The sequence below is a fragment of the Rhododendron vialii genome, chromosome 6a (genome assembly GCF_030253575.1).
Source record: "Rhododendron vialii isolate Sample 1 chromosome 6a, ASM3025357v1".
Classification (NCBI taxonomy): domain Eukaryota; kingdom Viridiplantae; phylum Streptophyta; class Magnoliopsida; order Ericales; family Ericaceae; genus Rhododendron; species Rhododendron vialii.
The window spans coordinates 559,765-828,559 of NC_080562.1; the positions used below are offsets into that span (position 1 = coordinate 559,765).

At 38.5% G+C, this 268,795-nt stretch overlaps 16 protein-coding genes, 6 long non-coding RNA genes, 4 other non-coding genes and 4 pseudogenes across 37 annotated transcripts; 17 read left to right on the top strand and 13 right to left on the bottom strand.

The window, feature by feature from the left end:
* Nucleotides 1–4,841: 4,841 nt before the first annotated feature.
* Nucleotides 4,842–7,287, bottom strand: LOC131330810 (glucan endo-1,3-beta-D-glucosidase-like). The gene is made up of 3 exons (XM_058364544.1): nt 6,436–7,287; nt 5,321–5,980; nt 4,842–5,168 (listed from the first exon to the last, which is right to left on the bottom strand). Exons 1-3 carry the CDS (start codon nt 7,151–7,153, stop codon nt 5,137–5,139), a joined length of 1,410 nt encoding a protein of 469 aa, XP_058220527.1. The 5' UTR covers nt 7,154–7,287; the 3' UTR covers nt 4,842–5,136.
* A 1,089-nt stretch (nt 7,288–8,376) lies between these two features.
* Nucleotides 8,377–31,288, bottom strand: LOC131330811 (glutamate receptor 3.3). Its single transcript, XM_058364545.1, has 7 exons — nt 30,855–31,288; nt 29,090–30,432; nt 28,783–28,985; nt 10,931–11,005; nt 10,311–10,342; nt 9,815–10,221; nt 8,377–9,192 (listed from the first exon to the last, which is right to left on the bottom strand). Exons 1-7 carry the CDS (start codon nt 31,117–31,119, stop codon nt 8,716–8,718), a joined length of 2,802 nt encoding a protein of 933 aa, XP_058220528.1. The 5' UTR covers nt 31,120–31,288; the 3' UTR covers nt 8,377–8,715.
* Nucleotides 31,289–35,261: 3,973 nt separating this feature from the next.
* Nucleotides 35,262–40,201, top strand: LOC131330813 (uncharacterized). Its single transcript, XM_058364548.1, has 9 exons — nt 35,262–35,551; nt 36,188–36,214; nt 36,998–37,077; nt 37,735–37,807; nt 38,116–38,173; nt 39,231–39,282; nt 39,440–39,464; nt 39,560–39,651; nt 39,944–40,201. The coding sequence occupies exons 1-9, from the start codon at nt 35,444–35,446 to the stop codon at nt 39,996–39,998; spliced, it is 570 nt and encodes a 189-aa protein (XP_058220531.1). The 5' UTR covers nt 35,262–35,443; the 3' UTR covers nt 39,999–40,201.
* Nucleotides 40,202–42,498: 2,297 nt separating this feature from the next.
* Nucleotides 42,499–45,486, top strand: LOC131330812 (F-box/kelch-repeat protein At5g42350-like). 2 transcript variants are annotated; one of them, XM_058364546.1, is made up of 2 exons: nt 42,499–42,693; nt 43,446–45,486. In XM_058364546.1, exons 1-2 carry the CDS (start codon nt 42,620–42,622, stop codon nt 45,226–45,228), a joined length of 1,857 nt encoding a protein of 618 aa, XP_058220529.1. In that variant the 5' UTR covers nt 42,499–42,619; the 3' UTR covers nt 45,229–45,486. The 2 variants fall into 2 exon arrangements, with proteins under 2 accessions (XP_058220529.1, XP_058220530.1); XM_058364547.1 differs by having other exon boundaries at nt 42,536–42,693; nt 43,364–45,486.
* Nucleotides 45,487–46,167: 681 nt separating this feature from the next.
* On the bottom strand, nt 46,168–54,607 carry LOC131330814 (U-box domain-containing protein 44-like). Its single transcript, XM_058364549.1, has 4 exons — nt 54,224–54,607; nt 52,198–52,766; nt 51,788–52,097; nt 46,168–48,049 (listed from the first exon to the last, which is right to left on the bottom strand). Exons 2-4 carry the CDS (start codon nt 52,750–52,752, stop codon nt 46,467–46,469), a joined length of 2,448 nt encoding a protein of 815 aa, XP_058220532.1. The 5' UTR covers nt 52,753–52,766; nt 54,224–54,607; the 3' UTR covers nt 46,168–46,466.
* Nucleotides 54,608–58,392: 3,785 nt separating this feature from the next.
* On the top strand, nt 58,393–63,135 carry LOC131330815 (uncharacterized). 2 transcript variants are annotated; one of them, XM_058364550.1, is made up of 7 exons: nt 58,393–58,660; nt 59,188–59,305; nt 59,823–59,963; nt 60,192–60,247; nt 61,395–61,482; nt 61,607–61,729; nt 62,824–63,135. In XM_058364550.1, exons 1-6 carry the CDS (start codon nt 58,511–58,513, stop codon nt 61,699–61,701), a joined length of 648 nt encoding a protein of 215 aa, XP_058220533.1. In that variant the 5' UTR covers nt 58,393–58,510; the 3' UTR covers nt 61,702–61,729; nt 62,824–63,135. The 2 variants fall into 2 exon arrangements, with proteins under 2 accessions (XP_058220533.1, XP_058220534.1); XM_058364551.1 differs by lacking the exon at nt 62,824–63,135 and adding an exon at nt 62,102–62,778 and having other exon boundaries at nt 61,607–61,730.
* A 6,500-nt stretch (nt 63,136–69,635) lies between these two features.
* Nucleotides 69,636–79,224, bottom strand: LOC131330816 (uncharacterized). Of its 2 annotated transcripts, none has more exons than XM_058364552.1 (14): nt 78,993–79,224; nt 78,683–78,904; nt 76,739–77,819; nt 75,514–75,732; nt 75,236–75,432; nt 73,824–73,898; nt 73,581–73,652; nt 73,350–73,448; nt 72,720–72,791; nt 72,523–72,637; nt 71,674–71,742; nt 71,246–71,501; nt 71,050–71,134; nt 69,636–70,563 (listed from the first exon to the last, which is right to left on the bottom strand). In XM_058364552.1, exons 2-14 carry the CDS (start codon nt 78,800–78,802, stop codon nt 70,189–70,191), a joined length of 2,835 nt encoding a protein of 944 aa, XP_058220535.1. In that variant the 5' UTR covers nt 78,803–78,904; nt 78,993–79,224; the 3' UTR covers nt 69,636–70,188. The 2 variants fall into 2 exon arrangements, with proteins under 2 accessions (XP_058220535.1, XP_058220536.1); XM_058364553.1 differs by having other exon boundaries at nt 79,015–79,171.
* A 5,022-nt stretch (nt 79,225–84,246) lies between these two features.
* On the top strand, nt 84,247–98,285 carry LOC131330817 (uncharacterized). Of its 3 annotated transcripts, XR_009201201.1 has the most exons (29): nt 84,248–84,773; nt 85,453–85,537; nt 86,214–86,289; nt 86,731–86,795; nt 86,879–86,923; nt 87,007–87,107; nt 87,199–87,340; nt 87,676–87,737; nt 87,826–87,899; nt 87,978–88,048; nt 89,732–89,819; nt 89,966–90,032; nt 90,126–90,257; nt 90,513–90,621; nt 91,031–91,124; nt 91,214–91,297; nt 91,393–91,549; nt 91,794–91,990; nt 92,176–92,220; nt 92,498–92,526; nt 92,639–92,760; nt 93,932–93,979; nt 94,837–94,961; nt 95,093–95,439; nt 96,011–96,854; nt 97,041–97,097; nt 97,295–97,411; nt 97,495–97,718; nt 97,817–98,285. XR_009201201.1 is itself a non-coding variant. In XM_058364554.1 (28 exons), the coding sequence occupies exons 1-28, from the start codon at nt 84,383–84,385 to the stop codon at nt 97,537–97,539; spliced, it is 3,819 nt and encodes a 1,272-aa protein (XP_058220537.1). In that variant the 5' UTR covers nt 84,248–84,382; the 3' UTR covers nt 97,540–98,285. The 3 variants fall into 3 exon arrangements, 1 of the variants encoding a protein (XP_058220537.1); XR_009201202.1 differs by having other exon boundaries at nt 84,247–84,773; nt 97,237–97,411; nt 97,495–98,285; XM_058364554.1 differs by having other exon boundaries at nt 97,495–98,285.
* On the bottom strand, nt 88,265–89,720 carry LOC131330818 (uncharacterized). Its single transcript, XR_009201203.1, has 2 exons — nt 88,479–89,720; nt 88,265–88,443 (listed from the first exon to the last, which is right to left on the bottom strand). It is a non-coding gene; the product is annotated as an uncharacterized LOC131330818 (long non-coding RNA).
* A 2,196-nt stretch (nt 98,286–100,481) lies between the features above and the next one.
* On the bottom strand, nt 100,482–102,005 carry LOC131330819 (uncharacterized). Its single transcript, XR_009201204.1, has 3 exons — nt 101,866–102,005; nt 101,581–101,651; nt 100,482–100,555 (listed from the first exon to the last, which is right to left on the bottom strand). It is a non-coding gene; the product is annotated as an uncharacterized LOC131330819 (long non-coding RNA).
* Nucleotides 102,006–102,615: 610 nt separating this feature from the next.
* On the top strand, nt 102,616–107,027 carry LOC131330820 (uncharacterized). The gene is made up of 4 exons (XR_009201205.1): nt 102,616–102,983; nt 105,698–105,796; nt 106,056–106,110; nt 106,589–107,027. It is a non-coding gene; the product is annotated as an uncharacterized LOC131330820 (long non-coding RNA).
* Nucleotides 107,028–107,326: 299 nt separating this feature from the next.
* LOC131330821 (uncharacterized) lies at nt 107,327–108,640 on the bottom strand. The gene is made up of 3 exons (XR_009201206.1): nt 108,484–108,640; nt 107,875–107,991; nt 107,327–107,801 (listed from the first exon to the last, which is right to left on the bottom strand). It is a non-coding gene; the product is annotated as an uncharacterized LOC131330821 (long non-coding RNA).
* Nucleotides 108,641–109,932: 1,292 nt separating this feature from the next.
* Nucleotides 109,933–118,115, bottom strand: LOC131330822 (protein argonaute 16-like; annotated as a pseudogene).
* Nucleotides 118,116–119,984: 1,869 nt separating this feature from the next.
* On the bottom strand, nt 119,985–120,864 carry LOC131330823 (alcohol dehydrogenase-like 7). The gene is made up of 3 exons (XM_058364555.1): nt 120,676–120,864; nt 120,354–120,490; nt 119,985–120,090 (listed from the first exon to the last, which is right to left on the bottom strand). Exons 1-3 carry the CDS (start codon nt 120,725–120,727, stop codon nt 120,040–120,042), a joined length of 240 nt encoding a protein of 79 aa, XP_058220538.1. The 5' UTR covers nt 120,728–120,864; the 3' UTR covers nt 119,985–120,039.
* Nucleotides 120,865–132,201: 11,337 nt separating this feature from the next.
* LOC131330824 (alcohol dehydrogenase-like 7) lies at nt 132,202–138,974 on the bottom strand (annotated as a pseudogene).
* A 4,499-nt stretch (nt 138,975–143,473) lies between these two features.
* LOC131330214 (uncharacterized) lies at nt 143,474–148,494 on the top strand. Its single transcript, XM_058363704.1, has 8 exons — nt 143,474–143,809; nt 143,905–143,953; nt 144,057–144,148; nt 145,165–145,387; nt 145,431–145,865; nt 145,923–146,586; nt 147,353–147,463; nt 147,731–148,494. Exons 1-8 carry the CDS (start codon nt 143,562–143,564, stop codon nt 148,351–148,353), a joined length of 2,445 nt encoding a protein of 814 aa, XP_058219687.1. The 5' UTR covers nt 143,474–143,561; the 3' UTR covers nt 148,354–148,494.
* Nucleotides 148,495–149,210: 716 nt separating this feature from the next.
* On the top strand, nt 149,211–153,401 carry LOC131330825 (uncharacterized). The gene is made up of 3 exons (XR_009201207.1): nt 149,211–149,615; nt 151,398–152,549; nt 152,617–153,401. It is a non-coding gene; the product is annotated as an uncharacterized LOC131330825 (long non-coding RNA).
* Nucleotides 153,402–154,670: 1,269 nt separating this feature from the next.
* On the top strand, nt 154,671–157,222 carry LOC131330826 (uncharacterized). The gene is made up of 2 exons (XR_009201208.1): nt 154,671–155,140; nt 156,923–157,222. It is a non-coding gene; the product is annotated as an uncharacterized LOC131330826 (long non-coding RNA).
* A 681-nt stretch (nt 157,223–157,903) lies between these two features.
* Nucleotides 157,904–158,818, top strand: LOC131330215 (12-oxophytodienoate reductase 1-like; annotated as a pseudogene).
* A 2,651-nt stretch (nt 158,819–161,469) lies between these two features.
* LOC131330827 (12-oxophytodienoate reductase 1-like) lies at nt 161,470–165,299 on the top strand. 2 transcript variants are annotated; one of them, XM_058364556.1, is made up of 5 exons: nt 161,471–161,664; nt 163,164–163,304; nt 163,753–163,883; nt 164,130–164,306; nt 164,513–165,299. In XM_058364556.1, exons 1-5 carry the CDS (start codon nt 161,594–161,596, stop codon nt 165,109–165,111), a joined length of 1,119 nt encoding a protein of 372 aa, XP_058220539.1. In that variant the 5' UTR covers nt 161,471–161,593; the 3' UTR covers nt 165,112–165,299. The 2 variants fall into 2 exon arrangements, with proteins under 2 accessions (XP_058220540.1, XP_058220539.1); XM_058364557.1 differs by lacking the exon at nt 163,164–163,304 and having other exon boundaries at nt 161,470–161,664.
* Nucleotides 165,300–166,378: 1,079 nt separating this feature from the next.
* On the bottom strand, nt 166,379–168,476 carry LOC131330828 (high mobility group B protein 3-like). The gene is made up of 8 exons (XM_058364558.1): nt 168,337–168,476; nt 168,186–168,234; nt 168,002–168,097; nt 167,462–167,519; nt 167,306–167,350; nt 167,100–167,180; nt 166,952–167,017; nt 166,379–166,622 (listed from the first exon to the last, which is right to left on the bottom strand). Exons 2-8 carry the CDS (start codon nt 168,224–168,226, stop codon nt 166,605–166,607), a joined length of 405 nt encoding a protein of 134 aa, XP_058220541.1. The 5' UTR covers nt 168,227–168,234; nt 168,337–168,476; the 3' UTR covers nt 166,379–166,604.
* A 3,603-nt stretch (nt 168,477–172,079) lies between these two features.
* On the top strand, nt 172,080–172,141 carry LOC131331589 (small nucleolar RNA snoR101). Its single transcript, XR_009201404.1, has one exon. It is a non-coding gene; the product is annotated as a small nucleolar RNA snoR101 (small nucleolar RNA).
* A 44-nt stretch (nt 172,142–172,185) lies between these two features.
* Nucleotides 172,186–177,863, bottom strand: LOC131330829 (uncharacterized; annotated as a pseudogene).
* LOC131331590 (small nucleolar RNA snoR101) lies at nt 172,484–172,543 on the top strand. Its single transcript, XR_009201405.1, has one exon. It is a non-coding gene; the product is annotated as a small nucleolar RNA snoR101 (small nucleolar RNA).
* On the top strand, nt 173,305–173,376 carry LOC131331593 (small nucleolar RNA snoR101). The gene has a single exon (XR_009201408.1). It is a non-coding gene; the product is annotated as a small nucleolar RNA snoR101 (small nucleolar RNA).
* On the top strand, nt 173,392–173,454 carry LOC131331591 (small nucleolar RNA snoR101). Its single transcript, XR_009201406.1, has one exon. It is a non-coding gene; the product is annotated as a small nucleolar RNA snoR101 (small nucleolar RNA).
* A 16,498-nt stretch (nt 177,864–194,361) lies between the features above and the next one.
* Nucleotides 194,362–200,166, top strand: LOC131330830 (uncharacterized). Its single transcript, XM_058364559.1, has 9 exons — nt 194,362–194,855; nt 195,663–195,699; nt 195,801–195,879; nt 195,998–196,043; nt 196,130–196,228; nt 197,625–197,693; nt 197,767–198,118; nt 198,235–198,389; nt 199,250–200,166. Exons 1-9 carry the CDS (start codon nt 194,502–194,504, stop codon nt 199,946–199,948), a joined length of 1,890 nt encoding a protein of 629 aa, XP_058220542.1. The 5' UTR covers nt 194,362–194,501; the 3' UTR covers nt 199,949–200,166.
* A 2,720-nt stretch (nt 200,167–202,886) lies between these two features.
* On the bottom strand, nt 202,887–204,839 carry LOC131330831 (glycosyltransferase family 92 protein Os08g0121900-like). Its single transcript, XM_058364560.1, has one exon. It carries the CDS (start codon nt 204,775–204,777, stop codon nt 203,065–203,067), a length of 1,713 nt encoding a protein of 570 aa, XP_058220543.1. The 5' UTR covers nt 204,778–204,839; the 3' UTR covers nt 202,887–203,064.
* An 11,035-nt stretch (nt 204,840–215,874) lies between these two features.
* Nucleotides 215,875–220,524, top strand: LOC131330832 (probable serine/threonine-protein kinase PBL21). Of its 2 annotated transcripts, XM_058364561.1 has the most exons (7): nt 215,878–216,265; nt 216,371–216,758; nt 216,870–216,905; nt 217,025–217,209; nt 217,824–218,013; nt 218,829–219,220; nt 219,804–220,524. In XM_058364561.1, exons 2-7 carry the CDS (start codon nt 216,671–216,673, stop codon nt 220,071–220,073), a joined length of 1,161 nt encoding a protein of 386 aa, XP_058220544.1. In that variant the 5' UTR covers nt 215,878–216,265; nt 216,371–216,670; the 3' UTR covers nt 220,074–220,524. The 2 variants fall into 2 exon arrangements, with proteins under 2 accessions (XP_058220545.1, XP_058220544.1); XM_058364562.1 differs by having other exon boundaries at nt 215,875–216,758; nt 216,870–216,899.
* Nucleotides 220,525–225,432: 4,908 nt separating this feature from the next.
* LOC131330834 (probable serine/threonine-protein kinase PIX13) lies at nt 225,433–244,846 on the top strand. 5 transcript variants are annotated; one of them, XM_058364564.1, is made up of 6 exons: nt 225,547–225,670; nt 240,721–241,064; nt 243,126–243,261; nt 243,360–243,496; nt 243,741–243,864; nt 244,067–244,846. In XM_058364564.1, the coding sequence occupies exons 1-6, from the start codon at nt 225,604–225,606 to the stop codon at nt 244,546–244,548; spliced, it is 1,290 nt and encodes a 429-aa protein (XP_058220547.1). In that variant the 5' UTR covers nt 225,547–225,603; the 3' UTR covers nt 244,549–244,846. The 5 variants fall into 5 exon arrangements, with proteins under 5 accessions (XP_058220551.1, XP_058220549.1, XP_058220548.1 ...); XM_058364563.1 differs by lacking the exon at nt 225,547–225,670 and adding an exon at nt 240,161–240,417; XM_058364568.1 differs by lacking the exons at nt 240,721–241,064; nt 243,126–243,261; nt 243,360–243,496; nt 243,741–243,864; nt 244,067–244,846 and adding exons at nt 226,391–226,719; nt 227,465–227,600; nt 228,987–229,378; nt 229,700–230,226 and having other exon boundaries at nt 225,433–225,670.
* Nucleotides 244,847–268,795: the final 23,949 nt, after the last annotated feature.

A 268,795-nucleotide genomic window follows, 5' to 3' on the forward strand; every position in this document is an offset into this window, starting at 1 on the left:
GGCATGCCAGTAGTTGTATGGATCTCTTTGCCAATTTTATTTCGTTTTCAAAAGTGTTTCATTAAGATATGTGTCAATATATTGTTGTGATGTATTTTTTTTTTTTGCTGCTTTTTAAGTGCAACCTTTTCATTATGGTGGAGGCTTTATATAGATTGTGAAGGCTCAGGAGTTACTTGAGACAATGGTCTTACTTGCTAGCTAGGGATGCGGTAAATGCTATTCTAACTAGCCAAGCTTTTTGCATGTGTTGTCGGGTTACTATCAACGGCGAGTGTCCCGAGTGTCAGGAGTATTTTTTGTAGTTTTTCCGGAGTGTCTGAACAAAAAACGTTGATAAAAAAATAGGACACTTTGGATGCAAGTGTCGGACACATGTCTAAAGGGTGTCATTGTCCGACAAAGTGTCTGACACTGGGACACTGTTGACGGTCAACAGTTGACTATCTGTTGATGATCGTCTTAGATTAGTATTGCTTTATCCGAAAACATCCTTCCACTCCCTCATATGCATACCTTTGGTGGAGTCACTTCACTTTTTAATATGAAAGTTTTCTCTCATAACACGAAACCTTAGTTGCTGTCCTCAATCACTCATTAGTCATGTGACTCATATCGCACCATCTAAATAATCACATGAGACTTTACGGAAATAAGAATCGTTATAATTTTCTTACTAGCTGTAATATGTATTTTGAAGGTTTCACTTTATGCGCTTTGATTTATTTATTTATTATTCTATGAGAAAAGCTGTTAAATGAATCATAGTAGTTTTTTTGTGTGGATGTGCATGACAGTGTAAAGTTGGAAGGCTGTTGATCCTGATGATTTGGTCTCTATTGTTATATGTGGAGATTTCCTTGAAGCTTTATCCAGGTAACTGCATTTCAAGTACGAATTAATCTGCAAGCCTTTGCTGCATCTTCCATAGGAACAACTAACAAGGAGAAGTAAAAACCACTTAATGGAGGAGTCAATTGTATTTCGTCCAGAACTATAGTTCTCACTCTAATGTTTCTCGCCTTTTCCTCATGGATTCACGCGGTGTGGCCACCACTAAGTTAGGGACAAGAATTTTCCATCCCAGTGTTTTCATTTTGTGATTTTCTTTTATCAATCTTACACATTCCTTATTTCTAGTAATTTATTCTTTGAAATTTAGCATGGTATCAGCTTTAGTGGATATTTGGCGTGCTACATTTCAAGTTTCAACCCACTGACTCAGTCTTGTTCTACCAGTGGTTATGTTTCACTATTTCCGTAGTTACTGTCTAATTGATGATGTGTTTGAACTTTGAACCATTGTGGAAGAGTCCAAAATTGTTAATCCAATCATAATTGCCTAAACTCTAGGAGCCAAATTGGCGAATATAAAACAAAAATGGGGCATGTAACTATACATTTTGGGGGTATGTTTTTCACATTCTGTTAACTCATCAATCTTGTGAAACAAATTTGTATGATAGGTGCTTACAAATCTAAGACTTGAGGATATCAAGCTCCAGTAACCTAAGTTCCATGAAGCTTTCTTACATGATTGTGTTAATGAGAATGACAGTAGTTTAGGCGTAATTGAGTAATTTGAAACATACGTAGTACGATTTGAATCCCTACGTCCAACCAATCTGCATAGTTGTATATAATCTGTTCCAGAGTAGGTGGAGCTACCTTAGAAGGAAAATAACTCGGGTTAGGATGGGAATGGGTTGAGGTATAAGAAGTGAGCGTGCATGATTGCTTCATATGATAATAGTTTCAAGATTAGACACATGGAAGAGGACATTTACAGATTTAGTTCAATGTTAGTTGATTTATAGGTGGACTCTTTGGATTCAATTGCACCTCAAGTAGGAAATGGTGATGGGGAAAGGACAACTTTTTATGTCTGCCTTTCTTTCAATGACTCATGTTCAGGTTCAGTCAAGTACCATTGGCAAAAACAGATCTGCTATGAAGGTCCTTCCATGATGTATTCTTGATGAGCTATCGTTTTATGAACAAATTTAAGGGTTCATTTTGACCAAAATGAGTGTGATACGATGCTGAACAGACTATTGTTTGGGCCATCACTCTGGAATGGAAACCAAGTGCGGAATGACTTGGGAAAATTCGATTATTAAACCGTGTCATTGTCCTAGAATTTTAGGATTAGTCTATTAGATGAATCCAAAGCATTGTGACATGCTTGCTCCAGATAGCTACTAGCTTTGTCTAGGAAACTTATTATGGATCCAAAGGCTCTCCTAAGAGTACCCCTCCCCGAACCATGGAGAAAATCTTACTACTTTACTTGTGAGCTGATTTCTATTTGCTCTTGTGCATAAAGCCAAGCTATCAAGATGAGAGTACCCCTCCCCGAACCATGGAAAATCTTACTACTTTCCTTGTGAGCTGATTTCTATTTGCTCTTGCGCATAAAGCCAAGCTATCAAGATGAAGAAGGTTAGGAACCAAATGTCTTCCTCTTTGGGCTCAAGGGCTTCACTATTACAAAAGCGACTTTTTCCCGCATTTCTCCCCCCCACCATTTATGCAAAACCTTGCATTTACTTATTTGTAGGGTTGCTACCTGAGGGGAGCCTGATCAATAGATTAGACTTTTCAAAATCTTTGCACTTCACGGTGAATACCATTTTTTCGTATTGTTCAAGACCGCAAGCCGAAGGCAATTTCCCCCTTTCGTATTTCCATATGCAGTGCATCCATCCAAAGTCGAAGAGAAAAAAGTCGGTGCCCTGACAAGAACTCTTGTACGTCTTCCCTTTAGCACTTGTCGATCTCTTCTGCGTCTCCCCTTCTCCAGCAGCAATTGACCTCACTCTTTTGTAGTTGTTACATCTTTATTCTATCTCTCTCTAAAAATCTTTCCTTGGGGGGAGTTATGATGTGGTCTTTTTTTTCTTACTCGGCAAGAGCGAAATTATGATGTGGGTCTAATGGTATAGAATGTATCCATTGTCTTTAGGTTTTATTTGGTTCATTCTCTGAAATATGTGAAGGGTGAACCAATTTGCAGTTAGGAATTTATGAAACAATTGAATGTCTGTTGTATGCTTGTGAGCAATGGAAAATGATGCTGCTGATAAGTTGGCAGAAATGGTATTTATTTGTCAGGGTTTAGGTATAAGGAAGATACGAGAGGGAATCAAAAGAATGGAACCAAACTAATACTCCGTATGTTGGAATTGAGAAAATACTGTAGTACTCCACTACTACTACTACTACTGGAGTACTAGTAAAGTTGTGTGCAGTACAAACCCCTGAAAGTTTTTCAAATCTTTTACTACAGTAGTAGGCTTTTCTCGTTATATTCAAATTCCAAATAATTATGTCTGCATTTTGGGGACAAGGGATTGTTGGAGAGCATAATAAGGATTCCTTTATGAGATTATTCACTCCGAGTTGTTTTGCACTTTAGTAGTACTATTTATCAACACTTAACCACCATAACCCAAGCATCTTCGGTACTTGCATATTTCTGCTTAAATTTTACTAGCAATAATTCGTGTACGAACTTCATTTGTATGGAACCCTTCATTTTAATCACAAATTTGAGCAAAATTTTCATATAGCGTAGCTGCTTAGTAAGTTAATACTCTCTCCATCCCATAATGTTTGACACTTTCACTATTCCAGCCTTATGAAAAAATTAACAATATCTTTTAATCCATAATATTTTTTTATAAGCAATATGGATCTTGTTTGATAGAGTTTAATTTGTTCTATTATACAAAGTTCAAAAAATTGCCTAAAACATTTTAGATTGAAAGATATATGCAATTTAAAAATGGCACGCATTCCTGAAAATGCCAAACATTATGGGACGGAAGGAGTACTAATTAGGGGAAAAAACTCAAAACCAAACAAAGTGAAAGACTTTAGAATTTTGAATAAAAGTTTGAGTTTCATTTGTTTGATAAAACTCAATTTGGCATGTCAAGGACAAAAGTGAGTTTTAAGAAACTTTAAGCAAAATTGTCAGATTTTAATTCTCCTGTTTTTTGTGCAACAAGATATTTATCACTGGATAAAAAGCAAGATAGAAAAAACTTCTGCCTTTTTTATTTGACATTTAAGGCAAACAAATAAAAGGGCTTGCATTTTTTTTTTGTACCAAATGCTATGGTGACTATGCCTGAGTACCATATTTTGGGTACTATGTGAGATAACATCACTGCATTGATAGAATGTGCTTTACTACTTGACAAATGAGACACATTCTATTAATGCAGTAGTGACACATCAAATGATACCCAAGGTCACCAAAGTACAAGTGGTTTTTTTAAGAAAAAATAAAAGCGATTGAGGATTCTTTTATTTCAAATCATATAGTAACTCGTAGTATTAGATTTGTAGTTTCAAACGAAAATTGATTTTCACTCTCTTTTTGTCGAGGTGCACTTCATTTTTTTTCTTCTTTCATGTACAATTACAAAACTACCCTTCATATACTTTTTCCTTCACACATGAAAAAGGGTAATCACGTAAAATATCACTACAAAACGCAGAAAAAGAGAGTACATTTGGATAAAATAAGAGTGTGAAAATCAATTCCCTTTTCCAAAAATATCATTATCGCAACCCTTTTTTCAATCCCAGTCTTTTCTCTCCCGTTTGGCGGAAAGTACTTTTTGTTTTTTCCAAATAAAACAAAAGCGCCTTTAATTTCGGAGATTTTGAACCTTTCATTTGCATGCTCATCTTTCTCTTCTTCCAATACGAAAGTTAATTTCATATGCGGATTTGAGTAATGTTACGGAGATACTAATTTTACAACACAACTCCCAACACAATTTTAGAGTACACACTTATGTTCTGAGCCGGAATATGAACTCATGTACAATTAACGATTCCGGGCACAATTATGTTTGAAATTGTATTATAAAGTCGTGTTGTTAGACTTTTTGGGCCGATTTTCTGGGTAAACCAACCAAACATTCAAAATCCTTTACAGAACCTTTACTGTAATTCTTCGATCTCCCAATAATTTCTTTCTAGTAGGATAACGAAATTGGGCCTCGTAAATTGCCAACAAATAAAATAAAATAACACAAAAAGTACAAACAAGACAATACAAAAGAGGTGTCAACCGCATTGAACATCTCTCTCTGCTTGATCTTCTCACTGCTCGATTTGTCACTGACCAGAATACCGGCATGTTCCATAACCTGATCATCATAATTTCAAAGGGCATAAAAATAAAAAAAAAGAAAGTATCAGACTCAACCAGCAAACCTGACAAACATTTCGAGACGGAAGCCGTAGCAGCAGAAGAATGAATCAATGAATGAATAATAATGTTATATGCATGGCTACTTACTTGGATCACTAAAAGTAACAAGGCCAGTGCCCTTGAAATCACAGTTCCAATAATTCCTCCCATGCATCTGATAATAAGAGTTCATAGCGTACGATGCATGCGCATGAACCTTGTCAGGCCCAAAACAATCCCCGCTCTCGTAAATCTCCCTGCAATCCACTCCCCCAGGCCCGCAGCAGAAATCCAGCACCTGCTGCACCACCTTCTCCTCCGCATGTGGCTTCGCCACGCACCATACCGACGGCCCCCTCGCCACGCCCGCCACTTTCTCGCCGAACTCCAGTTTCCCGCCGCCGCTGCAGAACTCGCAGCTCAAATCCACGTCGTACACCTTCGACCCGTCCCCGTTGAATATCCCGAAGTTTCTCTCGCTGGCTCCCCCTTTCTTCTTGTTCTCGTTGAACAGCGCGAACACGAAGATGTCTACCTTGTCCTTGGGCCTCATCGGAGTCCCCTTGTTGGACTGAGCACGTTGGATTAGCCGGGTGTTGTAGGTCTTTGCGTTTTCCGGCGTGGCGGCGGATTCGCCGGCGTCACCCTTCGACGGCCATCCTGATTCGGATACGGTGATTTCCACCATCTTATTCCCGAAACCTAGGGCGTTTATGGCCGATCGAACAGCGTCGATTTGTGCATCCAGCATGTTGGTGTAAACATAACCTGTTTGTGATATTTCGTACAACAATAAGCACCAGTATACTGTAGTAAAATAAAATTAAAATGGACAATTAACTCGATCTCTTTAAGGAGGCTATTTTGTGTTTGTCCCGCTAGCGTAAAATTGATATTTCTTCCGTTTCAAAATGTTTGTCTGGTTTGCAAGACGAGGATGTGAAAATTATACAATTTTTGCAAGAAAAATTTAAAATTTCTTCAACAATTCACTAAATATCGATGGATTCTTTTAATTTATGAAAAATGTTGAATTTTTTTTTGAAAGAAATGCATTATTTTTGAGTCATCGTTTTGCTGACCGGACAAACATTTTGGAACGAAGTTAGAATCAATTATCAACATTTCATACAATTTTTTTAATAAGGAGATGCCTGGACTAACTCGTGCACACTTTAACTAATGATAATTTAAAATACTACAAAGTAATATTAGAATATAACCTTTTGGGTCACGGACTCCCGTTGAATTTCCCAGCAACGCGTACTGTAAATTGACGGAGTTAGGGTTGTTACGGAATGCAAAGAAGGGGTAGGCATTGACCATGAAAGGCGCGGCTGTGTCGGATAAAAACCCGACGATGGAGGTCATAATCGGGATGAAATTTAGTGCAAATGTAGAAGAGGAAGGTGGAAACGAAGAAGCTAGAACAGCCATGCTATGCGGGGTTGTGACCTTGATTTTACGGTCCAGTCCGCGCGCCACCAGAACCGCGTGGAGGTTCTGCATGGCTTGGATTAGGCTTTTCGCGTCGAGGTGGCTGTTGTTATCTTCGTCGTCGGCGGTTAAGTACTCGTTGCCAACGGCAATGGCGATGACGGAGGTGGCCGGGATGAAGGGGAGGACGCGGGCGGAGAACCACTGGTCGGCGGCGGAAGGAGAGGAGGAGAGGTTGGAGACGCGGGAGTTCTCGACGGCGACGATGAGGTCGATGCCGGTGTTGGAAAAGGCCTGGAGGATGTCGGGGTTGGTGTCGTAGATTTTGACCTTGTCGATGAGGGTGGACTGGAGAAGCTGCGCCACTCGCTTCGGCGGAGGGAGGTTGTTTCCGAGGGTTCCGTAGTTTATTCCGATGGCGGAGATGCGGCGGAGAGGGCTGAGAAGAAGGAGGAGGAGGAAGAGTGGGGATAGCAAGAGATGAGTCTGGTGTGTGGTGGCCATTTTGCTATGATTGTTTAGTGGGAGTGAAAGCTTTGGTCGAGTGAGCTTATTTACACAGTTTTGTGATAGAGGGACACAAGGACCGAGAAAATTATTGAATGCCCCTCGGGCACAGCTATCATGGTGTCCCAAATTTTTCATTCATCACATTCATCACATATTTATGTGATTTTCATTGTAAAATGTGTAAAGTCCATAAATACAAAGTAGAGAAGAGTTTAGAACACCGTTACGTAATGCCTAAAACAAAGAATAATTATTCGTAGGACCCCGGGCTTTGCTTCAATCGCATCGGTTGAAGATTTGATTTGAATTTGTTTTGCACTTTTGACCGGAGGGGAAAAAAGCACTTTTAGTATTGCTTTCCACCGAAAGGGGGAGACAACGAGAGGGAAGGCTGGAGAAAAATTCGCAGGAGCAACTCTACTGGAGTACATGATTGTTGGAGAGAGGTCTTTTTTGTTTGTCTTAATTCATTGGCAGCTACACTAGACTTTCAAAATCTAAAAAACACAGTTTCAAATCCAACTTGGAAAGAACTTATGGTTATCCGCTTATCGCTTTTCTGACCTGGTGATTGAGATCCCATTGTGGTTCGATATGTTCACCTACGAGACTCACCTTTGTCTTACTATATCTCAAGACATTATCATGCGGATGTTCAATTTGATATACCTATCGATCTTCGATCAAGTTGATTTTTAACATGAATATACTACTACTCTAAGGAGAACGATTCAAATTACTACTCCCTCCGTCCCTTTTTTTGTGTCCAGTATTCCATTTTGAGCTGTCCCTTAATAAGTGTCCATTTTGTGAAGTTAGGGGGGTAAAAATTGGTGTATTGTCTATTTTGTCCCTAAAAGTAGATTTTATTTTGAAAAGTTAGTGAGTAAAAGTGTAATGATGATGGGTAAGTAGGAAAAGTGGAGGAAAAAGTTGATGTGAAAGGTGTAATGATGATGTCTTTTTAATAAGTTGGAGTTACGAAGCAGGACACTTAAAAAGGGACGGAGGGAGTATAATTAATGCACGGTCGGGCTCATAATGGCCATGAGGGAAAATCCACAATTTCCATGCCGGCGAAAAGGATTTGAACTCTTTTCAAAATTATTCTAAACATACCCAATTAAGCTATCATTGATTCATTATCTATTAATCACAATTGAGGGAGTTTCTTTAACTAAGTTATTAGTAACTAATTAGTGTAACTTAAATCGAAGTCACATAAAAATATATGAAGATTTTCCCTCAAAATAATATGCTATGAAAGATTTTTTGAGTACACAAATGGCCTTGAATTCTGTCTTCAAGAAAACCAATCCAGGTCAGTTCAGTACAGCATACATATATTTGATCCATATTGCCAACTCGAATGTTCCCTTGAGGTATAAAACAATGGCCTATCCTACACAGAAAAATGCCCCCACCAGCTCCTCGTAATCTATTGCCCTACTCTCTCTCTCTCTCTCTCTCTGATGAGTTACAATTGCCCAACTTGGACTAGATGATCATGGCCTAAACTTCCACAACAAAACCAGAGGGGGTGTCTAATGGTCTATTCACATCCTTGAATTATGTGGAATGATATCAACCTCCGTGGAAAATTTAGCTTGTTGCCTTTTCGGACTTGTTTCAAGTACCGAATCGGATGATGATCTCTCCGTCTTTCTTCTCTTGGGCTCTCTTTTCGACGGGTCTTTCTTCTCATCAATCAATGACAATAGCCTCTGAAGACGCTTGGACCGTGAGCTTCCTTCACCATTTGGGAGTGATTCAGTAGGTGCAGTGCGGGAATACTGGCGCATAATCTGGATGAAATATATGACTAGAGCACAAAAGCAAACAACCCCGATTATAAGAAAAAGGCCCCAAAAGCTCTTTAGGTGAAGGCGGTCCGACTCGATCTCAGCTGTGTCCGAGGTACAGACACTGTTTTGCAACCATTTGTCGTGGATCCGCTGGAGATCCCCATTTTCAGAAAGAGTTAGAATTGCTGTGGACATGTCAACAGCCAAAGGAGAGTCCCGCGGAAATGCCTAACCAAATTTGCATCAAATATGAATATTCAGCCATCCAAATTTGGAGAATAATGATAAAAGCAAATTCAAAGCCATCGAATGCAAAAAACTTCCTCCTGTAAAAAAAAGAAAACAAAAAGTACTTTTTTGTGTTTTATCTCTCCGCTATTCACAAAAGTCCATGAACTCGTGAAGTTTAACCTCCACTTTTCCCTGCGGAAAGGATTATCTGACATAGTACCACTATTGTTTGCAACAAGATGCAGATGCATAAACGTTATATTACATGGACTCTCATAGATATAGTAAGTACCCTTATCAAACACTCTAAGGATAAGGGATCAGTGCCCAGCGTGTTTATTTTGACACTCAGATTTTATTATAACCTATGCATATAAATATAACTCCTACATTGGGCATGAAACGCACTGTGACACCTTGTAAATCCCATTCATCCTAGAAAACATATGGGTATAGTAAGGAATATAAAATTTTGGTGTGTCCCCGTGTCCTTGATACGGATATTAGATGTAATACGGCACTTAAGGCACATACTCGAACCCAGCACCCGCACATATAAAGAATATCCTATGTGTTTGTAGATGGAGATAAAGAAGGAGAGGAAAAAGTAGATGCTCACAAAACCCCAGCCGCTTTTGGTGAACTCTTGACCAACAATCCTGAATTTGCACTGGCTCGACAGGAAAAGCTCCACATATGGTTGTTCATCAACTACCGCAGCAACACCCCCCTTTTTAGGGCCATTTTTTAGCGCGGTAGCATATGCTTCTGGTGATCCAAGGGCAACAAGCCTTGAACTAGGTATACCAATTTCCTCGATTAAATAATGCTCAGCAAAAGAGCCCACCTGATATCCAATAGGCTCATCGCTCGCTTTCAAGGTAGCAATACCTTTGATAGGAGAAGATAGTCGCTGCACTGTGAGAAGGGAGGTCAAACTTGCAGTATAACTTGAGTTTATTATCAGGACTACAAATAGCCATATGATTAACACTAGACGACCCAGGGTGCTCACTGTGTTCTCTCCTGCATAAAAGATTTCGCAAAAGTTTATATTACTGCTTCAAAGTGCCAATATAATCCTTCTTATCCATTAGGGGGTCAGTTGCACTTACTATGAGAAAAAAACATGGTTGAGAGGCTAAACCTGCAAGGACAGCAAAGAAGAGAAACATCAGATGGTGCATCTAGGAATCGGAAAAAGAATTATATACAGCTTTCCAATCAAAATAAACAAAAAAGTGAAAAGCACTTTCACTTCCATAAATAGCATGACCATTCGAGTCTGTCCAACTACTCCAACCTCACAACTTTTTTCCAAGAACATCACGAAACACGGATCGATGACAAAGTAAGCAACTACAGCAGTACTTTAGAGGGCACCAAATGCAGGTTTACTTCAGTGGCTTACTGTGGTAGGACACAAAAACTGCTAGTTTAGCTTTTCTGAATGCCAAACCTGATAACAAGGTGAGCACTGAACAGAAGACACTTGTCCACCTACCCCAGTCAACAAATGAGAGAAACAGGACAGATGAGCACAATCAACATTCTTAAACTAGGTTTCTTACTGGGTTCTGATCCATTCCCCTAAATCAAGATCCATAACTGGAAAATGCTATGAACTAAATGACTACCGAACAAATAAATAAAGGCAAAATTGTTGACAGAAATAATCCAACTGGTTAAAAGCGAACCATGTCACAACTTCAGAAGTTCCAAGGGCAGAACTTACCACAAAATCGTTATGAGTTGTTGCCTAGGCGACCCTCTAAACTCATCGTTTATCCGATGCTCCAGAATCCACACCACTATTGATAAGTGCCAAAATATACATATTTTGGCCCTTCAATCTACATTTATTAGTCCTTTATTTTTGTTAACTGTTTTTTTTATTATGTGTTTTTTTTGTTTATAGGTTGCTCGAGTCCGTTATCTAAGACTTTGGCTAAAAAGAAGATTTTAAAGAAGTTTGGGGTTCAAATGCGAAGTGATTCAAAACTGAATGGTTCATATGTTATTTTATGAAATCCAAAGGACCTTTGTGTGATTTAAATCCTCAATCCCTATATAAGCAATTGACCTACTGCTTCAGTAGGTAGCAGCCCGTGGAGAAAAAAAGGAAAAAAAGCGGTCTTCTGGCAGAAAAGAAAAGCTGCGCATGAAGCAGTAGCGGTACGACAGCAGTTTCGGTTTTTACTTGACAGCTTTCTTTTCACGTTCTTTCTTTCCAGAGCTCTTTTCTTTTGAAGCTTTCAAGTTTTGTTCAAGAACACATCTTTCGGTAACTCGTATCACGTTTTGTTCTTAATTAAAGTTGCTCGTGTTTCTCTTTTTAGTTTTAATCCTTTGTTTAATTTTTGTTTCCAAGCATGATGCAAGTTAAAGTTTATTTTTCTTTCTTTTTGTTTTTAATAATGAGTGAGTAGTTTTTCTGAGGTTTGGTCGCTGGGTAAAGGTGTGCCGCGACCCAATTAGGATTCATCTCGCAATTTTCTGCACATTAATTAAATTAAATAAATTTAGTTGGTGAAAACTACGTCCGTTGGACGATCCGAGGCATTGCCAGGGCTCATGTGAGCGGGAACGGGGGACCAAAACCTGTTCGCCGCTGTGTACGGGACCGGCAACCTTAGGATTCGCATTCTTCGGGGTTTCCAATTCTCCCTAAATTTAACCATTTTTTTAGAACTATGAAAAGCGAGTGGATTCTAATTGGGTAGCGAGCGCCGGATTCCCTACGACCGTGCCTCTCTTTTTAATCATTTAAGCAATTTATCAGTAGCCTTAGTTAATCAATCAACCAAAAGATTAAGGGTGGCTACCTAAGAGCTATTTTATACTACAACCCGAGGTTCCACAACACACACTTCACCGTCTCTGTGGATTCGACTCCGGACTTACCGGATATTGTGCTGCGTCGATCTCAGCCCTACGCTTGGGGCAACCCATTATTCTAGGTCTAGGAATCGGTCAAGCATTTTTGGCGCCGTTGCCGGGGACGGTATAGTGCGTTAAAGAATTCGGGTAGTTAGTTTTATTTTAATTTTATTTTTAGTTTATTTTGTTGTCTTGAGTCAACATAGGTAGAGGTAAGCAATCCTCCATCGTAGGAAAGCAATCACCTTTAAAACCTAAGTACTATCGAGACAATACCAGGCGTCTCGTAGCCATTGAGAGAGTGCCGAGAGAAACCGTGGATCAAGAATCTTTTAGTGGTGATTCTTTTGATATTGGGGGCCTTTTCGTTGAGTTAATAATCGAGCCCCAGATGGCAGAGCCACCAATGTCGATGCGTAATCACATGCATCCTGCGAGGACCACTCCTCTCGGTCCAATAGTTCTGCCAACCGAGACGGTGGAAGCACATAATGCTTTCACCATAAAACCTGGTACGCATAATGCCCTTCCCCTATTTCATGGGAAGGAGAATGAGGACCCGTATGAGCACGTCCGTCATTTCGAGGGGTTGGTGCACACCCTGGCCACCACTACTCAGTGGGAGAATGCTTGTCTTAAGCTTTTCCCAGCATCGCTAAGGGACAATGCGGATAAGTGGCTGCGGATGCAGAAACCACAGTCTCTTAGGACGTGGGCTGCTGTCCGAGATTTATTTTACAAAAAATATTTCTCGGAAAGTAAATCGAAGTACTTGACTCGCCAAATCCAATCGTATAAGCAGAAAGAGGGCGAGTCATTTTTAAAGTGCTGGGAGAGGTTCAAGGATTTACTTTTGTCCTTACCACACCACGGGTTTGTCAAACCCCAATTGGTGTCATTTTTTTACTCGGGTCTGAACGTTGCGACAACCCAACAACTTGAGTACCTCTGTAAGGAGGAGGATTTCCTAGACAAAACCCCGGACGATGCGTGGGACTTTTTAGAAGAGTTGGCTGAAAAACATCGAAGTTGGGAACCTTCCGACCTCGGTGATAGGGCTATGGCTGCACAAGGACCCAGTGGGTCCGGCATTTTTCCTTCGAGCGTGCGAGAGCATAATGTCCAGTCTCAATTGGACAAGATGGCTAGGCAATTAGAGGACTTGAACCTTAAGCAAGTCCATCAGGCAAATGAGGTGAGAGTCGTGGAGGTGTGTGCGTTATGTGAGTGTCCGGGGCATCTTGTCACTGCTTGCCCTGCGTTTCCCATTGTCAAAGACGCATACCATAGTAATCAGGCTGAGGTGAACGCGATTAATCAGCGTTGGGATCCGTATTCGAATACCTACAATCCAGGGTGGGCCCAAAACCCACTTTTGAGTTGGCGGGATCAAAAAGCCCCGGTACAACCCCAAGCACCACCTCAGCCACAAGTTCAGCAATTTCGGCCTCCTCAAGGTCAAATGACCCAGCTCCGTTACCCACCTCAGCAGCAACAGGGGTTCAGTCCTTCATCTTTTGGACCACCCCCTAGCATTAACCATCCCCCGCGGGATAAGCAGACTGATGAGATGATGAAGGCTCTCATGCAGTCTCAAATAAGCTTCACTGAGCAAACCAAACAGGCAATTGGTGACATTAGGACCCAGTTGACCCAGTTAACGGTGGCAGTTGGACAAGTCCAGCAGGAGAGGGGAAGGTTTCCCTCTCAACCTCAAGTCAATGCCACCGGTACTCATTATGTGGGCGATTCTTCTGGCCCGAGCAATTCAAATCTCAGTCTGGAAGAGGCTAAGGCGATCACCACTCTCAGAAGTGGGAAGATGATCAATAAGGACTTACCTCCAAAGCAAAAGTCGGTTCCACCACTGGTGCCGGTGGTTGCACCAGCAGTCATTCCAGACTTGGGAAGTGTCCCTGAGGTAGAGAAAGAGGCGGAGTCTCCTGAAGTGGTGGTGTCTGCCCATGCGGCCCCCATGACTCCAACGCCACCCGTTGCTCCATATCCAAATCGCTTGGTGGCGAAACCTAAGGTCAATGTGAACTTTCAAATGCTTGAATTATTCAAGAAAGTTCAGTTTCCTATCTCTTTGATGGAAGCCATTGACGCAATTCCTCAGTTTGCAAAGGTTTTGAAGGATCTGTGCACGTCAAAGCGGAGAACCAAGAGTCAGGACAAAGTGCTTCTGACGGAGCAAGTGAGCTCCATTCTCCAAGCTGAGATCCCCACCAAGTGCAAGGACCCTGGTTGTCCCACCATCCCTATAGCTATCGCGGGCCAAAAATTCGATAAGGCTTTGCTAGATTTAGGAGCAAGTGTCAACTTGCTCCCCTATTCGGTGTACTTAAAGCTTGGCCTAGGCGATCTGAGAGCCACACCGGTCACGCTACAATTGGCCGACCGGAGTGTGAGAGTTCCAAAGGGGGTAGTGGAAGATGTTTTAATTCAGGTGGGCGAGTTCCTTTTTCCAGTCGACTTTATTGTCTTGGATACATGCCCGATACCGGAGGTCTTTGAGAAAACTCCTATTATCCTTGGCCGTCCATTTCTAGCCACCTCCAGTGCTGTCATGAATTGCAAAACTGGACAAGTCCAACTGTCGTTTGGAGACTTGAAAATGGAGGTGATAGTGTTCAATGCGGATAGCCGAGTCAAGGATGATGAGGTGAGTTTGATCGACACGCTGGTGCAGGAGCATGTCGATAATATTTTGTATAAGGATCTTCTGGAGATAGCCAAGAAGGCGTCATTCTTAGATTCTCCAGAATTAGGGAGTTTGATGAAGGTATTGGTCGATCCTGGGTGAAGTGGGTGAACCGGTTGCGGTGTTGGTCGATCCTGTTTATTCGGATGACCCTGTTGTGTAGCCGTTGTGGCTACGTTCCGACGGGTAGCTTTTGCGTACCACTCTCTTCATTGAGAAGTGGACCCGGCCCCTAGTAATAGGGGTACCCATCATTGACTTGGGTTTTATAGCTTCGCACGCCGCTATCAAAATAAGGATCATATGCCCAGCTTCGGTTAGTAAGGGCAATTTTGTGTTGGTAACGTTGGATTTTAGTAAGATCTGGTGTTTTTAGCACAATCTATGTATAATTGTCTTTCATTTCTTAGTTCTTTAGTTCTTGTCGCTTGTTTAGTTGTTTTTTGTTTATCTCAATTATAATAAAAAAAAAAAAGAAAAAAAAAAGAACTAAAAAAAATAAAAATAAAAATAGCATCATGGTCTTGTATAGCCACCCGTTTCTTGCCCACCGGCGAGGGATGGGGAGAAAAGTATGACACGTTGATCGCGTGACGATTTGGTGGAGTATTTTCTTTTTCTTTTTGTCTTGGGAGTCCGGATACCACGACCGGGCGGTACTAATGTCTTTTGCAGGGTACGGTGATTGGCCCTGAGGCCGGGTGACAGGAAATTCCTCGAACATCGGCCGAGGTCATGGTGGTTGGCTGCCACCCGTAGGTCCATTTCTTCTCCCTTGTGCTTTCTTTTGATGTGTCTCCATGCTCTGGGGACATGGCATGTTTCTAGTTGGGGGGAGAGTGTACTTTGTACATGTTTTTGTGCGTTGCTAGGGTGGTAATTTTTATTTTTTATTTTTCAAGGATACGGTTGTTATGCTTGATTGTATTGTTAGACAAGCATGTTAGAATTAACCGAATTATTATGCCTGTTTAATTCAAATTCATGCATATATTTGGTGCCTTTTGTGAACATGTTTGTGCCATAAATAATGTTAAGTATGTGTCCCCACGTAGTTAATAATGCATTCTGATGAACATTCCCATATTCTTTGTTTTCTTTTTCTCGCATTTGCGGAAAATAGTAGGCTTTTGTTTCACAATTGAGTAGCAAGATGTTTTGCATGCATTTGTGAGAGTTAGTAACGTGTATAGGGGATGAAACAAGGCATTTTTGCACGATTAGACCACAAATGAGTCCCATTGACCAATCTTAAACCAGTTTGAGTCAGTTCCTGAGTCTAGCCTAGGAAACCGGTGTATGGGTTGGATTGTAGTTGGGGGGGTCTAGCTTTGTGCATCATGGGTGTCTTGGTGCATTGGATTTGGAGCATCATTGTCGTCGGAAGTGAAAGTCAAGAAGTCTTGATTGGGTGTCTTGTTTTGGAACCAAACCCAACCTTCAAGCCATAAAGCTATGTAAAAAAAAAAAAAAGGAAAAAGAGAGAAAAAAAAAAACAAACAACAAAAAAATTTGTGGAATAGATAATGAGTTGAGGCAAGTTGGTTGGGTCCAACACATGCTGGCATATCAGAACAGGTGGTTGCATGGTCGTATTACAGGACAGTCTTCGGCCTCCTATCAGAATCCCGAGTTTCCAGAGTTGGAGGTTAGCGACGGCTTTGCCGAGAGCGGTTCGGATTGATTTCGGTTTTCCATGATGCATAAGGCTAGGTGGTGATGTTATTTTATGTGGTATTTCATGTTTTTCAGTGTCGGTGGACTGTTTTTAATTTTCTAGTATTTGGGTCTGTAATAATTTAGTTTGTTGGTTAATTTTCTCGTTGGACTTGGTTTAGTTGGCACCAATGGGTGCATGCTGTTAGCTAAGGGTAAGGTGGCGGCCAGTCTGGGTAGTTTACCTTTTACTACTATAGGCCGCCGCCTAATTTTGCATATCTCTCCCTTTATTCGGAACCATGGTCGTTATAAGCTTTATTAAGACCTTAGTAGATCTTACGCACGTTGTTAACTCTCGTAGATGCATGTGATTTATTTAATGTCGCTCAAATTGTGGAATCATGAGTGATATCTTGAGCTGTTATTCTTTGCGAGCGTTATTTTTGATTGGCGCGTGGTGACCTTGTTTCAATCCCACGTAGTTCGCCAAGCGCTCTTCATGGGATGTTTGAGAGTTTCCGGTGAGCGAGTGTAGCAACATTGCCTTCGTGGGGCATTTTATCTCTATTGTTGTTTCGGCACTAATATTGTTCATCTTTTTGCCAAGGCATGCATGTATTTGAGTTGCAGGAGAGTGATACGGAAACCTTTCGGCTGCCTAATTAATTTTGCATAACCCTCGTATCCCCGTTTTTACCATTTCAGTTTTTGTTTTTATTTTTATTTTCCATTCGTTCGTTACTCGGGACTAGCAACGCTCAAGTTGGGGGGTGTGATAGGTGCGTGATATCTTGGATATGAGCACCTAAGTAGGGCAAATTAGCGCATTAGAGGCGCGTTTTATTCTATTTTCCACTTGATGCCGTGCTTTGCTTTGGTTTTGTGTTTTTATTATTTTCACAGGTAATAGGGTGGTTTTAGCGCCAAGGTTGGAATGAGTTTCGAGGCCGGTTCATACGTTGCCGAGATGCCAAAGCGGAGGCGTAAATGTCGGGTGACGTCGTTTGCATGTCGGGTGTTCAAAACCCATGCAAGGATCGAAAGATGGCCACTGTAGCGGGCGGTATCGATACTGCCGTGCCACGTATCGATATAATGCAGTGTAAAATTTTTCCAAGGATTAAACAGAAGTTTTTGTATCGATACACTAATTCCTCGTATCGATACCGACGGCCACAGGAAAAAAATAATCATTGTTAATAACTTTGATACCGACGGCCAAAGGGAGAAAATCATTGTTTATTACGTCGTTTTATTTCCCGTTTTTCTTTATTCGGAATATAAGGGGTTTTATTATAAATACCCCAGAGAACTTTATTTTTAGGGTTCGTACTTTTGAGGAGCAGCTTTCTTTTTTACGTTCTTTCTTCCAGAGCTCTTTTCTTTTGAAGCTTTCAAGTTTTGTTCAAGAACACATCTTCCGGTAACTCGTATCACGTTTTGTTCTTAATTAAAGTTGCTCGTGTTTCTCTTTTTAGTTTTAATCCTTTGTTTAATTTTTGTTTCCAAGCATGATGCAAGTTAAAGTTTTTTTTTCTTTCTTTTTATTTTTAATAATGAGTGAGTAGTTTTTCTGAGGTTTGGTCGCTGGGTAAAGGTGCGCCGCGACCCAATTAGGATTCATCTCGCAATTTTCTGCACATTAATTCAATTAAATAAATTTAGTTGGTGAAAACTACGTCCGTTGGACGATCCGAGGCATTGCCAGGGCTCATGTGAGCGGGAACGGGGGACCAAAACCTGTTCGCCGCTGTGTACGGGACCGGCAACCTTAGGATTCGCATTCTTCGGGGTTTCCAATTCTCCCTAAATTTAACCATTTTTTTAGAACTATGAAAAGCGAGCGGATTCTAATTGGGTAGCGAGCGCCGGATTCCCTACGACCGTGCCTCTCTTTTTTAATCATTTAAGCAATTTATCAGTAGCATTAGTTAATCAATCAACCAAAAGATTAAGGGTGGCTACCTAAGAGCTATTTTAATACTACAACCCAAGGTTCCACAACACACACTTCACCGTCTCTGTGGATTCGACTCCGGACTTACCGGATTTTGTGCTGCGTCGATCTCAGCCCTACGCTTGGGGCAACCCATTATTTTAGGTCTAGGAATCGGTCAAGCATTTTTGGCGCCGTTGCCGGGGACGGTAGCGTGTGTTAAGAATTCGGGTAGTTATTTTTTTTTTTTTTTTTTTTTTAATTTATTTTTTATTTTTTATCGTTGAAAAGCAAAAAAAAAAAAAAAAAAATGGCCCATTTTGCGGGGAGGTATGGAGGTTATGCAAAACAATTTGATTGTTCAGTGTCGCTTCCTATATTTTATGGTTTTGCATCAGAAAATCATTTTTCGCATGTTCATAAACTTGAGGAAGCTTTTGCTAGTGATGAAGTGGCTCTTTTACATGTATTCCCAGCATCTTTGCGTGATAGTGCTCTAGATTGGTTTAATTGTTTGAGTCCAAGATTGACATGGGGTGAGATTGTAATACAATTTTTCAATCATTTCAATCCCTCATATGAGACTCACATGCTTTTACAAGAACTATCAGATTTCTCTCAACATGATGATGAGTCTTTGTCACAGTGTTGGGAGCGATTTAAATTTGTTGTATTCTCTTGGACGTTTAATTGTGAGCTTGGCAGTCTTCTGGTTATCTTTTGCCGTGGTTTAAACTTTAAGTCATGCGAGGTGGATTTTAGGTCCACTGACGAATTTCTGGATAAAACCCCTGAAGACGCTTGGGATTTCTTAGATGAATTAACCCAAAAGCTCCAATTTAGTGAGTTGACCAAAAGTTCTGAGGATACCAATTTTGATGCCAGAGAAAGAGAGGAAATAGAGTCACTTCCTGAGGATATTAATTCTGATGCGGGGGAAAAAGAAGAAATAGAGTCACTTCCTAAGAATTCTGATGCGAGAGAAAAAGAGAAAATAGAGCTGCTTGTCATTAGTGAAGGCTATATGCCTTTTGAGGAGTCATTGCCTATAGTTGCACTAGATTATATGCCTTTTGAGGAGACATTGTCAATAGTTGCACGGAATAATCCAGTACTCTCAGCTCTAGATTGTGCCACCCCTGTTTCTGAATCTCCACTTTTGCAAGAGTTTTTAAATGTGGAGCTGATTGATTTTCTTGGTGTTGATGAATTTAATTTAGTTTATCATCCATATCTTGTGGATTTTGTCAACAATTTGAAAATTAATCTAATTTGGGCTATACATTTGTTGGAATTTAAATGTCTAAAACGAATTCGGCAAATGTGCTACTCGAAGTATCTTATCTTATGGCATGGTCGGGTTCAATACTTGATAAAAGGTGTAGAATGGAGCGTTATGTTCATTGTCTTAGCTTTCATTGGCATGATAAATGTTCGGTACCCACGTTTGGCTGCTTATACTTTTTTTTTTTTTTTTTTTTTTTGGTCTGGTATAGCCACCCGTTTCTCGCTTGAGAAATGGGAAGAAAAGTAGTACTCGTGTCTTTCGCGTGAAGAAAGTGGATGTTTTTTTGTATTTTATTTTTCTTTCTTACCTTGTTTATTTCTTTTAGTTATTTTTCTTGCTGTTTTGGAGGTTAACATTTTGCAGGTTGTTCGATTCAAGTTGGGGGGTATCCCTCACTCTCTAATTTACTCTGCTTAGCCCTCCTTTCCGAGGTGATATCTCTCCTCTCTTTTTTGTTTATGTCCGATCTTTATTTATTTTTATTTTTTTTATGCTTTCAATGCGGACATTGAATAGTTCAAGTTGGGGGGAGGAATCACTTTGTTCTTTATCTTGTTAATAAAAAAAATTTAAAAATTAAAAATACTTGTTGGATCTTTTCTACTTGAGACTTGAAGATTGCAATGTTTACTTGTTGGTTGCTAGTGTTGAGAATTGTTGGGCATTACTTGAATATGATATTGCATGTTAGTTCTTTTTGCTAACTTGGCGATAGAAATTTATTCTGGCATACATTCTTAGCATCTTTGCATTGCACGTTTGTTGGACCTTGACTGTTTGTGAGTTGTGACTTGAGTGCTTTCAATGGCTAGATTAGTGGAGACTTATGCCCATGTGAGCTTTAGTGCCTTATCTTTCTTTGGAGTGGTGTCACATAAACTCTTCTTTTGTCGTAAAAAAAAAAAAGAAAGAGAAAGAAGCTTAATCGTTGTCGATCTCATTATCTTTGTCGTCAAGTATTGGGACTTAATGCATGCCTATTATATCTTCTTTTGGGAATGGAAAGTTATATGGTTGTATTGCCCCTAGGAGATGATAATAGGCCATCTTTGCTGATTGAGCCGGTTCGTTTCTTTTTCTTAAATACTTATCTTTGCGAGCCACATTGAGCTTCTTGCATGAGCCTTTTTCTTGTTAAGCTTTACCAACCAAATTGTGTCTTGAGAATGGCGAGCTAATCATGTGAAGATTAATTTTTGAAGAGAATGGAGGAAGTGTATTTGAGAGAGTTGTGCTTGAAATGTGGTGTATTCTTTCCCATAGCTAAAAATAAAAAAAATTGAGAAAATAGAAATAAAGAAAAAAAAATAGAACTTGAATGAAAAAAGGGAAGACACCCTTGCATTTGTTTGAAAAAAGAAACGTGTGAATTTCACTGGGGAATTGTGTGAAGGGTGAAAAATAAGAGAGATGTGGCGGAGTTGAAAAGAATGATAAGAGGGTACACATTGTTACACTTGCCCTATGTTGTTATAGCCGATTCTCGGACACTTCTTTATGATTTATCCTAACCTTTGAAGCACTTTTCCTTACCCAATGATATAACCGAATAAAAGTCCTATTTGATCTTTGGGGCAATGGGTTATGGATCGATGGATAGATAGTCTTTAATGCTTGACATTTCTTTCATGAAGATCATGTGTCTACCTTAAAAAGCTTTCTATTCGTGTCTAAGTGTGCTGGGTACTTTGATTCTTTATTGCAAAACTTTCGCCCGCACACATTGAGAGTTTATTAAATGCACCTTGTTTCGAGTGTTTTCTTTTGTTGAGTGCATGACACGGTGAGAATTGAAGTCGAGACTCGGTCCGGAGAGAGTACTTGGTTGTGGTTCACTTGTGGTTAAGGTCTTTGCTCACACACGCTAAGGTTTGGTGTCATGAATTATTTCTATGTTTTGATAGCCTCTAGAACTATTTTCGCATATGCTATATTCTTGGCATTGGCGTATCAAAGAGTTGCATTGCAGTTCCTTTTTGAGTTCCAAGTAAAAGGATCCACGGTGTTTTGTGGATGATCACTGCTGAAAATCCTCACGAGACTTCACTCGTCCTACCGGGGCCACCCGGGGGTTTAAAAGATCTATCCCTTAGTCAGTTGTTTTATTTATTTATTTATTTTCTTTGCTCGAGGACTAGCAAAGTGTAAGTTGGGGGGTGTGATAAGTGCCAAAATATACATATTTTGGCCCTTCAATCTACATTTATTAGTCCTTTATTTTTGTTAACTGTTTTTTTATTATGTGTTTTTTTTTTTGTTTATAGGTTGCTCGAGTCCGTTATCTAAGACTTTGGCTAAAAAGAAGATTTTAAAGAAGTTTGGGGTTCAAATGCGAAGTGATTCAAAACTGAATGGTTCATATGTTATTTTATGAAATCCAAAGGACCTTTGTGTGATTTAAATCCTCAATCCCTATATAAGCAATTGACCTACTGCTTCAGTAGGTAGCAGCCCGTGGAGAAAAAAAGGAAAAAAAGCGGTCTTCTGGCAGAAAAGAAAAGCTGCGCATGAAGCAGTAGCGGTACGACAGCAGTTTCGGTTTTTACTTGACAGCTTTCTTTTCACGTTCTTTCTTTCCAGAGCTCTTTTCTTTTGAAGCTTTCAAGTTTTGTTCAAGAACACATCTTTCGGTAACTCGTATCACGTTTTGTTCTTAATTAAAGTTGCTCGTGTTTCTCTTTTTAGTTTTAATCCTTTGTTTAATTTTTGTTTCCAAGCATGATGCAAGTTAAAGTTTATTTTTCTTTCTTTTTGTTTTTAATAATGAGTGAGTAGTTTTTCTGAGGTTTGGTCGCTGGGTAAAGGTGTGCCGCGACCCAATTAGGATTCATCTCGCAATTTTCTGCACATTAATTAAATTAAATAAATTTAGTTGGTGAAAACTACGTCCGTTGGACGATCCGAGGCATTGCCAGGGCTCATGTGAGCGGGAACGGGGGACCAAAACCTGTTCGCCGCTGTGTACGGGACCGGCAACCTTAGGATTCGCATTCTTCGGGGTTTCCAATTCTCCCTAAATTTAACCATTTTTTTAGAACTATGAAAAGCGAGTGGATTCTAATTGGGTAGCGAGCGCCGGATTCCCTACGACCGTGCCTCTCTTTTTAATCATTTAAGCAATTTATCAGTAGCCTTAGTTAATCAATCAACCAAAAGATTAAGGGTGGCTACCTAAGAGCTATTTTATACTACAACCCGAGGTTCCACAACACACACTTCACCGTCTCTGTGGATTCGACTCCGGACTTACCGGATATTGTGCTGCGTCGATCTCAGCCCTACGCTTGGGGCAACCCATTATTCTAGGTCTAGGAATCGGTCAAGCATTTTTGGCGCCAAAAATGCTTGACCGATTCCTAGACCTAGAATAATGGGTTGCCCCAAGCGTAGGGCTGAGATCGACGCAGCACAATATCCGGTAAGTCCGGAGTCGAATCCACAGAGACGGTGAAGTGTGTGTTGTGGAACCTCGGGTTGTAGTATAAAATAGCTCTTAGGTAGCCACCCTTAATCTTTTGGTTGATTGATTAACTAAGGCTACTGATAAATTGCTTAAATGATTAAAAAGAGAGGCACGGTCGTAGGGAATCCGGCGCTCGCTACCCAATTAGAATCCACTCGCTTTTCATAGTTCTAAAAAAATGGTTAAATTTAGGGAGAATTGGAAACCCCGAAGAATGCGAATCCTAAGGTTGCCGGTCCCGTACACAGCGGCGAACAGGTTTTGGTCCCCCGTTCCCGCTCACATGAGCCCTGGCAATGCCTCGGATCGTCCAACGGACGTAGTTTTCACCAACTAAATTTATTTAATTTAATTAATGTGCAGAAAATTGCGAGATGAATCCTAATTGGGTCGCGGCACACCTTTACCCAGCGACCAAACCTCAGAAAAACTACTCACTCATTATTAAAAACAAAAAGAAAGAAAAATAAACTTTAACTTGCATCATGCTTGGAAACAAAAATTAAACAAAGGATTAAAACTAAAAAGAGAAACACGAGCAACTTTAATTAAGAACAAAACGTGATACGAGTTACCGAAAGATGTGTTCTTGAACAAAACTTGAAAGCTTCAAAAGAAAAGAGCTCTGGAAAGAAAGAACGTGAAAAGAAAGCTGTCAAGTAAAAACCGAAACTGCTGTCGTACCGCTACTGCTTCATGCGCAGCTTTTCTTTTCTGCCAGAAGACCGCTTTTTTTCCTTTTTTTCTCCACGGGCTGCTACCTACTGAAGCAGTAGGTCAATTGCTTATATAGGGATTGAGGATTTAAATCACACAAAGGTCCTTTGGATTTCATAAAATAACATATGAACCATTCAGTTTTGAATCACTTCGCATTTGAACCCCAAACTTCTTTAAAATCTTCTTTTTAGCCAAAGTCTTAGATAACGGACTCGAGCAACCTATAAACAAAAAAAAAAACACATAATAAAAAAACAGTTAACAAAAATAAAGGACTAATAAATGTAGATTGAAGGGCCAAAATATGTATATTTTGGCACTTATCACACCCCCCAACTTACACTTTGCTAGTCCTCGAGCAAAGAAAATAAATAAATAAATAAAACAACTGACTAAGGGATAGATCTTTTAAACCCCCGGGTGGCCCCGGTAGGACGAGTGAAGTCTCGTGAGGATTTTCAGCAGTGATCATCCACAAAACACCGTGGATCCTTTTACTTGGAACTCAAAAAGGAACTGCAATGCAACTCTTTGATACGCCAATGCCAAGAATATAGCATATGCGAAAATAGTTCTAGAGGCTATCAAAACATAGAAATAATTCATGACACCAAACCTTAGCGTGTGTGAGCAAAGACCTTAACCACAAGTGAACCACAACCAAGTACTCTCTCCGGACCGAGTCTCGACTTCAATTCTCACCGTGTCATGCACTCAACAAAAGAAAACACTCGAAACAAGGTGCATTTAATAAACTCTCAATGTGTGCGGGCGAAAGTTTTGCAATAAAGAATCAAAGTACCCAGCACACTTAGACACGAATAGAAAGCTTTTTAAGGTAGACACATGATCTTCATGAAAGAAATGTCAAGCATTAAAGACTATCTATCCATCGATCCATAACCCATTGCCCCAAAGATCAAATAGGACTTTTATTCGGTTATATCATTGGGTAAGAAAAAGTGCTTCAAAGGTTAGGATAAATCATAAAGAAGTGTCCGAGAATCGGCTATAACAACATAGGGCAAGTGTAACAATGTGTACCCTCTTATCATTCTTTTCAACTCCGCCACATCTCTCTTATTTTTCACCCTTCACACAATTCCCCAGTGAAATTCACACGTTTCTTTTTTCAAACAAATGCAAGGGTGTCTTCCCTTTTTTCATTCAAGTTCTATTTTTTTTTTCTTTATTTCTATTTTCTCAATTTTTTTTATTTTTAGCTATGGGAAAGAATACACCACATTTCAAGCACAACTCTCTCAAATACACTTCCTCCATTCTCTTCAAAAATTAATCTTCACATGATTAGCTCGCCATTCTCAAGACACAATTTGGTTGGTAAAGCTTAACAAGAAAAAGGCTCATGCAAGAAGCTCAATGTGGCTCGCAAAGATAAGTATTTAAGAAAAAGAAACGAACCGGCTCAATCAGCAAAGATGGCCTATTATCATCTCCTAGGGGCAATACAACCATATAACTTTCCATTCCCAAAAGAAGATATAATAGGCATGCATTAAGTCCCAATACTTGACGACAAAGATAATGAGATCGACAACGATTAAGCTTCTTTCTCTTTCTTTTTTTTTTTTACGACAAAAGAAGAGTTTATGTGACACCACTCCAAAGAAAGATAAGGCACTAAAGCTCACATGGGCATAAGTCTCCACTAATCTAGCCATTGAAAGCACTCAAGTCACAACTCACAAACAGTCAAGGTCCAACAAACGTGCAATGCAAAGATGCTAAGAATGTATGCCAGAATAAATTTCTATCGCCAAGTTAGCAAAAAGAACTAACATGCAATATCATATTCAAGTAATGCCCAACAATTCTCAACACTAGCAACCAACAAGTAAACATTGCAATCTTCAAGTCTCAAGTAGAAAAGATCCAACAAGTATTTTTAATTTTTAAATTTTTTTTATTAACAAGATAAAGAACAAAGTGATTCCTCCCCCCAACTTGAACTATTCAATGTCCGCATTGAAAGCATAAAAAAAATAAAAATAAATAAAGATCGGACATAAACAAAAAAGAGAGGAGAGATATCACCTCGGAAAGGAGGGCTAAGCAGAGTAAATTAGAGAGTGAGGGATACCCCCCAACTTGAATCGAACAACCTGCAAAATGTTAACCTCCAAAACAGCAAGAAAAATAACTAAAAGAAATAAACAAGGTAAGAAAGAAAAATAAAATACAAAAAAACATCCACTTTCTTCACGCGAAAGACACGAGTACTACTTTTCTTCCCATTTCTCAAGCGAGAAACGGGTGGCTATACCAGACCAAAAAAAAAAAAAAAAAAAAAAAGTATAAGCAGCCAAACGTGGGTACCGAACATTTATCATGCCAATGAAAGCTAAGACAATGAACATAACGCTCCATTCTACACCTTTTATCAAGTATTGAACCCGACCATGCCATAAGATAAGATACTTCGAGTAGCACATTTGCCGAATTCGTTTTAGACATTTAAATTCCAACAAATGTATAGCCCAAATTAGATTAATTTTCAAATTGTTGACAAAATCCACAAGATATGGATGATAAACTAAATTAAATTCATCAACACCAAGAAAATCAATCAGCTCCACATTTAAAAACTCTTGCAAAAGTGGAGATTCAGAAACAGGGGTGGCACAATCTAGAGCTGAGAGTACTGGATTATTCCGTGCAACTATTGACAATGTCTCCTCAAAAGGCATATAATCTAGTGCAACTATAGGCAATGACTCCTCAAAAGGCATATAGCCTTCACTAATGACAAGCAGCTCTATTTTCTCTTTTTCTCTCGCATCAGAATTCTTAGGAAGTGACTCTATTTCTTCTTTTTCCCCCGCATCAGAATTAATATCCTCAGGAAGTGACTCTATTTCCTCTCTTTCTCTGGCATCAAAATTGGTATCCTCAGAACTTTTGGTCAACTCACTAAATTGGAGCTTTTGGGTTAATTCATCTAAGAAATCCCAAGCGTCTTCAGGGGTTTTATCCAGAAATTCGTCAGTGGACCTAAAATCCACCTCGCATGACTTAAAGTTTAAACCACGGCAAAAGATAACCAGAAGACTGCCAAGCTCACAATTAAACGTCCAAGAGAATACAACAAATTTAAATCGCTCCCAACACTGTGACAAAGACTCATCATCATGTTGAGAGAAATCTGATAGTTCTTGTAAAAGCATGTGAGTCTCATATGAGGGATTGAAATGATTGAAAAATTGTATTACAATCTCACCCCATGTCAATCTTGGACTCAAACAATTAAACCAATCTAGAGCACTATCACGCAAAGATGCTGGGAATACATGTAAAAGAGCCACTTCATCACTAGCAAAAGCTTCCTCAAGTTTATGAACATGCGAAAAATGATTTTCTGATGCAAAACCATAAAATATAGGAAGCGACACTGAACAATCAAATTGTTTTGCATAACCTCCATACCTCCCCGCAAAATGGGCCATTTTTTTTTTTTTTTTTTTGCTTTTCAACGATAAAAAATAAAAAATAAATTAAAAAAAAAAAAAAAAAAAAAATAACTACCCGAATTCTTAACACACGCTACCGTCCCCGGCAACGGCGCCAAAAATGCTTGACCGATTCCTAGACCTAAAATAATGGGTTGCCCCAAGCGTAGGGCTGAGATCGACGCAGCACAATATCCGGTAAGTCCGGAGTCGAATCCACAGAGACGGTGAAGTGTGTGTTGTGGAACCTTGGGTTGTAGTATTAAAATAGCTCTTAGGTAGCCACCCTTAATCTTTTGGTTGATTGATTAACTAATGCTACTGATAAATTGCTTAAATGATTAAAAAAGAGAGGCACGGTCGTAGGGAATCCGGCGCTCGCTACCCAATTAGAATCCACTCGCTTTTCATAGTTCTAAAAAAATGGTTAAATTTAGGGAGAATTGGAAACCCCGAAGAATGCGAATCCTAAGGTTGCCGGTCCCGTACACAGCGGCGAACAGGTTTTGGTCCCCCGTTCCCGCTCACATGAGCCCTGGCAATGCCTCGGATCGTCCAACGGACGTAGTTTTCACCAACTAAATTTATTTAATTGAATTAATGTGCAGAAAATTGCGAGATGAATCCTAATTGGGTCGCGGCGCACCTTTACCCAGCGACCAAACCTCAGAAAAACTACTCACTCATTATTAAAAATAAAAAGAAAGAAAAAAAAACTTTAACTTGCATCATGCTTGGAAACAAAAATTAAACAAAGGATTAAAACTAAAAAGAGAAACACGAGCAACTTTAATTAAGAACAAAACGTGATACGAGTTACCGGAAGATGTGTTCTTGAACAAAACTTGAAAGCTTCAAAAGAAAAGAGCTCTGGAAGAAAGAACGTAAAAAAGAAAGCTGCTCCTCAAAAGTACGAACCCTAAAAATAAAGTTCTCTGGGGTATTTATAATAAAACCCCTTATATTCCGAATAAAGAAAAACGGGAAATAAAACGACGTAATAAACAATGATTTTCTCCCTTTGGCCGTCGGTATCAAAGTTATTAACAATGATTATTTTTTTCCTGTGGCCGTCGGTATCGATACGAGGAATTAGTGTATCGATACAAAAACTTCTGTTTAATCCTTGGAAAAATTTTACACTGCATTATATCGATACGTGGCACGGCAGTATCGATACCGCCCGCTACAGTGGCCATCTTTCGATCCTTGCATGGGTTTTGAACACCCGACATGCAAACGACGTCACCCGACATTTACGCCTCCGCTTTGGCATCTCGGCAACGTATGAACCGGCCTCGAAACTCATTCCAACCTTGGCGCTAAAACCACCCTATTACCTGTGAAAATAATAAAAACACAAAACCAAAGCAAAGCACGGCATCAAGTGGAAAATAGAATAAAACGCGCCTCTAATGCGCTAATTTGCCCTACTTAGGTGCTCATATCCAAGATATCACGCACCTATCAACTATCCCCACAACCAGGAAGGAAGCAGCGGTGACTCCCCACATTAGTCGAGAAAATGGCCGCAGGAAAGCCCAAGCACCAGTGTTCAGCCTTTTAAATGGGGCAACTGCAACTAGTCCAGATGCAGCATATGGCTGTGTAAAATCCACAATCTTTGTCCTGTTTGTGGTGATGGCAATGTCACCAACAGCGCCATCTAAATCCTGTGTGAAATAGATAAACAAACAAAGAATTAGAGCCACAAACACTTAACTTCACCTAACTTCAAGTCTTCAACAGTAAACATCATCATTTTATTTGCACTCACACCCGCTGCAATTGATTCCACAAGCTCTGTGTAGCTTGGGTTTTTCTTGCCATCACCATAGGGGATAAATTGATACGGAACTGCATAGGGTAATAGGTTGACAGCAGCTGTAAATACGTCTATGCAAAACCCTTTGAAATTGTTAGTGCCTTGCACTTGTGATACAAATTCCTGATAACTCACGCGAATAGGCACCCCAATTTTCAATTGCTTCCCATTGTTTGGGAAAACCCATCCACGTGGTTTTATTACTGTTTCTCCTGGCCAAACAACACTATATAGCTTTTGGGTTGCACTGGAACGATTAGGTGGCCTTGAGTAGAGTGTCTCAGGAGGCACAGTGGATAAACCAGAATAGTTAGACCAATAACCTATCCGTCTAAACCCAGTCCCAATCACATTGATAATGTCATATGCTGGAAGAACGAGACTCCTGTCCGCATCAAATTTGATTGGACCTGTCAATCCAACTAGATCACTCTGCAAAATACTATTCAACAGGAGTGACCCTCCATCAAAGATGCTCAGGGCATCAAGGTGAAGATCACTTCTTTCAAGATTAATCAACCTAGAATCATTGGAAAACGAAATAATACCTCCCTTATTGAAAAATGAATCAAGAGCATGAGCAACCAACCAAACACTATCATAAGCATAAAGTCCATACGAATTTACTCCAAAAGAACCGCCACTCAGTTTGTTCCATCTAGACAAGAAATTTCTCTTCCTATCTGAATCTGGTGTGTGTGCACGCAAAACCAGAACTCCTTGCAATGAATCCATTTTATCAGATGGAAGAGGAGAGAAGGAATCTAAAACAGAAGAAAGCCAATCAGTAGCTAGCCAAACATGCCCATTAGCCATCATTCCAAGATACTGAGCCACAGAGAATACCGTGAAACCCGAATCAGGATTTACATGAAGAACAATAACCCGAGACTCCAGTAGTGCAACCTTAATAAGAATATCCATAATGTCACCACGACTAACTGCAGACCCTGGGGGTATCCCTGCGTTGTAGGAGACTTTACATCGCCTAGCTGCAAGGGCATCTTCTAATGCTGCCACACCATTCCTTCCATAATCATCATCAATGTATATTGCAATAACTTCCTTCCAGCTATAGTAATCGACTATCTCAGCTATTGCGGTCATCTGGTACAAATCACTTTGCGTCGTCCGAACAAAAAAGGGGAACTGAAGAGAAGATAGAGAGGGGTCTGTAGCTGCAAATGACAAAAAGGGAACTTGGAGTTCATTTGCGAGATTTAGAACCATACGGGCAACTCCGGAAGATTGTGGACCGATGACTGCTACATTATCCGCCTCCATTAATTGCATAGCTGCAACAAGTCGATCACCACTTATTAGCTCATCTAGTGGATAAAGAACAACTCTTCCGAAACAGATTTCATATGTAATGCTCCATTCGACAATATTGTGGTTCCTCACCAAATCTAATGAGATTTGATGGGAAACAAAAATGGACCAATCAAAACTCATACTTTTCGTTCATTTATCACCTTCTGGTTCTGGAGTTATCCAAACAAGTGATAGACTTCTCATTTCTTCTGTTTTCCCATCATTTCTCAAATCTAAAGGGTTTGGAATTGTACTACTGATTTTAGCTGGGGGGAATTGAAATAGCGTACAACATGAAAATTCAAAACTCCATTTTTCCCTTCCTCTAACTTCTACCAGCAATCAAAGAGATAAAAGAGATTTCGAGACGCGGTATTAAAAATTATGAAAAAAAAAAAACTACCTCCAACCAGGCCAAGAAACCCACTGCAATTGGAATTTTGCATCTGCACCACAATTTTGGTACCAGGGAGAACACTAGAGTTGGAGTTCACATCTTTCACAGCCTCCTCAATTGCAATCTTGGCGACTCTACCAATGGTAGAATTAAATGAGAAAATAGCTCCGACGTTCACAACAGCAGGTCTAGAAGAAACGTTTGCACTGAACACATTTTGGAGATACCCAAAATGGAGTAACAGCAATGAAATAATCCAAACCACTCTCATATTAGTAGATTGCTTCCACTGATGTCTTTGAACCCAAACAATAAACCCAAACACCTGCTTCAGAAGAGGAATTTTTTGCACAGCTGAATCATGGGTTTGGGGAATTTTTTTTACCGAAGCTAGAAGACGAAAAGGACAACCCAAAAAACGAAGACCCACAGGAAAAGTACTTCTAAGAAAAAGACAAAAGGGAAAACACTACGCAGACGCAGGGTTCAGATTCTCTTCCCCAGGTAAGATCATCTCCAGCAGTAATGCAGCCATAATTCTAGCCATTTATCATAGGATTTCCATCTTAGCTGGCCACAAAACATGTTCACCACCCAACACCATCAATAAAAACCTCAACTTTTAGATTTCTACGAGTATTGCAACCTAAAACCTTAACTTTTAGATTTCTCGAAGGGAAAAACTAATTAGCTACAGATAGAGTAGCCTCTAAAATTTATTAATTAAATTTGGGTGATTTAAATAAGCCGCATGAGCGATGTGGGACAAGTCTAACACACCCCCTCACGTGCAGCCCGGATGCACGTAGAGGTGACAGATCAGGAGCCGGGGACGGAGGGGAAGGGGGGCACGTGCCCCCGCTCGAAACTAAAATAATTTTGTTATATTTTGCATAATTATAAAATCAAGTATGCTACTACACATAAACAAGGCATATATCTTGAAAATATACATATAAAACTAGTTTTATGTTTCAATTTCGTTATACGGTGCATTTATACTTGTTGATTTTCGAACTATTTGTCAACTTGAATCGATTCTTTCTTAATTGTAATTATTTTTAACCGTCTAAGAGTAATATTTTAAAATAATATTATTAATAAAACTATATCGATCATTATAAAACCTGTTGATGTTCATGTAAAACACACTCTCAAATTTTGTCTGAGATTTTGTATTTATTTTTACATAATTTTAAGTGAAAGTATGTGTTATTTATTTTTGTAGTTTGTATTGCATGCCTTAATTATGTATCGATCTTATTGTGGTTAACTAGAAAAATAAATTTTTGCCACTATGATTAACCAGGTGCCCCCACTAAACAACATTTCTAAATCCGTCCCTGCCAGGAGCTGACTAACTCGGGCGACAAAGATGACAGAGACTTTCCCACGAGAGGTGAGGTAAAGTAAAAAATAAATAAAAAATTTAGACGAGCGCGTGACCAACACGCGCAAGAGTAGATCTGACTCTCTCTCATGCGCAGCCTTTGATCGGCGCTTGAGAGCTCCGGTGAGCTCAGTTGCCAACAGGATCGGTGGCGTTGGAATCGTCTCGATGATATCTACAATCCTTTGGGCTCAAAACGATTTTAGGATTAAGTCTCCGTTGAAGCCACTATCGCCGAAAAATAGAGAGAAGCCACCATTTCCAATCTGTTTGGTGAAGCGAGCCTCCGTACTTGCTCAGACGGGCGAGGGGCTGGAGTGAGGGGGCAACTAGCAAGTTCGTGGTGAGACTGCTGGGAACTCTATTTTGATAGTTTCACTCTGGAATCTGTCTCGCATGAAGAAATGGCTATACTGCTGGAGATGCTCTAAAACCCAAAAAATTATTTACATTTTCCACGATGATGATTAAATGATACTACTCCCTTACTCCATCCGTCCCAAATTGCTCATATCCTACGAAAAATCTTGTAATTTTCAGATTAAAAAAAATAGTAAAATACTTTTAAGTACTCCTTTTATTTTTTTAGTTTCTTTATACCAAATCAAGAACCCGGCAGAGTTCGATGCCAAGTGTCAACACAGAATCCGGATGTGGGTCAGGTTGTTTGTGGTGTAGACCGTTGTAAACCCAAAAGAGGTAAACCTGTCACCGAGTACTATAGTTCTTTCTTCGTTCAGATGAAAAGGAAAAGGATGAATTGAAAGGAGCTCATAATTCAAAAAGTTGTTGGAATTGGAGAAAACAGATGTATTATCCAGGACCACCCTTGATGCCGAGAATCAACCAAACGAAAAGAAAATCAACATTTCACGCGGGGCTAGAAACTTGGGGGAATTTACTTGGTCATGGAGTAGTGTACAAGTTTGCACCAAAAACATGTGGATTTACAGTATCATTAAGGATTGGGAAAGGAAGAAGAGATGGATTAGTAGGTGGCGGAATCGAAAGCTATGATTGACATGCTGAAGAAAAGAATAAAGTGATTTAGGAGTTGTTGGTAGGTGGTGTTGCATCTTGCAACCCAACGTCGACCAAGCAATGAAGCAAAACAATATCTTGGGGTTCTTTTCTTAGGAAATGAATCCTCTCCGATATCGGTAAGGATAATTTTAGAGTTGTCTCGCAAATTTACTATTGAGAGTGTGCTATATTACGAGAAAAATGTAAACTTTTCGAAACAGCAAATAGAGAGGATGCCATCCTTAAAGAAAGAATTATCAAAAGGGGGCCTAAGGCCCCGTTCCAGAACATCTTTTTAAAAAATAAGTACTTATTTCACATTTCCAAACTCAAAAATAATGTAAATAAAAAATAATTTTTAATTTTTTTTGCACCGTATTAAAGATCTCAATGAGATCTATTAAACAATATCTATAGTGCTAGAAAAATTATTTACGTAAACACATGATTTTTGAGCTTAAAATTACCTTCTTAAAAAATAAGTACTTATTTATCGTTCTGAAACGGGGCCTAAGAAAAGTTCCATAAGAGAGAGATCACACAGTCCGAATCGATCCAATCCCGGAGAAATTCAAGAACCAATCTGTTTCTCGCCATTTCAAAAGGTTGGAAAAAGATGAAAATATATATAATAACTTGTCAACGTGGAAGGCATCGAAAATTACATAGTATCCCCGATTAGAGTGATTATTTAATTAGTTACTCTATACTTTTTTTTATTTGTTGCTTGGTATGTAAATTTGTCATATTCTCTCATGGCCCATGGGGCTGAGTCGACCATTGCGACAAGGGCATAACCGTGTGAAAGGGCAACGCGAATTCTCTAACAAAGTTAATGATTTAGTATTTTTTGTCTTTATTTAATTTATTTAATATTTTTTAGTTTCGCGTTAAAGTTTTGTAAATTATTGATTCGTCTTGACGAGACCAATAACGAAAGTAAATTTTTACTTTATTAAAATAATAGAGTCTACCCCTTCCAATTTAATTTTATTTAAGTTTGAGTTTGTCAACTGAAATGGTTAATGATAATTAGTGTTTTGAATAATTTTGAGTTTAGTTTTAAGGTAATAAGTAGAGAGAGAAATTAAGGTAATAATTGAAGATATGAATAATGAGTGAAGAGAAATGACAGTAACGATAAAAAGTAGTGATAATGAGTATTTTTTGAGTTGATTTTTCTTCTTCTTCAAACTACCATCCAAACAAGGCATAAACTTGAGTAACATATGAACAAGGGCCAATAAGTGTTTGTCGCCGTATGTTCGAAACTCATTGAGATCAAATATTTCAAACCTTAGAGATGTTGGAGGCCGGAGGATTTACGTTAGTCGTTAACTTTAAGGTTCCGAAATTAGTCGATGTGCACGCAAGTTAATCCGGATATCCAATTATAAAAAATTGCCTACAAGACTCGTATACAGGGGCGGAGGGCTTAAAAGTCAAGGGGGTGCAGTTGACACCGCTGCCTCTCAATTTTTTTTAGAGATTGGTATAACTTTCACTCAATTTTTACTCATTTGACCCCCCTTTAAAATTCATTTTTGCCCCAACCCATATATAAGGGTTTTGTACTTAGGAAAAAGAGGAGTCAAAATAGAATTTCCACCCACAAAAATTCCCAAAACGTGAATCGCGTTTCATTGTTCTTGTTATTAATATATATCTACTTTTTGATTAACTTGTTAATTTGATTGTTCCTTTCAAATAACAACTAGAAAAAGTGAATCATACATAGTTTAAATTTTCGACCCCGCTCATCGACAATCCTAGCTCCGCCCCTGCTCATATAGTATTGAATTAAAAAATGGTGTTAACTTAACCAATGTTGTAAAAATTTACTCGTATAGTAATATTGAATTACAATTTTTTTCCCCTCGCCCTCCTTAAGTTCCAAACAAAGCATTAACAAAATTAGTCTCTTTTTTCTTTTTTCCACGGAAAGAATTAACAAAATTAGTCCAATGGTGTTTAAAATCTACTCCATTTTTTTTTGGTCGCCCTTTGATCTATTTTCAAAAAAATATAGTCAACTCCCCCGACGACGACGAGGCTCCGTCCTTCACGGCGGTGCCTAATTTTGTCAAATAGTGCCCGGTTTAGTTGACGAACCGGGCCCAAACCAGTAGCACTGCACTGTGTGCTAGAGAGAGAGAGAGAGAGAGAGACGAAGAACAAAGAAATGACAAAGATGAGAGTGGAGTCACTGGCCTGGCTTCTCACCATTCTGGCCATTTTCTCAGCCGCTGCTTCCATTGATGATAAATGTGCTGCTTGTAACGCTGTTGCGGTAAAACCCTAAACCCCAACTCCGTTGACGTTGTTTCGATCGCAACAGATCTATTTGTCTCTCCCTCTCTACTTTCGAGCGATCTGTTCTTGAATCGCTTTGAATTCAGACAACCTTGAATCGGAGTACATAACATTTGCATAATAAACATTCATAATATTAGCATAAAATTGATAAATGTTGTATGGATTAGGGGCGATTCAAGTTATATGACTTGAGGGCAATTCATAAATTCACACAATATTATGGAAGTTTATAGGAATGGTATCACATTATAGAATTTAGATAAAATTCATAACATTGGGTGGTCTGTTGTAATTATTCTTGACTTTCGTGAGATCCGAACTCAGATTCGGGTTTGCGTTGTGCTAGATGCTAGTAGAGCGTTAGGCTTGCGTCTAAGCAAAGGAATAGAGCTCGCAATCAATTGTCTCGATGCTATAAAAATATTAATCAGTGTGTTAGATTGGTTGTGTATACTTCTACCAGTGTTGTCGTGATGGAATCCTGTAAGTGCCATTATGCTTTTCTTTCTAGTCTTCTATAGGAAACTTCTCCACGTAAAAAAATCTAAATAACATGTTTTTCAAGAGTTCGTAGATCCTTGATCAGATTTCCATGTTAAATTTTTTGCAGGAAGAGCTAGAAATTGGACTTTCCAATGTAAGTATTCAATATCTATCCTGCATTGTTCACTTGTTCTTTAATTTGAATACACTTCTAAGTTCTAAAGATGGAAGCAAGAACTTCTCCCGTGTTTATGGATTTGAATACCATGATGTCATAGTTTGCATTACAACTTGTGTACCCTTTCCAAGTCGATTTTGTGTACATCGCCTGATTCAACAGCACAGATGCATTACAATTCCTATAGTGCAAATGGTTGTATTTGTTTGTTGAATTCTATTGTCATGGAGGATGATATTTTTTCACTGCTTCTACCTGTAGGGATGGGCAAACATCCTTACACCGTACTTGTAAACTTCCAAAATTTGTAGGTATAAATGACGTGCCTGAGGCATGTAAACTCTGTATGCTGAAAGGAAATGAGACACCTCAACCACTCCTATGGGGAACGCCCTGGCCACCATAACCCAGGAAAAGATCAAGTCAACAACTTCATTCCATCACATGCCTTACTCCGATCAATTGTCAATATTAAGAATTTTACTAGAGTTGTGCACCACATGAATTTAGGAACGTTCTTTGTTGCGCATTGAATAAGTCGCCACCGCATAGAATACCCATGAATAGAGCTGTCATATGGAGGTTTATGTGTACAACTGGTATTTTTTTCCCCTTGAAATCACTCACTCGACTTCTAGCAGATAAGTAGAAGAAATTTCAATTAGCTGTTAAATGTTGGGCCTTGAAACTATTTGGTTTCTCATTATTCACATTTCTCTCTTTGTGAATAGTGTTTCAGTGATTCTACATTTTATGCAGGAGAAACCAAGGAATCATTTGGACATGAGGCATCGGTTGGACTCAAAAGGTCAACGCGAAGGAAAAGTGATTGATTATAGGTAGACCTTATGCTATCTCTGATCGAAAATTGGAGGCGATAATAAGTGGCTACCACTCGTGAACAAACCTTATACTATTGAACTTATACGATTGTGTTTGGTTCTCATATGATACCTTATTTATCCCTTAATTCTATTGAAACATAGGTTGCAAATTGATAGAGTGGGTCAAAATATGTTGCTTGACCTTTATGAACTTTAACCCCAAGAATGTAACTGGTATTGACTGAAAGAAGTAGGTGGCATTGACTTTGTTGGGTTAATTGAATTTTGTGACTAGATTGAGATCACGTGGTATTTAGAGCATTTTGAGATTTTCACAATTGAGATACACCATGGTTCAGTGTTCTAAGTTATTCTACGATGTGATGACTCTCTTGAGTCAACAATTATCAGTTATCCCAACAGCTAAAGTCATTAGAGAATGGGCTCAGCAATGTATATCTGCTCCAATGTTTATTTGTCCACTGTACTTGTAAAAAAAAGCGTTTCTTTGTCGACTGTAGCTCTTCATCTCTCCAATTTATACTAAGCAATGTACATATTCTTCTTATTTTTCTTCTCTTCTCTTCTCCCTCAATTTTATTCTTCCTCCTTCTCCTTCTTCTGTTGATAGAATTTCTTATTACTGAATCATCTGCAAATATCGTAAAACAGAGTCAGTGAGCTGAGAGTTGTTGAACTTCTGGATGGACTCTGTCAGAAAATGCAAGACTACACTCTTGAAAAGGTAAGCCTTTCTCCAAATTTGTTTCTTTTCCCCCACCTTAAAAAGTGACACCACAAATAATTTTGTAGTTGGGAGGTATTTTAGGAATTTGTTTAAATAATGTGTATAGAATGTCTTTGAGAAAATTTGGACTTCAGTCAGTATTCTACTTATGATTTGTTTCAGTTTGGTGACAATTGTAAATGATATGTTCATTCCCTTTTTCCTGCTACTAGCTTGCCAACTAGTTTTTTCGTGAAACCATATGAGCAGAGAAGGTGTATAATTCAAATTTTTAAGCTCATGGCAAATCCTCTTTGACATTGCAGATAGATAAAACCAAACAAGAATGGGTCAAAGTTGATGATTGGGATAGCCTTACAACTGGTATGTAACCATGTATGATATATTTTCATTTTATATGATCCATAGCTCATATAACCAGAATTCATTGTTACCCGAAATTGCATAATTTGGTACAAGGGATGATCTTTTTCATTTTTGACACATGTTGGATTGCAATGTTCTTATGCACTTTTTGTTAGGGTCCAGCATGTTGTCCAACTGGACAAGGTTGTTGAGGTCAATAAGATGTAGTAGAAAAGGCATGAAGGAAATGCCAGTCAGTCATTTCTTGAATGTGTATGACATGGAAGTAGATAACTTTTTGATCCACATCTGACATAGTCGTGGGATGAAAATGAGCATACCTTAAAGGTTCATGATGAGGTCCATTATATATGATCATGGTCAGTGTGAGGTTCATTGCTTGTTGGGTTTTTCTGGATCTCTTTATCCTTATAAGCTGATTTGTGGGGGTGGGGGGTGTGGAAACTGAGCGAACTCGATTGGGCACATGAAATTGTATATAGCTTTCCCTTTTTCTTCATTTCTTTTCCCCTTGGCATCAAAAGGGACACTTCACAGACAGTTGTTTTTTGGATGAACTGGCAAAGGCAAAAGGGTTTTCAGGGTCTGAGGCTCTACTTGACTTCTTCGTTTAGAGTCTTTTGGAGGCTATCAAAAGACCGAGGAATGGAAAATTGGTCGTTGAGGTTCGCGTAAATGGTGGTATGCCTATATTCCAGGTATAAGTATAATTATGTGCAATGAACTGGATGAAGGCTGTTGCTGTGTGTTAGCGTCGGATGTGTTGTAAGTGAAAATTGTCAATTGCACCCCATCTACCCTATCTGGTGCTTGTGTCAATTGTCCAGCAATTTCTCGTTTTCATTGCTTTCATCCTCTGTGGTGCTGAATTGCGGTTAATTATTTGAGGGTCTGGGTGTGCCTTGTATTTTTTGTTCTAGATATACTATGGTAAGGCTGTAAGATTTTTTCATATTGGGGTCATGATATTTACTTTTCATTGACATTTTGGTTCTACCGAGGATTTTGCATCTTGCATGGGTTTCCTCATAAACTTCTTTTAATGTTGTTACAGATAGACAAAAAGCCCAAGCTTATTCTAAAGATATATCAACTTATTGTGGAAGGTGAGACATGGAACTAGATTTCCTTCTCTGATTCCAGGGGTCATCTACGAAACTTCCTTCCATTGGGCCTTGTGTTCTCTCAAATTCTTTTACATACCAAAGAGTTAAAATTTGGAAAAAGTTGATAATGTTAATCATTGTGTATTCCATGGCACAGGCTGCTTGAGGAAACTGAAGATGAGGTGAGTTTTCGTTCCAATCATCTTATTGTCTATCCCCTAAATGTGGTTTACAATGTAAAAATTAAACCTCTATTTATTCCCTTTGGCCTATCCAGCTAGCAGAATTAATAAAGAAAGGACATGTTAAAGTAGGAGAAGTGAATCAAGTTCTGTGTCAAGAATTGAGCCAGCACTGTAGCAAGACAAGGTAAATTTGGGCCCCTGTATGCGATTCTCATGTGTACTAGTACATATTTTCGTCCAGGCGTGGCTCGTTGTCAATAATTGTACCATGCCCAATCTCTGAAAATTCGTTCGTGTTTTTTTCTTTCCTGAAGTTTGTTAAGCAGTGTTGACCTAGGTAAAAAAAAGTGTTGCCCTCGGTCAGTTTTATTAGTCAATCAACCGCCTCTAATCTACGTGGATAGTTGATAACCATCTACTTTTAAATACTCCTATATCGGAAACTGGTTCATTAAGGTTTGTGTTTCCGTCTGCAGAGGTTACCGGGAAACAGGCATCAATGGCGACGATGACACTGAAAGAGAACTTTGAAGCACTCAGATTATCTGGTTGGTTGTAACCCCTTTTCTGTTCCAGATTTATTAGTTTCCGGATGCAGTTCAGGAACGAGAGCTTCTGATTAACTCCCATATGCTAAAATTGTTTCAACTTTTGTTGTCTTGAAAAGTACTGATTAAATTGGGAAAAACTAATTTTCAGAATCCCAAATGAGATAAAAACTTATTTTCTAGAAATAAGTTGCAAGGAAGAATTGTTTGTTGCAAGGAAGAATTGTTTCTTGGAGTGGATATACCCCCGTGTCAACAACATAAAACATGCTGCTGCCACTAACAGGCCGTAAGAGTGAGGGGGCTATAATTTGACGATAGTAAAACAAAAGTGATGAATGTTTTCGGGTTTCCCCTACGAACTAAGCAGTCTAAAGCTCAGTAAAATACAGATTTCAAGATCGTTAGCAGTACGATGCTCGAGTCGAGTGTTGCTGCAAAGGTGGGCTTTGTCTCTTGGGTTTGTGAGGGCTGAACGAACCAAGTTTTGCCGTCAACCTACCACGGGGCACTGAATGGGAAGTAGGTCGAATGGCGTAATCATCCCTTTGGACTTGGGAGTCATATTACTGAAAACAATGGGTCTTGTCTTGGGTCCACCAAGTACTGTAATTATCCACCATACTAGAGTACCTTTTTCTTTCTTTTCTCTAATAGTATCACCAAATTTCATTTTTTAAGTGGAAAGCAATTGTACAGGCTGTGGAATGAACACGAACTTGTATTTGTCCATCTAGAATCAAGAATTATAGACTGAAAGTGAAGAGGCCGTGACTAATGGCTGTTCAAGAAAAATGGTTATATATGGAAATATAAATCAAAATAAAATTCTGAGCAACAAAATGGGCCAATTGCCAAAGCAATGAATAGCAAACCAAACATATTTCTCTATTTCAAACTTGGCCCCCAAGAGCTTCAAGTTTCGAACTCAGAACGTGTGAATTCGTAATTCATCTCTTTTGCCGTTTGAGCTATCTTTGGGTTAACCAGACTACATTTTAGTAGGGTTGGACTGCTAGTGGGTTTCACCGTGAACTTCATTTGAATTATTCGTCGAAATTAGCACCCATCGACGTTCATAATTAATCAATCAAGGTTCTTTAATTTTTTTTTAATCTCATCACCGTACTGTAACCGCAGTTGTTTAACCTTTTTAAAATGCTTTAAAATTTAAACTTTCATGTGGAGTTAAGTGCCCATTTAGGTGCCTTTGCTTATTTCGAAGTCCAAATAACTAGTAGTACTAAATTAATAATAACCCAATGGCCATATGGAGAACGTAAACGGATTAGCCAGTTTTGAAATCATATTAGTTGAAATGATCTGATCTAAGCAAAATTTAGTACCACGGATATTCTTGATGCGTAATGTTCTTGAAGAGTTTAACAAAATAAATACTACTCCAGTAATTCCTTTGTAATCTTGGCATACCATTGAGTAGTTTTCAACACTTGTCACGTTCTTACATTATTGTGGAGTTCATATACACTTTTGATATCCACACTCCCTTTTTCGTTTTTTAGTGTTGAGAGTATATATATTTTTTAGCTAAAAGGAAAAAAAAATAGTGTGGATATAAAAAAAGATGTGTGAAAATCAATTCCCTTATTACTAATATTGGAGTATGTTCCACTTAAATTTTAGAAAAATAAGTTGGTTTTGTCCTTATATGATTTCTTTTTTTAGCATTTATTAGTTTTGCGATAAACTTTTCTGGATTATTAATTCGTCTCGATGAAATGAATTGAAAAAGTAAATCTTTTTTACTTTTACCTAATTTTTTTTTGAGAAATAATCACTTTTCAGCAAGAAAAAGTCAATTTTTTGACTTTTTTTCTTCTATAAAGTGGTTATTTTCCAAAAATATTTGGGTGAAAGTAAAAAAATTATACTTTTCCGATTAGTCTGAGTCGTCAAGATGAATCAATAATCTACAAAAATTTAGCGCAAAATTAACAATCGCGAAAAAAATTTGAATAAAAATAAAAAGCGCTAAAAGTGAAACGAAACGGGATCATATCTCGAGTTAGATGATGCCTCGGGATGTGCAAAAATATATTACTAGTCGGACGGCTGTTAGAAAAGCTTGGGAGAAAAATGTTTAGGTGGGGGCGGTCCATGAATCATAACCATGATTATCATCTTCGAAATCAAATACTACACAGTAAAGAGGAGTTGTTAAGTAGGAGTAGGAGGAGGAGAGTAGAGTAGAGTAAACACATGAAAGAAAAAGGAAACAAAAAACAACGCAACAAAAGGCGGAGCCTATGCCGATATTGGAACAGATATATACTATTGGAAAGAGTGAACAAGGAGCTGATGAGAGAGAGAGAGAGAGAGAGAGAGAGAGAGAGAAAGGCGCTGAACCGTCGCTTTTATATTTACTAGCAGCGGCTGTATCGCTTTACTAATTTCCAGATTACTTACCATTTCTCCCCCCCACCCACCATTAACTCCATCTTCACTCTCTCTCTCTCTCTCTCTCTCTCTCTCTCTCTCTCTCTCACACACACACACACACACACACACACAAAGGATCCTTCTTTGTTCTCTGAACCTAATCATTCAGCTCGAAGCTCGCTGAAAATTGTTTGAATTCTGTTAATGCTGTTCGATCTCACCTCAGATTCACCTTCAACCTCTGCTCAATCGAGCAACGGTTCAACCATAATCCACAGGTACGGTTACTCCACTTGAATTTTACTCGTCTCTCGCGCTCTAGAAATGTGTTCGTTGATTTGCATCTGGCGTAATCTGTGGCTTTGACTTCGTTTGATTATAGTATTTCGTGGATTCTGTGTAGAAATACTTGTGTTGTCGGATAGCCTGTTTTTGAGTTTCTGTTGAAGTAATTAATTAACGGATTTTGCGATGTGATCCGGATTTAACGGCGTTTCATAATGGGCCTTGAATGTACATGATTTCATAACTTCGCGTTTCTTGGATCTCTTTTTGGCTCATAAGAAACTGTCCAAACTTCAAGTTTTTTTCTTTTTCAATTTGAACCTCAAAAACAATTTGCTAAAGAACGAAATAGGAAAGAGATGTTTTATTTCACCTGACTGTACGTATACAGGAAGTTAATTAGGTGGATCACTGGATCCCCTATAATGGGAAAAAAATCCAAGATTTGTAATATAACTAGAAATCATGTTATTCAAAATGAGAATTCTTCAATTACACTCTGCATCTGTGTGTTTTATCAGCAAACAAGAGGAATATAAAGTTTCATTTTTTACTAGGTTTTAAACTTCCTCACGTGGAAACCTGTACCTAATATTTCTGTTTATGCATGAAATGAAGTTTCTCGGGTGGTTCTAAATTTTCAAAACATTTGCTTTGTGATAGATAAATCATGTTTGCACTGTGGTTGAGGAATCATGATTAAGCCGGGTTAGGATGGTACTGATGGATGCAAATTACAATGTAGAAATGCATCGACTGCTCTCTTTGCCAAAGAAGGGAAACGGATGGTTTCTGAAAGACTAATGGGAGAAGCATCTCTTCGCCAAGATTTTGAGGCTTTGAGTTTGTCTCGACGTCTCATCAGAAATGTTAGCCAAAAGTTGAAAAGAAAGAGCCACGAAGGTGAAGGGGATGAAGATGACAATATGAGAGGGGTTTCCATTAGATGTCTTACCTTGTATGGTAGGGGTGGAGGCTGCAAAGTAGGTGCCGACACAAGTGATGAGTTTGGGGATACTGGTGGTAGAAGGCGATCAAGTTCCAGTGAAGAAGGCAAGGGTTACCATGCTATTTGTGGAACTGAGGAGACCTCTGTGGATTGTTTTCCTTATGGAGTGAGGGAGAAGTTTTGGAGAAGGAATAACAGGAAGGTGTTAGAACTTGAAGAATCACCTCACAGCAGCAGAATGCACGTGTTTCTTCCAGATGACATTCTCGAAATGTGCTTAGCGAGACTCCCGCTGACCAGTCTCAATAATGCCCGCCTCGTGTGCAGAAAATGGAGAAACCTGACTACAACTGCCCGGTTCATGCAAATTAGACGAGAAGGTTTGTATCAGAGTCCGTGGTTGTTTGTGTTTGGTTTCGTTAAAGATGGTTATTGCTCAGGGGAGATACATGCGCTAGATGTCTCTCTTAGCCAGTGGCATAGATTAGATGCTGAATTCCTCAAAGGGAGATTCTTGTTTTCTGTTACCAGCATCCGGGATGATATTTACATAGTTGGAGGTCGTTCTAGCTTGACCAACTATGGGAGGGTGGATAGGAGTTCATTTAAGACACACAAAGGAGTGCTTCTATTCAGCCCCTCAACTAAATCATGGCATAAAGTTGCAGCCATGAAGCATGCAAGGTCGTCACCAGTTTTGGGAATTTGCGAGATCAGTTCAGATTCTTTCATTATCCGAAACCAGCAAAATCGTCAGGAGAGACGTTTCCCTAGGTCAAGAGTTGGTGGGGTATCCGATGTTTACGAGGATCCCCATAGGCTTTCTGTGAGACGCCAGCTCTGGAATTCTGTCGATGAGAACGATTATTCATTGTTGCCGAATATAAAGCCATACAGGTTTGTTAGGCAAAAAAGTGACCACTCCAGCACCAAAGATGGTAAAAGGTTTGTGCTGATTGCTGTAGGAGGGCTTGGATCCTGGGATGAGCCTTTGGATTCTGGCGAAATTTATGACTCTGTATCAAATAAATGGATGGAGATTCAGAGGCTGGCCGTAGATTTTGGCGTAGTTTGCTCAGGGGCTGTTTGTGAAGGGGTGTTTTACGTTTATTCGGAAAATGACAAGCTTGCAGGGTATGACATAGACAGGGGCTATTGGGTTGGAATTGAAACACGTCCATTTCCTCCTCGTGTTCACGAGTACTACCCAAAACTCATTTCTTGTAACGGTCGCCTTTTCATGCTGTCTGTCTCATGGTGTGAAGGGGATGGTCAAATAGGGAGGAGAAACAAAGCTGTTCGAAAGCTCTGGGAGCTCAATCCCATGTATCTGAATTGGAAAGAGGTTTCAACGCATCCGGATGCTCCGATGGACTGGAATGCTGCATTTGTTGCAGATAGGAACCTAATATTTGGTGTTGAAATGTTCAAAATATTTGGACAGGTATTAGACTTCTTGACTGTGTGTGATGTGTCCGATACTGAAATGAAGTGGAGCCACATCTCAAGGAATCATATGGCTCATGAACTGGATGCTTCTTCCTGCATGACAAAATCAATGGCAGTTCTACATCTCTAATATTCCCTATTTGGCGTCATCTTGAGAATTTGAAGTTTCGTGGTGCAGAATGTGGGCTGCCTGATGTAATATTTCGGCCTCGATTAGTTTGTACCACACATGGTCTTCCTTGTCATGGTTCTTGTTTGCTTTTGCTGCTTCAGCTTTCGTGTAATTTGCTCACAAAAAGTTTGTCCGTTGACAGATGAATGTTTCGATCTGTTTCGATAGATATTGATCATTTATTTATCAATTTAATTTCTTTAGTATGCTTATTAATCAAGGGTCCTATACTTTATGGAAGTTTTTGTTAATATTTGCTCAAAACGGGTGAGCAGGTGTACCATCTTTTGGTTGCTGTAAAATTTCAGCGACTATTTATTTGAAATTTTGCATTACATTAGCAATCCAGCTATGGAGCTCGGACCGAATGAATATGCCACACGTGCTCTCGGAATTGGAATAAGTTTGTTTGTGGATGGAGAAATTTGAGTGTTATCTTCGTTAATGAAGCGGGGGAGCTGGCACATTGATTCCAACTTCAGTTGACCAATCAGTCTTTGATCATTGGCACCAAGATGAAGATTTTATTAGCAAACTTGCTTGATAAGGTATAGCTGTTGGTTGCGTTGACTTCTGTTTAGCCTGTGACCCGGGGATCCTGTGGGGCAGATCGCAAATCTCAGCCGTCCATAAGTGTTCTCAATGGTTCGGACAAAAATGAAACTTTTCCGGGTAAAAGTTTAACTTTTTTCCGGAAAAATTTCATTTGAATCTAAACCGTTAAAAACACTCACGGACGGTTGTGATACGCCCTACATGCTTCGCAGTGCATTTCCGGATCCCTTGCAATGGATAGCTTCTGGTTAGTGCAAGAATAGTTTTAAACGTCACTTTTTTGGTATAAAAATCTTATTGGGGTTAAGTCTGTGAGGAGGAAAACTACTGCACAATTGGTACTGAATCTTCTGTTCAAAATCTGTTTATTCCCGATCTGAAAAAATACAAAAATAAAATTTAAAAAATGTACAAAACCACTCAAAAGAAAGTACAGCATATGAAACCCTTGATTAACCCAACCAAATTAATAAGAACAAATGGACAGTTTGTAAAACCCTCTACAAATTTATAAAACAGAACAACATAATCCGCCTTCCCCGTGATCGTCGACAAGCCAAGATACTAGATTCAGACCAAACGCCTTGACAAAGAAGGGGAAAATGCAGCAACAAACGCAAAGCGAAGCATTCAGAGGAGGCTCATCCCTTGTTTGGAAAGATCCCCGAGAAGTTAGGTATCTTATCAACATGCTTCAATGCACACTCAGCAATCTGTCGCGTTCGGTAGTCTCCGTGCTGGAAAGCATCAACAAGTGCTGTACTCACATTTGGATCGCCAGAAACTTCATAAGCTATGTCCTCGGTCCTCAAAAGTCTCTCAACAACCCAAACTGCCCTGCGTCGGAGATTCTCTGTGCGATTCTCTTGTAACACATCCAATATAGGCTTGATTCCCTCAGCCTCACACAATACCGTCACCCCTTTCTCAATATCCACCCCATCATCTAACAAAGTCGACAATGCAGCAAGCGAAGCCTCAACAACCTTCTCGTTAGTGTGGTCTAGAAGAGCCACCAGTTTCTCCACACCTTGCCCTTCCAAGAGACAAAATGTTTCTTTCAACGAACAAGTCCCTTGGTGGACCCTACACAATCCTGTTATGACAGGCGGTTTGTGGCAACACGGAAAGAGAATTGCACTAAGACTCGGTTTAAGGTGAAACTCCGTCAGCTTTGTCAAATTCTTCGATTGTTGGGATAAGTTCTCTAGAGCAATGGCAGAAACCATTTGTACGTGATCAAGTCCATTAGCCTGAAGCAGATCGGTGAAGACCGCAGCAAGATTATGCTCGCGGCAGAGCATGAGTGTGTCAGGCTCGTCAGCCAAGACAAAAGTAACCCTAGAAAGAATGCGAACAAGCCCTTCTAGATAGGGTGTGACAAAACGGCTGCCTCTAGTCTCACCCTGCCGAATCTTGACGATTCTGGAAATGACTATCTGGAAAGCACCTTCATCTAGCATCTGGCGAGTCAGGCCCACGTCCCTCTCCGGCAAATCTGCTAAAAGCCCCACTGCTGCTGCCTGCTCTTCTGTTATTCCAATGTTTTCTGATATGATTTTGATTAGGGTTCCAAGCTGGCCAGCTGTGCCACGTAAAGCGTCAGCTAATTCCTGACCCATGTGTGGAGAGAGATTCTGGAGGAGTTTAATGGAAGCCAAACGTAATTCCTTCTGTGGAGCCTCGATGAATTGAACCAAGCTTATGGTAGCACCAGAGCTTTTAATGGCGGCAACAACACTTAAGACAGTGGTGTAAGAATTGGTTAGACCAACAAGAACGTTGAGAAGCTTGCATTCTATCGCGGGACCAGTATTGCTAATAAGATGTAGTAGGTGATGAACTGTGTCTTCCGACACGAGAGTCTGGTGGTCGGGCCCCACCAGAATGGAATCAAAATCATAACCCGAGTTGACTAAATTGGCGAGAATCGTCGCAGAAACTTCCTTCAGTCGCATAGGGAGCTGATTCATGCCAACAGTGAATAGGTCCTTGACGAGAGGGGGAAGTATACCTGCCTCTATCAAAATCCGGGCACTTGCCTCGAATGCTGATATCTGATTTAATGCTTTTAGAGCGGCTTCTCTGGACTGGATGTTACCACTTATCATGATATTATTGATTAGTGATGAGCCAACAGTTCTGGCGACAAAGACTTTCACTTCGTTGTTTAGAACCAGCTCACCGAGGTACGAAGCCATGGAAAGCTTAGTTTCTGGTGGGCCTGCCAAAATTGATGTGGCAACAAGACAACATTAGCTAAAAAGAACCCAGCATGCCTTTATGAAACACAAGGAAAAGTAATTAAGTCCAAATATAAATAGTCGTGACTATTTAACCAATCCAAGGCATATAGCCAGCAACTGATACCAAACAGTTACCACAAGAGAAACAGCCACCAATGCTGCCCCTGCATAGGGCTGTAAATGAACCAAGCCCTTCGTGAACTGTTCGAAGCTCGACTCGGTAAAGGCTTGTTCGAGTTCGATTCGTCTCCTAAACCAACTGAACTTGAGCCTCAATTTTAGGCTCGTTTAATAAATGAGCCGAATCTGAACATGACAGTATTTGGCTCGATTAGGCTCGTGAACCTGGAGCATTTGTATGTTGTGAGAGCATGTGTATATCGTGAGAATTTCATATATAAACTTGAATATGTCTAAACTTATATAACTGGTATATGTATAATCTTATATACGTACATAATGAAAATTTTATAACTTGAAGATTTATCAACTTTAACAAGTACTATAAACTAATAGATGCACATGTTTTTATAATTTTATACATATATGAACTATTAATGTACATAATAAAAACTTTATTTGCCGCTTTAGACCTGTGTGAGCATAAATATTAAGGCTCGTGAACAAGCTCGAGTTCGACTCAAACCTTGACAAGCGAGGCTCGAGTTTGGCTCATCAAATTTTCATTTGGCTCAAGTTTGAACTCAAGTTCACTAAAAAATATCAAATGAATCTGAGCATCTAAAGCTCGACTCAATCTGGCTCATTTGCAGCCCTACGGCCCTACCCTTTTGAAGAAACGAATGGTTTTTTGAAACATATATAGCTCTCTTAAGCTAAAGTTGTTAAGGATTACTTATTGGTGAAACAAGATGGAAACAAATTGATCAGGGGACTACAAAATTGCTAAAAAAATTCAACAAGAATTGTACAAAGACTTGGGCTCAGGGACTTTGCATAATAGTGACACCCTGCGTCCAATAGTGACACCCTACGTCCAGAACCAGTTTTGCCCTTCTACATAGTACCTCATACACCCCACAGGAACACCATAACAAAATCTTGAACTCAATTTGAATGGTTTTACTAATTCAGTCTCAAACAGATTCATTCAAAGAAGTGCTAATATTGGGGCAGGAATAAGTTTTCTCTTCTCCTACTTTCCTAATGTCTATCTTGAACTTTAATAGCAAACAAAAAGTTTGCACCTGTTCTTCTTCAATACATTTACATTCAAGTTCTATCAACTCAGAGTTTCAACTAAAGAGGCACTTTAAGCATAAGTTTTCACTCCGAGGTCATCTTTACTACAATGAGGAAGCTTGCGGGCAAATTAAAGGTTTATGTTTAGGGTTAACTGCCCCAGAAGACCTTTTTTAATGCACCATAATAGAGGCTTTGCTGTTCTTTCTAACTCATCAGTCGTCTAAAGATGTAAGCCAAGAAGTCTCTCTAAAACAAGTTGGGTGGGCCAGCTCTTGCTATGGACCAAGTATTGAAACAACAATTTACTAGACTAAAACAGTAGAAAGCTTTTCTTTTAAATAAAAAACAGTAGAAAATTTGGTCCCAGGATATGAAGACCTAGATTAAAGCAATCTAAAACACTATTGTGGACAGTCCCAGAAAATTGAAAGTAAATGTATCAAGCATGCTGCTTTTGGAAAAAGTGAAGAGGATGGGAGACAGGACAAAAGGACCCCCGATGCGCTTTGTTTTGGAGAAAAAAAAAGTCAGCTAAAAAGTAATCGAGATCACAAATCTGACCATAATGTCCAATGACCTATCTTCCCATGTTAAAAGAATCAAATGGGGTGTAACACTTAGCATTTCTTCTTCTTTTTTGATAAGATACACTACTTAAGCATTTACTAATTTCTGATTCTCTGATCTTCTTACTTGCGATCAACTCAACCCTAGAAGCCCCAACATCAACGTACGTCCCATTGAGTTTTGTAAGTTGTACAGCAAAAACAAGATAGAACCCTTTCCAACAGCAGACTATCATTCACATGAAAAATCGTGACATCCATTCTTGAAAAACAAAGTGATAAGCCCTCAATAGTGTAAATAATAGGGCTTATCCCTCTCATTTTTGTCACACACAAGTGCATAACTTGCTTGATTTGAACGATATTGCACGAAATGTGTGTTTTTGGCGTTTTCAGGTGAATCGCGTGAATAAGGCGTGTTTTGACGCCATGGATAAACTCTAAGGGTTTCCATACACCCGAGGCCTTGTGCCACTCCGCCACCGAGTCCCAAGAATGATGAATAGTAGCTTCGGAGGGTGTGCTGGACAACGGAAGGCCAAAGGGCATAGAAAGGCTGAAGAAACAAAGGAGAAAGAAATCTGTCCAGCCGCTACCCGTGGTCCCAAAATGGTACTACCCGTAGCCAGTGATCAGAAGCTGTGTCAAAATTGCAAAACGAGACTACTACCGGTAGCTCAAAAATGGTCATACCCGTAGCACCTGGAAGTTTCTGCAGATTTTATGCCCGACTTTTGGACATTTGAGGAGTAGTTTAGACTTTTTTATCCCGAATGTTTGGGACTATAAATAGTTTTTAACCTCATTTTGAGAGGATATCTTTCATTTTCAGCCCTAGGAACTTCTCTCTCTACCTCCTCTCATCTTATCTTCTCAATCTCTCTACAAAAGAGGTTGATTACTTGAGTTTTGAGGTATTTCACTTTTATTAAAGTTGTTCGTATTGTTGAGATCTTCATTAATCTTAAGTTTATTTTCATTTTCGTCAATGAATCACGTTTCTCTTTTTATGCTTATGTCTTGTCCTTCGAATATGAGTGAGTAGTCGAATAGGCTTGGTCATGGGGTGATTTCTACCCCATGATTTGGGTAGTTTAATGGCTTCTCTCATTTTTTGTGCTTAATGTGGTTTGTGAATGGATTAAGTTCATTTTTATGTAACAAAACCTAGGGTTGTTAACCTCTTTGATTATGTGTAGGCAAGGACTTGATCTCTTGCCACATATAATACTTGGAGCTTTGTCACTCTTAAGTGTTGCCAAAATGCCTCAAAGAACTTATTGAACTCTAATCTTTGGTCTAAACTTAGGGTTGTTAACTTCTTTGATGCCGTGTCGACAAGTCTCCTTGGCACACGGCATGCTTGGAACTCTGTCACTCTAGGTGTTTGATAAAATGCCTAAATGAGTTCCTTTCCATCTCCAAACCTTGTTGTATGAGTTAAACTTGATTTTCAAGGTTAAATCTTCCGAGTGAGATCAAATGACAATGACTCTCACTTGAGTTATTAAAGAGAAGTGTTGAATGACCTAAGTTATGGGAGGAGTGAACCCCTAGACCTTGCCGCTTTTAATTTCTAGTCAAACTTCATTTTCAATCAAGTTAGGAGGTAGAGAGAATTTCAATAACTCAAAAGTTGGCCGTCTCAAAGCCGAACAAAGGTTGGCGGTCCTAACGCTAAAAACCCTTCGTAAATCAAACCTCCGGCCTAGCTCCATTGGCTCCCTGTGGATTCGACCTCGGACTTCCAAGTTTATTATGCTACAACTGACCTAGCCCTACGCTTGGGGCGCTCTTTATTATGACACAATTTGGTCGAGTAAGCACAAAGATGGAATGTGCCTTATCCCTTCTGCAACTACAAAGTTGACCCAAAGAAATAATGATGGTAATTGCTTTCCAGCCAAAAAAAAAGTGCATAACTATGTATGACAGTGGAGATACCTTCAAGGAGTAACGTCAGAAGAGGTTGTAATCTACCATTTTCAGCCATCTGTCGAACATTACTCTCACAAACTGCCAGATTCTCCAGCGTTTTATCAGCATTCTCAACAGTCAAAAGATTTTCTGATTTGCTGCTGGTCATTCCAACCAATATAAGAATTGCTCCATTAACTGAACCAATCTTTTCACACAAAGTTTCGGACTTGGAGAGCTCAAACAGCAAAGCAACAGCCTCTTCCCTCTCTTTGGATTGCTCGTGAGACAAGAACTTAACGATGGTCCTCACAGTGTCCCCTTCAGCCAATATTTCCTACAAAACCCAATGAAAACATCAACACATAACTAAGAGGAAGCAATTGCATCCATGCCCATGTCGATGAGTAACATGCATCCATGCCCATGTTAACCACCTTATTATCAGAGTCTTCTTCTGCCACAATTCGAAGAGTTTCCAAAGCTTTACAGCGGACTCTACGACTACTGCTCCTCAACATGTCAACAATCATAGGTATCAGCTCTGCATTACGAATGACATGTTTATTTGACCGGCTTTTTTGGCAGAGGTGCTGAACAAACATTAAAGCCTGTAGAATTTCACTCTCTGCACCGCCCAGAGATAGAGACCTGCAAGCCATATCAAGTTTAGCAGCTTCATTCCTGGCATTCCATTCTTCAATGGTGTTCCTTAGCGCTAGACTTGGATTTAATTCTGTGCTCCTTAGTTCTTTTAGCGTCAACGGGCAAACCAGCTTTCTTCTGCTCTCCCTGCACTCTGTAAACCACTTTTCAATCGCTTCCCGCTCAAAGGTTTGTCCATTTTCTAAGGTAACTGGATCGTGCATGATTTGTTTAGTTAAAGGGCATATAAATGCATCATAAATGGGCTCTATGTGTAGTCTCTCAAAGTGATAGCTCTCATCGGACTGGCTACCAGGATCAGTACTTCCATCCCAGCTTTCAGCCATCGAATAGTAAGTACCTGTCATCCAACCATATTCAAATTACTTAGATCAATCTTCGTATCAGAACAACTATTAGACCACTGATTGAAAAATGAACAGAAATGCAAAGAGGTGAAGAGAATAATTCGTGGAGAAAACATAGGACAGGTGGTTTGAAAGCATAGTGGCATTCCATATCCTCATCAAACAAAAATTCCATAACATGAAGTGTGTAGCACAAAAAAGGAGGCCTCGGAATAAGTTCAGTGGCAAACCAACTTAGAGCATCTCCTATAGCCTCGCTATTTTGTCCAAACGGAGGTTTTGCCAAGCCAAGGCTCAGCAACTCCTCGCCAATTCCACCATTTGCTACAGCTACGAGGTGCTGGTACAGGAGGATGTGTTCGAGATCGACTCCGGCCGAATCGAGCTGCCGAGTAACTTCGACGAGTCTCGGGTGGGAGACCGAGTTGAGTAAGATCTCGTGTAGTTCAGCAGCGAAGAATAAACACGGTGAGGTCGAGAAGAAGAAAGGCACTCCGTGGACAGAAGAAGAACACGGGTACATGCATATATGTACTCAATGTTGGCGTTTATTCCTATACATATGTGTGTGTACATATGTATGTGAACATTTTCGAATTAAATCAAAATGGGTGTTGAATAGCCATTTTGGTTAGGCTGTTGGAGTGGGGATGGATTATGTGGCTAGCTACAATAAAATTTGGCACTTCGGGTAGGGATTTTGGTTAGGCACTGTTGGAGATGCTCTTACACCCTACTTCTATGATCAGAACTAGCGAGCTAAAGTCTCTCTCTCTCATACCGTCCAGTCAGCTTCACATAATCAAGCTCTCCATTTTGTCATGACTCATGAGGAATATTAGGGATTTTTGTGGTATTCGCAATCACTAGCACATACAACCTTTACTTCCATCTAAAAAACCCTGCCATCCATTGTTCCCTCCTCTACCTTTTTATTCTCGAAAAAACCCATACAACCACGACCTAACAAACCATCACCATAACACCAAATTATAACCATTAATAACACAATATGAGATTCTGAATAATTCAGTTGAGCATCACCACAGCAGATGCAGATTAGAACTTTAAATCATGGATCTCAAACAATTGCAATTTTGGTCATTTAAATTGATATTCCGCTAGTATTAGTCAATGACAGCAGTACCAAAGCAAGTCGCAAACTTTACAACCATCCCGATTGAACCAACTAATACCCATGAATTATTGGCACAATACGAGTAATTCCAAATAATTCAGCTGAGCATCGCCGCAGCAGATACAGATAAAAGCTTACATCTTTGATCTCAACCCAATGGGAATTAGGTCATTAGATTGACATTCAGCTAGTATTAGTCAATGACAGTAGTATCAAAATCAAAAGAAAGATACATACTCTCAAAGCATATAATTCGCCAGCAATTACACGCACAGATTGAAAGAGAAATTGAGAAGCCAAGAAAACCGTTACCTTAGAGTGAATTCTTCAAACTTCAGGGACTTATCGCCGAAGCTCAATTCTCATGCGGCGACACGCCATATTCTGTCACTGAAAGGTAGAAGCTATAGCCCCGTAAAACAGCGAAGGAACTAGTAGCTCGATAAGTTCTGGAATTAGGGTTTTGTTGTTGTGCTTGTTTTTTTTTTGCTTTGGAATCGGGAGAGGCTGGATCCTGGATTGGTAGAGAGAGAGAGAGGGACGGGGGGAAGTGTAAAAAGAATAAAATGGCACTGCGTGCACAGTTGGAGAAAACAACAGAAGAACACAACGAAAATTCTTTGAGAGAGAGAGAGAGAGAGTTGACTGATGCCCAATAGTCAGTCGTCGGCTCTAGTCGAAGTCGATTAGCCGAACAACATGAGAGAGAGAGAGGGTTAGTCCAATTTGTTGCGTTCGATTCTTCGGATTTTTTAGTCTTAACGTAAATGATCTGTCTTTAATTCGATCAAAAAATAAATTAACAGAAATACGTATAAATTGACTCAAACATTCAAGTATCTCATCGTGGAGCAAGAGAGAGAGAGGAGAGAACCAAAGACAAGTGAGCCAGCCACCCTCTCTCTCTCGACTTCCGGTGTCCCCACATAACTTGGAAAAACCAGCTGGCCGTTTTGTCCGTGTACTCCTATATGGTGTTAATGATTTTTCTTGGCCTGAATCTTCCTCTAATATAATGATCATTTAATGTGATCTTCCTCTTGTATAATGACCTTTAAACGTGATATTCAATTCATTTGGTAAACTTAGGTCTCAACCCGCTAAGTTTCTTATTTTTAAGTACTTATTTGTCGTTTTACAAAACAAATTATTCTCTCATAATACATACTTTTAATTTAAAAAATAAGTACTTATTTTTCTTAGCGGAACGGAGCCATTATCTTCGACATTTATGTGACAAATCAAACCTATTTGACATGAGTATCTACCTAAATGAAACATAATTCTCCCATAAAAAAGTTTGGTTTGATTCTGACTGTTCAGTTTTACTATGGGCAATATGATTTGATAAAGTTTTTACCATTGTTTGATTGTCAAATGAAATTGTGAAAAAAAAATTAGGAAAAATTTATGTTATATCCTTTCGACTTTACACAAAAATTCAGTTTGGTCCTTCTAGTTTTAATTTGGACAATTCAAACCTTTGATTTATGATTACGTTTCAATGTGAACACTCCGTTGCATTCCGTCTATTTTTTGGACGGAAAACATACATGTGCAAATCACATGATCAAATGGGAGGGGTATAATTCCCAATTCCCTCTTTCCCTCTCCTGTCTCCCCTCCCCTCCCCTCCCTTACTCCTGACTCCCTTGGAGGGACAAATCCCTCCCAAAGTCTCCGACCCAAACCCATTTCCAACCACGACTGCTATCTCCCATCAACAAAGCCGCCACCACCACCACCCACCTCCACACCAAATCAAACCCTCTCCCTACTTTCTTTCCTATGCCACCACCGCTACCATAGAGCTTAAACCAGAATCAAAACTAAAAAATTTGCATAAGTCTCTAAAATCTGTTTTGGCTAAAAAATTCACCTTTTCCAATCGGATCAAAGAACTCAATTTGTAGGATTTTCAAAGTCTATTTCGGCTAAGCAATGAAATGTTACTGGATAGAAGCTTTCTTCTATCTAGACTATTTTTACAAAGTTTGGAACAGTTTTCCAAAAATTTGTGTAGTTGACTGTTTTCAAAACTTGCTTTCTACTATTATTATTTCAGAAAAGAACTCACTCCATAGGAATTTCATTTTCCTTTTGATTTTAAAAGCTATTTTAGTTGAAAGATGAAAAAGTTTTTTCTGGACTTCTCTCTCTCTCTGAAGCTGATCTGGATTTTGTGATTCGGAAAAGGGTACATACCAAGATGACAACGGGAAATTGTGGTGCTTGAGTGCATCAAGGAAGTAGAGAGGAGGATAGCATAAAACAAGAACGAGTGATTTTCATTCCATCCATTTTTAACACATTTTAATCATCTTGATTGCTCAGAAAACAAACAAAAGGATAAGAAATGTGAACTCTGAATCTGGAAGCTGAATGATTTGCTCTGAAATGAATTTGTCTTCATTGGGAGGTTTGGTATTGATTTGGGAAGGGATAATTTTTGCAAGGACATGGATTTCGAGAGAGGAAAGGGAAATGGCTGGAAGAAGGAGGAATTAATGGACAAATATATCCCTCCCATTTGGTCATGTGAGACGCACATGCATGTTTTCCATCCAAAAAATAGACGGAATGCAATAGAGGGTTCACATTGAAACATAATCCTAAATCAAAGGTTTGAATTTCCAAATTGAAACTAGAAGGACTAAACTGAATTTTTGTGTAAAGTCGAAGGGAATTTTTATTTTACATGTGAGAATTACTACTTGAAAAGGGATCTTAATTCATAGTCCCGTCGTAACAAAATAAGAGTGGGATCGATTGTTCATGAGAGGCTGAGGTTGAGATTGGAAATGGATTCGTAGTGATTTAGATGAATAGTGAAGTAAGTTTGCTCTCCATGTTTATTTTGCATGGGACTGATCGATGTCAGTATTTATACTGTTTTCTTCTTCTAGTTAAACTCCATTAATTTTTTTTATCATGTTGGAATAGAAAAAGGAACTATCAATAGAAGATAAACAAATCTATCGTCAAAATTCATTAATAATGAGAAAACACCATAAAAATCTATATAAAATGTTTACATTTTTTTTTAAAGAGTAAATAAAAGCATTAGGAAACAACTTTTACAACTCATTAGAAATCGTGTATATATCCCCCCAACCTAATTTTAGTTTCTTTTGGAAGTTTTATTTTTTTCATGTATCTATCCTCTCAAGATTGTCTTTTCAATCTTAAAATTATAAACACTTTTTAATTGACTTTCCAGAGATGAAATAGACATAGGGACTATGATTACTAAGAAATCTTATCTTCTGAAAGTCATGTTACTGTCCGCGTCAAAACATTCATCCACAAATTTTTTTATAATATCAATGTGGCCACGAAAGTTTTGTTACACTCTTTCTACCATTGAACGTCCACAGAAAAGTTTACCATGATCACAATTTTAGTGGGACCGAGGACCTCCAAGCAACTTTTATATAATTAGTTTTCAAAACAACTAATTTTTAAAATATTTTATTTCGGATTGCTTTTGCAAGGAAAACATTTTAGACCGCTTAGGCCCCCTCTTGCAAAGAAAAATAAATATTTATTTAAGTAGTTATTTTCAAATGAGAATGTCCTTATTTTAGTTAAAATCAGGACCTCTCCATTTCTCCCATTTTCCGTTTGAATTACGATGATCCGAGCCGCTCAATGTGTTCAGAACATGATTTTAAGAGCACTCGCTAGGTATCAACAAAAAAAATGACTGCGAAGGGCTTCATCCGAGCAGTTTTTATTTGAACCGTTCGATAAAAAACAAACAAAATTGCTCGGATGAAGCCTTTTCGGTCTTTGTTTTTGCTGATTTCACGCGAGTACCCTTAAAATCACGTTCTGAATACATTGAGCGGCTTGGATCATCGAAATTACATCGAAAAATGGAGGTCCTTATTTTATTAAGTTAAGGTGGTCCTTAGGAGAAACAGACTCCTTATTTAAGTACTTATTTTTTTAATTAAATGTGATATATTATAAGAGAATTATCTGTCTCATGAAACAAAGAAATAAGAACCTCAACGAAACGAGGACTTAGAAAGAATTTTAAAAGTTGTTTAGAAACTATTTCAATTGTTTTGAACTTAAAATGGAGATAAACAAGGCCAATCAAGCCCGAGAAGTCCAAAATGCACCGCATAAAAAGTTCAATTTTTAACCTTGCGTCCTTGTGATAAAAATTTGCAGCCATGAGAACAAAGTCTGCGTCCAAGTCCTAACAACGCAAACTTATTTTTCCAACTCAAATCCCACGAAATTTCCAGCTTTACCTCGGATAAAAAACATAAAATAATGGTGCTAGTATCACACCCAAACACATACCCATCACTCACATGAATAATAGGTCCCACGCATACTACACACTCTAGTGTGTAAATGGGGCCATTACTCAAGTATGAATGTGTATTTGGGTATAAGTTTAGGAGATTAAATTCTTCGCACCGGTGTAAACATTTATTCTTATTTTAAAAAAAAAGAAGAAGATAAACTTACTCGAAGCCCCCGGGGAAGAAAAAAAAACCAGAGACGGTTTGGATGTTGCTCTGTAAAAGAAATCAGAAGGTTTGACAGAGAGAATCCAACGTCAAAGACGCCTGATTTTCAATGGGAGAAGAAGAGGAAAGAAGCAATCTTGAGATTGGAAGCGATCAAGATCAAGAAGAAGAAAAAGGAGAGCACCAAGTCCTGAAGTTTCTTGATTCGGTTGATAGCTATCTGACCCTTTTCGAGTCATTATCCACAACACTTCGCCAGGTGAAAAATCCAAAACCCAATGAAGATTTAGTAGCCCCATTGCTCATCCTTGGTGCAATTGATTATTCGTTCACTTCTTGATTCGAGATTCCTATTTTCATGAACTAATGACTTGTTTTCACGATTCATTGTTTGTTTGTCTGTTTCTTTTTCTTTAGTTTATGTTTTACTTCCTACAAATACTATCTATATTGGATTCACAAATTCTGGACGTTGCGCGAAAAAGATTGCAGTATAAAGATTGAGTTCAACTGCATCAATTGATTTTCAATTCATGTTTTTGTGAACTGTTTACTTGAACAGTATTGTTGTTCTACGGGGATGATGTCTCCTTTAGCTTGTTTTAGATTGGTTACATGTTACCTAGAAATTCACAAAGTCTTGAATCCTTGACATGAGTGTTATGCTTCCACTTAATGTTGGAAGAGTTAAGTGAAGAAAGCACTTTGTCATTATCTTGGTCTTGGGACTTGTGGTAACAACGATAACTAGGACCACTAATTCTTCTAAACTTATCCTTGATGTAGGGATATCTGGAATTAGCCAGTGCTCGACAATCCATGGGCGCTTCACGCATCAATAGTGCCTTGTTTGATCTCAAATACCACTGTGCTGCTACATCATTGCAAGTTATGCAAGAAGATGGTAATCCTTCTTGAAACAATCATGTTGTTGTCATTGTTAATGAGTAACGATTTTCCATTATGGGGTCTATGTTAGCACTTTAGCATATCTAGTGAGAACATGCATATAATGGCCTGGCAACTTTTCCAAGGGGCATTCGGAAATTTTGTCTTAAATGGATTCCTTGACTCTATCTTTGGCACTTTGCCAGTTCAAGTAAGAACTTTCATACAATGTTAAGGACTGTTTCAAAGCTCTGCCACTTTATAGATGGGTTTTTTAAGTTTGGATTGTTAGAGTCACCTTTTTATCCTAGACTACGATAAGCAAAGCTCCTTAAAGGAAAAAAAAAGTTCTTTTTGTCGGTTCAATATATGTTCAATTTCCAACTTTCTTTAGCCCATCCTTCTCATCTGTGTAGGCGCACTTGCCCAAAAGCTTACGGTCTTACGTTCAAACCTTCTAACTGAACATATACTATTCACTAGTGTTGGTATATTGCAGTTTTCTTAGCTGTTATTGTTGGTTGACTCTACAGTTAAGGAACCTGATTTTAATTTGTGCAAGTGGGTGTCCCCTGATAATAACAAAAGCTGTTCTGAGGAAGCAAAATTTGACCAGGATGAGTTGTCTGAAAGGAAATCAAGTAATTCGCAGCTTCGGTACAGGGGAACATCCGGTATGTTTTTATTTTTTTGGTCTCTTTCTACTGGATTACTATTATGGTGCTGTGGCAAATTGCGGTGTTGTTTGGCAATCAACTTCTACCCACTCGTGGTCAACTTTTGCCCGAAGTCATGTTCTATGTCGTCGTAGAATGTCTGTGAGATTCTACTGTTCACTGCATTTTGTTTTCCTTTACTGGTTAGATTTGGAATAAAATGATCTATTGTCTGTTTGTGCAAAGAAATTCAGGAGAAAATACTCGAAAGTAATGGTTCTACAGCTGCAGTCGAGGACCAAGTAAGTATTCCTCAACCCTGCTCTAGTTTGTTATTCAGTCTTAAAAATCAAATTCTCTTAAGAGTCATTCTTATTTTAGCTGGTATTGCCTTGTTGGTGATTGATTTTCACTCTTATCTCAATACTTATTCTTGAGTTCAGCAATGCAAAATGCTTGTATACATAACGCCGGGGCCTAGATCAGTAGGGTAAGGACCGTACCGAGAGAAGCAGAGTTCTGCATTGAACTCCTCTCAAGTCCTTGGGGCCACCTGCACTAGGTAACCATGGTTCTCACAGGCCTTGGCTTTGCCCGCTCTATGTGTATGCTGAGGTGTACATAGACCTGGGTTCCTTGACATAAAAAGAGGCGTGTATGCATAGAAGTTCTTTTCTATATATGGAAAACCAAAAAGTGGTTGCTCGGTGAGACAAAACAATTGAGTTGCTCAATTATACTGCTGAACCTTTTAAGTTACTGAAATCTAATTTTAGATTAAGGATTGTATTCTTTAAAGTTTCATTATTGCTACAACTTAAAAGGAGCTGTTTGGTTAGACTTAATTTTAATCTCTGATTTATGTCACTAAACCTTTTGAATTACACAAGTTAAACTTGAGGTCAACTTAGTCAACTGTCCATAAACATGTTGGATGGGTGGGTTCTCTTGAGGGAGCGTCAGAGAGGGGGCTGGTTCACCAGTGGCGGGAAGTCTGGCATCCGTCGCTAGATGAGATGATGATGCTTGGGCGGCGGGCTTTCTGCCCAACGAAAACATCTCATCCATATCCCGCTCCTGTGGTGGACTGGCCCAATCCAACAAGGCTCTGATACGATTAGAAGAAGAAGACAATGATTCCTCTGAACCAACCGACCAAATGATGGTCAATTGCGAAAACAAAGTAAAGCCAAACCATGAGCAACCGCACGTAATAATGATATGCCGTTGCTAGCTATCTCATGCACTATTGAAGAATGGCAACAAATTTTCACTTTCTACTGTTTTGGGTATCGAACAGCCTCCAAGTTTGTAAATATCTCAAAGAGAAGGTGACTTTAGCATAGGATTAAGATGAGAACATCGGTAAATCTTATGTTTTATTGGGCCTGTTTGAGTTGGGAAATGTGTATATGGATCGATCGCATATTATCTTCATTCTCGGTGTAGATTCAACAGGAACGGTCAAAATCATTGTCAATGTTTGGAAAATTGGTTTCACCAAAGCTTCGAGATGCCCAACTTTCGTTTGAGACAGGTAATAAGTGAGACACTAAATCCATCTATCTCATTATTCCTCCTCAATCCACCCACCATACATGTGTGCATGCACTGCTTGCATATCGATTTTGGACTTGATATCTTTGTTTCATGACATACAGCTCTGGATATCCTTATAGAAATAGCAAACATGAGATCATCACTGCTATCTGCTTATGATCAAGTGCGTAAAGATATGGAGAGCACTCAAGGTTGACAGGAAGTTGGTTTCTCCAAGTTAGCTGGTAATATTTCTGACCTTTGTCTTTTTTCTTTCTTTTCTTATTCTGGGTCACTCTTGGAACCAGAAACCACCGCTTATCGCCCTCAAACCAAACCAAACCCAACCGAGCCTTATGTCCCAATCACTTGGGGTCAGCTACATGAATCATTTTCCTCCATTAAGCTCTGTCTAGGGCCACTTGTTCACACAAACCGATTATTGCCCTCTAGAAAAAGAAAAAAGAAACAAATACTCAAATAAAATACAGACATATAAACACATAAACACGCCCATTATTCTGGCATATTCTACTTCGTATCGTGTATGCCATCTTATGCCGTCCTGTTTATGCGATACGTAGTTAAGCGATCTTCTCGTTTTCTTAATATATTACTCTTCCGCATTTCTAAGAAGGTTTATCACCACTGCACAAGCTCACAAGTCTAAATAGGAGTGCTTTCAATTATCATTTTGGTGGTGATGAACATAAATATCATGGTGGCTTGGGCCATAGTGGATTTTCCTTTCCTTTCCTGTGTAGTATTTTATGTAATACAAGTTCTAGTAGCACAACATACTGGGTTCCTTTCTTTCCATGTAGTTTGTACAGTCCTATTATTTATTGGTGATGGTTTGAGGTTGTTGCGTTGTATTCATCTTGTTTCTTGCGGAAATCAATAGGACCATTTGTTGGATATCGTTATTTAATTCAGGTGGTCAAGGCATACTCTCCGTTGTTCGGTTCACAATAAAATATAGAGTTAAGCGTCCTACACTGGCTAGGAAAAATTTGTGAAAGTGGTGTTATAAAGCTTCCTCAAGTGTTGGCACTTATAAGTGCCCTAGGCTTGTAAGCGAGCGCATTGGCTTAAGCAAGCATATTCAAATTCGCCGGGGACCTGGTCTAATGATTTGCTTGGGCATTCTGTTATGCCATGAGGATGGTCATTCTGTACGTACTTTACATGTTGTGAGTGACCCCGGCCTTCATTCATTGCCATTGGGACTAAATATGGTTTTACTTTCAAAGGAGCACATTTAGGATTATGTTTCGGCATCACTTGGCTTATGGACCTTTTTATTTTGGTATGTGAATGCTTTGAGTTTGTTTTGCAGTAATTTGCATCCTACGGATAGAGCTAAGCCTGGAAATGCTGTGGAGGCCGAGAGAAGTGATAGGCCTGTTATAAAGGTGTTCGAAATGAACTAAAGAAGGTTTTAATTGGATTGGCATGCACGCCGCCCTGAAGAGTGATTAGCTTCATTTCCAGACAAAATGTTCGGTCAATAGTTTTATCTCATTGTACGGACTACGGATGCAAAGGGCACTCGACTATTCTTCTCATTTTTGCAAAATAGCCCATGTTTGACACACTTGTTGGGTTCTAAATGATCCGAATAAAATTTGGCAGTGCATCGGGTTTCCAATATGCGGGGTTGCCCCATGCGGAGAGTCATCTCTGCCGTCGCCTTCTTATTGCTATTTACCCCTCAAAAACTCGTTTGTAAAATCCTCTCTCGGGTTGGATTGATCAAACGGAACTGAAATGTGAATGCAGAGCAAAAGATAACGAACTGAATTCTGATTAAAGCAGCTAGATGATTTATTCTTCTTCGTAAGAGAGTGGAAAATTATCAAACCCATTTAAGCACCCCCAACTTAATTATTTGAGGCAGATTCTATGACATATGCTTGTTTTTAAGATTTGGAGTGCAACAGTCATGACCAACTAGATGTCTTCCATTCTCCGGCTATTTGGCCTTACCATATTACTTATATTGCACACATTTGTTACTATTGGAAAGCCATTTCATAATATCAATTATAATTGCATATGTTCCCACCATCTTGTGTTGGGTTTGTGAAGCCTAATTCGGTTTTAATTGCGTTTGCACTTATGTTTGGGGCTCTGGGATAACGCACCCAAAACCTATGCAAGGGTATTATGGCTATTGGTGATGTGAATCTGGTACTCATTTGATTTAATATACAGTAAAAATTACTCGTTGTATGAGTAGTAGATGTGCTAAACTACAAAGTTGGAAAATCACCTTAAAATCTTGGCGAATTTTCTGTTTGCGTTCTTCATGCATTACGCATGCAGTGATTTAACCAATTTCTCAACAGACTCAAAGTATTCGACTTCTCGATTTAGATTCCAGCTATATGATTCACTCAACACAGTAGCACACAATCTATAACGCCCTGATGACAAATAGTTTTTCTTGAACTTAATTTTTTCTTCTCTTTATCAAAGTTAAGTTCAATACTGTCAAAAGTCTTTCCGTTTAGAAGGACAGTGGTCAGAAGTAAGCAGCGATTGAATTCCGCTAAGAGCATTTTGGGCTTTTTACATTTTGTTCTTATTCTAATTTTTTTCTCGTTTGTTCGTTTTGCGACAAACTTTTGAAGATTATTGTTTGACTCGACGAGAGGAATCGTAAAAGTAATTTTTTTTTTATTTATCTTTACCCTAATATTATTTTGTGATATCTAAGATAAAGCCTGCTAAGCCTGCTTTTCGGGCTTTTTCGCGGGCTTTATCTTTGATATTTCTAAAAATATGAGTAAATGTCATAATTTTTTATTTTTCTGGTTTCTCTCGTCGAGACGAATCAATAATCCTCAAAAGTTTGTCGCAAAACAAAACAAACGCGATTTTTTTTGAATAAAGACAAAACGAAAAAAGCCCAAAAATCTTAACGGAGCTTAAGACAGTCAATCCCCTCAGGAAGTGAGTAACCCTTCATTCTGTATCGCAAGTAAAATACAGAATTTCTTTTTCTTTTCGCTCGAAATAAGATGCAGAGCTTCTCATTAAAGAAATAAAAGGTTCCAAGTGTTAGTACTAAACGTGAACTAATTCCTCTAGGATGGATTTATGCTCTCTATGTCCATCAGTAATCGCACATCATATCCTGAATTAAAACTCATACCCAATCAACATAGAAGAATACCCTCCAGTTTGTTTATGACATTTGGAAAATATATGTTGAAATCAAGAAGTAAAATTTGTTAGAATCCACAACACTTTACAATTGACATCTTCAACCGCAGATTTCACAAGCCTATTACGACTATATCGCTTTCACCGGCAAATTGCACAAGAGAATTTCACTACTTGCAAGAATAGGATGCAAACCAATACATAAAAAGGCTGCTACAGTTGCAATATTTCCCGTACAATTTGCTGCTGCTGCAGCAATATTCCCCACTACTTCCCCTTAAACATTTTAGCCACTTCTTATATGACATTATGCTACTTTTACTCAATGCAAATACTATCCCACAAACCCCCCCCCACCAAATCATTAGATTTGCCATTCCTCGATTGATGCTGGAGAAGGGGAGACGCAGAAGAGATCAACGAGCACTGAAGAGAAGAAGTAGAAGGGATCAAGTGAGGCACCGACCTTTTCATCTTCGAATTTGGATGGACAGGCCTTATACGAAAGTACAAGGAAGGGGGAAACTATTTTTGGTTTGCGGTCTTGAAGAATATGGAACCATAGTGAAGTGCAAAGATTTTGAAAATATAATCTATTGACCTGGCTCCCCTTAGGCAGCAACCATAAAAATTACAATGGGGAAAGAAATCCTGGAAAAAGTCGCTTTTGTACTAGTGAAGCCCTTGAGCCCAAAGAGGAAGACATTTGGTTCCCAATCCTTTCAACCTTCATAGTTTCTTTCACATACGCAAAGAGCAAGTGGAAATTAGCTCAAAAGGAAAGAATGTTTTTCTCTTTGGTTCGGGGAGGGGGAGCCTTTGATCCGTAGTATATCTCCTAGACAAAGATAGTCGGTATCTGCAGCAAGCATGTCCAAAAAGTTTCGGACGCATCCAGTGGCGGATCCACGAATTTGACATAGCAGGGGCACCAATTTTTTTTGTAACCGTAATATATGAGTTACAGTTAAGCACATTTACTCCAAAATCATTTTAGCATTCATGATAAATTAACAATTTTAAAGTATATATGTATTTTAATAATTAGCTATTCGGACAAATTTGCGCACCTTGACTAAATGCATTAAAACAACATTATCACATGTTCATCATCTATTTTTCTATTACTAACTCTACTATTACAGTTTTGGGGCAAAAAGTATACAAATGCAATATGGGAGTAGACTCGAACCCACGAATAATATAAAAAATAAGGTATGCACTACTATTTTCAGCCTTTTGGAAAAAAAAAAAACACACACAGTCAGGAGAGCATGGGAAAAGTCTTGAACCCACCACCTCTTGCTTAAAAGGAGAGAACTCTACTAGTGCACCAACCAACAAGTACTTACATACATTCAACATAAATAATATATATACAAAACCGCAAAAAAATAAAATAAAATTTAAAGGGCGTGGGGGCACGTCACCCCACGTGCCCTATGGTGGGTCCGCCCTTGGATGCATCTAATCGACTAATCCTCAAATTCTAGAACAAGGACACAGTTTAATAGTCAAACTTTACCTAGACATTCCTCACACTCATTACGGCTGCAATGAACCATTAATTCTTTAAAGGAAAACCCATCAAGAATATTTCATGGAAGGAACCTTCATTGCAAATATGTTTTCGACAATGGTACTTGACTAACACGGTAACACCGAAGGTTCGGCTCGTTTACAACCCTAAATCACCCCAATCAAACAGGGCAAGAGAGTGTATGCTCACAAGTTGGTATACGGCGCCGTCGCGCTTGAAAGCTTCATAGTCGACAACATCTCCAAAAACCCTAAGAAAGCTTGCCGACCGGCTCGTCTTCTCCTCCTCGTCTTCTAGTATTGCCTTCTGCTTCTTCTTCGGCTGCTCTTCTTCATCCATGCTTCGTGAAACCGAACGTGGGAGTCGCGAAAGCAAGTCGTCAAAGAGAATGGGCGACATGAGACGGTTCACGCAGGAGGCAACAAGCAACGACGAGAACAACTTGCTTCCGTGACCCCCGCGTTTGGTTTCACGAAGCATGGATGAAGAAGAGCAGCTAAAGAAGAAGCAGAAGGCAATACAAGAAGACAAGGGGAGAAAGACGAGCCGATCGGCAGGCTTCTTAGGGGGTTTCTAGAGATGTTGTCCACTATGAAGCTTTCAAGCTCGACGGTACTATATACCAACTTGTGAGCATACACTTTCTTGCTCTGTTTGATTGGGAGGTTTAGGGTTGTAAACAAGCCGAATCGAGCCGAACCCTATTAAGTTCGGCTCGGGTGCAACAACATGAACATGAGCCATTTTTATCTCTTCTTTGCTACTCTATCCATCTGCCCTTTATATATACTTGGGTAACTATGTTTGATTGTTTTGAAGTCAAAGAAAGTGGGAGAAAGGAAGGAAAATGAGATGAAAATGGAAGGAACAATGTACGGTACATAATTCTAGAATTTTTTATTTTCTCTCATTTTCTCTCCAAATCAAACAATAATGGGAGAGAAATTTTTTATTTTTCCCTTTCACTCTTCTTTTCCGCAAGTTCGAAAAATGTAGTGTACATAATTCTAGAATTTTCTATTTTCTCTCATCTTTCTCTCCAAACATTCATTTAACTACAATTTTAAATGAAACTCTAGTTCCTTTTGTTAAATTTTACTTAAATAATTTGTACCATTCGTTAATTTTTCCTTTCTTTCTCTTCTTTTCCGCAAGTTCTAAACAAAGCATAAATTTCAACGATCTCCCTAATATTTTCAATAACTGCAGACACCTCCCTCAAGTTTCTAGAATGTCTCCCTTGCTTTTCACTAATACTTCCAAGTTTGCTAATAGGGGTAACTCCATATTTGAAACCTCTTAGGTGCTATAGGTAAGTTTGGATTTGTGTGTTTAAAAGATCAAGGTGTTGGAAAATTAGGAGGGAAAATACTACGTACTGGAAAAAGACAAACAGATTAGAAACTAATGTAACACACTTGTGTGTATTCGAAACCAAGTCAGAAACTAATGGAAAACCTTTTGGTTTATTAATCAAATACCGAAAACTACACAAGTACTAAACTGTGTGAAACAAACTAATTAATTCAATGTAAATGTAGATACCGATTGAACTGGTAAAGGAAATATATGTTCAACTCACAGATTGCAAACTCCGACGAAGAAGAATAAGAAATAGATCGAGTCTAGCGATGGGTCACTGTGTCCTTAAAAGCAGATTTCGCCTTCGCCAAGGTGTTCACGATTATATGGACGTCCGTTTCCCAGGATACAACGATCTTTTTGCACGCAAACACAGCACTTCCCCACAAACAAAACTATGTAGAACTCTCTCGGACTCTATATGCGGAGTGTATGTGTGTTCTATGGATTTTTTTGGAGGCATGAAATGGCTGGACACAATATTTTTAAATAGGCATACATGTGACTGTCCGAACAGGTACAAGTGGACTGGGCAGGGCGTGCTGCACACCTAGTGCATAGCACGGTGCTGTGTGATTTCAAACGTCCAAAAGTGTTATGGATGGTCCAGATTTTTAAAAACTTTTCAGGGGAACTCCACCCTGGAAAAGTTTTATTTTAATCCAAACCATTAATTACCGAGACGAATGGTCCAGATGGTTCACAACACACAAAGGCTAAGATTTCATTGAATAAACACAAAATAAATCTAAATAATAGACTCATGATTTAACCTAAGGTACTAAACACAAATAAATAACTAAACAACAAATTAAAGAATATACATGTAATATGCTTACAGCATCCTCATTGTTTAAAGATCGGAGTCATGCGCGCAGCAAGATTCTTGTGCCAGCTAAAATTCCAACGGCTTCTCCTCCTCACCCGAAATGGAGAATCGGAGTCAGACATCTTAAACTAATTGCACAGAAAAAAAAAATTTGTTAGCGACTCTAAGCTTCCACTCACCATATCTTGTTCCCCGTCCCTCCCTCCCTGTATCTATCTCTCCATTCATACAATTATCTCATTCCTTTCTTTCTAAAAATCAGATTGCCCCGCACTCTTTTCTTCTCTCTTCACTTGTCTGGTAAACTCAATCAACGATTCAGATTTAAAGATTCAGGAAAGAGTTAACCGTAAGATTCAATGAAGAGTTCTAAACCGTTGATTGAGTTTCCTAGAAGGTTTTATATTTTTTCTGAACTGTACCACGGATCTGTTTATTTACTTATATTATTTATTGAGGACCTTGTTACTTCTGAGCATAATATCCATATGAAAAATATTACTACGAGTAGGATATATTTAAAGCAATTTTACAAATGTCTGAATGAATCTTACCTTCTTTTATCTATTTTGTTTAAAGCCCGTTTAATAATTAAGACTAATTATTTTTTTATTCTTAATTGAAAAAATATTCGCCAAATTTTTTTTAATTTTTATGTGAATTACAAAATTTGTCTTGACGAAAGGAATGTTGACCATTAAATGCATAATTATTGCTTTGATGAACAACAAACTAAAATATCGTCTCAATCAAGAAACCGTCACTCCCTCTTTTTGTTACTACTATCTTGTTTTAACTCTCCCCTTTATTTTTATCATTCTCCCATGATTTAATCCACAGTTACACAAGAACTCATAGCAGCTGCTAGCCCAAAGAAAAAAAATCCCTGTCGAATCAACCACAGCCAACACTCATGCATTATCCCATTTTTTTTCTCCTGTATTCAAACTAGAACACAACAATTATACTAGTGTATAATAACAATGAGGGAGCTAGCTTTACTCATGATTTCTGAAAGGGTTTCTAAAACACAAGACTATTTCAGCTTCACCCATGTTCCTAGAAGCCAAACAAATTCAGATTCCAAGCATCGGTAGGATATTATGTGATTGCATTCCAAGCAAGAGAAGAAGCATTATAAACAGACTAGAGAGAAATGATCCAAACAACACTATCAGGCCCTTGGGAATGAGGAGGGGAATGAGGCAGGTACAGTGAAAATACAAAGTCCAGTGATCAGTGAACATGATGGCAGAAAACTGTCCCATAGCAGGGTATCATATCAAAGCTCTTAATCAGCATGGCCAATAGAACCTTAACAGAATTTGTAGGGGTACAAACGATATAAAATGACAAGTCCTTCGCCAGTGTTCTATGAACATGCTCTTCATAGACTCGAGGAGAAACAACAGTGTACAAATCTGGAGTTCAAAATTTATAAGAGACAACAAACATGATATGAACACCGCTATAAAACCACACAATTACCAAGGGCATAAATGATACAAAGAATACACGGGAGCTGCACGTCTCGTAGGCATTGACCTTTCTTTTTTCGTACGAGTCTTCGAACGAATTGGAATACCAAAGCAGCACAAGAGCATGAACGTTTTTCCCTTCAATCATGGCATGCCGGAAAAAGATATATATTTCAGGCATAAACACAGCAAGGCCAACACCAAAACTTTGCATAGTCCAACTCTGTTTAACTCTCGTTCATTCTATACAGAAAACAAAACTCGGCACATCATCCATACGAAGAATGCTGATAGAAGAGGCAATGGAGGCTGATAAGCACCCAGTTAGAAGGAGTTCCAGTTGTCCGAACCTTTCCTTGGATTTTGACTCTCCGACGAGACCTTGAACGGACCACTTGATCCAAACGGGTCATTATCATCAAAAGAAGAGAACCTACTGCGGTCATAGCCTACATTACTGTTTACGGAATCAAACCTTGTGAGAGTTCCTTGATTACTGTTCATGGAGTCGAACCTTGAGAAGGTCTCCCGTCGAGGAGAAAATGCATCATCAGGCATACTGAAGGAATCAAACCTAGAGGAACTGTCGAAGAATGGGTCCACTGATCCAACACCGTAGCTTGGTGGGGAATTACCAGCCCTGGAAAATGGAGTGCTAGGGACAGAATCGTCAAAGAAATGCTTTTCATGACCCGAGTCCTGAAAGTTGCACGAGTTGAGGAGACAAAAATTAATGTGTGGAAAACACAATCTGAACAACCACTAAGCCCCGCAGCAAGGCGGGCCCACCATATCCATTTGTGTGTCTGTTGTGTGGAAACTAAGAGAAACAAATTTTTACTCATTGTCATCATTTTTTCAATGCTTTTTTCATAGAAGACAGATATTTGTTCATTTTTTTGGCACAACCAAAACACCCAAAAGTATATTCGGTTGCGACGTGTTAATAAGAATGTTGGGAAATCTTTCATGGCATAAGGTAAAAATAACTGAATTTTGAAGAGACCAAACTAAGTTTTCAAAAATAATTTGGAGAATACTTTACCATATATAGTGCAAATACTTTGATTTATAAATAGTTCGAGTTCAAAATAAAAAAATCAATAAATAAATTGGTGGGGGAGCATGGCCCCCAATCCCGTAGAATCCCCAAAATGTAGTGCCAAATACCTTAGCCAAACTCACCTTGGTATTAACAGGGTTAAAACCCCATATTGAATCTACATCGTCATTATTATCAAAGCTACCAAAGGATGGCTCATCAAATCCTCTGTCCATAAAAGATAAAATCAGAACCATGACAATTACAGAAGGAACACATACAAGAATAATAGAGAGATACAAGAAGTCATAAACAAACAATTTGAATCTACAATCATACCTATGGCTTTCTGCATCTGCTTCAGGACTCTTTGAGAAATGGTTATCTGAGTAGTCTTGAGATGGACTTTTTCCTGATTCATCATCACTATGAGTGTATGCTGATTCACTCTCAAAGGCAGGACCACTTTTACTGAAAGATTTCTCTGACATAACGTCAGCATGAGGCAATGAATCAGGGGATAAACTATCATTTGGATAACCATTTTCTTTCTCGACAGAAACGGAGTTGGTCTTGGCAGCGTCAAATGAAAACCCTGAAAGTAAATGTTACAATTTTTTAGATGTATATGCAACTCATAGACCTACTTGCCAAGTATCTTATGCCATTGAATAAAAGAAGAGGTGTTGTATTATAGAGAATGGCAGTGGAAAAAGGGGGAAAAGACCAGCTCATAAAATTTCACATATAGAATTAAGGATGCCTACCTTCATCTTCGAATTTATCCCAGTCTTCATCCCAAACAGATGATACCTCTGGAATTCCAGGTTGCCAGCCTAAAAAGATCATTAGGGCATAAAAGGTCAGAAGTACACAAGAGGCATCCAAGTGCAATGGAAAATATCGAACCAACATGAAAGTTTCCTCGGGGCCAGCTGACCGTCTATCATCGTCTCTAAATAGTAAATAGTGAACCGAAAATTCGAGATTAGAATCCTGCTTCCATCAGGGTGGAGAGATTTATGTACATCTGAATGGCTTAGTGCATGCATCGCTCAGTGCCAATGTACACATGAACCGACACTGACGTCACATGTACATGCTTGAGAGAGAGAGAGAGAGAGGTGAATTTTCTTAAGCAACTATTGAAGTCAGATATGATATAGTATTATATTCAGCGAAAGGTCCAACCCAGGCAGAATAGTTTTTTTGTCCTTTTTGATCGACGAAAGTTAGTATTGTCAGAATAGTTAGATTAGCACCTTGGAGTTGAACTCCTTTTCTCCTGACACTAAAGTGTGCTCCTAATGACATTGGGCCAAACACCTCTTGGCCCCAGGCAGAATAGTTGACCTCATGTACTAAACCATTTTAGGAAAAAAAGGATGATATAGAAATTCATAAAGAGATGCTAAGTTTATCTGTGAAACAAAACAGTTGAAGCGAAATCATAAATTGCAACATTAAGAACCACCAAAGCGAACGTGAATGGCAAATCACAAAAACAAATTAGGCAACTCATTAAGACTTCTACTTCAGAGACTGTAACAACATTGTAAGCATGAAGCAGTTCCAATAGAAGTAATAAGAATGAAGTACAGAGGAGTAGAAGGTACCAGTGGGGAGTTCAATTACTGCCATGGATTTAATGTCCATCCCGTGTTTCTTGCAACGTTCAGTTAAAGCCTTAATTAACTCCTCAAGGTCTGATTGTATACGATCTGCACGAACCTATACTTGACAAGGAAACATTACAGTTGCATAATTTCGTGCAAGTTCCCCATAACCTATAACACCTGAGGGGTTAGATTACCTGAAGAATACCATCTGCACTGCCACCTTGTTCCATTTTAATGATTGCCTGATGCAACTCCATCTTCCTCTCCTACGTATATTGAGGAGAATTTAAGTCAAGTGTTATAATAATTCGGTCCATTATGCAAGATATCTACAAGGCCACACTTTCAGTACAGATTGGCAAGTTAAAAAACAGCGTCCCCATAAGAATTGGCAAGAACAAATCAAGATGTTGACGTGTACAAGAAAGGACAGAGTGTAAAACCAGAACATAAGCAAAAGAGAGTTTTAGCCCAACTTCTAAGGCAATAATCTGTGTGGGAGAAGTCAACCAAGATGGTTCCAATCTTCTGCAAAAGATGCCAATAAATTAAACAGTATTCTGGATCAGGTGGAAGAAGCTAAAGGGACAAGAAGAACGGTGAAGCAAAGCCCACATCACTCGAGTACCAAAGTAATGTGAAGTAGGTGGGCGTGAGGACAACCTCACTTCAATAGCTAGCTTTTGGGGTTGAGTTCTATAACAAGAATAAGAAATGATGGTCAATCTTTTCTCTAGAAACAGTAAACGTCCAAACTTGCCTCCACAGTTGAAAGTTGTAACTTGTAACCTATTGATAGTCACACAGAGGAAAGGATATACAACCTGAATTTCACGAAACGCAGCCTCTTCTATTGTTAATTTTGAGGCTGTCTCTGCAACTTGCTTGTACTTCTCTTCATATTTCTTACCAAGTAACTCGGCCTGAAATATAATGATTAACATATGTTTCTTAGGTAAAGGAAGGAAAACCAAACCACTGGCAAGAAATGAGAACAAAAACATAGAAAACCTCTACAACTAAGTTAACACAGTTCAGTAAATCCAATAAAACACCTCACGCTTATCTGCTAAGGCCCTTTCTGTTATCTCATTGAGTCGGTTATCGCATCTGCTTTTGTATAGTACCTAGCATGAAAACAGAGAGAAACTCGTAACAAAAATGTAAAAGATGAAATACTTAGAACAAAAAATTAGGCATCGTGAAGTTCAAGTTCCAGAATAACGTATATCTCTACAGTGTCATAAATTATCGACAAGTAGATATCCGTAACTCATGAGATACAGAAGAAAACTAACCAGATCCTGCATTTTTGTCCGGTAGAACTCAATCTTGTCTCTAGAATCTAGAAGAACCTTCTCCTTGTTTTCAACCTACAAGATCAAAAATATTTTAATTTATACCCAATTGACCACTTGACATCCTTCACAAATACTACAATGAGAATATGTTTGCACATCAAAAATTTGTTCATACTCTCAATCTCTAAAAGCAAGTGCATAAGACAAAGCCAAGTTACACAAGTTAGCTCACGGTCGGACTGGTCAGAAACTTGCGTTCCATATGGTTCATGAGGTAACCCCATCACTTAATCATAATTCTAAGGTTGTTCAATAACCAACTTCGATCCAAACCCAGAATGAACAAGGCTTAAGCTTCATTTAGGGAACAGATAACTCTTCAAGAAGAGCTTGAGCACACCATTGCCCATTCTTGGATTGACTCTGGCTCAAATGTATTCATAACTCGGCAATTGTAAACATACCATTGGTATACTTTGTATATATATAGGCAATATGCGTAAAGCATCAGACAATGGAACTGAATGAAAGACAGTTCTATCTTTGATGATTGAGCAAATGACCATGCCACAGATGCCTGAAGAAAATCTTCATGTTCAATGGATGTGATAATCAAATGAACTCAAAACTTAACACCTGACGACATACCTTACTTTCAATGTTGGGGCTTCTTTGCAATTGTATCTACCTGATAAAAACCATACTTGAAGCCTTTGGGTAATTTCATAACAATGTGCCATTTAAGATATTATTGTATCTGATAATTCATGGTTCTAAATTACTCTAGTTCTCTACAAATTATATCCGATAAAGGATTAATTTTGGTCAGGTACACCACAGACAGACTAATAAACATGTCCCACATCTGAGGCAGAAAAGGGAAGAAAAAAACTCTGGTGGATAAAGCCAGCCTATGTAAGAGAAAATAACCGCAATAAGAAAGAGAGCCGCTAAATATTAGGGAACGTCGGGCGACATAATTTAAAGAGGCAAAAGCCTATAATTGGAATCCACTCGCAATAGCACAAGATTGGTCAAACCAAGTTCACAAGAGGGACTGAACAACCAAAGTAAACATTTCATGTCAGATACAAGATAAAGTCACTGGAAGCTTCACAAGTTCTGTACCAGAAAGGACCCAACTACTCAGGACCTAATCCATCAGTTCGTGCTAGAGACATGATAGTGTGCTTACTATGTCACCTAGCAACCAGACCAATTGGCTTCACACTGTTTCTCACTAATCAAGGAAACTAAGAAATATGATTTGTATTCATAAAAAATGGAGAATTTCCCTCGCTTTTGTCTAGTGAACCAAAGAAACTCCTTTTAACAGAGGTACAGGCAGAAATAAAACAATATGATTTACAAACAATTCCATATAGAGTGAAGAAACAAGAATCCTGTACATTTTTTTCTGTTTCTGCAGACTCGTGGAAATTTGAATCTGCCGAATTTTGTTCCCCATTACTGAGTTGGTTTACTGGGGAACCTCCCATCGATGGCACTCTTGCATTCTGCTGAAGCATTCCAGGCACTGGAGGCCTCAAACCAGCTGCAGGTGCCATTGGTTGGACAACAGGCATCCCTTGCTGTGGTCTGAAACCTAAAGAAAATGATGAATTGGATCACTTTTAAAGGATGGTGATGAAATTAATAATCCTTAAACTACAATTTAAACCAATACCAGCGGGGTTTCCCCAAGTTGCATTTCCATAAGCAGCATTGGGCTGACCAGTCATAGACAAAAGAGCCTCATCAAGCAAAATATTACTTGGAAGTGCTGGTGGAAGAGGATTTCCTTCCCTGTATCGCTCCATCAGATAGAGAGCTATGCAGAACTCCCTCAAAGAGAGCATGCTGTCATTATCTTGATCAGATAAGTCCCAAACCTGCTTCAAGACCTCTGGAAAAAGCCAACAATTATAAAGATGAGGCTAATATAATCGGAAGACAAAAAGCACTAAGGCCACCAACCCCAAACTAACAAAGTAGAGAACTAGAAATTAATAACACAAAAAATAGCACTAACGGTAATAACAACAATAACACAACAGACACCAGGAAGGCAGAAAACTTCGATAACAGGATAGTGGGAGTAAGGAAAAGGCACAAAAGATACGACAAAGATGTAAGCATATAAAGGAACAAGGTAAACACAATATCTTCAAATTTCCTATGTCAATCTCGCAAGCTTAGGAAATCTAGAATTTCTTGCTAACCCATCAGTATCCCACCATGGATGGTCATCAAATCTGGATAAGATCATTTAAATCTGGATAAGATCATTTCCACATCCAATGGTCCTGCAGGGTCGGTGTCTATCTCCTTCCCACCTTGCACCTTAACCACAAGCAAAATTCTTCGGTGATTATGGGCTAGGCCTTGTCCAAATCTAAGTGGCGAGTGAATGATTGGGCCTCCAGTCAATGACTGCCAAATCTTCCTGGGTAATCAGACAGAATGAATCCTGATGTGGGCAGACACATCCAAAGACATGTGAGCTTTGGATATCGTAAAGGCTATTGGATTGATTCGTTAGCCTTAGTTGGCTTTTCCAAAAATAGCGCTGAAGGGGTTGTCAAGAGCAAGCCGCAAGAACCACATCTTCATGATCCATGATGACACAATTAGATGCTCCACATTTTATACCCCGCTAACGTATACAAGATGAAAATTGCTAACACTCAAGTACGTCCAAGATAATTTCAAGGCCTTCACATTGCCATTTGAATGTTCCACACCTCCCTGTATCCTCTTAGTCGAAAACAAATCAGAATGAAACTGATAATTAGATACCATTATACACATATGAGTGCTACTTTGCACATCGCAACAACACTGCAGGGGAAGGGAAATGGAAAATGTAAGAAGAAACAAACATGAAAGTCTTAGAATCATCCAGAGTCTACCTCTTGGAAGTCTCCAACTCAAAAATAGGTTCCGTGCCTGATCACCAGTGATTTTCCCATCTCTGTCTGTGTCTACATCCATAAACACTTTTGTATACTTTTGAATACCAGCTCGCGTCATTTTGGGCCATGAAAGCTGGGACTGGTTGGAATCAGAATTTCCTGGCCCACCTGGAACTACTGATGGTGGAACTGAAGAAGCCTTATGAACTGAAACATGTTGGCTCGGTTTCGAAGGTGTCTGAGCGTGCTGCAACTGGTTTCCCACAGGCTGTTGCGAGAAAGAACTTTGCAGCAAATCAAAGGGGTCCGACTTAGTTGAAGATTGGGGCCCAGCAGATACAGGAACAACTGTGGATGATGCAGGTGAACTGCTCACAGAATATGTTGGCGCCCCATGCTTTGGTAAAGGTTGGGTGGCAGAAAACACGTCCCCTCCAAACATTGCATCAGAAGCAATCCCATTCCTAGAACCAGCTGATGTTTGAGAATCCTTCGTTGCTGGTAATGAAGGTGATGAAAGTGAATATGGTGGCCTAGCTCCGGTAGAGGGCATTGATTGAGTACTTCCTTGGTTAGGGACATGAGATGCACCGCTTGAAACTCCACCAAGCCAATTGCTTGCAATATTTGAGTTTGCAGTAGTAGGACCAGCCACACTAACTCCTCTTGAGAGATCAGGACTTGGAACGGCTTGAGGTGGTCGGGCAGCATTGACGGAAGATGGAGGAAGAGGCGGCCTCATTGTCTGATTCCCTTGCGATGGGTAATATTGTTGGTTCATAGTCGCATTTGGAGGTACTTGTCCTCTGAAACTAACGTTTTGCAAGGATGTTGGAGCAACTGGACCCATCTGCGGTGTAGGTGCAGGAGCTAATGAATTTTGCTGAGGTGCTGGGATAGCCGCAAGATTAATCTGCGGTGGAGGGATTTTAGCTGAGGCAGGCCCATATAAAGCCGCCTTTACCATATCCGGAGTTAGTTCGCGCTTACTCTGTGCCACGGTTACTAGTTTAAGTGCATTGGAAAATTCAGCCCGGCCAAGGAAACCAGTACGAGCATGATCCGCGTGCATCCATATCTGCAGCCAATAAATCAATCAATCACAGGACATCTTTTCTTCCTCAAGACATAAACAGAACATTGTTCCGAAGCAAAAGGCAACAATTCACATGAAGTAAACCCTAAGAAACTTCAGAATTCAGGGACCTGTGGAATAACTGGTGGATTGGTCATTGCGATAGATGGAATAGTTTCTCTCCAAACACAGATCTTGAACTGAAAACATTAAGCCATCCTTAAACAGAACATTGTTCCGAAGCAAAAGGCAACAATTCACATGAAGTAAACCCTAAGAAACTTCAGAATTCAGGGACCTGTGGAATAACTGGTGGATTGGTCATTATGATAGACGGAATAGTTTCTCTCCAAACACAGATCTTGAACTGAAAACATTAAGCCATCCTTCAAGCTCCTTGACCAATATAAAGAACAACCACAATATCTATTACTATTGTAAAAGGAAAAGTGGAAAACCATCCCTTTAAAGGACTGAACGTCAGGTTTGAGACTAACTCGCTCTTTTTGTTCCCAAACTACTCCTACCATTTAACTACCAAAAGAAACAGCCATAAAGAAATATATCTATTATCTGAAAATTTTCTCCCTTCTTTTCTACTTTCCCACTCATACTTCATTCCATGTTAATCTCAGATCATGATTTCCCTCTCCATCTTTCGCATAACACAATTTGCACCCGCATCGCTTGTGTCCCGGCGTTTAGTTATCCTAGCATACTAACATACAAAACGGAAATACATCAACCAAACACGGTACCCTAGCTTAAACGAAATTTAGCAGATATAAACCAAATTCAGAAGACCTCCTATACAAATTTTTGCACGAAGTTGAATAGATATATATTCACAGAGAGACAGGGGCAACCTGAGCGAGAACTTGCTTAGGCAAGTTGGATCCTTGAAAGAAAGCAACAGCTTCAGCACCACTGATCCTGCCATCACGGTCCAAATCCGCTCTCTGAAAGTACGCTTCGAATTGATCCATAGCTGTATTTTCCAGGTCAACCGCCGCTAATTGACGACGAATTTCACGGAAATCTTCGCAGATCAACGCATTATTAAACAGACACAAACCACTTCACGGATGCTACGAGATTGAAAAGTAAACGTTAAGTATATCAGGGTTCAAATAATCAGAATGAATGATAATAATTCCGTCAAAACAGCATAATTACCGGAGGGATGAAAAGGAAGTACGCCGATGGTTATTGGATCGATAAAGGCCGACAGAGTTCGAATTCAGCAATGTTCGAGATTTTCTGGAGTTATAAACAGGAGAGAGAATTTCTTGCGTATGAACAGATGCGGAAAATTTCGTCTGCGTCTGGACCCGATCGATATTAATGAGGATTAAAAGGCACTCCAGTACTAGTAAAAAGAAATGTATGACGAAAAAGAAAAAGAAAATAGAGGGGACTAAAATGAATAATTTAGGAAATTGTATGTTTGGAACACTTTTTGAAAGTTTTTTTGAAAAAACAGTAGAAATAATAAGTACATAGAGATAAAAATAAAAATAAAAAAAGAAATAATTGGAAGTAGGAAAAAAAATTTGAAAAATACTTTTCAAAAAGAGAAGCAAACACAAAAGACCCCTCGTTTTTACAATATATAGGTCGATTCTTTTTCTTCTTCTTTTTTGTTAATATTATATGCATTAATGGGAGTTTAGTTTTTTTTTTAATGTCGAAAAATGTTTGGCTTTTAGGAGGGAAGAGCATATAGGAGTTGAGTTTAGAGGGATGTCTAAGAACATCTCATATTAAGCCTAATTTCCAAAAATAATTTTGGGATTTTCATATTCTTTTTTTGTTTTTGTATTTGTTAGTTTTTGCTTTAAAAATTTATAGATTATTGGCAAGTGAAGTGGAGTGCAATTGGTGTCTCCTTTATACCCTCATGCACACAGGCAAGGTTCGATTCCCATAAGCACACATCCCCCTTCCTTCCCAAGTCCCCTAGGATAGAGTAGATTGTGGTTAACAAATAGCCAAAAAAATATTATTGGTTCTTCTCGGCGAGAGATGTCGAAAAAGGAAAAAGTTAACTTTACCCTCTTTTATTTTTTTTTGGGGGCATATGAAATTTAGCAATTTTTGTTCGGTTTTTGGGGCTAAGAGTACTAAATTTTTTATATTTTCCAAAAATAAAAAGTAAAAATTTATATTTTTTACTTTTTCGTTACCTCTTATCGAAACAAACCATTAATCAATAAAAGTTTGACTAAAAACTAACAAATGAAAAACAAATACTTGAATGAGGACAAACAAAAAAAAAACTATGCGTTAATAATTTCAAAAGTATTTTAGTGACATGAATTTAGAGTTACTAGTGAGGATCATTCTAACCTCCGCCCCAAAAGGTGTAGTATAATAGATGAAATGTGCAATGATGTCCGAGAAAAATGCATTGATATTTGTGAAATTGTATTAATATTTGTGAGATATGCATTGATATTCGAACTTTTGAAATTATGTGCACATTATCCTCTACCTAGTCGGCGGAGGTTAGCAACACCGTACTAGTAAATATGTGTGGTTTTTCCCAGTGAGTGTAATATTTTGTTTTTATTTGAAAGTGTGCTAACATGTGTGTTGTTTTTAGGAGAGATGTTAATAAATAAGGAAGATATATATATATATATATATATATATATATAGTCCGGTTCCCTTAAGGGATCCCGCACGGGCTTACCGTGCGGGACTCCCATTTCTCGATCTAATTGGGATGATCTGAGCCGCTCAAAGTGATCAGAACGTGATTTTAAGGGTACTCGCGAGAAATCAGCAAAAAAAATGATCGGGAAGGGCTTGATCCGAGCAGTTTTTTATTGAACGGTTCAGTAAAAAACTGCTCGGATCAAGCCCTTTCCGATCATTTTTTTTGCTAATTTTTAGCAAGTACCCTTAAAATCACGTTTTGAACACATTGAACGGCTCGGATCATCGCAATTCAATCGGGAAAGGGGAGGTCCGCACGGTAGACTGGTAAGGGATCCCTCACTAGATCCGTGGTGTGTGTGTATATATATATATATATTATATATATATATGAAATGTGTTTTAGGTTAAGTTGCGCTAAGTTGTTAGGCTTGTGTTAGATAACAAAAAATTTGCAATAATATAGTGTAAACAAGTTATTTCTACTATGTTTGTTATTGAAACACTCCAACACAAGTAGTCTCTGAACTAGAGATTGGACATGTTTATTCCTCTGTTTAAGAAGCGGCAAATGAGGTAGTGGCGAAAGTTCGGTGGGGTGGAGGCCGGTGGTAATGAGGTGGTTCAATGATGGTTTTTGTGGTGTCGTAATAGTCATGGTGGTCAAGTGATAGAGATGATGGTATGAAGTGATGTGGGAGTAAAGTCAACCACTAGTTGTGAAGTGATTGCCAAGGTTCTTAAATTTTTCGGTTGAGAATATATTCAACGTGCTTTGGGTGGCGTTGAAAATGGTGAGTTTGAAGTGATAGTGAATTTTGACATTAAGAATATTCTCAGGAAAAAAGAAGAAGATATGACAATATTCTCAATTTTCTGGTTTGAGAATATTAGCAATGTATCTTGGTGGCAGTGGAGGTTGTGGTTATGAGACGGTGCCAATTATTAGAATATCTATAGTATTCTCAGTTTATGACGGTGTTGGTGGTGATAAATTAGGATTGTGGTAGTGAAGATGCGATAGTAAAATGATCGTGATTGAGGTGGTGGCGCCCATGGTAAAGTGATAGTGACGGAGCAACGGTGGTAGTTGAGGTATGATTTTAGTGGTGGTGAAGTGAGAGTATTAGACGTGGTGTAGTGATAACATGATAGTTATGAGATGGATACATTAGTTATGATACTGGGTAGTGATTATCGAAGGCAAAATGATGGTGGTGGGGAAGTGTGATAGCAGTTGTGGCAAAGTGAAAATGAATGTGAAATGATGACGGTAGCATTGACGGTGTGGTTTAAGAGGCGGTGAAGTCATTGTAAAAGTGGCAGTGGTGGTAAACAATGGTGGTGTAGGGGTTGAGGGATTACGGTGGTGGTGAAATGATAATTGTGGTAGTTGTAAGATGGTGGTGGTAGTGGGTAACATGCGCTTGACGCAATGTGATGCGCCCCATGCGCTTTCCCTTTGGAATCAATGAGCCTTGGGGTGCAATTAGATGCACCCAGGTGCAACTATTTCAAATTAAATGCGACTTAGTTACAATCAAAAGCTCCTCGAACGCATTCCTCAATGCGTCGTAGGTGCAATTTGATGTGCCCTAGGGTGCTTTCATTCTGAATCAATACGCCTTAGACGCAATTGGATGCACCCCCAAGTGCAATTCTTTTGAATTAAATGCACCCCAGGCACAATCAAATGCCTCGGGCTCATTCCTAACAATTTCAATGCGCCTTAAGCGCAATTTGATGTGCCCCCAAGTGCTTTCCTTCAAAAACAATGCGCCCCAGGCTCAATCAAATGGTCCTCAGGTGCATTCCTAACAAATCCAATGCTCCTCACATACAAATTTGATTTGTCATGAGTGTATTCCTGTCGGATTCGACATACCTCAACCAGATTTCAATGCAATTCTAAGGCTCCAAAATAACATCAAACTTCGTGCATTCGGCTTAGAAACCTACAATCACAATAACTACTTGAAATATTACCGATAACACTAGAAATGGAAAGAGACATAACCACTCCTCATTCTCCACCTCTACAACCACCCAGACCAATATCCATTTGTATGATTTTTAATTTTTTTTGTGTTTCACCACCACTACCATTGGATAAACCACAACCGAACAACCACCATTGCTTAACCACTACCACCACTTCACTGTAATCATTTTACCCCCATTGCTTCATACTACTATCACTACCACCACATCCCTAAGACTACTAGTGCCATAATTTTGCTTCACCACCACAGATTGTCATCCTTCTACCACCCCCAATACCATCGCAACCTAACAACCAACATTTTACTTCTACTAGCATCGCACCACCATTTCTTCATCATTACTATTACTATCACTATAACACCTCTAGTGTTGCCACCACATAATAAGGCCATCACTTCACCACCATACCTCTACCCTACCATCACCACCACCATCGTTTTACCACCATCAACATCACTTCAATAACATTACCACTACCACCATCTACAGTTTATCGCTACACCTCCACGATGCTAGATCCATCACTCACTCACAACCAACACCACCTACAATTATCACCACACCTCCACCCTACAACCATGCCCTCATTTCACTACCACCGCAATCACTTCCCAACCATAACTATCACACCTCCACCATCACCATCATTTCACCACCACATAAATTGCCATTCTTCCCTCCATCCTGCCGCCCCCTGCCATCTCCCAATCATTATTTTACTGCAGCTATCACCACCACCATCACTTCACCCCATACACCACCATTCCAACAATACAACTGCTATACCCCAAATTCAACCCTCCCCCCCACCACTAATGACACCATTGCTTCACCACCGTAACTATCAACCTACTAATAGAGCCATGAACGTGATCGCTACGTCACAACCACCATACTACCGTTACCACCATCGCACCACTTCCACCACCACTAATTCACTAGTATTACCACCACTACACCTCACATCTATCCACCACTATCACCACCATTGCCCTTGTTTCACCATCGATGACATCACTGACCACCACCTCCACCTACGCACTATCACTTCAACACCACTCATCTACCCGTCTGGGATTAATCATACATCTCAACGAAATAATTTAAAATATGAAACATTTACAAACAAACGGAAAATCCTATATGTACCGACAACAAATGTAGGGAAATCGTACCGATAGCCGCGCGTGGCTGTCTCCGGCCACCGGACGGCCGATCCGAGCCGTCCAAATTTTTTTTAAAAAAAAACGGAGGGGCCTAGCGCGGGAATCAACGGCATCCGATGTGTGTAGGGTGCTTGATCTAAACACCCTATTTTTCGTGTATATATGTATACATATATACACGAAAAATTCATATGTACACGAAAAAATAGGGTGTTTAGATCAAACACTCTACACACATCGGATGCCGTTGATTCTCATGAAAAGCCCTTTGGTTTTTTAAAATTTTTTTTTTGGACAGCTCAAATCGGCTGTCCGGTGGCCGGAGACGGCCTCGCGCGGCCGTCGGTATGGAATGGTCGGTGCAAATAGCACCACTCGACAACAAATATACAAAAAAAATCTTGATATTTTTTTCGGTATTTAGTAATCCTTTTCTTTTCCTTTTAGTTGTTATTTTTTTAATACATTTTTTAGACTTCCTTTGTTGAGACAAATGAATAAAATTATAGAATTAATAAAAATGCCACCCCCCAAAAGAAAAAGAAAAAGAAAAAGAAAAAAGAAGCCGAAAATATAGGGAGAAAGGAGACTTGCGATTTCCGCGTTTCTCAACCTAAAACAAAATTCCCATGGAAGCTACCCGCCACAAATGAAAACTCAAACTCCTTCCCGCACAAACTCAACAGCCCTAATTCCCAAAATCCACCGGCAATAACTCTCTCACAAAAAATATCGATGAAGAAGAACACGCAGAACTCAATTTCAAACCACACAGAGATGGAATCCTCAGCACCACCAATCAGAAACCCTAAAAGCGCATACCACATCGGAGGCATCCCAGTCGAATTCCCGTACCAACCCTACGGATCCCAGCTGGCGTTCATGGGCAGAGTCATCTCAACGCTCGGTCGAGCTCAACGGGACGGCAGCTGCCACGGCTTGCTCGAGTCGCCCACGGGTACCGGAAAGACGCTGTCGCTGCTCTGCTCGGTTCTCGCTTGGCAAAAGAATTACCAGTCGAAGAATATCAGCGCTAATCCTGCCGCGTATTTGAGGCCTGATCCGGAGGGCCGGACCGATCCTCTAGGTTATGGCGGCGGATTTGTTCCTGAATCGCAGCCTTCAGGTTCTATATCTATTCCCATTCTTAGCCTTTTAAATTATTTGCAGTGTATTGCTAACCAACGTCCGCTAAGCGGTGGATAATATGCATATTACACCATACAATTTAGAATTTTAATACACTTCTCATGGATATCAATAAGTTTTCACTAAAGTTAAGATATTTTTGCGGATATCAATACACCTTATATGAATTATTCACAGCCTGGTGGTTGGCATTTTCCTTATTTGCAAGGAAACATTGGTGAAAAAAATTATGATATCTCAGTTTTGATAAATTAACTGTTTTTATTAGTTAAGAAAGAGCATATTATTACCCCTCATACTCTGTTTGGTTGATGAAATACCCGAGAGAAGAAAGTATAAGACTCCCCTACCTCTTCCTCCCCCAGCAAAGAATCAATTAGGAGTTCACGTCCGAAGAGAAAACTCAGATGGATCAGAAATGTATACATCCATTAGAAAAAAAAGTATCCCTAACTAATTTGGGTTAGACTTTTTACAGCAAAAAATGACAATTTTTGTCCTGCCAAGCTATCATATTTTTTGTGGGATCATTGGGGCAAGGCAAGCTAACTCTGTATATTATGATATATGGGTAGTCATAAATTGTTTTGTTGTTGTTGTTGTCCTATCAAGATTAGATAGTATTTTTCTAACTTGGAGATCTTGCGATGCTTTAGCTTCAGGAAATCCAGAGCCAGTTAAGTTCGCAACAAGCAACAGTAGTTCGAAGAAAAAGACTGCACCTACCATTTTCTATGCCTCGTAAGTTTAATCTGTCAGACAAGCACAAGGAAAACACATATTTCCAGAATTGGTTAGAAGTTCGATTAGTGCAAGGGGAAATAAAAGCGTTTTCAAGACATTGACTTTACAAGTATTTATTCACTTATCATAGTAACAAAGTTCCTATAAAATTGTACATATCTTTCCTAATGTAATATTGTGGATTTTAGTTAGAGTTACCTAATATTTTATAAGAAGTCATAACTTGTTCTTTCCATGATTCCACCATGTTATAAATTTTTAATTCCTACGAGCATATTAAGAGTAAACTTTTATAATTGCTGGATAGGATGATACAAGTTGAATTGACAAATTGGATCATGCCACTCTTAAGTTAATGTTTTCTGGAGCTTCCTGTATCATATTCTTGAACTTCTGGAATCACATAAAATGGTTGGAAAAACTGTTTTGAAGTTTTTGCAAGTATCCTTACAACTTACCAGCAATTGTCAAGCAAAAATTGTACTGGTTTGGGAGTTAGATGAGGCTTAGCAGTTAAGTGCTTTAACCAAGCACCGGGAATCGGAAAGCTTTTCATTTTCTAACAGGATTCTTTGTTTTCATAATCGTTCACTAATCACGAGATACCTAGGTGATAGGTACTTGATTATTACTTGCAGGATATTTACCTGTTTCCTTTTTGCTAATTAATTAGGAGGACACACACACAAATTACTCAGGTGATCCGTGAATACAAGAAAACAACTTACCGGGTGCCAATGGCAGTGTTGGTATGTTTATCCCAATTTTTATTTCATTTTGTGGAATCATGATTCCTATCTTCAAAGCTTGGTTTTGTCGCTCTTTGTTTACTTATAGATAACCGAGATTGCAGGACTTCACTTAGGATTACTGGATTATTTACTCTTGAAAGCTTGCTATATACTACTTGGTTTTGAACTTTCAATTTAAGACTGAGTTTGGTACAAATAATTTTGTGACCTACAATCACAAAAGTATCCCAAAAGACATCAAAAAATTAGTAATAATGATAATAATAGTATTAATAAAGATAATAAAAATTATAATAAAAGATAGGACAAATGTACATTCGGCGGTCTAGATGTGTACGCTTTGGCACTTATCGTTGATCTATTTTTGTAGTCATTTTGAATTATTGGTGTTGTTCCAGTTAAGGTTAAGCTGTTCACTTTTTGTCTGTACCTTTCCAGGCATCAAGGAAACATTACTGCACAAACATGCATGTGCATGGCCAAGACAATATCGATGAAGAATGGTAAGTTTTTTACTGTTGGAAACTTTTATGTCTGGATTCACTTGTTTTTTTCTCAACTAACAGGTGAAATAATTTTGTTTCAGTAAGTTGCTTTTGAAAGATCCTGACGTAGGGTGCCCAGAATTCAAGTGAGTTTCGGTTTTATCAACACACTTCTTTTTTTGGCTACATTGTCAATGGAATGGTCCTTAGCCTTTGCTTTCTTAAACAGAAACATGAACAAGGTCAAAGGCCATTTATCTCTCAAGAAAGGAGGTTGCCATGAGGTTCATGACATTGAAGATCTTGTGAAAGTTGGACAGGCTGTGAAAGGTTTGTTATCTTTTGGTTTTATTTGTAATGCTTTAGTAATTGTTCATGTTGCAGGCACATTGAGCCCCTGACAGATTTCTTCAATCCTCAGGTTGTGCCTATTTTGCTGCACGGTCCATGGCAGAAGATGCGCAACTAGTTTTTTGCCCATACAATTACATTGTTAATCCAGTTATCCGCAGAGCAATGGAAGTTGATATTAAAGGGGCCATTCTCATTCTTGATGAGGCGCAGTATGCCTTGCAATCCCTTATTTTCTTTTGTCAATGTGGATAATTTACTAATAATTTTTCTGTAATTCGTGGCTTTTTTCACGGAGCTAAACCGCCGGAAACTCATTACTAAAAGGAAAACTTGGTCTGGTTGTGTGGAAACAGAATACACATGGTGGGGGACTTTGTCTTGGTTAAATGACAGATTTCATTACAAAAACATAGAAAGAAGTTTATATTTACATAAGCCCATTGAGCAAAGACAATTCTATTGCCATGCAATCTTGAGAAAATGATAAGTTCCAAACTTTTCCTTCCAATTTACCATAATAGTTCCCTGTATCCCTTGATTCCAGTAACATAGAAGACATGTCTCGTGAGGCAGGTAGCGTGGATGTTGACGAAGATGTTTTACATAGTAAGTTTAAGGCTGTGAACTGTTTTCTTTCTTGTTGCTTATAGGTATACTGGTTAATTTTTTTTATGGCTCTTCTACTTTTTGGAAGAACTGCAGACAGAGCTAGGGCAATTGACTTTTGCTGATGCAACGATTTACCAACCTTTGTATGAAATGATACAGGTAATATTTTATCAGGCAGTATTTGATAACTTTGGGTTCGAAAGAAATATTTGTTTGTAATGACTTTTATCTTCATAGGACATCGTAAGTTGGATGGAACGAAGAGAAAGTACCTTAGAAAAGCGTGAATTTCAGCATTACTTCTCATGGTGAGCCTATTTGGCTGTCAATCTTTATTATGTTGATGATTTTTTTGCAACATCTGTGCCCGACTGCCCGTATCACTTTATTTGGATATGCTCATATACAAATGGGCTGTTTTTTTGGGGAGAAACGAAGCTGAACTGTGTAATTAGGGTTAGGGAGTTTTGGGACGCCCGCTTATTGTCCTTTATCATCACCTTTTTTTTTTTTTTTCTGTATTAAAATCTCCTCATAGTCCCCTTTGGATGCAGGCTTTAAGCATAACCATATAAATATATTGTCTATTTTTGTGTTTAGAGTTTGCTGTATCTTAGATCATGCTTTGACACTTTAGAAGTTGTTACGGTTCTGTGGGGTGGTAGTTTGAGAATTCCTTCTCGGTAGATCCGAACACCTTTGCCTCCTCTTCCTTAGCTAGTCCGCAAGAGCAACAACCAATTAGCGCCGTCGGGCCGGAGTTAGCCCAACGACACTCTGACGATCAAGTTAGTATGTGGAGGAGGAGAAGAAGTACTGTAGAACTATTGGGAACGACTTACCTTCTCTAGGGTTTATCCCTTGGTATCATAGTTGTTAGAATTGTATGATTCACGATTCGATACGATCTGGTGGGTAATCGATACGAACAGGCTGCTTGAATTGAAAATAGTTGCGAATCTTAAGTGAATTGGTGAATTGATGAATCGTTTGATTTGATTCACTTAAAATTTACACAAAATCCATTTTTTAATCTTTGTTTGCTTTTTTGTTGGTGGAAAAGGGTTCAAACTTCAAATTATTTTCTTAAGGTTTTTAGTATTGTTATATGCCATTTTTTGTCTATTTTTCTCCTTATGTAGTATTATAGGCACTAAGAAAGGTAGATTTATTATGAGAGTGGATCGAAAATGGGAAAGATAAAGGAAATACAACCACCTGATAGACCTTCCAAGGGGTTGTTTTGTACTTTTAACTCTTTTTTACAGAAAGAACTAAAAGTAGGATTACTGAATCCTCATCTCTTGGAAGTTGCAATAGAAGCAGCTTACCTGATACTCTACATAATTGTCAACTCATCATATAGAAGAAGGTTTTTATTGATTTTGGCCTAAAACTTTCATTTGTAATATATATTTTTGTACCCTAATTAATAAATATATGTTTCCATGCATTATAGAAATCATGACCGAATCAGAGCGATTTCTGATTCAACAACCTTGCTTGGCACATGTAGACGGTTTGTACTTGCTCTCCAAGTGTGCAGGGCACACGTCCGACGTCACATGTAGCCTCGATTAGTGACGTCATGGTGATGGCCGGCTAGCTCATGGCCTCCATGTGCTCCAAGCATAACTCTAGAAATCTCTCCAACTAACTCCTGGGTTGATACTTGGGTCGGGTGTGCCGTCGGTCTCTGACCGATCCCTAGGATAACGGGTCGTGGGCCTCTGGTCTGACAGAACATGTGGGCCGTTGGCCCAATACCGTTCCGCCCACTGCTTCTCATGTGGACTGGGCTGCCCGTTCTGGCGAGCCCCATACGAATCATGTTCGGCCCATTGCCGAGCACAGGTTTGGCCCACTACAGGTACATAGAGCCTTCAGATTGAAGACAAGTCTACAAATATTTCCTTTTGAAGCCTGCATCTGTACACTTTGAACTCCAGAGGAACCTAAAGCAATTTCTCTGTTGTAATCACTTTCGCTAGTTGGAGCGGAGATAAGGCTTTAAGGGAGCTCGAAGAAGCAAACATTTCGCGGCAGTGCTTCCCTATATTGCTAGATTGTGCCTCAAAGGTAATTTCTTAGATATCTTAATAGGGCTTGTGTCGACGTTCAAATGTTCACTAAGTTGTTTTTTATTTGTCATATTTGTTTTTGCATTTGTTTTTGTTTTTACGTTACCTTTTTAAAAATTTTCCATTTTTTGTCTCTCTGTTTAGGCAATCAAAGCTGCTTCAGAGATGGAGATGGCCCATTTAACGGGCATGTCAGCTATAACATTGGAAGGTTGATGTGGTTTCCCATTTTCATGTTTCTTAGAATCTATCTACCAATACCAGTTTGTTTCTTTCATTTCAATTGACTATGAGACATGTACAGGGTTGTTCTCATCACTTACCTATTTCTTCTCTGGAAATGGGGTGCACATAAATGATTATCAGCTTGTACTACAACGATATGTCAAAAGAGATTATCAGCTTGGACTACAACGATATGTCAAAAGAGATGGTGGTATAGTGTTTATTTTGCACCCTTACCATACTATTGCACAACAAGTTCACCTTATGGAACTATAAGAACTCTCTTTTTCCATTTATCTCTGACATTTTTGGCTCATTTTCCCCTTTTTGTTTGATTTTGTGGAAGAAAGAAAAAGACTGATGCTAGTTGTATTTTGCTTTCAAGAATCTAGTTATTTTGCAAGTGATGCAAGGTATTTTGTAATGTTGGTGTAAATTATCATGAATGTTTCTTTCACGCATGCAGGAAATGTTGCTGCTGTCTGGACATATACCTTTAGTTTGTGGTGCATGAATCCAGCTGTTGTCTTCAGAGGCATTGCTGATCTTTCTTTATCTGTGATTCTAACGTCTGGGTTAGTATAGACACATTTAGCTGTGCATCCTAGATGAGATTAAGTTGTGATGTTTACTACCCACAAGCATAGTAAAACGGATGTTCGTGTTCTATAAGAAAGCCTACATGTTTCACAGACCACATTTTTGTTCAAATGGTTCTTGCTAAGTTGTGGTGCCCCTCTTCATTGTACACATTCTTACCATTTCAGGCACATACATCTACCTTACTAGAAATATACTAGAAAGATACGTTATGCTTATCCCTTCTCAAATTAGCATCATTTTTGGGTGTTCTGTAGTTGTCCATTTATTTGTTCATGTTTCTGTTATGGTTATGTGTTTTAAGATTCCCATATATTTCCTTTAGCTGCATGCCTAAAATGTTTTACTCTCCTTAGAGTACTTGTATCTCTTTCAATGATACAGGACCCTATCCCCAATGAACTCGTTCTCATCAGAACTTGGAGTTCAGTTTGGAACTTGTCTGGAAGCTCCACATGTGATAGATGTTGATTCTCAGGTACTAATGAATTTGCTTATTATGATAAGTGCTTTACAGATTAAATATGTCTCTGTAGATGTTTTTAAGTAGAAAATTTTCTATTGTAGGCGTGGGCTGCTGTAATCTCTACTGGCCCAGGTAATTTTCCATTGAATGCAAGTTATAAGACAGCTGATGGATTTGCCTTCCAGGTACGACCAGAAACTTTCTACTTTGTTTCAATCAGTTGTTTGTTGGGTCTATTGTTGTGCAATACATGGCCTCATTATCACTATATTTGCTGAAGGATGCACTAGGCACATCGTTGGAGGAAATATGCAAGATTGTTCCTGGAGGTTCTCTTATTTTCTTCCCTAGCTATAAGTTGATGGAGAAACTATGCAATCGTTGGCGTGAAACAGGTCAATGGTCTCGATTAAGTGCTCGGAAATCCCTTTTTATTGGTAATACATTTGGATCCCTCTTGTTCTTACGAACGCTTAATGTAGTTGAGATCATACAGTGACTATAGAAATATGGAGTCCAAGATCATTTGATTTTTGTGTGTTTAGTGAACCTGTTCCTCTGCATGCTGATTTGGGGTTTGCTTATCACCCACCCATTTCTTTGCCTTCCATGCTTTGGCGTCTTCTATGGCTGCGTTCTTGGTTCGAATGAGAATGCTAATGCCTTTTATGATTTGTTTAGAGCCGAGAGGAGGAAGCCAGGATGATTTTGAGCCTATGTTGAAGGATTATTACGATACGATTAGTGGAAGCAAAAAGCCTGCTGTTGGAAGAAAGAGAAGGGGTAAAAAACTTGGCCTTAATAACTGTGACAGTGTGGATTGTGCAGGCATTATTTCTAAGGAAGGAGCTGCTTTTCTAGCAGTTTGCCGAGGAAAGGTATACATACTAAAGTGAAACTATCGCGAACTTCGTCTCTTCTTATGCATCCTTAGTTTGAGCACTTTCCTTGATAGACACAAAAGTATAGAAATGTCTTTGGTTTGTTAGAAATGCCTGTTGCTCTAATGATGTGATTTCAGAAGACGGCTTTGTTTGTTCTGATATCCATAACCTCCTTATAGGTTTCAGAAGGACTTGATTTCTCCGATGAAAATGCTAGAGCGGTTGTATCCTTTTCTTCCTTAATTAAGCTTATCTGCCACTTGAATCATGGAAACATATCAGACTGGAAGACTCTGTATATGCTACTTTTATGGATCAGATTGATTGTAGTGGATTCTTTGTAATGATGTTCAGAACAATTATATCCAGCTCTTTGGTGTTTTTAGTTGACCACTGCTCTCTATTATAGTTCTTAAACTATAATTCAACTGGGAAAATTTAATTGTTGGCACTTATCTAGATGATTGTAGTTCATATTGTGTTGTTCCTGAACTATGTCAGATAATTGTGGGCATTCCCTTTCCAAACATGTGGGTGTTCTCACATTTTTCCTTTCATTTGCCCTATTCCTTTTGACTAATTTGAACAAGTATTCTTTAGAACATGTTCATATATTTTGACATGATTCTATTCTATTGTCAGAAATGATATTCAAATTGCTCAGAAGAAGAAATATAATGACACATACAAGTCATCTAGAAACCTTCTGAGTGGGAGCGAGTGGTACTGTCAACAAACCTTCCGAGCTCTCAATCAAGCTGCAGGTACGTCCTGTTATTTGTACTCCAAGCTAAGTGTTTGGTCTGTATATCTGGTCATGATTTGTGAGTAGTTTGTTAAGTATCTACACCTGGACTTAGCTAGCTTGTTTCTGTCCATTTCTTGTTGCATCCCGTTTGCCTCCTAGCAAATTACAATTGTTTTTCTTGGGGTTGGGGGAAGCATGTCTATTTATCATGCAAAGAGGCAGTGTAGTTCACAAGTATGTCACAAGTAATTCTTCTTTTCTCGTTGCGTACCAGCAGAGCTGCAGCCATCTTAGTCCTTCATTGTGCATTCAAGCTTTCCCCCTCTCTTTTTTCCTTGGTAGTAGCATATTATGAGATATGTGTGAAAAACCTAGTGGTTATAAGTTTAATTCATCTCTACGATTGATCCAGTTATTTCTGTTCCATTGCTTGTTGGAGTTGATTCTTGGTACCGTCAGTTTGGTCCATGTTTTTCAACTTTAAGTCGTCCTCTTTTGGATGGTTTCAACTTTTGACTAACTGGATTTCCGAAGAAATACCGCTTCCCCAATTTCTGCTGCAATGCCTTCTTTGTTGTTAGTTGATACCAACGACCCTAGCATGGCTCTTTAGTTGTTTCCCTTGTGAGGGCAACCTGCAACTAGTTTTTGCTGGGCAGCGAGGCATGAGGGCTACTTGGCTAGATGCACTCATGGCCTTGTTGATTTTTGTTTTGTTGAAAATGTTGTTTTACTTTGTGCTGATCAGTTATAGTGTTACTGGATCTTCTTAACAGCGGTGATGTATTTAACCAAACCGAGCCTCACGTCCTAATCACTTGGGGTCGGCTATATGAATCCGTTTCCTCCATTGAGCTTTGTCAAGAGCCACTTGTTCATACAAACACATTATACTCATCTTTGCGCACAACAACATCTAATGTCAATTTAGGTCTATCCCTCCCCGTAGCATTGCTATCTAGAGCTATCATATCCGCTCTCTTAACTACTGCATCTTCTGGTCTACGGTAGACATGCCCAAACCACCTTAGCCTATTTTTCCTCAACTTTTCCTCTATAGGTGCTACGCCTACCATCTCACGAACTGTTTCATTTCTAATCCCATCTTGTCTAGTCTTACCACACATCCACCTCAACAACAACGATGATGTATTTAACAAGGTTATTTGCTGCCTTCTTTTCTGTAGGCCGTTGTATCCGACATCGGTTTGACTATGGAGCTATCATCCTGCTAGGTATTTACTTTCTATCTATGCACACTTATTGTAGATTTTGGCAAGTGGAGATTGATGTCATTTAATTATATTGAAGGGCTTGGTGGCGGTGAGGAGCGTAGTTATCAAATTTGCCCGCCTGTCTGTTTTTTAGAGGGTTGTCTGCCACTTTTATGTTTTGCATGAAATATTGGTGTTGTTTAGCCTTTTGTTGGTACTGTATTTGTGGTGTAGGTTGTTCTCATAAATTTTGTTAGATTTCAATGATTTAGCTCATCTTCTGTACTCCAGCCATTGTTCTCCCAAGGCCATTGAGTTGAGCCAATGCTATTGAGATTGTAGATGCGGTAGTACGCAAGACCGTTGTCTATCGGTTGACATTCCCTAATTAACCATGAGTGAACAGGAAGAGACCATAGAAGATACCTGTTAGATCTGTTAGATTAGGAGGCTTTCAAATGTATATTGTGAAAAGCAGTGATATTTTGTTGATAGATTAGCATTTTATTCAACCAACACAGAAAAATACTTTTACTGGTTCATAGTTACACCAACTCAGATCAACGTGGAGATAAAGTCAATCTGGTACCAATCTACTCCTTTACCATAGGAGAACCAAACATCCAATCAAGAGGAAATACGGGATGAGTTTTTCTTCTTGCAGAAGTTAAAAAACTTTCTGCTGTTATGTTCCTCAAACTTCTACCCATCCAGATGTGGATCTTCTGCTACATATATTTGTGTTGAGGGCGAAGATGTGTAAAGTGATTGGGGGATACATTATGTGTGACCGTTGGACTATTTTTCCTGGTTCTTGGAAAGTGGGCATCTCGACTGTTCTTAATTCTTGCTTGCTTTTTAATTGTTTTGGCAAGCAGATGAACGGTTTCGTGAAGAAAGGAATAGAACTTATATTTCAAAATGGCTAAGGAAATCCATCAGGCAGCATGACAGCTTTGACAAGTCACTTGAGGAATTACAATCGTTTTTCAGAGATGTCAAGGTACTGCGTTAATCTCTGGTTGTCGAAAAATCACTTCCCGGTTTATAGTGTACCATTATGTCTATCTGTTCTTTCTTAAGTTAGCGGATGCTAACATCAACCAAGTGTTTGCTCGATCTAAACTGATGCAGGAACGGGTTGGCAAAGTGACTGTTAGTGGTTTACCAAATCCCGAGATCGATGAGGAGAATATTTCTGATATGCCTCAAGGCAAAGGGTCCACAAGAAAGACAAATCAGAAATTGAGCAAACCTAATATGTGTGGATCAAAATTAAATTCAAACGACATGACAGATATGGACGAAACTTCCAGTTTATGCCAATCTCCAACTTGTGCTACAAAGTGTGATGCCACCTCTATAAAATCAAAATCAGAAGACAATGATGAAGTTCAAGTATTGCAGCTGACAGATGCAAAATATACCAACTGTTCCAGAGAGTATATTGATCTCAAAAGCAGATCTCGGAATGATTTTAGGTGAGTTTTGATCTTGTTAAGAGTTATTTTGAATTTGTTCAGCGCAATTAAATCTCCTGCGGTCATGCACTTATTGTGTACTGTCAGACTATGTTGCTGAGTCTTTCCATCTAGGTGTCAGTATTTGATGTGAGAAGCAGGGCAGCCGAATTGACATGGCAACAGTGCCTTTTTCCACAAAAGAAAAAGATAGATCCGAAACCATCATCAGTTAGTTTCCAATACTTTGGCACATCATCACTTAGTTTTGGCAACAGCAGTCTTGCAGTGGCCTAAGAAATGTTCTTTTTACTGGTTTACCCTAAAACCCCAAAAGGAGGGTAGCTCTGTTCTTTTGTGTCCACTCTTTTCTGACAGATTGAATGCTGGGTTCCAGAATACTTTTTTTTTTTTTTGCTTTTACTAATTTTGTTTTCCTTTATTGATCTCTTGAAAGTTTCTGAATCATTATTTTGACTAGGTTCTCTGATTGGTTTACTACTTGGTTAAACTACCCCTTTCATATTTCTGATCTCATGATCTCATAAATTAAATGTCATACCAGTTACATGGTGAATCCATCTCTATGCAGGTGCTCTGGGCCTTTATCCATGACATTTACCGATGATGACCCCGAAGTAACCATTGTCAAAGAAACCCCTTCTGTGGATGTCAATCTCTCTCTAACCAGTCCACGATCCTTCTCTAAGGATGAAAATTCTTGTTCAACAATAATTCAGGCCCCTTCTGAGTTTCCGGACCACTTATTACATTCCACATCCCCATCAATTTCAAATGCAGGTCATTTTTTGTACAGTAGTCCATTGGCGGTCACCCCTGAAAGAAACTTCACTAGAGATGCAAACAGATTATTAGCTGATCCAGAATGTGCCTTGAATTTGAGCGTCAATTCTCATATCCAGAAAAGGAGAAAGTCTGTAGGGTCAACATTAGTTAACCTTGCGCGAACGCAACACTTTGATGCTTCTGATTGCACATTCAATGATCATCAATCCATCACGGGAAATGATTCTTTGGAATCATGTAAGCCTTCAAGTCATGTTTTGGAAAAGGGACTGCAAATATTTTGCTCACTCTGCAGGAATCCATTGGGTCTTCCTGAGAACCATTTGTTTGTTAGATGCTCCGAAACTTCTTCATCAAAGACTTACTTGGCAGCTCTTTTGAAAGAAAGGTTTGAAGATTCTGGTGACAGTAAGTCAATTGATATACGTGTTGTGATATCAGACCTATCATCAGTTGATCAGCGGCTTTTTAATAGAACTCATGAAGGTGCTCTAGGACAGGGCATTTGGTGTAGGGAAGATGGTTGCGTGTTCAGCACTATTTTATGCCCCTTCTGCACTAGTCCAGAAAATTGTCTTGGTGTACGGGTAATGGCAACTGATGCGTCAAATCTTCATTTACTTGACAAGGTATGTGTCATTGTTGGCAGGTTACTTTTAGGACACTCACCACTGCAGGGTAAATATGTAACTACGCTTGATTCTTGCAATTATTTGATGCTTCAAATTAAGCATGCTATACCTTTGTGGTTGGTTTTGCTTCGGCAACCTTTTTGTTGTTGATGATTTCTTTCCTGATTATTGCTTCATGTGCAGGTATTGTTTTATCAGGATCGTTTGGAAATTAAGAATCTTGAAGCATCAAAAGAAAAAGTAAGTTTGTAACTATGTCTGCGTATTTGTGGGTTTTTGGTGTTGGGCAATTTGTAGAAATTATTTTGATTAAAGCACTATTCAGTTCGAGATTATTGCAGCAAAGGGTTGAAAGCTTAAAACGTATTGCTTACTGCAGGGATTGGGTTGTATGCCTTTCCTGAAAGGCAAATTAACACTAGTGAACTCAATTGTAGGATATATCACCAGTCAGTGGCTCCGTCTCCGATTGTGTGGCTCCCATTTTGATTGAGAAATTCTCATACATCCCTTTGCAGAAGAACCCAGAAGGCTGGAGGACTACTAGATCAAAGGTTAGAATTAACATATTCTTGAGCTTGAATTTTAGGGATCGCTATCCTGACCTAAGTTACATTTTTTTTCATTAATCTTGCAGGTACAATTGTCAAAGGTTAGACTTCTTCCTACCTCAAGGGTTTAAGGTTCAACCCAGACAAAACTTTTGGGATCTATCGTAGCATTGTAATGTGCAATTACAAACCGGATTAGACGGAGCATTTGTCAGGACCGGAGATGTCAAAATGCTAAACTGGGTGAGATGTAGATATTTTTCAAGTGGGCATTTGAAAGCTTTTTGGGAGGGAAACAAGCCTTTGTACGGTACATTGGGGAGTTGGGTTTTCATCACGCTTCCTGCAACTTTGTAGCTCTTCCATCAATCTCTAATAACCCTATGAGTTTTGAGACTGTCCTCGCAGTTTGGTGCCTTGACCTTGATTCTCGAAAGCTGAAGCAGGTGAATTTCTTGCGATTGTTCTAGTCCTGATGAGGTGTAGTTGAGCAGAGCTTGTTTGCATGAAGGGGGAGGATGACAGTAGTCTTTATCTTTTAACTTATGTACAATATGTCAAATGAGTTTTTGTGTCTCGCAACGAAATTTTGACCCAGATGAATGCTAGTGTTAACAGCATTCATGACAGTTCCCCACTAGCTATTCACAATCTCTCTTTTTCATAATGATGGAGAGGTGTGTGACCAGATTGATGTGCACATAATTGGTCAAAAATGTGTTGAGAACTATTCGATGCTTGAGGATTGCTCGTTTTATTATTGGGTCTATGTGTATTGGACAACTCCATACAGAACTGTGTTTGGATTTATACACAAAAGTCTGCATGTATCATTGCTTAATAATAATCTAGATCTAGACACTGTATAATAAGAGAATTTGGTGGCTTACATCGTCCACTTTTTGGCCATGGATGCCGAAAATACCCTTCGTATGCTGTGATTGGTTGGGAGTTGTTGAGAGGCAAAGTTGAGATTGGGTCTGTGCGGTGTCGTTTGGTTCTGAGTTGTATACTTCTGTTGCGCAGAGGAAAAGAAATGGGTGAGGGACTGTCCTTGGCAGAGTGGATTTGAATGTTGCGTGGAGTTAAAAAAGGGTTCTATTTTTCCCAGTGCATTCTCTGATTTTCTCTCTGGGTTATGGAGACACAGTTAGGGTCTTTGTGGGCTTCTCCCGAGCTTACAACTATTAACGGAATTCTCTCTTTGGGTTATGGAGACATAAGTTAGGGTCTATGTGGGCTTCTCCCGAGCTCACAACTATTAACGGAATTATTCATTTTGTAGAGTTTGTTGGGAATGCGATTGATGTAAAAAATTAACTTGATCGAATATTGATAGGTATATAGATGACACAAATTTATACAATAAAACATATGCAATTTTAATTATCAAATAATTTTGTCATCTCATTTTCATTGTGCAAATCTGTTTTGTTTGACATACTCGGAGAGCTCTAAAAAATTAACAATTTCGATAATTGTTGTTGATTTGGAATGAGCCCACAATAGCCCACGAAAATGTTACGGTATGTAAAACCTATCCATGACCCCTCAAGAAATCTATCCATGAAAAGGTCCAAAAAGGACGGTGGATGATTTAGATTCACATTAACATAATTGCAAAGTAAGGGTTTTTTCATGACAACGGTAACAAGGAGCTTGGTCCGTCTAGTCAATGAGAATATATCTTCTTTCCAACCTACATATATCCAGTGATTATCGATCAAAACTGATGTCAATGCTTCTAACCTCATTTGAAAACAGTTGATCTCAAGGAATTTATAAGTAGTCAAAGATAGTGCTCCTAAATTCGTACACCACCCACTTTACGAATTGATAACAAAGGGAATGGCGCAAAGCCCTGAGCGTTGCCTTTATTTGAACATATATACAAATTGCTTGGCGTATGTTGCATTTGCCTTTATTTGTACATTTATACAAATTGTTTGGCGTATGTCGCATTTGCCAACCACATTGTTAAATACATACTAAAAGGGAAGAGGAAAGAACTATGAAATGCAATAAGTAAAAGGAGAGGGAGCCCAAAATAGTGATGAGATGCACAATCCAAATTGAGACATAATCTTACGAGGCGTGAATTTGATTTTGAGTCCTTAGGCCATATGACAGTAGCGCTCCATAATTAGCAGAGATATCTTTGATACAATTCCTGCAAATGGGAATGCCTCCGTGCGTCCAATGGGGAGCAGTCAAACGAGGAAACACATTCCAATAGGCAGCTAGCTGTTTCGACACACATTTTTGATCTGACATACCACTAGCAATACTCAGAAAAGCAGAGATAGTTGCACCATGTAACAAGCCCTGGCCAACAAGAAAAAGTTAAATTAGCGAGTGAGGTAGGAAAGATTACTAGAGAGCACTATGTCGTTCATAGGAGTATTTACATTTCCTAATACTAACAGAAAAAGCCACAAAGCAAGGAGCTTTCCTAAGCCAAGTAGCCGAAATCACATTCTTTTCCTCTCTTTATCAATTCATAACAAAAACCTACAGTGGTTTTTGGCTGGTGAATTTCATCGGTCTTGGTATAAGCTGTCATATCATCACCTAGTCAAATTCTCAAAATTGAAAACCTCCACCTGAACACGTGTCTGAATAGTTTTGTTGTGAAAATAACCGAGAAAAGAAGGGAGTAAAAAGAGAGAAAATTCAACCCAAATCTTAAGGGAGAAGTAACAGAAACCTTTCTATGGCAACAGCTAAGCCTTGTCATATACAGGCCTAGGCAAGTTGGATTTTCTCTTCTATTGTGTCGTGGTTAAGTCATCTCAAACTAATGACCAGGATCTGTTAGCCTTTCTCCAATAGAAACCCAATAAGCGAGACTCCGTTACCATCACCTTGGTAGAAGAATAAATTACCATTCTTCAATCTTCCTACTGCCTGTGTGTAATTTAAATAACCATTGATATGGCATTGACCTTTTTTTGGTTTTGAAGAGATAAGATATTAACCTCAAAGCACACAAGATGTCCGTAAACGTCAAGACCAAGGACATGCATGCGGAAATCAGACACATTGGTTGTGAGGGTTTTAAAATAAGCACTCACTCGGGACTCTCTTCTGATGGCCAAAATCACTTGCTGCTTTCAGAACTCTCTGGTATGTCTACGTCATGGCTTCCTGCCAGGAAAAGGGAAAATAGATATAACTAAACCACGGAAAGAGAGAGTTTGAATCACATAGAAGGTGGCAGGCCGACAAAAGCATAACAGTTCCCGGACGGAGACCTGCAAGGACTTACTATGCGAAGAATAGCCAGTTGAAAATTCCTACCAATTTCATTGTTCACCAACTTGGAAAAAAGAGAAAAGACGACATGCTCTAACATAGACATTAGCAACAGAAATCAGAATCTGCCCACGGGATGGTGATAACCCATAACATATTTCTAGCTGGGCTATGTAATGTGTGCCATGTCAAATTTTCTCAGACAAGCACCTCCACAAATAATGTTGAAGGAGATATCACAAAAGTGAGGTTCCTAACCAGAAAACGAGTCCTTACAGCAAAATACCATTTACTGGGCACTGACAAAGTACCCAGGGACCTGCATTCTTGTATTACCTAAACCTTTCCCCTACAAGGCCTTTCTCTTGTCATTTTCAAACCTTCCATTGTTCATAAAAGCATCGTCTTAAGTTATTACCAGATGACTCATCTCAAATTGAGCTAATGAGGCAAAAACAGATGAAACCACCAATTTCAGCAATAAATAATGCTCATATAGATTTATCTCCAACTTGCACCATTTTTGCACACTTCACCCAATTCCTACATCACATGGCTCTTCTTGTTGACATCAATGGATGTCGCTAAACTTGTTTAAACTTCGATCTTGACTTGGAAAAGAAATGATATCATTGATGGGGAATACAATAAAACAAATGTCACACACTATCTTTTTGTTCTGGATTCTCACAGTCCGGCTGTTGCTTTTTCTGTTACTTAGACACCGCTTCAAGGTAAATGCCAGACTGAAAAGTTATGAATATCGAAGCTCGAGTTAATTGATTCGATTGTCCTTATTGGCGTGATGTGTTAATATAGTTCCTGGCTGGAAACTGACATAAAGGAATAGACAGTTGATGTATAATTAACCTTGTCAAAATAAAACGGAAGCTAAATAGCTTATTACAAACCCGCACCTGTAATTTAGATTCAAATTCTTCAGTGGACCAGTTAATCAGTTCAAGACTTCAAGTTCTCCTGCAGCAACCTAAAAACCAAGTTCTTGGGGGGGGGGGGGGGGGGGGGGAGGAGGGGTGTTTAGCACATAAATGAAAAACAATACATCCAAGAGCATATTTCCTACTAGAAGCAAATCATATTACAACCAAGAGCATCATCAAAACAAGGAGTCAGCGAAACAAGCTATTATAAAGCAACTTCTTCTAATTAGATCTGTGCACAGAGTAGAATAAAAAGCCTACCAGCTAAACTATCTCCCAAAACCAGCATCAGTAGTTAGCCTTTCCCATATGATTCCATGCATTCGTCAGAGCCTGAATACGTGACCATAACAACAGCTGCGGAAATGTCTCCATAAGGCTGCAGAGTTGTCTCCAAAAGGCTAGGAAAAATAGCATCAACTCTAGAGTTTCCTACATCAAAGCAGCAACTTCAATTAAGCAATAGACCTTAGCAGCAATCCTCTGTGGCAATAGACCTTTACATTATCGGCAACAAGGCAATCTACAATAGCATAAAAATGTCTACTAACACACATCTGAAAAAATACTTGCAGCCTTCCCACACTCAATCCCCTTACCATAGTCTGCCCTACACCTCTATTCTCGCACACACCTTTGAATGAACTACACAGTTTTTAATCAGACAGTTAAAACCTTCTCAAATGACATGGCACTATAACAGGTTGTGGAATAAAACCTTCTGAAATCACAATCGGGCTCCGTTCCGACCACAGCCAAAGATCCAGCAGCTAATCAAATGTAGGGCAATAACACTTCCAAATTCACCTATACTTGAAACTTATCCAAACACTCCGAGATATTCCATAGAGGTACATCTAAAGAAAGGGACAATGACACTTCCTCCGACCCATTTTATTTGCTTGTTATGTAAAGTGGAGTCATTGACCTAAAAGATAAGTGCTTTCGACAATAATTTTCTGAATGCAGATCCGTGCAAAAAAAATTGAAAAAATTTATCACGGGAAGCCAAAAGCCAAAAGCCCCTCAGCTTGTTTACCGAATGGACTGAAATTCAGAGAGAGAGAGAGAGAGAGAGAGTCTATGTGCATAACACCTATCTTATTTTGTCAAGTTCTATATTTGGATTCTACATTTAGAATGATATTTTCCCCCTTTTGGCAGATGAGGTCTCTAATACATCAAACTGGAACAAGTGGACTTGTGCATGTTCTTAAGCGTATCAGGGAACCAAGGCTTTCCTATTGAAACCAACTGCTAGCTCATGTCGCTGCAGTCCTGGTACGCCAACAATTCCATCGGGAACCAAGGCTTTCCACCACCGTATGTGATTTCGTCTGCTGCTGCAAAATCAGCCGCCTTTGTTCCCCAGATTGCAGGTATCTTTTCAGGATATCTATTCATATATGTATATCTGTGTACTCATGTACTTATGCTAGCATTTGAAGCTCGCGCAATGTGTGTGCTTGAACCAGTTGAAAGCCGTAGAAGAGGAGAGGGCAAAACCCATTTGATAACTTTCCAAGCAATTACATAGGGTGTTTTTTCTCTTTTGTCCCAAGTCAAATTAGGAATTCATTATACTGTAAAAATGTTTGTCAAACTTTTTTGGGAAAGTAAAGTGTGAGCCAATTCCATTGCTTTTGTTCACACCAAAAGTGGTGTCCCTCTTGTTTAAAGTAGTTGGTGATCTCTGTTGGTCTTGTAATGATGTTTTTGAAGGCTTGTAATCGACATTATCTAAAACTGTATTTGAAGTTGACTGAGAATTGGAAAATGATGTTACCGATGTGTAGCTATCGTGAGTTAGATCAGTGGCTTGAGCATCAGTGGACATCACAAAAAAAAAAAAGGATAGAAAGCTTTTGGCCTCACCTTTTTGCAAGAAGCAGCTACAACTGAAATGCAAATATTTTGTTGTGACAAACTTGCTTTCCAATTACTCCTGCGTTGCATAACTTGCATAGACTTTACTATGATAGCAAGTCTTTTGAAATTTTGTACATATAAAGCTATGATGTACGCTTTGCATAGTGAACTAAGGCTTTTGCCATTGTTACAACTACATAACAATGGCAAAAGCACAGTTAATACCATAACCAGCTATGATGTGCATGAGGTTTATTTTTGAGTGCTTTCTAGATTGACACTGCCTTGCCATCTGTAAATACCATATGCAGTATAAAATCTGCATGTAATCACTTCTTCTTTCTTTGTTTTACTCATTAATTCTGTTCGTTTCTTAAATGATACTAAAATTAGAGATAAATCTGAACATGGAACAGATGTACATGCCTTCGACCATTTGTAACAGATGTACACAATTTGCAGCAACCACTCGCTTTGCCTCCTGCAACACCCAACAAAAAAGAAGAAAACACCACCGCATCAGGCATTTGGCCATGCAGCAAAGGAAATTCCAGTCAAAAAACCCAGGTTGAGCTGAGGCCAAAAAGGCTTCCATGAACAATATTTTGCTATGAAAAGTTCCCTTTCCAAGTGCTTTTGCACTGCTATCTATGACTACTCCGAACTTTATTGTTGTTATGCTCCTTTAGCATCTGTAACTAGACTACGCACTATGTGATCCATATGTAAACTGTCTAATGCTTTTGCTACTTTGATCAATCTATTTAATATATCTTTCTACCTATTTCCATGCTCTTCTATTGCTTCCGGCTCTGAAATTAAAAACAGGACATATCTAGCTTATATCAAAACTTGTTCCCTTCAACGGGCATGCATTCGTGCTGTGCACGAAGGTGCACCTAGTCTGTTTAAATTGAGTTGAGATGAGTTTCCCAAACTTTAAAGTAAACCAAACCGAGCCCCCCAAAAATAAGGATATCGAGACAAGTCATTCTCCTCACATACATCAACGTTTGGGGCTAAGGGCCTACTTGGATGCAGGTAAAAAATTGGGGGTAAAAAATATGAAGGGGGATAAGATAGTAGGGGGTGTTAATTTTGATGGTTTATGGAGGGGGGATAAATTAGTATGTGGTTTGGATGAAGTATTAAATAGGGGGATAAAATTTGACTTTGTTTGGATGGTTTATAGAATGGGGGATAAGAAGGGGTGGATGGTGGGAAAAGCTGTCAAATGACTATTTTGTCCATGTGCAGTGTTAAATCTGATTATGTATTAAAATAAGTATATAAATTCAAAAATTAATATTAAAAAATGTCTATTCTAAAAATTTTATATTAAAAAACGTTTTTACACCATTTATATATTAAAAAAATATAGTTAAAAAATTAAGTGTTCCGATTTTCAATCCGTTTGAACCGGTGCGAAGATCGTATTTTTCTGATAATTTTATCTTAAATGGTTATAATGAATTTTTGACTCTAAGGCCTTTCAATGGGTGAAAAGGAAGAAGGGGTGAAAACTAAGATCCCTTCAAATTTGGTTCCCCAAACAAGGGCAAAACAGTAAGCCCCACCTCATTTACCCCCTCTTATTTCCCCCTCCCCTGTTTTTACTCCATCCCAGCAGGCCCTAAATGGGCTTTTCACATTTCACACAACACACCCCCCCCCCTCCCAAATATAGTTCCCCTCCCAAATATAGTTTTGGGAAACTCACCCTTAATTAAGCTTTCTCAAGTAGTTGTTTACTACTGTACGAGCTGTTGGGAGCTAGTAATATATATAATCCTTGGGTAGGAACCTTTGCAATCGCTCTCAATCTCGCTCTGTGCTCACGATCTCGCGAATTTTTATAGTTTGGAATTTTTTGAAAGACTCTTCCATGCTCGTCCTTCTGCTCAAGCACGCCCACGCGCATTATGTGACTTAGGTTGCGAGCACCATTGCACTCAAACAAAGCTTTTCTGATAGTCTTGACTCAAAAGCAGCGGATATGATGATCTTTATGATGCTGAAAGGTATAGTTCTAAAAAAAGAAATTGGAGCAGAAATCTCGATATCTCAATTGGATCCTTACCGTTCCATTTATTGATTACAAGACTGAATGACAAAACTTGGTTCTCTTATGCTTCTTTTTGTCTTATCTTTTTCAACCTGTCCTGGCAAGAAAAATATAACGACATACATATTAATGCAGTTAGCTTGCCTTCTCCAATTGCAGGTTGCTTCCAACATGCTTTACATTGCTTGGGTGGAAATGCTCAATTCCAACCAACTAAGGATGATGAATACGTATGAGGATGTTGCTGAACTTGTTGAGGTGAGAGTTCGTTTAGCGCACTCTTAACAGGTTATCCTACTAAGAGTGCGCTAAACAGGTTATCTTAACAGGTTATGCTAGGGGTACATTTCATATGTACCCCTAGCATTTTTGATCCTACTAGGTCTTGCTTTTCTTTTCTCTTTTCAATATGCACTTTTTGTTTGAACTCAAAAACCGTCTGATGTGGTCCATTCAATTTGTCGTTTGTTCCTTAGTTTCTTACCTTAGAGAACCTTTCTTTTCATCACAATGACAGGCCCTTCCCAACTCCCAAGGAAGTGTGGTTGCATACATCTCCAAAATTTTTGGATGTACGTACTTTTGAGGAAGGAAAATTCTACAACCACACACATATACACTTCATCTCTCTTTCAGCATTTTACTATGATAATCTATATTATTCTTTTGCTTGGTGCATACTTGATTTGATCTGTATTTTTTCCTAAATAATTTTTTCCCTTGATGCAATGTGATAAGTGAAAAATGGAAAATTGGTGAAGCAGTGGACTATATATCCACGAGAAATTAAATGTCACTAGTAAGCAACCTCCATAACTGCAAGTTTGGAGCATCAAGCCACCCTACTTTGTTAGAACAAATTGGTCGACAGACATGTTACCTGTGCTTACCTATTCATGGAATTGTTGCCATCTCCAGATTCTCCAGAATGTCAATGACACCATTCATAACCAAATCATGTGCTTTTTAGGACGACAAACTGTTCACATGTATCTTAGCATATTTGGTTGATTCTTGCTTGAATTACTAACCCAACTGTAATTCAACCAGGTTTTACAATTCTGCAACGCTGGATATGGAGTAGCTATAGAAAACTACGAGGTCAATGTGAAAACATAATAGAACGGTGATATGGTTGCTTATGTACTGTACCATTGAAGTTACATAAATGATAGGAGAAGCAGGTGTTGAGGCTGCATTCAGGGGACTTGAGAAGCATGTTCCACACCAATTCTCATTAATGATATCCTCTCATTCTGCAAGTGTGAAAGGGCTTGCCGCCAGAGTTTTGTTCACAGAATCATCATTGAAGTCACTCGAGGAATCATAACACCACTAAAATTCAGAAATGAGTTACTTGTAATTTGACAATCTTTTACTTTAATATTTCCTCAGCAAAAATGGTTCACCAAAACATGCTTGTTCATGGGAAAATGACTCTATACACTAGGTATTTTCTCTGAAATTTTATAGCTTCTCCCTTCCTGTTTCCCAATTTGTTTTATGTGTTTACAGTTCTGTTATTGCATTTTCATATATAATTTGACACTTTACACCAGTGTAGAGTCTAACAGATTAGACGTGTGAGGTAGTGTTTCCCATTTTGTTCTGCTGTGCTGTGAATATAGTCAGTTTCATGCGTTTTTACCTTGCTCTGGTAAAGACACTTGCAAGTCGCAACTGTGGGTTCGGTTGCGTTGTGTCAGTTTCTTTACTCCTATTATCCAAGTCCACTGAACAAAACTAGATAGAAAGAGTAAAAACTCCAGAAAGAAGAATTTAATAAGGTGCTGCGCAATAGCGAAATATGAAACTTGATCCTTCTGTAAGAGAGCATAGGGGAGTAGCAACATTCTGCAATAGTTTACATTCCGCAATAGTTTCCATTATGTACAAAGCCGGAACCTTTTAGAAACAAAAAGATCCTGGGACAGATCTCTATAGCTATAGGTGCTCTGGCGATTATATGCCGTTACAGGTCCTTTTGGCTTAGTTACTCGCACTGCAATATGTACACATGAGTGGACTACATTTTTGGATCAATTTGAGTTATAATATGAAGTAACGGGATGTTATCAATCATTCATTGTGCCTTCTCCTGTCTCTTCCACTTCTAAATCTTCTGCCTCACATGGATCAACATTAAAATCTTCATCAGGAGCTGACTTCAACTCTCTCATCACTGGCCATAACATCAGTGACAGCTGACTCGCTTACACTTGTTGTATCGCTCTCATCAGTTTTTTCCAACTCTTCCTCAACTCTGGTAAACTGGAAAATTCAGCCTTCAACATAATCATCACGATAGAAACAGAAAATACGAAACAGAGTCATACCACACAAGTGTGTGCTGGTGAGAGTACTTTGAAGGAGTTGGGACGGTTACTGAAGTTCGTTTCAGGCACTCCAGGTATTCCTTCAGGAGATGTGAAATGATCAACGTCATGGCCCACCTGCAAATCAAAATTATCCATAATATCATCAGACATGCGTCATAAGTGATGGAATTGATGTTCATTAACGAAACCCATCAAGGGTCCAGCACATTTCTGACAAATGAGAACTGAAGTGGCCACTTTACGTTAATAAGAAGGAAATACAAATGGGAAAAGTCGTTTTGAAGGTTGGTCATTAAGGCAATAGAGTTTTAACTTTTAATTTGTGAAACCTGTGACCAAAGTCTACCATCTTACTCAGAGCCTTAAATCATACAGTAGATGATCGAACTGCAGTACTTACACTTTTGGCACAATAGAAGTTCCTACTACATCTTTTTGAAGCAAATAAAGAGTTCCATTTTGAGGTTCGTGTGCAGATCAGCCCGCACCCATAACATCTCTGGAGTGGATATGGCATATGAAGACTGCTTGAAAACAAGCGGCAATTGGATGGCCAGAAACAACATGAAAACGATTCAAAAAACAAAAATGAAAAGGGCCCCTTACCCTCTCGTGTCCACCAAACTATAGAGCATCACTGTCCAGAGCAACCCTATACTTCCCAGGCAAGTCACACCCAACTTTATACCTGCATGTATGTGTCAGATCATACCATGTGGATCAAATGGAGGATTATAAAATCCCATCACTAGGAAGTTAACATCATCATTATAATATTCTAAGGCTTGAGTAAAAAATTTCCAGTCTTATTTCCACAAATTCAGTTCTTTTGAGGGGTTAAGATATATGGTGACCGCACCTCCAAACTTTAAAAACTCCCCTATTAACTGATTATTTACAAAGTAATAGCTAAAATATGAGAGTGCACATTTAGGGGGTCCCCTATTTCAATTTTTAACAGATCAAGCCTGAGAAGTATATTATGGCAAGATTAAATTTTCACTAAGCAAATGTAAACAGTTTCATATATAGTTCTTTTAGGATAAAGCCAACTTCTTGTACTGCTACGGTAAAATCCCAACTTGTTGGAGTAAAATCTAAGTCACAACCTAATATAAATTTTCTTTCTATGTTAAATTTAATTTGATGCTTGTAGGGGGGGGGGGTGGGGGGGGGGGGGGGTAAAATACTAAAAATTGGGCGTTTTAGTATATAGATTGGTGGTAATAGCAAAACAAGCGGCGCCATGGCCCCCACCCTAAACCGTAAATCCACCCCTGGCAACACGTGAAAAATGCCACATGCGACACCGAGATTTGTACACTAATACCTCACCTTAAAAGAGTCAATCACTAACAAGTACTTAGAGCATCCGCAATGATAATAATCAAAACCAATAACCAAAATGTGTCACGTCAGAGTTTGATTATTATTTAATCTATAATCAAACTTACGAACCTCTACCCATATTAGTTACTTTTGCATCTCTAACCAAAAAACCCCTCCACAATACAAAATGCACATCCGTCCAATTGCAAACGAATTCCAATCACACACCCGACCACACCAAATTATTCGTCTTGATGAAACGATTCCAATGTGGAGTGTTTTTGAATTATTGAGTTTTGAGTTTGATTATTGAGTTTTGGTAAAAGTTAAGTTTGGTTTATGGAATAGGTAAAAAATCCATAGATGGATTTTAATGCAGGGAGCAATGGAAAGCTGGTTGAACCATCTAGAACACAGGTGGAAAACAAATGGAACGATCAATTTCCACCCAATTCGTCTATAATTAACATTTTCCATTACTTATGTTTACTGAGAGTTGAGTTTTGTTCTCTCCGTAAAAAAGAATGAACATTACCCTCATTTCTATTGATTGAAATATTGTTGATCCCACCACAAAGTGATGTCATGCTTACCAAAAAACATATTGCAGGGGTATGCATGACATCACTTATGGTGAGATCCACACCATTTCAACCAATAAAATAAAATGGAGGGTGAATAAAATTGCACTTGTTTACTAAAGACGAGGGTAACATAATTGCGTCACCTAATTGTTAGAATAATCAACCGAGCCGCTTGGTCGAACGTGATTGGTGCCATATAACGAAACAAAGTATTACCATGTTTGAGAGAGCAAACTACTAAATATAGCCATGACTTGGCAAAAGATTACCTATCCTGATCTATCTTTCTTAAATACCCAGCCTTCATCTGTCACTATGGGTACTAAAAATTGTGCTATACCTTTTCCCCAAGACCAGATACTTGGGTCACCCGTGTATTCCTTTTCTTATACCCACCAAAGTACTTCACAACCAATCAGATAATCACTATGTACGACTACAAGAGATACCATCAGCTCAGCAGAAAAACATTAGAACCTGCAACGTCATGATGCAACTTCAGAAGCTCGGGAATGGCGGCAGCACTTCCAGCTGTTGTGAGGCTCTTTTGTCCTGAAGATGTTTCAGAGAAGTCCTCAAACTTGATAAACTGCCCCATTTGGGCGGCTGCAAGGTGTGCATAGCAGATAGGAGCCACTAGAGAGAGGGAAAGAGGTTGGAGAGAGTATTAGAAGTGAAATCATGATTCATATAAAAGAAACAGAGAAGGAACAAATGCATGAGAAGTGAGAACTAGATGTAGTGTGACCTACCAATTGAGATTGCACAAGCGCTTCTTTGGTACCTGAAAAGTAAAAGGGCCAAGATGAATGCTTAGCGCCATTTATAAAGCTGAAACTTCAGATACATGGAAGAATGAAATTGAAAGCTTACACGTATGACAGCCAGTGAATAAGATTCTGAAGGTCATCAGGAGAGAAACCAATCTCATTGATCAATACAGGATAATACGCAGGACGAGAAGTTCCCTGTCATTTGAAAAACAAAATGAAGAAAAGGCAAATTGAGTGAAGGAAAGTTTATTCCTAAATAGAAGCCAACCTTAATTTGTGGCCAGGAGAACAGATGTGTATTGGCATCATTTTGGACGAAAACTGAAGAAATTAATGTAGTATTGTGATTCGTGAACACTGGGGCCAATATCAGCACATTGAGGTCTTGAAATATCTATTCTAAAAAGTGAACAAAAAAGTGAAGCAAAGTGTTTTTAAAACAAGCATATTTGAGCACACTTGATGCCCCATAATGAACCATTGCAGTAATATATTTATGGCTACAATCATAGATTACATCCAGATACCTTGACCAGGATTCCTGGCTCTCACGGTAAAATCACCTCAACTTCCAAGTTAATCAAACGAACAAAATCATAAAATCAACAGTAGAGAAACCAATATTTTGTGGAATGGTAGAGGTCTTTGAGGCAATTCCATGTTTTAATCACCAAATACAACAGGTCTTAAAACATTTTTCAATTTCCTCTATGTTTACAAAACCAAATCAACATCTCACAAAGAACCCTAGCCACTGGATATGCTCAAATGCTATGCTTTAACACACCTAACAGATTCTCAGAAAATGCAGCAAGACTACAGTGAAACATATCAAAATTGTGAAGTATGCAATAATCATAAAACCCAGAAAGGAGGAAAAGTGTTCTCTCAACAACCAAAAAAAGGGAAGAAAAGGGCAATAACTTACTATCATCCCTGCCTGAGCGCACATGTAGAAATCATAGTTCCTTGGATGCACAATATTTGTATCAACAACAGTACCTGTTGAAAACAAGAAGGTAATGAATGTATTCAGCATGTAGTACTTCCAACAAATCACACATGAAGCAAAAACATAAGCAACCGTGCAAGGAAACTTACCAGGAGGAACGTTTTCAGGGGCACCTGATTGAAATAGCTTCGTGTGGTGATTCTTTTGAGCCACAATAACAGTGAACTTGGGACCCTGGGCCTACCAAGGTGCTGGTAAGCCTGCAGTAACAAGAATTAAAGAAGCTCAGAGCTTTCTACTATTATGCCAATAAAGAATACGATGACGGTGTCAAAAAAGTCCACACATGATACTCAGATTGGTAATACGATCTGAACCAGTTCATGAGAACATGACTATTTCATCCTTCCCATCCAATGCAGAATCAACCACCTACCTATTTTGAATGAAAAGAATTTTTGTATTTACATATTAGGATACATAAAAGAAAGCTTCTCCTACCGCTAGAAGGGCCCACAGGCCACCTACAATCATAGCGCATGCCCCAAAAGCAAAGGAATGATTGGGTGACCTAAAATCATAATACACGCCCCAATCACAGAAAGGCCTAAGGAAAGACTTCGATCATTGGATGCAAATGATCGGGCAAAAACTTTAACCAAATGGCCTAATGGTCACTGAGATTACTAGAGTTTTTAATGTTTAGCATGAAGTTGACTGCAAACCTCTATGCCTGGAGCATGCCCAGTGCATGTATGGGTAAATGGATTGTAGTTATAATCAGAAACTATTTACATACTTATATGGATGAAAAATTGATAACAGGAACTACATAAAACTAATAATCAATTAACATTGCACAAATGAAAGAACCTTCAGCATTTGATCCAGCTCAATGTTCAGCACTTGATTAAATTGAGATTCGCTCACCCCATCCCTAGAAAAACGGTAAACTTCAGTGAGGCAAGGGATGACAAGTCATTCAGTGACATAAATTGACAGAGCAAACAAATACTTGAGACTTTTGTTCGAAATGAAATAGCAAGCAGTTCAAAACAGGGATTCTAAATATATCTGCTACCAAGCAAGAGTTAAAACTTAAGTTAGTGTTTTGCTAAAACTTCTCTTTATAACCATTGTTCCAATGAAAATAACAAAGAGAACACAACTGCAGCAAATTTCTACCTAACATATTGATACCTTATACCTGAATATTATTATTTGAGCAGGTTTCCTTCCATTGCTCATCTGGTAGAAATCAATCAGTAGTACCCTAGAACACGATAACTCATTAGGCAGTAACACATTTTGTGATAATATGTTAATTGCTAAAGTTTTAGCAATTGAAAAAATAAATAGGCAACGAACATCATGTCACTACAAGCGAATATGCTATTTGCGTCGGCAGGGACACCATTTGTGACGGGAAGAGTCTTTTGCGTCAGCAATGCAACGCCTTTTGTGGCGACGTAAATTCACTTGGGCTTAGTATTTACAAGTACCTCATAATCCCATCATCCTCTCCATTTGCTAAGGGCTTGTACAGACATTCGATCATTTCCACCTTTGATGATTGGGTCCGTACAGTTGCTCTATACCTTGATATCAATGGCCATGAGCGAGATCCAAAAACCTGAAATTATTAGCGAAATGGATGAGAAGCAACACAACTATTAAACAAAAATTAACATAATAAATGATAGAGATGCTGGGAATAGTTTAGGTCATAGGCCATACCGCCACTACTGAGGGAACATTGGATCTGCCAGGGGAGCCATGAGAAATGTCCATCCCCAGAATCATAGTAGGAGTGTTTTTTATCAGAGGGATGCGGGACAAGTGCTCAAGTGCCAACAGAGAGTTCGTTCCTCCAAGCTATTAAAAAAGACACCGAATTACTGACTGACAGTCAAACATTAAAGGAATAATGATAAGATTAAATTCGTCTGGGGTTTATTATGAAACTACGTTAGAGTTTATTTTGAGAAGGGCGTTTGTAAGATACTGATCGTTGATCTTAGAAGGGGAAACACACTGGGTGGCTATACCAAAATCACTAAGACACTTCTTCCAAGGCCCTTGATAACACAAAAGAAATATTAGTATACAGTATAATTCATTGTCAAACAACAGAAACAATCGAAGAAACATAAGTCAGGCTTACCATAAATGTCAGAATTTTTCCGTTCAGGCAAGACGCAATGAATAAATTGAGGAACAGGGAGTTTTGCAGTTATCAGTTTGAACATCTTATCTACTGGTGTTAGAGGGCCAGACCTTCTATATTACTGATCTTCCTCAATCAGTGTGTGTGGACGTTCAATATGCTGATAATGAAAGCAAAAAAATGACAAATTTCATCATGGGAAGCTTTTACGAAAAGTAAAACCCCTTAGACAATTAGAATACGGTGACCTACAATGCCCTTGTTCTGTCCACATTGGATAAGTTCTCGGGAGAGATGACTTGCATCACACCAAGCAGAGAAGTTGACAACCACCCACCGTTCTATTTTGACTGGGGTCAAGAGATGCTTCAAAGGAACAAAAAAAAAAATGGAGAATCATTAGCTACCAAATAAGATATCAGAGTTTGCAGATTTAAGTAGAGTAAGGAACGGGGAACAATTATCAAGCTCCAACCCCTAAAGAAGAAGCACTTCTCTTCCTTTATTGGAAGGAAAAGAAGGGAATACCTTGTTGTTAAAGTTCCATCTTCCATTATGCAGTACACAATCTTCATTATTTCCAACCTTCAACTGCAATGGAGAGGTTGTTAAAACTTAATAAGGCATAATTTGATGGATATATGATAGGAAAAGGTGCTTAAAAAATCATTCAGTAAATGTGGATGACAGTGTTAGTCAATTTGTGGCTTAATATGCAATCATAAACTACCTTAGGCGCCTCAAGGACACGACCATCAACTTGAATAAGTTGTTTCTCAATCGAAATGCGAGGGTCCTCATCATAACGGTAATTTTTAACGGCCTGCCAAATTAAGCGACCATTGAGATTGCAACACTAGAAACTAACAAACCATGCATCGAGAACTTACATCAGTCACAACCCGTATCCTTTCCTGAGGTTTTTGCCTCGACTTTTCAACTAAAGATGCTCTCTGCACTGAAGATAATGCCTTTGTGTAGTGCTGAAGAGAGGCAAGAGAGCAAAGCTGGAATACATGGAAGAAAACCACGTCAAATCTATGCAGAAGCAATTTTTTCATAGCATCAAGTGAGAACTACTGATATATTAAAACAATATCTGGTAAGAGGCTCTTATTCCATGGCCATGCAGCCAAGGACCAAAATTTCAATTTGTATGCTTATGCTTTCAGGGAAAAAAAAAAAACCAAAGTAACATTTTTAGCTTGCATGCGGGTGAAGATGTGTTGGACATTAATCAAAGCTACCGGCTCTCCTGCAAGAGGGTCTGGAACATTCTCAACAAGTAAAGGCTCTTGTTCCATAGGATTAGGGACCAAAGACCTTATAACCTGCAGCATTCAAGAAGGAGAATAATGCATTACATGAGGATGGTGGGGGACATGGGTTTTCTAAAATAAACCACACAAAGTCATAACAAGTCAAATTCAACCTGGGGTTGGACACCACTACACACCGCATGGCGAAAATCTGAAAATTGGTCGAAGCTGACATTCCCATAACCTTCTTTTCCCCATATCTTCGTCCCCCATGAATTCTTTATTTTGAAGTAAGGTATACCCGTATACTCGCCCTTCGTCTTGGTGCCATACCCAACCACCACCACTGCGTGCATTCCACTGTCTTTTTCATTCATCTTTGGCCCCATATAAACTCCCTGACAAACAAGGCACCTTTTGCAAGGGGACTGATTTTGTACCTTTGTTCTTGAATAATATTTTTATACCTTAACAGCCACAGAATTACTATTTGGTGTTCTTCTTTAGATAATTGTTATTTAGTTAATTGATTGTTTTCCTTTTATTTTGTAGCACTCTGTTATCTGGTGGCGGCTTTAGACTCTATAAGCCTCCAGTTAAGTCTCAGAGAAGGCAGAGACCCGAAAACACTGTTACTTTCCAGACAATATGTGGCTGATTGTCTGCCTCTTATTTATCCGCTAGGGGACATTCCTAAGGAGGAATCCGCGTTTAAAGGGGGCATACTAAAACAGTGTTTGATTTTGCCCAAAAGTACGGGGTCTGTTATGAGTTTGACTATCTTTTTCAGGGCAAAATTGGATCTGGGAAATTGATTTCGGAGGAGGTATACAAATTTGTTTTATATTTGTACATATTATAAAAGTTTGCTCGTCAATATCTGATTATTTCTTTCTTTCATTTTTTGAAGAAAGTTGTGAAGATATTGGGATATAGAAGGGTTGAACCATCCTTTGATAATGTAAAGGAAGCCATTTTGAAATACCCGATCACAGCAGTCTTGCCTATGTACATTTCGTTCTCTAAACACCGTAAGGTATAAAAATATTATTCAAGAACAAAGGTACAAAATCAGTCCCCTTGCCAAAGGTGCCTTGTTTGTCAGGGAGTTTATATGGGGCCAAAGATGAATGAAAAAGACAATGGAATGCACGCAGTGGTGGTGGTTGGGTATGGCACCAAGACGAAGGGCGAGTATATACCTTACTTAAAAATAAAGAATTCATGGGGGACGAAGATATGGGGAAAAGAAGGTTATGGGAATGTCAGCTTCGACGAATTTTCAGATTTTCGCCATGCGGTGTGTAGTGGTGTCCAACCCCAGGTTGAATCTGAAAATTGGTCGAAGCTGACATTCCCATAACCTTCTTTTCCCCATATCTTCGTCCCCCGTGAATTCTTTATTTTTAAGTAAGGTATACCCGGTGCCATACCCAACCACCACCACTGCGTGCATTCCATTGTCTTTTTCATTCATCTTTGGCCCCATATAAACTCCCTGACAAACAAGGCACCTTTAGCAAGGGGACTGATTTTGTACCTTTGTTCTTGAATAATATTTTTATACCTTATGGTGTTTAGAGAACGAAATGTACACAGGCAAGACTGCTGTGATCGGGTATTTCAAAATGGCTTCCTTCACATTATCAAAGGATGGTTCAACCCTTCTATATCCCAATATCTTCACAACTTTCTTCAAAAAAATGAAAGAAAGAAATAATCAGATATTGACGAGCAAACTTTTATAATATGTACAAATATAAAACAAATTTGTATACCTCCTCCGAAATCAATTTCCCAGATCCAATTTTGCCCTGAAAAGGATAGTCAGACTCATAACAGACCTCGTACTTTTGGGCAAAATCAAACACTGTTTTAGTATGCCCCCCTTTAAACCCGGATTCCTCCGTAGGAAATGTCTCCTAGCGGATAAATAAGAGGCAGACAATCAGCCACATACTATCTGGAAAGTAACAGTGTTTTCGGGTCTCTACCTTCTCCTTCTCTGAGACTTAATTGGAGGCTTATAGAGTCTAAAGCCGCCACCAGATAACAAAGTGCTACAAAATAAAAGGAAAAAAATCAATTAACTAAATAACAATTATCTAAAGAAGAACACCAAATAGCAATTCTGTGGCTGTTAAGGTTATAAATGGGAATGATCAAAGGTCCAGCACTGATGGTAGTTATGTTGCCCACTAGTTACGGGTAAATCCTTGATCTTGGACCAGGGTCATCCGGTCTGGTCTGAGTTTCGGCCAGCTGAATTTTGGAGGTAAGTTCGCCATCCTTTACGCAACAAATTAGTGAGATGAAATAAACAAAATTGAATTTGACGAATTAATAAGTCACAAAAGTTCAACGTAAAACAAAAGAAAAAAAATCAATAAAATTGGACAAATGCCAGAGCTCTATCCAGCCTTACATTCGCTTGTCCCCCTCCCCTGTTCGTCCAAGTAACCCTCCCCTGTTCATCCAAGTAAATGGGTATCCCACTTAGGGCTGTAAACGAACCGAGCAGCTCGCAAGCTCGGTTCGGTTCGGCTCGTCAAGGCTCTGTTCGGCTCAGCTTGTTTAGTAAACGAGACGAGCTCGAGTTTTTGGCTTGTTTACTAAACGAGCCGAGTGAAGCTCGGCTCGTTCGACAAAAGCTCGGTTTGATTAAAGAGGCTCGTTCAGTAAATGATTATGCTCGAGCTCAAGTTTTGGCTTGTCTAAACGAGCAGAGCTCGAGATCGCCTCGGCTCGGTTCGCCTCGGCTCGGTTCGCCTCGGCTCGTTTACACCCCTCCCACATAACCATTGTCAATAAGTTCAGATTAATTAACAAAATTTTTAAAATCCGCCATATCCCATTCCGCGCGTTTGAATTTTTCGTCATTAGATAGCACACAGTTAAAGTACTCCCACCTTTTTCACCCCGACAGCTCCTCCTCCGATTATCCAGTTTGTCTTCTCCTCCTCCGATCTTTCAACTAAATAGACAAAACAAGAAAATGTTAGTAACTTTGAAATACTCCATATTTTATCGGAAATGAAAAACTCTCTCTCTCTCTCTGAAGATTGGAGAACAAGATGCTTTCCTCAGCCTTTGCCAACTCGCGTCCCCCACAATCTTCCACCGTGCAATGAGAGAGAGGAAGGGAGAGAGAGAGAACAAACCCTATTTTCTTCAGAGAGAGAGAGATAGAGAATGGTGCAGTACAGAAATGGTGCTCGGCAAGAGAGAGAGAGAATGGTACAGTACAGAAATGGTGCTCAGCAAAGGCCTCTGATTTCCACGCTTAAACGAACTCCTCAGGCGCTTCTCTTTTTTTGTCCCATTAGCCAAACTTCCTAAATTACCCTCAATGTAATAGCATCGCTGCAACATGCAGCCACCAAACGACGCCGTTTTCGTTGGCAAGGCAGGACACTGTTTTTTGGGGTCCACTTAGGAGTTCCACACAAACTATTCAACTCGTCGTTCAATAATTTTAAAATATACTCCATCCGTTTCATATTAAGAGTTCATCACGAAAAAATTGTGCCAATTTTTAAATAAAAAAATCTACTACTTCCGTGTATAATTTTTTGAATTTTTTCGTACCAAATTAAAATACTAATTGCGATCTTTAATACGGTGCGAAAAAATTCAAAAAATTATACACGAAAGTAGTTGATTTTTTTAATTTGATAAATGACAAGGGAAAGAAAGTAGGACTCTCAATATAGAAAGGAGAGGAGTAATTATTCGGGTGGTCTTGAAAAAAATCAGCCAAATTGAATACTTGAAATAAATTGCTCTACTTCATTCAACTTTTCAATAATAATCGAGACCCTAAAATCTGAAAGAATCTTTAAAAAAAAGTTAAAAGAATTGTGTGCTTGGTATCCTCTTGATCAAAACCGCAAATATTGAACGGCATGTTGAGAAGAACATTTATTAAAAAAGTTATCTTGATCGGACATCGATATATGTCAAAATGCAACAATTATTTTCAAAATATGTACTATTTTAATACCTATCGATTTCCGATTAAGATAAATTTTTTAATAAATATTCTTTCAACATGCCCTAAAATATCTACAGTTCAGATCAAGGGGATACTAAGCACACAATTCTCTAACTTTTTTTTAAAAAATTCTTTTAGATTTAGAGCCTGAATTCTGAATAAAAAGTAAACGCAACAATTGTTTTCAAAATATGTACACGTGGCATGTGCGGGATCCTTGTCCTTAATCTTTTCTGTTATTTTTTCACAACCATTCTACTATCACACACAAATACTTACACACACTCACAATGGAGGTGGGCCCCCCACACACACTGTAGATCCATTATGAGTGTGTGTAATTGTTTGTGTATAGTCCAATAAGGCTATGGTCACAGCAAAAAATGCGGTGGATTGTCCACCGCAGTGGGCCTCACCCTTTAAAAAAAAAAAGAAGCCAAACCAGCAAAAAACAGAACACGAGAGAACCCCAAACTAATTCAAAAATGCGTGAGTTCATATGGTTCCAAAAGAGAGAGAGAGGGCCGACCACCGCCACCACCATTGACAACCACTACCTTTGCCGACGACTCCCATCACCACCTCCACCATGACGTCAGCCGCTCCACCTCCGGCGAACACCACCTCGCGAGAATCGCCAAAACCGGTGCACACGATAAAATCAACAGATGACATGGTATATCCGTTGTATGTTGGTTTTTGAGTATATTTAACGTAAATGGAAATCACGCCTTTTCACTCCCTCCACCTTCATTTTATTGTCCCTCGTCCTATCCTAATCGGCTACAAAATTAATTATAATTTTTAATTGGTAATACCGATTATATGCATATGGGTTCAAAAATGATATTTGATGCTTTGTGTTGTGGTTTATGGTGATGCTAAACGTTACCATGTGCTAAACATCAAAGCTTCAGATGGTTCGGATTATCAAACAGTTCGTTTGTCACGATTCATTATCAATCTCTGATTAGAACTCAACTTTCTGCACCTCTTGACTCTACTAAACGAAAAAGAATTTCCGAAATCAACAAGAATAAAATGAAGTAAGAAACACAGCCTACACAAGCATCCGATAATAAGGAATTACAGAGAGTATTACAGTTACCCGATGGCTTCGTGGCCAAGAATTCTTGGGAAATAACCAGGAGGATCCTTCAAAAAACATGAAACCACAGCAAAAAGTTTACCAACTAGACAAATAAATCTTCAATAATACTTTCGTGACCGCATTTCGGGTGCCATGTAATAGGTCAGAATGTTCCCCATTTTGTCATGAGGTGGAGCACAAAATACCAAAGCATAAAATGACATTCGTTCCCGGTAGCATTGCTCATAAATCTTCAGTAAAATCCACTCACGCCAAATTGCCAATTCAGTGAAATGTGAGAGCCGTTGGTGATTAGTTATTTTATTACCTTGGGTTTCCAGAAAGTGATGTCGCTGTGACAGAGAGAGGTGCAGATAACTCGAATGCGAACCTCGTGAGCCTCGGGTGGGGCCACGATCACCTCCTCTATCACCAGCGGCTCCCCTGCTTTCCGAGCAACTGCAGCTGCAATTTTCGTTCGGAAAATTCTAAAACCACAAACATTTACACAAGCAAATACACAGCATACACACATGGGTATGTAAATTATTTGTGGTTGTAGAATGATTGATTTTCATTCAGTAGAAAGAATTATGCAAAATCCGCTCTTAAATAATTACTACGTGAAACGGGATTCGGAACCCAAGTACCTCTGCATCGGATGGGCTTCCCTGCTGTCTTTGCTGACTCTCTACCCTCCATTGCAGAACTAGTAGCTCGCTCGCTCGCCCTCCCTCTCTCTCTAAATTTCAGAGTAGGTGGGGAGCTTTGATCCAAATACCCCTTGAAGGCTGTAGCACTATCGGCTACTACTACAACTACAAAAGTCTTTCAGAAACACGTCAATTCGGGAGAAATACAGTAATAGATCCAGCAACAACCGATAGGAGAGGATCATCTGTCATTCTGTCCCCACGCCATTATGCATGCTGACACAGGAAATACTTTTTCTCTCTGTTCTGTTTTATTGGTCCGCTTTTTGACTTTTATCGTGTTTCAAAATATTTTTCTATTTGAATTTTATTTGAATCAGTTTTTTTTTTTGTCCTTTTTTTAGTGGAATAAAGTAATTTTTTAAAATAGATTGAGGATGAATGTGAAAAACTGGGGTTAAGGTCCAGTCCAGTATTTATAACCTCCAGTCCGGTTCAGTTTTGGGCCTTTGTGGGCCCCTCCCGGGTCCACAACAATGATCGGAATCGTTCATTATGTAAAGCTCGTCGAGAATGGTATCCATGCAAAAAATTAGCTTGATTTAACATCGATAGATATATGAACAAAACAGATTTGTATAAGAAAAATGCGATGACAAAAATTAATTTGAAACTCATAATTTTCCATTTTTTCTTGTACAAATATGTTTTGTTCATATATCTATCGATGTTAAATCAAGCTAATTTTTTGCGTGGATACCATTCTCGACGAGCTTTACATAATGAACGATTTCGATCATTGTTGTGGACCCGGGAGGGGCCCACAAAAGCCCAAAACTGGACCGGACTGGAGGTTATAAATACTGAACTGGACCTTTACCCAAAAAACTGTAACTTTTTAAAGTGCAATCATTATGTTCTGTAAAAGAGTTAGACTTTCGAAATTAAACAAACAAATTAAAGCGGATATAGTATAACAAAAGGAAAAAAAAGTGGGAGTGGGAGTGAGAGTGGGTGGAATGGGCGAAATTGCCCACCAGACTTTTTTGCTTTCAGGGTAAGAGTGTGTTCCAGAAACACAATAAGAACTTATTTTTTGTGTGATAAGAAGGCTTATTTCGGAAAAATAAGAAGGCTGGTACTTATTTTGGAAGAATTTATATAGGTACCGATCGACCGGGGAGGGAAATCGTACTGGCGGCCGCGCTGGGCCGTCTCCAGCTACCGGACGGCCGATCCGAGCCGTCCAAAAATTCTATAAAAAAAAAATCGAGGGGGCAGAAGCGGGTATCAACGGCATCCAAGGTGTGTAGGATGCTTGATTCGAGCACCCCTTTTCTGTGTAGAGTGTTTGATCATATATACACGGAAAAGGGGTGCTCGGATCAAGTACTTTACACACCTCGGATGCCATTGATTCTTGCGTCAGCAGTCTCGGTTTTTTTTTTTAGAATTTTTGGACGGCTCGGATCAGCCGTCTGGTAGCCGGAGACGGCCCGGCATGGCTGCCGGTACGATTTCCCTCCGCCGGCGCCCATTATCATAGCAACAGTCTTATTTTTTGTATAAAGCAACTTCAAGCTCAAAAACCATGTGTTTACGCAAATAATTTTCCTACCACTACGGATTTTGTTTGATAAATCTCATTGAGATCTTTAATACGGTGCAAAAAAAATTGATTTTTTTTTCATTTACATTATTTTTTAGTTTGAAAATGTGAAAGAAACTTTTTATTTGGGTTTTGTGGAATGATCCTTCTTATTTTTTAATGAGAAGTGGCAAAATAAGTACTTATTTTTTAAGAAGGTTTCCGGAACGGAACCTAAATTTCATTGACATAGTGACAACTACCCAGTAAAAAATGACCATTAATTTCCTTCTGGTTTTCTTTTCAACAATACCCAACCAACCAGTGCCGGATGCAAATGTAGAATTTGTATTTTGCAGGGGCCTGAATCATATGTATTTTTATGTTGATTATGAAATAATATATTTTACAATTACATATTGCTATTCGCGAGGTCTGAAGAAGAGAATATTGTGTTTACTTGCAACGCCACCGTTGAATAATATACGTGCAACCTAAAAAATGATTGAAAAATTAGCAAAAAGTATTCTATATTGAAAAATTCACCTAATTATTTAATACCAATAGAATAAATAATATTAATATAGCTTTCTAAGTTGTTATCGTCGCATCTTTTTCTTTTTCGTGTCACATTTCTCCCTTGGGTGGATGCGCGCCAGTTGGCAGACATATATATATGAGCAGTAAGCTTTCTACAAGGGTGTCCGCACTCAGAAAAGTGTGACCGTTCCCTTTTTCGATTGAATTTTGATGATTCGAGCCACTCAATTTAATCAGAATTTGATTTTAAGGATTCACGTTAGAAATAAGCAACAAAAACTGGGACACTTAAAATCACGTTCTAAACACATTGAGCGGCTCAGATCATCAAAATTCGATCAAAAAGGGGGGCGTCCGCACTTTAACACAATGTGAATGCCCTTATAAGAAGGCTCGTGTATATATGAGATTGGAGCAAATTATTTGCTTCATTATAAGCTGGGGATACCATGTCCAGATATGAATAGGGATTACATTTAGTATTTTCCTTTTTTTTGTGGTCCCATTCTGCTAAAGAAAATTTGAACTAAAGATAATATATTGTGAAAGAATGACTTGTCTCACAAAACAAAAAATAATTACTTAAAAAAGAAAAACTTTAGCGGAACGGGATTAGTTAGTTGTTAAAAACGACATGGCAATCATGAAAAGCTCTCGTTATTGAAGAAGCAACGTGTAATTTGTCAATTGTGAACTCAACCTAGGTTTATTTCTTGATTGCAACTGTTAAAAATGTAGAACATGTCGAAGAGACAAACCATGTTAAAGATCATAACAATCGAATACCAATTTATAATAATCGGAGATGATCATAGTGAATTTATATTTATCAAAATAGATATGGCCACACTAGATTAAACCTAATGTTATTGAGACCTCGCATCTCCAACACGGGAGTTTATAAAAACGACGGCGGTCGGAGTTCATGGAGACTTCGCAGGTTGAACCTCTGAAGTATTTCAAAACCTCAAATGGCGGATAATTGATAAATTGTGAACTCGTTCCTGACTTATTTCTTGATCGAAACTCATCAATTTGTAGATCTTGTCAAGAACATAAATCGTGGTAATGATAATGGTAATCGAACACCAATTGGTACATAATCGAGGATGATCGGAGTAAGTTTTTTTTTTATGAAAATGGACTTGCCTACATTGGATTAAACCCATACATACGAGGTTGCTCAAAATGACGATTCCAGCGGGTAATTGATAAATTGTGAACTCATTCCAGGCTTATTTCTTAATCGGAACACTTCAAGTTGTAGATCTTGTCAAGAAGATAAACCATGGTAATGATCACGGCAATCGAACACAAATTAGTACATAATCGGGGATGATCGGAGTGAGTTTGTTTTTATGAAAATAGGTTTGCCCACATTGGATTAAACCCATCTTATTATCGAACAAATTCACTTCGCGAGCGAGAGGAGAGAGATTGTTCAGCAGAGCAGAGGAAGTGATGGGGCTGGTCTCACTGCCATCGTAAACAGGAACAGGTCTCTTCTAATCTTCCATTCAGCAGATGTTGATTTTGTATAGCTTTCATTTTTCTTTGCCAATATCGCACATTAAAAACAAGGGCAGTCCTATGGTACACACCCCTTATTAAGGGGTGTACCGTACGCATCATGATTTTAAACCCTTGGATTTCAAAGTAAATAATCCGGACCACCCATTTATTAAACCAATTAATAAAATAAAAAAATGGCTTAGCAGGTAACAGGTTGTTCTCTTTTCATTGACTTTCTCTCCCTCTCTCTCATGTGTAAAATACTACAAATTATATAACATAACCACAATTGTTATGACAACACAAAAAATTGACACTTTCTTACCACAATGTGTCGTACCAAAAGAAATCGATCAAAAGATACTAGATACAAGACCAAAATATATCGTTGCACAATCAATAATTATTATACCCAAACAAAATACATGTCTAAAATATCACAAATTAAATATTGTATAACTTAATATCCTAACAGTCCTGATCGATCATTTTAAAAATACACTCACTAATGACATTTAGATTGTACAGTCAATTTATATTTGGTATGAAACCTAGTCCTCTATTGTAGTTGAATGTAATGTAGCCATGCGACTGTGACACAATAATGACGATCAAATCCGTTGAATTTTTTATGTTTGTTGATTAAGTCACCTACGTAATTTTTTGTCTCAATCAAGTTTAGGAAGCTCCATCATCGGCACGCAAACTGAATAATAGAATGATATTTTTCATCCAATTAAGTGTCTAGCTATAAGCCATCAATTTCATTCTTGATACGAATGACCTAATTAATATTATGTAAAAGATAGACGATTTTGATAAAATAAAAAATAAAATAAAATAAACACCTTACGTGGGGCTCAAATGGTGCATTATTATATTTTAATGTTGTATTAAAATTGAACGATGAGATTTGTTGAAGTATCAAACTTCAAACACTAACTATGTGATTTATTCTAAAAAATAATAACATTCTTTTAAAAACAAAAAGGAACGAAGGGTTTAAGACTTGAACCCTAAATCTTTTAGATAAATGTCCAAGCTCCAACACCTTATTGCTATGGTACACAATTGAGAATTTGTAATTCTAAAGGCTATTAATTATATAATATTTTCTTGTATGTAAGAGCGTTATTTTCAGGCTAAAAATTTGAAAAGACAGAGGCCTCAAATGCCTCCGTCCTAGTGATGGGCCTGCACTTGTAGATCATATTATAGCTATGTCATTGGTGTAAATCAAAATATCGACTATAATAATATTTTTTGAAAGAAAGTATAATGACAATAAATTTACAAAATTATTTAGATTTTACTTCCACGACCTAGTTCAAAGGACCACCATTAAATTTGGATTGGTACGCATAGGGTGAAGGTTTGACACCGATCCATGTGTTAAATATATAGTGCCAATTGTTAAGTGCATCGCCTTAAATATTGATAAGATTGGGTATTAATATAATTAATTTCACCAATTACAAAAAGGAGAGTAATTTTCACACTGTATTTTTTGATATTCACACTTATTTTTTTGTACTCCATTTTAGTGTTGAAAGTGTATGCATTTGAGACAGTTGGATAATTATTTTTTTCGTGACCTCTCATTTTTCCACAAAGGAATTTTGATTTTTTGAATTAAATTTTGTAGAAAAAAAATTTGATTTAGACTAATATTTTGAGAGGAAATTGTAGTTGTATTCTAAAATTTGGGTATAGTACTTACTTTTTGGTGAATTTTTTGGATGAAATTTTTGTGCGAAAACTTCATTTTTAGTTTAAATTATTGAGGTATTGTGTAGGGACAAATAAGAATTTGAAAAATTAGTGTAGAGGGAATCGAAAATTAAGACAATATGGTGGAAATTTTAAAATTTGAAAAAATAATGTGGCGGGAATTGAAAATAATTAGTGGTATTGTATTTTGTCAATTATAACTATCGTTTACTGAACATTCCGATTGAATTTTTTTTATACGACACGTTGTGGGTATGAAAATGCCAATTTATGGTGTTGTCATAACAAATTTGGTTATATTACTGAATTTGCGGTATGGTATTTTGCTAATAATAACTATCGTTAATTGAGCATTTCAATTGAATTTTTTTATACGATACGTTGTAGGTATGAAAACGTTAATTTATGGTGTTGTTATAACAAATTTGGTTATATTACTGAATTTGAGGTATGATATTTTGTTGATTATAACTCCCGTTAATTGAACATTCTGATTGAATTTTTTTACACGACACGTTGTGGATATGAAAACGTCAATTTATGGTGTTGTCATAACAAATTTGGTTATATTACTAAATTTGTTGTATTTTAGATATGTGTTATTACGGAATATTTTAATTAATTTCCTTTGGTACGACACATTGTGGTAAGAAAACGTCAATTTATGATTTTGTCATAACAATTATGGTTTGTTATAAAATTTGTGTTATTTAAATATGTTTTCTTTTGATATGACACGTTGTGTTAAGAAAATGACAATTTTAGGTGTTGTCATAATAATTGTGGTTATTTTCTAAAATTTGTGGCATTTTACAAATATTTTTGGCTTGGGTATAACAATTGTTGATTTTGGTACGACATATTTTAATTTTGTTACGGAATATCATCCGAGTCAAAAAAATTTGGTATGATTCATTGTGGTAAGATAATGCCAATTTATGGTGTTGTTATAACATTTGTGGGTAACATTATTTAATTTTTGATATTGTATGCATATATTTGGTTAGGCTACAAGTATTATGGATTTCGGTACGAATAATTATGGTTACATAATAACAATATTTTTTAATTATGGGTAACCTGCTAATGACCTGTTCAATAGGTAAATTTTAATGTACAAGTCGTAACTAGAATCATAAATATGCATTAAAAAACCAAAAATTGGCATAATGAAAATCACAAATTGTCATAATTTAGGCATACGGTATATCCTGTGTACCATAGCTTCCTCCTAAAAACAATTGTGTTTTCTTTTTTTTGAAATTTTTTTTTGAAAATGTCAAAAAAAGAAAAGAAAAAACAATTGTGTTATACGGGATTTCATGGTCTCTGGAATTTATCTTTGATCCCTTGATGGTGTACGAGTGGTCACCGGAATTTACCTATTAATCTGCAACAACAATCATTTTTGAAGAAGGGAGGCCTGAACGATGTTTCTCTGTTTCAATTGAGTTAATTAAGCTTTGTCAAGTAGTATTTGTTTACCACTGTACGAGTTGTTGCGAGCCTAGCACGATCCTTCGGTAGGACCGATCGAACCTGCTCCATGCTCGCGTGTATTGTTATAGTTTGGAATGATTTTGAAAGACTCCTTCATTCTCGTGCTTCTGCTCACGCACGCGCAGTATGTGACCTGGGTTGTGAGCACTGGGTTTTGCTATAGATTGCAAAAGATTGCTTTTCTGCCTGAGATTCCAGTTTTCCTTTTGTTAAGCACAAAATATTGACATATAGAAGCTCCAATACCATATATTGCTAATTCTTAATTGTGTTTAATTGGGTAATATTATTATCTTTTTGATCATTCCCTTTAAGTTGTCGAATTTGCAGGAAAAGATGATAATTTTATATGTATCAGCCGCTGGAATAAAAAGTGCAAAGTTAACCCGAAATTTAAATTTTCGTTGAAGTTTGAAGGCCCAATTGATGGAATTTTTTTAAATGACGGTCTTACATAAATCAAAATAGAGAGAGTATAAAGGGAGCCAATGTTTTGGACCTATTTTATTTGGGTCGGAATGCATTTGTGGGCCATGAATGATTTCTATCTGCCGTCATTATCATATCTAGAGTACTTCCCTTTGAAGTTTATTTGGGACCTAGTAGTATGAATTGAATGCTCAAGAGTCACAAGTTAGCAGCTTAAGTGCGTTTCGGGTATGGTTTCTTATGCCAATCAATCTCACCTCAAAAGCTAAGTGTTTCGCTTAAATCTCTTGTATTTATGTTTGTCCATCTGTGTTTTAGCACGCGGACATGCATTTCTGTGTCTCAAGTTTTAGGTTTGATCATCAATGTCATTTTTTTTGGCTCTTCTTCCCATACATATGATGATTCTTCCATCTTAAACACAATGTTTTACACCGTTGCAGAATTAAGTCTTTGAAGGATCTAGTTTTCTCTCAGCCTAAAGATCCATTTAAAGCAATGGACTGGAAAAATATGGGTAGTTCTGATGTGCAGAATGAGCCCAGCACTGGCCCAGTGATAAAGCAACGGTTGCCACGAAAGATTAGGCAAATTCCAGAGTGCTATTTTCTTCCTCGGAGATCGATGCCCTCTGCCATTGCCTTTTACGGGGCATGGATAGCTGGCAGAATTGGTGTTGGGATGCTGTTGGAGGTCTAGATAAAGAAGAAGGTCAAAGGTATTCCCTATTACCCTCCGTTCCCATACATTATTAGTGGTTTAAGTTTTTGATTCGACCCCAAGATATCTGTTGTCATCCTATAATCACAAGATACCCATCTGAATTAAATTGTTGAGTTAAATTTGACTCTTGAGAGCTGAGTAAATGTTGGTTGGCCATTACAACACTTGGCGGTCTGGTGTCTAATGGTAGTAACATATTTGTGGAAGGACACATAAATGTATAGCTCTTCTCTAGTAGTCCTAGAACACGGGACGTATTGCTCATGTGAAACATTGATTTAAGGTTTATAAGTGACGTCAATAAGAAATGTTTATAGAAAATGATAATCCATATATGTTACTAGCATCGAGTATCCGTTTACTTGTGGTGATCACAAAAGGGGGTAGGGAAGTAGGGACCTCATGTTTTTGTGCAAGCTAGTCAAGATTATTTTTTGTTCGATGAATCTTCATACTGCCATATTCTGTGGTTGCTGACTTCTGAATTGTCGATAAGCATTTTTTCTAACTATAGTTTTTCAATGCAGAGGATGGTGGTGTCATCTGGGAGTTTCACAGTGCTATTACTGCATAAAAGGACTTGTCAAAATTATCAATTGGGTTGGAGTAAGAGTGAATAGTGCAATTCTTCAAACTCAATTTTTGAATACAAAACATTAGTATTTTGATTCTTTAAGTTGAAGAATTGGCTTGGAGATGCTCTAAATGGTTTCACTCGGCCAGGGTTTCACTGTCGAACAGCCCCTTATTTCCTTCAGGTGTAAGTGTCTTTCTCTGACTGCCTCCCTAAAGTCACCAGCCAGCCATTGTTGTGAACTCTGTAAAATTATCACTAAAGTCTCAAGTGTTTCTACATTGTACTGTTGTGTCTCTTATTCCATCCATACTACAGAAAGTTAAGCGTTCACGGTTTATTTCTTAGCTGGAACGAAACTTCTCATCGATCATAACACTTGAGTTGCCAGCAGCCTAGAACAAGCTAATCCGCGATCAACAAGTTTTCCCGAGCTGAACTAAAAGTAGTTGTTAACATGGCGGCTGGCAAGTTTGATGTGAAGGAAAACCAACCTCCTCAAATAGAGAGAATCGAACACGTGCAAAGATTCACCACATAATCAACGGGGGGGGGGGGGGGGTTTACACTTGAAAATTCGCATGCACAGAAACTTATGGAAACACTCGAGATACTCCTAACATAAAGAAAGGATCTTGGTGATAAAGAGAGGCGATATTACATAAAAATTGCAAGAAAGAAAAAGAGAAATTCAAGCACCCACAAAGAATCATTCCATTGAAAATTGATGCCCATTTGTGAATGATATTTTAGTGACAGTAACAACTGTATCATGGAGAGAGAGAGAGAGAGAGAGAGAGAGAGAGAGAGAGAGCAAAGTCAAAAAAACAAGTTCTTGAAATTTCTTCCAAAAGCAGATTCATCTGTTAAGTTCCAAAACCCACCTTTCAGTCCAGAAAACAAGCTGAAAACCCACGCAGGAAAGAGCCCAACTACCTTCGAAGCCGAAAAGGCTTTTCCGGCACGTGGCGACAGTTGAGCTGGTTGGAGATGACCTTCCCCGCCTTGGGCGGGTCAGCGGCGTCTCAGCAAAAGGGCAACGGTCAATTTCATTCACACTTCGCATTTGAACATGCGAGATTAGTCAAAACGACGTCGCAATCATGAAAAGCTCCTGTTATTGGGAAAGTAACGGGTAATTCGTTAATTGTGAACTCAAACCAGGTTTATTTCTAGATCTCAACTGTTAAAAACGTAGAACTTGTTGAGAAAACAAAACCTGTTAAAAGATCATAACAATCTAATCGCAATTTATACATAATCGGAGGTGATCAAAGTGAGTTTATTTTTATAAAAATAGATATGGCCACACTGGATCAAACCCAATGTTATTGAGACCTCGCGTCTCCAACACGGAAGTCTATCTTGTCCAAAAAAAAAAAACACGGAAGTCTATCGGAACTCATTGGGACTTACTTCGCACGTTGAACCTGCGAAGTTTCTCAAAACTTCAAACGACGGGTATTGTTAAATTGTGAATTCGTTCCTGACTTATTTCTTGATTGAAACTCTTCAATTTGTAGATATTGTCAAGAAGATAAACCATGGTAATGATCATGGCAATCGAACACCGATTAACACATAATCGAGGATGATCGGAGTGAGTTTTTTTTTTTATGAAAATGGACTTGCCCACATTGGATTAAACCCATACATGCGAGGTTGCTCACAATGACGATTCCAGCGGGTAATTGATAAATTGTGAACTCATTCCTGGCTTATTTCTTGATCGGAACTCTTCAAGTTGTAGATCATGTCAAGAAGATGAACCTTGTTAATGATCACGGTAATCGAACACAAATTAGTACATAATCGAGGATGATTGGAGTGAGTTTGTTTTTATGAAAATAGGTTTGCCGTCATTGGATTAAACCCATCTTATTATCAGAATAAATTCACTTCGCGAGAGAGAGAGAGAGAGAGAGAGAGAGAGGAGAAAGAGAGATTGTTCAGCAGAGCAGAGGAAGTAATGGGGCTGGTTTAACTGCCATAGTAAACAGGTCTCTTCTAATCTTCCATTCTTTTCATGGTCACTGGAATTTGTCTTGAATCCTCGATGGTGTTTTTGCAACTATTAATCTGCAACAACAATCATTTTTGAAGAAGGGAGGTTAAGAACAATGTTTCTATCGCCCAATGATCATGAAATTTTGTCAAGTGATATGTGTTTACCACTGTATGAGTTGTTGTGAGCTTAGCGACATGATCCCTTCGGAAGGACTGATCGAACCCGCTCTATGCTCGCGCTCGCGTGTATTGTTATAGTTTGGAATGAATTTAAAAGAATCTTTCATGCTGCTTCTGTTCACGCATGCGCAGTATGTGACTTGGGCTGTGAGCACTTGTTTTTGCTAGAGATTGCTTTCACATTAGAATGATTCCTTGGATATACGTTTCGGCCTGAACTTCCAGTTTTCCCTTTGTTAGCACAAAATATTGACATGTAGAAGCTCCAATATCATTTCACACATGAGGGACCCATTCAAACATGGGAGAATTCAACAGGTTCGAACCGCACAATAAATTATCGAGTTGTTGTATCTTGGAGGGGTCAAGTCCGAAATTTTTCCTACCCCGGTTTGTCACCATAGAGGGTATGAAGCTTCTTAAATAGAGCGAGATTTCCATGCCTCAACCTGATTAATTTGTCCATTGCAATTTTAATTTTGGTGTATATAATGTAATAATATCACCAACACTATCTGATCCAGGAGGTTTGTTTTCCTTCACATTAAACTTGGCCACCATGTCCGGTTCATTTTCCCATTTCTCAAACATTAAAAAAAATGTCAACCAAATATTTGGAACAGTGGTGCTATAAAAGATAAGAAGTTCCATTCCTGCTAAAGAATTAGTAAACCAGAAACCAAAGACCAATAATTTGTTTCACCAGAAGTTTCATTCTTGCTAAAGAAATCATAAACCAGAAACCAAAGACGAATAATCTGTTTCATCCAATCCAATTGAAATATTTTGTTTTGTTTTCGCAGAATGGAATAACAAAGAAAACTTTTGCGCGACTTTACGGAGTTTGCAAAAATAACCTGCTGGCTTATGGAGGCAGTTAAAGGTACACTGATACATAAAGGAAAATGGGAAGTCGACAATGAAACCGATATTGTAATAGCAGGGCTCACAAACACGTACTCGCAGCACATAGCTAACTTCCAAGGAATACAAGCAACAACGATACGAGGTACAATCCAAATCCCTCGCTGCTTATGTGAATCACACCGTCCATTTCCTGAGATGACCTACAAAAGGACACAAGTGTAACTGGAGTTCATTAAAGCTAAAAATTAACCGGGGTTGGCTATTGATTTTTGGGGTTGGCTATTGATTTGCTTTAAGAAATGCTGAAATTTGTTAAATTGTGAGCAGCTTGTTAGTTCTGTCATCTATGTAAACCAGGAACTGTACTTCCAACATAGCAAACTCGACAGGTTGCTTCAACTCTATACGGTCCACACACTTTATCAGCGTATATCGAAGAGTTCAAAAAATTAGCACCAACTATGGCAAAAGGAAATAAGTTTATTAAGAAAGGCAAGGCACAAAACCCCCCTTAGATCTCACCTCTGCTGAGCTCAAGCTCTTACCTGACCCATCACTAACCTCCCCCTGTGGCATAATATTCGGTGATATGAAAACGACCCAAAGAGGCTCATGTGAAAAGGGAGATCAACCAAGTGCCACATCATCTTACAATGATGATGATTTCTCCTTATACTTCAAGTGGAAACTCGACAATGCTAGCTTCTATATGGCTTAGCAACCATTGAATGGCAAGTGCAACGGGAGGCTAGCTCGCTTAAGGCACATTGGATCGTCAAAAGAAACAACTAAATCCCCACTAAATACTTTACCGGGGCATCTAGTATATTTACAATGTCTAAAGATAATCAACATATTTGAACAACTTTTGAGTAACCTACAAAACACCTGGGCCACAACTTTCCTTGTAGTCCAAACAAAAAAAACAGCCCCATCCTTCTCAAGAGATTTATGCATTTTTATAGACTATATAATCAAGCAGCTAAAGTCATGTCTTTTTGGAGGTATACAAAGAAGCACAAGTGCACGACAACAAGATGAGATGTCACTAGGGATGGTGCACAGTGCACGCAATACAACACAATAGGAACTTACTCATTGGTTCATCCATATAACGCATCGGAGAGACTTCCCTTCAATTAGTAAATCAAAAGCTTTGTTGATGACTTCAAAGCTCACCTCGTGTGTAACAAATTCATCTAGCTGCAGTTCCGAAAGCAAAAAAAAGAGTAGGGGATGATTAATGAGGTGAAAACTTAAACCAAGTGATTGAACCCTTTTATGTTTACAACTCCTATCTGAGAAGTGAGAACTGTTTAGGATAGGCATGAATTACAACATTATGCCTCTGAATAGAAAGGAGGGAAACCAGCTCATTTAAAGCGTCTAGCATTTCTACATAAGCTTCAATAGAAACTCCTCCGTCAAACCAGCTTTGTCTTAATTGCTCAGCATTAAAAGAAAAAGTTGCTAGAAGTATAAGATTACCTTGTCCATATAACGTTTTATAAGGATGGGAATATCATGTTTTGCTTTGAGACCGCCGAAAAGGGATCCTGTGATTGTCTTCCCACTGAGAAGTACCTCAAAAGAACTAAAGCTCAACTGGGTGCCTGGCTTGTCCAGTCCCAACACAACTGTCTTTCCCCAGCCCTGAAGTTACAAAGGGATGAAATTTCCTTCCAGATTAATTTCTATCTGGTGCACTGAGAAAGTTCAAAGATTTGATTACTTAAATCCTTTTCGTAAAAAAATGTTGCTAGCAGAAATAGAGCTGCTCTAGAAATCGTGTCTTTTTCTGCATTAGTTGCCTAGTATCAACTCAATCAACTTCCTATACAAGACTATAAGTTTGTTTTCTTACATGTGCATGATGGGCTAAAGCTCTCACCGGCACAACCAGAGCCACCTCATCCACTTTTGGCATAAATAAATATCTTGGACAACTTGCAATATGGCATTAACAAATGTTGCTCTAAAGCATCCAATGAGATCTTTGATGTTAATGCTATAAACTATTAGTCACCAATCTTTTGAAAGCTTAAGCTTGTAGAGAAGGGAAACTTAACTATTTTACCCTTAAAAACCTCCTTGTGTGGCCGCGCTCCCCTCCATAACGAGCCAAACAGAAGAAACATTACCGGGTTATGCAATGAGATTGATCAAAGGACCGGGCAGGTGGTAAGAGCTGAAAATAGGACTATGCTTGTTCCGCTACCATGTTAAATTGTTAACCACGAACTCTACGATAAGCTTTAGCTTACATATAAAGTTTTGACATATATACCTTGCACTTTTGTCCTTCTAGTTTTTCTAAACAATCAACATATATATCTTACATGGTCTTACCTTCACAAAGGCAGGAGATACATGACACTAAAAATGTCAAGTGTTCCTAATAAAACTTTTATTGCCTATAAAAAAAAATGACATTAAAAATGACAAAGGTGTAGGTTAGCAGTTTCACTCAAAATGATGGTGCGGTTGAGCGTGTGGGTCTGGCATCCTTGGTGCATGAAACATTTGCTTGCTGCCGACTGGTCTCTCTCTCTAGCCATTTCAAACCATGAAAAGCATGTCTTTTCTTCAACAATTAGCATCTCAACAATAGAGACAGAGAAAATGCGTAATCTATATTCGCACCAATAAGGCTTGGGTAACAAGTGTACCTCACTCAAAGATTTGTCCCTGCAACTTGCAGAGTCCACAAAATCTGTTACTCCAAATTTTTTCCCTGGGTGAAAAAGAGAAGGACGATATTCTTGAAATCTGCGCCAAGAAAACCAAAATGTCCAGAACGAGAAGCATGTGTTCCTCAGAAAAAGGCATAATTTCTTTTTCTCATTAGGATGATTCCAAGGGTTTCTGATTATCATAAGCGAAAGCGACCAAATACAGAAACTAAGAATCGACCTATTTCAAACTTGTCAGGGTTCACATCCATGCCGATTATTCTAGATGCCCCACATATTCTTGCTCCCTCAGCAACCTACGATGCCAAATCAATATAAGCACGAAGGTCGCTTAGAAACAGTGTTTTTATATAGTATTTGTTTCTTCGCAAGGTCATCAGCTCCACGTGTTATCTACTATGTGACAGGCAGGGAAAAAAGAAAAAATAGAAGAAGAGATAGAAGATTTTAGCTGCTGTAAAAATCATACTGCTAATCCAATTGCTCCAAGGTCAAATATAGCAACAGTGGATCCTTCTTCCACATTTGCAGTTCTCCAAGCAGCACCTACCCCTAAACCCGACATTGTGCTTATTTGGTATTATACTTCATGCAGGAGCCAGATAAATGATTTAATCAAATGCAAATGCTTTTAGGAAATAACTTGGCTACAAACTTGGGCCATAGTGGAAAATTGGTTGAACATGGTCATCTCAGACTATGCAAGCCAGTCTATTATTTTTTAGCAAACCTATTATGAAGAAACAAAAAACATAAGAATGAATATCTCAGAAACCTAGGAGTATATATACCATGATTATTCTTAGAAACCTGTAATGGCAAATGAGAGGGGTTCATTTCCTTCGGAGAAAGGTTGGGGGTTGGAAGCTAGATGCGAGGCCATGAGGCTGGTCTGAAGCTGACAGTTTTTTAGTTCCTTTTTTTCTGCGATATTTCACTTTGTGCTGGTATTCCCATTGCTTTCTTTTTTCATCTTTAAACTCCTCTAATGATCCTTTCAATATTGTCCAAGCATTCATAAACAAATTAATTTCCATATGCTAGGATAAAAGGTATCCACGATCATGGTGAAGTACCATCTACATTTTGCCAAGTGGAATCAATAAACAACCAACTTGACTAAAAAATCCACAGCAGGACAAGGTAAAATTATTGGCGAAATCATACTTTTATTTTTGGGAATGGGGTAGAGATGGACTGCAGCAACCTAAATTAAGCGATATATGTCGGAAACACAAAAATCCTGCCTGGCACAAACTGAGACTCTCCCAATTATCTTCAATCAGTGTACAAGTGTAAGACATGTTACAAACAAAAGAAAGAAAAGAAATGGGACTAAGCAGTGAGCTAGTTTTGCCAAAAATTCAATTGTAACATGTAACACATTCTAGATATGACAAATCCAAGTGTATTACCTGTTGAAACTCCACAACTGAGGAGGCATGTCCTATTAAGCGGGACTGCAGGGTCAACTTTTACTAGATGAGCAACGTCTACCACTGTGTATTCAATGAAACTTGACATGTATAGGAAATGGTATAGTGTCTCTCCTTTAAGATCCGTGAATCTGCTAGTTTCATCTCTATGCATCCAAGGAGAGACCTTGAATGGGAAGTTTGAACACTGGTTGCTCTTCTTGGATTTGCAATCAGCACATGCTCCGCAATCTGCCATGAAGCTTGGGATGACAATATCTCTTTCAGTCACCTCATCTACATCCTCCCCAGTGCTCTCCACAACCCTTCAAGGACGTAACCATGAACTGTTTATAACGCTTGGAAATTAAAAAAGCATGTCTGGCCATTGAGATCAAACTACACCTAAACTATGTTTTGGATCATGAAACAAGAAGATTCGGAGCGGATGAAAACTAAACAGTACCACCAACAATGCAACATTTTGAGATACAGTCACGTGCAAAATAAACAGGTATGATAACTCGTTGAGGAATATTAGTGAATTACTACGAGTGTCAACCTATTTGTCCCTCAAGGAATATTAGTGAATTAATACGCCGGAGTAATCAGTGGTGGAGCCAGAAGTTTAGACCAAGGGGGGCCGACTCTAAAGTATTCTCAGGGCCCTACACACCTCCGCCACTGGGAGTAATCCTACTTGGCTCAATATATGATAACTCATCAAGGACAATAGTAAAATACCATGTACTTTTATGTTTTTCTGATCGCTATATTCATACTAATGTATGAGAGTTTCTATGTGTATTGTTAGTTAACAGAGAGAAGAATTAAGGTAATTTTTGAACATCCAGCTCAAATTTCCTAGAGATGCCACTTAGTGCTTCCGATGGTTCTAAATATCAAACAGGTAGTTTGTCACAATTCACTATGAATTTCTGATTAAAAGCCAACTTTGTGTACCTCTTGATGAATCTAGTCAATGTAAAAGGATTACGAAAGAAAGAAAGGAAGCCGGACATTGATAGGAGAGGTACTGAAGTGTAAAGGATTCAGTAGTTGGAGGGCTTAATTGCAATGTGGTAGTTTAGTTTGTTACATCAGTCACATAAGAGTTTATTACATATTTCTATATAGTACACCCTCCATCCCAATTCATAAATTCTTTTTTGGGAGTGTGTCATTTTAATTTTAGTTATATCTTCTAATCTAGTAATCTGTATAATGTTTTATGTGATTTCAAAAACTTTGTTTAACAAAACTAATTCATATCTACCAATAAGATCCGAAGTTCATATAAAAAGTGTTATCAAGTAAAAAATATAACTGAGTTCATATCCAGTTAGGAAATAATGAGGGACAAATAAATTCAGACGGAGGGAGTAGGAGTTGGATGAGCGGGAAAGTGTGTTGAATGTTCTCTCTCTCTCTCTCTCTCTCTCTCTCTCTCTCTCTCTCTCTCTCTCTCTCTCTCTCTCTCTCTCCTTTAACCTGTAACTCATCTCTACTTCTTCATCGTAATCCCATTTCATTAGTAGAACTCTGTGGAGTTCCTTGTCCATTTCCATTTCTGGTTTCTTGAGATTATCATTTGGCATCATTAACAAACTAAACTACCACATTGCAATTAAGCCCTCCAAGTCTCCAACTACTGATTCTGAATCCTTGATCCTTCACACTTAAGTACCTCTCTAGCTATCAGTCGTCAGATGATGAGAAAATACAGTGTAGTTTATAGTTACCCGATCGATTCGTGGCCAATAATTCTTGAGAAATAACCAGGAGGATCCTTCAAAAATCGCGAAACCACAGCTAAGAGTTTATCAACTAGACAAACAAAACTAAAGTGAAATCCACTCATGACGATTCTGTGAAATCTGAGAGTCGTCGGTCATTACCTTGAGTTTCCAGAAAGTGACGTCGCTGTGACAGAGAGAGGTGCATATGATTCGAATGCGAACCTAGTGAGCCTTCGGCGCGGCCATGATCACCTCTATCACCAGTGGCTCCCCTGCTTTTCGGGCAACAGCAGCTGCATATTTTTGAAGGAAAATGCTAATCTCAGCCTAGTGGACAATGGTCAATGTGCAAAAATTGATTTATGTGAAAGGTGTACTTGTTAAATAGCTTAATATACATTGTTTAGTCCACTTTCTAACAGCTTATGCTTTGGGAATAACCGACAACTTAACATGGTATCAGAGCTCTCAGGTTGGGACTTGGAAGAGATATTGGGTTCAAGTCTCTTTGTCTGTATTTGTTCCCGTTTATCTTCTGCTTCTTTTTTTTAGCGAGTACAATATGCACCTTCGAATCATAACATTTTGTTTAAAGATTCATAACATAAATCTCGCGTTCATATATATATAACAGATATCCAAAATGTAATTAATTCAATGGTTCATATCGTAAGAATTTAGGACGCCGTAGTACCTCTGCATCGGATGGGCTTCCCTGCTGTCTTCGGTGACTCCTTTGCCGCCATTGCAGAACCAGTTGGCGCATCTCTCTCTCTCTCTCTCTCTCTCTCTCTCTCTCTCTCCGATGCGTGTGAGCATCCGATGATCGTCTCAGCTATGTATAGTATTTCTGAAGGAGATTCGGTGGGGAGCTTCAGTCCAATTTGCCCTCTAGCAGACTAGCATTGTCCTCTGCTCTACTCCTCCTCTTCCAAATGGCAATTACTGATATGTTTTGCATTGCAGCTGGTATCACTAACCCGTGGAAAACTCCAAAATGACGCATTTGGAGACTTTCTCATTTTAAGCAAGCTAACCATTGTGTCACGATAGCTCTATTTGTGAACACTTTTTGGGCTCTAGTCTGGATTTGTGGTTACCTGCAAATAGGGGCTGCAAATGGACTGACCCGCTTGAGAGCGGCTCGCAGCTCGACTCGTTAGTGGCTCGTTCAAACTCGGCTCGGAAGTTAAACGAACGAGCTCGAGCTAGGATAAGTTCGGCTTGAGTCGGCTCGCGAGCCGGGGTTAGTAGACTTTTTACGTTAATTACTATAATTATCATTTTGATACCCTGATACAGAATTCTTACAAAAACATATTACATGTTATTATTATTCTAAAATTAAGATTATTTTCTCGTAGAGTATAAGAAAATGAAAGATATATACCTTCACAATCAAAATAATTTTGGTTGTATTAGGCCTATGCGAGGATATATATAAATTTTTCATTGGTCCGTAAAGGCTCGTGAACAAGCTCGAGCTCGAGTCAAGCCAAAGTCCGCTCGGCTCAAGCTCGACTCGTTAAGTTTTCACTAAGCTCGAGCTCGAGTTCGTTAAAAACTTAATAAACAAGCTTGAACATTGTAAAACTCGACTTGGCTAGCTTGGCTCATTTGCAGCTCTACCTGCAAAAACAGTCTATGAAAAAGAGTCGTTGGTGTCTACATGTAAAAAGAAAAAGGTGTTAATAAGTCAATTTTGTCTACATTTTGTCTACTGAGGGGGTGTTCCAGGAACTTTTTAGAAGTTCTTTTTTAAAAGATGGTAATTTTGAGTTAAAAAATTATGTATTTACGCGAATAATTTTTCTATCAATATAGATCTTATTTGATAGATCTCATTAAGATCTTTTAAACAATGCAAAAAAAATCAGAAAATTATTTTTCATTTTCATAATATGTGAGTTCGAAATTACCTTCTTTTTGAAATTGAAGGTTTAGAAAGAAAGCAGAACAGGCCCTAATAATAATGTGAAAAGAGTCGTTTGGAAGGGGAAGTAACTTGGATCCGTCATATTCGGTTGGGGTTTTGAGGGAGGTTTTTTAGAGTAATGAAGGGAGAGAAATAGGTCGAGAAAATTAATTGGAGACTGTTGCCCAGGAATTTTGAGACCCCAAAACGAACAAGACCAACCCTGAGAAAAAATATTACTGTAATAATAATGAAAAGAGTCGTACGGGCTGCAAACAAGCCGACCGAGTTTGGTTGTATTCAAAATACATTAAAAATGGCATGAATGACGGAGCAAATAAAAGTTTTGAAGATAGATTTTGGAAAGTGATTTTGTCACTCTCCTATTTTCTACCAGCATTACCCTTTCCTCACAAAAACAAACTAATTAACTAATAGAGGCACAAAGGAAAGATCAAAACGGTATGTTGACAAAACAATATGTTATCTAATAATTTTTTTGGGGTGTTATTAGTATAATCTAAAAGTGAAACAATTTATGATTCATAATTATAGGGGAAAATGACGGTTCTGGATGTGTTTTGATAATTAATACCTTTTAAGAACATGCTAAGAATGTCATTGACGGGTATTAATTATCAAAACACGTCCTTAGCCGTTATTTTCCCTAATTATAGAGTAGGTCGCTCACAAACGCTACTGAATTTCCTTTCAATAATACTCCTAGTCTCTCCTATCTACTAGGCAAGTCAAGTGTCACCTACACAAGTTTATGAGACACGCAGCATATTTGTGCCTAGTCAAGTCGCATCTTATCATGCAGTGATAGAGATCGATTTTAGAGACTCAAAAAGAAAACACATTTTAACTGAGACAGGGTTGGTTTTAGAGACTCAAAACGAACACATTCTAACGTAAAAAAGACGAAAATAAAATTGGATCAAAATTCAATTTTTTTTGAATAAAGACGAAAATAAGCTAATAAGCCAATTTTTTTTGTCTTTATTAAAAAAAATTGGATTTCGATCAAAATTTTTTACTTTTTAGATTCCTCTTGTCATGATGATGCAATAATCCCCCAAAAATGATGATAAGCCAAGTGATTAAAAAAATTTTGAATAAAAACAAAAAAATAAGCCACTTGACTTATTTAGTCGAACAGGGTGCATGGATTGTTGTTGTAACTGTTAGCTTTTTCTAGCCTAACATCTTCTACCCTCCTTTTACATAGATTAAGAACTAACTTGCAACTATCTAATATAAATTTTATATATTGGCATATTGCATAAGTTTCTTATCTCTTCTCAAGCATAAGTTTCTTATCTCTTCTCCGGGGGGATGTAATTTGCACCCAACTTGCATACGAGGCAAAGCCAATGATGTTCTTAAGTGGCTGTTAAAAAAAAAAAAAAATTGACGTTCTTAAATGAATTGAAATCGGACCATGATTTCAAAAGAACATAAATGTAATGTCTGACTCAAACACTAACTTGAAACCATGCTTATTAAGCAGGCTTCCAGATACAAGGTTTTTCCTAACTTCTGGTACATAGTAAACATCAATCAGAGTCAGAATCTTCCCAGAAGTGAACTCTAAGTCCATTTTTCCTTTGCCTTTGATAAGAGCAGTTGATGAATTACCCATGTAAAGAACTGTACCATCTTCAATCGATTCATAGTCGGTGAAGAACCTCTTATCATTGCACACATGCTTTGTTGCCCCTGAGTCAATCCACCAGTTACTAGCATCCTCGAGAACATTAATCTCAGATATGACAGCCACAAAGTTATTCTTTGAACCCGATGCCCCTGGATCATTCTTCTTGTTGGACTTGCAGTCCTTCTTGAAGTGCCCTGGCTGACCGCAACGCCAACATACAACTTTTGGCTTTTTCCCTTTTGGTTCATCGCTGCGGTCATCGCCCTTCTGTACTTTCTGCTTCTGTTTACCTTTACCCTTGTTGGTGCTCTTTACTCCCTCCACTACATGGATTTTGGAGATATTATCTCCAAGTTCCTCCTTTTCTTGACACTTTGACTCTTCCTCCACCCGAAGATGGACAGCCAATTGTTCCAGTGTAAGATCCTCAGTTTTGTGTTTAAGAGTTTTCTTATACTCTTTCCAGGAGGGAGGAAGTTTATCAATCACAGACGACACTATGATCGATTCATCCATGTTCATGTTCTTAACCTTAAATTGATTTAAGATATGCTGAATTTCATGCAACTGATCAACCACAGACTTGTTATCTATCATTTTGTAGTTCATAAATTGACTAACCAGAAATTTCTTACTTGTTGCATCTTCAATCAAATACCTCCCTTCCAAGGAATCCCACATCTCCTTTGCAGTCTCCGTATTTGAATACACATCGAACAGAGCGTCCGAAAGTACATTTAGAATATGACCCTTGCAAATGTAGTCATCACTCTCGAACTTCTTCCTCACACGAGCCTCCTCCAATGTTTCATCTTCAGTCTCCTCCGGGAAGGGGTTGGTGAGAACATACACGACTTTGAGAGTCGTAAGCAAAAAATGCATCTTCTTTTGCCAACGCCTGAAGTTACCGCCATCAAACTTATCCAATTTCACGAAATCCTCAGTCAACGCTCGCAACGATTTTGAAGCCATGGTAGGAATACTGTTTTCGATTGTTGGTGCAAAAACTGGAACCTTCAAAATCTAGAGCCTTCTGCAACTTGAACAATCTGATGGAAACCGCTTTGAGTCACGTTACGACGTCGCTTTCCGAAAACAGTATTCGCCCCCACCAATTGGTGTGCACCGGGTTACAGCGAATCTGTTCTGAAGATAAAACGAAGCCCGATCAATGACCTTCTGCCTGCGTCCGCACAAACGAAGGACAGACAAAATACCGAGCCTAAGAGAATCAATTGAACCAAGGACTGTTAATTCCGTTTCTGCAGAATAACGAAAATAACAGCGTAGAAAACAACGAGTCAGAGAGAGGGAGAGTTTCTGGATATTTTTTTGGTGTATCAAATGACTTAACCATTGGCCTATTTATAAACTTATAGGCACCCTTACGTGAAAGGATGTGTCTTTAGTAGATACACATTAGAAAGGGTATGTCTTTTGAAGACAATTAATTATGAGAAAGGATCATGCCTTTTAGTAGGCACCCTTTCATGCAAATAATTAATTAGGAAGAGTCATGCCTCTTGGAGGCACCCCCATGTATCACATCCCTTCCTAACAATCACACCCCATTCTAATAGTCACACCCTAAGTTAATAGGTGTTATAACTATTCACGTAAAGTCATACCCCATGTGAAAAGGTGTCGCACCTTTTCACAAATAACCTCCCGCAATCTTTTATTTTATTTTGAAAAAATCTCCAACAGTTATCACGTAATTAGTAATGTCATATCTTAGGATTCCATTGATAGCTTGATACTCTATGCTCTTAGATTTAGGGAGAGAATTCAAAAGGTAAATGAAAAGAAAATGAAGAAGAAGCTTAGTTGTTTTCTCTTTTTGGTTCATTTTGGAAGAGGAGAAAACTGGAATGTAGTGGTTATAATTAGTTTCACAATAGGATCCGTGGAATTTGTTGCAGGATATATGCATTTTGTCTTAAATTGTTCTGCTACCTTCATGTTTTTCTGCAGATACGTTACTTATTCGAAAGAGGAGGAGGCCATTCGGTGTATTCAATCAATTCATGGTTTTGTTTTGGAAGGTAGGTTTTTAAGGTAAGGACATGGCCTTTTTTCCTCCTACATAATTGCTTAAAACATGCTATATGTTAGTTATTGTTTGGATGACCTTTGGAAATCTGCCTTTGCAGAGCATCTTTTGGAACTGCTAAGTATTGCCATGCATGGTTGAGAAACTTGGTAGGAACATGAGTTGCTTTGTGATGGATGTCATATTTTGTTGTATGTGGTGTGGTCATTTAAACTGTTCTTTTCACTGAGAATGGTGTTTCTGTTGGTCCAGCCTTGTACCAATGCTGCTTGTTTATACTTAGATAGCATTGGTGCTGAAGAAGATAGTTTCAGTAAAGATGAAGAAGCTGCAGTTCATACAAGGTATGTATTCATACAGAAGTTCGATTCTCTCAAATATCTCCACATTGCTTGGAAAAACCTGCCTGGATTGATGTATTTTTGTAACAGAATAAGTCTTTTATGTGGTTTTGAGGCAAAAAATTTGAGGAATAGACTCGTTAAGATCATCTTCAAATTTAGTTTCTCTTGTTAGTGGAGAAACTGAACAAGAAACAGAAGTAACACCGTCCATTTTACTTCAAGTGGTGACTGATTTGGATTTGCTGCAAACTTAAACCCAGCTCCCTCAAAGCTCACTACTTGGTGTTCGGTTATCTTGGAATCGGAATCACACTTTGCATGACCCAATCGAAAATTTTATGCGGACTACAACTTGCTGCATACTTACTGACTTCAAACTTGTGCCTTTAACACTTTGCAAGTTGTACTAGGCTTCGTCAATGTTGTAGAAAGCTACTGCATATTACACTGATAGCTTATATTGAATGGTCTTGTGGTTTTGTTCAGCCAGTCATGTCAAATTATCTTATTGGGAGATTCTCATAATCCAATTTAGTACTGTTTTAATTAAGATATAACTGAACTTGAAGGAATGGCCAATATGTGATAACTTTCAAAATCGAATCTTATGGTAGTTATGAGAAGATGACTCCCCCACTTGAATAACATGGTTTATACAGCAGTTTTCATCCCTTGCACAATCTCTCCTTATTAATTTTGTGTGGTTTTGTGTGTACTTTGTTTATTTGTTCTGACTCTATTAGATTGTGAGCTTGCTTTCACCATGCCCTTGCAATGCATATTAGCTAACTATTTTGCAACACTTGTGAGAAAATTTGGTACTCCGGAAAAAGGAAAAGTTTTAGGCAATGCTTTTAACTGATGATTGTTTTAGCTAGGATATTAGTGTTTTCGCTTAACAAATGTATTCATCAGGTATGCTTCACTGGTTTGGTTCCTTCCCTTTTGCTGTGTTCTGTAGGAATTTGTACTATCCTCGCTGTTTGGTTAATTCAACTTGTGTTGTGTTTTCACAGAAATAGAGTTCACCAAATAGTGGGTGCCACACATAATATGCAACGGCGCTCGGGGAATATGTTGCCTCCCCCACTTGATGATCCCTTAAATGGCAATGGAGTTGCTACTGACAATGCAATACTCGGAAGTGCCCTAAAAGGAAGATTTTATCCCATGCAAGCTCTGCAATGGTCAAATCTTTTCCATGCCACCTCTATTATTCTGAGTAAGATGATTGAAACTGTTATGGATGGCCTTATCTAATGTGTTTTCTGTGGTTTGTCAGGACACTGCCCATGTGGCACTAATTTCCAACGGCCACTTGAATTGTTCGCTTTCATCTAAAGATAGGGATGGACGCATTAAGACACCTAACAAAACTTTTGTGGATATTGTCGGAGGCTCTAGTTGTGTTCCAGAAAGAGATGGTAGGGCTGCTGAAGATATTAAGATACTGAACTTGTGCTCTGACTTCTCTTCAGTAGCCATCAAAGAAGCCAATCATCTGGGGACTGGATACTCTGATTCTATGTTTAAGAAGGCTTCATCTTCGTCTCACCTGCCCATTGAGTTACTCGGAGATAAAGATTCTCAGGAATATTTCGTCAAACCATTTAGAGAATCTTCAAAATTTTCAGTGTTTGAGAGACCTTATTTTCCACCGAGTGATGCATGCATAGGAAATGGACATTCTTTTTTAATGTCTGATTCAGAAAGACAAGTTTTGCCTGGTTCATGCAGTGAAGTGCGGGAAGATTTTCTATCCTTTGATGATTAGAGATCAAAGGGTTCTGACAGCTTAAGTCAGGGGTCTTCTGTTCTTTCTTCGTCTTATCCTATTAGGATTCCTGACCATTCTAATGATCATGCTCAGCAGTGTAAAGAAACTCATACTTTTAGCGATTGCAATATGGAGCGGAGCACTGTACATAATCATGTTGATGATGCTTCTATACCATTTACTTATGCAAATTCTGCATTGATTGATGGATACAATGAGAGGAACTTCCAAAGTTCTACTGAACTTGATAGAAATTTGGGACCTTCTAATTCATTTTCCAATGAGGAAATAGTGGAACACTTGAGAAGGCTTGACGGTAATGACATTGCCAATGACAGTGACACCTCTGCATTGGATGTGGTTGAAAGCAGTATAATCTCAAATATCTTGTCAATGGACTTTGACTCCTGTGATGATTCCTTGACCTCGTCTCACAGCTTAGCTGAATTGTTGGACGGAACTAGCGGGCGGCGTGGGTCTTGGAATTTTCGTAATAGTGAAGAATCAAGGTTCTCATTCGCCAAAAAAGGGAATTCTGTGAATCAAGAACCTGATTTGGACTCATCATTCAGTAGCATTGGTCAGGTGTCAAAGAAATATTCCTCCCTACCAGATTCCATGGAAAAGGAGGAACACTACTTATGGGGACCTCAGAATCATGGTAATCGCTATCATCATTTTAAGATTTACTGTTCTCATGTTATGTGGTTAATTCTCTCAATCTAGTTCATCTAGATTTCCCTTGTCCAACCCACCATCCCTGAAAATACAGGCAGTGTTATTATCTTACCATAAGTCAAGTCAGTAACTGACTATTGCTTCTTTGTCACTTAATTGGTCAAGTCACTGCGTGTATAGTAGGGTATAAAACTTTTCTTCGAAAAAATCCCAATCCCATTGTGAAAAGTCCATAACATTATGTGACTAGAAAACAAGTGCTTTTCTTAGTTTGTCAGTTGTGAAAAATTGTATGGTGGTCTAGATTGTAGTGTCCATTTATGACCTTGTTATTTCTTCTCTCTTTGGGTTTTTTTTTTTTTTAGACTTTTTCCCATTATTTTTCTATCTATTCATGTATTCCATGTAATAGGTGTAAGATATTATACGCATTGTTGGTCCCACCTCCCATGTGTCTCTTTTAAATGCTACCCCCCTACACTCCTAATTGATGGGCCATCTTTGCATTTAGAGATGTCCTAAATCGTAATCCCTCTTTGAGAATTTAATCTGTTGGTTTTTTAGTGTTCACAAGAGAGAATTCAGGGGCATTATTGGGATTAGTACCTTCCAATTTAAATTTAAATGCAATGATTACAGGTCTCTGTTAGAAGTCCTGATTGTGAAATCCTCTTGGGCATTTAAGCTTTAGATTGCCCCTTTGGATTCTATTCTTGATACTTTTTTCTTCCTTGTGATTTCTACTACAGTGTCCATGGCTCAAAGTTTGATTCCACCAGGATTTTCATTTCCATCCAGAGAACCACCTCCTGGTTTTCCTCCACGTGAGAGAACACACCAAGCTCTGAGTGTCACCTCTGGTAATACTTCTCTCTTTCTCTCTTAGGCCGTGTTTGATTGGCTGGGCTATGTCTGTGGGCATACACAACGTCACCAGGCGAAGAGTAGCGGGAGTACATACACCTGATCTGTTGTATGTCCTATCTTTGCTGGGAGTGCCCAACAGATTTTAATCTAATCCTATTAATCTGTCTAATTAAATGGGTCCTTAGAGGCTTATGCCATGACCTGTCTTCTTTGAGTACAAACTAAACTTCTCTGCTTCCTATACTTCCTTTTCATTTCAGGGAATCATTTGGTCAAGACCTCTTCCTTGCCAAACAGTCAGTACCTTGTGGGGTCCATGACAAATATTACCAACAATTGTGATTTCGATTTTGTCGATCCTGCTATAATGGTTGTTGGGAGGGGTAAATCAACAAACATAATGAATAGCAACTCAAGCTTTGAAGCAAGACCCAGACCTACTCCACAGACCTACGAAGACGAGGCAAGACTTTGGCTACTGATGCAACAATCTGCATCCGCTATACATCAGGACCCTACATTTCCTTCAACCTTTGTGCAAGAGGCTCATCAGGGCCTCATATGCCCGGGTCGAATTGGAAACGGCTTTTCTCCCATGGGCGATACTTTTGGGCTTACTTCAATGCTTATTGGATCTCACCATTCCTATAATCCCTCTCCTGTTCCACAGTTGTGTCAGCAGAAATACAGTAACGGACACATGTCAAATAGTTATGGTGGGGTAGGATTGAATGAGGCCAGACTAAGAAACGAAATGGGCACGGCAGAGATTCAGAGAAATGAGAGATTAGGATTGAACAAGTTTTTCCCAGGGTACAGCGGGGATTTAATGTTGCAGATGCCCAGCACGGGTGATGTATACAATCGGGTGTATGGGTTGTGAAAAAATGCTTATTTCTTCGTTTGAAAGTGAATGTAATGGCAGTGTAGTAATGTTTCTGGTTGTCAAGATTACCCCTTTGGTGTAACTAACTGTTTGTGCAAGGCAATCAAAGTGGGTTAATATGATCGCATATTATCGTCAGTAAGTTTGTTTTGGATCATGGATTTATTGCTATCCCGATCATGGATTTTGTGAAAGATTGCTACACTTTTTCACATGAGTTGTAACTTTATGTAAATGGTTGTAACACCCATTAAATTGGGGTGTGTTCGTTTGGAAAGATGTGATTATTAGGAAGGGATATGAATCATGCGATGCCTCCAAGAGGCATGACCCTTCCTAATTACTTGTTTAAAGGGTGCCTACTAATAGGCATGTTCTTTCCATTAATAGTCTTGAATAGACATGACCATTTCTTATGGTTGTTTACTAGAGACGCAACCTTTCACACAAGGGTGCTTATAAGTCAATAAATAGGCCATTTGTAAAGTCATTCAATGGACTGAAAAATTCCATACTGAATAGCTCTCTTCCTCTCTACACATTCTCTTCCTAGAAATGGCAAACTGATATTCTGTTATATCTCAAAATAGAGGATCAATTCTTGGTTCTTTTACATTTGCTTAGCGGATATTCTGTCTGTCTTTGTTTGTGCAAACGCGAACAGAAAGAACCTAGAGTTCGGATTTGATTTATCTTAAAGGCGGATTTGCTATAACCCGGTACACACCTTATGGTGGGGGCAAATACTGTCTTTAGGAGAGCGTTTTCTTAACGTGACTCGAATGCTTCTACCGTTCCAAATCTCTCAGGCGACGCCATCTGTAGAGACCCATAATTTTTTTGGACCGTATTTTTCTTTTGCAATCGTATGACTTGTCGAGATAGACGGTATGGATTTACGGTGTGGCGTGTTCGTGAAAGGATATAATGGTAATTATGTGAGAGGTGCACGTGTGTGTGTGGCGCGAGAAGCGGGGGATTCCTCCCCCACCTTTATCTTTTTCCCAGGGAGAATAATTCTCCCATTTCTCTCCCTCACTCTTCGGCTCACAGTCTCTCTCTCCTCTCCTCCGAAATTTTTTCTCCTCTCTTCTCTCTTCGATTTCATCCATCTAGGGTGAGATTCCGGACAAGGCCCGAGAATTAAAGTTGCTATACGGCGTATGGGCTTTCCAAATATTCAAGAAAAATCATGATCGGACCGCGTGGGAGCTTGGTTGACTTGGTCAAAGGTTCGGGTTTTGCTCAAAACCCATGAGGTAGGGATCTCTTACTCTTGTTATGCGTTTATACGGTGTTTATGTACCTAGATCGTGCTTTGTTTCGTTGTTTGAGGTTGTTTGTTCCATTTCCGAAATTCTGCAGAAACAGGGTCTTTGTTTTTGGGGTTTTACGTCTTCTTAAACTCATGATTGAATTTTGGTTCCTTTGTATGAAATAGAGTAGACCTAGAGCCCGTTCTAATGCCGCTGGAATCACTCGAAACCGTTGAGAATTGAATTTATGGTGATATCTAGAATACTGGTCTGCAATCTGTCTCGTTTTCTGGGTTTCAGCCCACTTCGAACGACCATAACTTCCTCGTCCGATGTTCGTTTTATGCAAACTTTATATCGGTTCGAAGACCTCGAAGTCAGCTTTCATTCGCCACTGGAATCGTCTTAAAAATCTTAGTACACAAAAAGTTATGATCGATTGAGTGGAGGTATGTCAATCTGTCAGGCAGATTCATGTAGCCTCGGTAAACCCCTGTTTAACCACCCTTGGAGTGCAGATTTGATAAGGGTTCCTTCGTGACTTTTAAGCTTCGTTCAATCGCACAACTATTGAGACTGGAATCACTCAAAAATATTAAGAACTCGATTTATAGTGATTTGTAGAAGATTGCCTTGTAATCTGAAAATCTGGGCAGCTCACTGAGCAGTGTTTTTCATTGATTAGCTATGGTTAAACGACCCTATTGGTTATGGGTCCTTGTAGGTTTTAAAGATGGGTAAGTTGGTGATGTTTTGGCGTTGGAATCGTTGAAAAATATTGAGTATGCTATTTTTAATAAATTTTTGAACACGGACTACTCTGCTGAAAATTAGAATATTTGACAATCATTCCTAAGCTTGAAAGATCGTATCGTACGACTCGTCGAACGTATCTGTGCCATTGGTTTTTCGTTAGCATAGTTGGAGTATCGTTGTAAAGGCTATAGTAGCGTGAAGGAGTCCGTGAACGTCGTAGACTATAAGAAATGTTGTGACGTGCTTAATTGGTAGAGGAGTACTTGTTTGATTAAATTGATTAAATGACTTTTGGATTCGATTGAATGATTTGATGTTTGTGGAACGCGGAATGAACGTGATGACAAATAGTCACAAAGAGATCTTTCAGGGCTCTTAAATGAGTAAATGCCTGGCAGGAGCTATATGCTCAAATTGTATAATTTCAGGGCTCTTAAATGAGTAAATGCCTGGCAGGAGCTATATGCTCAAATCGTATAATTTCAGGGCTCTTAATTGAGTAAATACCTGGCAGGAGCTGTATGCTCAAATCGTATAATTTCAGGGCTCTTAAATGAGTAAATGCCTGGCAGGAGCTGTATGCTCAAATCGTACGCTTTCAGGGCTCGTTATCGAGTAAGTGCCTGGCAGGAGCTTAGGCTCAGACACGACATGAAATTGGTTTATGAAGTTGGTGAAAGAGATTCTGGTGACTGATGATAATGAGAAATGGGATTTGGTGATGAAATGTGGAATGTGAAAGATTGTGAAATTGTACGAGATGTAATGAACGGTACTAAAGTTGTTGTTTATTTACTTAGAATGATGTAGGAATATTAGTGGTCCTTGTTTGACATATGAGCAGATAGATCCTTCATATAGGTCGCCTAGAATCCCTGATCATAGTGTGCTACTGTCGACAGTCTTGTGTACTCGGGCTTATCTGTCGTTACTCTCTCACGCTAGATGCATAACTCATCATATTTTCCTATAACTTGCGTATAGATTTCTCTACTGGGCACGTGTATGCTCAAACCCTATCATTTTCAGGTACAAAAATAAGGAAGTTGGCATGGAGTGCATATCGTGCTTATTGATCATGTCTTTCAAAGGTATAAAAGAGGCGATTATTTGCATTTGATTTGAAAGGAGTATTTTTGGAAAGACATTTGTTAGAACTGTAATATTATTTTCTTCGAACATTGGTATTTCGATAACTTGGGGCCTCGAGCCAGGGATGTACTCATTGAATTTTGTTTGAGAATAGTGAACAGAAAGGTCTTTTGGGGTATTATTTGTATTACAATGAGGACTTTATTTATTAAAAGTGTTTATTATTTATGTCGAAAATCGAGGGCGTGACAACTTGGTATCAGAGCATATGTTTAGAATACCTAGAGACCGTGGGGAGACTTTTAGTCTCATGGGTTCAAAATTCGTTGCATATTTTTTTTTCAAAACACAAGTATGCTTGCATGAATGAGTCGGTACATTATTGAGGTGTCGCATTTTGTATTATGGTAGAGTGACATTGAGTTGTTGACCTGCATTGGGAAGTTGGAGGCTTGGACCTCATTGTAGTGATGGTGGCTATATTGACGTGTGAAGCAAAATATAAGATAGCATGTGATAAAAGGGATGGAATGTTGATATGACTTATGAGATGAGTGTTAAATGTGTTTTTAATTGAATTGCTTGGATTATGTGTTAAGTTTCAAATGTGTTAAGTTAAGCCTGTGTGAGATAAACTGTATAGGGTATAAGTATAAGGTGAACAATATATGCATTGAGAATTGAGTTAGTGCGTGCCTTGAATGTGTTTGGAAAGGTAAAGTCGTGTTGTGATGATAACTGTGGTTGGTTACTGTAGTGGTAGTTATTGAGACAGTTAATATAAGCATAGGTAGGGCAAGTCGAACCTACATACGAGATATAAGTATCTAAAGTTGAGATAAGAAAATGAGGGTTATAGGTAGGGTGTCTAGATACAGTATGTGTCTCCTGGACACCCAGGCGACTACCGATGAGATCCAGTTGGAAGAGGCGCTTGATCACCGCTCCTTCTAGATGGAAGTCTCGGAAAGTCAATTGGACACTAGGATTGTGTATAGGTGTTAGATCTCTAGGCTTGAGATAGATGACTCTACGTAGGAATTTCGTAGAAAATGGAAGTGTTATGGTGTCGTAGTCTTCATTGTTGAGGTGAATGTCGTGGTGGTGTCGTTTTGATAGGATGGTAAAAAAAAAAAAATAGGGAAGAAGACTTGAGGTGATAGATTTGAGAGGGACTAATGTTTAAATAGTGGTAGTGATAGCAGTGATGGTGATGAAAGTAGTGTGGTTGATATTATTGAGGTTGAGTACAATTGTGGTAAATATCTTTGAGGAAAATTGATGTCGTTATGACTACTTAGTTGAAAGAAGAAATTTGTAAGCTGTGAAACTTGTGGTGAGCGGAACTGTTCAAAGATATTGGTGTGAGAGAATTGATTCTTAGGTGAGAAGTAGTTGGAATCTTAGAATGTGATGAGAAGTATAGACATGCTGTTTGCAACCCTCGAGTCTTGTTGGTATTTAGGAAGGAGTTTGTAAATTTGTTTGTGCTTGTATTGGTGTTTAAATTTTGGTATCGAGATAATCAATAGTTTTGGAAGTTCGTTAGTGCAACTATTGCACACATTGTGTAGGTATTTGGGTGATGAAATGCCATGTGATTGTAAAGTTGATAGAGAAATGATTAATATTGATGTTGTGTATTTGTTATGTGATATTTGAGATTGTGAAAATGGGAAACATGTGACTTGAGTAGACTAATTGACGAGAGTATTTGAGATTGATGGGTGAACAGAACATGTGAAAGGTATGATGAAGTTGAAAAGAACGAGATTACCATTGGGCTTTCTAGAGCCATGAAATGTGAAGTATTGGATACTTTGTGAGTCCGTGGATACTTGGTGAGTCCGTTGGATACTTTGTGAGTCCGTGGATACTTGGTGAATCCGTTGGATACTTTGTGAGTCCGTGGATACTTGGTGAATCCGTTGGATACTTTGTGAGTCTGTGGATGCTTGGTGAATCCGTTGGATACTTTGTGAGTCTGTGGATACTTTGTGAGTTGGTGAGTCTGCTGGATACTGAGTGAGTTTATTAATGCGTGGATGTGTTTGGTGTTGTGTAAGCTACTAAATTGTACCGTGGGTTGTTGAAATATTTTGTGAATGAAATGTGCTGTTGTTTAGCTTTAACCTACATGTTTGATTTATTATGTAATCTCAATGCGAGAAATTTGCTTTTAGTATACGATGTAGAATAAACAGTGATGCTTATGTGGGTAGTTGCTACGAGTGTATGCCTTTCTTGAGTAGCAGTAACGATGTTTGGAGAATTGGGTTTAAGGAAAATGGTGGATTGATATTTTACTAGAACGGTTTTAATGTGTGTTGTGAAAAGTTATGTAGAAGGGACGCATTACCATAGAAGTGAGTTTAAGTTTCCGAAAATAGAAATCAGTGGTGATTCTCAGCGGGCTAGGGAATGTGGAGTATTGCTAGACTATTGGTTATGTTGGAATGTTGAATGGACGAAAAAGTAAATGGGGTTTAAGCCGAGTTGGTAAAAGAGTTATATGGGTAGCCAGAGGTGTGAGTTGGTGATTGTGGCTAGCGGTTTTGTTTATATGTGTTTGGTTGTGTTGACAATTATTAGCAGAATCGATAGAATTGAATAAGTTGTGAGGTGTGTTTATTCTTAAAGTCGAGAGAAAGATCAATAGATTGAAGTATGGGCAGTTTGACCATTATGAGTGGATATTTATAGCTGAGCAATGGGTGATGAGTTATTATGTGGTTTAGAATTCGAGGCTTATTAGTTTTATTCCGATGGAGATTATTTGAGGTTCTTTGGATTGGTGAGTAAAGGTTTGATTCATTGATTGATGTTGATTGAAAAAGATAGAACTTGGAGTTTAGAATTCGAGTTTTTCTGAGCAGCTTAATTTGTCCTTCTAGAAATTTCGAGAAATACTTAGATAACGTAAGGAGATTGTTTGTTGGATTTTGATGTGACTATCATGTTGGTAAGTGGAGTCCAAGAATTTTGTACAGATGTGAAGACTTGAGGATTTGATAAAATGATAGTGGTTTGCGATTGAGTGTTGAGTGGTAGAACCATAATAATAGTGAGGATTTCGTAGATAATCAAAAAAAAAAAAAGAAGAAGAGAGGGTCTACATAGAAAGGAGAGGATGATGTGATTATTATGAGATGGCAGTATGAGGTTTGGTATTGTGGTTTGTGACTTGGTTGGACTTGGATGAGCAAATTTCGAGGACGAAATTTTTTTTAAGGAGGGTAGGATGTAGAGACCCATAATTTTTTGGACCGTATTTTTCTTTTGCAATCGTATGACTTGTCGAGATAGACGGTATGGATTTACGGTGTGGCGTGTTCGTGAAAGGATATAATGGTAATTATGTGAGAGGTGCACGTGTGTGTGTGGCGCGAGAAGCGGGGGATTCCTCCCCCACCTTTATCTTTTTCCCAGGGAGAATAATTCTCCCATTTCTCTCCCTCACTCTTCGGCTCACAGTCTCTCTCTCCTCTCCTCCGAAATTTTTTCTCCTCTCTTCTCTCTTCGATTTCATCCATCTAGGGTGAGATTCCGGACAAGGCCCGAGAATTAAAGTTGCTATACGGCGTATGGGCTTTCCAAATATTCAAGAAAAATCATGATCGGACCGCGTGGGAGCTTGGTTGACTTGGTCAAAGGTTCGGGTTTTGCTCAAAACCCATGAGGTAGGGATCTCTTACTCTTGTTATGCGTTTATACGGTGTTTATGTACCTAGATCGTGCTTTGTTTCGTTGTTTGAGGTTGTTTGTTCCATTTCCGAAATTCTGCAGAAACAGGGTCTTTGTTTTTGGGGTTTTACGTCTTCTTAAACTCATGATTGAATTTTGGTTCCTTTGTATGAAATAGAGTAGACCTAGAGCCCGTTCTAATGCCGCTGGAATCACTCGAAACCGTTGAGAATTGAATTTATGGTGATATCTAGAATACTGGTCTGCAATCTGTCTCGTTTTCTGGGTTTCAGCCCACTTCGAACGACCATAACTTCCTCGTCCGATGTTCGTTTTATGCAAACTTTATATCGGTTCGAAGACCTCGAAGTCAGCTTTCATTCGCCACTGGAATCGTCTTAAAAATCTTAGTACACAAAAAGTTATGATCGATTGAGTGGAGGTATGTCAATCTGTCAGGCAGATTCATGTAGCCTCGGTAAACCCCTGTTTAACCACCCTTGGAGTGCAGATTTGATAAGGGTTCCTTCGTGACTTTTAAGCTTCGTTCAATCGCACAACTATTGAGACTGGAATCACTCAAAAATATTAAGAACTCGATTTATAGTGATTTGTAGAAGATTGCCTTGTAATCTGAAAATCTGGGCAGCTCACTGAGCAGTGTTTTTCATTGATTAGCTATGGTTAAACGACCCTATTGGTTATGGGTCCTTGTAGGTTTTAAAGATGGGTAAGTTGGTGATGTTTTGGCGTTGGAATCGTTGAAAAATATTGAGTATGCTATTTTTAATAAATTTTTGAACACGGACTACTCTGCTGAAAATTAGAATATTTGACAATCATTCCTAAGCTTGAAAGATCGTATCGTACGACTCGTCGAACGTATCTGTGCCATTGGTTTTTCGTTAGCATAGTTGGAGTATCGTTGTAAAGGCTATAGTAGCGTGAAGGAGTCCGTGAACGTCGTAGACTATAAGAAATGTTGTGACGTGCTTAATTGGTAGAGGAGTACTTGTTTGATTAAATTGATTAAATGACTTTTGGATTCGATTGAATGATTTGATGTTTGTGGAACGCGGAATGAACGTGATGACAAATAGTCACAAAGAGATCTTTCAGGGCTCTTAAATGAGTAAATGCCTGGCAGGAGCTATATGCTCAAATTGTATAATTTCAGGGCTCTTAAATGAGTAAATGCCTGGCAGGAGCTATATGCTCAAATCGTATAATTTCAGGGCTCTTAATTGAGTAAATACCTGGCAGGAGCTGTATGCTCAAATCGTATAATTTCAGGGCTCTTAAATGAGTAAATGCCTGGCAGGAGCTGTATGCTCAAATCGTACGCTTTCAGGGCTCGTTATCGAGTAAGTGCCTGGCAGGAGCTTAGGCTCAGACACGACATGAAATTGGTTTATGAAGTTGGTGAAAGAGATTCTGGTGACTGATGATAATGAGAAATGGGATTTGGTGATGAAATGTGGAATGTGAAAGATTGTGAAATTGTACGAGATGTAATGAACGGTACTAAAGTTGTTGTTTATTTACTTAGAATGATGTAGGAATATTAGTGGTCCTTGTTTGACATATGAGCAGATAGATCCTTCATATAGGTCGCCTAGAATCCCTGATCATAGTGTGCTACTGTCGACAGTCTTGTGTACTCGGGCTTATCTGTCGTTACTCTCTCACGCTAGATGCATAACTCATCATATTTTCCTATAACTTGCGTATAGATTTCTCTACTGGGCACGTGTATGCTCAAACCCTATCATTTTCAGGTACAAAAATAAGGAAGTTGGCATGGAGTGCATATCGTGCTTATTGATCATGTCTTTCAAAGGTATAAAAGAGGCGATTATTTGCATTTGATTTGAAAGGAGTATTTTTGGAAAGACATTTGTTAGAACTGTAATATTATTTTCTTCGAACATTGGTATTTCGATAACTTGGGGCCTCGAGCCAGGGATGTACTCATTGAATTTTGTTTGAGAATAGTGAACAGAAAGGTCTTTTGGGGTATTATTTGTATTACAATGAGGACTTTATTTATTAAAAGTGTTTATTATTTATGTCGAAAATCGAGGGCGTGACACCATCACTTTCATCATTTTGAAGACCGGATTTCCAACAATCTAAAGACAGTAGTTCCGAAGATGAAAGTGGATTGATTACGTTATGGGCCCTTAAGACGGAGATGGATAGATGTGATAGGAGACTTCAAAGAAAAGGGTAATCTAATCAATTTATGGTGCTGTGGTTTTGAGTAAGTTGCCTCTCATCATATATAGTCTCAAGGTGAAAGGTACACCTTTCAATCTTTTATCTCATGGCTACAGAATATAGTTTTTAAATGCAAACTCATATTTACACATTTATGTGGGCATGTTTTGAAACAAGTCAATTAGACTTTGTGGTTTTGGCTCATTCAATAACCTGGAGACTTGGTAGTGACGTGTCACTAACATGGAAGTCGCAGGGCGTATATGTGACGGGTAAGTCACATGTGTTCTTTTTGATGCTCTCAAAATGATGCGCCGGTTAGAATGATCTAATTGCTGCCAACGATCATGATCGGACAATCCACGATGGTGCTGGTCCATGTACCTGTTAGGGTGAAACGAATGGGTGTGGACGGTTACGGCATTAGATTGAATTTGTTTAATGCAATTTACATAATCTAGTGCTTAAGTTATAACAAATTCGAGTTTGTGTTTCGCAAATGGTTTTAAATCGTTTAGAAGCAAGTCTATGGGGTAGTAATGGACAAGTTCTCTATTGTTTTTAATACGTTGGCTGCAGTGCACATGTATGCATGTGTGTCAAGAGGATAAAGTGTGTTGACTTTAAATTTTTGAGCATAATTTTGAGTTTGAATATTTGTCCTCTTATGAACTCATAGTTTGTGGTTATCTATGTCGTTGCAATTATATTACACTGAGATAGAATTCCCAGCCCCTACTTCTGTTTTTGATCATGTACGTACTAGTACAATTTTGGTCGAGGATATTTATAATGAAACGATTCATCTTCCTAACATCTTAAACCGTTTTTTAATTTTCCACTAGAAGTTGTTAAAGCAATTACAGAAGAGATTGGAGCAGAAAAAGTTGGCATCCGGCTTTCGCCTTTTGCAGACTACAACGACAGCGGAGACTCAAACCCAGATGCTCTTGGCCTTCGAATGGCTAAGGCATTGAACCAATACGGTTTACTCTCCTGTATGTGGCAGAGCCAAGGATGGTCACAGAGCTTGAGAGGAAAGAGACCAAAATGAGCTTGCTTCCAATGAGGAAAACTTTTGGGGGGGGCTTTCATTGTTGCCGGTGGCTATGATAGAGGAGACAGAAATGGTGGTGCCCACTGGTGGCGTTCGGGATCTGGTTTTTGGCTATCCCGGATTTGCCAAGAAGGTTTGAACTTAATGCTCCCCTCAACAAGTACGATAGGAGCACCTTCTGCACACCTGACCCGGTCATTGGGTATATAGACTACCCATTTCTTGAATCCACTTATCAGATTCAGCATTAAGGTACAGAAAAGCAAATAGCAAGAATATGGGCCAGAGAAACCCAAACCCCACAATACCATATTTTCAAACAGATCAATGTATCAGATTATTCTGTCTTCACATTATAGTTTCTTTGTGAGAAAGAAAACAGTGAAAATGTTTGTCATTTCGCAATAATAACCATTAAATTCTACCAGAGAAAAATCAGCAGATTGACACATTAGGGAAGGAAACAGAAATTCCATCAAACAGTCATAAAGGAAAGAATATTGATTCAAGGAAACATTACAAACAGCAAACTTACCATTTCGGGTATAAGATTGCCACTAAAAATTTAATCTGCAGAAAGACAGACTATTAAAGCCAAGGAAAATCTACACTAGGGGATCTGGCAGCAGCCGGAGCAGCCTCCTCCCACCGTGCAATAGTTTTCACTACAGTACTTCGGCCGAATCTGCCCCACTGCAAAAACTTCAATTTTTGGGCATTGCCAACCTAAATGTGTTGCAACTAAAGACAATAACTTACACGTTTCCAAGGCATATTTTGTACTAACAAGCAGATTCTCCCTCCCTCCATCCTCCTTTTTCCAGCAAATAATTAAGATGCACAGTTACTACCAAGGCCAAATTGGTTAGTGAACACCACAGTGACATTGAAACTAAAGAAGGATGGCTGAGTTTAATAAGGCAAAACAACAAAAAGCAATAAACTCAGCTTGCCTTTTTTTTTTTTAAAAAAAAAATAACAGCATACCGAAAGAAGATTTATAGAGCTGTAAATCAATGGACTTGAGATTTGACTACAGTCAATTGAAGCCCTTGTAGAAATGACTCTAGTTATAAATAAATTTTTAACGACTTTGGCTTTGCGCAGATCTCCACCGTAGAATTACCAGAAAGCAATTTACCTCCCATAGTATGCATTTTTGGACTGGGGGTGCAAATGAGCCGAGCCGAGCTCCGTAATGTTTGAGCAAGAGCTCGCTCGTTTGTATAGGAATCGAATCCAGTTCATTTACTAAACGAGCCTCTATAAACGAGCCAACCTCCTTTAGAGTGTTGAGCTCGACTCGTTTACTACATTGCACTAAAACTTGAGCTCAACCTCGGCTTATTAATTGCCGAGCCAAGCGCGAGCAGCTCAGTTGGTTTGCATCACTTTGAGTATTCTACATTAGTGCACCCATTCACACGGAATAAGAAACACCGGTCGCACGGGGTTTGCCCAAAGAGTTTAACTTCTACACGGCCCCTCCGTGTACTTGGACTACACGATCAGCCATTCAAAAACTTACACGTTGCTCAAAAACTTACACGTTGCTAAGCCGTGTTTTGAGGCCACCACATGGGAGGAAAATGATTTTTTTTTCTTTTCTTAGTAACCAGATGTCCGGGTTAGTTTGAGCACATCTCGACTAATTTCGTAGCCCAGAAATTAACAATCGAGCGAACCTCTAATGACCCCAAAATTTGAATGTTTTGCTTTTGTAAAAATAGAACATGTGACTTCACAAGTTAGAAGGTTTTGTGATTAAATATCTCATTACCAATACTCCTGGGGAAGTGGAAACAATTGCAATAGTACTTGGGGCAATAAAACAAGTTGAATTGAGCTGAGCTTATCAAGTTCATTTGATAAGTACTTTAATGAACTCGAGTCGAGCTCGAGCTCAAAAAAAAATTGACGAGCCAAACTTCCCTATGTTTCACTCAAACTCGAACTTATTTATGAGTCTTAACAAATCTAAATATTAGATATTTACACTCTCGTATAGGTTTAAAACTGCAAATAAATTTTATTTTCTACATAATAGTTTATATAAATTATAAAACATGCAAAAAATTTAAGTTTATAGTATTTTTGAAAGTTTTACACATGTACAAGATACAAAAATTTCATTATGTACATTTAAAATTGATGCTCAGATTTGGTTCGTTTAGTACTCAAATCGAACTCAAACAAGTATTTATCGAGTTAAGTTTCGAACAACTCGGTCCGCTTGTAGCCTTAAATTAGTACCCGTGAAAAGCCTGCTTTAAGGTTTTTTCAATTTCCAAGGGATTTATCAAAGTGGATATGAAAAAACAATAAGTGTTCTCTACGGATGCCAAACATTTCAAACATTAAGACTACTGAAAATTTATACAGTCTTTAACTTCAAGGATCCAAAATTAGTCAAGATGCACTCATGCTGATGGACATCCGGTTATAAAATATTCCTCGTCCATCCGGTTATAAAATATTCCTCACGAACTAGCTTCAAACCACGGTTTAGATTTGGCTGCATCAGTTCTTTGATGCAATCATTAATATTAGCTGATGTGTAAGGTTTTGAATGGCTGGCCGAGTAATCCAAGTACACGGAGGGGCCGTGTAGAAGTTAAACTTTTGAGGGAATTGGCTTACCAACCAAAGCAATTTTTTCAACCCCTCCACTAAAGGGTGTCATTTTTTTATACGGAGTATATTCTAAAGAAAGAAAGAGATACTTTTAAAGGGTGCCCATTGGATTACAGATTTTAAAACGTTAAAGTAACTCGAATATGACTCCCTTTCAAAAAAAAAATATGACTCGAAATTATACTATTATACATTGAACAGTTGCATTCGAATCTGGAGCAATGCTACTAACACAACTTTAAAACACAATATCGGACACAACTGCATCCGGAGACGTTTGATGCACATGGATCCACATGCATCGAGGGTCTCCGAACACAATTGTGTCTGGAGTTGTGTTTTAAAATTGTGTTTGTAGACTATTTGTATATATATAACATGCACGTGATCACCACATGCACGTCTTCTCTAACTTCTAAACATGTTCCGCCTCTTATTTGACAAAAAGAAAGATCATATAAGTGGTTGTGAGATGACCCAAGCATATTTCGGGTGAGAAAATTAAGGTGGAAGAAGAAAGTAATTAGGGAAGGAGGTGATGAATATGGAGGGAGAATCTCTAGCCCTGATGACTCCATACAAGATGGGCCAATTTAATCTTTCTCACAGGTCAATTCTGATCCCACCCAGAACTAATTGATCCCCTGTATTTCCTCTTCTAAAACTACCTTATCTCCCCTCCTAATTATAGGGCAGAAATTGTTTAATTAGTTGGTCTTGCTTAGTACTTGTAGTTTCCCTACCTTTTTCAGTTCACCAAGGTGGTAGACTAATTTGCATCACATGAGAAGATCTTCATTCGGTAGGCTAGATATCTTACTTCATTGGATTAGGTTAGTTGCGGCCTTGCGGGTTCGAGTTTGGGGACCCATTTCCTGCCTTTCTAATCTTTAAGGTTCCGCGAAACTGGGTAGAGGAAATAACTCATACTATAGTTTTCTTTTGACGAGTTCTGATTTGCAAAAGAAAATTTTATTATCTCAAAATACAAAGTACAACGAGTTAAAAGGGTGACGGGGTGATGGCACAGCATCAACACTGAGGTATAGAAAATTAGAAATCCAACTAGGTTGGCATAACCACTACCAAGTAATTCATGTGCTAAACGAGTAACCAGAAGTTGGCCAGATGCAAACTCGAAAACAAGGCACCAAATTACGTACGAGCAAGTTTTTGAGAGTATGTGAGAACTTCCTCGATAATACGAAAGATTGCGACAAGATACGCAAACCTTAATATGGAGACAACTAGAACCGAAACAAACAAAAACCAACAAGTGGCTAGGCCTACCACAACAGAATTGCAAGAGCAACTACCAAGCGCGTACTTACTGAAACATCTCCTCTCCCACCTGCAAAGATCCATTAGCTAGAGAATGAACAACAGGTAACTAAAGGATACTCATGGAGCGCGTGATGCTGTAGAGCTCCGAAAACATGAGGATGGTCGGAGCTATCATCAGTGGTATGAGATCTTTACACTTGCCATGCATTATGTTTGAAGGCCCGCGGTACTTTCAACATTGTCGAGATGCTTAAGTCTTGATTTTCGCCTATGAGTCCTGCGATTGGTTGGAACAACTACAAGATGACCTTAATCCCCAGAATAGTTGTATGACTGTATCTAAAAGCAAGCTCAAAGTAGGAAATACGCTAATAAAGTAACAAAAAGAGCAACTCTAGCCTTCACCGTCTCCACGATCTGAAACCTAAACAGCAATAGATGTTCCTTTGGTCAAGATTCACCCATTTCTTCTCTTGCAACAACAGCATATTAGTCCCCTTCCTCTGCTGACCTTCTTACCATCCTGGTATGGTAATATCGGATCTAATCAGCTCCAGTTAATGGCAGATTCAGTTTTACGACTCATAAAATTGATAGGAACTTTTACGATTCACACTAAATAGAGGTTGCTATAATTGGTGGCATCTACTTAGAATTTTCTATTATTTACTGATTTTTCCTACAGATTAGAGGAAGCCGTAAGCAATCCGTTGTGGTCCTTCAAAAAATGCTTCACATGTTCAACCGAATTATCTGTTTGTGTGCTATTCTTCTTCTTCTTCTTCTTCTTCTTCATTGATTTATGGTTCTCTGTATGTGTGTAGGGTAGTTTTGGCACCGTTAACGAGACTGAGATCATACAATTGTGTGGCACAACCACATGCCATTTTGTATTACTCCCAGAGAGCAGCAAAAGGTGGCTTTTTGATCGCAGAAGCCTCTTTAATTTCGGATGCAGCTACAGGGTAACAATACACTCCATGCTTAATGCAGAACAGTTTAGAGGGATTGTTCTTTGTTCATGTCAATAACCCCCACCCCCGTTAGGCATGGTCCCTTCGAGGACATCCGATAAAATTGTAATGAAACAGTTAGACATGTCATTTTGGCAAAAAATTGGGGCCCAAGGCGAACATCTTCCTCAAGGCCGGCTGGGTGCAAGAGGCGGCCTTAGGCCACCAAAAAATTGTAAAATTAGGGCCTAAAACTATTTTCAGTTCCTAACATAAAAGCTCAAAAGAAAAAAAATTAGCGACCGAGGGAAAAAATTAAGGCCCCTCTTTGAGGTTCGCCTTAGTCTCCGAAATATCATGCCGGTCTTGCTTGTCAAGTAAATTGATGGCGAAATATACTGAGTGATATTAAGTACCCCATAAAAAGTACTCAACTGTTTGTTTTTGTCCCATATTGTAGAGGCCCAAACATGCCTGGGATTTGGACGAAAGAATATGTGGAGGCATGGAAGCCAGTTGTGGATGCTGTTCATGAGAAAGGAGGCATTTTCTTTTGCCAGCTTTTCCATGCTGGCAGAGTCTCTAACTATGGTAACATACTCTACACTACCGTACTAGGTTTTTTCCGGCATCAAATCCCGTTTACTGTTTTTTCTCTGTACCGCTGAAGTTAGAGACATGACCCAACAACTAAAAACACATGAGGGCATGGGCGCATAGAAAAATGGGCACATCAGACTTGGTGCTATTTTTGTATACCATGCCCAAACTTCAAAGCTTGGTTTTGAATATTACGTTTATTTAGTTACATAGTCATTCTAATATTTGGTTTAACAGATTATCAACCTAATGGTCAACCTCCAATCTCATGTACCGACAAGGCGATAATCAGCAAAGTCCACATTGGTGGCTCTGGAGGAGCAGAATTCTCACCTCCGCATCGGTTATCAGTTGAAGAAATATCACAAGTTATCAATGACTTCAGAATTGCAGCAAAGAAAGCTATTGAAGCAGGTAAACATCAAGTTTAAATTTAATCTAATACCTATTATAAATCTGAATCTAATACTAACTATTAGAACATAAGTGAGCAACTGGCCATGGCAGTATGGCACCGAAAATATTACACAGAGATAGAATTCCCAGCCTTTACTAAAATTTGTATTAAGTTTTCATCTGTTTAGAACTTACAACTCATGGAGTCTGGATATGAATAACAGGTTTTGATGGGGTGGAGATTCACGGAGCCAATGGGTACCTAGTTGATCAATTCATGAAGGACCTAGTGAACGACAGAACAGATGAGTATGGAGGAAGCTTAGAAAACCGTTGTCGTTTTCCACTAGAAGTTGTTAAAGCAGTTGCAGATGAGATTGGAGCAGACAAGGTTGGGATTCGGCTTTCCCCTTTTGCAGACTACAACGAGAGTGGAGACTCGAACCCAGATGCTCTTGGCCTATACATGGCCCAGGCATTGAACCAATATGAAATACTCTATTGTCATGTGATAGAGCCAAGGATGATCACACAGTTTGAGAGGATAGAGACCAAAACTAGTTTGTTGCCCATGCGGAAAGCTTTTGGGGGAACTTTCATTGTTGCCGGCGGCTACAATAGAGATGATGGAAATGAAGTAATCGGCAATGGTGGTGCCGATCTGGTGGCGTTTGGGCGCTGGTTTTTGGCTAACCCAGATTTGCCAAAAAGGTTCGAACTTAATGCTCCCCTCAACATGTATGATAGAAGCACCTTCTATTCACAAGACCCTATCATTGGATATACAGACTATCCATTTCTTGAATCCACTTATCAGCATTAAGCTACGGGGAAGGAAACAGCAAGAATAAGGGCTGGCGAAACCCAAACCCCACACTACACTTTACATTCAAACAGAACAATGTATGAGAATATTCTGCATTCACATAGTAGTTTCTGTATGAGAAGAGTACTGTGGAAATCTTTGTCATTTGACAATTACACCAGAAAATAGGAACTCCATCAAACATACATGAACGAGTAAATATCAATTTAAGGAGCATTACCAATAGGAAATTTACCATTTCAGGTGTAAGATTTCCAATAAACAATTCATGACAAACCAAGATAGAGCAGAGAAGAGAAGAGAAGCATGTTCATCTGACTGACCCCTCTTTCGGATTCTCTACTTCAAGTGCAAAAGGAATAGACTTCCGCATCGGGAAGCCTACGATATTCTCATTTATTTATATGTAATATTTTCATTTATTTATATGCAATGGGTCTCCATTTGGTTTGGTTCTCTTTGGAATGAAAAATGACCTACTTTAACTCAATGATTAGAGTATTGCTTTCATACGGCAGGAGACATTGATTCAAATAGTATCCTTCTCCACCCACAATTGGACAAAAACATCTCTTTCATCAATACGGGAAAAAGCAGCCCAAGCAAAAGAAAGAAGAGAAGGCTGGTAGGAAGTGGGTGTTTGAAAAGGGAGTGACCCTCTTGGGTGAGGGGTTTCGTTTTTGATCTTCCTTTTGCCCAGTGAAGTCCTGTACTTCTTCGAGTTGGCCACGGGACAACCATCTCTGACACACCACTCCATTCTGACAGGAAGGGGCTTTCTGGATTGGAAGAATGTCAAGGAGTTTTTTGGTAAGTAAATAGGTTAGTCAATCCGTACTGTACCGATTGATATACCGATAATAAAGCCTTGAGCCGACTGGTGGAATACATGTTGGCGGGTCCTTTGAAGTGTCGAAACCAAGGGGTGTTTGTTTTTTCTTGATCAGCTCTCACTCGATCCAAAAGTTCCTTACCCCAGGGATCTAGTGGAGCACCCTCCTCTCACAGAATCCAAAAGTTCCTTACACCAGGGTCCAGGGATCTAGTTGCGCACCCCCTCCTCTCACAGAACCTCAGTTTTCACTATAGTACTTTGGCCCCACTGCCAAAATATTCTCTTGGGCATTCCCATCATGTTTCCAAGGCATTTTTTGTTCAACTAGTAACAGAGAGATTATCCCTCCATCCTTTTCCAACAAATAATAAGAGCTGCACAGTTATCATCAAGAGAATTTCGTACTACTTAGATAAAGTAAAACAGGAGTACTAAAAACTGCACCATATGAAATCATTACTTGCTCAAAAGATAGGATACACATGGAGGTTAGATGAGTTCTGTCAACTATTTAGATGGAAAAACAAATTTGAGAACGTGGGCAACATCATTTTTACTGGAAAGCTTAACCCTGTACTACAAATCCATTGACAGACAAAAACAAAACAAGAACACCCAACAGCCCACATGACTATGCTACCATCCATGCCCACATTTAGTCATCCTCTTCCTCCTACAAAAACAACACCGAACAAGAATTTAGTATGACTACAAGAATGTACTCCCTCTGTTCCAAAATGAATTGACATTTTTGGAAAAAACGTGTTATTTTCAATTGCTTATATTTTTCAATATGAATATCAAAAAATATGCAATATGAATTTTGTTTGATAGATTATAATTAGTTCTATTAAACAAAGTTTTCAAAATCACATAAAAGTTCATAAACCGAAAGATATAAGCATTTGAAAATGACACAAAATTCCAAAAAGATCACTCATTTTGAAACGGAGGGAGTACTTATTTAGTAAGACAATAAGAGTCCCAAAAATGTTCACAAACCTCTCCACTGCCATCCTCCTCATCAACTTCAGACCCATCATCTTCAGCTGCATTTGTACCTTGAGCCTGATATGTTTCAAAGAAACAGTTATCACCACAAATCAGCACAACCAATATCAACAGACATGAGATGGCTTGATTAATTTACCAGTTTCTTATTGTAGGCTTCCATGTTCTTCTCATAATCCGTCTTACGCTTGTCTGCCTTGGCTACATAGGGAGCCTTGTCCTAAACATCATGATCGCAACAGTCTCAATTAACAAACTGGTTTCTAATAAGCATTAGGTAAGTAAAATCCAGAATAAATTACACAAAGGACAAATCTATTAAAAAAATAAAAAATTGCTACTCACAGCTTCAGTCAATGATTTCCATTTGGCTCCACCAGCTTTAGCAACCTTATTTCCAAAACATACGACAATAGCATACATCAATTACTCAAAAAAAAATTGAGCACTATATTGGTGAACACCCAATGACTAGGCCGAACAAACAATTAAATTACTCACGAGAGCAACAGACTTGTTTCCAGGGTGTTTTTCCTTGTACTGTTCCCTGAACTCCTCCCTTCAACAAAGAACCAAAAAAACAACTCAGGTACTTATAAAGAATGAAGTCATAGGTACTAATTTTCACCAAGGGAAACCAGAAACAAGGAGGGAAGTATATAACTATTTGATCGTGTATAACCAGTACTATTATAAACGAAACACACGTGCAAACATCAATTGAGAGGTAGGCTCACACTTTTTCCCCAAACTTTAAAAAAATGCAACCCGTTCTTCCCTCTTTCCTACATTTTTTCCAGACTCGAGCCAAACCCTAGACCTCCCCCTTTGAAGCAAGCAGTACAACCAAATGGGCTAAGAGCTGTGTCTCCCTCTTTCCTACTGTAACGTCCCAGATTGATCTCAATTCACAATTTCCCTAATTCCATCTTTATGCATAGAACAATTTGCACATGAATCACGCGTACACAATGAAATCATCATTACAAACTTTCAGAAAAGGAAACCAGAAATAGTACATGCGAAGATATATATTCATACATGAAAACGAAGAAAGCACTGGGAGGCCTCTTGGGCATGTTGGGGTCCTTATCCTTCTTTGTTGATTTCTTCACCGCGCCTTTCTTCACGGAAAGCCTGTCGCCACAAACCAAACGTCATTGAAGGCGACACATACACACTTACTATCGGCAAAACCTAATACGATACAAAATCGTTAACTTACCTGGTGTCCTTCGCTTCAGCCTTTGATTTAGCTCCCTTCATGGCGAAACCTGCAGTCGTAGTGGTAAATCGGTAGCAAAAACAGTAAGAATCAATGAAAATCGGAAGGAATAAAGGGGTTAATAGTTGATTCGGAGTCGAGAAAACCCTACCGCTTGGTGGTTTAGGGGAATAGAGTTTAGGGTTTGGAAGCGAGAGAGAAAAAGAGAGGGACGTGGAGGGAGTCTAGGAGGAAGAGAGAGAAAGGCGGAAGGGATAGATATAGTGGAGAGTTTGTGGGGGAAATTGAAATTCAATAGCGGGTGAAATGAAAAAGGCTTTTGGGTTTGGGCGGGATGTGAATTTTCATGTCACGTCACCAATCCGGGTGCTCTCACGCTACTTGTACGCTGCTTCTCTCTCCCTTCCTTAGGCTCTGTTTGGAACTTAAGAAAATGAAATGAAATGAAAACTAAAATTTTTTTCCTCCTATTGTTTGGTTGGGAGAGAAAGAGAACAGAAAATAATAATTTTAAGTTTTGAGAATAGTAAATTTTTCCTTTCATTTTCCTTTCTTTTTTTTTCCACACATTCCAACTAGAGCGTTAAGCTCTGTTTGGAACTTAAAAGAAAAAAAAGGAAAATAAAAAAAAAATCCTTTTTTTGTTTGGTTGAAAGAGAAAAAAAGAAGAAAATATAATTTTCAAGTTCAATGAATAGCAAAATTTTTCCTCTTATTTTCCATCTATTTTCTTTTCCTTATATTTCAAACAAAGCCTAAGGCTTTATTGGAACTCAAGGGGAAAAAAAGAAAAGAAATGGAAATTAATTGTTTGGTTAGAAGAGAAAGAGAGAGAAAAATAAAATTTTTAAATTTAGTGAATAATAAATCTTCCCTATCATTTTCCTTCTCTTTTCTTTTACTTTCCTAAAGTTCCAAACGAAGCCTTAATAACTGGATGGTCGGATTAGCTTGCGCGCAATTCAATTAATTTTGAGATTCTGAAGTAACAATCTGACAGACACTACGGAAGCTCCAAGATTTGAAATGTTTGACTTTCGTGGAATTCGAATATACAACTTTATGGAATATAAGCGTTCACTGATAGTTGCTCACATGGCCAAAAATTCCTTGGGTGAAAATGGAAGAGCATGTGGGATATTTCATCACCTCCGTTAGAGAATATTATCCCGCCATATCACATCACTATTTGTTCGGAATCCTAGTGCACTTATTTCATAGCCAAAGATAGGACCTCTCCACGTGTAGATAGCTTGAACTTTGTCATTGCTCAACCAAGTCCAAGACTCCATGTTTTCAATTTGGGGGTTTCTAGGAGTAAATTCGCAGCCCAGTTGATCCAAATTCTACTTTACTTTAAGGGAAAATGACCGCTCTGGACTTGTTTTGATAATTAATACCCTCCAAGGACATGCCAAGAACAATTATTAATACTGAAAATGTCCTTGACGGGTATTAATTATCAAAACATGCCATTGGCCGTCATTTTCCCTTACTTTAAAAGAAGCCCAGTCGAGCTTGGGCCCAATGGAATCAGCAACGCTATCTACTTTCCACATGGATTTGGACTCAATAGCACCAGCCCTGCTATCTCTACAAACTCAACGAAGCCCATTTTGGGCTCTCGGTCCATCGAGTTTATTATTGGAACAGAAAAGCATTCCAATTTATAATTATAGCGAGTTTGATTGAATGGTATATACTCGATTTTATTCGTTTTGATAAGAGAAATAAAAAAAATTTAAATAGAAATTAAAATTTAAAAAATTCAACTAAGACAATACTAAAGAAAAAATACAGACAAGTGTTTTTAACTTTTTTCGTCTTTATCTATTTTTATTTTTATTTTGTATCTTTTGATAGTTCTTCCTCCGTCACCAATTTTTAGTCTCAATTGTTACTTTTTGTTATCCTAAAATTTATTGTCATGGTTGACAATAATGGGGAAAAACTAGTACATTTACTCTTTTACCCTTACTTTTTGAAATTAAATACATGTAATTATGATGTTTTGAACTGTTAAAAGAGAAAATAAAAAAATGATAAGTGCAATGATAATGTTCCCCTAATAAGTTGAAATCTCCGAAAGAACCAATAAATTGGGACGAAGTGAGTAATTTCTCAAATTATATTCATCCTGTCAACATATAGTTATTAATTTTAAAAATTCAAATGAATAATGAACATAAATACAGACTATAAATTTTTATTTTAGCCTAAAAGGGCGTAAAACTTGCACTTGATTCAACAAATACTCCTTCTAAGGCTTCACCCATCATACACGAGCCGCCAGCTAGAGGAACCCGCGCCTTCTTATACTGCCGCTGTTTCAGCGCATTCTCCGTACTTTGTCACTCTCATCAGAAACCAAGCACCTATGTTTTGTACTCATTCGTGGATTGATGGAATATATAGAGGTATTCGGTGAGAATCTCAGCATACCAACTTATTATCACTATCCGTGATTTGGGTCGTCACAGTTTTATGCTCTTTTTTGAAGGTTTCAATTTTATGAACCCAAACTTTCGATATGTACTTCGTTTGAATTTGGCTTGTTAATTTTGTTTAATATAGCAAGGCTTGTGTCTAATTTGCTGGAAGAGAAGTTTATGGGCTTTAAATCTCCTTGTCAACCAGCATGCTACAATCAAGAGGCACGATGTGGCTTGTTCGGTTCTCAACTTAGTTTTAGTTTTGTTTTCAATCATTATCCTACTTCTTTCTCCAATCATTACCCTATTTCTCCAATTATTACTTTCACATCTCTCTCAAATCATTACCCCTATCTTCACTCATTACTCTATTTCTCTCTCTACCCACTACCAAAACTAAACTAAACTCCCAACCAAACACTACCTTTGTTGTTTATGGTATTTGCTGTCATTCTTTTCACTTTTGATCAGATGGGTAGCCCCTCATGGCTGGTTTTCTTTTTTGTTCGGAGTAATGATGTAGATGTTGGTGGGTCCACAAGAGGGTTTACTTATTAAGTCCAAAAAGATATGGGGTTATCTTGCTATTCTTGGAATTGCAAAGGGAGACCTTGTAATTTCTTTATGGAATTACTACAAATGAAGTCAGTAGGCTCTCTGAAGTTGAACTGCTGCTGCTACTTTTTCGAGAGAAACAGAGAGTTCCAGAGAGCTGCCGAGAAAAAGTGAGGGTTTTGCTTCTTAGTTCAAGTCAAGATCGGGCCACCGTTGCTACTTCGATTTTGATGAGATTTTAGTATGTTCTTCACGTCGTCGAGCTCTACGTGTTGATCGGAGCGGATTGTGAAGTTTCTTTCGGCATCTAGGAGTTTGGGATATCCATATTTGGTGAGACCTATACTTATATTTTGTTGATATTGTTGAAATCCACCTTAGGTGATGTTTGTACGCCTCTAGTAGCTTGCTAGGGAAGAACTCTTAACCCTATTATCATTAGTGGAAGATTTGGCAGCGATTACGCTCCCGTGGACGTACCTCTAATTTAAGGGAACTACATAAAAATTCCGGTGTCTCGTGGTTTGCTTACTTGTTACTATTTACTTTTCGGCTCCTAGATTGCTTGTTGTTGGTTATTGTGGTTGCGATAATTTAGCCTATTCTCTATTTGCAGGGAAAAATATTCATGGTGTTTCGGGTAGTTTTTCCCAACATATAGAGGAGAACGTACACACTACAGTGGCTTTGTTCCCTCACCTTGGAGGCAAGTCCTCTTGGGCTGATACATTGAGTTTTAGTTGTTACATAGTATTTCACAGTTGAAGTCTAGGGAAGTTCCACGGGAGTTTTGAATAATGTTTTTGACTTCTCAATCCCTTCGTAGTTGTATGTCATGCGACATTTTTTCGGGGTTGATTTTTGAGTAGTGTAATCGATATTTTGGTGCAAAGACTCTGCATATGATGGCTTACACTTGATCTCTGAACTTCAGGTAAGTTCTGTTGACAAATCTACACGACTGATGCCCTTCTCTTTGCACCCATTTTTTGTTGAAATTTTTTTTTTTTGGGGGGCATATTCCTGTGAATGTTGATTTTCATTTTAAACGGTTCTTGTCTTCCTCTTTCGAACGACGATGGAGAGGAGTTGTTTGTCCACGTCTAGAGGCATGTCCAAATGTTCTCAGTTTTAGTTGTTACATGTCTCCAATTGTTAGGTCTAGGTACGGAAGCTTCACATGAGTTGTTATTTACTTTTGACTTCTGAATCTCTACGCATTTGTAGGGCATACGTTGTTCTCTCGGTGTTTATTTCTTGTGTCGTGTTTGTTAGTTTTTTTGGTTTGTTGGTGCAAAGACTACATATGATGGCTCTTGATCTCTGAACTTCAGGTAAGTTCCTTGTTGACAAGTCTACGTGACTGATGCCCTTGTCTACACACATCTTGTTAAAGGAACTTTTTTAAGTTATATTTTGCATGTCATGTCATGCATCGGTGTTTGTCCCTTATGGGTTACCGCTTCTTTCAGTTGGGAGTGGTGATGTAGAGCTATGTTACATGGATCCTTCATTTTTGCTCAAGTACCTGTGTTGATGTGTCCGACACCCGTATCCTTTTGAATATTCGGATCCTCTAATTGTTAAGATACTTATAGAAAAGGAATATCAAATTAGCTAGAAAAACAATATTTCAAGTATTTCACATGGATAGGAAATAGGGAAATAGCAAAAACATAATTTTCTTAACCCTTTCTTGTTTAAATACATTTGTAAACGTAGTTTACGGTACATAATTTGAGAAAATGTAATATATAATACAAACAAGAGTTCAAGACGCGTCCCTGTACCCGTACCCAAGTTGAGGACACATATGCACATATACTAAGATTTAAGTTTAGGAAGGTCCGACGCTTAGACTTGCACCGGCACCCGATACTCGCACCCGAGTCCATGTAACATAGATGTAGAGGAGAGCCTACTACCTACAATTGCTTTGTTCCTCCACCTCTAGAGGCATGTTCATGCGGTCTGAGTTTATATTGTTGCGTGTTCCAATCTCTTAGGTCTAGGGAAGCTTCACATCAATCAACTTTGACTTGTGTAACTCTTTGTGATGGTATGATCCTTTTGGTTAGTTTTTTTCATGCTTTGTATGTCTTGGGTATGTTGGTGCAAAGATTGCATATGATGGCTTACAGTTGATCTCTGAACATCAGGTAAGTTTTTTTTCGTGCTTTGTATGTCTTGGGTATGTTGGTGCAAAGATTGCATATGATGGCTTACAGTTGATCTCTGAACATCAGGTAAGTTTTCCTGTTGACGCGTACACGACTTATGCTGTCTTTGTGCTCTAATTAAAGGGATTGTTTTTGTCCCCATACGCTTATGTATTGTTGGTTACTCCCTCCGTCCCAATTTGTTTGTCTCCGTTTATTCTATTCTATGACCTAAAATGGTTGTCCAAATCTAAATTGACTTTGCAATATTCCATTAATACCCTCTCTATGGAGAGAGTGCACTCTCATCCAATATCAAAACGTTAAGGTTATTCTCGGAAAATTCCATTTTTTCATGGGTAATCATTTTGTCTACTTAATAAGTTGAAATTTCAAGATCGAACAACTTGTACGCAGTTAGTCTTTTCTCTCTTAAGAATGACAATGTGGGGGAGAGCAATACCGTGGCTTTATTCCTTTGATTGGTCGAAATTGTCTAGTTTCGGTCGTTGCAAGGTTCAAACTTTTAGGGGGACTAATGTTTGGTCGGCCTATTTTATTTGCTAGTCAGATAATGTTTAAATCTGGTCCAGCGTTCCACTTTTTCTTTGGAGTACGTGTATATCTCGCTGGTAATTGCATCTCCTTGATTAACTCGGATTCATGCCATAGAAAAATGTGGCAGATTCATTCAAGATATATGTAATCCATTTGAAATGTTGTGAAATTTGAAATGACATGGAATATATAGTTGTTCTTTTTGCCCTTGTACAGTCTCGAACTTACTCATAAGGGTTTTTCAGAGTTGATTTTGCAGAGCCTCTGTTGGACTTCGAAACGACTGCTACATGTTTCGGATGATTATGTTTTTGAGGGCCTTACCAACATAGGTCTTGAAGCGGATGTGGTAGAAGCAATCCGCCATTACCATTTGCCGTGGTTTGACTTGTTTGTTGCTTAGTAGATTGACGCAAATTTGGGGCCATTGAATGAGAAGCTGGAATTCCCTTGAAAGCTTATATTACTCTGAAAGATGGAATGACAACTATACTCTGGAACTGAAAGCGGATTCAATGAGTGGAAAAATCTTACATTTGCTTGTGTTACCCTTACTTGAAGGGCTTGAAAGAGTCGTTCTTTAAGCTTGCTGGACAGTGAAGCAGTCATGAAAGTTTCCACAAGGCTCGGCAAAATCAAAATTTTAGAGTCTTTTCAATGGTTGACTAAATGGAGATACAGCTTGTAGGCTTGTTATTCTTGAACCAACAATATGTAGTTTTGTTCATGGTCCCTTTCACCATAACGGTTATACTGATGTCTTAACAGATAGTATTGTTTCTCCAAACATGAGGCAGTTTATGAAATGATACCAGTCTTGTTTGGTACCTGCATTATTTCCGGGCTGGTACCGTAGTAAACGGAAGCAAATACGGTGGCATCAAGTTTATGTTTAGGGTGTCATTTTATCAATTTGCTTAACGAGAACTATTTTACAGCTGAATTTGATATCTGCGGATCTAAAAAGGACCTACTTGGGTTTCACTCACTGCTCTGGCCAGTCTCTGAAACGTATGAACTCTTGGCTTTGGTGTATTTTGTATAGTTTAAATGGAAACTGCTAACTACGGATGGTGGTTAAAGGGAAAAAAGTGTCCATGATCTGGATATTTGCGATATAGTATTGGAATGTATGAGAGGAGTATTTAAATTTTAAACTTCTTGGCATGATCGGCTCCTTAAAACACTACCGGGTGGGCATTTGTTTGCATAACTTTTTAGTTTGAGAGATTGAAATTTGAGTGTGCAAACAGGTCACAGGTTCTAGTCTGCCCTCCTTCTAGGGATAATTTAAGGAAAGAAATCATGCATTTCCTCAGGTCATATGTTGGTGCCCGCCTCTGAATGTTGAATGCCAATACGTATATATGCAAAGATGTAATTTTATGAGTATAGTCCTACAAGGTGAGCTTACATAGATCTTTGCTTAAAAGTTTTAGGAATTACAAATACAGCAGATCCTGTAACCTCGTTACTCTGTCTTTAATACTGTAGAGCTCAAATAGAGAAACCACGAAAGAGAGCGCATAATATACCATGGCAGACTTATTTCCTAGAGATGCAGACATCTATGGCATCCTTTCTGCGTCCATCTTTTTCGGTTTAGCTATCTGGTATGTGACTGTTTGCTCCCTCCACTTTTCACTCTCCAAATACATCTCATAGAAGTTCACTTCCCCTCCGTCTGTAACGGTCAACGCGGCAGTGCTTCTAGTCCCGTAACGCCCCTGTGCATGACAGACAATTACCCCATATAGGCACTTCTTTAGTACTAACAATGAATGCAATTTGTTTGTGTTTTTAATTTTGAATTCATTATGGTACTCCACCCCATGGCATTCTTTAGTACTAACCGAGTTGCTCGAATCGAGCCAAGCTTGAGCTCAAGTTTTGGGCTTGTTTAGTAAACAATCTAAGTTTAAAATTCCAAAGCTCGGCTCAAAAAAGTAGGCACGGCTCATTTAAAGAGAATTGTTCAGTAAATGAACTGAGCTCGAGTTTTTAACCCTTTCAGTAAACGAGCTGAGTTCAAACACAACAAATTTTTGACTCGACTTGTTTGCAGCCTACACATAGACAACGCCACTTGCCAATTAATAGTTCGGGAACGCTGAATAATTACATCAACCATTTGATGACTCATTTAATGATCATCTCACCATCAATAAGTTAGTTGGTTCACTTTTGGCAAATAATGTAGCATCATTAATGGTTCCTTAACAAAAGTTTCTGTTGGGATTTGCCTTACATTAATGGGAGAGTAATTGACAGTGATACGTACCAGTGGTGTGTCAACTTCAACAAAAATGGAGCTCAAACTTAGTTCCCAATCCGGTGAACAAATGCGAGGCAGCTTGCTTTCCTCAGCTTTGACTCTGTCTCTCATCAGTTTTTCCACCATCTCATTCACTGGAATTTCACCTTCACCATATTCTCCAACCAGATCATTGAAATTCAGTTCCAAACGCTGGACCTGGAAGATAGAAGGAGAACAATAATCAACTCTCTCTCTCTCTCTCTCTCTCTCTCTACATGTATATAACGTATATATGCTGACCTTATGCCAAGGCGAGTTGAGCTTTGCATTTGAGAGGACATGAGTACCCGGGGGAACGTCCTGAATCGAGATGGGTTCCCCTTTTGGCCTGTTGGAGACATAGACCATTGCTTTGGAGGAAAGATCAGCCACTATGAGGTTAAACCCATTGTAGTGATGCCCTTCTCTGGCAACTTCCTCCGCGAATTCTCTAGGACTCTTTCTGCTCTGCAAAACCCACCATTCATCATTTCAAAAATCAATTTACAGGCTTTTATAATCTTTGAAACGAAACAAATTAATCTCGCATAGTGTGGAGCTTGATAGAACACCGCTGTACACCAAGTCACGCGTTTATAACAAGTTAACCGGAGTTCGAGGGGCAACGATTTGTTGCCCAAAACAAATCAATCTTGCAAAGTGCGGAGCTTGATAGTACTGTACAGTAACGTTTTATGGTTACAGAAAGCTCTTGTTTCGATTACAGCGTCTATGAACACATTGGGCAAGTCATGTAATCTCATGTTTTTTGTGGAATTTTCATTTTGATCATGTGGTAGGATTACATGAATGCCTAACCATTGAAGTGAGTTTTGGTACGTGCCTCAAAGAAACGCACAGGGAGGTCTCCTCTGCTTTTGGCCTCAGGAAGGGCATGAAGTTCCAACACATTAGTAATGAAAGCCAGTCTCCCTCCTCTTGAACAGGCTAGCCATGTCCCCCCTGCAACCTCATCTCTCCCTCCCAATATCTCCCCTCCTTCCCACCATGCCACCGGCTTCGTAGGCCTGAAAACACAAAATCATCAACAACAAACCCGTCATTCGCAAGCCAAGGATCCAGCTCACCTCCGGTCTTCCAATCCTCCAGTGCCGTCTAGTTTTCAGCTTTTGCGTACGCATTCCGGGCTCGCAAGAGAGATTCAAACGACCATTAAAAAAAAAAAAACAGCTTGATTGAATATCAGTAGCTGCATCATGCATGAATAGATCACACTTGTGAAGGAGAGAATAATTGGCTTAGTTTCAAATCATAGAAGCCGTCCATTTTTTTTCTTGCGCAAGTTGAATCTGTTGATATATTTTCAATCAATCTGATTTTTTGCATAGTGGTTCTTATTTGCGAGGTTTACTTAGTTGACGCACTTAAGGTGAGCTTCAAAAGCTAAACACTGGATAAGTGGAAATCATCAAACATGCATAAGGAGAGAGAGAGAGAGAGAGAGAGAGAGAGAGAGAGAGTTGCCTGTTGTGGTATTCATCTCTGTTGTGCAAGAGGAGAAATGGGTAGAGAGGGTGAGCTTGCCAAATGAAGACTGCAATGCACATTTTATCGGTCCAAGCGATGAAGAAATGCAACAATTATGAGAAGAGAAGAAGAAGAAGATGATAATGAAGAAGGAAGAGTTGCTTCGGTGGGCGTTGTCTTTTGGCTTCTCAGTCGGTTTAAGGTGGTTACACTATAAATATACACACACTGACACGTGGGCGGCTTAAAATATAAAATTAAATGCATAATCCTGGTGGTTTTGAACAAAGACGTGGGTGGATTCCTTTGTTTTGTAACCATCGAACTGATCCGTATTAACTTCCGGGTTATATATATCAACTGTTGGAAAAATGGAATTTTAACCAAAGAGAATTTGGTGGGACCCACACTGCGCGAGGTGGGCCCAAATTCCATTGAGGGATGAATGAGAAATTGTCTCTCAAAATGGGTTTCGGACCGACAACAGTGCACGGTTGAATGGTCAAAGCTGGGTAATTACCCAGAGTTATTACCCATTATTGTGTATTCAATTTCGAGAATAATAACTGTATCAGTTTTATTCTAGAATTGAATAGCGAAATCAATTCCCCTATTGATTGAGAGGCTCCTCCATCATTGCAGCATTCATGGCAGAGGTTTCTCCTTCAGCTATAAAAGGAGACTTCTACCTTTGGTTTCAAAAGACCGAAAACAATCCAAAGCATTCTTTTGCAATACAATTATTCTTTTCGAGAGAGAGAGTACAGACACAAGTTGGTTCGACGGGCAGTCTACGGCGGTGCTCCGGCGGCTGAGTGGTAACCGAGTCAACCCTGGGAGACGAACACCGACACAACCTCCAGCACTGGTGAGGCGGCGAATTTGTCTTAAGGGCACCGTTGAACAAAACGGGTCTCGGTTTGGAATTGCTAATTCTCTTTTACAGTTTATGTCTACATTTCATATTCTGTAATTTTGTAATTCATGTTTATGTTGTAATTTTCAGAAATTAGTAAAATCGTTTATTGTTTTTTCACACTATTTTCCTACATCAACTTCTACGACTGCAAATAAAACACACAAACTCATCTGCAATGCATGTGGGCCCTGCACACATTGCACGCTTTAAGTGTGTGTGAGCTCTACGATTACTGTGCGTGGGTTTGTGTATTTGTTTGTGGTTCTAAAATGATTGTTGTTGGAATTCAAGGAATTGAGTACTTATTCCGTGGTCTTGTAGTACACTTCATAGTTCATACGGACCCGCACAGAAACGTGTGGTGGATATATACGGCTGTTGGGTACCACGTGACGGTGCTTCGAGACCACCAAATAATTGTTAAGAGTCGAGGGTAAGGGTATGTGAGTTGATAAAACATTAAAAAATGAAAACCTTATGTTTAAAACGTATGTTTAATACTTTAATCCTATCACTTTCTGCACACAACAGCAAACAAATAAAAATTAAAGAAACGAAAAAAAGAACACGTAAGTGAAAAAGAGCTACAAGAAACGCGTGGCATTTCGATCGTTATGATAAAGGCTGGAAGACGAGTACTGCTATGGGTACCGACGGTACCCATAGGGAAAATGCACCGACGGCCATCGGACGGCCGTCTCCGGTCACCGGACGGCCGATCCGAGCCGTCCAAAAATTTTAAAAAATAAAACCGAGTGGCCTTACGCGAGAATCAATGGCATCCGAGGTGTGTAGGGTACTTGATCCGAGCACCCATTTTTCGTGTATATTTGTATATACGTGTATATACACGAAAAAGGGGTACTCGGATCAAGTACCCTACACACCTCGGATGCCATTGATTCTCGCGTAAGGCCACTCGGTTTTATTTTTTAAAATTTTTGGACGGCTCGGATCGGCCGTCCGGTGACCGGAGACGGCCGTCCGGTGGCCGTCGGTGCATTTTCCCTATGGGTACCGTCGGTACCAATAGGATTTCTGCTGGAAGACTATGATATCCGCTGAGATTTTGAAGATTTTAACAATATAGCCATTTGGCTGAGGGGATGCCACTTTTCGATGGAAGTACGCTAATAATTGTTGTTGTATGTGTTTCGTAAAAATACAAAAGAAAAGTGTATTACAAGATTAGCTTTGTCTTGAGTTTATTTTAATTTTTTGAAAAGGAAAAAACCTTTTGGTTGAACTATCTCATGGTGTTTAAATGAAAGTCATAAAGACATTATATATTCATATGATCCCCACCGTTTATTATTTGAAAGCAATCATTTGTTTTTCATGTTTTTGTGTGAAAAATCAAGTTGTTAGAATACCAACGTGTACCAAATCGATTTTCGTTAGTATAAAAAAAAAAACATTTGTTTTTCGGAACTGGGGGTGCCACTTGTTTGCTCCATAACTGTGATTTTCTTTTACCCGTCGATTGGATGACACGTGGCAAGGGCAAAATCGGAAAGATGAAAGGTGATCTCGGTTCACCATATATAAAGCAAGTTTGAGTTGAATAAACTAATTAATGTCAATAAAACTATAGTAAAGTTTTAAGGGCTATTTACCCGTCAAAAGACTAGTTCATGGCTTGTTCTTTGTATTAAATGAATATTATATAGATTGTTTCTTCCGTCGATCAAGTGACAGGTGTCAGATGGGAGTATATCCAACTCTCTCATGATCAAAGGAGCAGTTAGCCACGATTAAAGAGGCAGTTTTTCCAGACGTGGATTTCTCATTATACGTGAAAGTTATTTGTCAGAATTGGAAAGAAGAATTCAACTGCCACCTCGGAGGAAATATTCAAATTCAAACTTAAGAAGGCCTCTATTTATAATCAAGATCAAGACAGTTTGAAGGACACACAAACAACGCCAACAAGTCTTTATCTTTTCGTTTCTAGGAGTAGTTATAACTTGTAATTATTCACTCGATTATCTTAATCGATTGTTCTTCTACTTTAGAGACTAGTGTTTGCCCATGCCTACGGCACTACCCACCCCACCCCGTGTCTACGACACTACTCATACCGATTGAAATTGAAATACCATTTGAATCTTGATAGTGGCTCAAAACATTATTTCAATTTTTAGGTAGCTACAATTTGCTGAAAATTAACCTCTCTTTTTTTGAACGGCAAAGATTTTTTATTTTTTTTTATTGATATGAAGTAAGTGAATACGCAAACAGTGTAGTGAAAAAATTAGCAACTCACGAAATTATGTAGAATATCATTCAAAAAGGGGGAAAAAAAACCCTCACAAAGTCTCTACAGCTCTACAAAATAGAAAAGAGTATTTAACAAACAAATGGTAGACAACAGAAATACCTCTCTAGATTTTGGAGGAAGTGTATACAAAACAAACACATGGTGGGCAACAAAAAATACCTCTCCCTATTTGATTTCTCCCGAGGGGTTTTGATATGAAGTAAGTGAATATGCAAACAGTGTAGTGAAAAAATTAGCAACGCACGAAATTATGCAGAATACCATTCAAAAATGGAAAGAAAAAAAAACCCTCACAAAGTCTCTACAGCTTTACAAAATAGAAAAGAGTATTTAACAAACAAATAGTGGACAACAGAAAATACCTCTCCAGATTTTGGAGGAAGTGTATACAAAACAAACACATGGTGGGCAACAAAAAATACCTCTCCCGATTTGATTTCTCCTGAGGGGTTTGACTGTCGAGGAGGAGTGGACGGTGGACGGTCCCAGTGCTCGGCAGTCCAAGGGGAGAACCCTTCCCCGAAGACAATCTACCCGTAGGGGAGGAAAGGTCTTGTAGAAAGGAAGCAATGAGAATTTCCTTCCCCCATTCTTTGTTTTCACACACACACAGATGGCATTTATGTAATATGAAGGGCAAATGTGGATACTTTCATAAAATGTGAAAAACTGCATCTCAACCCTTGGATCAAACAAATTTGAGCCATTGCAACAACTTGTCCCCACACCCTTCTGTTTTATAATAGAGATTAATAAAGTTCATTTTGTTAATCTTCTTCCACAATCCATCCACTTCATTGTTTGTTTCCAAAGAAGTCTTGAAAACGGCAAGGAACCAAACTCCACTTTCCACATCCACGTTCTAGCAACTCACAATTCAGTTTCTCCGTCGATTGGGTAGAAATCAGAAAATTAGGAAACACCACCCCACCCAACATTTATAGGTCTTCAAAAGCCCACTACTACAATAAACCATAAAGATCACAGCTATTGGCTGTGATTGTAAGTTTTTCATCACGCTCTTGCTACCGTGATGGATATGGGTGTGATTGTAAGTCACTCATATAAATCACGGTTATAAACCGTGATTGAAAGGGAGAAACAATCACGGCCAAAAGGCGTGATCGTTTCTCTTTTATCACGGTTATAAGCTGTGATTGTTTCTTTTGGGGGTGATTGTTTCTCTTTTTTAGGTGTGATTGTATATTAGTTTAGATCACGGTCTATAACCGTGATTGAAAGTTCAAAAGGATCACACCATAAACTGAGATGGAAAACCATTGCGCGTGATCTTTTCTTTGTATCTACTAGACCATCTTTTATTGTCATTGCCAAGTTTCGAACCCACGCACCCTTAATTGATTTTCCAAGCCCTTACCACTAAGCTAGTCAAGAACTTCTGTTATATTAGGAAAACAAAAATATTTATACTTACTTTCTAAAGTGAGAAAACTTTTTTTCCCCCCTTAAAATTTGCTGAATCTTTTGAAATGCAACTAACATGATATTAAAATATATAAAAATACATATATAAACATTGTTTAAAAAATTTTAAAAATATGACAATAGATTTTTTGCCAATCAAAATTAGTTATTGGTCACCAAAGGATTTTCTTGGGGCAAAAAATTTAATTTTAGCTAGTAAATTTAGTAGACAATAGTGTTTTTTGTTATAGTGTGAGCTTTATACTTTTATGAAAATTATCACAACCAGCTGATTATAATATTATAGACAAATTTTAGATTTTTTTTTATTTATAAACTAACCATTTCACATGAATTTTGTGTTTATATTGAATTTCATTTTAATCATTTTCAGATAAGGTTTAGCCATAATAATATAATTATTTTTTTACCTAATGTGTCAAACAAATATTTGGAAGACATTCGAAATAACTACACTACTATAATAAACCATAAAAATCACAGCTCGCCTATGTGAAAATCAGACACTAGTGGAATAGTCCGTCCGTCGTCGAAGAAACAACTAGGCACCGGTGGAACCCAGTTGTGGGATTTGCCTTCTCTCTCTCTCTCGATCTTTTTGGGCATGAAGATGAAGATGAAACGTAAAAAAAATTTGGGATAAAGTGTAATTAGGGCTTATCTTCTTACCTTTTGTAAAAAAGAAAAAAAAAATTTTCAAAGTTCTTAAACGACATCGTTTTTCTCACATAACTTTTCAAAGTCTGTCTAAATGAGTACCAGCCCATCCACGTGAAAATTTAGACTGCGCACCAAAATGGGTAGACTTTTTATCTCGCCGCAAGAGTGAGATCATTTATCTCACTTTTTTCCGCACTAATGTTTTTTATCACGGTATAAGAGTGAGGTCTTTTATCTTTTATTTCACTACAAAAGCGAGATCTTTTATCTCATTTTTTTTCACCCTAAAATCTTTTATCATGCCACAAGGGTGAGATCTTTTCTCTTTTTTATCACGTCACATTGGTGAGATCTTTTCTCTTTTATCTCGCCACAAGAGCGAGATCTTTTATCTCATTTTTTTTTGCCCTAAAATCTTTCATCACGCCGCAAGGGTGTGGTTGTTTTTCTTTTATCTCGCCGTAAGAGTGAGGTCTTTTATTTTGCGCTAAAACACGCTTTTTATCTCAGCTTTGAGCTTAAACTGAGATAAAAAAATTTAAGAATCACTTTTTATCACGCTTTCACTGAAAATTGTGATCATTGTGAATCTCCTTAGTGTGGCGTATATCTATTATTGTAGTAGTGGCCTCTTCTATCACCCCTCGACTACCTAACCAAGGGTTTAATTTCACAACTTTGGAAATGACTGTGTTCGGAACTATTGAATGCATATGGATTCATATGCATTTAACAATTCCGGACACAATTGTATTTTAAAATTATGTTTATATCATTGCGCTAGTCGTAATCGTGATCGTAATCGTGAGTGGAAGTCTAACTTTCAAGAATCAAGTATCTAGTAATCTGTGTTTTGGGTACTCTCATTAAGTTCCTATACCCGTGAAATAGATATAGTTGACAACTTTTATTAAAAATTTCGTTTCTTAACAGATTGAGCCAGCACTCAATTACGTGGGAATATAATCCTTACTTGGGTCAAAATGTGGCTGTGGGTTAATTATATCATTAGAATCACGTATATAATACAGAGTCCGTTCAAGAACCGGAGACCCAGTGTGGTGCACTACAGGAGTGTAGTACAGCATCTCAATAGTCCAAAAGTATTTTCGATATCCGGATTTAAAGAAAGACTCATTACGGAAAGAGTCTTTTTTAATTACAGGTTCCGTTCTGTTGGAATGCCCCGGAGAGATGCAGAACTTTAGGTTTGATACTGCTAAAAACATTTGTGGTACTGGAGCATTATCCTTTTTGTTCCCATGGGTTAACATCAACTCACCTTCTAAGGCCAATCATTGTACTTATTGGTTGTTACACCAATAGTTGCAGCTTGTAGCGGTGCCTTATATAAACCTATATACCTATTAGAGGCCGGCCGGCCTAAATTTCTAGTAATTAAATCTTCTTGTGCTCCCCAAGCCGACCCTAAAGTTGTGCCCAAAATTATCATATTTATCAACTTGATCTGACATCGATAATCACATGATAGATACACATTTGCCTTGAAAGTTTATTCGCAATTTCCCATTCGTGTACCTTTTTGGAAAACGAATTTGGTTCAAAAAAATATTAATTGTTGTTGACGGCCGATTAGTTAGAAAGGACGATTCACTACGGAAGTTTTGTAAAATGTTGCCAAAAATCAACTTGATTAGCCATATGATAGATAGTTAGATACACACTTGTCTTGAAAGTTTATTCTCAATTCCCCATTTGCCGTTCCTCTTTTGGAAACGAATTTGGTTCAAAAAATTAATATAGTTGTGGATGTCCGACTAATTTACAATTTTCCAATGACAATTCTTCTTCTTCTTCTTTTTCTTTTTTGGCCAATATTGGATACATCGATAAGAGGTTAGTGAAAAATTAGTGTGTTAACAACCAAAGGAGGTTCGATGTCTCTCCATAGACTCGAACCCAAGACTCCCCTCCAAGGCAATGGGTACAACTAGACGTCGGGCTAAGAACCAAATCTCCGAGGACGATTCACTGAGTGAGTTCTACAACAGGTTGATTTGCTTTATGGGCATGATAGCTCTCCTATACCCAATGAAACATGAGAAAGGAAAATGGAGTGGAAACCTTTTTAGTACGTTTTTTTCCTATGTCAAGAAAGTTATCCCAAAGGAGAAAGAGAGATGATGTGAATTGCAATTTCTCTGGCAGGTTGATTTGCTTTATGGGCATGGTAGCTCTCCCATGCCCGATGAAGAAAGGACAGAAGAAATATGAGAAAGGAAAATGGAGTGGAAACCTTTTTACGGTTTTAACCTCTTAAGAAAGTTAGGCCCGTTTCCAAACTCAAAATAAGTACTTATGGAGTATTTTTGAAGAAGGCAATTTTAAGTTAAAAAATTATGTGCTTACGCAAATAATTTTTCTATCAATATGGATCTTGTTTGATAGATCTCATTGAAATCTTTTAAATGGTGCAAAAAAAAATTAAAATTATTTTTTATTTACATATTATTTTTTAGTTTGAAAATGTAAAATAAGCTGTTTATTTTTTAAGAATATTTCTGAAACGCGGCCTTAGTCCCTATGGAGAAAGAGGAGAGTGTCTTTTTCACGGAACCTCTGTAAACATTCTGTTAAATCTGGACAGTTCAAAATCGAAATGAACACGTGAGATTGAACAACTCTCCTGGTTGGGACTTGTTAGCTAAGCTACGAAATTGATGGGGATGCTCTATGTACTTGTACTTCTTCAACCAGTTGGATAATCATCGTGGGGTTGTACTTGTACGGTTGTACCTATGATGTGAACCATGGGGAGCGGAATGCAGACAAAACTCTAGTGCGTGTGGTTGGAAAGTGTTTCAGCTCAGAATTTTCTCACACTTCATACATACTCCTATATGAGGTGTTTTCGGTAATGAAAAAATTGAAGATTTTTAGTATTTGTGGTTGAGATAAGTTATTGATGGTTTGTAAGTAAAATTATTATAGCAAAAACAGTATTTATTGACAATTTTTACCTGTCCGAAATACTCTCCCCGATATTACCCTCCCAAACCCGTCCCGACATATATTTATATATATAATAATTATACTTTTATCCTAATTTAATTATGAAAAATTCTAAAATCAATCTAATAAGCTGATAATAGTAAGTGTGTGAATGTATGTTAAAAGATATATAAAGTACACAGATATATATATTTTTCTTGTCTTCTAGTGTGTTTATCGTCAACCCAGTGGGCTAACAATAGCAAGACCGATTAATTATTATTATACTTAAAATTTAACATTTTTACCCTAATATTATTATCATTTCATTATACTAAAAAAACCTTAATTCTTAACTTTATATTTTCTCCATTATACAAACTACCACTTTTTTTATAACTATTTTTTTATTTTGCTTTTAGATTACCAATTTTTTTAAATTTCTTACGGGGCAGGACGGGGCTGAACAAGTAAACCCGTTCCCTGATCGGAGCGAGAAAAGAGATATCACAAAAATACCCGGTCGGGTTGGATCAAGGTCGGGACCGTATAATAATTTTCGGATCGAGATACATAAAAGCATGTTCCACCCTGCCCCGTTGTTATTCCTTAAGGCATCTCCTTTTCGACGCCAATGGGGTGAAATGTCCCGTTTGCTGACTTTGTAAATTTTCTTCCACTTCCAGTTAAAAAAAAAAAAAAAAAACTTTTAACGGATATATTTTTTGACATCTATGAGAGTCAGTGGCTCACAAAAAGTGGGCCGCAATATCCATCACCATCAATAGTTCCGGACTATTGAAATTGGACAGATTTTCTCCAGTACCATTGGAGGTAGCCATTGGGTACTCAGCTCAATGGGTCCCACTTTGTTTTAAAATTATTTTTTATCTCTAAATTAAAAATAAAGATGAACATATAGGTAGCCCATAAATTGCACTTTTCTCTTTCTAGATACTAGTAATTAATTTTAACACATAAAATAGGGCCCACATATGCTTAGGCGTAGACTTTAAACAATTTTTGGGGAGTGCACTAGTCTAGGTTGTTTAGAGATAAAAATGGATTCGTCCTCCTTTGGGGTATGGCTATGGGTGTGCATAATAAAGTGAATAATGTCGACCGCAGTTGTGATATCAATAGGAAGGTGGCTGGGATTGGGTGGACCAGTGCCAGTGGTTGTCAATTATTTTCCTTTTTGAACGGAGTGGTTAGGAGAAACACTATTAAGTGCTCCAAGAATACCACGACACGTGATGTTCCACAGGCACGCATTCACACCGACGAAAGCATCACGTGATTGTGCTTCAGGACCACTGAGGGCATCTGTATCAGGCTTGCTAAAAGCCCTTGTAAACTAAAGTGGCGAGAGAAATGCAAAAAAACTCCAAAATGTACTCTGCACCAGACTTGCTATAAAACCCTGCAATATAAAAGAGGAACAGTTCCTCGTTTAGTAAACCGAGAGACTATTCACTAGTCACTCCATATAATATTATTATTCTTAACCCCACCTCCTATTATTATATTATTTTATCAAAAGTCCCCAATTATTTGCACTACCAATCTTTTCAGGAGAAGCCCCATAGTAGTTTAATTGTATATTTAATTGAAAAGAGAGTGTGAATAAAGAGTTTGATGCAATGAACATTTTTAAAATGGGTAGCTAAAGTAATAAATTAGCTTTTGGCTCTCTAATTTGGTCCAAAATTTAAAGATGCTGGTGTGGATGCTCTGAGTAGTCACTCGCTTTGATTGAAGCGTGGCTATGAAGTTACATTTGGCGGTTTGGGAATGGATTCTCTTCGATCCATGTTTGGACCAGAAGAGACAATCTTGATCGGGACCGTTCATTGCTGCAATCAACAGTTTTGATGTATTTTTACACTTTTACTGGTAAGAGTGTATTTTTACCGGTAAAAAGGTATGAAAAATCCAAACCATTAAATCTACAAATAGATGGTTTCGATCTGAACTGTCTTGTCCAGTCCGAACCATTAGACTGAAAGACGGGCTCGGACCCGTTACGTTTTTGCCACCCCTCAACAGTGATCAAAGCTTTAGCTATGAGTATTTTTCTTGGTTTTGCAAAACAAGTTGGCGTTTGCAATTCATGAAATTTTCACAGAGAGTGACCCATTAATCACTAGGTAGATTATATTTGCACTTCAAAAATTGATGCAAACACTCCAAAGTCAGTGTAATTTCAAAGTCACTTTCCTTTATGTTTTAGAGTGTCAATATCATTTCCCCACCTATGAAGGGTGTGAATATTTCGAAAGATGATTTATCAAATTACAAAATCCTAATAACGTGATCAATTATTTATATACTAGGGTTTGCTCGTGCCTAAAGGCACAACGCAATGCTTTTTGAACACAATTAAAATGAATTACGATACTATTGACTACCCCTGCCAACGAAATTGATTTGTGCGGGATATTTTTTTTAAAAATTAGGTTCAAACAGAGTTCTTTTAGTGCATGTTCGTGCCCGAAGACGCGGATCAAACCGCGAACAAAGTATCAACATGTTCATGTAACACTGAGGGCTCGTTCAAAATTTTAAAATAGCACACACAGAGAGAGAATATGTAATGTTTGGTTGTTGTTGTTGTTATTGATATTATTATTATTATTAATTTATTTTTAATTTTTTTTGTGGGGGGGGCGGGAGGGGAATCATTGTAAAATCAAATCTCGACCCAAAGATAGACAATCTGGTTACAGATTGAATAATGGTGGGAGCTTTGCAATCGAAATAGTCATTTAAACTGAGAAAAAAATGGAGTCAATCTGGTTTCGAATTGGCTGCCATTGAGAGTGTGTGTATTTAAGAGAGAGAGAGAGAGAGAGAGAGTCTGAAATAGACTTGCTTGGTGATTGAAATGACAAAGAGAGAGAGAGGATGATGAGTCATTGATTGGATTCGTGATCAAAACTTATCTAGAGGGATGTTCATTCTCAAAGAAAATCACAGGGGAGTGTCGACTTTGGGAGCGGAGAGCTAGAAGAAGGTGTGTGTGTGTGTGTGTGTGTGTGAGAGAGAGAGAGAGAGAGAGAGAGAGAGAGAGAGAGAGAGATGAATTTTGAACGTAAGATCAAATTAGTGGTAATTGTGTAATTATTATTGTTTGAGAGAGAGAGAGGAAGAACCGTAAAATTTATGGAGTAAATCAATGGTTAGAATTTGTAGAGAGATAAGATTCAAAAATCGTTCTCCCTTGTTATGTAGTAGATTTTTCCTTTTTGCTCTTGTTCTAATCTAAAAACGCATGGAAAAACATGTGTGTCATTCTTTGCCGAGTGTTGCTACAGGGACCGATTGGGGGGACCGAATTCGGACCGACGGCCGCCGGCGGGCCGTCTCCGGCCACCGGACGGCCGATCCGAGCCGTCCAAAAATTTTTAAAAAAAAAACCGAGGGGCCCTACGCGGGAATCAACGTCATCCGAGGTGTGTAGGGTGCTTGATCGGAGCACCCCTTTTCGTGTGTATATGTATAATATATACATATACACACGAAAAGGGGTGCTCCGATCAAGCACCCTACACACCTCGGATGACGTTGATTCCCGCGTAGGGCCCCTCGGTTTTTTTTTTTAAAATTTTTGGACGGCTCGGATCGGCCGTCCGGTGGCCGGAGACGGCCCGCCGGCGGCCGTCGGTCCGAATTCGGTCCCCCCACAATCGGTCCCTGTAGCATTTTTGTTCTTTGCCTAAGTATGCTGTAAAAAAAGTCTGCTTTGTGTATATACGATTTTGAAGATCCGTTTAGTGAATTTATACTGATACCAAAAATACTACATCGCCGCAATATTATAATCAATACGGTATTTGAAATCTTATCCTGATTATTGGAATAGTCCCTCCCTCCACGGTTGGAAATAGGGAAAATTTTAAAAAAGCCCCTGAACTTTCTGACAACTTGCAAAAAAATACCTGAACTTTCATTATTAACAAAAAAACACCTAAACTTAGCATTCCGTTAGCAATTAAACCCCTGCCGTCCAATTCCGTCAATTTTTAACGGATGGAGCTAACTTTTTATTTTTTTTTACTTTTTACATTCAAAAATTACTTTTAACTCTTTCTTTTTTTTATTGGTAAATAAATATGCAATAAAGTTCTTTTTTTTTCTTACTATTTATCAAAAATTACTTTAACTCTATTTTTTACTATTTACAAAAGGGAATTGATATTCGCGCTCAAAGATTTACTGCAGGCGCTCCACCTTTTTGTTTTTACACTGTGATGTTGCTGACAACATCACAGTGTAAAAACAAAATATACATTGATGTTGTCAGCAACATCACAGTATAAAAACAAAAAGGTGGAGCGCCTGCAGTAAATCTTGGAGCGTGAAAATCAGTTCCCTTTACAAAAATAACTTTAACCACCATCTTTTTTATTACTATCAAATTTTACATTTCCCCTTCTCTCTCTCTCTGTAACGCCCCGACTTTTCGGAAGCAAAAAGAAATAAAATTTTAAGAAAATTTGCTAAATAAATACAATTTTTGAAAATAAAGTTTAGCTATTACAGTCACAGTATAAATTTACTGATTCAAAATACATTAATCTCAGAGCTGATTCTAGGCTTGATACAGATTCGAAACATACTCGATCTTTGTTCCTGATATTCTTTCCGTGTTGAACTGCAACATCTTTGAATCCTTTCCATTGAATCCTGCGCCCGCTGGCAAATTGATCGCCGAAGCAAACGATTTGCCAGGATACAGACGTATCCGTGAGTGATAAATCACCCAGTAGAATAATCCAACTCAACCACCCCTCTTACTTTACAATTAGCAGGTAATAAGATAATATTGAATCGAAGAAGCCAAACAAATATTCTCCACATAAGCCAATTCATTACTATCCATAACCTAATATGAAATCTAAGATCTCTCCGCGAGATCTTTCCTCCCCAACCGCTAGCTATGTCCTGTCCCATGAGCTCACTTTCTTTTGTTGTCGCGGATTGCACTTCAGTTATGTACCTAGCGTGTATCCCTCTCATTACAACAAAAGAAAGCTTATCATGCCCGAATCATAACTAGGGTTCGCTTATCTTATATACCACTTCACAATCATCACTGGGCTTACTTTGCCAGTATCATTACATCATTCATCATTGGGCTTACTTTGCCAATCATCATTCATCAATCAACACTGGGCTTACTTTGCCAGTTTCAAACCATCACATCCAACTCATCACATCTCAAAATCCCGCCTGCAGGCATTCTAAAGAAAACAAAACTTTCCAATTCATCCATTACCTAGCATCGTCTAAGTGAACTCTATTCGCATATCACCTCATGTCTCTAGGGTCTAATCTAGCATTTAAATAAAGTATCGGCACAATATGCAATTAATCAATAATAATTAAAACGATTAATAATTAATGAAATCACGCAACTTTTTATGGATGGGCCGTTGCCCTTAATCTTGTATGGTCAAGAAGTAAATATTATTAACAGAAATCTTTATTAATAACAAAAATAATAATTTTGTACAATTACTAGTAACTCTAGGCTTATTTTTTTATGAATTTAAATCAACATATTAGTGATAATATAACGATGGGGTCGAACTGGACAATTAAGTAACCTAAGGGCCTAATTGTTTTAAGTCTATAACTCAATTGGGCCAAATTTCTATACTAAACAACCTTAAGGGTGTAACTGCAATAAGATAATCAATTACATTTAATGATCTGGGCTGAAACGTTACATTTAAAAAGAGCAGGGAGATAAGTGTAATTACAGTGTCAATTTTTCTAAAGCTTCCAGCGGCGAACAAGATTTATTTTCTCCCTTAGCCCACAAAGAAAAAAAAAAAGGGCGCCGCTATTCGCAGCCCTTTATTTTCTCCCGTAGCCCACAACATTTCGGTAAATGGTTGTTGAAAATCATAAATAACATTTCGGTAAATTGTTGTTGAAAACAAGATTATATTTCGGTAACTACATGTCGAAAATATGTTCAACTTTCGGTAAACAACTGCCGAACATGCATTTTCGGTAAACATCTGTTGAAAAAAATATTATATTTCGGTAATTGGATGCTGAAAATATATCTCAATTTCGGTAACTAACTGTCGAGTATAATTGAAAATTTTTAACGGGCTATGGGAGTAAATAGAGGGTTGCGAATAGCATCGCCCAAAAAAAAAATGATCAGCAAGCGCGGCGACAAACAGTGCGCATTGTTTTTTTGTTTTTTTGGAAAATCTGGGTTTCGTTCGTTGAATGCCAATCTCGATTCTTTTTTGTTCTAGTCATAAAAACTAACATCTTAGCACATTAATATACTTAGAGAGGAGATTGGAATGAATTATAATACCTTTAATCGGATCGAATTGATTTAGAAACGAATCTTGAATTTTGAGGAAGAAGACTTCGGGTTCTTTGATCGGGAGACGTTGGGATCAAATTGGACGATGCTTGGTGATGCTAGGAGTTGTGGGAAGAGTTTGGAACGATCGAATTAGATTTCGGTCGGGTCTTGGTACAAAACCCACTTTTCTCTCTCTAAAACTCCATGGATTGAAACTTGGTTTTCTCTGGTTTTTCTCTCTTTTGGACTGGTGAGGCGTAGGGAATATTGTGGTGTAAATTTCGTGGTCAATGGGGTGGGGTATTTATAGGAGAATTTTGGTGGAAGAGAATAAGAGTGAATTTAATGGGGTTGGGTTCATGGGATTTAGAATGGACGAATTTGGCTTGGTTTAGGGTTAGGGAGGAAATAGAGACTGAGTAGAAGACGGAGAGACGGAAGGAGTTTGTATTTGTGAATGCATGTAATTTGTGTGTAGGAAAATTTTAAAAAGAATACATGTATATATTACATGCATAATTGTATTTTTTTAAAAAAAGAATTGCATTAAGGAAAATAATTCTAAATAATATTATATTTAGGAAAAAAAAATTGGGTCAAAAATCCGGGTCGTTACACTCTCTCTTTTAGAACTTTAACCCCACTCCACCAATCAACTGCCAAAACTCTAACTCTAATTTTAGAAATTCGAAATTACTCTTTTTTTTAGCATTCTTGTTTTTTATATTTTTTACTTCCAAAATTACTTTTAACTCTTTATTTTTAGTAGTAAATAAATATGAAATGAAATTTTTTTTCTTACTATTTATCAAAAATTACTTTAACTCTAATCTTTACTATTTATAATAATAACTTTAACCCATTTTTACTATTTATTGCATATTTATTTATGACTAAAAAAAAGAATGAGTTAAAAGTAATTTTTGGAAGTAAAAGTAGTAAAAAAACGAAAAGGTTACAAAGAAGAGGTTGAAAGAACTTTTGAATTTCTGAAATTGTAGCTAAGGTTTTGGCAGTTGGTTGTGGGGTTAATTGATGGTGTGGAGTCGATTCTAATAAGAAAAAAAGGGAGAGAGAGAGGGGGGGAAAGGTAAAATTTGAAAATAAAAAATAGGGTTTTCGATAAATAATAAGAAAAAAAAGAACTTAATTGCATATTTATTTACCAATAAAAAAAGAAAGAGTTAAAAGTAATTTTTGAATGTAAAAAGTAAAAAAATAAAAAGTTAACACCTTCCGTTAGCTCCATCCGTTAAAAATTGACGGAATTGGACGGCAGGGGTTTAATTGCTAACGGAATGCTAAGTTTAGGTGTTTTTTTGTTAATAGTGAAAATCCAGGTATTTTTTTGCAAGTTGTCAGAAAGTTCAGGAGCTTTTTTGAAATTTTCCCTTGGAAATAACACAACTTCCCATTGGTTAGGTGTAATTTTTTTATTTTGATTTGAAATTTCATAAACTTTATACAATAGTATATATTCTTGCCCCGAAGAGTAGGAAAAAATTGCGACTCCTTGCCCTATTACAACTCCTACTCACGCTTCTCTCTCTCTCTCCCTCCTTGAAAAATTAAACCCGTTGAATATTGTATTTGTTCTTGATTTTTAATTACTAAAAGAAATTTTACATCTTGTAGTTAATTAATTGACTACATTGCTAGCAAAATCGTGCCTCCGCCTTGCCTTGCCTCCTTCCTTTTATTTTATTGCGTGGAATTACAAATATAGTGTTCATTTATTGAAAATTTTCATAAAAACACCTATATGTCTTGTCATTTACGGTACCATTGAGTGTACCAACAAAACAAAACAACAAAAACTAGAATATTTGGGATTGGAAACAAGAATCATTAATAGGTTCCGTTCCGTTAAGATTTTATTTTTTTATACCTATTTTTTATTTTACAAAACAAGTCATTTTTTCATAGTAAATATATCACTTTTAATTAAAAAAATAAAATAAATATGTAATTTTCCTAAGCGTATGACGGGTATATACTCCTCGACCAATGATGCGACGGACAATTAGTCACGTGCCAGATAACATCCGACCTGCCCTTCCTTTAAAACGTGTGACTCTCACGTACGAGCCCCCATTCCCTAGGGAAAGCAAACGAAAATTAAAATTTAATAAAAATAATTAGCTGCGTTGTTCCGTTTCGACACAGAGAGAGAGAGAGAGAGAGAGAGAGAGCAGGAAATCGGTAAGGCAGCAGGCAGCAGCGGAGAGATATGATGAAGAAGAAGAAAGGCCGTCCCTCTCTCTCTAACCTCCGTAAGCGCAACCTCGACCAACAAGAACAAGAACAAGAAACCCTAATTCCTCCCAACCCTAATTTCAACACCCCCGGCAGCCGTCGATCTAAACCCAATACTAATAACCTCAACGGAATCTCCCCCGGTTCCGACTGGATTTCCGGCGACGACGACGACGACGAGCGCAAGGAGAAAAAGGTCAAACTCGTGGTTCGCCTTCCTTCTCTGTCCGTGAATTCGGCTTCTAAATCCAACGGCTCCGATTTGAACGCCGACGGTGATAAACCCCAGATCAATGACAGATCTGGCGACCTCTCCACTGCTGATCAGGTGAGGATTTACCGTCTGGATATATCCGTTAATTTTTTTGGCTACTTTAATAAATGTGATCATTGGGGTTTCTATTATTAGAAAATCGGCGCTTGTTTTATTTTTTCTATTTTGGAAAAAGTTTCTAGTGCGTCGATGCGGTTTAAATTCGTTGGGATTTCGCGCGTAATTCGAAGCTTCTTTATTGGTACCAAGATCTGGACCGAGCATTACTTGTGTTTTGACCGGTCAAGGCTTTTGGATATATACGTACACCACTATATACTTCTATTAATAATAAATATACGGTATATATAGGTGTGTCTTTTTTTTTTTTTTTTTGGGGTGTAAGATTTTGAGATATATCTGGGTTTTAGTTTCCACTTTCTAAATGTAAACCCTTTACTGATGCACTATTGTCCGGCCTGACCGCAAGAAAGTAATTTCTTGTAAATTTTCTAGTTCTTGCGTAGATGACATGCCTCTAACCGGGGTGGGAGTGCGGGTAAGCTAGCCGGGACAATCCCTGACTGTTGAACCAAAAAAAGAAAAAAGATACAGTATTATTATAGTGCTTCATTCCTCGTATTCAATCGATGTCTATTTATGTGCACATAAATGTCTTGGAAAAAGTTTTAATTTGTTTGTACTCTGATATTCTCTGTTGTTTTGACACGTACTTTCCCATCTGTCGCTGTTTATTTATCCACTTTTTGTGATACTGTAACTTTCCTTTGATGAGTTCTGTTCAGTGATTGTTTGGTGATCTGTACGTATATAGTATCCCCCTCTGACCCAACCACTGGGTATTGGATTGGTTTCGTGCAGGTTGAAATGGATGAGAAAGCGACGGACATTCTACATGGTACCTTCAACCTCTCCGTTCTTTTGCCGAAGGCGGTGTTTTGGGGTATTTCAAGTAGTTATATTTAGTTCAATTTGCTTATGTGCTTTGTTTGTGGACAGGGTTGCCGTTGGAGTCTGGCCCCACACCACCTTTGCCAGAGAAAAAGTTGTTGGTGTTCATTCTTGACAGGCTTCAAAAGTGTGTATTTGACTATTTCCTTTTCGGGATTCATAGATTATTTTAATTTGTTTTTCGTTTACTGTTCCGTTTGGGTATTTATTGTAGAATTTTATTGGTTATTTGAACTCAACTGCAGGAAAGACACTCACGGGGTCTTCTCAGAGCCTGTTGATCCCAACGAGGTGCTTATAATGGAAATACGCTGTGATGATTGTTTTCTTAACTGATACATTTCTCATGTTGGTACTTAAATATAGTTTTGATGCAGCTTCCTGATTACCATGAAATTATAGAGCACCCAATGGATTTTGGAACGGTGAGGAAGAAACTTGACAAGGGGCGTTATTCCAACTTAGAGGAATTTGAGGTGGGTTATGGGCTGTATTCACTAATTCACTGGATGTTTGCTGTGTGTTGTGGCTGTGACACTGCATTTTGTATTGCTAGAAATATTGCCATGGAGTTACTTTATGGGTTGAATCCAGGATTTTACTGTTCTTGCGACAATGACCACTTCTTTCGTGCACAGAAATATGGTTTTGGGTGTTTCTACGCTTACTAAAAAGCCATTAGATACTGATGCCATGAGGAATATGGTAACTAGAAACTAGATTTGGTAATTGGCACTGATATGTTGAGTGTGTGGTTCTTACCTAAGCCTAGCCAGAATATCATTAAGCACTAGATGGCCAATATCCCTTGAGCATTACGTCCAACGATTATGGTGGAGTCTTTTGGTGTTTTGGGGAAACTAGTTACAAAAATTACAAAACCAGAGAAATTTGAGTATTTGTTTCTTGTAGCAAGTAGTTCTTTAGAAATGATTGCCAAGATCACTTGAGCATTGAAGGAGGAGGGATAAAAGAGTTATAGTTTCAAAGAAGGGACTTGTGATCGTAGGCATATTATCTGTTTAGTCGCATTAGCATCTTATTACCATCACTAAATTAGATTGTGGATTTATTTGAGGAGTTCCTGGATCTTAGTTACACGAAGCGGGAGTGGGGACGGGAGCTGGAGTGGGGGCGGGGACGGGAGAGCGGATGATCATAGAAGTGTGGGAGCGTCATTGGGAGCGGTTAGGAAAAATTATTAAAATTATAAATATATTTTGGAATTTTATATTGTTAAATGTCAATATAAAAATATTATTCTACCACATAAAATATTACTATTAAAATTATAAGTTTCTAGTTATATTTCTACATTTTTATTGTAGCACATGATTACACAATAGAGCTCTTGTGCATATTAAGTAGGCGTAAAAGTTAAAGGCATTAGTATGACTCTAGACGGTTAATATCATATGTGCACACCAACAAGAGCAAAACAACTTTAATGGTACCAATTGCAGATTGAATCGTAAGTATCTCAACCATTTTTTGGGTGTAAGTTCCCGTTTGAAACGCGTTTCCGTCGAAGGTTCCTGCAACTAAGTCCTGGATCCTCTTAGGTGTTTACTGATGGTAATGTGTGAACCGACTAAACTTAGGTTTTGTTGTGACTGGAGTTTAATGTGCAACATTTAAATTCAGACAGATGAACTGGTTATATTTCTATTATTACTTACAATAATATTAGGTTCTCGAACTTGAAAGATATGAGGCTGTTGTTTCTTCCATCGCTTCTTGTCCTTCTAACATGATTCTTCATCATGAATCATCCCCTTGTGGTGTAAACTTGGTTATGTCAGGCTATGTTTCGACTATGTAAAATAATTTGATGATGGTTTTTAGGTTTCTGATCTCTATTCTATTCTGCAGGCAGATGTGTTTTTGATATGTTCAAATGCAATGCAGTATAATTCTCCAAATACCATTTACTTTCGACAGGTATGGCTTTGTTTGCACTCACTCCTAGGTTTGCAAATTTGCATATACTTTCTAATGTTGGGATTTTCTATAGGCACGGTCCATACAGGAGCTAGCAAAAAGGGACTTCGAAAATTTGAGACAAGTCAATGATGATGGTGTACCACAACCGAGAATAGTGAAGAGGGGCAGGCCACCTGGCAAGAATTTGAAGAAGCTTCTGGGAAATCCTCCATTTGAACGTGTTGCTCCCGAGTCTACCTCTGATGCAACTCTTGCTAGTGTGGGAGATAATGCGACTGGGTCCAACTCTTACAATCTTAGAAAAGCACCTACTGTGTCATTGAGAGTTCGGTCCAATGATGAATTTTTGGGGGCCTCCCATCTATCACGCAATTATGAAAGTTACTCTGAATGGTTGTCTGAATTGAATAGTGAATTTCCAGGTTTGCAACTCTCATTACTGTCTTTTTATGTCTTGTGCACCATGCCTCCGCTTGATTACTTTTTATTTAGATATCTGGCCTCTGTAGTTTTAAGCATTTGTGGATCCACTTTGCAGCTTCCGTTTTGAAGGCAGAGGCAAAACATGGGAAGAAACAAACTATTGTAGACGAGAACAGACGTGCCACCTACAGAGATTTCCATCCTTCAGCTTTTGGCCATAACCAATCTCCATTGACTACTCTCAATGGAAACACGAAGCAGTTAGTGCCGGTATGTATTTTTGCAGCGTTATTATCTTATTTGGATGCTAGTTGGTGGCTGGAAACCTGGAATCGCTTTGTTGTATAACATAACAACGTACAAATATCAAGCACCATCATTCAAATGTCTCTTATTCAGTATTATCCTGTGTTTGGTTTTTGGGCGAGGGTGGAGACTGCTTTGTACTACCTATCCTCAGGCTTTGTTGTACTTGGGAACTAGGAACCTTGCCTTTTGCATTTGGTACAAAGCAATTTTATTATTTTGGATGAGTTTTGGGTTCAAGGCCAGCTGGTGCTTTCCACAAAACTATTTGGGCTAGTATTATTAACAGGAGGTTTGGAGAATATTTGGGCTGCAGTCTCCATTTGCATTATTATAATCTTCGGCATAAGTTGAAGAATCTTGGTATTTACATTCTTGAAATAATCATGTATGGTGGGGTACTGGTTACGCTCGATAAGTATGTTTAAAAAGTGTGTGAAAGACTGAAAGTGTATATGGATATTTAAAAGGTCTCGAAGTATGTGAAATCTTTATTGAGATGCTATAAATCTTGGGTTTGTCTCCTAGCGTAACTACTGCCGTAGCAATACCTTTGATGATCGATATCAGTGTATTACATTTGAATGTTACGAGGATTTGGTTAAACTACCAGGATGCTTAGTAATTTTTCAATACTGATCATGTCTATCCTGAAAAGTTGCACGGAATTCTTTTTGGTTACACTGCTTTGATTTAGATTGTTGGGTCCATTTCCCAGTTTAAGGACATTTGGTCACATAACACCCTGTGTTATTTTTTTTCCTTTTGGGCCCTATACTATCAGGTAACCTGAGCGCATAACGTTTATTTCTACCATAATTCAGGTGGGTCTACATTCTGAGCATGGTTATGCAAGAAGCCTAGCTCGATTTGCTGCAAATCTTGGGCCGGTTGTTTGGACTATCGCTTCCAAGAAAATTGAGCGTGCTTTGCCAAGTGGAGAAAAGTATGGTCCTGGATGGGTAGGAGAATATGAGGCATTACCGCAGCCACGCTCTGCATTACATGAGCAGAATTCTTTGCCTTGCAGAGAAGACACGGTTGAAGCTTCTAGTGTACAAGATTCAAATAACGTATCAGCTTTATCGAGGAGTGGTGCTGGTGAAATATCCCATAGATTACCCATCCAGACTCAGCAGAAACACATGCTTCACTCTAATCGGAATGGCTTCAATGGTGTGTCGGCTTATGGTCTTTTGTCTCAAACGGTACAAGCAAACTTATCCATGCCCACTGGACAGTCTCAGTTGGATGAACTTTCCAGAAGCAAAAACGGGTTTTCAACTCCTCCAATGGTTCCAAATCATTTAATTTCAGAATCCAAGTTACCTGATAGTTCAAGAACTGCAAAATATGAAAATATTTCTGGGGTGCAAGCTTGGCAGGGATTGCCATCGCAACATAGACAGTACTCGTTTCCAGTTCAACCTGACCTGAATGTTAGGTTTCAGGCTCCCGGTTCACCGGGTTCTAGTTTCCGGAATGATTCTCCGCAGCAGCCAGATTTGGTATTGCAGCTGTGAGTTGAGATTTGGTATTGTTTCTTACTATTTGACTTGGGAACGATAGGAGAGAGGTTATGCAGCTTCTCGGAATAATTTATAAGTTGTATTCTCCCATTTGTTTCAAGTCATCATACCTTGATTTTGGGAGAAACCATGTACAGATTAATGTACCAATTTTTTAAGTTGAAACCACAGAATCCTAATTCATGTTGAAAAAGAAAATCTTATTTGTAATCTATTTGAGGTAGTTTTACTGGGATGGTTTATTTTAGTTCTCTATACTGAAGGAAAGGCAGGAAACTATTGCATCGATAATGTGAATGCGTTGCTCATTTATGATTTTCAGAAGTTATTGAAAATCCATTCGGAAAACAGAGCACTAATAAAGTTGGCATCTAATGAATTATTTTAGGGCGTTTTATCAGATTCTGAACAGGTCGAGAAACCAAAAAGGGACCGTTGTGTGGGTTTGTCTGATCATTAACTTTCGGATATCGAGGTTAGTTGAAGACTCGAGGTGGACGTAAACGACTCCAATAACCGGTTGTTTGAGAAAATAATAATAGTAATGTTCGGTTGAGGAAAGAATTGTACTTAGAAAACACTTGTCATCATTTTTCTGTAACTTTTGAGTGGGCGAAGAAGAAGTCAACAAAACCTAAACTAGTCATTAAAAATGTCGAAACAAAGAAAATGATGTAATGAGAGAACATATTAGGTGGGTGGGAACCATTGAACCTGCTGCAGCTCTACCGAATTCTAGAGTAGTTCTTATTATTGTCTTATATATGTTTTTTCTTATTAAGTACGCAACTAGAAGAAGATTGAAAACTACATTTCCTTGATGGGCAATTCTGTCGTCTAAACTCAGCAACTTTAGTAAGCGTAGTAGTTAGTAACCAACCAATCAACTTAATCCAACATCCACCCCTCGTAATGGAGTAAGTATTATAGAAATGAATTTGAGGTTTTAAATATATTCCATATGTTTTAGGAGAAGATTAGAGCCGATAACGGAGTGGTCGAGCACTAACTTGTTAAGTGTAACTTCTTTAAACTTGATTTGGAAACTTCAGAGTTTCGAAAAAGATGTTAAAACTAAGCGATGTTTGTTCAATCAGATACTCCACCAAGTATGATTACGAAGACATTCTCTCGCCTGTGTTATTTACCGTAATTGCAAAGCTACGGATACATGCGAAATGCATGTATGTGTATAGTAGTATGTGTTTTGAACCGTTTAAATGCTGATGCACATAAGTACTGTACACTAGATGCGGGGCCTTCGTTCTGAATGTATCTACAATTGGATTAATACTTTTGTCACGCATATTATTACTGTATTATTTTTTTAAATGCTTGTCGTATTCACAAGGCCTCTCTCAGGGATTAACTGAGACAGGTCACAACCAAAATTAACAAATACTACTACGGAGTAGTAAATAGGAACGTGCCAAGGTTGTGACCTTACTAACCAAGGCATAGGTATATGTTTATCTACTCCCAACATTGTGGCACAGATTCTGGACATTTCTTAAAGAAACCACCAGATTCCTTCCGGACCAACCTTAGACCTAATGATCTCTAATTCCAACACGTAAGGCACAACTCCGTTTCACCTGGGTGATTTAAATCGTTTATTTTGTAAATCTTAACGTATGTATCATTGGAAAAAAAGGTAAGTTGACTACATTTTTCCGAACTACTGTAACTCAAAAATCAGATATCTAAAAACATCTTTTAGTTTTTCCTCTTGCGCCACGAGATAGTGTTAGAATTAGTTTACGATCAGATTTCGACGCTTCCCATGACCTCAAGCCTCCAGCCTCACCCTTGAAATCAGTGGTACTTGTTAGATTTCTTGGAGGGTTTCAAATTGAAACCAATTGGCATTAGGTGGAGTAGCGTCTAGATTTTATTAACCAAGCTTGGGTGGCTTAGATGAGCGACGTGAGATAAAGTCTAACACTCCGCCTTATGTGCAGCCCGGATGCATGTGGCGGTACGAATTGAGGAAACTAGAAAATTTGACTTGGGCGCAAGAGACTCGACCTAACTCTAATACCATATTAGATGTTTTTTTTGAAGGATTTTAACCTAAAATCAATTGGCTGCACCACCTAAGTTGGAAGTGTTTATTGATATAATTTTCATGGGAACTCAAAGAATGGAAGGTTGGTAGAAAACATTAGAGAGGAATATGGGCGTGAGTCCCTGACCGCAGCCTGAACATGGAGATTGAAGCCAGATCACAACAGCAAACGTTTATAGGTGAAGAGAACTAGAGAAGAGCAGCTCCCCTAGTCCCCTGGCAACAGACAAAAGGCCTGATTTGGGAAATGATTATTCGTTGCCGATCCTTATACTATTATTATTCGTGATCAACACCTCAACACACATTATTCTATTCTCATGTGCTACATGACCACGTGGCGTTTTGCGATTGGTGAAACTACCGTGAGCCAAATAAGTGGGTATGATTTTTACAATAGTCAATTCAATGGTCTCTACAGCTCCATATAATAGTGAGTTTTTTCCAAGATTAGGATTTAGCCAAAGGGAAAATTTGAGAAAGCTAGTCTGTACGTACCATTTTTCTTTTGTTCTATTGTTTCAACCAAAAAATATAAACCTGTCGTGAAAGGGTGACAATGTACTTTGTCAGCTGTAAACGAGCCAAGCCAATCTTTTTCGAGCTCGGCTCGTTTAGTCCAAAACTTGAGCTCGAGCTCAAGCCCTTGACGAGCCAAGCTTAGTTTTTTAGTAAATGAGCCTCCTTAATCGAGCCGAGTTTTTGTTGAACGAGCCGATCTCCATTCGACTTGTTTACTATATTAGCTGAAAACTCGAGCTTGAGCTCGCGAACTGCTCGGTTCATTTACAGCCCTATTATCATTTATGCCTCCAAACGTACACTAACAAAAGCCAAAAAAAAAAGAAAAAAAAGATGGCCGTATCAAGAAGACAAGAAATTGTCTATTAGGTGCAATTCGTACCAATTTATATTTATTTGTCTTGAGTGCATGAAAGAAGTTGAAACTAAAAATTCCCACCCATTTATCCAATCTATACCCTTTTGTTCAAATAAAAACCGTGCCCCAAAAATGGCTCTAACAATCAACATGCTAGCTAGCTCAACTTTCTTGCAATCCGTTATGGTACTCGGATGACAAACCAAACCCGAACCACTGCCGGGTCAAATCCCTCAACCGGTTATCGTACACCTCACAGAACTTCCCAGCCCACCCATATGGCTCAACGGGCGCATACCCCAATCCGGGTGTCCTATCCTTGGAAGTCGGGTTCACCGCTTGAGTCCAATCCGCCATGTAAGCCGAAACCCGCCTCCGAAACTTGGTCTTGAACTCGACCCAAGCCTGGTACTTGTAATGGTTCACAACCGCGTCTTCGATTCTCAATTTCTTCCCCTTGTACCCTTGCTTCAACCGAAAATGATGAATCACGTTAAGCAAAGACTCATCAATCGCATCCAACAGCACTATCGACTTGTGCCTATTTTCGTCCCTCCTTCGACAATTATACCCCTCGATAACTCCCTCTTTCGGGTTCGATTTCCGGTTTGACGGTCCAAACTCGTAACAACCAATCAAAATCTGCCCAATTGACGACTCTTTTGATTTCGGCAATAAGGCTCGTAACATTTCTCGCGACGGACTCAATGAATTTAGCCACGATTGAGAGTAGATAAACTCGTCGACATCGATGAACGTGACCCACTTGCACGTGTCCTTTGCGCTTACAGCGCAGTGGGAAAATCCTGATTCTTGCGTCTTGGCCCAAACCCAAAACGTCGTCGTCACGTCGTACCCCGATTGGATCAAATCCTCGACGACTCTATCCAATTCATCGTCGCTCCCGTTGTCGTACAATATGAACCGTTCGACCCCAATGGCAGAATGGTAAATCACCCACTCTCTCAAGAACTTGGCTACGTTGTACACCATGGTGCACGCGCACAGTAGAGATTTCGGCTGCTTTATCGCTATCTTGCGCGGGGGAGTGTAGTACGCAACGGACGGGACCACGCGATTCTGCTCCGAGATTTCGAGGGAGATTTTGATTCTTTCTTCACCGCCAGGTATGGAAACGGCCGTCAGTTTCGGGATACGACAGCGGAATACTTCTTGGACGGAGGAGGTGACGGCGGTTTTGACGCCGTTGATTACGTCGTCGCCGAAAACGCAAGCGAAGTCGCTCGGCGATCGGCTCGAGCCTTGGCGATGGTTTAGGCCCTTGACGAGCAAGACGATGTCGTCCTCTGTCGTTATCGAGTCGTAGACGAGAAAGTTCCACCGGAGAAGCTCCGGCACCGTAGATTTAATCACTGGTGGAGTTTTTTTCTCCGGGGAATTCAGAACAGGCTGGGGAAAAGGAAACCGGCGCCGGAACCTGGCCGGTAAATCACACTTGAAGGTTGTTCTGTAAGGAGAAGAGAGGAATCCAGAAGGCCTCGCCGTAGAGGAAATGTTGTTGGGAAAGAGACAGGTGAGGCGGGCAGCGGACGGCGGTGGGGGAGTCTCCGGCGGGAGGACGACTAGGATTTCCCAGGCCGGGAGAAGGATCGAGACGGCGGGGGTGGATTCCTTGAGGGAGGTGACGTGGCGGGTACTCTTGTAGTGATCGACTTCTTGTTCTTGAAGTTGTAGTCGTTTGTGTTCCGAAAGTGCGAGGTTGGGGTTGGCTTGGAGGTAGAGAGGGAGCGGCGGTGCAAGGAGGCCTTCGGTGGCGATTGACGGTGGGTGGCGTAAGAGGTGGTGGTAGATTGTATTCAAGAACACGAACGACGACGCCACGGCGATCAAGGCCGTGTGAAGTTTTCGCGCCATGGATTCTTCAATTCAGAGAGAGAGAGAGAGAGAGGATTTCTGTATGGGGTTTATTGAGAGGTGGCTTTACTAGCGTATCATAGATTTTTGGAAAGGCTGGATTTGAGAAATTTTTCAGTGCCTAGCGGTATTACGTGGTGCCCGCTCGGTTGATTCGAGCCATCTATTTTGATTTTGGACGGCTCAAATTTGGAGAGAGAGAAAGAGGAAAGAGAGTGTGCGGGTGAGAGGAAAAAGAGTGTTTTAACCTGGGTCGTCCAATATACTTTTGGACGGCTCGGATGTGCCCGTTTGAACATCACGTCAGCCGGGTGACGTAGTACCCACCTACCACAAAAAAAATTCTCAAGGTTTAGATTACCAAACACTCTCAAATCAATTTCCTATTTTTATGCGTGTAATATGGGGAAATTTTTTTAGTGGCCCGTGGGAATCTCGTGCTGCCCGCTCGGTGCATCTGAGCTGTTCATTGTATTTTTGGAAGGCTCGGATTTGGAGAGAAAAAAGAAGAGAGAAAATGTTGGAATGAGAGGAGAGTGAGAATTTCAATCCAAAACGTCTAAAAATGTATTGAACGGCCTGAATGTACCGAACGGATACCATGTGAGATATACTTACAAGGCACCAAAAAATTTCTCCTAACATGGGGAGCATACGAGGGGTTGGATGGCTGATTAAGAGAAAATTTTAAAAAAAAAATGAGGAGGTTATTTTTATTTGTTTACTTTGTTGGCGTGTCATTTCCGCTTAGTTGGGAATCGGCGTGACAGATCATTGTGGTGCTTTCGCTTTTTCTCAGTTTTTAAAATGTTATTCCGATGACACGTGTGCCCGACCCACATCTACGCTACACTTTTTCGCCGATCCTTAGTAACAAATGTACCGATTCAAAATATGTGTGGTAAAAAAATGGCGTTAGGATATCACGTGGCGGTGCTCCCGAGACTGCCGAATGATTAGTCCTGAGGTAGCACATAGATTTGAAGCTCAAATAAATCGCAGTCAGATGTTTTGGCGTGGCATTTTTCCTATGTCGACTATGATGGTTAAAATTGACTAGTTTAATAAAACCTATTACTAATAGTCTAATACTACTGATGTATAGGAATAGGACTTTTTTACTTTTTGTGTGTGGAGAAATTGGCCTCCAGTCCAATCCATAGACAATTTCCACAATCTTTGCATCATCACAAGACCAAACAAGCATGTACCTGCCGTCTTTGCATGAAACAATTACGAGAGACACCTGGACTCACTGAAAATTACTCAAATCCAGAATACTTTTGTTGTTCTTTCATCTTATAACTATATTATTAATTAAAGGAGGTCATACATTCTGAACACCCTTTTCACTTCTCTATTACTCTTTACAACCTCTTTGGATGGGGTTTTTAAAAGAAAAGAAAACGAATTGAGAAAAAGAGCATTCTCTGACTCTCCCATGTTTGGATGGCCACAGAAAGGGTGAGAGAATGCATGTGAGCATCAAAAACCCCTTAATGAGTCATTTTTTGTTTCTCGTCAAAAGTTGTGAGATTCGGAGAGAAAGAGAAAGGGGAAGTATCCAAATAAAATGATGAAAAAGCCTAATCCTATCTTTTCTTTTCTCATGAGTAAATAAAACCTCAACCCTTTCGTTTCTTTTCTCACATCGCTAAGTAGCCAAAGGGGATGTTTAGTCTTTCCATCCCATAATTTTAGTTAATAAACTGATGTGGATCAAATCGAGCAATTATTATTACTCCTACTTTTTTGCATAAGATATTTTTGCTTAAGTTAATAAATTGATGTGGACATAATCGAGCAATTAATACACTAGGGGTCGGAGCTTGAATATCTAAATTTCCTGAATTTTCTTAGGATTAGTCAAAGATCTATCTCCAGTCTAAAAGGTTTACATTATATTATGCCAACTTAAGAATTGATTACTCTTATCTAACTGTAAATCTTCTCCTTGGAAAATGAAGTCACTGCCCCTCCCTCTCTCTCTCTTTCCAATGAAGTCACTGGCCCCCCTCTCTCTCTCTCTCTCATTGAGATTTGAGACCTTAATTCTTTGACGTCCTCGGATCAAAAAAAAAAACTATGAGGATTTCTTTAATACCATTACTGAAATTGGGGTCCAAATTAAGTGTATCGAATCTAGATTGTCCTTGTTAGGTCGCCATGTTTGAATCTAATGGAGGCCAAAATATTTCAAACTTTCGGGCCACTGGGAAATTTATTCGGTTGTTAAATTCAAAGCCCCGAATCAGCCGAAATGCGCGAATACGGGACCAGACATCCAGTTATTAGAAAAAAGAAAAAAGAAAAGAAAAGAAAGGTGTCTAGATTGCGTAAACAGAATGTAGGGACGACCCAAGTCGAAGCTGTGTAAAGAGAGGAAAGTGGGCCATGGCTTTACAGCAAACTGGCTGGCCACACACTTTCTTTAGCATATGCCATATGGTTTTGTACTTCAACAGCACACAAAGTTTATTCCTAGGAAGGAACGATATGCCAATATTCTATTCTATTCCCATTGTCATTTGCCTAAAAAAAAGTGATTTTTATCCTTTAATTGCTTCAAAAGTTAGCTCACATGTAACTCAATCCACTAGTAATATTTTAAGTTTGCTACGTTTGCACTTTTTGCTCTTTTGATTTGCATCGACAAAGGCAAACGAAAGGAGGAAATAAGAATGAAACAATCTACGTCCAAAAATGCTTTCTCTACGTCGAATCTGATTATTTTTGGTGTATCATCTGGTTATAACAATGCTAAAAATAAATAACAAAAATGTGCACTAGCCCAAAATATTAAGAGGCCAGCGAGATTCCTCTACATTTTGAAACTACCATTTTATTATCATTAGGGAGAGAGCAGATAATGATTTACAACACTTTTAATTTGCTCGCACCTAGCTTTTGGTTGGGGTTGTCCAAAAAACCCTCTTTTTTTTTTTTTGTTCTCCTGCCCAAATTGTGTATTTGGGTTCGCTCTAATTTGGTGTTTGTCATCCGGGATCCAGACCATCATATCCCACCCCACCTAAGAAAATTTGGTTTCCAACTCTCCACCCATCACTAATTATTTACGAATATGTCATTCTTAATTACGAAAATAACTCTATTATTTACAAAAAAAAAAAAATTTGTCATTATCCATCTATATCTCCTATCCTAAATAAAATCTCATATACTAACCATCCCTACACAGTGATCCCCATTCTATAATATGCCTTTGTTATTATATCTCCACGCAATTCCAAAACTTATCACAGTAACAAACGGAACTTGTCCCGCTAACAAACGGACCGGAAGGGATACATATATTCACACTTGGTGGCCGTCTTGGGGCTGGGCTTTGGTTGGGTGGGTGGGTGGGTGGGGTTGGGATTTTTGTGTCTTGGGTTGTGTCTCCGGTCCCTTCTTGGGTTGGTGTCTTGTGTCCATCTTATATGGGTGTGAGCTGCTACTGCTCCCATAAACAGCATCTTGGGGCTAATTCTTTCATGATTTAGGCTCAGTTCTGGGCCTTATTCCCTCATCGTCCATGGTTCCAATTGTCTGCATTGTTAGGCCTTCCTTTTCAAGGATTGATTGCTGCTGTGGCTATAATTATTTGGAGCAAATTTGCTGCTGGATAAGTGACTGTAATAGTCTTCTATCATTCATCCTATTTTGAATGAACTTGATTATTTTCTCTGAAGTTTCGGAACTACTGCTGCTGCTATACTTCGAGCTGTTTACGCTACCATCATTCTTGCTACCATTGTGGAGGAAACTTGTTTTGCTGTCATTGTGGAGGAAATCTGATCAGAGACATCCATTGTTTTCATTGTTCCTGGCTATCACAATTGATGGAGAGCCAGTCATTTCAACTCTCATTGGTGTCTCAATTACACATCATTGAAAATTGTATTTTTCTTTTGTGGGTGTACGTACTTTATGGTTGGAACCTTGCCAACTATTTATGGTGTGGTCTTTATGGGGCTTTGGGATGGCATATGATTGTCGGGCATGTGGAGTGTCAACATAGTTGGGATACCATTCTCCCGTTGTGATGCCTTATATCCCTTCCCTTGTCCTGTACTCCTTACTTCGTTATTAATTAAATTGTTTATGCCTTTCAAAAAAATAATAATAATGATGTTAGCCCATTCTAATGTTTTATTTGGTAGAATTTTAAGTTCCCAATAATGAAACTCAAAGGAATTGACTGGGGCCCGCACAAGCAGTGGAGCATGTGGTTTAATTCGATGCAAAGCGAAGAACCTTACCAGGGCTTGACATGCCGTGAACCCTCTTGAAAGAGAAGGGCGCCTTCAGGAACGCAGACACAGGTATGTTAGAGTATTGTTTTGTATTAGAAATGTCCTTTGCAGGGCTTATTATCGGTAGTTTTTGATCATTGGCAACCAACTATTGTTTTTGGTGGTGACTAACTAATGATAACTTTGTAAAAGTTGGATTGAATTTTATTTACTGAGTTTAACAAGGAAAACTTTATTAAAAAGAAATTGATGAGTGGTTTGACTTTGATTGCTAATAAAAGTTGTTTGATCAGATATTTATTGAATTTGAATTTGTAACATTTTGAACTACAGTAAATGCTTCAGATTTACTTAAGTAGTGTACTGGATTTTCTTTTTCCGTGTCATTGCTTTGTTAGAGAAGAAACAGTAGTAGTTATCCAAGTTTGTTATAAGATGGAAGATGCTGGGTGGACACCTAAATGGAGAGGGAACTATGACTTTTCTTTTGCTACATACTTTGGATTGTCTGTAGGTTTTTCTACTTGAACACAGGCCTGAGAATGTTGCAGTAGTTCAATGCCTTGTCAGGCTACTCGTGCATACTGTGAGTAATGAAAGGCACTGTGAGAGAAAGCCCATTTCCTTCTGTTTTCTTCCCACCATTAAAGGCAATGGGAGGTCTTAGTTTAAGTAGCAGTCGGCGGACTAACTCAAGAACATATTGAAGTTTCCCCTACACACAGTTCATAGATACGTGGCCGATTTTTCAGCTAAAGAACATGTTGCAAGGTTGTATAGAGACTGATTGACCATAGATGACTCCTTACCAAATGAAGGAACAATGGACATCCCCAACGACAACAAATAGTCAACTCCTTCCATCAACTTCACAGAAACTGGAACCACAACTCCAAGGCAAACCCTTTGACCTGCAGAACTCCCAATCCAAATTCTTGTGTACCTGAAACTCTCCATCAAACTTATGAAGCCTAATTCTATTAGGCCTTTTGTAATCGAAGTCCTTCAGCCTAATTTTGTTAGGCCTTTTGTAATCATAAATATGTCGTACTTATGTATAAATAAACCTCTTCATCAAACTTATTTATATGTCGTTCAATGGGCATGACAGACGTGCAAGGCACGTCGCAATGCACCTAGTATTCCAAAAAAGAAGAAGAAGAAGATACGGATTCGGCAAAAAGGCAATCCAGATCCCTGGTACGCTCCAAGCTCACATAATTGATTGATTACACAAAAGATTAGACCAAAATCATCGTGATAATTAAGATGATCTGTACAGCACCAGAACGTAACTTGGATCAACCTGGGCTTGGCCCATTGGACCCTGCATCCACTCAGTTCACTCCACATCTTGGCAATAGTACTGGAGCCCGTTTCAAAATTATTACTGACTACGAATTTTAGGCCCGTAAAGGAAAAAATAAGGGAAAATGACGGCCTAGAACGTATTTTAATAATTAATACCTGCCAAGGACAAGCTAAGAACATTTATTAATGCTGAAAATGTTCTTGACAGGTATTAATTATCAAAACACGTCATTGACCGTCATTTTCCCAAAAAATAATCTCTCTTGATCCTTTTCCTTCTCACCAAGATAGGGTAATTGGGTTGCTCATGAACTTTGCCCGCCATATGGACTATGCAATTAAAATTCTAGTTTCATCAATGTAGATGAAATCCTAGCTCGTGCTGCACTTACAGCGGATCGAAGCCAGAGTTCGACGGAGTCTCTTTGTATAATCTTCGTTTGTCTCGTTTTGTGTGGTCTTTTGTCGTGATCGGTCTTTTGTTTTCTTTGTTTGATCTTGACTTTGTTGCATGTTAGCCCGGAGAGACCAACTCTTTATCTTTTTCGCAATTTCTTTTTTTCATAATTTTATCAACCAACTCTAAAAGCATGTGCCTTATTTCCAATGAGGAACTGTGCTCTATGGTTTTGAAGATTACAAACACCAACTTACAAAGAGATTGGATTGTCAAGGAGCTTGTGAACAAGGCCCAATCCCGTCCGGTTTTAGCAGATTGGGCTTTGGAAAAGTTCCAACAAAGAAAGAAAAAGGCCGTCCGAACGTTATGCAGTTGGAGGTTTAGACACGACGCCATTTGTTTGTGCTTGTAGATGGTTAGTAAATAAACAAAATAATAGTCTCTCCATTCCCACTTTGTTGCGCCTATTTTTTCTTTTGGAATGTCCCAAAAAATTGTCTATATCTCACAATCTATAATGTATTTTGTGATTTCGAAAACTTTGTTTAAAAAAATAAATTGAGATCTATCAAACAAGATCCATATTGAATATGTAAAATATTATAAATTGTGAGATATAAAGACAATTTTTTGGGATGTCCCAAAAAGAAAACAGGCCGAACAAAGTGGGACAGAGGGAGTATTATATTAATCAAAGATATGGAATATGAATTTCTCATTGGTCATCGACATTTTGAAATGAATATAACAATTGGAATATGGTTTTTTATTATTATTTATCTTAGTAGTGTTGTACATGCTCTGGAATTATCTGAAACAATTACAAGGTGAAGAGATCCAGGATCCAAACGTTGTAGCAATATATATACACACACACAAATCTTCTTATAAGGACGTCCCTTTCCCGACCAATTTGCAATGATCCGAGCCGCTCAATGTATTTAGAACGTGATTTTAAGGGTACTCGCGAGAAATCAGCAAAAAAAAAAGAAGACCAAAAAGAGCTTAATCCGAGCAATTTTTGTTTGTATTTTATCGAACGATTCAAATAAAAACTGCTCAAATCAAGCCCTTCCTAGTCTTTTTTTTGGCTGATTTCTCAAGGGTACTCTTAAAATCACGTTCTGAACACATTGAGCGGCTCGAATCATCAAAATTTAGTTGGAAAATGGGAGAAAATGGGACGCGGGCGCTTTTATAAGAAATGGACTCCTATATATTTTCCAAATCAGGGTTCCTGGTATGGGGAGGAGGTTGCTTCTGCTCCATTTCTGTTCCTGCGGGTGATGCTACAGGTACCGACCCCGTCGGTACCGAAATCGTAGGGACGGCCGCGCCGGGCCGTCTTCGGCCACCGGACGGCCGATCCGAGCCGTCCAAAAATTCTATAAAAAAAGAACGAGTGGGCTCATGCGAGAATCAACGGCATCCGAGGTGTGTATGGTGCTTGATCCGAGCACCCCGAATATACATATATACACGAAAAAATGGTGCTCAGATCAAGCACCTTACACACCTCGGATGCTGTTGATTCCCCCTCGTTTTTTTTTTATAGAATTTTTGGACGGCTCGGATCGGCCGTCCGGTGGCCGGAGACTGCCCGGCGCGGCCGTCCCTACGATTTCGGTACCGACGGGGTCGGTACCAATATCATTTCTGTTCCTGCTATACCTCTTGACTTTTGGATGCTAAAAGAGTTAGGTCTCCGCATTGTAGGCGTCGACTGTGGTGATGATGTTCAGCTCCAGCAACGTTAGAGTCGATTTTGACGGCAAAATGATGGATCTAACTACGTCAATTTTGAATGGTAAAATACCAAATAAGGAGAGATTTTTTCGCATTTGTTGTTTTGTTTTTTCTCCTGATCACTTTGTGAAGTGTGTCCCTATTTTTGTGTGCATTTGGGATTTCCATTGTGCTTATCTCCATTGGTTTGACCACATATTAATTGGGAGCATCTATTGTCAAGTCAATATCTTCCTGGAAATAATGAAACCAGGGGGTGGGGTGGGGGGCGCTTCCATGTGCATTTTCCCCTCAAGGTTTGATTGTGGGAAAACTCAAATAAGCCCACCATGCATGGCTGAAATTACCAAAAAACAAAAACAAAGTACTCCTAATGCAGTGAAATGAAAGGTTTATAAAGTCAAAAACCAAGGCAGCCTGGCTGGCTGGTTCTTCATTTTGAAAACCATATTTGTCTCATTTGTCAGCAATATATCATGCATGTGGTGTAATCCATTATTGGGTTTTGGGTTGGACCATTACTAGCTACTAGTACTATTATTGAATTGTCATTATATTTAGACAGACCCAATTGAACAACTTATTGATCATGATGCATATATGATTAATTCGACAAGGTGTACACAATTTGGGGTGCAAATATTTTTTGATAACAGAATGTCGGGTCAGCTTACGTGTACCTCAACTTATTTCGGGGCTGTAAAATTAGGACCGGACAATTCTTACCAATTGAATGTTTAGGGGCCATTTCAAATTTCACCCAGATGAATTTTGAGACGCATTTTATAGAAAATACTATATTTAAATCTGCCGTATAAATAATTTTTGTTCAGAATTCCGAACTGGAAATTTTGGCAAAAGAAGTTGGCGAAACAATCAAGCACTTGTATATATTTGATGAAACTGATTTTTCACACGACAGATAAAAAAAAGATTATTGTCTAAGAAAGGACCGGCCCGGATTGTTGCATCTTCTGTACCCGGCCCATTGGTTCGGGTGGAATTATTTGATTTATGGAGTACTGTAGGGCTGTAAATGAGCTGAGCAGCTCGCGAGTTCGGCTCGGTTCGAAGGATAAATGAGCGAATTCAAGCTCGATTTTTGCGGCACGTTTGATAAACAAGCCGAGCTCAAACCTAGCAGGGCTCGGCTCGAACAGGTTCGTCTCGGCTCGAAATATATAGATTCGGCTCGGCTCAAACATGCCAATATATAGGTTCGTGAACAGGTTCGTCTCGGCTTGAAATATATAGGTTCGGCTGGAACATGCCAATATTCGGTTCGACTCGGCTCGTTTAGCCAATTTTTCAATATTAAGGCTAAAAAGTTGACGAATTTGAGCCGATCCGGCTCGTTTATTCCAGACCGAATACTAACGAGCCGAGCTCGAGCTTTCTACATTCTTGTCTAGCCGAGCTCGAGCCGAGATTTTCCGGCTCGATTCGAACTCGAGCTAGACGAATTCTAATCAAGCTGAGCTCGAACATGCTAATATTCGGTTTGGCTCGACTCGTTTACACCCATAAAGAGTAGTAAATAATAATAATAATACTCCAGCAGGAGTTGATCTGTTTGTTTTGGATAGTATAGTATATATCCTCCTCCTCCTACTGAGAATAAAACAATTCCCAAGGCCTGAAAACAAAAATTATTCTGCAAGGAACCTCACGTGAAAGATCTATCTAATGACGGGGACAGACAATTTTAGATCATCTATCTCATCGCAACTCGATCGTGTCGGTGATTTCATGCAAATAATAGTATTCATATGCATTAAGAATCTTTGGTGTAGAATCACTGCTAATTTTTTAATTACCCCTAACTAGATTTGCAAATATTGTGCAGTTTTTTTCATTTCAACTTCACACATCCGCTCTTCTTTTTTCTTTCTTTTTTTATAGTTTTTTTTTTACTTTCGTCGTTAACCGTTAAAATTGTATCCGTTTATAAGCTCTAGCTGTTGTTTAATCCTGGATACTAAGAAAGACTGATCAAAACGTGTAACTTTTATACCGGAGGTCTAAAGTTCGAATCTCATTCGACAACTCATGTATAGATAATAGATATTAATAGACACTCTTTTCAAGAGATGACCTGTTATAATTAGCGTCAATATCTATATGATATACGCGACAATGAGAATTGCATGTATTCTATTCTCTTGAACGGAAATGATGATTTGACCAGGCATGGTTCATGGTTGTAGGAGAAAACCCCACATTTTCCAACTTAACCGCTTTATTCAAGTCAGTTCACACGTAGTATGATTAATTTTTGGAGTTCGATTATGGTCGGAGTAAAGTTCCATATGCGCTTACCCAGGAGATTGTGAGAGTTGATAGCATATAAAAGGTAGAAATTGATTTCTATACTTTTCTAATTGATGCAAACATTTTTTTTTCCCGTCTTTTATGATACCTACGAACGAATAACACTGAAAATAGGTGAAATCACCATTCACTCATACTAGATTAAACGTTTTTGATACTTTTGTAGTAGAAGCTGAAATCTACAAACCTAATGGTAGAGAGTGAGGATCCGGATTGTCTTAAAAACCCCGTTTGTTTTGAAATTTTGGATTTGAATTTATAGATAATGAGTGTAGAGAAAAATAAAGTAATAATTTGAAATAAAAGTAATAATTAAAAAAAAAATAGTGATAAAAATAAAAATAATGATTGAAAAAAAAAATAGAATTCAAAATCTAAAATTACGTTGTTTAAGTTGACCTTCCAAGTTCCAACTTACATTACATCATTGTCATGTGTTAGCTAGCTTATTTTGCATATAAACTAGACAGCTAGCGGTGACCAATCCACCCAAATTTAAGTGTAATCAATCAATCTCAAGAATTCGTACTATTCCATCCCTCCGGATTTTAATTGTTTCTAATTCTATTCTATTCTATTCGGCTAAAAAATAGATTATATCTTTGAATTCGTAGTGAATTTGATATCGAATATAGATCTTGTTTGATAAATTTCGATTAGTTCTATAATATAATATTTTCGAAATCACATAAAATATTATAAATTACAATATATAATCGATTGAAAAGTGACACGAATTTTTAAAAAAGACTATTAAATCCAGACGGGGAGTACTAGTTTTTATGGGCCAAGATCCCAAGAAATCGTTATTTTTTGATTAATAGCCCCAAGAATTCGTTATGCATTGAACAATTTCGTTCATAATTTTGTCCGTGTTTTAATATTGTGTACGTAAGATTGTTGTTGAACATACAAAAGTTACAAAATTACCCACAAATCCCAAAAAATAAAAGTATATAAAAAAGTTAACGCCACCCCACTTAAATTAAATAAGGTGAGAGGGAGGGAGGGAGGGAGATAGAGAGATGTGGGGAAGGAAAGAGACGAGTGATCCGAGAGGGACGGGAGAGAGAGTGTGAGCTGCAAACAATCATCACAGACACAGAGAGAGAGAGAGAGCTTTAAATGCAACTCATCACCATCATGGCCCCACCCACCTTCCTTCACTCTCTCAACAGTCCACACAAACCATGTAGAGAGAGAAAAGAGGGATCCAAAAAAGAGAGAAAGGGGATATCTTGACGCAAAAAGTGGAGCAATAGAAAGCTCCGTCAAAATTTTGCATTCAATTCAACTTAAATAGTAAAACATAACCTCTTGGTCTTCGTCTTCCTCACCGTAATTTCCTGCATTTCCTTTTTTCACCCTTCTGTTCTGTCCTGCAGGTCTTTCCCTTTGAGTCGATTATTAGTATTCATCTTCTTGCCTTTCTGATTAAATCTTGGTGATTCTCTCATTACCTTTAATTTTTTGGCTAATTTCTTTTTCGGGTACAAGTTGTATTTAAGAATTACTAAGTTTAATTTTGTTGTCTTTTTCCTAATTATAGACCACTCGGTTTTGGGTTCATCTACATCTCCTCTGTCAGCCTCTGGTTTCCTCAGGGTTTCCGTTCTTCGATCTCTCCTTGTACGACAATACAGAATTCTGCTCTCTCTCTCTCTAGGACATCAGAGTGCACCAGGCGAAAAAGGATAATCTTTTCCCTCTAAGGGTTGGGGGCAATCTTTGATTTCTTTGTTATTAATCAAATTGGTCATCACAAAATTAAAAGTTATTTCATCTCTCTCTCTCTCTCTCTCTCTCTCTCTCTCTCTCTCTCTCTCTATAACCCTCTTGCAAAAGGCAGATGAGTTGTTTTTCTTGCGTGAATAGTCGCCGAAAGGATGTCAGGGATGTTGACGACGATATGGCCGCTAGGCCTGCCGATTCTTCAGGTTTGAACTCTTTATTATACATTTCTCTATGGTTTACTAGTATTAATTGACTTTCATTAAGTCCAGCGTTTTTTCTTGGTTTTTCTGCTTAACAAGATTTTGTATTTACAGTTAGTGGCAGAGGAAATGCAAATGGCAGTGGCAGTGGTAAGATTCATACATTACATCCACAAATCACGAAATTCTTGTCGGAATTTTAGTTATCGAGTCATTTACGGTAGTGGGTGTTGTTTTATTTGGATTTGAATTAGAAGTTTTATGTGCAGATCATGGGAGTGGAGCGCGTTCTTTGAGCGGTAAAGGCTGGGAAAGTCGTGGCCAAAAGGGTAATGTGGCACGTAGCTTTACGTTCCGCGAGCTTGCCACGGCGACAAGAAACTTTAGGGAGGTTAATTTGATTGGGGAAGGGGGTTTTGGAATGGTTTTCAAGGGCCGCCTGGAATCAGGGCAGGCAAGTTTTGCATTTCCAACCAACCCTTGCCATTTGAATTGAGTTTCTTTGATTAGCTTGCGTCCAAAATCAGCATTCTCTTAGGCTCCATATTGATAGATGTTGATTTCGAATGTAAAAGATGTGGCATTGTTATGCGTAGCTTAAATTTAGTTTTCTTAGCTTACATGGAGATTTGGAAATTGAGTGTTGGGAGCTCTATCATCTTGGATTTGAAATAACACTATTTCAAGTTGACAGATTTGAAATCCTTCGTTTTAAGGATTTTAATTATACAAGGATAGTAAAATTACATGGATTCTACCTCTAATCCATCTTTCACTCTAGTTTCACAATCCATTACTTAAACCTCCTATCTTCTGCTAAGATTGAACACGGAACATAAATCCTTTCATTTGAGATCCACATCTTTCCAGTGGCGCCTTATTTTATTGTTATTGGAAGAATCAAAAATTGGTTTCTCAAGCGATTGAGATATTATTTTCTTTAGTGATGCCTTGGAACAGTCGTAAGTTTGTCTGTGAAGTGCCCATTGTAATTTGTTGGCTTGGTTTTGGGCATTGTAATTTGTTGTTGGTTTCAGCAAATATTAATCCATTCCGATCCCTGAACAGATTGTTGCAATCAAACAACTTAATCTCGATGGTCTCCAAGGAAACCAGGAATTTATAGTGGAGGTTCTTATGCTGAGTCTACTTCACCATCCCAACCTTGTCACCTTGATTGGCTATTGCACTGATGGAGATCAAAGACTTTTGGTTTATGAGTTCATGTCAATGGGCAGTTTGGAGGATCACCTTTTTGGTAATTATGAACTGCATTATACAATCCTTGATTTATTTTTATGTTATGCAATTCCAGTTCTGTTCCTCTTCAATTTCTCCTTATTAATGCATTGATATCTTAAGCTGTGTGGCACTCTAGAAGTAGTTCTCTCTGAATTTGTTTGTCTTATGCCTTCTTCTTTCCTAACTGAATTGCAGGTATTTGGTTTAAGAATTGGCATTAAGAATCGATATGCTTGAAATTTTTTGTTGAGAGAAGCAATAGTAAATGGGATTTTAGATGCTTGCAGGCATGCATGCAAGCCCTCTTCTCCTGCTTGTGGTGTTAATTCGTACCTTGGCACTTTGGAAATACGCAAGGTTGAAGTCCTAGTTTGGACTTGGGTTGGGGTTCTTATTATTCAAATTACAATGAAACAACTTCCTTTTTTCTTTAATGGTTTCCACTCTCCCAGCTTCCTTTTCTCTTTTCTCTTTCCCTGGAGTGGATCTAGTGTTGCCAAATTTTGTGCCAAATGATGGCAATGGCAAAGGATATAGCTGCTCTAACGAGAGTGCCCAATAGAAATCTTGTACCCTTTCTTGTTTGTTTCCTTTTCTCTTTCGTTAGAGTGCACAATGATCCTGTTTTGCTTCTAAACCACCGCTTGCTTTTCAGAAGTAAAAGAAATACTAGAGCATGATAAGAAGAACGCAGGCGATCTTTTTTATTTTCGCCCAAATGCTTTTGTTTGCTCACTGTTGAATTGAGAACGAAACATACATTAGCACAGGTTGTGTAGTGACTGTAGTCTTAATTGTTAACTGGCCATTGAAGGTGCTTCATATTGCCAGATGTTGAACCTGATAAAGAGCCATTGAGTTGGAGCACAAGAATGAAGATTGCTGTTGGTGCTGCACGGGGCCTCGAGTACCTCCATTGTAAAGCAAATCCACCAGTTATCTACCGTGACTTGAAATCTGCAAATATTTTATTGGACGAAAACTTCAATCCTAAGCTCTCAGATTTTGGACTTGCTAAACTGGGTCCTGTGGGTGACAATACTCATGTCTCAACCAGAGTAATGGGAACATACGGATACTGTGCCCCAGAATATGCCATGAGTGGCAAGCTAACTCTAAAATCGGATATCTATAGCTTTGGTGTCGTTATGTTGGAGCTGATCACTGGGCGTAAGGCGATTGACTCCACTCAAAAGCCAGGAGAGCAGAACCTTATAGTTTGGGTGAGTTAAAACGTCTTTTCTCATGTTTAATTACTTGATGTTATAAAAAGAAGCCTTCCAGTATGTTTAGAACCTTAAATCTGGTAGCCGTAGTTATGTGGCTGTGGTGGCTGTGTAGTTTTATCTGTGCTCCCATTATGGTTTCTTACACAAGATTATTACATGGATTTCTCTCTTGTACATTCTGATTGGGCTTTTTCATCCATCAAACTCAAATAATCTTTGGTTGCATGTCAATGGATATAGTTTTGCTGTCCTTTGGATGCTTTAACTTTGTAGAGGTGCTCCTTGAATTAGGTAATAGTAACATTTTCTTAGCTACCCTTAAGGAGATGAACTTCATAGACCAGAATTTTTGTCCAATGGTAAATTTGCACCATATGAAGGGGTGACTACTGGTTTGTGTTAGAAACCTCAACTGACTAAGCTCTAGGTTCTAGTTTTGAGTCCGAGGACAACCACTTTTTTGCATTTAGTGCCAAAGGTGAGGTCTCTCCTAATCTACCCGTCCCAGGCACCCATTAGTTGGTACCCCCATTAATGTAGCTCTTCTTCTCAAGAAGTTTTTATCTCATTTGTGCAGGCTCGTCCTTTCTTAAAAGACAAGAGGAAGTTCATTCAGCTGGTTGATCCCTTGCTGCAAGGACGCTTCCCTCTTCGCAGTTTGCACCACGCAGTTGCCATTACAGCAATGTGTCTCCAGGAGCATGCACATTTCCGCCCCCTCATTGGTGACATTGTTGTAGCTCTCGAGTACTTGGCCTCTCAATCGCATAAAGAGTCGCCGAGGGGTGTGGCCCGCTCTCCCTCGTCGTCATCACCTTTACAGCCCAACAATGGCCCGTTATCTTGAGGATGGGACTTTGGAAGCCATTTCTTCTTTTATTTAAAGCTTCTTGGTGCAAGTTGTTTTAATCACTCTGATCACTATGATGCACCACCCCACGTAATTACCAGATTTCGCAAAATTTGGGTCCAAAAGGCTTTGTTCCACGAGTAATCAAAGGAAAGAGTTGGGTCTTCTGGTGGAAACATGAGGTATGAAGATGCTCTGTGTATACATCAATGCTTCCGATTTTTCTTTCTAAGTGTCAGCTATCCCTGTAGGTGTGTACTTTGCTGGCGGAAAAATTGTTGAATTAGCGATATGAGATGATTTTTTTTATTAGCTGCTGTGACCTTGTGTTGGAGGATTGCTTATTTTTGCTTCTTGTTCATTCTATAATTAGGACTAGTCTCTGTTAGTGCTTCGAACGTAAATATCACCATAAATACATTTGTGCGCATTGGCTTGTTGATCGTCATTCTGATCTCTTTGTTCCTTCATTTAGATTAGTGGAGTGTTAATACCCAGTTATATTGCTTGTGCTTGGTTCATGGGCTCGGTTGTGAACAAATTCAGAAGTCCGAGACTGGACGGGGTCTCAGGAATTTGGTACTAGTGTTTCTTTGATGATGGGTAGTGCCCAATCACGATCCGACTGCGTAGGCCCAATCTGGTGTTCCACCAAGTATGCCCAACAGCCAGTGCCCCAAATGGTCTAGTGGGCCGTTTGGTCGGTGGCGTCATGGACAGGGCAGGGGTATCGTGCCGAGTCACAGACAGTGACATGTACTAGAGGTAAAGGCCACGCCACTGTTCGAATGGCTCGGTTCAGCCACGTGGCACCAATCACTTTTAAAGTTTCTTTGAAAAGTATAAAAAGTACATCATAAATTGTGTTTTTTTAATTTTTTCTTGTTTTATTGATAATTTAGTGGGGTTGTTGCGGTGGATTCCATATTTGTTTTACTGATGTAATGTAATGATAACCTCTTTTTTTTTAAAGGTTTTTACTACGTATAAGTTCTTTGGGCTTTGAATAAAAAATTTAGGTTGTCGGCCCGTCCAATGACAATCTGCAAAACAAATGTGCTTTTTCCTCCCCTGGTCAAAAATTTTATTTTAGTTTAGGAGTAGTATATATAAAAGTACACTATCTAGTCAAGGAGCTAGCTCTCACATTGATATTTAAATAGTAGTAGTGAAATTTACAACTAATTTTCGTTTCACTTTATCCCACGGTTATGAATCAAGATGCTCTTGCGTGATGATCTCTCATGTGATATAAGATATTACTCACTATGGTCTTTATTAGACGATTTTGAGGCATTCATTTTGTAAGTTTTGATTTGTTATCATCCATATGAAAATTAAGGTTGATCGGGCATCGGTACAAAATGGCGCCACTAGGATTCACGACTCCAGGTGAGGCCAAAAGATTGTTTAGCCAATGAAATGGATTTCGTTGATCAAATCATCTCTGTCTGGGAAGAAATGAATGGTCAGAGTTTGGACATCCATTTCTCCTGTTCGGTTGGCTCGACTTTTTGTATAAATGATAGATACATTAATGCCCACGAAATGAACGACTCGGATCATCGAATAAGACTATGGTGTGTCTAATTTAACCTCACATGAGGGTTTCTAGACTCTTTCGCGCTTTTTTTTTCTTCTCTTCACCACCGACTCTTTCTCCCTTGACCTTCTCAAAGTTCACGAAAACGTTTATATGGGCTGAAAGTGGAGTGGTAGTCAAGTAATAGGCATCATATACTTCCATTTATTTAACAGGTCGTTCTAACCTCGCTAACTACAACAAACAATGTTGACTTTTGCTGGAAAGAAAAAAAGGTTTATATGTGGGCCAACGGATTAGATGAGCTGGGTCTCCTCAGACAAAGTCGAGGACCCTCAGCCCAGTCAAGAGGCATCAAACCAGGACCAAAACACAATTATCTGTGTGAGTTTGTTCAAAATTAAGAATGAGAAAATCACTACTAGAAGGTAACAATAGTGTGTATCCGGTTTGGAGGTTGGGCTAGTCATGTGTTTTGACAAAAGAGGCAAATGCATTCTTACTCTTTAAGTAATCGTTAGTGATTGACTCTTTTGAAGTGCGGTATTAGTGTATCAATTTCGGTGTCGCATGTGGCATTATCGATATCGGATTGACCTAAATTTTTTCAAAGACCCATAAAAAAATATTTTAAGAATAACTTGCGATTTTAAAACATCATTGTAGGACTCGGAATGGGCCCCGCAAAAATAAAGAAAAATCATTGCGCATTTAATAGATACCAAACAGGAGGTTGACGACTTCAGATTTTTATTTTATTTTTGCAAAGCCCATTACAGGTTCTACAAAGTTGATTCAAATCGTAAATTATTCTTAAAATATTTTTTATAGGTTTTTAAAAAAAATTAGTTCAATTCGATATTGGTAAGAATTGTTTCAGAACTCGTAGGGGAATATAATCAATCAATTTTTATGAGGTGGAATAGCATTAATAATACTGTGTCCTCGGAAGGATGAGTAATTAATCCTTCCATTTTAGGAATTGATAATACTATCGGATTATTAGTCGGTAAACACCAAACATGGTATTATTGGACCCACAGGATTAATAATCCCATCCCAAGTCCTAATACATTTATCAAACTGGGTGTTTAATTACTTGTTAGTCATTGACTCTTTTAAGTACTTGTTAGTCAAGTCTCGTGAAAAAGAGGAAATGCATTCATCTGGGAATTTTTCCTAAACTACGGTCCGGAAGTTGATGATATGGTGTTTGCTTCGGTGGTTAATTAGCCTAGTGTTAATACTTAGAAGTTATTTGTTTTTTGAAGTCTCAGATTCGAAACCTTTTAGTACTATCGGTTTCTTTGGGGTTAGATCTTTGCTCCGACTTTAATTTGAAATCATGCAAATGAACAGCAGAATTGATCCTTCTGAATTAATCGAGGTGTGCGCTGACTGGGATATCTGAGTTATTATAAAAAATAGAAAATTGATAATATGTGTCACAAATGCAGGGCCCATTGCTCCCAGAATCTCTCTATGAAAATGGGGAACGCGGTGACAGTTCAGGGCATAATATTAACGTGCATTTCACTCTAAAATCTAAATTGACGTTGCCCCGCACAAGTTTGACATTCCATGAACAAACAATTTCTACGTGTTAATGTGTCTCTCTCGCTATAATTACTATGAAATCACCAATGAATTGAAACCGTGTCAAATCTGACTTATTAGTCCGGACACACTCAGTTACCAAAAATGAACATCACATCAACAAATCGAGCAAATTACTATGGTTTTACTTTTATAGTAGTAATTGTAGGCTGGCTTACCTACAACAGTGCTGGAGTTTTTCCGACACTGGTTTATAATCAGCTCTAAAAATGCTATAAATGATCCTATGAGTCTGGACAGTCTCTTTACACATTATATCAATGTTACTGATTTTGTCACTTCCTTTTTTGTTAACGCCTTTCTTCTGCAAGTATATTTTTTAGTGTAAAAATACACTTGCAGGGGAGTGACGTTAAAAAAAAAAAAATAACAAAATCATTTCCATATATCAATTGATTTTAAGTTGAATACTTTAACATAGTAGTAATCACTTCGTTGTGATTCCACCAACACCGAGCTGTGTTGTGATTTGCATAAACCTTTTTTTAACCACCGCACTACAAGAAAAAGTGGATTAATCCGCGGTTTTTCCAAGGCATTTTTAAGAGGCTTCACAAGGCCAACCAATGCTGGCACTCCGAAAACGTCGGATGATAACACTATTCTCGAACAATCATTCTATATGAAAAAATACTTACACAAACATTTATACAAATTCATTCACATTAGCGCCCACACACACTACACCTCCAATATGTATGGGGCTCATCAAAAAATGTGAGTGTTCATGTAGAGTGTTAGTGTATGTGTTTTTTGTTAAATAATAATTGATCCTCGAAACCATGTGGCTTAATGCTGTATTTGAATGAGTTTTTGAGAAATTTTTTGGGGTTATGAGTGGAGAGAGAAATAGAATAATAATTGGAAGTAGGGGTAATGAATGGGGAGAGATAGAGAGAGAAATAAAAATAATGATTGAAGATATGAGTAATGAGTAGAGAGTAATAATTGAAAGTATAGATATTAAGTAATTTTTGAGTCTGAAATTTTTTCCAAAAACCAAACCGAACAAGGCCCAAAGTTAACTCCCAAGGAAGTTGACTACTCGAAACCACGCGTCTAAAGTTTACAGCTGTGTAGGCTCCGTTCCAGAACACCTTCTTAAAAAATAAGTACTTATTTCATATTTTCAAACTAAAAAATAATGTAAATGAAAAATAATTTTTTGATTTTTTTGCACCGTATAATAGATCTCGATAAGATTTATTAAACAAGATCCATATTGGTAGGAAAATTATTTGCGTAAATACATTATTTTTGAGCTTGAAATTACCTTCTTAAAAAATAAGTACTTATTTTGAGTTTCGAAATGGGGCCTAAGTTTACATCTCCCATCTCTTTCTCAGCTCTCTATCATGCGGCGTCTTCACTTGATCAAACTTCCTCACAACTGGACATCGATAAAAAATCAGTTTTACTATTGCCAGTCCATTGACTTAACGAAAAACACAATAGAAAAAAAGAAAAACACATTTTTTTTGAACCTTTTACACCCTTTAATACACATTCACTCGCTCATTATTGTCTGCTCATTGGGCTGATTTTCGAATTTTTCTAAAAACATTAGAGAATTAGTCTTAGGTCCATTATGTGACCTTTATAAACCTACAAGTCCATCTATTAATTTTGTAAGGTCTCAAGTTTATTTTAGAATACCTAGGGTAGGATAAGGTACCCTAAGATTTATGCACTTTCATAAGATTTTAGGGTGCATTTTTATTATTATTATAAGAAGGGTAGGGTAGATTACCCTAGCGTAGGGTACCCCAAGATTTAAACACTTTTATAGGGTTTTAAGGTGGACGTTTCTATTATAAGGTTTTAGTGGTCTAGGCATTTTCATAGGGTTTAAGATTTTAGACACTTTCATAGGATACTCTAGAGTTTAGATTGTGTAAACTTATGACTTTACGAAACTATTAAGTGAAACTCGTGGGCTTATGAAATATCTATAGCGGACCTATCACTTTAAATCTCCCTAAAAACATAACATCAATAAAGAAAAAGTCTTGGCAAGAAGACGAGGACTGCTAATAAGTTTCAAAAAAATACTCCCTCCTTCTCAAATTTTAGTGTTCATTATATCTTTCCACATATATTATTTTTTATGTTTTTAAAATTATTGTTAGTATCCACCGACGGTTTGTCGTATTCAAACAAGTTTTTCCTGCTCGTCTTATACTATATTTCTGCTGCCCCTTCTTCTCTCCTTCCCAGAACCAGAACCACAAAGTGGTAGAAAAACCCATATCAACACCCGTTATTTAACGAACCTGATCCATTCTCACCGGTCAGTACTCTAACGCATTGATATATACGTACATACCCACAGACGAGAGAGAGAGAGAGAGAGGTAGAGAGATAGAGATGGGGAACTGCTGGCCATCTCCGGTAGTCAATCGTAGCCCAGGCACCACCAAACATTGCAACCCAGGTATATTTACCACTCCAATTCCTCAATCTAATTCTTTCAAATTTACGTTATACATGAAATAATTCAGCTCTAAGGTCGGGGTTATACAAACTAGTTCAGTTCATCGAGACACTCTTTATTATAAAAAAAAAAAATAATAATAATAATTCAGCTAATCTTCGTTGATTTCTGTAGTTTTTGGTGGATTTTACCCATTGATGAGAGAGTCCAGTTAAGAGCGAATCCAGGCCCCAAAGTCGAAGATCTCAGCCACCAAGAGCTGAGATTTTAGGTGCCGGAGGATTTGATTCTCGCATGACTAAACTGCTTTGGACTTTTGTTTCATCTTTCTCTGCATATATATGTAAGTATTGAGCGAGAGAAAATAAATGTGCTGAAAGAATGGAGGGCCACTACAAAAAAAATAAAAATAAATGAGTGATAGTGACAAAAAAAAGTTGTGACTCAACTGTCACTAAAAATGTGTTGCTAAATTTTTTTAGTGATACTCGCTCATTTTTTTGTAGTGGGCTGGGAGGTAGAAAAACCTTAGTCTGAGAGAGAGGGTTATCAGAATTTGTATTTGATTCGATTAATACAATGTAGAAGTTTTTTGTCTTATATATATTGTGTGCGACTACCGTAAAGCACAACATTGTTTAATCATCCAATAAATTTTGTCAAAACAGTAAGTTGACAATTCCAATATTTCATTTGAATCAGTAGTGCCCAATCATGCAGCGAGGACAGAGCAGAGCAAGAGCACCGAAAACGGGGCATCGTTGCCCCTGCCGCCGCCCGAGGAGGAAGGAGGGAGCGTGGCGGAGGAGGAAGTGCCTCCAAGCGGAAGGTTTGTGACGCCCAACTTGAGAATGTACAAGTATGCTGAATTGGAGACAGCAACTAGAAATTTTGGGCCCGACATGGTGTTGGGGGAAGGAGGGTTCGGAATGGTTTTTATGGGCTGGGTGGACGAGAAAACCCACGCGCCGTCGAAGGCCGGTGTCGGAGTGCCGGTCGCCGTGAAGAAATCCAATCCTGAGAGCTCCCAAGGACTTAAAGAGTGGCAGGTAAAATTCTATGCCATACATATTGGGTCAACAGCTCAAAATATCCTTCTATTGTGCGTGAAAGGGGGGTTGTTGAAGTTGTGGTTGGAATTGTGTTAGAAATTTTTCAGTGCCGTGTAGGTACCACGTGGTGCCGCTCAACGCATCCGGACGATTCATTTCGGTTTTGAACGGCTTGAATTTGAAAAGAGAAAAAGGAGAGAGAAAGAGTAGAGAAAGTGATAAGATAAGAGGAGAGAGAATGTTTCAATCTGGACCATCCAACATATTTTTTGAGGGCCCGGATGTAGATACTTGGCACCACGTCGGCTGGGTCAGCTGGGTGATATAATACCGACCCGACCCCAAAAAATATCTCGTTCGTAGGACTGCTGAATGTATTAATTATAATTATTGTAGGTGGACTACGGATTAAGGTACAACAGGTACATTAAAGTGGAGTAATTAAATTGATATAGTTTGACTTTTGAAATTATTTTCCAGGTCTCGATCCAGGGTTTTTAATACATGATGGTGCATGAAAAGACAAAAGAAGGGTTTTTAATTATTTCCCATTTCTTTCTTGTATGATGCCATCAATCACCCACTTATTTAAGCAGTTTCACGGAAGGTTTATCCGATTGTTTATTTTAGAACCTTGAGAAGGTGGACTTAAGCTCGTCTGAACAAAATTAGTTACAAACAAAAATGTTCAAAATGCATTGCCTTATCTAATTGATAATGTAGTTTTGATACATTGGTGCAGGCGGAGGTCAAATTCTTGGGTAAATTTAGCCATCCAAATCTAGTTAAGCTATTGGGTTACTGTTGGGAAGACAGCCAATATCTCCTTATCTATGAATACATGCAGAAAGGCAGTTTAGAAAGTCACCTTTTCCGAAGTAAGCAATTGCTGCTTCTGCAAATTATTACTACATCGTGATTTAGAACAAAAATCATGCTTCGTACATACGTTAACAAACAATTTGCTTGTTGCATAGGGTGCAAAATCGCTCCCATGGGATTAGGCCTGTTAATGGATCGGATCCAATTCGAAAAATTCGATTCGAATCCGATAACGTCGATCCGATAATCCGAATCTGGTAATCTAAATTCCGATCGGATCGGATTCGGATTATATCCGTTATCAATTCGAATCCGAACTTTATTACTATTTTTTATTATTTTTAAATTTTTTAAAAAAACGGTAAATTTTTAATTTTGAAAAAAAATGTTTAAGAAGTTGTATTTTAATTTTAATTTTAATTTTTGTTTTTTTGAAGTAAAAAAGTTTTCGGATCGGATTCGGATTTGGATTACCACTATCGGATTTGAGTCTTATCGGATCCGGATCGAATTCGAGTATTATCGGATTAGAATTTGTCGGATCTGAATCGGATCCGGCCCATTGACAGGCCTACGTGGGATATATATTAGCAAACAATTTGCTTGTTGCTTAGGGTGCATAATCGCTCCCGTGGGATATATATATATATATATATATATATTATGCCATTCCAGTTCTGTTCCTTTTCAGTTTCTCCTTATTAATGCATTGATAGCTTAAGCTGCGTAGCACTCTAGAAGTAGAGTTCTCTCTAAATTTGTTTGCCTTATGCCTTCTTCTCTTTCCTAACTGAATTGCAGGTATTTGGTTTAGGAATTGGGTTTAAGAATCAATAAGCTTGAAATTTTTTGTTGAGAGAAGCAATAGTTAATGAGATTTTAGATGCTTGCAAGCATGCATACAAGCCCTCGATCTTCTCCTCCTCGTGGTGTTAATTCGTACCTTGGCGCGCACTTTGGTAATACACAAGGTCGAAGTCCTAGTTTGGACTTGGGTTGGGTGTTCTTATCATTCAAATTACAATGGAACAACTTCCTTTTTTCTTTAATGGTTTCCACTCTCCTCTAGCTTCCTTTTCTCTTTCCCCGGAGTGGATCTAGTGTTGCCAAATTTTGTGCCAAATGATGGCAATGGCAAAGGATATACCTTCTCTAACGAGAGTGCCCACTAGAAATCTTGTACTCTTTCTCATGTGTTTCCTTTTCTCTTTCGTTAGAGTGCACAACGATCCTGTTTTGCTTCTAAACCACCGCTTGCTTTTCAGAAGTAAATGAAATACTGCTGGAGCATGACAATAAGAAGGCAGGCGATCTTTTTTATTTTCGCCTAAATGCTTTTGTTTGCTCACTGTTGAATTGAGAACGAAACATACATTAGCACAGGTTGCGTAGTGACTGTAGTCTTATGTTAACTGGCCATTGAAGGTGCTTCATATTGTCAGATGTTGAACCTGATAAAGAGTCATTGAGTTGGAGCACAAGAATGAAGATTGCTGTTGGAGCTGCGCGGGGCCTTGAGTACCTCCATTGTAAAGCAAATCCACCAGTTATCTACCGTGACTTGAAATCTGCAAACATTTTATTGGACGAAAACTTCAATCCTAAGCTCTCAGATTTTGGAATTGCTAAACTGGGTCCTGTGGGTGACAATACTCATGTCTCAACCAGAGTAATGGGAACATATGGATACTTTGCCCCGGAATATGCCATGAGTGGCAAACTAACTCTAAAATCGGATATCTATAGCTTTGGTGTCGTTTTGTTGGAGCTGATCACTGGGCGTAAGGCGATTGACTCCACTCAAAAGCTGGGAGAGCAGTACCTCCTAGTTTGGGTGAGTTAAAATATCTCTTTTTCTCATGTTTAATCACTTGATGTCGATAGAAAGAAAGAAGCCTTCCAGTATGTTTAGAACCTTAAATCTGGTAGCCGTAGTTATGTGGCCGTGGTGGCTGTGTAGTTTTATCCGTGCTCCCGTTACGGTTTCTTGCGCAAGATTATTACATGGATTTCTCTTTCTCTTGTACATTCTGATTGGGCTTTTTCATCCATCAAACTCAAATACTTCTTTGGTTACATTTCAATGACTAGATCGAATGCCATTTATAATGTAGCTCTTCTTCTAAAGAGGTTTTTTTTTATCTCATTTGTGCAGGCTCGTCCTTTCTTAAAAGACAAGAGGAAGTTCGTTCAGCTGGTTGATCCCTCCCTGCAAGGACGCTTCCCTCTCCGTGGTTTGCACCACGCAGTTGCCATTGCAGCAATGTGTCTCCAGGAGCATGCACATTTCCGCCCCCTCATCGGTGACATTGTTGTAGCACTCGAGTACTTGGCCTCTCAATCGCAGAATGAGCCGCCGAGTGGTGTGGCCCGATCGAGGGTCAAATTCGATAATAAATGATTTTTACTCTCTAAAATAACATAGGGCACAGTTTCAATAAGGTCCAACTTCAATAGTGTACGTTCTTGGCCTCTCAATCGCAAAATGAGCCGCCGAGTGGTGTGGCCCAATCGAGGGTCAGATTCGATAATAAGTGATTTTTACTCTCTAAAATAACACAGGGCACAATTTCAATAAGGTCCAACTTCAATAGTGTACGTTCTTTTTTTTGTACTATTCTTTTGTTTATTTTTGTACAAGTTTGTTGGACATTAATTATATAACTCTTTTGGTTCATATATATTAATGGGAAAAAAACTAAAATAGTCCCTGTAGTTAAGTATTTGTATCAATTTGGTCCCTGTAGTTGTAATTGGCTCGATTTACACTTTGTACTTTTCATTTTGTTTCAATTTGGTCCAATTACTAACTTCTGTTAGTCCGCCGTTAGTCCTTTAAACAACAAAATCATATGGCCCCCTTTTTTGGGGTTAAAATAGATTCGTTCTGCTAAATAAGCCAACTGGCTTATTTTTTTATCCTTATTGAAATTTTTTTCGTATTTATAAGTTTTTCGTCAATTTTTTTGGGGTTATTGCATCGTCATGACGAGAGGAATCTAAAAAGTAAAAAATTATGATTGAAATTCAATTTTTTTTTGAATAAAGACGAAAAAATTGGCTTATTGGCTTATTTTTGTCTTTATTCAAAAAAATTAGGTTTCGATCGTAATTTTTTACTTTTTAGATTCCTCTTGTTATGACGATGCAATAATTCCCAAAAAAATGACGAAAAACTAACAAATACGAAAAAAAAATTGAATAAAGACAAAAAAAATAAGCTAGTTGGCTTATTTAGCTGAATGAGGTTACTCATTTCTCTCTTGCCCTAATATATTTCTGAACCAAAACACAGCTCATTCTTCCATTCTCCATTGATAAGGAGGCACTTGCAAAGAAATTTGGTTATAATTTTCTACAAAAAGTTATCATCGAATTCAGCATTTTCATGATCAGCCATGAGGCATCATAACCACTGATATTGTCTACATATTCAACTTGTGGATAAATACTGAGATGCCTTATTTTTCTTCCGGTGGATTTCTGGAAACATCTTGAAGGACTTGAGGATTCAAGGCGTTCGGCAATCAAACAGTTGGTGTGATATACGTGGATTCAACAAATCGATCTTTGGTCTGTCGGTGAGGATTTAGGATTGTTTTAATTAAAGGTCGTTTTGTAACTATACAATGTAACTATCAATTCCCGTGATTTTTATCCTTTTAATGGGTTTTTCCATGTATATTCTTATGTTCATCGTTTATTATTTTTCAATCCCTTTTGATTTTGCAAGATTTGAACCTAACCTGTTCCAGTTTTCAAAATAAGTAGTACTTAATTCTTTAAGAAGGTAATTTCAAACTTCAAAATAATGTGTTTACGCAAATAATTTTTCAAGCAAAATGGATCTTATTTGATAGATTTCATTAACATCTTTTAAACGGTACAAAAAAAATAAAAAAATTATTTTGTCAATACATTGTTTTTGAGTTTAAAAATTGAAAATAAGTACTTATTTTTTAAGAATGGAAATTGGAACGGAGACTCCTCCCCCTCCCGGTTGGGAGGATTATGGGGAAGTGCCATCTCTCCCCCAAGGCCCATTGGCGGAGCCACTAAAAGGTTTTGAATCGTTTGATTTATTATCTTGTCCTTTTATTTTGTTCGCCTAAATTCATGGATCATCTATATATGAAAGAGAAGATTTATTCTAACAATAAGGTGACGCAATTATGTTACCCTTGTCTTCAGTAAAACAAAAAAACTAACGGAAAATGTTATTCCCTTCGTCTCATTTTTATTGTCCATTATTCTTTTTGTCTCTTTTATATCTTTTGTCTATATCTTTTAATGTGGATCTTGAAAAATATGCAATATGAATATTATTTGATAGATCTCGATTAGTTCTATAATACAATTTTTTTAAAATTATGAAAAACATTATAGATTGAAAGATATAAGCAATTCAAAAATAATACACAATTCAAAAATGAAAAATGAAAATGAGACGGAGAAAGTAATAACAGTCGAATTGGTAGTTAATAAGGTAGGAGAATCCAAAAAAACTCTCTCTCTCTCTCTCTCTCTCTCTCTCTCTCTCTCTCTCTCTCTCTCTCTCAACCCTAGAGAAAAAAATAGATCTGTGCTCTCGGGGGAAGGGGGCTGCTGCCTCCTACTCCACCCCCCGGGTCTTCCTCTTCCCCTCTCCCTTCCTCTGGCCCTCTCCCTCTGCGGGGTTTTCTTGGCTCCGTTCTTGGTGCGGTTCAAGTGTTGCTGTGCGGCAACCAGGTCTCCAGCCGGTGGTAGGTGTGTATGGTGTGGTTCGTCTCCTCCTTGGTTTCCTAGATCTGGTAGTTTGAGGCCGGCGGTGAGATAATAAAGTTGAGGTTGGATTAGGGTTTTTGGTTTTGTTTTGTCCGGATATTTTGTCCAGTTTTTGTCTGGATATTTCTGATTTCTGTCCCGGTTGGTTTTCTCAGTCCGGGAGTTTGTATCGGTCTGATTGTCCCAGATCCATTGGGTGTGGTTGGTGGGTCAACAAGTAACTGATTTTCATCAATTTTTGATGTTGTCTTTGATATGGAGCTCCGCCATTCCAAGGCGACTGGTGTCTGGGTACTAGCTCCACGTATATCGATCCAAGTTGTGCATGTTGACGGTGTGAAGACGAGTGTTGGCTCATGCGTAAGCGTTAAACATTAGCTTCGTATTTTTGTATTTCCTGTATATCATTAGTTTGGGGCTTGGTTGTGTTTCTTTATCTCTGAATTGAGATGAAAATCTGTAGATGCAGTATGACAATGATAATATCTTCTCTTTTCCTCCTTTCATTGGGTTAGTGTATTTGGCAATCTGAATCCATATTTTTTAATCCGTTCAAATTCATCCACTTATGATCCGATCCAATCCACCCATATTGTATAATGGGTTTATATGGGTTGAGAATGAGTTCAATATAGGCTAGAACCCGAAGGTGTATCCACCTGTTTTTCTTTGTTTTGCTGCGGCTACACTTCCATTGAAAATGTCCTTGGAGGGTATTAATTATCAAAACATGTCATTTTCCTAAAGTAAAGGGAAAAGACGGCTCAGAACGTGTTTTGATAATTAATACCTGCCAATGACAAACTAAGAACATTTGTTAATACTGAAAATGTCCTTGGAGAATATTAATTATCAAAACATGTCATTAGCCGTCATTTTCCCAAAAAAAAGGGAAAATGAGATGGGTCTCCTTATACAAAGTCAAGGACTCTCGGCCCAATCATGGGCCTCCATTCCCAACCTTCGCAAATTGGGGAGAAAAATGGTGCAATTCTATTTCTGGAATTTCTTTAAGATATATTTTCTCAATAGAAGAAAAGCTCCTTTAGTTATTAAACTACTGTATTAATCAACACAATATTCTCATTACTATAGAAATGAGAGTTCAATGTTTTTAGAGACAGTTGGAATTTTCTCAATGTGAAAAGATTTATCATGATTTTTAAATATATAGTCTTCGTAGGGCAATAAGTTTGAAAAAAAAAAAAATCTAGTTGTAAAGTATTGAAAATTTTATGGGTCTTGGTCAGAAGACCGATAGGATTTCAATTACGTAATTGGTTTGGGGACCGATAATTTAATGCTGCATCAAACCAGGACCCAAACACTAGTCATGTTTTTTTTTTTTTTTTTTGACAAAAGAGGCAAATGCGGCATTAGTGTACCAATCTCGGTGTCGCATGTGGTATTATTCACGTGTTATCAGAGACGGACTTATGGTTTACAGTGGGGCCCATGGCGCCCCCTGTTTTGCTATTACCACCAATCCATATACTCCTATAAATATATTAATTGGCACCTCTTCTACAAGCATCAAATTAACTTTAACATAGAAAGAAAAACCATATTAGGTTGTGACTTAGATTTTACTCCAGCAAGTTGGGATTTTACCGTTGCAGTACAAGGAGTGGGCTTTATCCTAAAAGAACTATATATACATTTGTTTAGTGAAAATTTAATCTTGCCATAATATATTTCTCAGGCTTGATCTGATAAAATTAAAACAGGGGACCCCATAATGTGACTCTCATATTTTAGCTATTATTTTGTAAATAATCAGTTAATACGGGAGTTTTTAAAGTTTGGAGGTGCGGTCACCATCTCACGCCCCCTTTGTTTCCATCATATTGTCCATGTAATAATAGTATATGATGTTGCGAGTAATAATTTTGTTTTAAATGGTGAGAGTTCTCATACAAGTCGAGTTCTGAGTAACTGACTTCTAACGTGTTTGAGGCTGGCTCGGTCAAAATATGTTAGGCTTGATCTCGGTTTGAGACCCGAATTGTGTGTTAATATATTCTCATTATGTATCCTTTCCTTTTTGGTCAGAAAAGAGTTCCTCACTTTATTATTATTTTACAAAACAAGAGGGGGAAAGGGTTAAATGTATGCGAACACAGTAAATCACAGCAGTGTAAAGATTGACTAATCATATCTCAGTGTCCAATTTTACAATCTACTTGCACTCGGGCGGGGGGAGCCTGTGGTGAGGGAGCTCACCATAGGGTTGCGGCTAGGACAAATCTACGCCGTTTCAAATGATGAGCCAAACCCATCAAACTCTAACAGATGGTTTGCAATTAATGTAGGGGATATGAAAAAGAATTGCCATCCCTAAAAATCAGATTGATTCTCTCTTTTTCAGGGCGGGGTGGCTCTCCAGTCACCGACAGCCACTCCCCAAGTGGACAGTATGCTTGATTCTTCTGAATTAATCAAGGTGTGCGCTGATTCGGACCTATTAAGTTATAATAATAATAATAATAATAATAGTAGAAAATTGATAATATGGGTCACAAATGCGGTGGGCCCATTTCAGGGCGTGATATTGCCGTGCATTTCACTCCGAACTCTTGGATTGACGGTCCCCCCGCATGATGCACGCACATTTATAGTATAGTACATCCAATTCCTTGAAAAAGGCAGACAGGGAAAAACAAGCACATTTTTGACATTCTATGACCAAACAATTTCTGTAGAAACTTTATATCCATCTCAAAATTAATTGGCAATGAGTGGAGAGGTCCCAGATGTTATTAAGTGATCACTCATTCCACTCCCAAGCAATGTACTTTATATCCATCTCAAAACCAATTGGCAATGAGTGGAGAGGTCCCAGATGTTATTAAGTGATCACCCATTCCACTCTCAAGCAATGTGGGATTCTATTTTCTTAACATCCCCCCTCACGTGCAGCCGCATTTGAGGTCTGTCACGTGTGGCCACTTTTTGGGTCCTATCATCGTGCAGCCTTTGTGCTGGTCTGTCATCTTGGGGTGTGGATTGTTAATTTTTAAAATGTGGGGTGGAACGGGCCCCGCTCTGATACCATGTAGAAACTTTATATCCATCTCAAAACCAATTGGCAATGAGTGGAGAGGTCCCAGATGTTATTAAGTGATCACCCATTCCACTCCCAAGCAATGTGGGATTCTATTTTCTTAACAATTTCTACGTGTTAAATTAAATGTACCACTCTCTCTCTATAATTACTCCAAAAACCGTGTCATATCTGAGTTCGTCTGGACGGCAGAAACCAAGTTACAAAAATAATCATCACATCAACAAAACGATTAAATTACGGTCTTACATATCGTAATTGTAGGCTTAGCTACAACAGTGCAAGACAAGAGTTTGTCCAGCACTGGTTAATTATAAGCTCTAAAAAGAATATACGAGTCTGGACAGTCTCTTATCTCATTATCAATTGATTTTGAGTTGATTGTTTAATCACGAGAGAGATATGTAAGTGCCTGCTCTTCCAAGGAAAAAAAAACGGTAATCACACCTTGTTTTGTTGTGATTCCTATATATTATGGATTCTCTATTTGCCTCTTTATGTGTGGGTCAGATATATGTATAAAGTGGCTTGTCTTAGAAAGTTTTGTATTCCCCTATGCCTTCAAAATTCGAGAAACTCAAGAAACGTTTTGCCGTAAAACCATGCTTCCAATTTCCAAACCAAAGTCGTAAAATATCATAGAGTAGGGGCGCCCAAGCACAAGGCCATTTGGGCTCATTTGGATGGGGTATTGAGAATGGGTATTAGTTTTCCCCCCTCCTAAGACTAAGACTGTGAGCGTAGGTTTATCACCTGGTTTGACAACTAAAAAACGCAGGGGTATTAGGTTTCCCCCCTCTTCTCTTGTATCGGCTAATACCCCCTGCAGGGGGATTATTTTTGGGTGAGTTTTTGGGTGTTATTAGTTAATACCCCAGATAAAGCTGAAATAATACCCCCTCCTCCTCCTCCAGTATAAAACAACATTATCCTCCTATTTTATTTGTCATCCAAATCAAGTACTATTTTATTCCCCCATTTTTAATACCTCATCCAAACCAACTATAATTTAATCCTCCCTCCATAAACATCATATTAATGTGGATCATCCCTTATTAACTAATACCCCCTAGTATTTTATCCCTTTTCATAAATAATACTCTCAATCCTTATTCCACATCCAAACGAGCCCTTTAAGGCAGTAGCTTTTAGAGAATCATCACTTTCATACATGTACAGTTGTGTATGATGCAAATTTTGACTTCCTCATACTTAAATTTCGCCTTAGGGGCCTTCAAATGATGTTGGGGCCGCCCCAGTCATAGAGAAGGCAGTGGCAGTCCCAATCACACGGCTCAATTTTTTTGCTCAATCAAAACTCAGAACATCATAGTATTAGTGCACAATAAAAGTGTAGGCTTTCTCCAAAAACAAAAAATGCCTAATAGAAAGGACAGGCTCATTGGCACAACTCCAGGACTTCATGTTGCGCGCATATGTAATCGACATGTCACCCTTTGAACATCATTACCACTACCATATCCCAGAAAACCCGGTTCTCGATTAGGAACAATTAGTGGGTGCTCTTGGGGCACGCACCACGTGGCAGTGCCCCAACACCATTCTTCTCATCATTAAGTCTACAGACTCCACAAAAACTATGGCGAAAAAAAGATATTGGAACCGCTGAAGATTTACTCGGTTAATTCTCAGGCAGTCAGGTTCCCAAGTGTGTACATTTGAACTCAAGCCTCGTCAAAACCTTTCCGCTGGTTTCCAAAATTTGTTGCCTCTGCATGCATGGACCTCAAAGGCCAAAAAAAACGTTGAAGCCCCTCTTTTCTTTGGCTTTGGTGCGAAAACGTTGAAAGCCTACTTTATTTTGGGGAAAGTGCTGTAATCCAATATGCGGCGCATGAGGGAGCCACTATTTTAGCTCATCAGTGCGCGTTGTCATATATATTTTAATAATCCGTCAACATACTTTTAATGCCCAAAAAAAGATACACAAGTACTCAGGTTAACTATTCCTAATAGTTAACTACGCCCGAAAAGATACGCCTACGCCATGTCTCCGCCCTGCCTCGAGCACCACCGCTCAGAGTTTTGGAATTCTCACTCACAATACAGTGGTGTAAAAACAGCATACATTAACACATTGTGGTGAAGCTCGCGCCAATGGGCGGTGAAAAAGGATTCTAGAACTCGTATGTGGAACACTTCATAAGTTTTGGGGGTTGTCTTTTGCATTTTTATGTCAATAAAATAACCATAATTTGTATTAAAATTAGGTAATCTCTTTGTTTTTGGTCCATTATCGAATGTTCTTGATGCTATGATTCTACAGTTATACAAGTTAAAGAAAGTGGTAGGGGGAATTAAACAGGTGAAGATCAAGTATCTTTTATGGAGGTTTACCAAATGAGTGGCTTGAACCTAGGGTTGGCCAAGTGATCTTGGTATGAGACTAAGGTGTTTGTTTCATTCTAAGATCTCAGGTTTAATTGTTTTTATCAACAATTTTTGGGGCTACCTCACCGCCACACGTAAGTATGTGAAACGGCTGTGGAAAGGGTTGTAAGATTAATCTAAGATGCACGCAAGTAGGCTTGGGACACGCTACCAAAAAACAAGTGGCCTAAAACGATTTCCCTAGGAAAATTGCGGAATAAGTAATTATAGATAATGATCTGATGTTAGTGGCAACCCCACCAATTAGCCCGGTAATAAATTAATCAAACAACAAAATACTAGTAAAAAGAAGATAGAAATGCCACACAGAAGTGGGCCCCGAGTTTGTCGGAAAAACCCAAGTCAAGAACGAAAATTAGAGGGTGTTTGGACAAATAAGTCAAAGTGGCTTATTTTTTGTCCTTATTCAAATTTTTTTCGTATCACTTAGCTTTCCTTATTTTTTTTGGGATTATTGCATCCTCATGACGAGAGGAATCTAAAAAGTATAAAATTTTGATCGAAATTCAATATTTTTTTAATAAAGACGAAAAAAGTGGCTTATTGGCTTATTTTTGTTTTTATGTGAAATTTATTTGGCTCATTTTTTGCGTGAAAGCCAATCGCTTTTTTAAAAGAACAACCCCTCAGTACTACTAGTATTTTGTCTTAATTAATTAAAAGGTTAAAAACCTCGTACAGTTTCGTAAAGTTGTGAGTTTTCATGCAGTGAATAAAATTATTTAATTTCAAACCTATCGAATATCTCAATTTTTCTGATAAAAAAAAAAAACCTCAATTTTTCCCTAATTTTTTGTCCGCCAAGTCAAATAACTGAAATGGGCCCTTGTCTAAGTCTGAAGTAACGAGCGGTAGCGAGAGCGCAAAAGTATCTTCTGAAAAATATACTTTCACAAAAACAAGAATGCAACGTAAGTGCGTAAAACAAAGATGGAAAGAAGTGGAAGTGGATAAGATCATGTTATCCGAATTCCTTATGTTAAGCTCATTGATAGATTCTTTTTGGGCTAGCTCACCTCAATCATCAAAGTTGTCCAATTTTAGAATTCTTTAGAACATTACTTGTGTCAAAAATCACGCTAGTTGGATACCTGTGGATATCATAACGAAACAAAAAATGATCTTGAAAAAAGACCATATTAATTGCTATTGTATCAATAATATTTTGGGTATATTTTCGAGAAGCTCTAAAAAATAATCGATCCTTAAAAAGGTTCCACAAAAAGGTTAACTTTTTGTTTGTTCGACATCAAATGAGAGACAGAGAGGAGAAATTTTTGGGTGCCAAGCAGGTACAACGTGACGGTATTCGTCAGCGATCTCAATCGTTTAAATGTGTTTTGAACGATTCAGATTTATTCCCTCTCTCCTTTCACTCGACCACTCTCTCTCTTTTTTCTCTTTGTAAAATCTGGACAGTTCAAAATACATTTAGACGGCTAGGATCGCCGATCGGGTACCACGTGTGTGTTAGGCCCTCCACCCAAAACCTCGAGAGGAGTTGAGTTTTGTAAATTTTGTTCACATTAACTTCCTTCCTATTGGTTGAAATAATGTGGACTCCACCACAAGGTGGTGTCATACTTACTAAAAAATGTATTGCATGGCAAGTATGACATCATTTTGTGGTGAGATCCACACCATTTCAACTAATAAGAGAGAGGGTAATGTTCACCATCTTTTAAGGAAGGTGGACAAAATTGCACTCCCATTATTTCAACCAATAAGAAAGAGGGTAATGTTCACCATCTTTTAAGAGGGCGGATAAAATTGCACTCCCAAGAAAGAGCATTCAATCAAGAAAAAGTCAAAGAAAAAAAACAAAGAAAAAGTCTTGCCTAGACGACGACGACTTAACTATCAGAAAGTTTACACACACATACAATTTGTGCACAGATTGTGCACAGATTTTGTTGTGGGGCCCACCACAGGTCCCATACAAATCATCCGAACCGTTCATTAAATGTAAAATATTTTTTCAAGGGTCCCCGTAAAAAATAATCTCAATCCGATACCTATAGATACTCGATCCAATCGTATAATTTTTCATTATCCGAAAATCTGAATGAAAAGTTAGATGGTTGGATGAAGTACATATAGGTATTGGATTGAGCTTATTTTTTACGGGGACCCTTGAAAAAATATTTTACATTTAATGAACGGCTTGAATGATTTGTGTGGGACCCGTGGTGGGACCCACAACAAAATCTGTGCACAATCTGTGCACAGAAATCTGTGTGGATAGCACAGCTCCTTAACTATGAACTAATATCAGTGTCCTCAAAAATATACGTACACTCTACATACGGCTCTCTCTCTCTCTCTCTCTCTCTCCACGATTTAGTAGTACTATGTTTTGTCATATTCAAACAAGTCTCCTCACCTAGTTTTTCCTGCTCGTCTTATTTCCTCTGCTCCTTCTTCTCTCCTTCCCAGAACCAGAACCAGAACCAGAAGTGGTAGAAAAACCCCCGTATCAACATCCGTTATTTAACGAACCTTCCATTCTCACACACCGAGGAGAGAGAGAGAGAGAGAGAGAGAGAGAGAGAGAGAGAGAGAGATGGGGAACTGCTGGCCATCTCCGGTAGTCAATCATATTAGCCCACCCACCACCAAAGATTACAACCCAGGTATCTTTACCACTCCAATTCCCCAATCTAATTCTTTCAAATTTACGTTATACATGAAATAATTCAGCTCTAAGGTCGCACATGGTCGATTCCCCTCGACATCGAATTTTTCCTGGGCAACCTCACGCAAACGTGTGAAAAGGGCCGCGAGAGGAGACTAGTCCAGTTAGTTCATCGAGACACTTTTCATTAAAAAAAAAAAAATTTAATTCAGCTAGTCTTCGTTGATCTCTGTAGTTTTTAATCCGATCTATTTTGTCAATCAGTAAGTTGACAATTCCATTATTTCTTGTATATCGGCAGCACCCAAACATGATGCGAGAATAGAACAGAGCAAGAGCCCCGAAAACAGGGCATCGTTGCCTCTGCCGCCTCCGGCGAAGGAGGGCAGGCGCGTGGCGGGGGAGGAAGTGCCTCCGTGCGGGAGAATTGTGACGCCCAACTTGAGAAGCTACACATATGCCGAATTGAAGACCGCGACTAAGAATTTTCGGCCTGACACGGTGTTGGGGGAAGGAGGGTTCGGGAGGGTTTTCAAGGGTTGGGTGGATGCGAAAACCCACGCGCCGTCGAAGGCCGGTGTCGGAGTGCCGGTCGCCGTGAAGAAATCCAATCCTGATAGCTCTCAAGGACTTAAAGAGTGGCAGGTAAATTCCATACCATAGCTCTCAAGGACTATTGGGTCCTAAACGCTCAAAAGATCCCACTAAAATCTATCATGGCAACCAATAAGATAAGAAATGACAAAAAAACACATAATTGAATATATATATTTTATACCTTTTCAATTCACTTTTTAACACACTAAAATCATGGCAACCAATAGTGAGCTTTTTTTTAGCATTTTTAAAAATATAAATCTAAGAAAAAAAGTTAATTAAGCATCTACACAAATTATGTGCACAGATCCAGATACGGATTCACCTACAAGGATGGTTCCTGACGCGTCTATGTTGGATGTGCGGACTTGTTCTAGTAATATATATGCATATGTTTTGTATTTTTAGTAAGATATCAACATACCTTTTGCACATTAAATTATTGTCCCTGTGGTAGGATGTTTCGTGTAAGCTGTTAATCATAGTTGGTGGATTAAGATTTTTTAAAAATTTTTTTTTTTGAAAGGCAAAAGTAACATTTTATTAGGAAAATGAAAAGGGATTCCAATCAAAAGTTAGAAAATATAGTTAGAGGAACAAAGCCCAATACAATGATAAATAGGTCAAACAACCCAAAAGACCTAAAAAGTCTAAATCAAACATTTAAGGTCGGTCAAAAGAAAACCAAAAACCTAACCCTAAGATTAAGGTAAACATTACTTATAATAAACTCTGAGACAGTCGTTGACATTCGAGGATACGATTTCATCTAACCACTGAGTAGTAGGACCAAGATTGTCTCATTATATTTTAGAGTATATAACCTCCACAATGTTCATTTTTCATTTACATACGTCTATAAATCTGTCAAGTCTTCGTATAGAACTGTTCCATTTTTTTTATAACCGGATGTTTGGGTTAGTTTACGCATATATCTCGACTAATTCTGAGCCTTGAAATTAACAATCGGACAAACCTCTTCAAAGGTAAACGCTGAAGTTAACTGTCCATTTTGGCTGATGATGTAAAGCCCATTTGAAGGAAAGAAGACAAGACAATTTCATAGAGTCAATTGATGCGTTTACCGGGGTTACCAAGTGACATATGCTAATTCTATCTCTTCGTTTTTTTATTCAATTTTTCTGTATACTAAGTTCTTTGGTCCTGATTCTGTAACATTTGCGGATAAGATTAGGAGCCAAAATGTGTTTGTAAGAGAAAATAAATTAATGCTCGAACTGATACATCATCAAGATTTACGTATTAATTAAAATGATATGGTTTGACTTTTGAAATTATTTACCGGGTCTCGATCGAGGGTTTTAAATATCCATGATAGTGAAATGAAAAAAGCAGGGGTTTTAATACCAAAATATTCATCATCAAGATTCACCATGATTTCCCCATTCTTTCTTGATCTTGCAATGAGAAAGAGATGGTTACATCATCAATTACCCATTTATCTACGCGGTTTTGCTTTCACGGGAGGTTAATTTATCCGATCGAAATTTTTCAAACCTCTAGATTTGTCGAGGTGGACTTATGCTTGTTTGAACAAAAACTGGTTATGGAAAAAAATGTTCAAAATGCATTGCTTTATTTGGGAATGGAAAACATATGGAATGGAGGTCGGAGCTTTATAAAAGGGTAAGAAAATAAATGAATAGCATAAGTAGTCTAGGAAAATGATATTTGCATTCTAATTTTTAATAAATGCACTAAAAAAAATGTCTTCTGGTGTGTTTTGGAGTTCTGTAGACTGCGTTTTTGTAATTATAGTAAATTTTGGATTGCAGTCATTAGAAAGTTTGGTGCAACAATTATTTTCTTTAATCTAGATGGTAGAACTACCCAAAAAAATAAAGAAAAGAGCGATAGTGGCAAAAAAATTGTCACTGAAAATGTGTAGCTAAAAAATATTTAGTGACAGTTTTTCACTTATATATCTAAAAAATTGTCACTAAATACTTTTAGCTGCACACCTTTAATGGAGTCCGTGACAACTTTATTGTCCCTATAAGCTATAACTCTCTTTTTTTTTTTTCCGTAATACCTAAATCTCTTGCTAAGTACTGTTTAAATGATAAATGTTTTGAAACATTGGTGCAGGCGGAGGTCAAATTTTTGGGTAAATTTAGCCATCCAAATCTAGTTAAGCTATTGGGTTACTGTTGGGAAGACGGTCAATTTCTCCTTGTCTACGAATACATGCAGAAAGGCAGTTTAGAAAGTCACCTTTTCAGAAGTAAGCAATGAGCTATTTCTGCAAATTACTACATCGTGATTTAGGAACAAAAAAATCATGTTTTGCGCATATATTAACAAACATTTTGCTTGTTGCAGAGGGTGCTGAATCGCTCTCGTGGGATACGCGGCTTAAAATAGCGATAGGGGCAGCGCAGGGACTTGCGTTCTTGCACACGACAGAGAAACAAGTCATCTACCGCGACTTCAAATCATCCAACATACTGTTGGATGGGGTAATAAGTCTTGGCACTTTGGGAATATGTAGTACAATTTATCTTTACAGCCGAATTTATTATAAAAGTTAATTATGGAAAGCGAAAGTCGAAAAGAAACATCAAAGTGAAATTAACTTGTGGAAGATTAGAAATTTGTAAGTTGGGAACACTTAAGCCAAGCGAACACTTCAAACTATGTAATTGGGAGGAGCTTTACTTTAACTATGTACTAATTTCGCATAAATCTTGTTAATTTTTGTAGGATTTTAACGCGAAGCTTTCGGATTTTGGGTTGGCAAAGTTAGGTCCAGTAGATGGCGATTCACACGTGACAACAGGCATTGTTGGTACGTATGGCTATGCCGCTCCAGAGTATATGGCCACTGGTAAGAATCCTCATCTTCCTCTAGTAGTAGATGATCACATGACTCCTAATAAGGTGGTTACAGGTTTTGAATTTGTGAATAGATTTACCTATGGAAAGGAAAACAATAGGGATAAGTTTATCTCCAAAATGATCAAAATTTCTCTTCGGGATAAGTTTCTCCAGATGACTTCAACTTATCGGGATCAATCATATCCCAACAGGTCACTTGTACGTGAGGAGCGATGTCTACGGTTTTGGAGTGGTTTTACTTGAAATACTAGCAGGCCAAAGGGTGCTTGACATGGAACGAGCAACTGGGCAGCACAATTTGGTTGACTGGGCAAGGCCTTTCTTACCTGATCAAAAGAAGCTAAAGAAAATCATGGATCCACAATTGGCGGACCAGTACCCTTCAAAAGCTGCGTTCCAAATAGCTGAGCTTGTACTCAGATGCCTAGAATCGGACCCTAAAAAACGGCCACCCATGGAAGAAGTTTTGGAGAATTTACAAACGATTCAGGCCATCAAAATGAAGCCCAAGGAGTTGAAAGCCAGCGTGAAGCAGAAGCAAACGGCCCAGAGGCACCAACAGAGTCCTGGAAATTATCACCATCATCGCCATGGTCATACCCAATCCCCGGTTCACCACAAGAACGATGGTGTAGCCGGAGCTAAACGATATGAAATGTACTCGGGCCACTGACCTCTTGATTTGAGATCACTGCTTAGATTCTTGGCGCTCACTGCAATTTACGAGAATATTTTTGTTACAGCTCAATTAATTAGGCATATAATGGCCAATGTGAAATTCCTGGGAGTTGCTGGAGTGGTCCGAATTATCAATCGGCTGTGCCAGAAAAAGGTTTGATATTGGGAAAATGAACACTGTTCTGTTGTGTTCTGTAATGTTAATTTAGTTTAGTTTTTTGTATGGCAAAATTGTTGTAAAGTTAGCGATGTTATATCGAACTCAAATAAGTTATAGATTTTCTTATTTTGGACTTGGCGTGTCATGGTATAGATTTGCAGTATTAATGAGTTCTCTAATTTTGGACTTGGCGTGTAATAATGGATTGCAAGATTAATTTGTTAATTTGGTGGATCTCGGCGACAGGTGGGGGAGATGTTTGGGCGTTTTGGTTACCCGTCGGTTGCTCTCCTGGGTGGAACCGGTCTTCTGCCTAATGGCTTAGGATTTATCAAGCGGCTGTTGTGGTGTGGTTCTCTTTACCCGACCACTGTTGCTGCTGGCTGTTCGTCCGGCTCTGGTTTGGATGGTAGAGGGTGCGTGCGTGCGTGAGTCACTGCTTCTGGGCTTGTCCCCGTCTAGCGACGGTGGCGGCTGTTTGGTGACGGTTGGTGTTGGTCTGGGTTTTGGACGACTATCGGGGCTGTGATGGTGGCTGGAGAAGTGGGCAGCTGTGGCCGTCGTCCCTTGCGGTTGTGGTCTCGGGGGGGTGGATGCTGGCGTTTAGGGTTAGGGTTTTGGCCCCTTTAGGTTTGGGGTTTTTTTGGGAGTTATTATTGTATATTCCATTACTCTCCTCTTTGTATATATATGATATGAGATAGCTAGAGACAGAAAGATGGTCTCAAAACCAAAAGTCTAAGCTACTGTGAGTTAACGGAAAAATACAGAGTGTTTTTCCTTCAGTGAATTACTAAGTTTTCATATTACTATAGTTTTGAGCTTGGTTCATTAATTCACTATATCTATTTTGAGCAAACAGGTGATTTTCGGTTCGTGTGGGAAGTTTTAGTCTCGCACAAAACTTTCTGGGGGTCATTTTATATATTTTAGGAGTGTAGCATCGATCTACCTGGTGCGAGGGAGACCGTTTCTTCTCTTAGGACAGTGTTATACGCGTGACTACAGGCTTCTCTATCCCCTATTTCTTTTGATTGAATTATTATCTTGGTTTATTATTATTGGATCCCAAATACTAATTGCAAAATGGAGTAGTAAATATTTCATACAATGCATTTACTCCCCAACTGTTTCGTGCTATTCCAAGACTATATATATACATAGCCCTATAAAATATACCCCGTAGACCCGGCCACGGAAAGAGGGAAGCTCTGTTTTCTACTTCTTCTTCTTCTTCTCTCCTGATACAAAACTTCTCAAAAGCTCAATATTTCCCATAATTCTTTCTATTACTTTCGGAAACTCCGGTTGGAGGCCTCCTAGTGGGCGTGACCATTAGAAGAGGAAGGCTACAAGAGTGACTACTGGGTTGGATCTTGAAGTCGTGGTAATACGGTTGCACCTTCACGTAGGGAGAAGTTCGACTTTTGGACAGTGTACGTAATCACGCCTCCCGGTTTCTCAGGCCAGATTTTCATAATCTTAATATTTTATTTTGCATTTGATAATCTGTTACAGCGTCATTCTTTCTTTCTATTGCAGGCAGGCTAGTGGTTACAACAGGAAATTCTACCAAATCCATGACAAAATCTACCAACAAAGAAAACAAACCAGCTGAGAAACGAATAGATGAAAACGAGAGGGAGAGAACCTGGGAGCGTGCACGGCAAATCGCCCATACAATTACGTATGTAATGATGTCAGGTTTCGCTTTTGTTTTTCATGAAGCTGGCCGGGGACATCTTTTTTTTTCCCCCCAAAGCTTATATACTATATTGGATTGGCGTGTAATGGTAGAATATTGCAAGATTTGGATGTGTTAGTAGTTGAAAGTTTCAACTATGCTGTTTTCAGGCGGTAGGATATATAGGACTTGAATCCTAAACTTTAACTAATCTTTTTTGGGTAAAAGAAAAATCTCAGTTCAGAAATATTTAGTTATAAGCAACATATATGGAACATTTAAAACAGAAGGAACCCAGCAAGGATATGATGGAGTAATGCACTGAAAATCTGCCATGCTTTGTCCTCTGTTTAGGCATATAGAGAGAGAGAGAGATGGGGAGCTGCGCAACCAAACCATGCGGCCCAGGTACCACTGCAAACCGAATAGTAGTGGAGTATTTGTTTAGTGAAGAACCCATTTGGCCTAACCTTTGCCTTTTGTTTTTTGTTGCTTCTTTAAATTTCGGTCAATTCGTAATATTAAAAAAGTTTTGAGCGGACGCTGTAGAATATTTCGCTTAAAAATCAAAATGAGATTGAAAAATTAATCAAGTTCATTTTTTATCTTTTTAAACTTTTTCAGATTAAGCGTTCCTTCTTTTTTTTTTTTAATCACCTGCGTTATATAACTTTTTTAATTTCTCTCGTCATGAATCGAATGACAAATCTCTTGACGCCAAATTAAGAAATAAGAGAATACGTTATAAGAAAATAATAGTCCAAATTCAAATCAGTACATTTTTTTTTGGTTGATTCTGTTGAATCCCACCAGGATGAATTTAATTGTTCATGAGTAATGAATAAATAAAGTTTTTTTTTTCCTTCTTATCAGTACACGAATCCTCAGAGACACTAGAAAAGTGCAAGAGCAACAACACGACTGCCGAAAACAGGGCAGCGGCGGGTGGCAGAAGTGTGGCGGAGGAAGTGCCGCTGATGGGAAAAATTAAGTACACTTACGCTGAGTTGAGGAGGGGAACCAGAAACTTAAGCCGTCAAACATTGTTGTGAGAGGGAGAGTTTAGTAGGGTTTTCAAGGGTTGGGTGGAGGCGAAGACCCACGCGCCGCCATCCAGAATGGCGGTCACTGTGGTGGTATTGAGGCGATGGAATGAAGAGTGTCTGGTAATTGTAATTACTAGTGCTAATTTGGCGAACAACTTTTAAAACTTGTTCCAGAATATCAATCCTACTACTCCATAGTATTTAAGTCCAAAAGAAATAATAATTTTCTAAAAACGAAAAAAATACTGCCAAACACTGCCGTTCTTGTGTTTAGTGTTGTCATGTATGATTTTTTAAATTTTTTTTTTTTTTTGATATGACCCTATTGTATTTTGGTAGTCTGACTTTCTTTGGTGAACTTCGTTTAGGCTTTAATAATAAGGTTACATATGTTCCAAAACCAAATATGTAAAATCCATAAATTGAAAACATGGACGTACAGTTGCATTTTTGTAGTAGTAATTAAGTTATGTGATTAGTTTTACATGCATATATTAATTTCTTGTTAATTACTACTAATGTTTACTTGATGATATAATTTTGTGGGTGCAGTCAGTGCTAGGTGGAGTTCGGGGGAAAATTTAGCCGTCCAAATCTGATTAATCCATTGGGTTACTGTTGGGTAGAAAACCAATTGCTTCTCGTTTATGAATACATGCAGAAAGGCTACTTAGCCAATCATCTTTTCCGTAGTAAGCAACTATTTTCCTTCCGGAGGAACACTACGGACACAAATATCTACACAGATCGATGTGCTCAGAGTTGGAATATTTCAATACACGTAAATGAATCTCACATGATACACATCAAAATTCACATGGATGCGGAAACGTTTTGTGTCCGGATCTATGTCTGTCTGTTCTCCAAAATCTACACATGGTGTTTGAAAGAATTGAACTGCATTCAACAAGGCTCTTCCTCTGTTCGGAAAATATTTAATCATCTTTTGTTTGGTCGCACATTAGTTGGGTGCGGTTTTTTAGTTGGAACTTGGAATGGTAAATTGGCGAACCGCATTGACCATGTAAAATCATTTTAGGACTTCCATCAAGCAGCCATTATGCATAATCGAGATGAATTACAAACAAGGGTGGTAACCTAGTGATTCATGACTTACTCTCATGTGATTTGAGTGGTCAAAAGTCAAAGGAACAAATCTTGCGATCGACGTCCGCTCGGCCTTTGGCCTCATTCCTTCTTCCTTCTGGTTGTGTTCTAGTAACCTTTGGTGGGGCGATATAAGGCCATGGCTCTTTGGTCTCTTTTTGGAATTCTCCGTGGGTGTAAAGTTCCTATGATCATGTCGAGAACTCGTTACGTCCGATTGCCATTCCTTCACCCGTTTATCTCAGCAAAAAATAAAATAGTATGAATTAATAAGAAACCTTATGCAATCACGACATGGATGCAAGTGTTCTTGGTGGTGGATTTGCACTTTTTGGGCTAACGTACAACAATCTGCAAAAGTTTCTTTAATTGTTTGTTTTTGGGAGAAACATTTTTTAGCCAACACAGGTAATGAGAAATCTGTCGAACGTTATCATGTAAAATACTTTACATGGAAAATATTCTTACTCATAAAATATACGTCGAAACAAATTAATTTACCAAGATTAATTTTATTGGTTGTTGTAGGGGAAGCTGCTGAATCACGTCCGTGGGATACAAGGCTTAAAATAGCAATAGGAGCTGCGGAATGCCTTGCTTTCTTGCAAACAGAGAAACAAGTCGTACGCCCCGGCTGGCATCAAGGCCTCAGACATATTGTTGGATAGGGTAATTTTACCTTAATTTGTGACCCAAATGGCTACCTTTTATGAATATATATAGTAGTATCTGTTTTTTTTTTTTTCAACAGTCGGAGTATTTGGGTCAGCTTACACGCACCTCAATTAATCTCTTCTCCAGTCCAGTCAAAAGCAGACGTGTATGGCCTGTTACGCCGGGACCAGAGAATTCACAAAATTAGTACTTTCTTACGGCCTAACCCCAAGAAATTGAACTATGGTCAATTGTGTGAGAAGCAAACCCACCGACCAACGAGATTAACCCTTTGCTAGAAATAAAATGTACGAAGATGTTCAAAGAAAGTGCATGGTGTCGTCTGAATTCGTGTTTAGTTTAGCCACCTCATGAATACTTCTATTTGAGTCCCAAAGTTCACATTTTTGGTGCATATTTCCCCTCGCTTAAGTGTCTTTAGAATTTCCATCTCTTTATTTTCAAGATTTCAAAGTCTGATACTAATTTCCACCAATTGTTCAGGATTTTACCGCAAAGCTGTTCGATGTTGGGCTGGCAAAATTAGGTTCTTTACCTGTGACGCCAAGAGTTAATTCGGTGTTGCACCGCTTGAATATATACATTGTGGTACGTATGTCAGCATCTTTATACTTTTTTGAGTTGTTTGGATTTTAAACTTGTGAGAGGATTTTATTTTTTTGGGGGGATTAACAAAGAAAGTACATTTCATTGATACCAACAAAATATTACAAGAGAGAGGAGAGAAGGAAAAACCTAAAAACTTGCGAGAGCATTCATCAATAGAAATAAAAGCTATAGGCGAATCATCAAAATAGGTTTATCTTCGTTATCTTCCATTACTTCATTGTCTCTTAGCCTTTTTTCCCCTTAATTTTTCCTATTTCCTTCATAAATTCCTTTCAAATATATGAAAAAACTCAATAGAAAAGTTTGAGAGTCTAGAATTCAAGTAATCATATAGTGGTCTTGGCCCTAAAAATCCTGAAAAGTCTGGATCTCACTTCGATATCTAACTATGAATGGTGTTGTGACACCACTTGACAGTATTTCAAGAGCATCTTATAATTTTTTTTTGCAATATACAGCAAGATTGTTTTAACTAAAGAATTCATTTTGACCTTTGTGGTTTGGCCCACGTGCAATTTCACCCCTCACATTTGGCTATCGGCACATAACCACCATTTGATAAGTTTTGTTGTTAATTAAATGACCAAAATCCCCTCCTAGCTGTAGGTTTTTAACTCCAAAGGTGAATTACTAATAGGATAATGAATTGCTCTATTTTATTATGCAGGTCATTTCCAAATGATAAGTAACGTCTATAGTTTTGGGGTGGTGTTGCTTGAAATATTAACAGGCCGAAGGGTGATTGATCGCGAAAGGCCGACTGGACGAATTAGTTTGGTGGAGTGGGCCTTGCCATTCGTACATGACGAAATAAAGAAAATAATGGACCCAAAATTAGCGGACCACTGCCCAATAGCTTCATTTCATTTAGCTGGGCTTATCCTAAAATGCCTGGAATTTGACCACAGAATCCGGCCATCTATGGAAGAAGTGTTGGAGACTCTACATCAAATTGACGCCATCCAAATGTAGCTAGCCAAGATGTCCGGTCCGGAGCCGGAGTGAGGCAAAATGATCAAGGTACATAAAGTTGGCTCGGATACTTCTTACCCATGAAAATTAAGCATGAAGTGAAATAATGTAACCCACCGCCACCAACAAATCCCCGAAAATTTTTACGTTATTTACATATGATCTTAGTTACAATCAGTCTCTGTGACACGGGAAGTACAGTGGAATTTGCAGCGGAGCCGGACTCCAAGCCCGCTCACCATTACGGGCGAGATGAACTTTTTCTATTATTGAAAATGGCAAAATATACAAATTAGCTTCCCTCGTCGCCCAACCCGGAAAAAAAAAAAAAAAGAATAAAAAGAGTTATAGGCGTTTGGATTTTTTGGGCCTGGTCTTCAAGGAATGAAAGGCCCAGGCTGAATCTGGAATTTTCAGCCCATTTTTATGTCTCTGTTCAATCCTGTCAAAAACAGATCAATCGTGGAAAGGTCAGCCTAGTTTTACAGCAAGTAATGTATGAAGAATTCCTAATTCGACTTTCATAGCATTGAGAGTGTGGCGTGTAAAGAGAAGTTGTCACAAACCCAAGAAATTTGGTCAAGTGGATATAAGAAAGCAGTTAAAGAGCTTGTCCCTCAAGAAGTCGCAATTTCGAATCTCACGATGATCAAACATTTCAAACATCGGGACCACTAGAGATTTGTCCGATTATTAATTTCTTAGCTTAAGAATTAGTCAAGATGCAAGCAAGCTGGTTCAGGCATCCAGTTATAAACAAAGGAAAAAAATAGAAAAAGAGAAGTTGATCACGCCGCAAATCCCCATGCCGATGCTGACAATCATTATCCTCACATGCCAAACCTGTGTTTTGATCAGTCACATGCCAATTCTGTTTGTCAAAAGCTTTTTAGAAAAGGAAATCATTTTTGGCATCTAATTACAGCTGATAATGAGGTTGTTTAGCATTATGCCCACGCCCTTTCACGTGAATTACATCAGCTTTTCAACGGCTTCTCTTTGCGATACCAGGTCGAAATAATTCTTAATCTACTCCATGTATTCTGTGTTCCAATACTAGATTAAATATTCGACGAAATAGAACGATGTACCTTTAGTAGTAGACCTAAATCTAAAAAAATTTCAAAGTATAGTTTATTAAGTTTCATTACCCATCTATTAGAAAAAAAACACGAAAATTTCAAACCATAATTATAAGGAGTATATAAACAACATTCATGCTGAGCACACCAAATAGAGGGGACGATTCTTTTTGGATGGTGATACCACGTGTTATTGATGAGAACAGAGGACTGGCACTACCCTATAATCCTTTTTTCTTTCTTGAAATTTTCGAGTACGATTCCCACATGCTGCACACTGTCATTGGTGTGACCTAGTAATATTTTGTGTGGAGCAGGGAGCTCAGTTTCGTGCGATGCCTAGCTATTTGATTAACAACTACAGTACAAAGTTTTAACCTAAGGATTGGCCTAGTCGTCAAGCATGAGAATTAGAAGTTTATATGGAAATTTGCTATGTCTTTAACTAAACTCCAGCGAGTGAGTGGTGTGATTGGATCCCAAAAATTGATCGAGGTATATGTAAGTTAACACAGACGCGTGCGTTAAAAATAAAAATAAAAAAACTATGAAGTTTTGGTAGTACTATTTGGATCTGGGTTGAGGAGGGTGGCGTGGACCACCTAGTGAATCAAAAACACATGCGCCGTGACTGCAAGTGCAAAAGCCCTGCATATTGCAGACTAATCATGGTGTGATGATGGTCTATCGATGGTTTGTCACATGGGTGTCAAATTCAAGAATTCTCGTCTTTTTCACTTTGTATGGATTCCTGTACTTTCCTACTCTCCTGTTCTGTTCTGTTTGATTTCTGATCATGGTGATGGGTTAATCAGATTCAGATGAATTGATGAAATAAAGGGAAGGGGAAAGCAGCGGGAGAGGAATCGATTAGCACCCAAAAAAACTAACTTTCAGGCCGGCGTGCTAGGCCATATGAACTATGAAGGATCACGCTTGGTTTTTTTTTTTTTTTTCCCTTCCCTTCTTGTTTCTTTTAAATTGTACTAGCATATACTCCTATTTTAAAATTGTGGTGCAATCAATCGACCTAAAAAAAGGATTAATTACAACAAATCACAACAATAGAGAAGAAGCTCTTGTTGAATTCGTCACGTGCCATGCATATACACACACTACGCGTAGATTGAATGGGTCAAACTTTACGAGTGTTAACCTTTTCCGAAATATAAATCCTAAAATAAGGATTAATTACAGTAAATCACATCAATAGAGAAGAAGCTGTTGTTGAATTCGTCACGTGTGCATATAAGGATTAATTACAATAAATCACCACAATAGAAAAGAAGCTCTTCTTGAATTCGTCACGTGTCGTGCATATACACACGCCACACGTAGATTAAACGGTCAAATTGTTGACTTGGTTAAACTTTGTGAGTGTTAACCTTTCCCGCAATATTAAATTGAGGTACAATGAATTACCAACAATAAAGATGAATTTAGAACAAATCGCAACAATAGAGAAGCTTTTTACAAGGGATAAATAAACACGATATTCGAGGGGGGAAAAACAATCCGGGGTGATTAGAGTCCAATATTGGCATCCTCTCTAGCAAGATGTACAATGTGGTTTTCATAAAGCACATTCGTATATCTCTGGATAAAGAAACGAGTTTATAATTTCAAAAGGTTTGGTCAAATAAACATGAGAAAGTTAACAAGTATATGTCCTTTACGATCACGCAAGTTTGAATTTTACCGAAGCCAAAAATTTTGAATTGCATGGGTTCACTCTAGGCCCTGTTCGATTATTAATTTCAGAACTCCTAAATTAGACGAAGTTGGTGCACTTTTCAGGGTAAAAAATCTAGTGCAACTCCTTTAAAAGCCTGTGGTGGGTAATTGAGTAAACAGCCTTGCTATGAACAGGGACAATCTGCAGAGACAAACGCGTTTGGCCCCATTTGGATCCCGAAAAAATCTAAAAAAATAGTTCGCTTCTACTTATCCAAAAATAATACTTACCGATATCCACTGGAGCTGATTTTTTACAGGACCCCATAAAATAATATTAAAAAAGTTATAAATATTTTTCTAAATTTTTTCTTGATCCAAATGGGGCCAAACGGCGGATTGTCCGTGCTCATGGCTTTTTTGTTGAGCAAACTACTACTCCTCCACGAACAAAGCAGTCGCAGGTATCGAGATGTCGAGAAGACTGGTCTGATACAGTTCCTTCATTCACTTCATTGTACTCCTCCACAATGTACAGCTGCAGCACTGCACATGATCCTAGCCATGGGATCTCCTCTGGGAACTGCAGACTGCTGTTTTTTACTGTAATTTATCAGGCCTAGCTTGCCTTAAACATGCTACTATTAAAAGGAGCCAGACAGGAGGATAAATGGACCGCAATCGACAAAGTCATCGGCATTAATTTCGGCACCCTCTCTCTCTCTCTCTCTCTCCTGCTAGTTGGAAGGAAGAGAGATTCGATCTCGTCCTCGCGTGCGGGGCCCAATAACTTATTACTATTATTAATCGCAATTCGCCAGAGGAGCGGCCCATATACCGGACGGACTGGAGCGCCACATATTTTAGTATTTTGTTGTTTTTGCAGAGCCCTCTCTCGTAATGAACGTGCTGGGGTGGGGGGCCTTGGGGAGCTACTTGTTGGACTACTTTCCCAACCCCAAGTAGCTCCTGCCTACTGGAGTAGTATGATTTCCTCTTACTTTCTGGTCAAACTCTACTCATAAAAACAGTAACTGTCTCATGTTTTAATGCTTGGGGTGGTCAAATTTATAGTAATATATGTAATGTAGTAGTATTAACCAAGTTTTTTTTTCTTCTACTCTTATAACTTAGATGTCCAGATCAGTTTACGCGGATATCGAGTCATCTTGGAGGTTAATCTCACAGTCTACTCGTTGGGGGAACTTGCAGGGCAGACACTGTAGTACACCTTGCATAACACATCTGAACCGTTTATCTCGACAATCAATGGTATAGATTTGTTATTTTTAATAGCCCTATAGGAAAGCGCCCCGTAGGATATTCCAATTCCGAGTGGGGGACCTAATTGAGTCCTGAAAGAGTTGATCATCTTAGGTTATTTTTCTTTGCCTAGGCCAACTTCACGTGTTTTTGGGCCACATTCTATTTCTATATATCGATGGATGATCATAGGGCATTAATAATTAGTCTTCACCTTAGGGTCGCAAGTGAAATTTTGGGCTCACAAACTTGAAATGATTGAGTAAATTTGTTTGGTCTATAAGTACCCAAGTCTTGGGCAAATTAAAATTTAAAATTAAAGTATGACATAAACGAAGGCACTTATTTATCATTTTTACTCCACACATATGAAAAATAGTCATCCTTACACTATCACATATATTGTACATGTCATCGTCGTTATAAGTAAATAACACAATTTTTTATTGAAAAATACAGAATATTTCGATAGTATTTTAATTCTATCAACTGTCGTGCTTCTTGAGAGCAAAACTTCTAATATTATATAAACATTGAGAGAAAGTTTTCCAAAATAAGTAGATGACAAATGCTACTCGATTATTATTCGACGAAGAAACAATCGAACAATGAAACTTTGCAAAAAAAAAAACTCGCATTTTGAAGATAAACATGTCAACTTTGCCTCCAAACTCAAAAAGAGGGGAAAAATCTCCTTGCAATTGCAACAACTTTTGTTCTCCAAAATTATGATCAGTACTGCCAAATTATTGATGTGAGAACACAATCAAGTTCAAGTCATGACGGCCCTTCAACCCATAATTCTCATAATTAAATAAGACCTAGTACGAAACTCGACCTGGCATGATTCACTTTTTGACTTTCGAAGAATGTGGCAAAAACACTTTTTTGAGTGACCCTTTGGAGATCAAAAAGTCTTATCACAATCGCTCTTCTGCTGCTATCAATTTTACCGTCATAGTTCTTTTAAAATTCGGACCATAAATTTTCGAGACGGATAATGAAATTAAACGCTACGGTAGAGAAGCAGTGGAGGTAAACTTTTTTTTGGAGATTAGTGTGAAAAAGCATGGAGGAGACTGTGGAGAGAGAGAGAGAGTGACAGTGACAGAAAGAATGTGATTATCGGCCGGTACATAATCTTTGCAGCAAATTCCACCAACCTCCCCTACATATGAACTTTTCATATAGAAATGTACCCCCTACTCCTTGAAATACCATTGCCCTCCTACACATGTAACGTTAATGATTGCGATGATGTTTTTTTTCCTAGGAGGGAGAGATGGCCAATAATGTACACAATTCATATAAACTTTTACCAAAAAGGTTGAGCGGGTATAAAGCATGTAAAAATAGATTTTCATTTCTATCAGTAACTTAAAGTTACGTCTATGTATATCGGTGAAATAGTTATTAACGCCTTCATCATCCGACGCCCAAGCAAGAATTAAGGACACTAATGTGGTGCCGAACAGGTCTTTCTCAGAGTAGAGTAGTCATGGTTTGCTATCGGTTCTACACCTATGTGTATGTAGACTTGAAAATTTAAAGATCTAAATAGTTAGATATGAGGGTCATTCTTGTCCCTCTAAATAGAGAAAGAAGAATATTGAAGATAAACGTCATGTGAAGATTGGTTATGCATGTGACATCTCATGTAACGCAAAATGTGGGATCTATGAAGATAGGGCGGAGCTACGTTGGGGCTCGGGGGGGGGGGGGGGGGGGGGGGCGCTCGCTACCCAAGCGTCTGAGTTTTAAAATTTTTATTTTGTATATATCTTATTTTGGAATATTATTGATAATTGTTTGTGTATAGCTACTTATAATTTTAATAATTTTGGTTAGATTTGATAAAAAAAATTGGTCATTTCTCAATTTCTTTAATAAATAAAAAAATAAGTACGTAATAGTTGATGTAATCTAAAGAATCATTTCAATATACAAATGTAATGAATTGAAAAGCAAAAACCTCATGATATAATAAGTATACGCGTGTTTCAATAAAAAATATGTCTATTCAGCCGGTTCTCCGGAGTTAAAATTTTGGTTCCGCCACTATATGAAAATTACATAAGAAAATTTCACGTTCAAGAAAGTAATGAAAAGCAGCCGTTTTCAAGAGGCACACTCCACTGCTCTATAGTCTTGCATTTGCCACTATCGGCCATATGTAACATTTCAAGAAGTAGTAGGAGTACAGTGGTATACGTATATCAAAAGTATGTAGGGGAGGTTAGAGTAATTTATCAATTACTCCTACTGCTTCTTGAAATGGAGGAGAGAGAGAGCGGATCAAAAAAATAAATAAATGGAGGAGAGAGAGAGTGACAGAAAGAATGTGATAATCGGCCGGTACATAATCTTTGCAGCAAATTCCACTAACCTTCCTCTACATATGAACTTTTCATATAGCAATGTACCCCCTACTCCTCGAGATACCATTGCGCTCCTACACATGTAACGTTAATGATTGTGATGATGCTTTTTTTTTTCTCCCCCAAGGAGGGAGAGATGGCTAATGGTAATGTTATAAACTTTTACTGAAAAGGTTGAGCAGGTACAAAGCATATAAAAATAGATTTTCATTTCTAATCAGTATCTATAGTTATGTCTAGGTATATCGATGAAGAGGTATGAGCGCCTTCATCATCCGACGCACATAAGAAAGAAATAAGGACATTAATGTGGTGATGAGCAAGCCTTTTTCAGAGTAGAATAGTCATGGTCTGCCATCAATTCTAGCTACACTTATATGTATGTAGACTTGAACAATTTAACGATCAAAACAGTTAGATATGGGGCCATTCTTGTCACTCTGGATTAATTCTCTTCTTATCTTTCATACCATAATCTAAGATAGATAAGGAAGAATGAAGATAATGTCATGTGAAGATTGCTCTCATGCATGTGACATCTCAAGTAATGCGACGTATGAGATTCATGAAGATTACATAAGAAGATCTCATGTTCAGAAAAGTAATGAAAAGCAACCGTTTTCAATCAAGAGTGTAATGAAAAGCAACCGTTTTCAATCAAGAGGCGCACACCGCTACTCAAATAAGGTTTACCATAATACTAGTATTGCATTTGCCACTATCGGCCATATGTAACATTTCAAGGAGTAGGAGAATAGCGGTATACGTATATCAAAAGATTGTAGGGGAGGTTAGAGTAATTTATCATAGTCTCTCTCTCTCTCTCTCTCTCTCTCTCTCTCTCTCTCTCTCTCTCTCCTGCGTGTGAAGTTTGCATGATCAAGGCGTGGCGCAAAGGGAGAGTGATGATGAGATCAGATGAGTGGCAATGATGAGTGAGTGGAGGCTGGAGAATGTGGCTTTCTTTTTTAGCACCTTTTTCCTCCAAAAAGAGACCCGCGGGTGTGTTGTTATTTCATTCATGGGCTTGAGAGTTGTCACACTTTACCATTTTAGCCCCACTTCTAGAATCTATCCCCACCCCCAATACTCCCAACGACTCGAATTAGTGGACCCTACCATCACATCCTCCATCATTAATTCCACCAAAAAGAATTTCACCATTAATTCTCCTCCGTATACACCAAACGTACACTATATTGTGTGAAATCTTACTCGGGATGATCCCTAATGAAATTTCCGACCCTGACGCAATCTGGTGTATATTTGATGTACACCAAACGATGTTCCATAGCTGGGCTCCCAATTCTCTTTGCACTCACTATACAAACAAGTACATTGATATACCATGAAATTGTCTATGATTTCAAAACAAACAAACAAATCATATTCATCTTGTTTGGTTTGCATTTTTGAAAATTATTTTTGATGTAATGAGTGGTAATAAGTGAAGAAAAATTAGAGAGAAAAAGGTATTAGAAAACGTGTAGAGAAAAAAATGAAATGAGATGAGTTGTGAACCAAACAAAGTGATTGATACGTATTCCTTGTCCTAAAGTACTCAATCCCCAAATATAATCTTCCAGAAGAAAATGGTCCGTTATAGTGGAGCCTCAGCTACCCGGGTTTCATTTGGGATACAAACTATGCCACATAATTAAAAAAAAAAAATTTTATCGTGTCACATAATCTTTTTCTTAGGGGTTTTCTATTATCGCTATAACGTTTCCGGTAGGGCTGTAAACGAACCGAGTAGCTCGCGAGCTCAGCTCGTTTCGGCTCGGCTCATTTAGTAAACGAGCCGAACTCGAGCTCGAGTTTTCAGCTCGTTTACTAAACAAGAAGCTCGGCTCGTTAAGGGAGGCTCGGCTTGATTAAAAAGGCTCGTTTAGTAAATGACTAAGCTCAGCTCGTTAAGGGCTCGACTTGTTAAGGCTCGAGCCGAGCTCGAACTCGAGTTTTTAGCTCGTTTAGTAAATGAGTCGAGCTCGAACTCGCCGAAGCTCAGTTCGGCTCGGCTCATTTACACCCCTACTCGGTAAGAATTTGGGGAAAAAACTTAAGTCATTTTATCATTTCGTTCTCATTAATCAATAAATTTTAGCATTTTAGCATTCTGTTCACACTAATTTACAACTTGTCAAAAATAACTTCTTATTCAACAATTTTTTCGCTCACATACCCTTCCACAACTTAGAGGTGTTTCTGGCAGTGAAAAATTTGTAGATTTTTATTTGTAGTTGAAAAATTGTTAAGTGTTTTCGGTAGTGAATAAGTTGATAAGAAATGTCAACTTGTTTCTGGTAGTGAAAAAGTTTTTGCTGGGTATGTGAATGAAAAAATTGTTGAGTTGGTAAAAACATTTTTTGTTAGTGAAAACCAGTAGTAACATGTGTCAAGTTTTTAGTGTTTTTGTTAGTGGAAACAAGATGGTAAAATGCGTTACATTTTTTTTGTTATTTTTGTTAGTGGAAACGGGGATTCACTACCGAAAATGATTTCATATTTGTCAACAACTTATTCACGACTGAAAACACCTAACAATTTGATTGCAACAAATTTTTTTCTCACTATTTATTTACTACCGGAAACATCCCATCTCCAATTTTAGTAATTTTAGATATTTTTGAAATCCACTTTCACGCTTTTGTTAACATTCATGCATTCACACAGGACTCAAAACAGATAAGGTATTCGCGAAGCGGTGCGCGCCAAATGTAGTTAATTAGGTGGTATGGCGCCTGTGGAAGACGTTGATCTCTTGGCTTTAACTTTTAAGCCTCGGTTCTGAACTTGGTGGGGTGGGTGTAGATTAAGATCGATAATCATTTCAACTTCTTGTGAACTGGACAAGGAGGGTTGGTGGTTAAGAATTTTAAAACCCAAGTGGCCAATTCAGTTTCCATATGGCCCCATAAGAAGGCCGGCCATCTGCGATATGTGGCCACGCATAAAATTAGCACTACCTAGTGGTAAAAGCACAAACAATCACTTCATACTTGACCTACAAATTAATCGAAGATATCAGGGTTTTTTTTTCTCCTCCTTTTGGTTCGGACCAATTTACGTTCACATTAACTAGTTTTTAGAAGATCAATTCCACCGTCCACTTCGTTTGGTGCACAAAAACTATCTTCGCAATAGTAGAGAAAACTAAAAAACTAAAATGATGATTTGTTATGTCGAGTGAACACATCGGAATATGTTGAACACTCACTGCTAAAACCAACTCAAACAATAATATAAGAGCGGATCAAAAAAAAAAAAAAACAATAATATAAGAGCATCCACATTGTAATAAGCAAATTGGTATGGATAAGCAAACTTAACAACAATGCTAAAAAAACATCTCACATTGTAATAAGCAAAGTTACAAGTCTTTTAGTAAATAATCAAATTCTATCCATTCCATAACCAAACTTAACAACTTTTACCAATAACCAAAACTCAATAATCAAACCCAATAACCAAACACAAAACTAAAAAATTAAAAAACACCCCACATTAGAATCGTCTCATCGAGACGAATAATTTGGTGTGCGAAAATTTTGCTTGTGAAATTGGGTGCGGCCCTTTTGCGTTTGGAAAAGCGCGGCGAAACGCCTCGATTCAGAGTCGCCACTCGGGTTTTAGTGGTGAGAGCACCCAAGGAACCGAACTCGAAAACGTTTGCCACGCTTGTTTGATTTCGAAAAAGGCTTGTAAACTGGTCCATCGTCACCTTCGATATCTGAGGTTCGGGAGCCAGGTTACGAGAGGGGAAGGGTTTTATGGCACCCCTCTCGCCCAATCCGGAGATCAGTCTCTACTTAGGCATTTTGTAAAAACGTTTGCATTTTCCTCTCATTTGATCATGCTTTAGCCAGTTAGGGCGGGAGAACAGTTAACAGGGGTTAAAACTGTAACAAGTTGCAATTAGGTGACAAAATGTTTATGGATGATTTTGCTTGCAATGCTAAATATAGATTGAGAACAAGCACTGAGCAGCTTGAATAAACTGAAGTACGCTGCCCTGAAGGAACGTAAACAGCATGCTGATTGGACATGCGCACGCCACCTCATAATTGGCGTACTCCACTTGTTAAGCTTCACAGTCCTTATTTGCAATCCTCTGGGCTCTGGAAAGGGACCAGCGCACACCCAGGACAAACCACACAGTAAATAGGGCATATATACAGATTGCAGACAGATGAAATGGCTTGAAGCCATGAAAATAGACAGAAAACCCCATAAACAGAGTGGGGAAACAGCAATAGGCCAAGATCAAGGCGAGATACAAGGGCCAACCACTGGGTCGTGACATCACTGCCGTACGCCAGTAATATCATTTGTCCAATGTTTGGCTTTGCATCTTCCGGGCTCTCTGGAACACAACCAGAAGGATCCCGGAGGCCTTCTAAAGCAGATGAAAGCAAATATTGAATGTTATCGCTAAACAGTTCTAGGATACAGAAAGCTGTAAAACTGGTTATTAGCATGCTATAAAGTGATGAGAGAAAATATAAGCGAGGAGTGTATGATCAATGATCCCCACGCCAGTAGTGCGCATACCGCCAGGACTTGCGTACGGCTCGATATTACTGGCGTGCGCCATTGTTCACTCCTTACGATCCTTGAAATTAGGCCAGCTTTAGGGCCAGGACTGGTATTGATTACCAGCCTTGACCCTGCTAGCCTCCCCTCAGGGGTCAGAACAGAGGACAGAACAAAAGGTGGTATACCTTTGCTTGTGAATTTGGAAGTGTGTTTGAGCTTGAACTTGAGGCTTGAGGGTTGAATGGTGACTGTAACAAGGTGTATGGGACTGTGGTGTGTTGCTCTCTTGCTCACTCTTTCAATGGATGAGAGGAAGACAAGAGGACAAAGGAGAGAAGAAGGAAAGATAGCCTTTCTTAATGTTGCTAACCCCTTGCAAATGAATGCAAGGGGGGTATTTATAGCACAAGAGTGGACTGAGATCAGTTGGGCTAAGGGGCTGTTTGGCTGGTTGCTTGAGGAAGGGAGCCTCCCATGTATTAAATGCATAGGACTTGCCTTGATGGGGGGTGTAGGAGAGAGAGGGAACGCCTCTGCCGAGAGTAATCATCAGGGATACTGTGGCCGACGTCAGGGTGGCTACCAAAGTCTCGTCCAAGTGGCCGAATAAAGTTGATTTGACCGGGCTTGACTGGCGTGCGCCAGTTCTCCACCTGCGTGCGCCACTGGAAACTGAGTCAACGGTCGATGACTGACACGTGGCAGTTTACTGGCGCACGCCGGCATAGAACCAGCGTAAGCAAGTAAGGCTTTGCTGTGGCCATTTGGTTCTGACTTGAAGGGTTTGAAATGGGTTTTTGAAAGGGTTTGGGTAAGGTTCGGAACACTCAAAGCTCAAAACACACCAACAATCTCAGGTTGTTCTTGACCTTAATCATCATCGGGGAATCAAAAATCGTAAATAAACTATTCTGGAAAGTCCAAAATAGGGTGTCTACAGCGTGATTAAAACTCGTTTGCAATTGGACATAGGTGCATTGCGTATTGTGGGGGTTTTTTTTATCTGGATGCAAAAATAACCAATGTGGAGGTAAAGTTTGTTAAGTTTAATTATGAACTAAATGGATAATCAAATGCTGACGTGACACATTTTGGTTATTGAATTTGATTATTCCCATTGCGAATGCTCTAAGTGGGTTTAGGAGATAACAAGAACATAAGGAGATGTACAACACTCCTTAAGAGCACACGTAGCTTAAACACTCAATAATATACGTACTCCTTTGACATTTTTTGAAGTTAACTTAGGTTGTTTCGTATATACATATGGCCAATGACTCTCCATATAGTGTGGTCTTTCGTACTTCTAGACTCTTACTACAAGTTAATCAAATTCATGAATCTCCACGCAAACATACCAACATATATACCTAATACGTGTACCTTGGACATACGTCGAACATTCTTAGACTCTTCATATACCTAATATATGAATCTGTGTTAACGATGTATCTAAGATTATTACTCCTAATTAATTCTGTTGACTTTTCTAATTTAACTTTTAATAAGGCCCGCAACGTTTAATTCATTAACCTTAATGTACAATTAATTTTTCTAGGGTCCACAACATTTAATACGCTAAACTTTATGTACAAAAGTGCTACACACACAACGGTTGTGTAAAACACAACACACAACCAATCTCTAGCCATTTATGGCTGTAATGGTCAGGATTCGCTCAAACTCTTCCTCATAAAAGTTAAACTTATTCTTGAAAGAGTTTTTTTAAAATCTAGACCGTCCAAATATATCTGGACGGTTAGAATTACACACACAACCAACACAACGATTGTGTAAGTAGCATATTTAATTTTTCTAGGGCGTGCAAAACTTGTTTTCTCAATCGACAATGACGAAAAATGCCATCGCGATGGGGGGAACTTGATGCAATTATATGTACAAAAAAATACGATAGAGACTACCTTGACTTCGCTTGCTGTTAACGTTGTACTCCATCTAAGATTATTACTAAATTCCGATGGCCTTTTTTAAATAACTTTCGCTTGCTGCAAAAACCACCATTGACTAATTATGTTTTGGTTTCATTTCGATCGAGTTTAAGAGTTTAATAATAGTGGCACTTGCGTTGTGTATTTTCTGCCCATATATATGCCAAACTAGTGCTTACCGTGCCTACGGTACTACGCACCCCGATTGGAATTGTCCGTGCCTAAGGCACTTGCTAACTAATGGCTCCAACACTAAATCGATTCATTAGTGTATAATATGTGATCCTTTTCTTAGTGGCACAAAAGAGAATTACCCATACTTACGGCATTCCCCAAACTAAAATTTTAAGCTTGCTACAAAGAATATTTCTAACACCAAAAACTGCCAACGATGATCCCAATAGAGCATTGCCTGTGCTTTTAGACACCAAAACTCCCAAAAAAACAAAGATAAAAAAATCCAAAAAAATCCCAATCCCAATCCCAGTAAAATCCAAAAAATTTCAAATACCTTCGCTTTTAGGGTTCTTTCTTTACCTACCGTCCACGCAGCTCGTAGGCTTTCTTCCAAATGGATATGGTTTCTTTGTTAGACCCCCTTTGTCGACACCAAAACTTCAAAAAAACAGATACCAAAAATCCAAAAAATATCCCAATAAACTCCAAAAAATTCCAAATACATTTGCTTTCACGAAGCTTTCTTGGCCCAGCTCCCACCGTCCACGATACTCGACAGATTTGAAAGATCTTGCCGAGTAAGGAACATTCCACGTAGCTTTGTTGGCCTAGATTTGAAAGATTTCGCCGGAGATTCGAAAGAGCGGTGTCAATAGAGAGAGAGAGTTTTCGCCCAGATTTAAAAGATTTTGCCGGAGATTCGAAAGAGTGGTGTCGATCGATCGATCGATCGATCGATCGAGAGAGAGAGAGAGAGAGAGAGAGAGAGAGAGAGAGAGAGAGAGAGAGAGAGAGAGAGAGAGAGCCGCTCGCAAGCGGCTCATAGCTCGGCTCGTTAGTGGCTCATCAAGGTCGGCTCAAAAGTTAAACGAACAAACTCGAGCCGATTTTTTCAGCTCGTTTTGTAAACGAGCTGAGCTCGAGCTAGGATAAGTTTGGCTCGAGTCGGCTCGCGAGCCGGGGTATATACACTTAAGTTTAGGATTTTTATTGTTATTTCATAATTTGTTCTTTTCGTTTTCAGTTTCCAACCAACCAAAGGAGGTGAGAGCACATGCACACCAGCACACCATCCCTCCATAGGAAAATGAAAGATATATATACCTTCACAATCAAAATATTTTTGGTTGTATTAGGCTTATGCAAGGATATATATACATTTTTCGTTAATCCGTTGAGGCTCGTGAACAAACTCGAGCTCGACTCGTTAAGGTTTTACTGAGCTCGAGCTCGTGTTCGTTAAAAACTTAATAAACAAGCTTGAACATAGTAAAGCCCGGCTCGTTTTCGTCATTGTCGAGCTCGTGTTTTCTCAATCGACAATGGCGAAAATTGCCATCGCGATGGGGGGAACTTGATGCAATTATATGTACAAAAAAATACGATAGAGACTACCTTGACTTCGCTTGCTGTTAACGATGTACTCCATCTAAGATTATTACTAAATTCCGATGACCTTTTTTAAATAACTTTCGCTTGCTGCAAAAACCACCTTGACTAATTATGTTTTGGTTTCATTTCGATCGAGTTTAAGAGTTTAATAATAGTGGCACTTGCGTTGTGTATTTTCTGCCCATATATATGCCAAACTAGTGCTTACTCGTGTTTACGGTACTACGCACTCCGGTTGAAATTGTTCGTGCCTAAGGCACTTGCTAGCTAGTGGCCCAAACACTAAATCGATTTATTAGTGTGTAGTATGTAATCCTTTTCTTAGTGGCATGAAAGAGAATTACCCATGCTTACTGCACTCCCTAAACTAAAATTTTAAGCTTGCTACAAAGAATATTTCTAACACCAAAAACTGCCAACGATGATCCCAATAGAGCATTGCCTGTGCTTTTAGACATCAAAACTCCAAAAAAAAACAAAGATAAAAAAATCCAAAAAAATCCCAATCCCAATCCCAGTAAAATCCAAAAATTTTCAAATACCTTTGCTTTTAGGGTTCTTTCTTTACCTACCGTCCACGCAGCTCGTAGGCTTTCTTCCAAATGGATATGGTTTCTTTGTTAGACCCCCTTTGTCGACACCAAAACTTCAAAAAAACAGATACCAAAAATCCAAAAAATATCCCAATAAACAATAAACTCCAAAAAATTCCAAATACATTTGCTTTCACGAAGCTTTCTTGGCCCAGCTCCCACCGTCCACGATACTCGATAGATTTGAAAGATTTTGTCGGGTAAGGAATATTCCTAGCAGCTTTGTTGGCACATATTTGAAAGATTTCGCCGGAGATTCGAAAGAGCGGTGTCAATAGAGAGAGAGAGTTTTGGCCCAGATTTAAAAGATTTTGCCGGAGATTCGAAAGAGCGGTGTCGATCGATCGATCAAGAGAGAGAGAGAGAGAGAGCCAAACACCAATAGAACCGATGGCATTTTTGTAAAAAGAATCCATATATATGTCAAACTAGTGTTTACCCATGCTTACGGCACTACACACCCCGGTTGAAATTGTCCGTGCCTACGGCATTTGCTAGCTAGTAGCTCAAACACTAAATCGATTTATTAGTGTGTAGTATGTGATCCACTTCTTAGTAGCACGAAAGAGAATTACTCATGCTTACGGCAATCCCCAAACTAAAATTGTAAGCTAGCTACAAAGAACATTTCTAACACCAAAAACTGCCAACGATGATCCCAATAGAGTATTGCCTTTGCTTTAAGACACCAAAACTTCAAATAAAAAAAAAAAACAGAGATAAAAAATTCAAAAAAATCACAATCCAAACCCAGTAAACTCCAAAAAATTTCAAATACCTTTGCTTTTAGGGAGTTTTCTTTACCTACCGTTCACGTAGGGCTACAAACGAACCGAGCCGCTCGCGAGCGGCTCACAGCTTGACTCGTTAGTGGCTCATTCAAGCTCGACTCAAAAGTTAAACAAACAAACTCGAGCCGATTTTTTCAGCTCGTTTTGTAAACGAGCCGAGCTCGAGCTAGGATAAGCTTGGCTCGAGTCGGCTCGCGAGCCGGGGTATATACACTTAAGTTTAGGATTTTTATTGTTATTTCATAATTTGTTCTTTTCGTTTTCAATTTCCAGTCAATCAAGGGAGGTGAGAGCACACGCACACCAGCACACCATCCCTCCATAGGAAAATGAAAGATATATATACCTTTACAATCAAAATATTTTTGGTTGTATTAGGCTTATGCGAGGATATATGTATATTTTTCGTTGATCCGTTGAGGCTAGTGAACAAACTCGACTCGACTCGTCAAGTTTTCACTGAGCTCGAGCTCGTGTTCGTTAAAAACTTAATAAACAAGCTTGAACATAGTAAATCTCGGCTCGTTTACAGCCCTACGTCCATGTAGCTCGTAGGCTTTCCAAATGGATATGGTTTATTTGCTAGACCTCCTTTGCTGACACCAAAACTTCAAAAAAACATAGACCAAAAATTCAAAAAAAAAAAAAACCCCAATAAACTCCAAATGCATTTGCTTTCACGAAGCTTTCTTGGCCCAGCTCCCACCGTCCATGATACTCAACAAATTTGAAAGATTTCGCCCGATAAGGAACATTCCATGCAGCTTTGTTGGCCCAGATTTAAAGGATTTCGCCGGAGATTTGAAAGAGCGGTATCGATCAAGAGAGATAGTGTTGGCCCAGATTTGAAAGATTTCATCGGAGAGAGAGAGAGAGAGAGAGAGAGAGAGAGAGAGCGCCAAACGCCAATAGAAGCAGGGTTTTTTTTTTTATATATATGTTTTCAACAAAATTTGATTTGGGTAAAAAGAATCGATAACATTTTTGTAATATATTTGTAAGAGTGTGGGTGTTTTTTTAAGAGAATTGGAGAGCACACATTAGCCCTTAGATCAAATGAATCTTAGCCATCCTTTTTTAATTTGTGTTTGTGTGGCCTCCACACCTTTGTGTTTTATTAGGTAGATGGCGACTATGATCATGACCTGTACTAAAATTTATTTATGTCTCTGAGTGAAACTTAACTCACATAAAACTTAATTTACAATTGTCGTAGATTTTATTCAACTTTTCTAAGGCCCGCAACATTTGATACATTAATAGGTTAAACTTTATGTAAGAGATAGGTTAAACTTAATGTACAATTAACTTTTATAGAGTCCACAACATTTAATAGGTTAAACTTTATGTACAATGGGAGATTATAGTATTTAACTTTTCTAGGGCCCACAATATTTAATTTCTCAATCGACAACGATGAAAACGTCACAGCGATAGAGGAACTTGATGCAATTGTTTTGACAAATAAGATGGAGACCACAGATGTCGATGGATTAAATTAATGGACAGTGCTAATTAATCAACAAATTTATAAATAGTAGTAATTATTTAAGGAATAATAGGGACAATTATTGACAAACAAGATTAAAAAATTGATTTGATGGACTCAACTAAAGATGATAGTTGAGAGACCAGTACTCCTATGCAATTTATACATGTGAATTTCGTATATTCAACGACATTGTATGTAGACTTAGAGATTAATACCTACGAATTAAGATAATTAGTGGCAATCTAAGATGATGAGAATATCTAAAGGAGAACTAATCTTCATCTCTCAATCTCTTTAGTTTAACTGTCAACAACAGGTAATGTTGACGATAATAATTTTGTTACTCTTGCACGTACCCATAAAAAAATAATTTTGTTATTCTACCCGCATATCATCATGTATTTAAAAAGAAAAAAAACTGCTAATTTTGACGCTTCACTTCTGTACGCAAACGCTCCAAAATCAATTTCCAAAGAGAAAATGCCATCATGTAAACTGACAACGAAGATGAAGAAGTGTCGAAATTTAAGCGTAAACATTTGGGAAATTTTCAGAACCAATGACAACTCCTTTTGTCCGTTGGAAAATAAGTATGCATGACAACTCTTTTTGTCAGTTGGCAAGTGGGCAAGCCATTACTACTAATTTTCAACACTCAACAA

Excerpts from the sequence above, each read along its gene's own strand:
- LOC131330214 (XM_058363704.1), top strand. The coding sequence starts at position 143,562 with ATGAAGAAGAAGCTTAGTTGTTTTCTCTTTTTGGTTCATTTTGGAAGA. Across the intron at positions 144,149-145,164 it reads GAAGCTGCAGTTCATACAAG|AAATAGAGTTCACCAAATAG; the intron begins GTATGTATTCAT and ends GTGTTTTCACAG. Across the intron at positions 147,464-147,730 it reads AGCTCTGAGTGTCACCTCTG|GGAATCATTTGGTCAAGACC; the intron begins GTAATACTTCTC and ends TTTTCATTTCAG.
- LOC131330831 (XM_058364560.1), bottom strand. The coding sequence starts at position 204,777 with ATGGCGCGAAAACTTCACACGGCCTTGATCGCCGTGGCGTCGTCGTTC.
- LOC131330817 (XM_058364554.1), top strand. The coding sequence starts at position 84,383 with ATGAAGAAGAACACGCAGAACTCAATTTCAAACCACACAGAGATGGAA. Across the intron at positions 86,796-86,878 it reads GACAATATCGATGAAGAATG|TAAGTTGCTTTTGAAAGATC; the intron begins GTAAGTTTTTTA and ends ATTTTGTTTCAG. Across the intron at positions 94,962-95,092 it reads CGTTTTTCAGAGATGTCAAG|GAACGGGTTGGCAAAGTGAC; the intron begins GTACTGCGTTAA and ends AAACTGATGCAG.
- LOC131330815 (XM_058364550.1), top strand. The coding sequence starts at position 58,511 with ATGGGAGAAGAAGAGGAAAGAAGCAATCTTGAGATTGGAAGCGATCAA. Across the intron at positions 59,964-60,191 it reads TCGGTACAGGGGAACATCCG|AAATTCAGGAGAAAATACTC; the intron begins GTATGTTTTTAT and ends GTTTGTGCAAAG. Across the intron at positions 61,483-61,606 it reads CCAACTTTCGTTTGAGACAG|CTCTGGATATCCTTATAGAA; the intron begins GTAATAAGTGAG and ends CATGACATACAG.
- LOC131330823 (XM_058364555.1), bottom strand. The coding sequence starts at position 120,727 with ATGGAGGGTAGAGAGTCAGCAAAGACAGCAGGGAAGCCCATCCGATGC. Across the intron at positions 120,491-120,675 it reads GAAGCCCATCCGATGCAGAG|CTGCAGTTGCTCGGAAAGCA; the intron begins GTACTTGGGTTC and ends CGAAAATTGCAG. Across the intron at positions 120,091-120,353 it reads TCACTTTCTGGAAACCCAAG|GATCCTCCTGGTTATTTCCC; the intron begins GTAATAAAATAA and ends TGTTTTTTGAAG.
- LOC131330813 (XM_058364548.1), top strand. The coding sequence starts at position 35,444 with ATGACAAAGATGAGAGTGGAGTCACTGGCCTGGCTTCTCACCATTCTG. Across the intron at positions 37,078-37,734 it reads GGAAAAGTGATTGATTATAG|AGTCAGTGAGCTGAGAGTTG; the intron begins GTAGACCTTATG and ends ATCGTAAAACAG. Across the intron at positions 39,465-39,559 it reads TTGAGGAAACTGAAGATGAG|CTAGCAGAATTAATAAAGAA; the intron begins GTGAGTTTTCGT and ends TGGCCTATCCAG.
- LOC131330814 (XM_058364549.1), bottom strand. The coding sequence starts at position 52,752 with ATGGCTGAAAGCTGGGATGGAAGTACTGATCCTGGTAGCCAGTCCGAT. Across the intron at positions 52,098-52,197 it reads AAGAAGACTCTGATAATAAG|GAAATATTGGCTGAAGGGGA; the intron begins GTGGTTAACATG and ends TGGGTTTTGTAG. Across the intron at positions 48,050-51,787 it reads TCTGACGTTACTCCTTGAAG|GCCCACCAGAAACTAAGCTT; the intron begins GTATCTCCACTG and ends CAATTTTGGCAG.
- LOC131330810 (XM_058364544.1), bottom strand. The coding sequence starts at position 7,153 with ATGGCCACCACACACCAGACTCATCTCTTGCTATCCCCACTCTTCCTC. Across the intron at positions 5,981-6,435 it reads GGGAGTCCGTGACCCAAAAG|GTTATGTTTACACCAACATG; the intron begins GTTATATTCTAA and ends TATCACAAACAG. Across the intron at positions 5,169-5,320 it reads TGTTACTTTTAGTGATCCAA|GTTATGGAACATGCCGGTAT; the intron begins GTAAGTAGCCAT and ends TATGATGATCAG.
- LOC131330832 (XM_058364561.1), top strand. The coding sequence starts at position 216,671 with ATGAGTTGTTTTTCTTGCGTGAATAGTCGCCGAAAGGATGTCAGGGAT. Across the intron at positions 216,906-217,024 it reads TGCAAATGGCAGTGGCAGTG|ATCATGGGAGTGGAGCGCGT; the intron begins GTAAGATTCATA and ends TTTTATGTGCAG. Across the intron at positions 218,014-218,828 it reads TTTGGAGGATCACCTTTTTG|ATGTTGAACCTGATAAAGAG; the intron begins GTAATTATGAAC and ends TCATATTGCCAG.
- LOC131330834 (XM_058364563.1), top strand. The coding sequence starts at position 240,348 with ATGGGGAACTGCTGGCCATCTCCGGTAGTCAATCATATTAGCCCACCC. Across the intron at positions 240,418-240,720 it reads CACCAAAGATTACAACCCAG|CACCCAAACATGATGCGAGA; the intron begins GTATCTTTACCA and ends GTATATCGGCAG. Across the intron at positions 241,065-243,125 it reads AAGGACTTAAAGAGTGGCAG|GCGGAGGTCAAATTTTTGGG; the intron begins GTAAATTCCATA and ends ACATTGGTGCAG.
- LOC131330811 (XM_058364545.1), bottom strand. The coding sequence starts at position 31,119 with ATGAGAGTGGTTTGGATTATTTCATTGCTGTTACTCCATTTTGGGTAT. Across the intron at positions 11,006-28,782 it reads TTCCTGGTTGTGGGGATAGT|GGTGTGGATTCTGGAGCATC; the intron begins TGATAGGTGCGT and ends CTTATCAATAGT. Across the intron at positions 10,222-10,310 it reads AACCATGTTTTTTTCTCATA|GAGAGAACACAGTGAGCACC; the intron begins GTAAGTGCAACT and ends TCTTTTATGCAG.
- LOC131330812 (XM_058364546.1), top strand. The coding sequence starts at position 42,620 with ATGCTGTTCGATCTCACCTCAGATTCACCTTCAACCTCTGCTCAATCG. Across the intron at positions 42,694-43,445 it reads GGTTCAACCATAATCCACAG|AAATGCATCGACTGCTCTCT; the intron begins GTACGGTTACTC and ends ATTACAATGTAG.
- LOC131330828 (XM_058364558.1), bottom strand. The coding sequence starts at position 168,226 with ATGAAGGGAGCTAAATCAAAGGCTGAAGCGAAGGACACCAG. Across the intron at positions 167,181-167,305 it reads GGAAATCATTGACTGAAGCT|GACAAGGCTCCCTATGTAGC; the intron begins GTGAGTAGCAAT and ends CATGATGTTTAG. Across the intron at positions 167,018-167,099 it reads AAGCCTACAATAAGAAACTG|GCTCAAGGTACAAATGCAGC; the intron begins GTAAATTAATCA and ends GAAACATATCAG.
- LOC131330827 (XM_058364556.1), top strand. The coding sequence starts at position 161,594 with ATGAATATGGAGGGAGAATCTCTAGCCCTGATGACTCCATACAAGATG. Across the intron at positions 161,665-163,163 it reads CAATTTAATCTTTCTCACAG|GGTAGTTTTGGCACCGTTAA; the intron begins GTCAATTCTGAT and ends GTATGTGTGTAG. Across the intron at positions 164,307-164,512 it reads AAAGAAAGCTATTGAAGCAG|GTTTTGATGGGGTGGAGATT; the intron begins GTAAACATCAAG and ends TATGAATAACAG.
- LOC131330816 (XM_058364552.1), bottom strand. The coding sequence starts at position 78,802 with ATGGATCAATTCGAAGCGTACTTTCAGAGAGCGGATTTGGACCGTGAT. Across the intron at positions 73,899-75,235 it reads CTGCAGAAACAGAAAAAAAT|GTTGAAAACAAGGAGAAGGT; the intron begins GTACAGGATTCT and ends TTGATCTTGTAG. Across the intron at positions 71,135-71,245 it reads GCAGATGCAGAAAGCCATAG|AGGATTTGATGAGCCATCCT; the intron begins GTATGATTGTAG and ends TTTTATGGACAG.
- LOC131330830 (XM_058364559.1), top strand. The coding sequence starts at position 194,502 with ATGATGAAGAAGAAGAAAGGCCGTCCCTCTCTCTCTAACCTCCGTAAG. Across the intron at positions 196,044-196,129 it reads AGCCTGTTGATCCCAACGAG|CTTCCTGATTACCATGAAAT; the intron begins GTGCTTATAATG and ends GTTTTGATGCAG. Across the intron at positions 197,694-197,766 it reads ATACCATTTACTTTCGACAG|GCACGGTCCATACAGGAGCT; the intron begins GTATGGCTTTGT and ends GATTTTCTATAG.